The sequence below is a fragment of the Channa argus genome, chromosome 9, assembly GCF_033026475.1.
Source record: "Channa argus isolate prfri chromosome 9, Channa argus male v1.0, whole genome shotgun sequence".
NCBI lineage: Eukaryota > Metazoa > Chordata > Actinopteri > Anabantiformes > Channidae > Channa > Channa argus.
The window spans coordinates 19,523,081-19,811,438 of NC_090205.1; the positions used below are offsets into that span (position 1 = coordinate 19,523,081).

Consider the following 288,358-nt stretch of genomic DNA (forward strand, 5'->3'; position numbering starts at 1 on the left):
GTTTGGAGCAATAAAGCTAAAGTTTAAAATAAAAAAGTAGTGTCTGTGTGGTGCAGATCATCAGCAGCACCTTTGACGTCTTCAAATATGATCATACAGTTACATCAACACCTCTCTAAGGCTAAAACTAAACATTATAGTCAATGTGCATGGAGGATTTGTTGCAGGAGTGTTGGATTAGATTGGAGTTAAGGTGTACCTAATAAACTAAATAAAAGGTGGTTTGTTTAAAGTCAGCTGTCCACCCAGCCAGGAATGTTAGCAAACTGGATAGCTGTAAGCATGTAACTTACAGTGATGTCTCTTCCACAAGCTTGCACAATTTCTGGATAGATTAGGTTATCATTATAATGAGTAGAATAAATAATATTGTAATAAATATGGATTTAGTTTAGTTGTTTTCTATTTGTTGCAATCTGAATAAAAACAATTGATAAATTAGGAACTTACTGCTTTGTTTTTACTTTAGCGTTATTGCTCCAAACCTTTGCACAGCACAGTAGGCTTTTGTGTGTAACTGTAAGTTTGGATTTATATATAAGCCTACTTCCAGTATTATAACAACGCTAATATATAGCCAACTGGATGCGTGCGTTATAGTGTGTGTCCTCAGCTGGATAGCATGGACATCAGACTTCTATTGGAGTGCTATATGCTTCAGATTGGGATCCTCTGATGTGTGCTTTGTGTAACAGCCTCTTCAGCATTTTGGCATGATTTTCACTCTTTTAAGTGATACCATGTCAATCACCAATAGCCTGTGTCTCCAACAGTGCTTAATGACATTAAATGGCTTTTGGCTCCACCCATCCATGTGGCAGTGGTAGATGCTGACTCTCAGAATATGATGTGAATGGAAAACTTTTCTGTGCCTAATATCCACTACTACCTCCTCCTTTTCCCTTTCCTTTGACTTCCTTTTACCCATGTTCGTGATCAGCTCTTGTTTGGTGTTTTAGTGTTTTCTATATAAAAGTGTCCAGCAGGTTTTGGCTCTGACTTTTATTGCCTGCAGTAAAACAGGAAAATAAAATTAAAAAAAGGAACAAGGGCTGAGAAAGCAGGGAAGGAAAGATAGTCTAATATTTTTGCCTTCTTGGAGCTGAACATGAATCATTAAAGCTTCTGGGGTCTTTTATGTAGCATGAGGTCTTTTTTTCTTGCTAATCTAATCTTCTGTTTTCATCACACAAATATCTTTGTGTTGTAAAATTCATATTCTCATTTTCCAAGACATATGAGTTCATGTTTTCATGTTTTATCTTCAAATGATGGGCATCACATTGGGTTACTCTAACTACATTTATAATTGAGCGACAATAGTAACAACTTTTTCCATCAACATCTGCTTGGAAAACTAAATTCTGTGTTTTTCATTTAAAAGGTTCAACGATGATCTCATGAAACAACTAATAGTTGCTCCAGGAGTAGTGAAGCTGTTTGCACGTAAAATCTTAACGTGAATTTGGACATTATGCTAGAGCGGCTAATTACAGACTTATCCCACAAACTTTAATTCAATTAGAAAATGACAATATTATTATGACAAATACAAACATTTTTCTCAAGAAAGTTTTAGTCTTTAGGTAAAAGGCAACTATGACTGGCTACGAAGCAGAGGTAAAACCTGGCAGCTCTTTAAAAAAAGTACTGTGGCACATATATAGAATTTGTCATAAAGAGCTTTAAATAAAGATGGGAGCGCCATGACCATGCATTATGCTACTGAGTACAAACTGTTACAAGCTTGCAAACATTATGTTGGTTGTGGTTCAAGCAAAATTGTGTACACACACACACACACACACACACACACACTTTGTAACCCTATGTCGTGACCTGAGCAGCCAGTATTCCCCTGTCCAAACTCCTATAAACTTATTCTGCTGCTGGAAACAGCACAACCTGAATTTGTGTCTGTGTGTGTGAGCTGTATGTGGGTGAAACCATACGGGGTTGCAGCCAGACCACAGAGACACAGCAAGCCTAAGAGGGTGGTTTGACTGACCACAGTGTCGTGAGGAGTAGGTAACACACAAACACATGCTTCATGTATATTTATACATGATTCATGCATATTTATGCAGTCAATACTGTTGCTATTGATACTTGTTTGTCTCTGCAAATCCTAGGATACAATCATTGACAAATTTCTGCAGATTCACTGCCAATGTTTTTCTTAAATACAGGTTCCTTTGTACAAAAAGCAAATCAGAGGCATTTCTCATTATTCTGACTTAGCATCTTTATTTGATAAAGATTTTGAACTAGTGATATCTTGTGATTACAATAATTTCATTATTTAAAGTAATACAGTATATGTAAGGTTCAAATTAATGTTTTTGGAATTGATAGCGATCTATGCATTACTGCTTATCAATTTGAGGTCATCTGTCATAACTCTAAGACATGAAAAATTGAACTTGTCTCCAATACAAGGGAGGGGTTTAAGTTTTACTGTCTGGCACTGGAAGTGCTCTGCTTGTGTGTGTAGGCAGTGTATTTAAAGAACATTGAAAACACATGTCTGAAGCTTGATAAAAAAAATATTTTAGGCACTGGATAATTTGGCATAATCGATGCATATACACAAGCACACAAGCCTGGATGGAAGTTTGACCCTACACTGAAGAACTACAACATAAACCCCATTCCTTTAGACCTTAACTGACCTGAAAACCTTAAATCGTTAAAGGGCAACTTTAACTATTTTCAACTTACGTCCTATGGTTAGAGACACTATATGTATAAGAATGTTTCTTGATCTAGTTTAAAAAAAATCTGGAGGAGCAAATAGTACAAGACTAAGGCCTCAATAGTATCAAGATCACAAAGTTTTTTTACAAGTTTTTCACAAGTGTTCAGATGATGTTATATTTGCTATATTCATGGAGAGAGTATTTTTATCAGTCTCTAGAGAAAATAAAAGCGGTTGTTGACAGTGTTACAGTATTTACATATACCTAGAGTACATTATTCATATTAGATTAGAAACACATCATTCAGTGCCTTGTTTTGGAACTTGGAAAGTGTGGCCTAACATTGCTTATCTTTTCAGGCCAGAGCCAGGAGGGAAATGGAGGGGCCGGCAGGGAGACAGCAGAGGGAGACAGTGTCAGCCACCATGGAGAATTGCAATCATCTCAATAAACAGGGCTCCTCCTAAAGAAGAGCCTGAGATGTGCAACTACATGCAACTAACTTTATTCTCATGCATTTCATTTTTAAGGTCCTTGCCTAATACTTCACATTGAACAAATGTTGCACTTTGCATCCTTTATTTTTAATTGCTTTATCTGTTATTCCTAAGTATAATTTTGCTGTACTTGCACTTTACTGGAGTATTTCCATTTAAAGTTACTTTACTTTTACATCACCACAGTTCAGAGGAAAATAATGTACTTTTACTCCACTTCTGCTTTGGTTATTAGTTACTTTTTCAGATGTGGATTGTTCATATAAAATCTAACTAATGAATTGCGAAGCATTATTATTACTTATCTTTTAGGACATAAATTGGTTAAATCTTATTAAACTTTACCAGTCATGCTGTTTTTGTTCCTCCTCTAATTGATTAAACAGAAACCTACATTGTGTGAAAGCATGGGACGTTCAAAGTGAGCGATGACAACATGTATTTGCCTTTTTAATATACAATTCTATTTGTAAGGGCTTGTTATTGATACATGATTGATTTGGCAGTGTTTGTCTCGTTCACACCATAATGCAAGACTTGTGTTTTGAAATGTATCCACTCTGGAGAGTGTGTTTGAAAGGCTCTGTTTTTTAGGTGTGAAAAACACTGGCTTAGTGAGGACATGACATAAAAAAGAGCATTATAAAAAAGAGAGAGCAGTGACCATCTGGCTCAGGCCAAACTCCCACAGAGAGTGGTGATCACAGTAAAGTGTGTGTATGTGCTTGTGTGTGAGTGTGTGAGAGAGTCCCCTGCAGTGAAAGGTGATGACCACAGCTGTGTGTCTGACCTCATATCCATAGGAGGCCTCCCCCTGCTAATCCTCTTCCTTCTCCATTTTTCCTTCCGTCTCCTTCTGCTACTATGTTTTGCTTTTCTTATTTTTCATTCTCCCATATTTTGTTATTTCAGACTCATGACTCAGAATCGTAAAATCAGAAAAAGGAATACATTGACTAAAACCATGCTATGCAAAAATTATTTGAGAAAGCTTAGCAGGGCAGCCATTGTAGTTTCACCTCCTCCACTGTTTTGCATCAATTAGCACATCACCACCAAGAGTTTGTGTGTGTGTGTGTGTGTGTGTGTGTGTGTGTGTGTGTGTGTGTGTGTGTGTGTTTGTGTGTGTGTGTGTGTGCGTGTGTGTGTGTGTGTGTGTGTGTGTGTGTGTGCGTGCACAGTGGGGGAGGGGAAATAAAGGACTATTGTGTGCTGTTAGGAGAATTTGGTCATCTTTGTTCTTGATAGATTCTTAAAAAACAATTTCATAAAATTGTAGACTCGTGTTTTTATTGTTTTGTCAGTATTAATTAAGGCCTACACAACTGGGTTCCTATGTTGTCATATTATCCCTCTGCTCCCCATGTAGGTAAAAGGATCTTTAATTGTCTCCCCAGGGTTTATCTCTCTTACTCTAACAGTAGTTTACATTCCATTGCAAGCAGAAAGAGCGAACACCATGGCTGAACTGCAGCATGATAGTATCAATGGCTTGGAGAAGGCTCATGTGAGGCAGCTTTAAGTTTCAATAGGGCCAGCGATTTACCATACCTAATGGAAGTGAATGCACAATGGACTGCAACGCTACTATCTTTCTCTGCCTTGCCTTTGGGACACCAGATCATATCTCAATTCTGCTGTTCCAAACCTCCAAACAAAGACTCAAATAGGTCAGACCTATTCTACCTAAGTGTCCAGTTTTGAGAGACGCAAGTCATGCAGTGCCTGTTTTCATCTGAAGGTTACATCAGTGCCAAGTGCACTGATGAAGCCACAAGTATAAGTACGATTTCTCTGCAGACAAACACCATAGAGTGATTAATGGTAAAGTCCAGTTTAAACTGACCTAGAACTTAACACCTAACTTTGCAGCTTGGGCCTTCACTTCCTGACGAAAAGACCCTGGGTGGTGGGAACAGGCCACCCCACCTCCTCCACACTGACCTCATTGTTACTTTGTTACTGGTGAGTGACTTGAACTAGGATTGCTGTCCTAGTGAGTGTGTGTGATGACAACATTCTCTACCTCAGTATAAACAAGGCCTAATGATACCAGACCACAGGAAGCAGCAGGATGCATGAACATGCCTGCTGAGAGAAGGTCGACAGATTCTTGGTGTGCAGTGGACGTCACTGGTTGACCTCTACTGGACTGTTCACACAGAGGTGGCGGTTCAAAATGTCTACCTCTTCTCCCTCATTAGACTGAAAAAGTTTGGCTTGGATCCAGCCATCCTCCCAAAATTTTACAGGCACACTATTGAGAATATCTGACTTTTGGTTTGGCAGCTCTGCTCACAACCACAAGTCAGTCCAGACATAAGAACAGCAGAGTAGACCTTTGGCAGAGAGTTCACTGCCATTTAAGACATTTATCACACACACTGTCTGTGTGGAGGGCCCACATGATGATCTTGCCACCCAGTGCACAAACTGTTTACCCCGCTGCCATCTGGCAGACAGTATCAGAGCACAGATCTGGATGCTCAATGACAGGTTTATAGCTTCAGGTCTTAGGGCACCTTATTATTTAGGACATGCACTGAACTCACTTTATACTGGTTTGGTGTTCTTACATATTTCTCACTTACCATTTGTCAATAGCCTCGTAGAGCTTGACTGATACACCAGCCTGACCAACACCTACATATCACCACATAAGTATTAAATATCCAGAAAATGTTGTTCCGTATAGCTAAATAGAAATTGCAGAAAAGAAAAGACAAAGACAATGTTTTCACCAATGTCGGTAATAATTTTGGGAGGACCCCAAACACTGAAAACCACTGTCAAAGTCTTAATATTTTTAAACTGCAGTGTATGTGTGTTCTGTGTTAGTAGAGGTTCTGTGTTAGTAGCATATTTCACAACGTTTAGTCCATTCAATATTACTGCATTTTATTTCTGATGAATCTTCGTTTTAAACTTTTGTTGTGATGTGCTGCACTGATTTTATCTGGAAATAAATACACATCATTTTTGTTTAAGCAGTTGAGACATCAGTGAGCTTCCTGCTGCCTGTCTGCCCAAACACACACTCTGTTGGTCCAAATAAATCGTTCTTTCATCGCTATGCTGTGCTGTGTGTGTGCATGTATGAGTAGTCCAGTACTGTAGACTCTCTGTGTTGCACTGACAGACACAAACCAGCTGCCTGCATTCCGCTCTTTCCCCCCTCTCTCTCTTTCTCTCTCTCTCTTGCTCTGTGCATGACTTCCCTTCCCCCCTTTAAGGCCAGTGTCACATACTTCTGTAATGCTATATATATATAGCAACCCATAGCACATACACACAAGGAAACTAGTCAAGAGACAACTCAGGTTATTAATGTGTATTTGATAAAAGGGAGTAGAGTGTGATGTTGTTTTTCACAAATTTTATAGCTGTCTTTAAGGCTGCACTACTCAACACCCACTACTCATTATTGCCTAATCAGAGTTTTTTAGAGATAGACCAGAAAAGGCCAAAGAAAGAATTCGAACTCTCCGACCTTATGTGCTTGTATGTGATAGCAAGTGTTGCTCACAAATTAAGTAACACAATATTAGTTTTATAGTGACACAGTCAGGATGATGCAGAATTCTATTGATTATTCTGTTGATTGTTCACGCCACACCCTTCGGCTCTTCATAAAAATTCATGCTTCTTACTTTACAAAAAAATCTCAGCCTTACATAAAAGACTGGACATGATGTTTGTTGTAATGACCACTTTGGCATAAGCACACCTACCCAAAAGTGGATTTTTATGCCATTATGTGAATTTTCTGAATTAAATTAGATAATGAGGTTTTATTGATGTCTCATGTTAATATACCCTTGTTGCATCCTAAATGTATTTTATTAAATGTTTTTAAATATATGTAGATTAGAGCAATTGTTAATGAGGCTGTAGCATGAAAAGGCACCAACATATTGAATTAAGATTTAGCTCCCTCTTGAAAAACACTTAACATGCTGGTTACACCAACATGGTCAGCCAACATGTCCTTTCCTCAAATTTGAAAACCTCCTTGGACCAAACTAAACAGTTCATGTTTGTACACCTCAGCTCCACATCTAAATAGTTGTTCAGTGTTGGGTTTCACATGGCAGCTCAAACAGGCTACTTTGCATGGTGGTCACGCTTCTGGCAATCCTTGAACTAAGTCCAAACCATAAAATTCTCTTTTTGTTGTGTTTATTTTCCCTTGGTCTACTGTAAATCTAGTTGTTGTTTGTGTAACTTTCTTTTCTCCACAGCAGATGTCCAGCGGCAAAAGACCGCAGCCCAAACAGTGACTGACTGTCTGGAAACCTCCTGGACTGCTCACATCTGCTTGACCAGTGCAGACTCTATCCAAACACACACACACGCACATGCATAAACAAACAGCTACAGTTAAACGTGATAAAGTACGTCCATTCGATCTAGTGTGGCGGCTAACTGCTGTGTTTTACACCACAGACACAAACAAGGAATGAGTGAATAGTTTCAAGGGCATTTAAAAGACCACCATCTTGTTACCTGCACATTAGTATGAAGGGCATGTTTAATTTCATTAACTCTTGAAATTCAGAGCTTAAGCAGTTATAGTAACTAATAATTTAGGAGGTTTCACCATCAAACTCTGACAAACTACATATATGACTGATTTAAACAATCATCACTTATCCTTCAAGTCAGTGGTCACTGATTAACAGCATTTGTTATACATCTGTTATATCATTTTTTTCTATAACTAAGCTTAACTTCTACACATTGACTTTCACTATCCACAGCGCTCCCAGATCGTGCTCAGTGACATTTTCATGCTTAGTATTGTTAAGCACATCCCAGATGAATTGTTGCTTGCAGTTGGTTATCAGTGTCATGAGATAGGATAAGTGTTTAACATGTTTGCGCTGTGAGGGATGGGTGGAAGTAATCTATTTTATTGTTTATGATCTTTCAGCAGAACAAAGTTTGAGTTATATTATTCTATACATTTATACATTTTAGTAAACTGGAATGTACATTATAATCAAACAAATCAGATATTTACCAACTTTTGTTCAACACACATATGTAAACTGGTTTCACAAAATAAATAACTGTACTAAATTCCATGCTTTCAAGAATTACATATGTAAAGTAATGTGTCCTTCAATTCTGCTCCCTGACTGCATTTTTTTACAACATTATGGCTTTTTTTTACATGACTTTTTCACATCTTTCAACATTTGTGTCCATCCCATCATTCTGGTGTATGTCACACATCAGATGGTGATCAGATGGTGTTTGGCAAATTCTCCTGGGAAATCACAGTGTACTAACAACATTTTCACTTAATATATTAATTAACTGCTTTTAAATTATTACACACCAAGGCTCAACCCAACTAGCGAAATCAATAATCCAACTAGTAAAATGCATTCCCTCAGGCTTACAATTTGAGCTGTCGGAAGCTCTTATCAAATGCCTTAATTTTGTGGTATTCTAAAGCATTTACTCACATTTTCATGTAATTATGATCACAGATGTAATCCTCACAGAAAATGGGTGTCTCTTAACAACTCCGGCCCCTAATGAGATCTGGTTATTTAGCATTCTCGAAAAGCTTGTTTGACAACCAGAAGTCATGTCAAATCTCTTTCCTATGGACAGACTTCATACCTGTTTTTCCTTATCAATACAATCTTTTCTATAATCAATACATTGCTGCATGTATTAAAACTCAGACCAGGGTGCATTGATTATATTAAAACACAGGTGGAAAAAATGAAATTTCCAGTGCTCATTCTACTCAGTGAAAAATTTGCAGATTTTTCTTATTTGATTGTACACAGTAAAAAAGGTGAAAACATAGTGAGAAGCATAGAAAGATATTATGCAACAAGCAATACCCTGCTGACTGAAACTGAAGACATCAATAGATGTCCTGGGTGTCTACCTAAAGTGTCCCACCCAGGACCTCCTTATATTGTTTTCTGTTTTTTCTTATTAAGAGTTTCACAGTGAACCCAATGTTGTTACTGGACAAGCTCGGTCATATCCAACAACGCCCTTGATGCAAGGCGGGTTACGCCCTTGTCACAGGGCTAACAACTTGTATGTATACAAACAATTATTCATACTTACGTTCTTTTTTTTTTTTTGTCTTTTCATTCTTGATAAACAAAAAAAAAAAAAAAAACTGGCTTGCCATGCCGCTTTGCATTTTCATCTGATAGGAAAAAGCAATGTGACAGATATTATACATATCATATAAAAGGCAAAGACCTTAAATAATAGATGCAGTTTTAACATAAAAATGTAAACATAAAAATTAAGGAAAAGAAAAACATAAACTTCAGCATATGCTAGATGCGTGAGTTGGGTAGGATTCAACCAAAGGCTGTGGAGAACAGTGGACTTTTTAACCTGGTTTTGAAGTTGGAATCAGGCTTAGATCTTCTAGAGCTGTGTTTCAGCTATGCAGTGCATATTAAATAGACTTTTACACCATGTTTAGTTTGGATTCTGGGAATGGTAAGTAAACCAAGTGGGTTCCAATGGTAACACAGCCACAGACATACTTTGATCCCTAATTCTGAGGAGGCTTGTTAAGATAAGCAGTGATCATTTCCTAAAAGAAATTAAATGTATTTTTCTATACTATAGTAGCATTCTGAATGAATAGCTGCTAGTTGAGGTATTTGATGAGATTATAATCCATTAGAACAAAAGCATGAACAATAATTTTGTTTGATGTACTTGTAAAGGTATCATCATTATTTTTGCAAAATTACTACAAGATGTGACCATTTGGGAAATGAGCATGTTATGGTAAATTGCCTATTTGCTGAATAAGATGAAGCCTGTCCTTGAAGCTAGTTTGAGAAAATCTGTGTCACATGCAGCAAAGAAATTCTTGACGACTAGGAATGATATTTTACCTGTATGTTTTAGATTAATATCTTTCTGTATTGGGGTTGAAATCCAGATTGGCCTGTTGCCTTATTGTAATGTAATTTGCCTATTTTGATTTTAATAAATTATCTTAGTGAGGAACTCTACTGACTTTTCCTTTTGGCTCAGCTTCTCTTCCTGCTCTGTCTCCTCTTTCTCTCCCTGCCTTCTTTGACCTTCTTTCTTCTTCCTGTCCCTTCCCCCACCCCAATGGTACCACCACCCTCTTTTATCCCACTTTGGGTAGAAACACACCAAATGCAGCAAGGCCATCAGGAACTGCCCACACCTCCCACACTTGGTTGCCTGAGGGTAAATCGATCACCCCCTCAATCCAAATCCTTGCTCCTTATTTCCACAATAATACAGACCTCTTCTGTAAATTGGTTGCCATGAAACTCTCTAAACAGTAACCAGGTAAAAGTTCTTGCTGTGACTAAGTGAAGGAGTTTTTTTTTTTTTTTTTTACAGTTTTTGTTCATATATTTCTCACTTTTCAACTGTAAGTTTTAGGGCCCTACACATGCACATGTGAAGAGATTCTATAAATTATAGAAAAAACATCAGCTCAACAACACCTTTAAAGTTATACACCAAAATAGGAAAAAGTGGGAAAAGGGTAAAACTAAATAGACTCACAACTTTTTGCCACAAGCACAGGACACCACATGTGCTGCACGCTGTGACTGCCTATGTAAAAGGCAAAACACAATAAAATATAGAAATTAAAGATAAGTATTGGAATAATGCGCTTTATCCTGTTATAATACAAAAGGCATTGTGTAGTAGCTAGAGCCTATAAAAAACAGAAAAACTGGTTGGCAAAGTTCTGACTTACTTTTTGTAACCCAATAATTTAATTGATAATTGATTGATTGATAATAATGTCATTTTAACTAGCTGTTTGAAGGGACAGTTTTTATTTATTCTATTCTTTGCAACCATTAACTTTTAAAACATTTAACAGTATATGTTCAGCTGTAAAATAAAGTGTTAAACAAATGATAGGTATCAGAGTATAGTTTTTTACTAATTGCATGAACCATTTAGTAAGAGAAAGACACAGGGCTATAGAAAAAGAAAGAAAGAACGAAGGAATTTGACAGTTGACAAATGTACTAAGGTGATGTCATCCTGGTTTTTGGCGCTTTCGTGCTTATTTTCTTTTTCAGAAATGCCCCCAAATATGCTAATACTTTTCTGCCTATAAAAATCCAAATATAATTAATTTAGTTTGAAAATTTAAACACAAAAATGATTATGTTTTTTAGGTCTCTGGTGTAGGCAATGTAATTACAGTAACATATTTTCCTTCGTTGGGGATTGAAGGCCAATCAAGACCGAGTCCTGAAGGAAAACAAACGCTAGGATTGGCTGAGACGTTGCGCCGGTTTCAAGGCGCCCTGGTTCCAGTCGGGGGGCGGGGAGCCTTGTGAATGGCGTGGGTACCTGGAAACCGGTGGAATCTGCACAGAGTGAGGAGAGCGAGCCTCTGGACTTTCAACCGCTCAGCATGCGAAGCGACGCTCTGTGTGAAGTCAGGTCGAAAAGCGATGGAAATATGAGTCTGTTTTTGTTTTAAATGTGCTATTTTGCGCCGAAGTATCAACATTTACGTTCCCAACGCGCCGGGACAATTTTGGCTGGCATCACTTCCCAAAACTGGACTCTTCAGTGCTATTTTCACCTTATTGGGAATGAGAGTGGAATGTCTGGAGTCACTTACAAAGACCATCAAGAAGTCATGACACGACCCAAGGTTTGCTTGGAGTTATATTCGTAAAACTTGAGGAAAAGTTGATTACGGCCATTTCAACTGGAAAAGGTCGGACTACACTCCAAGTATCGAGAGAGCTGCAGGAAATTTTCCAAGCTTTTCACTAGTTTTGAGTCGCCCTACTTGGATCAAAGTTTTCTTCTTCCCTCCCCCTCCTCCTCAACTATGGCGGCGGCCAGGTCCACCACTGGCTCCGTGTTGCTGCGGATCATGTGGCTGGTGTGCGGGCTGTCTTTCTTACCCACTTCTGCTCAACATTACAGCAGTGAGAGTGGCATATCCGTCCCGGAACACGGGTTTTGCCAGCCCATCTCTATTCCTCTTTGCACCGACATCGCCTACAACCAGACCATCATGCCGAACCTCCTGGGCCACACGAACCAAGAGGACGCTGGACTTGAGGTGCACCAGTTCTACCCCTTGGTCAAGGTTCAGTGTTCGGCGGATCTAAAGTTCTTCCTCTGCTCTATGTATGCGCCGGTCTGCACTGTCCTGGAGCAGGCCATTCCCCCGTGTCGCTCCCTGTGTGAACGTGCACGACAGGGATGTGAAGCCCTCATGAATAAATTTGGGTTTCAGTGGCCGGAGCGGCTCCGCTGCGAGGCTTTCCCAGTCCACGGAGCCGGTGAGATTTGCGTTGGGCAGAACACATCCGAGCCAGGCAGTCCGGCCGCTTCGTCTTCTCCCTATGTACCTGACCACGTGAGCCTTCCTCCAAACATTGGCCGGCCGAACCTGCGTCCGCCACAACACAATCAGCACAACCAGTTCTCTTGCCCTCTGCAGCTGGAGGTGCCTCCATACCTAGGGTACCGCTTCATGGGTGTCAAAGACTGCGGTGCCCCGTGTGAGCCCACTAAACCGACTGGGATCATGTATTTCCGGGAGGATGAGGTAAAATTCGGCCGACTGTGGGTCGGCATCTGGTCCATCCTGTGCTGTGTGAGCACCTTATTCACAGTGATGACCTATTTAGTGGACATGAGGCGGTTCAGATACCCCGAGCGGCCCATCATCTTTTTGTCCGGGTGTTATTTTATGGTGGCGGTGGCCTATGCAGCTGGATTTTTCCTGGAGGATAAAGTAGTGTGTGTAGATAAATTCAAGGACGAAGGGTACAGGACTGTGGCTCAGGGGACCAAAAAGGAGGGCTGCACCATCCTCTTCATGGTGCTGTACTTTTTTGGTATGGCCAGCTCCATCTGGTGGGTGATTTTGTCCCTGACCTGGTTCCTGTCCGCCGGCATGAAATGGGGCCACGAAGCGATTGAAGCAAACTCCCAGTACTTCCACCTGGCCGCTTGGGCTGTCCCGGCCATCAAGACCATCACCATTCTTGCCATGGGCCAAGTGGACGGCGACGTCCTTACCGGAGTGTGTTTCGTTGGGATTTTCAACGTGGACGCCCTCCGCGGGTTCGTCCTGGCCCCGCTTTTTGTGTACCTGTTCATCGGCACGTCCTTCCTTCTGGCTGGCTTTGTGTCCTTGTTCCGGATCCGCACCATCATGAAGCACGATGGCACCAAGACGGAGAAGCTGGAGAAGCTGATGGTGCGGATCGGAGTATTCAGTGTGCTCTACACGGTACCGGCCACTATAGTGATCGCCTGTTACTTCTACGAGCAGGCTTTTAGGGAGCAATGGGAGCGGACCTGGCACATGCAGACATGTAAGCGCTTCGCCGTGCCCTGTCCCGTTCACAACTTTGCTCCCATGACCCCGGACTTCACCGTGTTTATGATCAAATACCTGATGACCATGATAGTCGGGATCACCTCGGGTTTCTGGGTCTGGTCCGGGAAGACTCTTCAGTCTTGGCGGAGGTTCTACAAGCGCCTTAGTAACGGAAACCATGGAGAGACAACGGTGTAAAGTTTGGAGGATGGAAAGGCACAAAGTCGAGGAGTTTTTGATAGAACAAAAGCGGAAAAGAGGTCAAATAGCTTTCGGTTTTCTAGTCTATTTTGGACATATTTTTGATTTTTGAATTTTGTGTATTTCAGGCTTTTGAACAGAACCAAACTTTGATTTATATTAAGTAGACGTTGGATCTATTTTTTTTTTCTCTTTTAAAAACAGACAGTCTACACTCCGGGCTTTTGGATCTTTGCATTATAAACTGGTCCAAATGGCCATACTGGTCCTGCAAATGAACTGCTAGGCCAGATTGGTGAAGTTCCTTTTTGTATGAAACTTCCTGTGTGTTATTGATGATATTATTCATGTTACAATTTGAATGTAGGCCTAATTCTTGTCTACTCTGGTGAGAGTTTCTTAGTGGAAAACAACACCACAGAAAAGACTAATGGGTCAAGCAGTGAGTCATTCTGTCCATGCTGCAACAAAAAGGTCCTAGGTTTGATCCATCTAGCAGCCACACCCTCTAGCTCTGTTTTCAGTAATTAGGGATACCTGGACTGTTTGGGTCAATTTTAAGTTACTCTGCTTTTGGCCAAAAAACTGAAATGCTTTAATACTGTGTTCAATTTAGCAGAGTACAATCTTGCCTGTTTTATTCTGAGGCTCAACTCGTGATTCCACCTTTATGTGTGAAGTGGCTGCCCAGAAATTCAACTTTAACTTTGTTTTTTATATTTTTCAGACTGAATAATATTTGCTCCTGCATTGAATGTTCACTCCGAAGGTGAATGAAGTTATGTATTGGTTTGCACAGGTATCCTAAAGTTTAAGTGTTAAAAATGAAATGAAATCACCACAGGATAATATGGATATGGAACAGTTCAGGAGACCACACACACACACACACACACACACACACACACACACACACACACACACACACACACAGGCCTTCACTCTCTGTAATGGAGACACAACAGATCATTGTTTGTCTCTGTGTGTGGTCTCTCAACTGTCGGATCCCCCTTTCTGAACTCACATTTTAAGCTTTTAAGACATTCAAAGCACCATTTCAAGGATCCAGGTTTAATCTCTGGGAGTGGAAATGGTTGCTCAGAATTTTTATTTAGTTTTATCCTAGATAGAGATGACTAAACATTCACACTAGCCTTCTGTCAACTGTTACAGAGCCAGCCATAAACCTGAATAATTTCATTTAAAGTGTTAAATGGGTTTCCCAAATAGACTGAACAACTTGGAGTATTTAATGAATCATTATTTCAGAGTCTACCTTACACAAGCCTTACGAATGCAGAGAGACTGCATTTATTTTCTCTGTGTCTGGAAACAGAACTTAAGTTTAATGTTCTAAAACATGAAATGACTAAGAGGGAAGTCAAAGGTTACAGCCACCTGGGAATATTGTTTTAATTGGAGGAAGAATGGTGTAGTGGGGACAGACTGTTTAGTGTTTAGGAGAGGTGGATTTTGATATCAAACAGGTAATTACAACAAAATTTGGTTTATTATTGGTGAAAATGAACATTTGCATTACGTCAGCTAGTCTGTAAAACAAAAAAAAAAGTAAATCTTTTGTAATAACAGGGGAACATGTCAACTTAATGCTTTTATCATTAAAATGACACAATACAAAAGTGTATATTAGGATTCAGGACATTTTAAATTTTAAGCGACGTGAAAACAGTAACTAGAAGGGATTTAGTCCCATTGATGATCCACTGTAAAATGCAGCACGCTAGCCATGTAATGAAAATGTTCATGTATAAAATTTCAAAAGGAGATCATGTGGGGAAACCTGGGCAGACAAAGATGTTTTAATCCTGAATGGGCTAAAAGGAAATATATGATGACCAGAAACCTTTTTTCCCTTGTGTCTTAGATCTACATACTAATACTACCAAACTCACGATACAGTACACTGTTAAAGCAGTTTGTATACAAGAAATGTCACATTTCACTTGTGAATTTACTGCATACCTCAATGCTGGGTAATTTTAGCCTGTACACTTGAGTTAGGAAAAAGGTCAGCTCCACACATGAATTATCTTTTGTCCATTGTGCTTTACCTAACAAGGCAAAATATTCTGTGATTGTCTTCACACAGCTGAGATCTGCCAGTGTCAATGGTACCAGACTGACCTGTTTTACATTGTAAGGTTCAGAAGGAATGAGTTGTTTTGTGTGTGTGTGTGTGTGTGTGTGTTTGTTTGTTTTTATCAGAACATATGCAATCTACCAAGTAGCCACAGTTTTTTAAGGCATATCGTATTTATGGGGATACTCATTTTTGTCTTTTTCTAAGCATTTTTTATTGATATTAGCCAATTGTATGTGTACAGTTTGAATAAAAGCAATAAGGTTTGTAACATGCTGATCCCTGTGGTTTTTTCATATTGAGTTACACTATTATTATTACGTTCTGGATGTTCGACACCATAGAAGGCAAAACAATCTCCTATAGTTTGATATTGCGTTGTCAAATTGCATGGTAACTAACATTATGTGGGGGTGTTAGTTTTAAATATAGGGGAATTACATAAGAAGGCATTTACCCTTTCAGTGTTTTTGGATCACAAGCCCCATTCTGCTCTTTTTACTTTCACTTGCCACCTCAATGTTAAGGGACAACAGTAAAAATGCTTCTCATGCATGGACAGGTCACATGATTGTAAAGTCATTAGCAGTGTCACACAAGCAACATTGTCAAGCAGTTAGGTGGAGAATTTGACCAATTAGCGAACAATACAATTCTTTCAATGCTTATAACTGATAATAAATCCATACAATTTGTGGTATTATCCTAATTGCAACATTATAGGCATCAATTCTCCTCTAATCACATGACAAGTCGTTATGGGTCAATGTGAATCCAGGACATTTTTATTTCGATACTTAAGTTTCACTTCATGAAGAACATTGCTGTTGTTGACTGTTTATCCCAAAACTTTAAAAATGTGGGGAAAATGTCTCCCAATCACTCACAGTCATAATATCAATATAAATATTAATGCTAATATTCTATTCCACTGTGGACTATGAATGTCTGTGATGGATTTTTCTATCATAAAAATATAATAACATTTCATGACGTACTTCAGAGTGATGGTAAATACCTTTTGTTCTCAGTTCTTGTCAACTTTTCCAGAAAGCAGTTGAACAATACTTTCTGCTGAACGGAATTCAGATGTGTCACTATGTGTCACTACAAATCTCAAATACAAATACTTTTTCTTTCATAAAAGCAGATGAAAGGAAAAGGAAATTTGCTGTAAACCACACTGGTGTTACAAGATGAGTGTCAGTGTTGGTCTATTTACAAACCCAGCTATGAAACCCTAGTACAAGTAACTGAAATACTGTCGATGGCTTCTGACACTCTAGAAAGCAAAGAAAGACTCAACTTCCTTTTCTTTCTGCCCCAGTTTAGTAAAGAAAGAATATTGTATAGCTCGAAATGTAGTTTGGATCACTCAGTGGGTACTGTTTATTTAGATGTAGCAGAAACAATGGAAAACGGTGAAAAAGTAAACTCGGATAAAAGAGTACACCTGTAATCCTCCAAATCATACTTAACGGTAACGTTTGACCGCTCGTAGTTTACACTTCCTGGTATTATACTGACCTCTAGTGCCCACAGCTACTACATGCAGGATTGTGTTTGAGTTCTGCGGTGTAATAGGGCCTTGATGTGAATCAGTCTTTTACATTTAATGTACAGTACAGTTTTAAGTCATGTCCTGAAATGTTTCATACACTTACATTTTTTAACTAAGAAAGAAAATTATGTAACATATAATAAACTTAAGTCTGTAATCTCTCTTTATATAAGCACATTTATGTTAGTTTTCAATTTCAGATATCTATAACAATAACAGTAAGCAATAATTTAAAGTTATAATTATAAAGTTATTATATATATATTATATATTTAATTTTGATTTGTTCGTTTTGTAAATTTTGTTGTTCGTAAGTGTACGGTGGAGGAGTGGGTGGCTCTGCTGCCTCCCAACCAGCCACCAACAGTCCCAAAAAATGCATGTTAGGTTAATTAGTGACACTTGCCTGTGTGAATGTAAGTGTCTGTGTATGTCTCTCTGTGTTGGCCCTGAGATATGGTGGTGACCTGTCCAGGATGTACCTCACCTCGCCCTATGACAGCTGGCATAAGCTCCAGCCCCCCGTGACCCTGATCAGAATAAGTAGTTAAGATAATGGAAGGGTATATGTTCTATGTGTTCTTTACCTAAAGAGTTTTTTTTGTTATTTCACATAGTATAACTTCTTCCTTATTTTAAACTTAGATAGTTTAGATACAATCTGTACAGCATACAGCATTCTCTGTCCTTTGTTTCATTTAACAGCTTTCACTGTCAAAGCTGTTAGGCTGTCTGATGTCAGTAAGGAGATTATTCCAGAGGATAGTGGCATGACTGGAAAAGGCCCTGCAGCCATCAAATGTTTTTTTTTAACTCACAATGCAGACCACAGACAGGAGCCCTGCATGGTTTAATTTTTAAAGTCCCACATCATAGGACATAGTTGCTAAACTACAAAACTTGCTGTGGAGATCCAATAAGTGAAAAAAATAATAACGAAAAACAGTGAGTTTATGGGTATTATTTTTATATAGATAAATATAGATTGGATAATGCATCTATGGAATGTGCTTGCCACACAAATAAAAAGATTTCAAAGCAGCATTGTGTTGAAATACAAGGATTATAGTTTTCAGTGTTATCAAGACAAAAGAGTGCAAAAGAGACAAATTGAGTTTTTTTTTTCCAGTGTCTTTTTTGTGTAGTAGGAGTGTCAATCAACACTAAAAATACCAGTAAAACTAGGTCTCAATGAAATGTTGTATTTTTTTAATAGCACCTCAAGCCAGTAGCCAGTTTATATTTTCCATTGATCGAGGTGTGTGATAGGTAACAATGTTCAAATTAAAGCTCAGTTGGACCAAATCTGATCGAATTTTCTCAAGGAAGTAAAAACACACCAAATAATTTTTTTTCAAATCAGATCTTCATATGTGTTCCTTGATCTGACTCATATCTGATCTCTGACAACATGACCTGTCAGAACAGCAAAATCTGAATTTGTGAGTTGTTTTACTGTCTTCTGGGCACAGGTGCACAATGCCTGATATCATCAGTTGACACCTCACAGTCAGTGAAAACATACCGATTAACAACAAAGATGGGGCTGAATGGAGAGGAATTATCAGATTTGTTAAGGCATTTCTGAAAGAGCTGCTGGCCAAAGGGTTTGACTGTCTCACAAATGATGTCTTTGCCATTGTAAGCACATGGTTCCCATTTCAGCTAAATTTGTGCATCAGTGTCAGTTTAAGATTGCAGCAGTGTTCACACCACAGTTGGATACTGGCTCATTTCTTTCTTATCACCTCAGTCCTATTAAAATTAATAGAACAATACCTACTATTACACCTGCTTGTCTAATTTATTTCTTTTTTGTTTTACTTTTATTTATTTTGGGGCCTTCCAGTCTAGATAATGGCAGCTGGTAAGACAGGTGAGAGACCTGGACCTGGATAACGGACTTATCAAGATAACACAGCATTTCACATCATGAACTTGGCGACTCTTATCACAGGTGCAATTAAATTAATAAAATACAGTGATATTCTTTTTCCACATGGTGAGGTAAAAAAAAACCTAACTTGTACTGTCACTAAAAGACTGAAAACTAGCTAAATATTGTTCCTAGAGAAGCTATATGAAAAATATTGGGTTTCATAGTTTATCCCAGATTTATTTTTTATTTTTTGTTGTAAGTAGTCTTAATATCATTTATTGCATTTTTAAACTTTTAACTTTGGGCCTAATTTGATGTCCTGTCAGAAATAATCCTGTAAAATAATAATATATATGCAAGTTGTACCTCAGAAGTTATATATAATTTCATCTTGAAAATTGTGAGGGTTCATATATGCTTTAAGCTCACAGCTGCACTGTCACAGCCCTTAACAAAAGTTAATGTTTCTCACTCACCCTTGAGTTGTGTCAATTGCAGCAATAGTCATTGTGTGTGATCTTAAAATTAAGATGTAAGTAAAAGTTTCCTCTGTATTGATAACACAAGGAAGAACAATACAAGAAAGGGAGAACAGGGATCGGATTAAAGTAGACAACAAGGGGAGAATTACAAACAGGAGCTGACCTGGTCAGGCTGCCGCTATGTTTGCATAACTTTTGAAATGTGTGAATAATTGTTAACCAAGTGTGTTTGGATAATTTTAGTGATTGTGCTTTGGGTTTGTACTATTAGTAATGTAAATGCTGAAGTAATGTTGGGAGTTATTGTGCTCTGCATGTAAATTAGCCATGTGCTCCTGTTGGTTTTATGTGCATTACTTAGCCCTGCGCAGCTGATTTGAGGCAGGTGGTTATATAGCCTGTGTTCAAATAAGTGAAAAGTAAACATGAAATAGCAGTGTGTTTTCTGTTAACTGAGGGGAAAAAATGAGTTAAAAATCATAGAAACATTGCAAACAATATTATGTTTTCACCTATTCGGTTGTATAAACGGCTGCTTTATGAATGACTTGAGGTTTGCATCTATTTCAGTTGACTTAGATCTTTTTAAAGTTCAGGCAGGTTGAGGCTGAGAATGTCAGGAAACTTGACAGTTTTGTACTTTGAAGCAGACTGGACAGTTGACTGCAGACCAATCTAGGCTTTCCACAACATGTTAAAGGCTGTGAGGGTAAAAGTACAAAATGAATATGCTAGTGTTAATGTAATGGTAATGTTGGATGGTAAAATTAGAGCAACGGAGAGTGTGGGAAAGAGTTGAAGAGGCGTGTACAAGCAGGTTGGAATGGGTGGAGAAAAGTATCAGGTGTGTTGTGTGATAAAAGAGTATCAGCGAGAATGAAAGGAAAGGTGTTCAAGACAGTGGTGAGACCAGAGATGTTGTTCAGCTTGGAGACATTGGCACTGAAGAACAGACAGGAGGCTGAGCTGGAGGTAGCAGAGCTTAAGATGTAGAGGTTCTCTTTGGGAGTGACGAGGATGGACAGGATCAGGAATGAGGACATCAGAGGGACAGCTCATGTTAGATGTTTTGGAGATTAAGTCAGAGAGGCCAGCTTGAGGTGGTTTGGACATGTTCAGAGGAGAAACTGTGAATATATTGGTAGAAGAATGCTGAGGTTGGAGCTGCCAGGCAGGAGGTCTAGAGGAAGATCAAAGAGGAGATTTATGGATGTGGTGAGGGAGGACATGAAGTTAGTTGGTGTGAGAGAAGAGGATGCAGAGGACAGGGTTAGATGGAGGCACATGATTCGCTGTGGAGACCCCTGAAGAAGATTTATTCCAACATAAAGTTAAGGCAGCAATCATAAAATCTAGACCTTTACTGCAATAATAAATACAGTAACTTGGAGGCAATCGGCTGCCAGTAGATTATAGTACTAAAATGACTACAGTATTTACTGTTTATGAATAAGCAGCACAGTTATTTCACTGTAATTTTTCTAATTACCAAGCAGTGACTTGCTGCCATGTAAAATATGGCACATAACACACAAGTTGCTACCAGTAAATTACTGTAAATTATGCTATAAAGCTTTTAGCACTGTGGCCTGAGCAGAGCTCTATACTGAGTTGCTGGAGCAAAAATGCAAAACCAAACACGTAGTAGTTTGTAAAGATTTGTACCCGCATTAGAGATCTCAGCAGTTAACCTAAGTCAATAGTTACATAGCACTTTTCAGCTTGGTATTAGTGCGGTAATATTTTGGAAATAGCACCTAGATAGGTTTATGTATATAGGAATTATAATCTTGTCTTGCTGCGAAACAGCTGAAACAGGATGTTCTCTAATGCAATGTAAATCATTTTGTCAAACTCTCTTGGACTGAAACATTTCCATTCGCACCAATGGCCTGTCACTAGAGTGTAGCTCAGGAGGTAGAGCCATTGTCCACCATATGCAGGGCCGGTGGTTAAAGCCGTGCATCATCTGTTGATTCATTTTTCAAAATAAAACCAAAAATAAAAACAAATAGTAAAAAAATACTAGTTTCTTCTATTCTTGTTTCTAAAACCATGGCAACCATCAATTCATGGCAGCTCCCCCATCGGTAAAGCAAAACCTGATTTGTGAACAGTGAAGCGGTCAAATAAAGCAACCGTCTCCCATTGCAATGCAACACGTAGAAAAAGGAACAACAATGTATAATGAATTATAATGGTGACTGTATATGGATTCATTATTCATGAAGCAACTATAAACTTAGTCTTGAAAACTAGATGTAAAAAAAAAAAACTGATAAAATATACCATGGACGTTACACTGTAAAGCATCATTTTTTATCCTGTACACGTTTGATATAACTAAAATCTTACGAAAAAGTTAAAGTTCTCTAAGTAGCCAGAGACACTAAAGGACATCAACAAACACATTTCCTCAGAGACAACCTGAAGTGTTCCGGCCATACACATGAGGTTATGATGTTACTGATGAGTAACAATGGTTGGCTGATGTAACTCTCATTTACTGTGTCGCTCAGACGCAGACATGCAAAGTAAACAAGATGATTAAGCCTCAGGGTCATTAGTCCAACATATCTCTGTATCCCCAGGACATTAATTTGTCCTTGATGTTATGTTTTGAGACCAGTGGTCTCCACGCAAATGCAACTGTGCAAACTCCCTGTATACTGAGAGAAGGCCAGTGATGTTAGAGGGACTATTGGATGAAAAAGAGCCAGAAAAATACAAACTGATGGTTTCTGTGGGTATGTACACAAAAACATCACTTTTGGATAATGAATAAAAGGCAAAGCTGTTTTCCACCACAAATAAAAGTCCAGTAGGAATGAGTCCATGAACCTGATTTCCAGGTTTTTTAGTGGGTTTTTTGTTAAATTACTTTTAAAAAGTCTGTAGTTAACACAAAGCCTCCATCCTGGAATTTGCAAAGGTGGAGTGGCATCAATTAATGCAACCAATTCCCTGCAAACTCTGTGTGACCTTGAAACATTGCAACTTATTCTTCTTATTTTAGTTTGAGCTTTTATGCATTTAAAAAAGGCGGTTTCTAAACTCTGACTATATGAGACTACAGAGATTGTCTGGATTATAAAACCTCATCCCTAACATGGAGACTCATCTACTCACTAATTCACATTTACAATTATGATGAATTTATAACTTGCCATCACTACCTACTGTAGATCAGGTCACTATACAGTTGGGTGCAAACTTTGAAGTGTTAAAAGAAGGAAAACGAAGATTCGTTTTTCATCAAAATAATAGTTGTTGCACACTGAGCTTGTATAAAAAACACTCCTTTATCAGAAATCAATAAAGTACAATTTCATTTGATCTGTGAAACAATTACTTAACAAATTTTCAGTTTCCAATCCGATTGATTGAAATTGCATGTGGGGGTATCCAAACATATCCTGAAGTAATAATGATGCACCTTCAGCTAGTTCAAATGTCCTTTCATCATCAGAAGTAACTATGATAGTGAGGGATCATATAAAAATTACAGTAAAATCATGAAAATGACATGCCCCAAAGCAAAAAAGTTTGCATCCCCTTTAACAAATTAATTAGAAATTAACTTCCTTTCCAAATGCCTTCTTCTACATAAAGAATGGTACTAACTCAGTGTGTGCTAAAAATACCATGTTGATGAAAAAATAAGATTTTTTTTTTGTCCTTTCGGCTTAACCCGTGAGTTCAGGGTCGCCACAGCGGATCATTGTCCGCATGTTGATTTGGCACAGTTTTTACGACGGATGCCCTTCCTGACGCAACCCTCCCCAATTTCTACCGGGCTTGGACTGGCACTGCACTGCTGGGGAGGGGAATGGGCTGTTAGGGGTTCAGTGTCTTGCCCAGGGACACCACTCACCCTGTGGTCCGTGGACGACTGGCTTTACAAACTGAGCTACAGCCGCCCCTGATGAAAAAATAAGATTAAATAAGATAAATAAGATAATAAGATTGTGCATGTAGCCTCATGGTGCCTTTTCACTATTGATACAATGTATTGATTGTATTTAGGTTTCAAAAACCATAAATATGGCAGAACAAAAAGTGTAAATTCGATAAACTACTGTTTGTCACAGAGCTTATTTACCACATAATCCATATGAACGATGGCCCTGAGAGCTCATGGCACTGGAAATCAGCAAAACACATGCAAATAGACAAAACACAAGCAAATTTAAAAAACAATTTATCAATTGGACAACACAGCCAAGAAGAAATCTGCTGCAAAAAGCCACAACACAACCAAATGACAAAACGCATTGCAATAGCTAAATACATTTAAAATCTGAATGTCCGTCACTTTTTAGTGTCTCCTGCAAACGTTTCTTAATGCTGTGCCTGTGTTGGCCACAGGAAAAACCTCCATTTATTTTTATTAAGGGGACCAGGGAGATGCTAATTTCCAGGTTGACGAAGAAATTAAGTCATCTCTACATCACTGTATTGTCATACGTATTCAAAATCTGTTCAGAAACACTGTGACCAACTCTACCTCAATGCCAGTTGTTGATTAGATCTTGATTGGCTTAAACTTGTCTGCTGGCCTTGTAAACTGGACCATCTGTACTTTCTGTACCATCTGTAATTGATGGAAAAACTGTAAATGACCATGATCTTTTCAGAGATATGCACAGAGAAACCATCCACAATGACTTATTCATGTTTGATTAATGTTTGACATCTTTGCAAATGTTCTTTTCAGATAACCAATTAAAAATGTTCAGCTTTATATATTGCCTGCATCTGTATTATCTTGAAAAGGAACATATTGTATTTGTTTGGACCGTCCCTCTACCGAACAAACACCAACTATTAAAGATGCAAGAATTCACAAACAGACTGAGAATGGCTTCAAAGATTATGCAAAACAAAAAAGAGACATAAAAGTATTGATACAAAATGACAGCAAGAAGAGACAAAAACATCAAAATAACTATAATTAAAAAAAAAAAAAAACATACAGTGAAATACCCAAATACCCAAGGTCTCATAATGTGTCCATCTTCCCATGTCTAAGCCGTGTTGCAATATACGCTTTATACTCAGTAATTATACACTGTCAGGTTGCTGTTGTTATGATACAGAATTATGTGATTCTTTGCAATTTTCTAAATGTAACTTAACTAATTTAATTTTAACTGGAAAAAAGTGAAATTTCATTGTAAATTTAGCAATGCAATTTGTGGAAATGGGAGATTGTCGCTGTATTTTGTGAATATACAGTGGATCAATGAACGCCTTCTACCTTATTGCACATGACAACAAAAACATGGATAACAAAAGACTTATTTTCAGTGTTCAGTAAGGGTTTTAAATCTCAGGAGATGTAGTGATGTCTCTCGCAGCACATTGGAGACTCAATATAAATCAAGTCACACTGTTTCCGGACAAGTGGTAAACTTCTCCAGCCATTGTGTTTCATCCTTTTGCATACTGGTCTCCTTATTCTAGGCAGCAAAGAAAAAACGAAGAGGGGAAAACATCCAAGGAGTTTTATAGAGGATGATCAATGTAACAATTCTAAGTGCATTTACCTTATCAGGACTGAATGACACATCAACAAAATACAGAGTTGTAATTTTCTTCTTAACATTATTGACTTACTGTGTTATTTTGCTAGTCAATGCTGCTCTAATTGTTACTGTCATATTGGAAGGAAAACTTCATGAACCCATGTACATCTTCTTATGTAACCTGTGCTTTAATAGCCTTTATGGAACAGCAGCCTTTTACCCCAAGTTCCTTTTCGATCTACTGTCCAACTCTCAGGTCATTTCTTACACTGGTTGTCTGTTGCAGATTTTTGTCATATACTCATATGCAGCAACGGAGTTTTCCGTTCTAGCAGTGATGGCCTATGACCGGTATGTGGCTATATGTCGACCATTGCAGTATCACTTGGTAATGACTAAATACAACATTGTTCTGTTGGTGTCTTTCTCCACACTTGTTCCTTTGTTCAATCAGGCTGTTGTGATGATAATGACCTCTAAACTCACGTTGTGTGGCTCTCACATAGATAAGCTTTATTGTGAGAACTGGTCAATACTGAAACTTTCCTGCAATTCAGTAACAACAAATAATATTGTTGGATTTATTTTAATATTTTTCTACTTTGGCTATATTCTTTTCATTGTGTGTTCTTATGTGCAATTGGTAAAATCAGCTATAAGATCCAGAGAGGGCAGGAGTAAGTTCATTCAGACGTGTATACCACATTTATTATGTCTGCTTAATGTCACAGTTGCTCTGCTTTTTGACCTCATGTATGCTAGATATGGATCAGCATCTCTTCCACAGAGTTTAAAGAATTTCATGGCCATACAGTTTCTCCTGATCCCACCTATACTCAATCCTATAATTTATGGGCTTAAATTGACTCAAGTTCGCAACAGTTTATTAAGTTTGTTAAATTACCATAAACACGTAAAAATGTGATTTCAGATCAGCACATGTATTGCATAGATAGCAAAGAGTTAGTTATCAGGTTTTCATAATACAGTAATGTAGTACAGGAAACTGATGTTTTTTTCTTTTAGAGCAGTGAATCATACCCACAATTATACTGTAAGCATTCGACATCCAGAATGAATAGATAGGAAAAATATGCCATACAGTTTAACAAATGTTTACAGCACCACTCTTAAAACATTTCATTTATATGTATTTAATTTACAAAATGTTTATCATAAAATTCACTAATGTTTATGGTTGTTTCACGAGTAATACATTTAAGAACCAAAGAGTTTTAAATTACCCTCTAAGTTTGGTTAATTCAGATTTTATTGACTTTGTTTCAGTAATATGTTGATTAAACTTAAAAAAGGCCATATTTTGTATTGCTATTGATTTGTATTATTATAATCAATCCTCTTTATTAATAAAGTCAAAAAAACTCAAAGAACTCAAACAGGCTTTTGTAAAGCTTTAGACTATTTAGTTTAGGGCTTAGAGTGTTTCATGTTTTTTAATTACTTAGAAATGAAATACATGTTGCTATATTTTCACTTTAATGATATTTTACAGACAAATGCAGATACAGATACAGATATACATGTAAAACATTTTTCAGTTTGGCTGTTTTAATAAAAGAAATTTTATATGACATTCGGCACAAAAATCATTTAAAAAAATTATTAAAGTCAAAAACAAAAAACTGTTGATAGATCTGCTTTCATCTCAGTTGGGGTGTGAAGAGATATCCAGCTGTATGTGCAGCTGTGTGTGCATATATGTAAAGTAATGTGAACCTGGATGTACTAACTGCCCCTAACAACCAGTGTTGGGAAAGGTACTTTGAAAGCATAACTTTGCAAGATACAATAAGCTGCAGAGACCTAAGGAGAAATCTAGTTAGGGTAATTACAGCTATGTAGAAAAACTACCTTTAAAAAAAAAAATTATGATCATATTCACAATGTACACAAAACTATAACAAAATTTTATTTAACATTACAATTGAGTTTACAGCAGAGTATCCAGTTGTTGATACAAAATAATACAAAAATTAAAATACCCCACACTAATGGCAAAGTGTAAGAAATGTCTGCTTTGATTTGCTTTATGCAGCAGTCCAGGAGGGGGCAGGGATACTCAGTCAGATAAGTTTTATATAGCATGCAACAACCTCTCTGTAAATTATTAAATACAAAGTAATAATCAGTCCCTTAAAAATATTTATCCTTTTTAAAAAAAGCAAAAAGTAATGTAACTACTTTGAAGACAGGAAGAGAAGGGTCTCTGGTTCGACTCCTAGTCCCTCCTGGCTACATGTTGCTCCCATAGGGTAGCAGCCATCTACACCATTTTGTGATGTCAGTGGGCGTGAATGGGTGAAATGAGAAGCAACATTATCAAGTGGTTTGGATAAAAGCACTATAAGCAGATCATTTACCAAAAACATGTAGTTTACTGCAGCCCAACACTATTAACTGGCCATTCATTAGAGTGCTTTAAGTAACATCTTTAACATTAGTTACCTTCCCACATAGCCACCGTCTGTAAGTCTGAGTTCCTAACTAAAGGGTTATATCATAAACCGTGATAAACACGTTTCGTCATCATCAATTTTACAGATTGTTAAAAGAATATTAAGATCAGCGCAACACGCAGCTACAGCTACAGCTTTGCCAGAGCCCAGCAACAGCTTTTGTTCTGCATCCGTGGACCGCTGTAATAGAAAAGAGAGAGAATCCAAAATTCTCAGGAATTCTCAAGACATGTACACAAAATATGCTGGTTCATAATCATCTTTACAATTTTAACATTAACTCTATAGTTTTTTTTTTTCGATGTTCTGTTCATCTCTGTGTTCTGAACAGATTAATCATTATACTTCACAAAATCACAAAGATTTTAGCTTTTAGATTTTAGATTTTAGCAAGTGCAGTTGTGTATTTTAAAGTTCTTTATTTGTTTGCAAAAGGCAGGTAAAACAAGTTCTTACAAAGACACTGGACTGAGTTACACGAGCCAGTGGAACAGAGACACACAGTGTGACGTCAGTCAGTGCTGTTATCAAATACCTGTATTTAAGGACAGGCTCTCCTTTCTAACTCACAGCTCAGACATGACTAATTATAAGGCAGCTGCACAAACAATGAACATTTGACTTTTTTCAAAGCAATGCATCCTCTCCTTTAAATACTCTTTATGAGTTTGACTATTTAATTTTGGACAATTAACACAATATGAATAGTACTAGTATAGTTTTCTTTTCACTATCTGGCTTCAGTAGCGCAGTTAACTACAGGTTCACTCTTTTCTCTCTCACTTTACTATGTTATTGTCTAATTTTGGTGGTAAATGTTTTGCTCATTTTAACAATAATCTTTGATGAAAACCTACATGAACCTATGTATATTTTATTGTGCAACTTGTGCATCAATGCACTTTATGGAACTGTGGGATTTTACCCTAAATTTGCTTTTGATCTTCTGTCTGATAGTCATGTCATTTCATATATGGGATGTTTCTTGCAATTCTTTGTTATATATTCCTATGTAAAAGTTGACTACTCTATTCTTGTTCTAATGGCCTACGACAGATATGTGGCTATATGTCGACCACTGGAATATCACTCTGTTATGTCTGTGCAAAGGACGGCCTTGTTAGTTAGTTTGTCATGGTTTGTCCCCCTCTGCTGTGAAATTGTTGTTGTAGCTTTGACTTCCACACTGAAGTTATGTGGCTCACACATTCAGAAAATCTACTGTGAGAACTGGTCAATTGTTAAACTATCCTGTAGTTCTACCACAGCAAACAACATAGTTGGGTTGATTAGTGTTTCCTTTTATTGTGGACATGTCTTCTTCATTATGTGTTCGTATCTCTGGTTGGTCAAGACAGCTTTAAAATCCAAAGAAGGACGGAGAAAGTTTACACAAACGTGTGTGCCACATTTATTTTGTCTTCTTAATGTCACATCTGCTTTGCTTTTTGACATCATGTATTCGAGGTATGGGTCAGTATCTGTGCTAGAAAGTGTCAAAAACTTCATGTCCATACAATTTCTCATGATCCCACCTATTCTCAATCCTATAATTTATGGACTGATCCTGACTAAAATTCGAAGTAGAGTGATGTCTTTGTGCATGATCCCAGTTCAAAGATTCAAAGTGACAGGGAAGGTTTGATAAACGCTCAGTTGGCAGCCACACCTAATCAAAACCAAGGTTTTAGCTGGATTTATCATTCTATTTCTAGTATTTATTTGATATTCCCTAAAAGGCTCTTATACTATTTATGCAGGTGCCATTATTGTTATTTAACAGCGAATTTCACCAAGAGGTGACAAGTTTGTAAAAATGAGAAATTTTCACTGTGAATATAGATCAATGAATACAGTTTAGAATGTTTAAGTTTGCTTACGCACCATAAATGCATCATGGGTTAGACTGATGCATTTTAGAAAATGTTTACAGCATAGCTGCTCAAAAGATTTTACTTACACCTATAATTTACAAAAAATTAATTACAAAACCAACCACTGTTTATGTCAATATGGTAGTTGACACAAGTTTCAGGTGTTATAAATCTAAGAACTGTAGAAGTTAAAGCATTGACACATTATGAGTTTTAAATTGTGTAAATTGCATTTTCTAATATGGTTAAGTAAAATGTTGATTAAATGTCATTTTAGAGGCTGATATTTGTAATGCTATTGATTTGTATTGTATTGATTTGTATAAACTATAACATTGCTGTATTTTCACTTTGGTGTATTGTTACACATGGTAAGTTGTTGTGCTTTTCAGTTTGGCTATTTTAATCGAGGCCATTTCATGTGTCGGTTTAAAAATCCTTAAAACTTACAAGGGGTTAAGAAGAAAAGATTTTTTAAATTGCATTACTGTACAAAGTAAGAGGTGAGCTTTTGTTAGATCCCATCCCAACCCAGTCAGGTTTTAGAGGATATGCATCTGTGTGCGCATATACACATATAATGTTACCATGGATGTAACTGCCACTGTTGGGGAAGCTGAAAACAGCTTTGCAAGACACCAATTAGTAGTAGTTGCAGCCCCAGCATGCACAGAATTCTTGTTATGGTAACTACAGCTGGGTAGGAAAAGTTGTTCAGAAAGATTAAATTGACACAAATTTACAACGTTAACATGATAAAATAATGAAATTTTAAAAATTACATTTAAGCCAAACCTTATACTTAGTGCCTACTTGTTCTACTTGTGTAATTCATAATACAAAAAATATTATACCCCACTGTTCAATTGAAGGGGTATTTTCTCTAATGCCAGGTCCTGGTGCAGGTATCAGACCAATCAAGATAATACGGAAATAATTATGCAACAACTTCTTTAATTACATGTAGATCACTGTACACCAAGACTGTTAACTGCCCATTTAGTAGAGTAACATCATGTCACAGGTGAGCAGGTGGATTTCAGCGCAGTCACATTGTAATGTTAGTGATGTTACAACATTAATAAACAGTGTCTTGTCATTAACAACCATACAGATTAAAATACATTAAAAATGACCTGCAGAATTACAGGTTTGCTAGAGCTCACCAACAGCCAACAACTTTTGATCTGTATCTGTGAACTCATTGTGATATACAAACCAAAATGATGTTGTACAACATCAGGGGCACCACCAGGATTATATTTGATAGTATAGTCATATAAATAATTAACAAGTGAGTGAGCGAGCAAAAGACAGATTGATTTTGGGGTTTTAGCATGTTAAACACCAGTATAAAACCATAAATATCTTACTGCATGCATTTCAAAAACCAACCAAGCTTTAAAAACAACAACAGCCAGCTGCATAATAGGCTACAATATCATATAATATGTTGATTAATTCAGCCCAGAGACATATGCAGAAAAAGTCAGCAAAGCAAACACAATCCCGTAAAGCAGTTAGGCATAAAGACTGTAACAACAATATGCAACAAGACCAAACAAAGCTGCTACAACATTAACTAAGTCAAATACTGTAATAAAATGAGCTACTATTTCTACTTATTTAAGTTCGTTCTGCGCTTTCCTGTTGCATCAAACTCTTGCAGAACGGCCTTCACATCAATTCCAATATCATGATGGATGTTCATCAGTGCATGTCCACTCAGGCGTTTGTCAGTCATATATGTCAGTCAGATATGTCTTCAAGTGACGTAAACAGCTGAAGCGCTGGCAGTGGACAAAAGAGGAGAATCCTCATGATGCCTCATGAGGAGAATCCTCATGACGCATAATATGCATAATAAGCCTCCACAGTTCAGGCTTAACATCTGCAGTTTCAACACTGGGCATCAATGTACCATACCCCTCCTTTATCTACTGCCAAAAGCTGTTTGCGTGGCAGAAAGTACTATTGGTTTTCAAAACCCTACAAATCTTTAGTTGTTTTCTTTTGGTAATTTCTACTTATTTGTCCGCTAAACACAACATTGCAATAATGTGGGATGAGAACAGGATGAACATTTCCATTTACACCAACAGACAATTTAGTTAATTCAAAAATTACAAAAACTATAGGATGCATTGCTGTGAAAGCTTTTCAAAGCAATGCATCCTGTCATCTAATTCATTTTTTCAGCTTGGTTTTTTTTTAGACAATTACCACAAAATTATCCATTATAAATGGCTTTAATAGAAATGTTATAATCATGACTATGTGCCAAATCTAATACCCCCTTGTTTAAAGAGTAAAACACAGACACTTTTCATTAAAATAGTAATTAATGCACAATTAGCTATTATTTTTTGGCGAAAAAATAATGTTCCTCCCCAAATGTTCCTACTTGGGGAGAATACAGAATATATAGAAATGTGCCAGTGCTGTATAGTGCTTATGTGGGTGACTGTCGTGCAGGAGGGTAAAGCGGTCGTCTACCAATCTTGCAGTTGTTGGTTTGATCCCCGGTCGATCACATGTCAAAATGTCCTTGAGCAAGACACTGAACCCCAACTTAGTTGCTGCCGGTGAGCATTTGCCAGCTGCATAGCAACTTGCCCATTTGATTGTGAGTGCGAATGGGTGAATAAAAAGCAGTATAAAGCGCTTTAGGGCCAATAGGTAGAGAAGTGCTATATAAGTGCAGATCATTTACCGTTTATTCCAGATTGGTCTCTGCAGCAGAAAGTAAGGTAAAGACCTATAGGAATAATTGGACATCACTTTACCATCACCATGATGAAATATAAATGACATAATCTCCAGTCTCCAAACTGACTTGCTTAACTTTTCCATATTAAGAAGCCCTGAGCTGATGAATGGGTAAAATTAGTGCTGCCTCCCTGGGGTGTTTCAGTGGAAAACACCAGGCTTCAGGGAACAGGGCTGGTTGCTTGTTAGTGTGTGCTGGCCTCATGGGATAACCCCCTAACCAAAGGCTTTGAGACCTTGTTCTTTTTATTATAATTACATAATCTAAATCATTTATAGTATCATATTTTTACCGTGCCGTTGTTGTCATTTACTGCTTAATATACATGTTAACAACAAAATCTCTTAGAGCTTAGCTTCAATACGGAATATCTCAGAGAGGATATTGTAGTTGTTTTAGAGGACTAGAGCATGGCAGTTATGGTACAAATGGTCAAAAACACCACTCTGGAGACCTGGGGACTAATGTTACTAATGTTATGCTCGAGTCAGATTCTGATGATGGACAAATAAACCGAAGTTTTTACCGTTCAATGAGACCAGGAACAATTCCACATCAAACTACATGTAAACCAGTGTTTTATAGTCCTTTAATACATTTTATTAAAATTGATAAATTCCAATACAGCAGCTCTGCCATGAATTCCAGTTTTTAGGCTGAAACTGTCAAAAAGGTGATAATTCTACTCTTTATTTATTATCGGGGTCAAAGTGAGGGGTGGAGTTGTGCTGAAGTGATTCTAAAGTTTTGGCCCCTTTATTTATTTTGTATATGTGGCCAAAATATTAAAACCACCTTTTCTGATAATGATGATGATCTCTGGTACAACTCCACAAAATTTACAAGTGGAGAATCTTTGCAATTTCTTGCTAGTTCTAAACAGTAACATTTTGAAAAACCTTTGAAAATAGTTGCATGAAGAGATTTTCTTCATGTTGCATAACTGTGTCAGTGTTAATGAAAAATAACAATCTTCAGTTGCTGTAATCAACCCTAAATGGCTATACTGTGGTTTTGTTGTGTATAGGAGGTTATAAAGTGAGGATCAGTGCTAACTGCAATGCAAAACAAAGTTTAGAAAATATACAAATTATTTAGCTCCGGGTTCGTTATTTACATACATTTTACAAAAACATCATAAAGATCTTGCATATAGCGGTGGAAAACCATATGGAGGCATTTCCAAATCCTCCAGAGATGAAACACTGGGATGGGGTAACACCCTTCAGGTTGGACAAGACAAAAGTCTTTGACCACCTCCCGGAACCCACATATGTGTATTGCCTGTGCATTGATATCTTTAAAACCAAAGTGCAAACTGTAGATGGACAGGTATAACTGTTTACAATTTAGATCTGTTTAGTTGAAAATACTAATTAGTGAGTTTTGTATAAGAACAGGCACAGAGACCTTTTCTCCTGATACTGGGAATCTTTGACTTCAACAATGGGAAACAGCTCTTTCTCCTTTTACTTTAACCTGACCATGTTCATGAACATTGGAGAGTACCGTTATCCAGCCTTTGTCTTATGCCTTCTGCTCTACAGCTTTATTGTCGCTGCAAATCTTGTCATTATATTCATAATATTACAGGAGAGTACACTGCATGAGCCCATGTATATTTTCATTGCATTTTTGTCTGTCAACTCACTTTTTGGCTCTGCTGGTTTCTTTCCCAGATTCCTCATGGATCTTCTGTCTGATACTCATTTAATCTCACATTCTGCTTGCTTAACTCAGATCTATGTTATTTACACATATGCTTCATGTGAAATTGCAATTCTCTGCATTATGGCATATGATAGATATGTTGCAGTATGTCATCCTTTACACTATCACACAAAGATGAACTCTAGAACTGTTTATACAATTTCCTTCTTCGCTTGGGTGTGTCCAGCCTGTAACCTCACAATAAGCATTATGACAGTTGTCAGGCTGCCTTTATGTGGTAATGATATACAGAAGGTGTACTGTGCCAGCTGGAATATTGTGAAATTAGCATGTGTTACCACTGCTGTTAACAGTATTGTTGCTATGCTGGGTGCAATAATTATAGCCTTCATCCCCTTTAGTTTTATTCTGTATACTTATGTGAGGATTGTCTTTGCTTGTTGGAAAGGCTCCTCAGATGTCAGGGGGAAAGTAATACAGAGTTGCCTACCGCATGTTATTTCATTTATGATTTATTCCATCACTTCATTTAGTGATACTGCCTTGAGCCGACAAAATCTTGAAGCAATGAACCCCTTTGTGGCTGTAATTTTATCACTAGAATTAATTGTCATCCCCCCTGTTCTGAATCCTCTTGTGTATGGACTAAAGTTACCAGAAATTAGAAGACATGTTTTCAGGATATTAGGCTTAAAACTCCAAAAAACATGATTTCCTTCAGAACATTACCAGATTTTACACCGATCTTTTGAAAGGACCGTGTTGAGAAAGCACACACACACAAACAAATACTCCCAATCAATCAAAACTGAGCCAACTAAAAATGTCTCCTCATTTACTTTGATTACAGTTTATTTGACTTCATGCCACAGTCTGCTAAATAAAATGTGAACAGGCAACCACTGCTTACAATGTGCATCGATAAATGGTTTAAGACTGATTTGAACTTTCACAAATATTGTTGGAGCTGTTATCAGCCATAACATGCATCTAGTGTACTTATAGTTACAGCACCTTCACTTAGCACTTAATGTCAACTGATTTTTAATTCAAATAGCACAAAGGAAAAGGGAAATTTAGAATTTAATAATGTAAAACTTTTCTCATCGATTATATTAAAGATGAACTCATGGATGAACTATTCTGATGGTTTAAGGTCTTTCCTTGTACATGTATTTACCAAAAATAATATAATGGCTACACAAATGATTTACAAATTAAACATTTGTAAAAGTTGGAGATGAGCCTTGAGTGCTATTTATGTACAAGCTATCTATCTATCTATCTATCTATCTATCTATCTATCTATCTATCTATCTATCTATCTATCTATCTATCTATCTATCTATCTATCTATCTATCTATCTATCTATCTATCTATTTATCTATCTATCTATCTATCTATCTATCTTTGGTAATGAGGTAAATAGGTGTAGTTTTCATAAACAACATTTTATTAATACACAACATGGTAAGTCTTTGAATTGCCTAAAAAAATTGAGAATTAAATGAGGTTATCTTAAACCACGATGCCATTGTCCTCTCACATAACGACAAATTTAACATTAAAAACAAAATTAACATTTCTACACATCTTGATCTCTGAATCTTTAGAAATGATTAAACACTGTTAAAAGTTTTCCCTCGTGAGAAGAGAATCAGAAAGTGTTGCCACAGATACAGAAAGTTGCACTGTGGGCTTCAACTTGGCCTCATTTTCAGCCTATATGTTTAGATTTGGCAACATTAAATATTTAGAATAGGCTATTAATCGTTTTGTACCATTGAACATACAGATACCTCACTGACTTCCTTGTATCAACGTAGGAAACTTGAAAACGTGATGATTCTCAGGCAAGTTCTGAAAAGTAGCCTTCAAATTCCTGCCTCAGAAGAAATTCATTTTCTAAATATGTGATAAAAGTGAGAAGTCCAAGCCGAGTTTTAAGACTTCTGGGTACAAGTCTCAAGTCAAGTGTCTGTGTGTGACATGTGCAACTTGAGCCCAAAATCATCTGTTCCCTTCTTTTACACGTGTGCAGTGCTCTTTGCATCAAAATACAGAAACAGACAAAGCAAAAAAAGTTGGAGTGCAGATCCAGTTTTGCAATGCAACTATTGCTTACTTGCAATGCAACTATAACTTATAGATTAGACCTTTGGACTATTGCCTATATTAGTAAGACTACAAACAAATAGGACTAGATATAAAAGTGAAATTTACAGGACTGATTCATTGTGCCCACCAACTTAAATGCCTCCTGTTGTCTGCATGGAGCAGGGAGGGGCAGGCTGGATTGAGTTATTTAGAGTCACATGGTAACACTTTTAAATTTCATATTGTAGCTTTAATAAAGAAAATGGAAAAATGGACACGTGCTTTATAGTAACAGTAATTGCTTGAGTAAATTTCAGTTGACTGCTTATAAAAAAAGAAACTGCCACATGATATTTTAAGTCCCATGTTCACAACGTCACTGAGTGTTACTGCTATAGGAGAATATAAACAAATGATTACGAATCGTGTAAGAGGTGAGTAGACACAGAACAAGATGCTAATTTATTCTTCCAACATATCAGACTGTGTGAATGCAGTTGCTGTTTTGCAGTGTTAAAGTGACATAAAGGTGATTAACATTATATGATGGATAATGTAACAGTAATTACTGTGCTTACTCTTTCAGGGTTAAATGGCACAGCAAACTACAGAGTCACTCTGTTTGCTGTCACTGTATTGTGTTACTGTGTGATTCTGTTGGTAAATGTGACCATTATTGCCACAATCATTGGGGATAAAAGCCTTCATGAACCCATGTATATCTTCCTCTGTAACCTGTGCATCAATGGACTTTATGGGACGGCTGGATTTTACCCCAAATTCCTCCATGACCTTCTGTCTCCCACTCAGGTTATCTCTCATGCTGGGTGTCTTCTGCAGGGTTTTGTGTTGCACTCGTCTGCTTGTGCTGATTTCTCCCTTCTAGCTTTAATGGCCTATGACAGATATGTGGCCATATGTCGACCTCTGATGTACCACTCTGTGATGACTAAACAAAGAATTAGTTTATTTATGTTTTCTGCTTGGTTTGTTCCTTTCTTTCTCATGTTCCTGAACACACTGACATCAACATCAAGGTTATGTGGCTCAAACATACCAAGGATCTACTGTGTCAATTGGTTGGTTAATAGTTTAGCTTGTTCAGATTCAGACTCAATAGCAAAAACAATTATTCCAGCCTTTAATAGTACTTTTTATGGTGTCCATGGTGGGTTTGTCGCTTGGACTTATATATATATGATCAAAAAATGCCTAAATTCCAAAGAGAACATAACTAAGTTTATGCAGACATGTTTACCACATGTGTTCTCTGTAGCAAGTTTTGGTGTTTGTCTGCTTTTTGATTTGTTGTACATGCGATTTAGCTCAAGAGATTTGTCACAAAGTGTCCAGAATTTTATGGCAATGGAATTTCTGCTTTTTCCTCCAATTATCCATCCTCTCATATATGGTTTCATATTAACAAAAATAAGAAAGAGTATTTTAAATTTTATGTGTGGATTAAATTCGGTTTTTCGACTAAAGTTATAAGTGATTTGAAAGAAACGCATAATTAATCAAACTATATCATTAATGTTTATTCAGTGTTACATTCATTCATAAGTGTTGAAACCTATTTGTAAAAATATAACAAAAATGGAATATCTTAGAATACGTGTACTGTGCTGAGTAAGAACTGTGTCATAATCCTGTTAAAACTGATAGAAGAGAAAAGCTGAAAAAATGCTAATGTGTTCACAATGAAATTGTTGCAAAATGTGTTTATTAATTATAATGTTAATGACTAATTATTAAAACAGCAATTATTCTGTTCCAATTATATGGAGAGGCTAAATGTATGATTTAACAGAATTGCTTGGTTTCTGTTAAACCACAGATGATAAGTAATCATGATATATAGCATATTTTTTTCTAAATTTCAGCCTATTGGTAATCAGATTAATAATAAAAGCTCATGTGCCTATAATTAATTTCTGTGCAGGGGAAGTGACACATCTTCAACTACTACAACTACTATACTGCAAGTTTTTCTACACACATTACCACTGACTACAGTGGTAATGAAGTAGTGTTATTACTGATTAAACTGCATCTCTTGCCACTGTCCATGCCCTGTGAGGGTAAAACCCCTGCACTCTTAAAAGGCTTATTTTAAATGTTGGAGTGACGTAGACTAATGAAACATAACACAAATTCATGGGATTTAATGTTATGTGATTGTGTAGACACCTGTTGATCTCTGAACCCGGAGATTTTTTTTATCTAACTGCAGACGTTAACCAGCTCTCTCTGCCCTTATGATTTCCTGTAAAGATATCAGAATTCAGGAAGTTTAAGTTAAGACAATTAGGGTCAATCATTAGTAAATCATTAGGGTCATTAGGGAATACATCTCATACAGTTTGTTTGATATTAGCTAGAAACCTGATGGTACCATTCAACTTTATCCTGTCTTTTTTAGGAGGGAGCATATGTGACTATATCCTTCAAGCCCCCTTATGCAAAGTCGTATTATACTGCTGCTCTGTCCCGAATCATACAAAGGTTAAAAGTGAGCTAGTGGGCGTTCTGATGATGTTCTATCACTCAACTGCCTCTGTAGTAGAATGATTGAACCTTTTATTAGTTACATGGCTCTGATGTGCTGTAAACAAAAAACTGGGGTTTGATTCCTTGCCTTAGGCAATGTCCTTAATGCTCCCTGCCTACCTCGTTGCTAATGACAGTTGTAAACACAAAAGTCACATTGGCTCGGGCATCGCCTGAGTCAACAAGGTCCGCATCAGGTGTAACCAGGGCAACCTGATGAAAATGGGACGTTGAAAGAAGAACTATATGTTCATGGGAGAGAGCTGAAAACAGGGAATCATTGGAATTCTTCTTATACTGTTATAAAAGTTATACAAACAATTCATTTTAAGATTCTAGGATATAAATAAAAAAGTGTAATAATTTACCAGCTCTAGTTCTTCAGTTATGGACCTGTTTCTTTTAATTCTTCCTTTAGGTTTTCCTCTTTCTGTCTCTATTGCTCAGGAGGATTTTGATTGGTAGGATTTTCCTCATTCTAGCTCTTCCTCAGGATCCCCAAAGGCCTTCTGTCATTCCATCTCCTCCTCTGAGGCTTGAAAATTCTTTTTCTAATGACATTTCTTTATTTGAGGCTGGTTAGGCCTTTCACAGGGTTCCTTCACAATCCTTCTTCTGTTCTCAGGTTTGTATGCAGTTATGAAATACATATTTGGCCAACAACATCATTAAAGAAGAAGGGATTCCTCACAGTGAGTGACACTTTGAACAGTACTTGATATTTGTAAAGCTAAAGATGCACTGGTGTGAAAAGCCCAAGTAAAATAGAAACTAGAAAGGTTATTATTCTATCCATTCTTTAACATTTAATTCATAATTTTTTAATAAAGCAACTTGCTTTAGACCCTATCTATAAACACCCAACTGTTAAATCATTGGGTTTTGTAATCATCATAGTAATGATAGTAATTCAGTGGTGTAAGGTGTTGGAGACCTTTATGAACTCGATTCAAGAATTCTGCTAAAGAGAGAAAAAAAAACCTCTCAGAACACATCTTCACAATGTGTGGCCATTGAATCCTTAATTAGGAGTCGATGGAAGATGCGGTGTAAAAAAAGATGGTTTAGAAAATGTAATACCACCCACCGTGTTATTCCATTGGATGTCATCATGTGTTGAATATGCATTGAATCCTTCCTATTGCCAACTTCACAATGAAATAAAAAGAACAACTGCTCAAACAAACACACAACGTGAGGCTTTGTGGCAACATGTATGGGAAATGCTGGACTCATATATGTTGCAAGTGTAAATTACATTCACTCTAAAAGAATAGAAATTGGTCCTTGGTTATTTCTACATTGTTAAAAAAATAGATATTTCCTATATTAAAATATATTAAAAGTTATCATGTCAAAAGCGGTTTAGATATTTTTAAGGATCGTACAACCACATTAAATAAAATGGAAAATGAAACAATTTTTCATTTTAACCTCACCATGTTTGTGAACATTGGGTTTTACTGCTATCCAGCCTTTGTAATATGCTTCCTGCTTTTTGTCATTATTGTCTTTGCTAATATTGTTATAATACTGGTGATATCACTGGAAAGAACACTTCATGAGCCCATGTATGTGTTCATTGCATTTTTGTCTGTCAACTCTCTATATGGTTCTACTGGTTTCTTCCCTAGATTATTTTTGGATCTTCTGTCTGATACTCATTTAATCTCACGTCCTGCTTGTTTTACTCAGATCTATGTTATTTACACGTATGCTTTCCATGAAATGACCATCCTCAGCATTATGGCATATGATAGATATCTTGCTGTGTGTGATCCTTTACGCTATCACGACAAGGTGACCCCTAAGACAGTCCGTGGGTTGGCAGTCTTTGCTTGGATATTTCCAGACATTTGTGTTTCTTTATGTATTTATTTGGCCATCAGACTTCCATTATGTGGCAACAGGATACAAAAAGTATACTGTGCCAATTGGAATATTATTAAACTGTCCTGTATTACCACTCTTATGAATAATATTGTTGGTTTGTTTGTAACTATAATTACTGTGATTCTGCCTTTGGTCTATGTCTTGTATACTTACTTTCAAATTATGCTTGTGTGTAGAAAAAGCTCAGCTGAATTTAAGAGCAAAGTGTTTCAAACCTGCTTACCACATACTATTTCATTTATCAGTTTTTCTGTCTCCATTTTTTGTGATATTGCATTAAGTCGTTTAAATGTTGAAAATTTAAACCCAGTTTTTGCTGTCATTTTATCATTGGAGTTTGTAATGATTCCTCCACTTCTGAACCCTCTTGTCTATGGTCTAAAGTTACCAAAGATTAGAACAAATATTTTCAGGATTTTGTCATGCTCAAAAACTCTACCATAAACTCTCTGTCTTGAACAATTACTTTAAAATCACAGAAATCTGTATCTATTATATAAAACACAATCTTTATAATAAATATGATAAAGTGTATACATGTATTCATATTTTTTTTTTCTTGTGAAGCTGTAACATCTGCTTAAGGTGATGCTTTGATGCTTTGATGCTTTAGATATAACAAATAGTTAGTTTTACAGTAAACTGTCCAGATGCACCAAATGCAGTGTGTCAAATCAAAAGTTTATTAAATGAGCAGAAAACTGTCTACACTAAAATTGTTTCTTAACTTTCGTAACTTTTAGATATTCTGCTATACATATAATGTGCATTACGTGTCAGAACCCCAAAGATGAACCCATGAACCCATGGTAGTTTACATTTGTTGACCTCATACTATATATTTAAAATAAAGTATTAAAGAATTTAATAAACAAAGACATATTTTGAATTTGGGTTAGTGAAAACTATTTTTATGTGGGATGTTTATTTTATTTACTCTTCTAATATAAAGTAATTGGTTTTATTATGATGTTTACATAGAAATTACTAACCAATACTCTCATGTTGTGTGAGAAATAATTGAAATTAAATACTTTAGTGCATGGACACAAAACCTCTGTCATGCCTGAACATTTTTCTGAATTGCCGTGACAATTATTAAAAGCAAGTGAGGTGGAAGTTGCACCGGAAGCTGCTTAGTACAGTAAAGGACAAGGCACGTCGTATGAAATGACTTTTTCTGGTGTTATTGGGACTTTTTGTAATTCTAACTTCTCTTTACAAGTCCCCTCTCATGTCCCAAACCACTCACATGCTGCCCAGTCCTTGTGCAGAAGCCCCTCCCAGCTGCCGTCAGAGCAGGAGATGTTCAGATACACCAAAAACTGAAAAAGTATTCCTGTGTAGCTGCCACAGTTCTGCACATTTTCCTTGTTCTTAAAAAACGGCACCAGTACACTTCTCCTCCATTCCTCGGGCACCCTCTCACTCTTCAAGATCTAGTTAAAAAAACTAGTCACAAACTCTACTCCCACCTCTCCTAAACACAGCACCGGTGGCGGTCGTTGTTAACCCGGGTTCCGACCAATCCAGTATGGAAGTCTGATTCGATGATTAAACTGATGTTTAATTTGGCATTTATCCAGACTTGGAACTGGCACAAGAAGATGCTGGCTTATGCCCCCTTGTTGCTGCATTATGTTTCAGAAGTGCTCCAAGCACAATTAATATTATCATTATTATTTTCGTCTTTTGGCTCCTGTAAATTCCTTTTTTTTTTTACACGGGATGCTTGGAACCTCCAACCCTCTGCTCAGTGGGTGGCCACAACTGAGCCCCTGCTGTCCCCGCTCCAAGCCCAATATACATTAGTAAAAACATGCTTAAGGTCACAATTTAGCATGTGTAGCACAAGTGAAATGCCAGCTGACACATAGGCAGACAAAGCACATGACTAAAGCGGATTTAAACTCAGTTGCCAACACGGTCCTGTGTCACCAATTACTATGCTTGTTAAAATAAAATACAAAAAATAGTATTAATATTGAAAGATTTTCAAATATAGAAATATTTATTTGCATAAGTAAATGTAAACTGCCAACTTCCAATGAAAGCAGCTCCCACATGATTTGAAGATTATAGCCTTGCATTAACGTCATTGAGTGTTACTGCAATGAGAGAATATAAATAATTAGTTACACATGATGTAAGGTGGACAGGGAAAGGGATGCCACTTCTTTCCTTCAACTAAACTGGCTGTGCAAATGCAGTTGCTGTTGTGCAGTGTTAAAGTGACATAAAGGTGATTAACATTATATGATGGATAATGTAACAGTAATTACTATGCTTACTCTTTCAGGGTTAAATGGCACAGCAAACTACAGAGTCACTCTGTTTGCTGTCACTGTATTGTGTTACTGTGTGATTCTGTTGGTAAATGTGACCATTATTGCCACAATCATTGGGGATAAAAGCCTTCATGAACCCATGTATATCTTCCTCTGTAACCTGTGCATCAATGGACTTTATGGGACGGCTGGATTTTACCCCAAATTCCTCCATGACCTTCTGTCTTCCACTCAGGTTATCTCTCATGCTGGGTGTCTTCTGCAGGGTTTTGTGTTGCACTCGTCAGCTACTGCAGATTTCTCCATTTTAGCTTTAATGGCCTATGACAGATATGTGGCCATATGTCGACCTCTGGTGTACCACTCTGTGATGACTAAACAAAGAATTAGTTTATTTGTGTTTTTTGCTTGGTTTGTTCCTTTTAATCTGTTATTCATGAGCACAATAACATCAATATCGAGGTTATGTGGCTCAACAATACCAAAAATCTACTGTGTTAATTGGTTAGTTAATAATCTGGCTTGTTCTACTTCAGTTGCAACTATTATTATTCCAGCTTTTAATTATACTTTTTATATTGGCCATGCTTGTTTTGTTGTGTGGACTTATATTTATATGATCAAAACATGTCTAAAATCTAGAGAGAACATGACCAGATTTATGCAGACATGTATGCCACATGTATTCGCTGTTGCAATTTTTACTGTATGTTTGTATTTTGATTTGTTGTACATGCGATTTGGCTCAAGAGATTTATCACAAAATGTCCAGAATTTTATGGCAATGGAATTTCTCCTCATTCCGCCAATTACCAATCCTCTCATATATGGTTTCAAATTAACAAAAATAAGGAAAAGAATTCTACATCTTATTTGTGGCAAATGATCTGCCCACCTTTATGAACTTTTCTGATGAAAGATAAAAGACATGTAGGATTTTGGAACATTCGAAATAGTGACTCCGCAATTAAGAAAACAAACAAGGGATTATTTGTTAGTGAGAGGTGACCAACTAACTATCTGTTGAGGTTTAAGATTTTCTCACTGCCAGCACATTAACAAATGTAATAATAAATTTGCATGTGATCATGCAAACAATACCATGTTGTACATACATACTGTAGCTTAAAGGTTATATTTTGCATTAATTGTTGAGTATTTTCTTTTGACAAGCAATTTATTAGCTGTCATGCTCTGCCTTTATTAGGTAACTTAGGTTTCTCTCCCTAAGTTACATTACAAGGAATAAAACATTACAAGCATAAAGAATGCGTAAAAACTATTCTTTAAGCAATAAGTCAAAGTTAAAATTACTTGTCCTGTGTAGCTGGACACAGGACACAGCTCACATTTAACTGCAGATTTAGAACTAGAACTGACTGAAAATCTGTAGCAGTTACAAAGTATTATGGGTACTTTCATGAGTGTCTGAACACAGCATCTGATCTGGGTTGTCTCTGGACATCTTGGTGCCCTAGGCAAAACATTCTCTGGTGCCTATGGGGGTTCTGAGTTTGTCATTACAATTGTCATAAAAATCATCAAATTTATTTTTTAAATATCTTATTATTTTACGTGCACACTTGTTTCTATTATTTACAGTGCATTCAGAAAGTTTTCAGACCCCTTGACTTTTCAATTTCTTGAATTTTGTTATGTTGCAGACTAAACTGTTTAAATACAAAATTTCCCCATTAATCTACACTCAGTACCCCATAATGACAAAGTCAAAACTGAATTTTTGGAATGTCTTTAAAAATATAATCACATGTACTTGGGTATTCAGACCCTTTACTCAGTACCACGTTGAAGCACCTTTGGCAGCAATTACAGCCTGAAGTCTTTTTGGGTGTGATGCAACAAGCTGTAAACATCTGGAATGGGGGATTTGGGGGATGGGGACAGTTGGTGGACAGGCATTTTCAGGTCTCTCTAGAGATGTTCAGTAGGGTTCAAGTCAGGGCAAAGAACATTTACAGAGGTTTCACTAAGGCACTCCTTTGTTGTTTTGGCTCTGTTTCTCAGATTGATTTCATGTTGGAAGGTGAATCTTCTGATGTCCTAAGTGCTGTGGAACAGGTTTTTGTTGAGGATATCTTTGTACTTTATTCCATTTAGCTTTTCCTCTTCCCTTATCAGTCTCCCAGTCCCTGCTGCTATAAAATACCCTCTCAGTATAATGCTGCCAACACCATGAGTCACTGTATAGATGGTATTTGAAGTGAGACAAAATGTTTAGATTTGAAGCCAAAAAGTTAAAACTTGGTTTCATCACACAGAGAATCTTGTTCCTTTCACCGGGCCACTATCATTATGTTAATCATAATTGTCTCTGTATCACTGTAAATTTATCAGAACTTTTTATATTTCTACACTGTAATAAGCACAGTATAGAGGACCAGGGATTTGTCCCACTCAAAATTTCTCAAGGCCAGTCAGTCATGGAAATTCAGCACGCTGGACCTCATATTGTGTAGCACACAGTAATTGATATGGAGAGAAGAAGACCTGGTGTTTGACCCTTTGTAGGAAACACAGGAGCAAATGTGTTATAACAGTTAAAAAATATAACCAAAACCTAATGAACAGTTATTGGTAAAAAATACAAAACCAATTTCCGGAAAAGTCAGGACTCTTGAATCCAATAAAAATTACTATTTGTGTTTTTTAGATTTTTAGTGTTTAACAACCTAATTTTATTTTTTTAATTAAAGCAAGTCTAAAGTTTTTTGCCTAAAACAGTGTCAAAAAAATTGGGACCTCAACCATCCACAATACATAATACTCTAACAAGATCCAGAGAAATCTCAGTGAGAAAAGGCCATGTGTAGAAATAACAGTTGTATGTGTGTGGCCTTCAAGGTGGAACTGCATGACAAACCATCATGGTTTCATAATGAATATATCTACATGGGCTTGGGGCTACTTTGGAAAGCCATTATCATATGTCTTTCCCTACCTTAGCTGATTGTTATTTATTTTTACACAATTATTGTAAATATCAGTGACAGTTTGAGCCCTACTCATGGATGTGGAGGAAGTGGAAGCTGTTACTGTACTTGGAAAGATGTTGTTTAGAACCCCAAAATTATGCTGACTAACATGTTACAGTAATACTTCAGTTTATTAATGTCTCCATGGTTTTATTTATTGCCAAATCGCAAAGTAACACTAACAGCCGTGATTGTAACAATATGATGAAATTCTAGGTTTCCGCAACAAACAAAGTTTGATACAATGTGCATAACCACAAACAAACCTTGGCAGCATTACAATAAAATTGTGACATTAATATGTGTCTTCAGAAAATGTATTCTTTGTGCCACTCAAACCTCTGCACAAAGAAACATGGCAAATACCCCAAAAAATCTACCTTGGAAACCTTGCATTATTTTGGCAAGTAGTTTAACTTGGATAGCAAGATAAACAACAAAGCCAATGTTATACAGCAACCAGCCAAAAGCAAATATTATAACTTCCAGGGCATCAGGGCATTAGTTCCTTCACAGCAAAGTGGTGCACAAAAAAAGTGGCCAGACCATCAAATAAATGCTAACTTCAGCTTCAGATGTGTGTGTGTGTGTGTTCGGTTGATTACTGTCAATAAAAATGAGCTGGCGATGCTCTTTCTTCGCCCTAATCTGTTGAAATGCAGCCCATTTCAGAGAATAGGATGGTGTGAGAAAAACCTGATGCCTAAGAACACTCCCTCACAGCAGCCAGACGCAGGCCTATACCTAGGAAGCTCCTGACATCTCCCCCTGGCTTGGAAAGCATGTCTCTGCACAATAGTAGCTCCCTTGGCTGTCCCAGCATTATCCTCTGCAAGCATGACAACCAGGAATCACTGCCAGACTTTCCACCTGGACCTGCAGAAGTGGGAACAGGTTTACGAGGGAAAAAGCATACAAAAGCTGTCTGCCCAGGGATGATATGCAAGAGATTCCACCTCTAGTGGATAATAGAAACAAATCACAGTGGGTACTGTTCTTTGCAGTGTGCTGCAAACAAATCTACCCCAACTTGATCAAACCTTTTCCAAATCTGTTGAACAAATCTGGATGCAGGCAACAGTCTCCCTGCGAAGTGGGATCACCAAGGAGAATCTCCCAGGACATAACAAGGTTAGAGGTGTGCTCTCGTGGTGACTAATTACAGCCACACGCCCCTGTAAATCAGGGCCTGAGTGCACTGGGGAGAGGTCTTGATTTTATGCCAAAAGTCATTCTGTATAATGTCTTCAGATGCATCTCCACAAAGTTAGGTATGGAGGTATGGAGAGGAAGATAGTAGCTGTAACTGCACCGTATCCCCCCAGGCACAGAAACTTCCTGCACTGCATATTAATAGGAAGGTTTTATTCAAGTGAAGGATTTATCCAAGTTTATCCATGTCCTAGCTTCCACTAGCGTCCACTTTCCTAGTAGAAATATAAAGCCGTCATGGATTACGCATTCAAAGTAATGGAGTTATTTTACTCCATTAAAATAACTTTTTTGCAGGCAGTGTGTGAACCTAAAGTCAGTTTCATACTATGTAGATGCATCTGAATGTGCAAGGGCCTTGCAAGTATTTTATGTTCACAGAGACTGCACATCAGTCGCTGCCCTGAATCTTTACAGATGTGGTCCACTGCTCTTCTGGTATAGGTGGAAATATTTCTTCTCTGTGGACTGTCATATACTTACTGGTTATACAATATATGCTTGTATTGTCTGTTATTACAATAAAAAAGACTTGCAAAATTTTTTTAAATAAATCTGAAGACGGAGGACTAAAAGTTATGAGGGTAATGTAATTTGATGGACAGGTCAACACTGCCTCATATAAAATCTAATTGTAGTGGCATTAAAGTTGACAAATCAATGTGCTATATTGGGAGGATGCTTCTGCCTTTCTGTTGATGAGCTTGTGTCTGTGTCTTGACATCCTGACATGATTCTGAAAGTGCTGCCATTGTAGGTCAGTGGTGGAATGCAGCCACACTGATGAACAGCAGTCAGCCAGCTGCTGGGGAGCATTTGTTGGCATAGTTATTGTGAAGTGAACCACGCTGTTGGCACTAGTCATGGTGGTGGCTTTTCTGCTAATGAAACGAAAAGAAATGGTGTCGGCCCATCTGTAAGTGAGACCACTCTGACTGACAGTTCAGCCCACAGACCGTGGTGTTAAGGTCTTGGAGTTTTGTGCTTTTGTTATTGTTTATACTAACCCTGTCTCCCTCTGTGCAGAGTGGCCGCCCTCCTTCCCTGTCATCGCCTCATCCCGGAATGGTGCTGTGGAGGGAGGCAGCCCGCACTTGTCACTGATTGGCAGTAGCCTTTTTAAGCCTGCCTAAGGGCTCACTCTACGTTTGTTCGTCTTGGGAATTCTTGTGCCTGCTCAGGAGTTTAGTCTACACATCTGTTTGTGTTGGCCCTCTGCAAGTACCTGGTCTGAACTCTCTATGCTCTAACTGTGACCCACCTTGTTTTGCTGTCTGTTTCGTTAACTTTTATAAGGTAGTAGCCTCTCAGAGGAGCGTTTAGTTTGTATGTCCAGCCTACGTTTTTCTCCTTGTACCTGCCAGCCTCCGGGCAGTTCTCATTAAAACATACCTATGTCACAGCACCCGCTCTCCCATCCTCTACTCCCCTCCTTCTCTCTATCTCCCTTTCTGTTTTGTGTGTTTGTTTCCCCCCAGTGCACCTGGACTAATGACAGCAGCTCATATACCGCTCTCCTTCACAGTACAAGTCGCCAACTTCCATGGTACTCGAGTGCACTAGGCTGTTTAAAACCAACCAGTATAGTATTACTAACTTGCTCTCTTTGTCTCCCTGCCCCCAGAACCTCCGGCCGCTCTGCTGCGTCCAGCAATCCCCTTCGACTCCTCCTCTCCACGGCACCTAATCCCACCGTCACCATTCGTCTTTCTCCCACGACTCGCCGCTCCATCGCCTCCCCCCCGGTCTCAAGCTCCTTTAATCAGACTCTCCTTCCCCGGACATCACTCTCCGTCAGCGCCCCCCTTTCCCCCGTCTCTACCCATGCTACCTAATAAACGATTCTAACCTTCCTAACAACCTGGTTCCAACTCTCTTTCTGGGTCCACTAATATTGACAGCACTTCGTAAGTGTGACAACTTACTCCCTACCTCAGCCAGTGTGCGCGTGTATTGGTTCTACTTTTGGGTCAAAGTCAGACTTACCATAACATGTGGAAACAGTAAGGCCACTACTATTTCTAAATACTTAGATAAATTCTCTATTAAAAGTAGTAAAAACCATCTGTGGTGAGTAAGAGTGATGCGAAAATGATAAGCCAACACTGCTTTGTTCACAGTTTGATTATTTGTGACCTGAAGTCCTCCACTTTCTCCTCCTCTCACACAAGCACAGAATGTGAAGTGTTTGCTTGTCAGCAGATATGAGCCAATGCAGAACTTAGTCTTCATCGCCCCCAGTTCTTTGATTTCGATGTGTCCTGACCTTTTTACATTTGCCCCCAATCCATCAAATTTAAACATTTTGCATGAATGTTTGGCCAAAAAGCCCAGCAATTATTGTTTTGCACAGTGATCTCACAAGCACGCTCACTAGCAGGTTCATCAAACAAGTTTCTCAAAGTATGTCTGAACTCACAGAACTCGGTAAGAAACCGTGTGTCTCTACAGCTACACACAGAACCTTTTTCTTCTACCTTGTTGCGGTCCACACCTTTCTTGTAGTCAGTTCCTCTGCTCCAGCTACCGTGTCCATCTGCATCCTTCAGTAGCTGAGCTGAACTGCCTTCCTTTCTTGTACAATCCCTTAGCGTTGCATTGTTTCCTTGACCACTGTTCAACAAACTTAAAAGGTAAACTACAAAGACAACCATTGAAAGGCAAACTATTGTCACTAATGACATCATCGGTACGCACACACATTACATAAAACAATTACATTACACACAGACACACATTACATAAAACAAATAAATAAACTGTGGACCCTTGATTGGCTCATACACTTACAGTAAAAAAAACAATAAATTTGCTTATTTGCTTAAGTAAATGTAAATTAAAATGAAAGCAACTACAACATGATTGGAAGATTAACGGCGCATGTTAACAACACCATTGAGTGCTACTGCTATGAGAGAATATAAAAACTGCTTGCACATCATGTAAGGGGTGGGTGGACACAGAACAAGATGCCATTTTATTCAATATATCAGACTGTTTCAATGTAATTTTTGTCATTCCTGTGGTGCAGCACTTCAATGACATAAAGGTGATTAACATTATATGATGGATAATGTAACAGTAATTACTATGCTTACTCTTTCAGGGTTAAATGGCACAGCAAACTACAGAGTCACTCTGTTTGCTGTCACTGTATTGTGTTACTGTGTGATTCTGTTGGTAAATGTCACCATTATTGCCACAATCATTGGGGATAAAAGCCTTCATGAACCCATGTATATCTTCCTCTGTAACCTGTGCATCAATGGACTTTATGGGACGGCTGGATTTTACCCCAAATTCCTCAATGACCTTCTGTCTTCCACTCAGGTTATCTCTCATGCTGGGTGTCTTCTGCAGGGTTTTGTGTTGCACTCGTCTGCTAGTGCAGATTTCTCCCTTTTAGCTTTAATGGCCTATGACAGATATGTGGCCATATGTCGACCTCTGATGTACCACTCTGTGATGACTAAACAAAGAATTCGTTTATCTGTGTTTTTTGCTTGGATTATTCCTTTTTTTCTCATGTTCTTGAGCACAATAACATCAACTTTGAGGTTATGTGGCTCAAACATACCAAAGATCTACTGTGTTAACTGGTTAGTTAATAGTCTGGCTTGTTCTGCCTCAATTGCAGCTAATGTTATTCCAGGTTTTAATTATACTTTTTATACTGGCCATGCTGTTTTTGTTGTGTGGACTTATATATATATGCTCAAAACCTGTTTAAAATCCAAAGATGACATGAACAGGTTTATGCAGACATGTTTACCACATGTGTTCTGTGTAATAATTTTTACTGTAACTTTTCTTTTTGATGTGCTTTACATGCGAATTGGCTCAAGAGATTTATCACAAAGTGTCCAGAATGTTATGGCAATGGAATTTCTCCTGATTCCTCCTATTATCAATCCTCTCATATATGGTTTCAAATTAACAAAAATACGAAAAAGAATCCAACATTTTCTATGTGACAAATGTGTTTAGACCAAATGCAATAATTGTTTTGCAGGAAGAAAAATATCATGCAGAGGCATTTATGAATAAACACAATGCTCGGTTTTACAATGCAAAGTTTTAACATATAGAATTAAGAAAAACATTATATAGAGTTATTATGTATGATATAAAATTGACTAAATAACATCCATTGAGTTTTAAATTGTCTACTTTATTTAGTGTTATCGCACTGTCACATGTAGTCACAAAATCCACCTGAACATAAAGAAATGCCTGATGTCGTTTGGAGTCACCATGTTAACAATGTCACTGAGTGCTACTGCTATGAGAAATACAAGCAAATAAACACACATCACGTAAGGGGTCAGTGGACACAGAATAGGATGCCATGTCTTTGGCCTGATCACAGTCCAGATCTTTCACAAGTAGAAAACATTTTGTGGATTATAAAACAAAACAATGGCCAGGGACTGTTGAGCAGCTAGAATCCTGCATCAGATTAGAATGGGACAACATTCCTCTCCTAAAACTCCAACAACTGGTGTCCTCACTTTCCAGACATTTACAGACAGTTGTTAAAAGAAGAGGGGATGCTACGCAATGATAAACATCACCCTGTTCCAATTTTTTCGAGGTGTGTTGCTGCCATCAAATTCAAAATGAGCTAATATTTTCACTGAAATGGTAAAATATTTCAGTTTCAAAACCTGATATGTGGTTTATGTTTTATTGTGAATAAAATATGGGTTGATGGGATTTGAATTCTGTTTTATTAATATTTAAACATCATACTAACTTCTTTTGAATTGGGGTTGTACACGCACAGGTTTTTTGCCAGGAAATATATTATTCAGTAAACATTGCATATCTCTTTTTTGTATGTACAGATGCAGACTGTACATTCTGGGTAGCTCCATAACAGCATTTTCAGATGTTATGTTTATGGTTATGTTTGCATCCCTTTACACTAAAATTGCATATACAGTGCCCTTCAAAAAGTATTCATATGCCACACTTTTCAGATATGCATTTGTAATAAATTTAGAAAATCATTTATCATTTTCCTTTGACTTCACAATTATGTACCACTTTGTGTTGGTCTATCACATGAAAACCTAATAAAAATGTGGAACATTTCAAGTGGTATGAATAATAATACTATAAAGCACTGTAAGTACTTGTGTAAGGCTAATCATGTGTAGCAAGGAAAGGGCCACTCTAATTTCAGTGTCAGCTTGGTCTTGAGAAGCTTCTTTCTGATTCTTTTTGAGCTTGTTGCCATCTTCTGGTATCTCCGGACATGGTCTCTCATATTGATACAGACTCCCTGCATACTCTGGAGCCCTCTTTGCTGATGTTAAGGGTGGGATTTGAGTTATCCTTTCCTGATAGCTTTCAGAGAGCTGCCAGAAAGCTGTTTTCCTGACAGCTTTCTGCCATGGACACATTGAAGACAAGGTAATCTACCTTCAGCAGCACAAGCTGGCACATTCTCATTCTCATTCACCAGGTTATACATCATTAATGTACACAGTACCCGACTTGTTGCTTAATAGTGATCTGGAACGTTTGAACCCGTCTTCTGGACATAATCTTTGTTACTTCATTCCAACCCTGCTTGGGCTGTATCTCAGAGAGTTGTAGGAATTCAGTCAGGTTACTAGCCCAAGCTAGTTTAGCAAATGGAGACATGTTAGCTATGTTATAAGTCACCATGGATCTAAACACCAAATCTGTCTGCAGGTCACAAGTCCTCTATCTGTGAGCACCAAATCCGGCATATATCAGTCTCTGTCTGGTCAACTGCCAGCACATACACAGCTCTGCGATTTTTGGCCTTTAAAGGGACACAAGTGGGATATTTATCCAACTGTCCCAAAGCCTGCAGTGGGTTGTAGCATTGGGGCTCCCATTTTCCTGCCTTTTGGTATGAGTCAAAGACACTGCCACATGATTGGAAGTTTGATGTCCCATGCTACTGACATCACTGAGTGTTACTGTGATGAGAGAATATAAACAAATGATTACACATCATGTAAGAGGTGGGTGGACACAGGAGAGGATTCCACATTTATCCTCCAACAAATCAAGCTGTACAAATGTTGTTGCTGTTGTGCAGTGTTAAAATGAGATAAAGGTGAATAGCATTATATGATGGATAATGTAACAGTAATTACTATGCTTACTCTTTCAGGGTTAAATGGCACAGCAAACTACAGAGTCACTCTGTTTGCTGTCACTGTATTGTGTAACTGTGTGATTCTGTTGGTAAATGTGACCATTATTGCCACAATCATTGGGGATAAAAGCCTTCATGAACCCATGTATATCTTCCTCTGTAACCTGTGCATCAATGGACTTTATGGGACGGCTGGATTTTACCCCAAATTCCTCCACGACCTTCTGTCTTCCACTCAGGTTATCTCTCATGCTGGGTGTCTTTTCCAGGGTTATGTGTTGCACTCGTCTGCTGTTGCAGATTTCTAATTTCTGGCTTTAATGGCATATGACAGATATGTGGCCATATGTCGACCTCTGATGTACCACTCTGTGATGACTAAACAAAGAATTAGTTTATTTGTGTTTTTTGCTTGGTTTGTTCCTTTTTCTCTCTTGCTTATGAGCACAATAACATCAACTTCAAGGTTATGTGGCTCAAACATACCAAAGATCTACTGTGTTAACTGGTTCATTAATAGTCTGGCTTGTTCTGCCTCAATTGCAGCTAATGTTATTCCAGGTTTAATTTTTACTTTTTATACTGGCCATGCTGTTTTTGTTGTGTGGACTTATATATATATGATCAAAATATGCCTGAAATCCAAAGATGACATGAACAAGTTTATGCAGACATGTTTACCACATGTGTTCTGTGTAACAATTTTTACTGTATGTTTGCTTTTTGATGTGCTTTACATGCGCATTGGCTCAAGAGATTTATCACAAAGTGTCCAGAATTTTATGGCAATGGAATTTCTCCTGATTCCTCCGATTATAAATCCTCTCATATATGGTTTCAAATTAACAAAAATAAGAAAAAGAATCCAACATTTTCTAATTGGCAAATGTTTTTCGACCGATTTAATAATTGTTTTGCAGGAAGAAAAATATCATGCAGTGGCATTTATGAATAACCACAATGCTCGGTTTTACAATGCAAAGTTGTAACATATAGAATTAAGGAAAACATCAGTTATTATGTATCTTTTAAAACTGAGTAAACAACATCTATTGAGTTTTAAGTTGTCCATTGTTTAGTGTGGTGGGATCACATTAACAAATGTAGTGATAAATCTCACCTTAAAATAAAGAAAAGCCTAAAGTCATATTTTTAGTTTTGCTTTTGAAGTTATGCCGCATTACTTGTGGAGTATTTATAGTTTTTTTGCTGCTGTGTTATTCTTTTATCAAAAAAACACCTCTGTCTCCTTAAGTTAGCCTATAGTAATAAAAACAACACATGCAAATAGACTGTGTAGAAAGAAAAGACACACAACACTAAAATACATAATGCATGACAATACATACTTGTAAGTACAATGGAGCAAGAATCCAAAAATTACACTGTAAATATTTTCTAACTGAGGTACAGTAGTAGTATATTTATACTGTCACAACCAGGTATCAATAAAGTTATTACAGAAAAATGCATAACTAACACTGATCAACAACTCTGGCAAAGATACACTGCTATTCTAGCAAAGGACGACAAAGGGTAGGGGACCTGTTTGTCCAGCTGAAAAAAACTAGCTACGAACAATTGGTCCAGCTAAATCCCAGCTGCCAAAAAGATTTGTTGTGTACATGTATTTGAATTGATGTTGTGACCATTACAAAGTAAAGCTGAAGATGCTACAATTCTCAGTAATAAATTCCAATGGTAATATTATTAAAATGACTAAAATATTTGTTGTGTGTGTCATTTTATGGACTGGTCAACACTGGCTCCTTAAACATTACCGTTGTTTCATCTTCATCAAATCTGAAAAATTTAAACAACTTTTTATCAAAGCACTGCTATTTGGATAATTAACAAAACATCAAGTAGGTCCATATGAATCACCAGCTCAAGACTGGATTAGCAAGACTAATAAAAAAAGGTTTTACTCACAAAAACAGACATTGTCTATTATTTTGTTTTTGGATCGAGTGACTGTTGCAAACACTTTAAAAGTATCTAATCCCCATAAACAGTTTTGCAGTAGCTGGGTTCCCCAAATTCACAAGCTGACACACCAGCAAACTGAAAGCATAGACATCCTGGCAAAAGTAAGTTGGTACGCTTCCTAAACTAAAGTAAAACATTGACACAACCGTGCGGCACATTAAAGAGTCTGTATTCACTGTTGAGCCGTAAGAAAATCACTTTTTACTGCACAAACTCAGATGGATAAGACGTTAGTTGCAATCTACAAATCTGAGACATTCATTTGGATTTAGATAAATTATTTTGTTATCACGAGAAAAAAAAATCATCACTGCGCTGCACTGCCATTTAATAGTTTACTGACAATAGAAAGAAACTGTTCTTCTGTAAACTGAATATTCAGAGTTGTGTCACAGTATTTGCATTAGTGTCCCCATTATAAATGCATTAAATAACACGTGCATGCATCACATTACAAAATTCTGGACACATTACACATTGTACTATGTAATTATGCATGAAACGCTCTTTGCATAGCTGGAAGTGTTCATATCTGCATAGCTTGCTTAGAACATGAAAGAGCCCACAGACTTTACAATCTGTCTTATTACATCTTAGCAGGTATTGTTCTAAATAAATAAATTAGTATATAAAAATGGACACATACTCTATGTTTATTGTATTTCTCTAGGTAAATGTCAGTGGACGGCTTACAATGAAAAAAACTGAGACGTGATTGGAAGTTAGGAAGTCCCATGTTAACAACGTCACTGAGTGCTACTGCTACGAGAAAATATAAGCAAATAATTCCACATCATGAAAGGGGTCAGTGGACACAGAACAGGATGCCACGTTTTTACTCCCCCTAATCAGGCTGTGAACAATCAATTTTTTATTGTTTCTGTGGTGCAGCACTAAAATGACCTGCAGATGATTAATGTTATATGATGGATAATGTAACAGTAATTACTATGCTTACTCTTTCAGGGTTAAATGGCACAGCAAACTACAGAGTCACTCTGTTTGCTGTCACTGTATTGTGTTACTGTGTGATTCTGTTGGTAAATGTGACCATTATTGCCACAATCATTGGGGATAAAAGCCTTCATGAACCCATGTATATCTTCCTTTGTAACCTGTGCATCAATGGACTTTATGGGACGGCTGGATTTTACCCCAAATTCCTCCATGACCTTCTGTCTCCCACTCAGGTTATCTCTCATGCTGGGTGTCTTCTGCAGGGTTATGTGTTGCACTCGTCTGCTATTGCAGATTTCTCCCTTTTAGCTTTAATGGCCTATGACAGATATGTGGCCATATGTCGACCTCTGATGTACCACTCTGTGATGACTAAACAAAGAATTAGTTTATTTGTGGTTTTTGCTTGGTTTGTTCCTTTTTCTCTCATGCTTATGAGCACAATAATATCAACATCAAGGTTATGTGGCTCAAACATACCTAAGATCTACTGTGTTAACTGGTTCATTAATAGTCTGGCTTGTTCTGTCTCAATTGCAACTAATGTTATTACAGGTTTTAATTTAACTTTTTATTTTGGCCATGCTGTTTTTGTTGTGTGGACTTATATATATATGATCAAAATATGCCTAAAATCCAAAGATGACATGAACAAGTTTATGCAGACATGTTTACCACATGTGTTCTGTGTAACAATTTTTACTGTATGTTTGCTTTTTGATTTGTTGTACATGCGAATTGGCTCAAAAGATTTATCACAAAGTGTCCAGAATTTTATGGCAATAGAATTTCTCGTGATTCCTCCGATTATCAATCCTCTTATATATGGTTTCAAATTAACAAAAATAAGAAAAAGAATCCAAGATATTATTTGTGGGAAGTGTTTTAGGCCAAATTTATGACGTGTTCTGCAGAAAGAAAAATATCATGCAGAACTTTAATTTGAATACACTTAACCACAATGCTATGCTACACAATACAAAGTAATAACATACAGAACTGAGCAAATAAGTTGAGTTTTAAATTGTCCACGTTCTCTGGTCTCATTACATTAAAATGTGTAGCAATGAGTTTACCTGATCATAGAGCGAAGCCTTATTTCACATGTGTAGTTGCTATTGTTATTAAAGTTATTCTGCATTATTTATTTGAAATTTATTTGCTGTCATGGTTTTTATTTATGTAAAACACCTTGTTTCCTTAGCTTTCAAGGATAAAAACAACAACACATTTGGAAATCTAGCAAGGGTTTCCAATAGGTTTTTTCTGTGATTAATTCAAAATTACCATATAAAATTAAGTCTATAAGTAAAAGTGACACAACTTTCTGTATAGCAGCTAGTTTCATACATCAATGCCTGTTTTTGGTAGCTCATTAATTTGAGCCAGATGAATATGAGTAGTATAGTATTAAAATTTTCAGAATTCAATCTGCTGCTTTATCAACAGTCACATCATCAATAATTACTTTAATTAATCAACATCATGACTGTCTCTACTGTGCTTTACAAATTTGGCGCACTCAAAAACATACATGAAGTAAATATAATTTGTTTTGAATCTTGTTACAGTAATACAATGGACAAGAATAGATCATGTTTACTTATGTTAAATGATATTTTCTCTTTCATTATAATACTATAACATATTCAAAAGTTATATTTCTTGATTTAATCAGATTCAGAATAATGCTCCTGCATATTTTTTCGTGTGAGCTGTAACCTTTGTATACTGTCTATAAGCACTAGATGAACAACATGCTGGAAACCACATGTGTCCTTTAAACATTCAGTTTGCAACTAGTGCTAACAAAGGACTTGAAATAAGTCCTCTCAGCTCTTTGTCTTTTTGGCAAGTACCTCCTACAAACATTGATGTGGTCGTCATTCACCATGGAACAGCTAAGCACCCAGCAAATATTTATGATCCAAAAAACATAGGGTTTAATGAACAAAAAGGGCTGTAATACCTACACAGTTTATCCAATATCATCGACCAAATCATTTAGGTTGGAAAGCTACACTCTTAGGACATTGATTTATTTCATACACATCGTAGAGTATCTGTGAAATCTGTGTTAATGTTCAAATACTTATAGAACTAACAAGGTGATTAACTATCATTGGTACAAATGATAGATTGTGTTGTGGAGGTACTAAATTTAAACTTTATGAACCTATTACAACCCCATTTCAATAAAAGTTGGGACAATGTGTAAATGCAATTACAAACCAATTATTAGTAAATCTCAACCAATAACTTATTTATAATAGACCATAAACAACATAGATGTTGGAACTGAGATATTTTAACATTTCATGGAAAATGTTAGCTCATTTTGAATTTGATAGCAGCAACACAAACTAATTGTCGCAAATCAAATACAAATGGCCGGTGTTCTCTGGGGGAAAGCTAATTTAAAATGGTTCTTTTTGGAAACCATGGACGTTGTGTCCTGCGGACTAAAGATGAGAGGAACTATCCAGCTTGTTATCAGTGGACAGTTCAAAAGTCTTCACCTCTGATGGTATTGAGGTGCATTAGTGCCTATGATGTCACTATTAATGCTGAAAAGTACATAGTGTCACGTTTAGGTTAAGGGATGGACCCAAGAGAAGAGACAGAGCGAGGGTTTGCAAAATAAGGGGCTTTTATTGAAAGAGATGTAAAAGATGAACAGGACCAGCACACGAAAGGAGTTAACTTGAAAACAAGAGGGGAACCGAATTACCAGAAATAAACACAGCTCGGGCTCAGGGGACAAGTTAGAGAAAGAAGAAGAAAGAACTAACAGAGGCTACTGGGTAAATCAGGCACAGATAAACGTTAAACCACAAGAGCACATTAATACAAGGACTAAAGGCAGGCAGTCACAAACAAACTCAACATAAGGCACCGGCAAACCTAAACATGAAAGAAACCCGGATAAAACAAGCGGAGAAAAACTATGGACTAGACCAAAATACTGAATTAAACAAAAGGCAAAACCTCAGACCAAAACCACACAGGAAACACAGAGTCCAGGATACCAAAGTCCAAGATGCAGGAGTCCAGATTTCCCAAGAGTTTGAGGAACGTAAGTTTCAGGCTTTACCAAAAGTCCAGAGTCTACTGTGGAGTTGGTGAGGGTATTAATGACGACAATGATGCCCGCGATGAAGACAGTGACCACGATAGCAGAGACCACATTAACAATGACGAGGATCTGGCAGGGGAGTGAAGGGAAGACTGAACTTAAATAGAAGGGGGAACAGGTGCAAACAATGAGGGACAATGAGGGTAAAGCTGGGTGAAAAGAACCAGGGACAGGAAGTAAAGAGAAGGGGCCACAAAATAAAAGTCCAGGGACAGGAAGTGCAACAAGACCCTGACAGAGCCCCCCCCTCAAGGGCTGGATTCCAGACAGCCCTAATAGGCCAGAAGGTCCAGGCTGAGCCGGGTGGGCGGTGGGGGTCCGGAGGAGGGCCAGGGTGGGTGGCGGGGGACTGGAGGTGGGCTTGAAGCCCTCCAGTACGTGACAGGAGACCCAGCAGGGAGCCGTGCAGGTGGCCGGCGGCGACAGGAGACCCAGCAGGGAGCCGTGCAGGTGGCCGGCGGCGACAGGAGACCCAGCAGGGAGCCGAGCGGGTGGCCGGCGGCGACGGTAGAAGCCCTCCGGGGGCCGGACGGGAGGCCGGTGGCGACGGCAGAAGCCCTCCGGGGGCCGGACGGGAGGCCGGCGGCGACGGCAGAAGCGACGTAGAGGAGAGCTGGTAGATTGACAAGAAGGAGTGTTGGCTGGCCCGGAACCAGGAACAGAAGCAGGGTCAGTAGTGGGCCGGACCACGGCCGACCCCGAGCCAGGAACTGGAACCAGAACAGGAACAGAGCCAGGCCGGACCACGGCCAACCCGACGCCAGGAGCAGGAACCAGAACAGGAACAGAGCCAGGCCGGACCACGGCCGACCCGACGCCAGGAGCAGGAACCAGAACAGGAACAGAGCCAGGCCGGACCACGGCCGACCCGGCGCCAGGAGCGGGAACAGAGCCAGGCCGGACCACGGCCGACCCGGCGCCAGGAGCGGGAACAGAGCCAGGCCGGACCACGGCCGACCCGGCGCCAGGAGCGGGAACAGAGCCAGGCCGGACCACGGCCGACCCGGCGCCAGGAGCGGGAACAGAGCCAGGCCGGACAACGGCCGACCCGACGCCAGGAGCGGGAACAGAGCCTGGACCAGAGTCGAGGCTGGGCGAGGCGGCGAGCGACCCGGAGGCAGGTGCCGTAGCAGGACTAGTGTCGAGGCCGGACGAGGCATCGAGTGACCTGGAGGCAGGTGCTGTAGCAGGATCGTCATCGGGGCCCGGCGGAGCACTGACCGGTCGAAAGGCAGGCGCCCAAGTAGGATCAGAGTCGGGAGCTGGACCTGGGCACATAGAAACAGGACAAACAGAGACGGGAGAAACGGTCGCCGACCTCGGCGCCGGGACAGAGACAGGAACCAGACGAGCGGTCGCCGACCTCGGCGCCGCGACAGGAACAGGAACCAGATGTGCGGTCGCCGACCTCGGCGCCGTGACAGGAACAGGAAGAGCCAGAGCAGAATCACCAGAATTGAGTTCAGAGGCAGGAGCTGGGACTATTACAGGAGCAGTAACAGCAGAATTAAGTTCAGAGGCAGGTGCAGGGCAAGTAGAAGCAGGTTCAGGTCCGGGGGGGAACCACAACTTGGACAGGCGAGGGGATTTTGGCCCCCAGCATGGCCCGAAGGTCCCTTAGACTGGCCAGATGCATGATAGCAGCCCCTATTTCCCGTAGCCAAGGCCGGGACAGAATAAGGTCCTCCATGCGCTGGACAATGGCACAGCTGGTAGCAGGGTCATGGAGGGAGACCTTCAGCTTGGCCTTGAGTACAGTCAGAAGATTGTCAATAACCTCGAACTCCGCCCTTTCCCTAGCTTCCTGGGCTGACATAGCTGGAGTGCTAGATTCTGAGGTGGTGCTAGAGAGAGGCTCCTTGCTTGGGGTTTCGGAACAGCTGCCGTGCTGGGCCCTTCGACGTCTTGCTGAGCGTCTCCTGTGCATGGAGGGCCCAACAACCTGTGGCTCTGTGGAAAACTGGTCAGACTTGCTCGGGAGTGAGTGGGGGAGAGCGTCAACCGGACATGAAGCCAGCCCAGAAACAAGAGCTGACACCTCAGGTATAGATGGAGTCGACATTAGGGGAGCCAAAACAGGAACAGGTGGGCCGCAGACCGGCCTAGGGGCAGGCGGTGCTGTGGCAGACTCTGGGGCAGTGTGAGGGATATCAGGAACTTTGTTTTTGGTCTGAGGTTTGGACCTTCTACGTCGCGGGCCCACGCCTGGAGAACAGAATGCCAGACGGGTCCCTTCATAACCGGTCAGGACCGGAGTCTGGTCTTGAGTCTGGGGTCTGTACCCCGAGACAGACATGAAAGCCCTTGTGGCATCCATGGGGGGGAAGGGAAAAGAAAAAGAAAGAAAAACCACTCGCACGTCTCTGGGTCCTAGTCTGGCCAGATCCTACTGTCACGTTTAGGTTAAGGGATGGACCCAGAGAAGAGACAGAGCGAGGGTTTGCAAAATAAGGGGCTTTTATTGAAAGAGATGTAAAAGATGAACAGGACCAGCACACGAAAGGAGTTAACTTGAAAACAAGAGGGGAACCGAATTACCAGAAATAAACACAGCTCGGGCTCAGGGGACAAGTTAGAGAAAGAAGAAGAAAGAACTAACAGAGGCTACTGGGTAAATCAGGCACAGATAAACGTTAAACCACAAGAGCACATTAATACAAGGACTAAAGGCAGGCAGTCACAAACAAACTCAACATAAGGCACCGGCAAACCTAAACATGAAAGAAACCCGGATAAAACAAGCGGAGAAAAACTATGGACTAGACCAAAATACTGAATTAAACAAAAGGCAAAACCTCAGACCAAAACCACACAGGAAACACAGAGTCCAGGATACCAAAGTCCAAGATGCAGGAGTCCAGATTTCCCAAGAGTTCGAGGAACGTAAGTTTCAGGCTTTACCAAAAGTCCAGAGTCTACTGTGGAGTTGGTGAGGGTATTAATGACGACAATGATGCCCGCGATGAAGACAGTGACCGCGATGAAGACAGTGACCGCGATGAAGACAGTGACCGCGATAGCAGAGACCACATTAACAATGACGAGGATCTGGCAGGGGAGTGAAGGGAAGACTGAACTTAAATAGAAGGGGGAACAGGTGCAAACAATGAGGGACAACGAGGGTAAAGCTGGGTGAAAAGAACCAGGGACAGGAAGTAAAGAGAAGGGGCCACAAAATAAAAGTCCAGGGACAGGAAGTGCAACAAGACCCTGACACATAGAGGTTTTAGAGCAACATAAGCTCCAATTCAGACAACGTTACATTCAGCAAAGGCCTTGTATATTTCAGCAAGACAATGCTAAACCACACAATGCATCATCACAACAGCATGGCTTCGCAGGAGAAGAGTCCGGGTGCTGAACTGGCCTGTCTGCAGTCCAGACCTTTAAGCAATAGGAAACATTTGGTGCATCATAAAACAAAAAATGCACAGGACTGTTGAGCAGCTAGAATCCTGCATCAGAGAAGAATGGGACAACATTCTTCTCCTAAAACTCCAGCAGCTGGTCTCCTCACTTCCCAGACGTTTAGAGACAGTTGTTAAAAGAAGAGGGTGTAATGGGTTTTGGTATTAGGACCCAGAAGCACAGAACACAACGGAAAGGTTAAGAATGTTTATTGGTGACAAGAACTGAATAGATGAATGGTGATCTGAAGGCTGGTGTATGTGGTTTGGGATTGGAGTATTCTGAGTAGTTGAGGGGGAAAGACTGAGCTTTGTAGGCAAAACTGATTATACATCATCAATGTATACAGTACCTGACATTTTGCATAACTGTGATCTGGAATGTTTGAACTCTTCTTCTGGACATAATTTTTATCACTCAATTCCAACCCTGTTTGGGCTGCATTTTAGACATTTGTAGCAATTATTGGATTAATACTCTTTAGCAGGATGTCATGAGCCCCAGAGCGTGCAGTGAGTTTTATAATTGTGGCTTCCATTTTCCTGCCTTTTGGTATGAGCCTGCTCTTAGCTGTTTTGTCTGTGTCATAATAATAATAATTGTTTTGCAGGAAGAAAAATATCATTTAGTGGCAGTGGCATTTATGCATAACCAAAATGCTCAGTTTTACAATGTAAATTTGTAACATATAGTATTAAGGAAAACATCATAGTTATTATGTATCATATAGAAATTAGTAAACATAATAATAAACCTGTAATATTATGAACTTATAATAAACCTGAGCACAAAAAACCTAATGTCACATTTAAAGCATTGCTTTTGAAGTTATTCTGCATTACTTGTGGAGCATTTATAGTTTTTGTTTTACTGCTGTGGTTTCATTTATCAAAAAAACACCTGTCTCCTTAAGTTAACCTACAGTAATAAAAACAACACGTGTGAAACCCTCTTTGCACTGCTGGAAGTGTTCAGAGCATGAAAGAGCACACAGACTTTACAATCTGTCTTACTACATCTCAGCAGGTATTTTTCTAAATAAATAAATTAGTACATGAAAAGGACACATGCTCTATGTTTACAGTATTTCTCTAGGTAAATGTCAGTGGACTGCTTACAATGAAAAAAACTGAGATGTGATTGGAAGTTAGGAAGTCCCATGTTAACAACGTCCCTGAGTGCTACTGCTACGGGAAAATATAAGCAAATAATTCCACATCATGTAAGGGGTCAGTGGACACAGAACAGGATGCCACGTTTTTACTCCACCTAATCAGGCTGTGAACAATCAATTTTTTATTGTTTCTGTTGTGCAGCACTAAAATGACACAAAGGTGATTAACATTATATGATGGATAATGCAACAGTAATTACTATGCTTACTCTTTCAGGGTTAAATGGCACAGCAAACTACAGAGTCACTCTGTTTGCTGTCACTGTATTGTGTTACTGTGTGATTCTATTGGTAAATGTGACCATTATTGCCACAATCATTGGGGATAAAAGCCTTCATGAACCCATGTATATCTTCCTCTGTAACCTGTGCATCAATGGACTTTATGGGACGGCTGGATTTTACCCCAAATTCCTCCATGACCTTCTGTCTTCCACTCAGGTTATCTCTCATGCTGGGTGTCTTCTGCAGGGTTATGTGTTGCACTCGTCTGCTATTACAGATTTCTCTTTTCTGGCTTTAATGGCATATGACAGATATGTGGCCATATGTCGACCTCTGATGTACCACTCTGTGATGACTAAACAAAGAATTAGTTTATTTGTGGTTGTTGCTTGGATTGTTCCTTTTACTCTCATGCTAATGAGTACATTAACATCGACATCAAGGTTATGTGGCTCAAACATACCAAAGATCTACTGTGTTAACTGGTTCATTAATAGTCTGGCTTGTTCTGCCTCAATTACAGCTAATATTATTACAGGTTTTAGTTCAACTTTTTATTTTGGCCATGCTGTTTTTGTTGTGTGGACTTATATATATATGATCAAAATATGCCTAAAGTCCAAAGACGACATGAGCAAGTTTATGCAGACATGTTTACCACATGTGTTCTGTGTAATAATTTTTTCTGTATGTTTGCTTTTTGATGTGCTTTACATGCGAATTGGCTCAAGAGATTTATCACAAAGTGTCCAGAATTTTATGGCAATGGAATTTCTCCTGATTCCTCCGATTATCAATCCTCTCATATATGGTTTCAAATTAACAAAAATAAGAAAAATAATTCAACATTTTGTTTGTGGGAAATGTTTTAGGCCAAATGTATGACTTGTTCTGCTGAAAGAAAAATATCATGCAGACCTGTAATTTGAATACAGTTAACCACAATGCTATGCTACACAATACAAAGTAATAACATACAGAACTGAGGAAACAAGTTGAGTTTTAAATTGTCCACGTTTTCTGGTCTCATTATATTAAGATGTGTAGCAATGATTCCACCTGATCATAAAGCAAAGCCTTATTTCACATGTGTAGTTGCTATTGTTATTAAAGTTTTTCTGCATTAATTATTTGAAATTTATTTGCTGTCATGGTTTTTATTTATCTAAAACACCTTGTTTCCTTAGCTTTCAAGGATAAAAACAACAACACATTTGGGAATCTGGCAATGGTTTCCAATAGGTGTTTTCTGTGATTAATTCAAATTTACCATATAAAATTAAGTCTATAAGTATAAGTGACACAACTTTCTGTATAGCAGCTAGTTTCATACATAAATGCCTGTTTTTGGTAGCTCATTAATTTTAGCCAGTTAAATATGAGTAGTATAGTATTAAAATGTTCAGAATTCATTCTGCTGCTTTATCAACAGTCACATCATCAATAATTACTTTATATAATAATTAAGATAATCCGTTATTTTTGGCAGCTATTCGTGTCCACATCATGACTGTCTCTATTGTGCTTTACAAATATGGTGCACTCAAAAACATACATGAAGTAAATATAATTTGTTTTGAATCTTGTTACCGTAATACAATGGACAAGAATAGATCATGTTTACTTATGTCAAAGGATATTTTCTCTTTCATTATAATACTATAACATGTTCAAAAGTTATATTTTTTGATTTAATCAGATTCAGAATAAATGCTCCTGCATATTTTTTTCATGTGAGAGCTGTAACCTTTGTATACTGTCTATAAGCACTAGATGAATAACACGCTGGAAACCATATGTGTCTTTTAAAGATTCAGTCTGCAACTAGCGCTAACAAAGGACTTGAAATAAGTCCTTTCAGCTCTTTGTCTCTTTGGCAAGTACCTCCTACAAACATTGAGGTGGTTGTCATTCACCATGGAACAGCTAAGCAACAAGGGAAATATTTATGATCCACAAAACATAGGGTTTAATGTACAAAAAGGGCTGTAATACCTACACAGTTTATCCAATATTATCGACCAAACCATTTAGGTTGGAAATATACAATTTTAGGACATTGATTTGTTTCATATACATCGTAGTGCTATACAGGGCCAAAATGATGAAATCTGTGGCAATGTTCAAATACTTATAGAACTAACAAGGTGATTAACTATCATTGGTACAAATGATAGATGGTGTTGTGGAGGTACTAAATTTAAACTTTGTGGACGTATTACAACCCCAATTCAATAAAGTTTGGGACGTTGTGTAAATGAAATTACAAACCAATTATTAGTAAATCTCATCAACCCATATCTTATTTACAATAGACATATACAACATAGATGTTGGAACTGAGATATTTTAACATTTCATGGAAAATGTTAGCTCATTTTGAATCTGATGGCAGCAACACAAACTAATTGTCGCAAATCAAATACAAATGGCCAGTGTTCTCTGGGCGAAAGCTAATTTAAAATGGTTATTTTTGGAAACTGTGGACGTTGTGTCCTGCGGACTAAAGACGAGAGGAACTATCCAGCTTGTTATCAGTGGACAGTTCAAAAGTCTTCACCTCTGAAGGTATTGAGGTGCATTAGTGCCTATGTTGTCACAATTAGTGCAAAAAAATACATAGAGGTTTTAGAGCAACATAAGCTCCCATTCAGACAATTTTACTTTCAGAGAAGGCCTTGTATATTTCAGCAATACAATGCTAAACCACATAATGCATCATCACAACAGCATGGCTTCGCAGGAGAAGAGTCCAGGTGCTGAACTGGCCTGTCTGCAGTCCAGACCTTTAAGCAATAGGAAACATTTGGTGCATCATAAAACAAAAAATGCACAGGACTGTTGAGCAGCTGGAATCCTGCATCAGAGAAGAATGGGACAACATTCTTCTCCTAAAACTCCAGCAGCTGGTCTCCTCACTTCCCAGACGTTTAGAGACAGTTGTTAAAAGAAGAGGGTGTAATGGGTTTTGGTATTAGGACCCAGAAGCACAGAACACAAGTGGAAGGTTAAGAATGTTTATTGGTGACAAGAACTGAATAGATGAATGGTGATCTGAAGGCTGGTGTATGTGGTTTGGGATTGGAGTATTCTGAGTAGTTGAGGGGGAAAGACTGAGCTTTGTAGGCAAAACTGATTATACATCATCAATGTATACAGTACCTGACATTTTGCATAACTGTGATCTGGAATGTTTGAACTCTTCTTCTGGAGATAATTTTTATCACTCAATTCCAACCCTGTTTGGGCTGCATTTTAGACAATTGTAGCAATTATTGGATTAATACTCTTTAGCAGGATGTCATGAGCCCCAGAGCGTGCAGTGAGTTTTATAATTGTGGCTTCCATTTTCCTGCCTTTTGGTATGAGCCTGCTCTTAGCTGTTTTGTCTGTGTCATAATAATAATAATTGTTTTGCAGGAAGAAAAATATCATTTAGTGGCAGTGGCATTTATGCATAACCACAATGTTCAGTTTTACAATGCAAAGTAGTAAAATTTTAAGGATTAAGGAAAACATCATAGTTATTATATATCATATAAACATTTGTAAATATAATACTAAACCTGTAATATTATAAACTTATAATAAACCTGAACACAAAGAAATACCTAATGTCACATTTATAGCATTGCTTTTGAAGTTATTCTGCATTACTTGTGGAGTATTTATAGTTTTTTTTTTTACTGCTGTGTTATTCATTTATCTAAAAAACACCGGTCTCCTTAACTTAACCTACAGTACTAAAAACAACACGTGTGAAACCCTCTTTGCACTGCTGGAAGTGTTCAGAGCATGAAAGAGCACACAGACTTTACAATCTGTCTTACTACATCTCAGCAGGTATTGTTCTAAATAAATTATTAAATTATTAAATAAAAATTGACACATACTCTATGTTTATTGTATTTCTTTAGATAAATGTCAGTGGACGGCTTACAATGAAAAAAACTGAGATGTGATTGGAAGTTTGGAAGTCCCATGTTAACAACGTCACTGAGTGCTACTGCTACGAGAAAATATAAGCAAATAATTCCACATCATGTAAGGGGTCAGTGGACACAGAACAGGATGCCACGTTTTTACTCCACCTAATCAGGCTGTGAACAATCAATTTTTTATTGTTTCTGTTTTGCAGCACTAAAATGACCTGCAGATGATTAACATTATATGATGGATAATGTAACAGTAATTACTATGCTTACTCTTTCAGGGTTAAATGGCACAGCAAACTACAGAGTCACTCTGTTTGCTGTCACTGTATTGTGTTACTGTGTGATTCTGTTGGTAAATGTGACCATTATTGCCACAATCATTGGGGATAAAAGCCTCCATGAACCCATGCTTATGAGCACAATAACATCAACTCTGAGGTTATGTGGCTCAAACATACCAAGGATATACTGCATTAACTGGTTCATTAATAGTCTGGCTTGTTCTGCCTCAATTGCAGCTAATGTTATTCCAGGTTTTAATTATACTTTTTATACTGGCCATGCTGTTTTTGTTGTGTGGACTTATATATATATATGATCAAAATATGCCAAAAATCCAAAGAGGACATGAACAAGTTTATGCAGACATGTTTACCACATGTGTTCTGTGTAACAATTTTTACTGTATCTTTGCTTTTTGATGTGCTTTACATGCGCATTGGTTCAAAAGATTTATCACAAAGTGTCCAGAATTTTATTGCAATGGAATTTCTCCTGATTCCTCCGATTATCAATCCTCTGATATATGGTTTCAAATTAACAAAAATAAGAAAAAGAATCCAACATTTACTATGTGGCAAATGTTTTTAGATCAAATGTAATAATTGTTTGGCAGGAAGAAAAATATCATGCAAAAAAAAGAAAAGGCTTACAACACTAAAATGCATAGTGCATGACAATACATACTTGTAAGTACAATGGAGCAAGAATTCAAAAATTACACTGTAAATATTTTCTAACTGAGGTACAGTAGTAGTATATTTATACTGTCATAACCAGGTATAAAAAAGTTATTACAGAAACTGCATAACTAATACTAATCAACAACTCTGGCAAAGATACACTGCTGTTCTAGCAAAGGACGACAAAAGGTAATGGACAATTGGTCCAGCTAAATCCCAGCTGCCAAAATGTTTCGTTGTGTACATGTATTTGAATTGTCTATTGTGAACAATACAAAATTAAACCTGGAGATGCTACATTTGTCATTAATAAATTCCAATGGTAATATTATTAAAATGACTAAAAGGTATGTTGTGTGTTATTTTATGGACAGGTCAACACTGGCTCATTTAACATTACATTTGCTTCACCTCCATCAAATCCCAAAAAATTAAAAAACTTTTTATCCAAGCAAAACATATATGCAAACAGTATGCAGGTAACATCTGTAATGGGCTGAGTGCAGACCTCTCAAGATGGCCTCCCCATCCACCACCAGTTAATGTGGGGTATCGTAATGTTACATCGCACTGTGTTACAGGTTGAAACGTAAGCACCATGTTCTTCTCTATGCAGTTTATTTACCTGTGACTGCTACAGTAATTACCTGCATATCTTTTTCTTTATTTCACCAAAGAGTTGTTCAAATCTTGTTGAAAATTAAAGGAGAAGGGAAGACAGGAAGAAGGGGAAAGAGACAGAGAAAGGAACCGTCCATGGGTAAATTTACCCGACTTGTGCAAAACACTGCTATTTGGATAATTAACAAAACATCAAGTCGGTCCATATGAATCACCAGCTCAAGACTGGATTAGCAAGAATGACAAAAACAGAAATTGTCTTTTATTTTGTTTTTGGATCGAGTGACAGTTGCAAACACTTTAAAAGTTTCTAATCCCCATAAACAGTTTTGCAGTAGCGGGGTTCCCCAGATTAACAAGCTGACACACCAGCAAACTGAAAGCATAGACATCCTGGCAAAAGTAAGTTGGTACGCTTCCTAAACTAAAGTAAAACATTCACACAATCGTGCGGCACATTAAATAGTCTGTATTCACTGTTGAGCCGTAGGAAAGTCACTGTTTTACTGCACAAACTCCGATGGATAAGACATTAGTTGTAATCTACAAATCTGAGACATTCATTTAGATTTAGATAAATTATTTCGTTATCACGGAAAAAAAAAATTCATCACTGCGCTGCACTGCCATTTAAAATTCTGGACACATTACACATTGTACTATGTAATTATGCATGAAACCCTCTTTGCACTGCTGGAAGTGTTCATATCTCCATAGTTTGCTTACAACATGAAAGAGCCTACAGACTTTACAATCTGTCTTACTACATCTTAGCAGGTATTGTTCTAAATAAATAAATTAGTATATAAAAATGGACACATACTCTATGTTTACAGTATTTCTCTAGGTAAATGTCAGTGGACGGCTTACAATGAAAAAAACTGAGATGTGATTGGAAGTTTGGAAGTCCCATGTTAACAACGTCACTGAGTGCTACTGCTACGAGAAAATATAAGCAAATAATTCCACATCATGTAAGGGGTCAGTGGACACAGAACAGGATGCCACGTTTTTACTCCACCTAATCAGGCTGTGAACAATCATTTTTTTATTGTTTCTGTGGTGCAGCACTAAAATGACCTAAAGATGATTAATGTTATATGATGGATAATGTAACAGTAATTACTATGCTTACTCTTTCAGGGTTAAATGGCACAGCAAACTACAGAGTCACTCTGTTTGCTGTCACTGTATTGTGTTACTGTGTGATTCTGTTGGTAAATGTGACCATTATTGCCACAATCATTGGGGATAAAAGCCTTCATGAACCCATGTATATCTTCCTCTGTAACCTGTGCATCAATGGACTTTATGGGACGGCTGGATTTTACCCCAAATTCCTCCATGACCTTCTGTCTTCCACTCAGGTTATCTCTCATGCTGGGTGTCTTCTGCAGGGTTTTGTGTTGCACTCGTCTGCTACTGCAGATTTCTCCCTTTTAGCTTTAATGGCCTATGACAGATATGTGGCCATATGTCGACCTCTGATGTACCACTCTGTGATGACTAAACAAAGAATTAGTTTATTTGTGTTTTTTGCTTGGTTTGTTCCATTTTTTCTCATGTTCTTGAGCACAATAACATCAACTTCGAGGTTATGTGGCTCAAACATACCCAAGATCTACTGTGTTAACTGGTTCATTAATAGTCTGGCTTGTTCTGCCTCAATTGCAGCTAATGTTATTCCAGGTTTTAATTATACTTTTTATACTGGCCATGCTGTTTTTGTTGTGTGGACTTATATATATATGCTCAAAACCTGTTTAAAATCCAAAGATGACATGAACAGGTTTATGCAGACATGTTTACCACACATGTTCTGTGTAACTATTTTTACTGTATCTTTGCTTTTTGATTTGTTGTACATGCGAATTGGCTCAAAAGATTTATCACAAAATGTCCAGAATTTTATGGCAATAGAATTTCTCCTGATTCCTCCGATTATCAATCCTCTCATATATGGTTTCAAATTAACAAAAATAAGAAAAAGAATTCAACATTTTGTTTGTGGGAAATGTTTTAGGCCAAATGTATGACTTGTTCTGCTGAAAGAAAAATATCATGCAGACCTGTAATTTGAATACACTTTACCACAATGATATGCTACACAATACAAAGTAATAACATACAGAACTGAGGAAACAAGTTGAGTTTTAAATTGTCCATGTTCTCCAGTGTCATTATATTAAGATGTGTAGCAATGAGAACACCTGATCATAAAGCAATGCCTTATTTCACATTTGTAGCTGTTTTAATGAAGTAATTCTGCATTAACTAAGTATTGAAAATTTGCTTGCTATTATGCTTTTTATAAATCTAAAAACACCTTGTTTCCTTAGCCTTCAACGATGAAAACAACAAAGATAAACAGTGTGTAATATAGAAGAAGCTCACAAAACTGAAATGCTGTCTGAGAAAGTGGGTGACCATCACTGAGCAACACATTTGGAAATCTGGTTTTCTGTGTTTTTTTTCAAAATTACCATATAAATTTAAGTCTATAAGTATAAGTGATATAATTTCCTGTACAGCAGCTATTTTCAGACATAAATGTTTTTGGTAGCTCATTAATTTGAGCTAGAAGAATATGAGTAGTATAGTATTAAAATGTTCAGAATTCAATCTGCAGTTTAATCAACAGTCACATCATCAATAATTACTTTAATTAATAATTAAGAGAAATATTTATTTTTGGCAGCTATTCATGTCCACATCATGACTGTCTCAACTGTGCTTTACAAATATGGTGCACTCAAAAACATACATGAAGTAAATATAATTTGTTTTGAACAGTAATACAAAAAAAAAACAAAAGTTTTCTGTGGTCAGAGGAATCAAAATTTTAAATTGTTTTTGGAAACCATGGGTATCGTTTCATGCGAACTAAAGAGGAACCATCCAGCTTGTTATGAGTGGACAGTTCAAAATCCTTCATCTCTGATGGTATTGAGGTGCATTAGTGTCTACTATGTCACTATTAATGCAATAAAATACATAGAGGTTTTAGAGCAACATAAGCTCCCATTCAGACAATTTTACTTTCAGAGAAGGCCTTGTATATTTCAGCAAGACAATGCTAAATCACATAATGCATCATCACAACAGCATGGCTTCGCAGGAGAAGAATCCGGGTGCTGAACTGGCCTGTTTGCAGTGCAGACCTTTGAGCAATAGGAAACATTTGGTGCAAAAAAAAATCTGGCAGCAAAGGCCCAGGACTGTAATGGTGATCTGAAGGCTGGTGTGTCTGGTTTAGGGATTGGAATATTCTGAGTAGTCGAGGGTGGAAGACTGAGTCTGTTTTGTAGGCAGTGACAGCAGGTGATGAAGAATACTGAGTGTAATTGGATGGACAGGTGAGTGAGTCGGGAGCCAGACAAAAGGGGAAACCAGGAGGGAGGTTAAACAACGGATGACCAGGCGGGTGGAGGGGAGAAGGATAATGGCGTACCAGGGATGAATGCCAAGCTGCAGGTGCGTACTGTGTAGTTCGATACGGAGAACATGGGTGAAGGAACCTGGATGGAGTCTGGAGGGATGGGTTATAGAAAGGTAGACAATGTGAAGAGTTAGTGGGTAGACTGATCAGACAGGCAGCAGGCCGGTTAGCCACTTAGCTGGCAGATTAGCAGACCGGTAATAGGCAAAACTGGTTTAGCAGCAGGCTTGAGGAACATCTCAGGCAGGGGTTCGCAGACAAACAAAGAAATTACCATGAATGTAAAGTAACTGAACACACTACGCAGGATGTGAATACAAACTAAGAGTCCAAAACAGGAAATGAAACCAAAGGGCTGGATCATAACAGAGAGAATGTTACACAATGGTAAAAATCACCCTGTTCCAATTTTTTTGAAGTGTTTTGCTGCCATCAAATTCAAAATTAGCTAATATTTTCACTGAAATGGTAAAATGTCTCTGTTTCAACATCTGATATGTGGTTTATGTTCTATTGTGAATAAAATATGGGTTGATGGGATTTGCATTCTGTTTTATTAATATTTAAAGATCGTACTAACTTCTTTTGAATTGGGGTTGTACACGCACAGGTTTTTTGCCAGGACATATATTATACAGTAAACATTGCATATCTCTTTTTTGTAGACAGATGCAGACTGTACATTCTGGATAGATCCATAACAGCAGTTTCAGGTGTTATGTTTATGGTTATGTTTGCATCCCCTTACAATAAAATGGCATACAAGCGCCTTGCAAAAGTATTCATATGTCACACTTTTCAGATATGTATTTGTAATAAATTTAGAAAACCATTTATCATTTTCCTTTGACTTCACAATTATGTACCACCTTGTGTTGGTCTATCACATGAAAACCTAATAAAAATGTGGAAGACAAGGTAATCTATCTTCAGCAGCACAAGCTGGCACATTCTCATTCTCATTCACCAGGTTATACATCATTAATGTACACAGTACCAGACTTGTTGCTTAATAGTGATCTGGAACGTTTGAACCCTTCTTCTGGACATAATCTTTGTTACTTCATTCCAACCCTGCTTGGGCTGTATCTCAGAGAGTTGTAGCAATTATTGGCTTAATGCTCTTTAGCAGGACGTCACGAGCCCCAAAGCCTGCAGTGGGTTGCAGTATTGTGGCTTCCATTGTCCTGCAGTTTGGTATGAGCCTGTTCTTAGCAGCTTTGTCTGTTTCTGTGCCTATGTATCAATGAAGAAGTCTTGTCTGAAGCTTGTTAAAGATTTGAAGAGGGTATCCCTCCTGACCCCCTGGTGCTAATGCTGGGTATAGGACAATTTGTCAGAAGTTAGGGGTTTCGCTTCTTTTGTTAGATGCAATTTGTTCCTGTGTCTTCTGTTTTTTTCTTTTTGTGTCTGTATGTGTCCCCGTAATTCTGCTCCTTGCCAGCTGAAACTTCCCACCACTCAGTTCTACCTCAGTCTTTCTCCAGTCCCTCTTGGCTTTCCGTTCCTCAGCTGGCACTTGTCATCAAACCTGATTCACTTCATCCATCTATTCTTGTTTTATAAGGACTTTCATTCCCATTGTTGCTAGTGTGTCTCCCCATATGTCCTGTTTCCCTATTCTCATTCCTTTTCCCAACCACCAGCTTGAGAATCTTCTCAGGGCGTTAGTCAGTTTTGTAGTTTGTTTTGTTAGTTAGTTAGCTATTCTGCGTATTTGTTAGTTAGTTTCTGTTTTCCAAATTTTTTGTTAGTTCCTCCTACCTTCTGTAGTAAGAGTTTTGTGTTTTAAATGTTAGTTGTTCCTACTGTCTTCGGCAGTGAGCGTTTTCTGTTTGTTTTATTCCCTTTTCCTGCCTGCTGTAAGTTTGACTTTGTATTTTTTTTTTTAGAAATCTTCTTCTGTACTTCCTGTCTCATGTTATCTCCTGCAATTGAATCCCAGTGTGTGTTGGTTTTTCACAGTACACACTAGCCAAACCATGGATTCAGCAGAGTCAGGACGAGTACAGGGAGCATGGCAGTCCCAGGAGGCTCAACGGAGCCAAACACAGCAGTGTGTAGAGGAGAATTCTTGTAGGTTAGATTTATTGTGCGAGCATTTTGAGCATGCCTGTGTAGTTCTTTTGCTTCCCCCGAGTGTAGGATGGCTCCACCGGAACACATTTACGGAGATGCCGGCAAATGCCGCCTGTTTGTTTTGGTGCTATAATTTTTTTTTGAGCTGCAGCCCCTTACATACCCCATGGAGTTCAGCAGGGTGGCATATACTATCTCCCTACTCTCGGGAAAAGTGCCTTAGGAACGGCAGAATGGGAGAACAGGTCTGCATGTTGTCAGTCTTTTGAGGCATTAAATAACTACTAACTAACCTTGGTGTTCAACCCATCAACATCTCGCAGAGTAGCAGCATCCAGTCTGTTTAAGCCCTCTCAGGCTTCTCTATCAGTAACTGACTACACTATTGAGTTTCGTATGCTCGCCGCCTCTACCAATTGGGGTGAGGAGACACTGTATGATAAATATATATAGGGATTAGCTGACTGCATTAAGAATGACCTTGCGGCTCGTAATCTCCCCTCCTCCATGTGCGGTCTGATCAGGCTAGCGTTTTTATTTCCAGCATTGTCAGGTCTGGATCCACCTTCCACTCACCCCACACTAACTGTCCTCCAGCTGACCGAGCCAGTCAAACCCCTTCCGAGCAACCCATGCAGGTAGGGAGGTCGCCACTTGGCGATCTAGAGGGGTGGAGTCCTGTCAAAAGTTAGGTTTTTCACTTCTTTTGTTAGATGTAGTTCTTTCCTGTGTCTTTTGATTTTGTCAACTTATGTCTGTATGTGTCCCCGCAGTTCAATTCCCTGCCAGCTAAGAATTCCCACCACTCAGTTCCACCTCAGTCTTTCTCTAGTCCCTGTTGGCTTTTGTTCCTCAGCCGGCACCGGTTATCACACATGATTCACATCATCCATCTATTCTTGTTTTATAATGACTTTCCTTCCCATTGTGGGTTGCTAGTGTGTCTACCCCTGTGTCCTGTTTCCCTATTCTCATTACCTGGAATGATTCTTAGTCTGTTTTTTTTTTTTCCTTTTGGACAAACTCTGTTCTGCGAGTTATCAGGACTGACTGACCCACGTCCCAGGAGTTACTGTTTCTAATAAAAAGCACACATGCTGTATATTTACAGTAAATGTCCCTGGACTGCTTACAATAAAAAAACTGCCACATGATTGGAAGTTTTATGTCCCATGTTATTGACGTCACTGAGTGTTACTTTGATAACAGAATATTAACAAATGATTACACATCTTGTAAGAGGTGGGTGGACACAGAACGGGATGAACAGAAATGCAGTTGCTGTTGTGCAGTGTTAAAATGACATAAAGGTGATTAACATTATATGATGGATAATGTAACAGTAATTACTATGCTTACTCTTTCAGGGTTAAATGGCACAGCAAACTACAGAGTCACTCTGTTTGCTGTCACTGTATTGTGTTACTGTGTGATTCTGTTGGTAAATGTGACCATTATTGCCACAATCATTGGGGATAAAAGCCTTCATGAACCCATGTATATCTTCCTTTGTAACCTGTGCATCAATGGTCTTTATGGAACGGCTGGATTTTACCCCAAATTCCTCCATGACCTTCTGTCTCCCACTCAGGTTATCTCTCATGCTGGGTGTCTTCTGCAGGGTTTTGTGTTGCACTCATCTGCTATTGCAGATTTCTCCCTTCTAGCTTTAATGGCCTATGACAGATATATGGCCATATGTCGACCTCTGATGTACCACTCTGTGATGACTAAACAAAGAATTAGTTTATTTATGTTTTTTGCTTGGTTTGTTCCTTTTCTTCTCATGTTCTTGAGCACAATAACATCAACATCAAGGTTATGTGGCTCAAACATACCAAAGATCTACTGTGTTAACTGGTTCATTAACAGTCTGGCTTGTTCTGCCTCAGTTGCAGCTAATGTTATTCCAGGTTTTAATTATACTTTTTATACTGGCCATGCTGTTTTTGTTGTGTGGACTTATATATATATGCTCAAAACCTGTTTAAAGTCCAAAGATGACATGAACAGGTTTATGCAGACATGTTTACCACACATGTTCTGTGTAACAATTTTTTCTGTATGTATGCTTTTTGATTTGTTGTACATGCGAATTGGCCCAAAAGATTTATCACAAAATGTCCAGAATTTTATGGCAATAGAATTTCTCCTGATTCCTCCAATTATCAATCCTCTCATATATGGTTTCAAATTAACAAAAATAAGAAAAAGAATCCAAAATTTTGTTTGTGGGAAATGTTTTAGACCAAATGTATGACTTGTTCTGCGGAAAGAAAAATATCGTGCAGAACTGTAATTTGAATACACTTAACCTCAATGCTATGCTACACAATACAACGTAATACCATACAGAACTGAGGAAACAAGTTGAGTTTTAAATTGTCTACGTTATCTGGTCTCATTATATTAAGATGTGTAGCAATTAGTGCACCTGATCATAAATCAATGCCTTATTTCACATGTGTAGTTGCTATTGTTATTAAAGTTTTTCTGCATTAATTATTTGAAATTTATTTGCTGTCATGGTTTTTATTTATGTAAAACACCTTGTTTCCTTAACTTTCAAGGATAAAATGACAACACATTTGGAAATCTAGCGAGGGTTTCCAAAAGGTTTTTTCTGTGTTTAATTCAAAATTGCCATATAAAATTAAGTGTATAAGTATAAGTGACACAACTTTCTGTATATCAGCAACTTTCATACATAAATGCCTGTTTTTGGTAGCTCTTTAATTTGAGCCAGTTAAATATGAGTAGTATAGTATTAAAATGATTTCAGAATTTCAGAATTCATTCTGCTGCTTTATCAACAGTCACATCATCAATAATTACTTTAATTAATAATTAAGATAATCCATTATTTTTGGCTGCTATTCGTGTCCACATCATAACTGTCTCTACTGTGCTTTACAAATTTGGTGCACTCAAAAACATACATGAAGTAAATATAATTTGTTTTGAATCTTGTTACAGTAATACAATGGACAAGAATAGATCATGTTTACTTATGTTAAATGATATTTTCTCTTTCATTATAATACTATAACATATTCAAAAGTTGTATTTTTTGATTTAATCAGATGCAGAATAAATGTTCCTGCATATTTTTTTCATGTGAGAGCTGTAACCTTTGTATACTGTCTATAGGGACTAGATGAACAACATGCTGGAAACCACATGTGTCTTTTAAAGATTCAGTCTGCAACTAGCGCTAACAAAGGACTTGAAATAAGTCCTCTCAGCTCGTTATCTCTTTGGCAAGTACCTACTAGAAACATTGAGGTGGTCATCATTCACCATGGAACGGCTAAGTAGCCAGCAAATATTTATGATCCACAAAACATAGGGTTTAATGTACAAAAAGGGCTGTAATACCTACACAGTTTATCCAATATTATCGACCAAACCATTTAGGTTGGAAATCTACACTCTTAGGACATTGATTTATTTCATATACATTGTAGTGCTATACAGGGCCAAAATGATGAAATCTGTGGCAATGTTCAAATACTTATAGAACTAACAAGGTCATTAACTATCATTGGTACAAATGATAGATGTTGTTGTGGAGGTACTAAATTTAAACTTTATGGACCTATTACAACTCCAATTCAATAAAATTTGGGACGTTGTGTAAATGCAATTACAAACCAATTATTAGCAAATCTCATCAACCAATATCTTATTTACAATAGACCATAAACAACATAGATGTTGGACCTGAGATATTTTAACATTTCATGGAAAATATTAGCTCATTTTGAATTTGATGGCAGCAACACAAACTAATTGTGATGAATGGTGATCTGAAGGCTGGCGTGTCTGGTTTGGGATTGGAGTATTCTGAGTAGTTGAGGGGGAAAGACTGAGCTTTGTAGGCAAAACTGGTTACACATCATCAATGTATACAGTACCCGACTTTTTGCATAACTGTGATCTGGAATGTTTGAACTCTTCTTCTGGACATAATCTTTAACACTCAATTCCAACCCTGTTTGGGCTGCATTTTAGACAATTGTAGCAATTATTGGATTAATACTCTTTAGCAGGATGTCATGGCCCCAGAGCCTGCAGTGAGTTTTATAATTGTGGCTTCCATTTACCTGCCTTCTAGTATGAGCCTGCTCTTAGCTGTTTTGTCTGTGTCAATGACAGTGTAATAATTGTTTTGCAGGAAGAAAAATATCATTTAGTGACAGTGGCATTTATGCATAACCACAATGCTCAGTTTTACAATGTAAAGTTGTAACATATAGCATTAAGGATAACATCATAGTTATTATGTATCATATAAAAATGAGTAAATATAATAATAAACCTGAACACAAAAAAAACGTAATGTCACATTTATAGTATTACTTTTGAAGTTATTCTACATTACTTGTGGAGCATTTATAGTTTTTGTTTTACTGCTGTGGTTTCATTTATCAAAAAAACACCTGTCTCCTTAAGTTAACCTACAGTAATAAAAACAACACGTGTGAAACCCTCTTTGCACTGCTGGAAGTGTTCAGAGCATGAAAGAGCACACAGACTTTACAATCTGTCTTACTACATCTCAGCAGGTATTGTTCTAAATAAATAAATTAGTACATAAAAATTGACACATACTCTATGTTTACAGTATTTTTCTAGGTAAATGTCAGTGGACGGCTTACAATGAAAAAAACTGAGACGTGATTGGAAGTTAGGAAGTCCCATGTTAACAACGTCACTGAGTGCTACTGCTACGAGAAAATATAAGCAAATAATTCCACATCATGTTAGGGGTCAGTGGACACAGAACAGGATGCCACGTTTTTACTCCACCTAATCAGGCTGTGAACAATCAATTTTTTATTGTTTCTGTTGTGCAGCACTAAAATGACCTAAAGATGATTAACATTATATGATGGATAATGTAACAGTAATTAGTATGCTTACTCTTTCAGGGTTAAATGGCACAGCAAACTACAGAGTCACTCTGTTTGCTGTCACTGTATTGTGTTACTGTGTGATTCTGTTGGTAAATGTGACCATTATTGCCACAATCATTGGGGATAAAAGCCTTCATGAACCCATGTATATCTTCCTCTGTAACCTGTGCATCAATGGTCTTTATGGAACGGCTGGGTTTTACCCCAAATTCCTCCATGACCTTCTGTCTCCCACTCAGGTTATCTCTCATGCTGGGTGTCTTCTGCAGGGTTATGTGTTGCACTCGTCTGCTATTGCTGATTTCTCCCTTTTAGCTTTAATGGCCTATGACAGATATGTGGCCATATGTCGACCTCTGATGTACCACTCTGTGATGACTAAACAAAGAATTAGTTTATTTGTGTTTTTTGCTTGGTTTGTTCCTTTTTCTCTCATGCTTATGAGTACGTTAACATCAAGTTCGAGGTTATGTGGCTCAAACATACCAAGGATATACTGCATTAACTGGTTCATTAATAGTCTGGCTTGTTCGGCCTCACTTACAGCTAATGTTATTCCAGGTTTTAATTATACTTTTTATTTTGGCCATGCTGTTTTTGTTGTGTGGACTTATATATATATGATCAAAATATGTCTAAAATCCAAAGATGACATGAACAAGTTTATGCAGACATGTTTACCACATGTGTTCTGTGTAATAATTTTTTCTGTATCTTTGCTTTTTGATGTGGTTTACATGCGCATTGGCTCAAGAGATTTATCACAAAGTGTCCAGAATTTTATGGCAATGGAATTTCTCCTGATTCCTCCGATTATCAATCCTCTCATATATGGTTTCAAATTAACAAAAATACGAAAAAGAATCCAACATTTTCTATGTGGCAAATGTTTTTAGACCAAATATAATAATTGTTTTGCAGGAAGAAAAATATCATGCAGTGGCATTTATGAATAACCACAATGCTTGGTTTTACAATGCAAAGCTGTAAAATATAAAATGAAGGAAAACATCATAGAGTTTTAATGTATCATATAAATGACTAAGTGACTCATTTATCAAAAAAACACCTCTGTCTCCTTAAGTTAGCCTATATTAATAAAAAAAACAAATGCAAATAGAGTGTGAAAAAAAGAAAAGACTTTCAACACTAAAATGCATAGTGCATGACAATACATACTTGTAAGTAGAATGGAGCAATAATCCAAAAATTACACTGTAAATATTTTCTAACTGAGGTTTTGTAGCAGTTTATTTATACTGTCGCAACCAGGTATCAATATAGGTATTACAGAAAACTGCATAACTAATACTGATCAACAACTCTGGCAAAGATACACTGCTGTTCTAGCAAAGAACGACAAAGGGTAGGTGACCTGTTTGTCCAGCTGAAAGAAAACTAGCTATGGACAATTGGTCCAGCTAAATCCCAGCTGCCAAAAAAATTTGTTGTGTACATATATTTGAATTGTCTGTTGTGAACAATACAAAAATAAACCTGGAGATGCTACATTTTTCATTAATAAATTTCAATGGTAATATTATTAAAATCACTAAAAGGTATGTTGTCTGTCATTTTATGGACAGGTCAACACTGGCTCCTTTAACATTACATTTGCTTCACCTTCATCAAATCCCAAAAATGTAAACAACTTTTTACCCAAGCAAAACATATATGCAAACAGTATGCAGGTAACATCTGTAATGGGCTGAGTGCAGACCTCTCAAGATGGCCTCCCCATCCACCACCAGTTAATGTGGGGTATCGTAATGTTACATCGCACTGTGTTACAGGTTGAAACGTAAGCACCATGTTCTTCTCTATGCAGTTTATTTACCTGTGACTGCTACAGTAATTACCTGCATATCTTTTTCTTTATTTCACCAAAGAGTTGTTCAAATCTTGTTGAAAATTGAAGGAGAAGAGAAGACAGGAAGAAGGGGAAAGAGACAGAGAAAGGAACCGTCCATGGGTAAATTTACCTAACTTGTGCAAAGCACTGCTATTTGGATAATTAACAAAACATCAAGTCGGTCCATATGAATCACCAGCTCAAGACTGGATTAGCAAGACTGACAAAAACAGAAATTGTCTGTTATTTTGCTTTTAGATCAAGTGACTGTTGTAAACACTTTAAAAGTTTCCAATCCCCATAAACAGTTTTGCAGTAGCTGGGTTCCCCAAATTCACAAGCTGACACACCAGCAAACTGAAAGCATAGACATCCTGGCAAAAGTAAGTTGGTACGCTTCCTAAACTAAAGTAAAACATTCACACAATCGTGCGGCACATTAAATAGTCTGTATTCACTGTTGAGCCGTAGGAAAGTCACTGTTTTACTGCACAAACTCCGATGGATAAGACATTAGTTGTAATCTACAAATCTGAGACATTCATTTAGATTTAGATAAATTATTTCGTTATCACGGAAAAAAAAAATTCATCACTGCGCTGCACTGCCATTTAAAATTCTGGACACATTACACATTGTACTATGTAATTATGCATGAAACCCTCTTTGCACTGCTGGAAGTGTTCATATCTCCATAGTTTGCTTACAACATGAAAGAGCCTACAGACTTTACAATCTGTCTTACTACATCTTAGCAGGTATTGTTCTAAATAAATAAATTAGTATATAAAAATGGACACATACTCTATGTTTACAGTATTTCTCTAGGTAAATGTCAGTGGACGGCTTACAATGAAAAAAACTGAGATGTGATTGGAAGTTTGGAAGTCCCATGTTAACAACGTCACTGAGTGCTACTGCTACGAGAAAATATAAGCAAATAATTCCACATCATGAAAGGGGTCAGTGGACACAGAACAGGATGCCACGTTTTTACTCCACCTAATCAGGCTGTGAACACTTAATTTTTTATTGTTTCTGTGGTGCAGCACTAAAATTACATAAAGATGATTAATGTTATATGATGGATAATGTAACAGTAATTACTGTGCTTACTCTTTCAGGGTTAAATGGCACAGCAAACTACAGAGTCACTCTGTTTGCTGTCACTGTATTGTGTTACTGTGTGATTCTGTTGGTAAATGTGACCATTATTGCCACAATCATTGGGGATAAAAGCCTTCATGAACCCATGTATATCTTCCTCTGTAACCTGTGCATCAATGGACTTTATGGGACGGCTGGATTTTACCCCAAATTCCTCCATGACCTTCTGTCTCCCACTCAGGTTATCTCTCATGCTGGGTGTCTTCTGCAGGGTTTTGTGTTGCACTCGTCTGCTACTGCAGATTTCTCCCTTTTAGCTTTAATGGCATATGACAGATATGTGGCCATATGTCGACCTCTGATGTACCACTCTGTGATGACTAAACAAAGAATTAGTTTATTTGTGTTTTTTGCTTGGTTTGTTCCTTTTTCTCTCTTGTTTATGAGCACAATAACATCAACTTCGAGGTTATGTGGCTCAATCATACCAAAGATCTACTGTGTTAACTGGTTCGTTAATAGTCTGGCTTGTTCGGCCTCAATTGCAGCTACTGTTATTCCAGGTTTTAATTATACTTTTTATACTGGCCATGCTGTTTTTGTTGTGTGGACTTATATATATATGCTCAAAACCTGTTTAAAATCCAAAGATGACATGAACAGGTTTATGCAGACATGTTTACCACATGTGTTCTGTGTAATAATTTTTTCTGTATGTTTGCTTTTTGATTTGTTGTACATGCGAATTGGCTCAAAAGATTTATCACAAAGTGTCCAGAATTTTATGGCAATAGAATTTCTCCTGATTCCTCCGATTATCAATCCTCTCATATATGGTTTCAAATTAACAAAAATACGAAAAAGAATTCAACATTTTGTTTGTGGGAAATGTTTTAGGCCAAATGTATGACTTGTTCTGCTGAAAGAAAAATATCATGCAGACCTGTAATTTGAATACACTTAACCACAATGATATGCTACACAATACAAAGTAATAACATACAGAACTGAGGAAACAAGTTGAGTTTTAAATTGTCCACGTTCTCCAGTGTCATTATATTAAGATGTGTAGCAATGAGAACACCTGATCATAAAGCAATGCCTTATTTCACATTTGTAGCTGTTTTAATAAAGTAATTCTGCATTAACTAAGTATTGAAAATTTGCTTGTTGTTATGGTTTTTATAAATCCAAATACACCTTGTTTCCTTAGCCTTCAACGATGAAAACAACAAAGATAAACAGTGTGTAAAATAGAAGAAGCTCACAAAACTGAAATGCTCTTTGAGAAACTGGGTGACCATCACTGAGCAACACATTTGGAAATCTGGCAAGTGTTTTCTGTGTTTTATTCAAAATTACCATATAAATTTAAGTCTATAAGTATAAGTGAAACAATTTTCTGTACAGCAGCTATTTTCAGACATAAATGCCTGTTTTTGGTAGGTCATTAATTTGAGCCAGATGAATATGAGTAGTATAGTATTAAAATGTTCAGAATTCAATCTGCAGCTTAATCAACAGTCACATCATCAATAATTACCTTAATTAATTATTAAGAGAAATATTTATTTTTGGCAGCTATTCGTGTCCACATCATGACTGTCTTCTCTGTGCTTTACAAATATGGTGCACTCAAAAACATACATGAAGTAAATATAATTTGTTTTGAATCTTGTTACAGTAATACAATGGACAAGAATAGATTATGTTTACTTATGTTAAAGGATTTTTCTCTTTCATTATAATACTATAACATGTTCAAAAGTTATATTTCTTGATTTAATCAGATGCAGAATAAATGCTTAGGTTGAAAATCTACACTCTTAGGACATCGATTTATTTCATGTACATCGTAGTGCTATACAGAGCCAAAATGATGAAAGCTGTGCAAATGTTTAAATGCTTATAGAACTAACAAGGTGATTAACTATCATTGGTACAAATGATAGATGGTGTTGTGGAGGTACTAAATTTAAACTTTATGGACCTATTACAACCCCAATTCAATAAAAGTTGGGACAATGTGCAAATGCAATTAAAAACCAATTATTAGCTAATCTCATAAACTCATATCTTATTTACAATAGACCATAAACAACATAGATGTTGGAACTGAGATATTTTAACATTTCATGGAAAATATTAGCTCATTTTGAATTTGATGGCAGCAACACATCTCAAAAACGTTGGAATAGAGGCGACATAAGGCTGGAATACTAATTTCCACCAATTAAAAAACAAATGGCCACTGTTTTGGGGGCCAAAGCTCATTTAAAATGGTCTGGGGCAAAATGAAAAAGTGTTCTGTGGTCAGAGGAAGCAAAATTTTTAATTCTTTTTTGGAAACCATGGGTATCGTTTCATGCGAACTAAAGAGAAACCATCCAGCTTGTTATCAGTGGACAGTTCAAAAGCCTGCATCTCTGATGGTATTGAGGTGCATTAGTGCCTATTATGTCACTATAAATGGAATAAAATACATAGAGGTTTTAGAGCAACATAAGAAAGACAAAACTAAATCACATAATGCATCATCACAACAGCATGGCTTCACAGGAGAAAAGTCCGGGTGCTGAACTGGCCTGTCTGCAGTGCAGACCTTTGAGCAATAGAAAACATTTGGTGCATCCTAAAACAGAAAATCTGGCAGCAAAGGCCCAGGACTGTGATGGTGATCTGAAGGCTGGTGTGTCTGGTTTCGGGATTGGACTATTCTGAGTAGTCAGGGGTGGAAGACTGAGTCTGTTTTGTAGGCAGTGACAGCAGGTGATGAAGAATACTGAGTGTAATTGGATGGACAGGTGAGTGAGTCGGGAGCCAGACAAAAGGGGAAACCAGGAGGGAGGTTAAACAACGGATGACCAGGCGGGTGGAGGGGAGAAGGATAATGGCGTACCAGGGATGAATGCCACGCTGCAGGTGCGTACTGCGTAGTTCGATACAGAGAACATGGGGGAAGGAACCTGGATGGAGTCTGGAGGGATGGGTTATAGAAAGGTAGACAATGTGAAGAGTTAGTGGGTAGACTGATCAGACAGGCAGCAGGCCGGTTAGCCACTTAGCAGGTAGGCAAGTTTAGCAGATTAACAGACCGGTAATAGGCAAAACTGGTTTAGCAGCAGGCTTGAGGAAGATCTCAGGCAGGGGTCCGCAGACAAACAAAGAAATTACCATGAATGTAAAGTAGCTGATCACACTACGCAGGATGTGAATACAAACTAAGAGTCCAAAACAGGAAGTGAAACCAAAGGGCTGGATCATAACAGAGAGAATGTTACACAATGGTAAAAATCACCCTCTTTCAATTTTTTTGAAGTGTTTTGCTGCCATCAAATACAAAATTAGCTAATATTTTCACTGAAATGGTAAAATGTCTCTGTTTCAACATCTGATATATGGTTTATGTTCTATTGTGAATAAAATATGGGTTGATGGGATTTGCATTCTGTTTTATTAATATTTAAAGATCGTACTAACTTCTTTTGAATTGGGGTTGTACACGCACAGGTTTTTTGCCAGGACATATATTATACAGTAAACATTGCATATCTCTTTTTTGTAGAGACAGACAGATGCAGACTGTACATTCTGGATAGATCCATAACAGCAGTTTCAGGTGTTATGTTTATGGTTATGTTTGCATTCCCTTACACTAAAATGGCATACAAGCGCCTTGCAAAAGTATTCATATGTCACACTTTTTAGATATGTATTTGTAATAAATTTAGAAAACCATTTATCATTTTCCTTTGACTTCATAATTATGTACCACTTTGTGTTGGTCTATCACATGAAAACCTAATAAAAATGTGGAACATTTCAAGTGGTATGAATACTAATACTATAAATCACTGTAAGTACTTGTGTAAGGCCAATCATGTGTAGCAAGATTCTGATTCTTTTTGAGCTTGTTGCCATCTTCTGGTATCTCCGGACATGGTCTCTCATATTGATACAGACTCCCTGCATACTCTGTCACTTCATTCCAACCCTGTTTGGGCTGTATCTCAGACATTTGTAGCAATTCTTGGCTTAATGCTCTTAAGCAGGATGTCACGAGCCCCAAAGCCTGCAGTGGGTTGTAGTATTGTGGCTTCCATTGTCCTGCAGTTTTGTATGAGCCTGTTCTTAGCGGCTTTGTCTGTTTCTGTGCCTATTCATCAATAAAGAAGTCCTGTCTGAAGCTGGTTGAAGATTTGAAGAGGGTATCCCTCCTGACCCCTTGGTTCTAGTGCTGGGTATAGAAGAATTTGTCAGAAGTTAGGTCATCACACCTGATTCACTTCATCCATCTATTCTTCTTTTATAAGGACTTTCATTCCCATTGTTGCTAGTGTGTCTCCCCATATGTCCTGTTTCCCTATTCTCATTCCTTTTCCTAACCACCAGCTTGAGAATCTTCTCAGGGCGTTAGTCAGTCTTGTAGTTTGTTTTGTTAGTTAGTTAGCTATTCGGAGTGAGTTAGTCTCTGCGTTTTTGTTAGTTAGTTTCTGTTTTCCAAATTTTTTTGTTAGTTCCTCCAACCTTCTGTAGTAAGAGTTTTGTGTTTTAAATGGTAGTTGTTCCCACTGCCTTCGGCAGTGAGCGTTTTCTGTTTGTTTTATTCCCTTTGCATTAAATAACTACTAACTAACCTGGTTGTTCAACCCATCAGCATCTCGCAGAGTAGCAGCATCCAGTCTGTTTAAGCCCTTTCAGGCTTCTCTATCAGTAACTGACTACACTATTGAGTTTCGTATGCTCGCCGCCTCTACCAATTGGGGTGAGGAGACACTGTATGATAAATATATATAGGGATTAGCTGACTGCATTAAGAATGACCTTGCGGCTCGTAATCTCCCCTCCTCCATGTGCGGTCTGATCAGGCTAGCGTTTTTATTTCCAGCATTGTCAGGTCTGGATCCACCTTCCACTCACCCCACACTAACTGTCCTCCAGCTGACCGAGCCAGTCAAACCCCTTCCGAGCAACCCATGCAGGTAGGGAGGTCGCCACTTGGCGATCTAGAGGGGTGGAGTCCTGTCAAAAGTTAGGTTTTTCACTTCTTTTGTTAGATGTAGTTCTTTCCTGTGTCTTTTGATTTTGTCAACTTATGTCTGTATGTGTCCCCGCAGTTCAATTCCCTGCCAGCTAAGAATTCCCACCACTCAGTTCCACCTCAGTCTTTCTCTAGTCCCTGTTGGCTTTTGTTCCTCAGCCGGCACCGGTTATCACACATGATTCACATCATCCATCTATTCTTGTTTTATAATGACTTTCCTTCCCATTGTGGGTTGCTAGTGTGTCTACCCCTGTGTCCTGTTTCCCTATTCTCATTACCTGGAATGATTCTTAGTCTGTTTTTTTTTTTTTTCTTTTGGACAAACTCTGTTCTGCGAGTTATCAGGACTGACTGACCCACGTCCCAGGAGTTACTGTTTCTAATAAAAAGCACACATGCTGTATATTTACAGTAAATGTCCCTGGACTGCTTACAATAAAAAAACTGCCACATGATTGGAAGTTTTATGTCCCATGTTATTGACGTCACTGAGTGTTACTTTGATAACAGAATATTAACAAATGATTACACATCTTGTAAGAGGTGGGTGGACACAGAACGGGATGAACAGAAATGCAGTTGCTGTTGTGCAGTGTTAAAATGACATAAAGGTGATTAACATTATATGATGGATAATGTAACAGTAATTACTATGCTTACTCTTTCAGGGTTAAATGGCACAGCAAACTACAGAGTCACTCTGTTTGCTGTCACTGTATTGTGTTACTGTGTGATTCTGTTGGTAAATGTCACCATTATTGCCACAATCATTGGGGATAAAAGCCTTCATGAACCCATGTATATCTTCCTCTGTAACCTGTGCATCAATGGACTTTATGGAACGGCTGGATTTTACCCCAAATTCCTCCATGACCTTCTGTCTTCCACTCAGGTTATCTCTCATGCTGGGTGTCTTCTGCAGGGTTTTGTGTTGCACTCGTCTGCTGTTGCAGATTTCTCACTTTTAGCTTTAATGGCCTATGACAGATATGTGGCCATATGTCGACCTCTGATGTACCACTCTGTGATGACTAAACAAAGAATTAGTTTATTTGTGGTTTTTGCTTGGATTGTTCCTTTTTTTCTCACGTTCTTGAGCACAATAACATCAACATCAAGGTTATGTGGCTCAAACATACCAAAGATCTACTGTGTTAACTGGTTCATTAACAGTCTGGCTTGTTCTGCCTCAATTGCAGCTAATGTTATTCCAGGTTTTAATTTTACTTTTTATTTTGGCCATGCTGTTTTTGTTGTGTGGACTTATATATATATGATCAAAATATGCCTAAAATCCAAAGAGGACATGAGCAAGTTTATGCAGACATGTTTACCACATATGTTCTGTTTAATAATTTTTTCTGTATCTTTGCTTTTTGATGTGGTTTACATGCGCATTAGCTCAAGAGATTTATCACAAAGTGTCCAGAATTTTATGGCAATGGAATTTCTCCTGATTCCTCCTATTATCCATCCTCTCATATATGGTTTCAAATTAACAAAAATACGAAAAAGAATCCAACATTTTCTATGTGGCAAATGTTTCTAGACCAATTGTAATAATTGTTTTGCAGGAAGAAAAATATTATGCAGTGGCATTTATGAATAACCACAATGCTCGGTTTTACAATGCAAAGTTGTAACATATAGAATTATGGAAAACATCATAGAGTTTTAATGTATCATAGAAAACTGACTAAACAACAATCATTGAGTTTTAAGGTGTCCACTTTGTTTAGTATTATCGCATTAACAAATGTAGTGATAAATCCCAACTTAAAATAAAGAAATGCCTAATGTCATATTTTTAGTTGTGCTTTTGAAGTTATGCTGCATTACGTGTGGAGTATTTATAGTTTTTTTGCTGCTGTGTTATTCATTTATCCAAAAAAACACCTCTGTCTTGTTAAGTTACTCAACATTAATAAAAACAACACATGCAAATAGACTATGAAAAAAGAAAACACTTACAACACTAAAATGCATAATGCATGACAATACATACTTCTAAGTAGAATGGAGAAAGATTTCAAAAATTACACTGTAAATATTTTCTAACTGAGGTACAGTAGTAGTATATTTATACTGTCACAACCAGGTATCAATAAAGTTATTACAGAAAAATGCATAACTAATACTGATCAACAACTCTGGCAAAGATACACTGCTGTTCTAGCAAAGGACGACAAAGGGTAGGGGACCTGTTTGTCCAGCTGAAAAAAACTAGCTATGGACAATTGGTCCAGCTAAATCCCAGCTGCCAAAAAGATTTGTTGTGTACATATATTTGAATTGTCTGTTGTGAGCAATACAAAAATAAAGCGGAAGATGCAACATTTCTCATTAATAGTTGTGAGGATATATATATATATATATATATATATATATATATGATCAAAATATGAAAAATAAAATCCAAAGACGACATGAGCAAGTTTATGCAGACATGTTTACCACATATGTTCTGTATAACCATTTTCACTGTATAATAATTTTCTGTTTAATAATTTTTTTCTGTATCTTTGCTTTTTGGTGTGCTTTACATGCGTATTGGCTCAAGAGATTTATCACAAAGTGTCCAGAATTTTATGGCAATGGAATTTCTCCTGATTCCTCCGATTATCAATCCTCTCATATATGGTTTCAAATTAAAAAAAGTAAGAAAAAGAATCCAACATTTTCTAATTGAGAAATGTTTTTAGACCAAATGTAATAATTGTTTTGCAGGAAAAAAAAAATCATGCAGTGGCATTTATGAATAACCACAATGCTCGGTTTTACAATGCAAAGTTGTAACATATAGAATTATGGAAAACATCATAGAGTTATTATGTATCATATAAAACTGACTAACTGACTGTCTTATTCATTTATCAAAAAAACACCTCTGTCTCCTTAAGTTAGCCTATAGTAATAAAAACAACACATGCTAATAGACTGTGAAAAAAAGAAAAGACTTATAACACTAAAATGCATAGTGCATGACAATACATACTTGTATATACAATGGAACAAGAATCCAAAAATTACACAATGTTTTTTAACTGAGGTATAGTAGGAGGATGTTTATACTTTCGCAACCAGCTATGAATAAAGTTATTACAGAAACTGCATAACTAACACTGGCTCGTTTAACATTACCTTTGCTTCATCTTCATCAAATCTGAAAAATGTAAACAACTTTTTATCTAAGCAAAACATATATGCAAACAGTATGCAGGTAACATCTGTAATGGGCTGAGTGTAGACCTCTCAAGATGGCCTCCCCATCCACCACCAGTTACGTGGGGTATCGTAATGTTACATCGCACTGTGTTACAGGTTGAAACGTGAGGACCATGTTGTTATCTATGCAGTTTATTTACCTGTGACTGCTACAGTAATTACCTGCATATCTTTTGATTTATTTCACCAAAAAGTTGTTCAAATCTTGTTGAAAATTAAAGGAGAAAGGAAGACAGGAAGAAGGGGAAAGAGACAGAGAAAGGAACCGTCCATGGGTAAATTTACCCGACTTGTGCAAAACACTGCTATTTGGATAATTAACCTTCATATTATGTTATGGGTCAATTTGATCCATTTCAGTTTTTTTGATGACCAAAGTACTGGTTATCCTTTCTTTTTCTTCATGAAAGTTTGGGACTTTTCCTCATCTGGGATCATGAACTGGTGTGTACAATATGGACACTTTGATGTGTCTTGAAATGTCTGTGCAGAGTTTGTATACAAAGATGATGTTGCGGGTCATTTTGACCCAGACACTTTAATGTGGGTAAGAAGCTGTTACAAGATTTGGCATCACACGAATTGATGATATTCAATCATGATTTAATCGATAGAGAGGATTATATTCGACATGACTAACTTGGAGGGGAGGCGTGTATTTCAAGGGAAATGGAAGCCACTGGATCACACTGATTGGCATGCTTATTTTGGAATTCTGGTATTAGCTGATACAGGTCAAAGGGAGAAGCAACTGCAAGTCTATGGAATGAAGACAATGGAAGGCCAATCTTTCAAGCAGCAATGTCTCTGGAGACATTTCACATGATATGTTGTGTGATCCGATTTGTCAACCGCGACACCAGAGCTGGACGACGTGAAAGAGACAAACTAGCTACAAATCAGAGACGTATGGGATAAATGGGTGGAAATCCTACCTTTGTTGTACAACCCTGGCCCCAATGTTACTGTAGATGAGCACCTTGTTCCATTCAGGGGTCGCTGTCCCTTCCAACAGTATACCTCCAGCAAGCTGTCCAAGTATGGCATCAAAATATGGACAGCCTGTGATGCAAAATCTAGCTATGCATGGAATATGCAAGTGTACACTGGAAAGCTACCTGAAGGAGCATCTGAGAAAATTCAGGGGATCCATGAGTGAAGGGCTGCAAGGTCATAACATCACATCCTACCGCATTGGAGATGAACTTCAAAAGAGAAAGCTGACTATGTTGGGAACAATCAGAAGAAATGAGCCAGAACTTCCCAGTGAAATTCTGAAGATGCAGGGAAGATCTCTGCATTCCTCAATATTTGTTTTCACTGAGAAAGGAACAGTTGTTTCATACTCCCCAAAGAGAAAGGAGTGTTCTCGTCATGAGCACAATGCACACAGATGCATTTCTGAGCACAAGAGAAGACAAGAAGCCACGAATGATCCTGGACTATAACTCCACCAAAGAAGGAGTTGACAATCTAGACAAAATCACAGCGACATACAGCTGCCAGCGCAAGACAGCCCGTTGGCCCTTGGTGATTTTAACAAAAAATCAAGTAGGTCCATATGAATCACCAGCACAAGACTGGATTAGCAAGACTGATAAAAAAAAGGTTTCACTTGCAAAAACAGAATTTGGCTGTTATTTTGTTTTTGGATCGAGTGACTGTTGCATACACTTTAAAAGTTTCTAATCCCCATAAACAGTTTTGCAGTAGCTGGGTTCCCCAAATTCACAAGCTGACACACCAGCAAACTGATAAAATCATGCAGCACATTAAAGAGTCTGTATTAACTGTTGAGCCGTAGAAAAGTCACTGTTTTACCACATAAACTCTGATGGCTAAGAGGTTAGTTGTAATCTGCAAATCTGAGACATTCATTTAGATTTAGATAAATGATTTTGTTATCACGAGAAAAAAAAGTCATCACTGCGCTCCATTGCCATTTAACAGTTTACTGACAATAGAAAGAAACTGTTCTTCTGTAAACTGAATTTTCAGAGTTGTGTGAAAGTATTTGTATTAGTGTCCCCTTTATAAATGCATTAAATAACACGTGCATGCATCACATTAAAAAATTCTGGACACATTACACATTGTACTATGTAATTATACATGAAACCCTCTTTGCACTGCTGGAAGTGTTCATATCTGCATAGCTTGCTTAGAAGATGAAAGAGCCCACAGTCTTACTACATCTCAGCAGGTATATTTCTAAATAAATAAATACATAAATAACGATGGACACATACTCTATGTTTATGGTATTTCTCTAGGTAAATGTCAGTGGACGGCTTACAATGAAAAAAACTGAGATGTGATTGGAAGTTAGGAAGTCCCATGTTAACAACGTCACTGAGTGCTACTGCTACGAGAAAATATAAGCAAATAATTCCACATCATGTAAGGGGTCAGTGGACACAGAACAGGATGCCACGTTTTTACTCCACCTAATCAGGCTGTGAACAATCAGTTTTTTATTGTTTCTGTGGTGCAGCACTAAAATGACCTAAAGATGATTAATGTTATATGATGGATAATGTAACAGTAATTACTATGCTTACTCTTTCAGGGTTAAATGGCACAGCAAACTACAGAGTCACTCTGTTTGCTGTCACTGTATTGTGTTACTGTGTGATTCTGTTGGTAAATGTGACCATTATTGCCACAATCATTGGGGATAAAAGCCTTCATGAACCCATGTATATCTTCCTTTGTAACCTGTGCATCAATGGTCTTTATGGAACGGCTGGATTTTACCCCAAATTCCTCCATGACCTTCTGTCTCCCACTCAGGTTATCTCTCATGCTGGGTGTCTTCTGCAGGGTTTTGTTTTGCACTCATCTGCTAGTGTTGATTTCTCCCTTTTAGCTTTAATGGCCTATGACAGATATGTGGCCATATGTCGACCTCTGATGTACCACTCTGTGATGACTAAACAAAGAATTAGTTTATTTGTGTTTTTTGCTTGGTTTGTTCCTTTTTCTCTCTTGCTTATGAGCACAATAACATCAACTTCAAGGTTATGTGGCTCAAACATACCAAAGATCTACTGTGTTAACTGGTTCATTAATAGTCTGGCTTGTTCTGCCTCAATTGCAGCTAATGTTATTCCAGGTTTTAATTTTACTTTTTATTTTGGCCATGCTGTTTTTGTTGTGTGGACTTATATATATATGATCAAAATATGCCTAAAATCCAAAGAGGACATGAGCAAGTTTATGCAGACATGTTTACCACATATGTTCTGTTTAATAATTTTTTCTGTATCTTTGCTTTTTGATGTGGTTTACATGCGCATTGGCTCAAGAGATTTATCACAAAGTGTCCAGAATTTTATGGCAATGGAATTTCTCCTGATTCCTCCGATTATCAATCCTCTCATATATGGTTTCAAATTAAAGAAAATAAGAAAAAGAATCCAACATTTTCTAATTGGCAATTGTTTTTAGACCAAATGTAATAATTGTTTTGCAGGAAAAAAAGTATCATGCAGTGGCATTTATGAATAACCACAATGCTCGGTTTTACAATGCAAAGTTGTAACATATAGAATTATATAAAACATCATAGAGTTATTATGTATCATATAAAACTGACTAAATAACATCCATTGAGTTTTAAATTGTCCACTTTGTTTAGTGTTATCCCATTAACAAATGTAGTCGTAAATCCCAACAAAAATAAAGAAATGCCTAACGTCATATTTTTAGTTGTGCTTTTGAAGTTATGCTGCATTACGTGTGGAGTATTTATAGGTTTTTTTGCTGCTGTGTTATTCATTTATCCAAAAACACCTCTGTCTCCCTAAGTTAGCCTATAGTAATAAAAACAACACAGGCAAATAGAAAAAGACTTACAACACTAAAATGCATAATGCATGACAATACATACTTGTAAGTACAATGGAGCAAGAATGCTAAAATTACACTGTAAATATTTTCTAACTGAGGTATAGTAGTAGTATATTTATACTGTCACAACCAGGTTTGAATAAAGTTATTACAGAAAACTACATAACTAATACTGATCAACAACTCTGGCGAAGATACACTGCTATTCTAGCAAAGAACGACAAAGGGTAGGTGACCTGTTTGTCCAGCTGAAACAAAACCAGCTATGGACAATTGGTCCAGCTAAATCCCAGCTGCGAAAAAAAATTTGTTGTGTACATATATTAGAATTGTCTGTTATGAGCAATACAAAAATGAAACTGAGGATGCTACATTTCTCATTAATAAATTCCAATGGTAATATTATTAACATGACTAAAATATTTGTTGTGTGAGTCATTTTATGGACAGGTCAACACTGGCTAATTTAACATTACATTTGCTTCATCTTCATCAAATCTGAAAAATTTAAACAAGTTTTTATCTAAGCAAAACATATATGCAAACAGTATGCAGGTAACATCTGTAATGGGCTGAGTGCAGACCTCTCAAGATGGCCTCCCCATCCACCACCAGTTAATGTGGGGTATCGTAATGTTACATCGCACTGTGTTAAGGGTTGAAACGTGAGGAACATGTCGTTATCTATGCAGTTTATTTACCTGTGACTGCTACAGTAATTACCTGCACATCTTTTTCTTTATTTCACCAAAAGGTTGTTCAAATCTTGTTGAAAATTGAAAAAGAGGGGAAGACAGGAAGAAGGGGAAAGAGACAGAGAAAGGAACCTTCCATTGGTAAATTTACCCGACTTGTTCAAAACACTGCTATTTGGATAATTAAGCTTCATATTATGTTATGGGTCAATTTGACCCATTTCAGTTTTTTTGATGACCAAAGTACTGGTTATCCTTTCTTTTTCTTCATGAAAGTTTGTGACTTTTCCTCATCTGGGATCATGAACTGGTGTGTAAAATATGGACACTTTGATGTGTCTTGAAATGTCTGTGCAGAGTTTGTATATAAAGATGATGTTGCAGGTCATTTTGACCCAGACACTTTAATGTGGGTAAGAAGCTGTTACAAGATTTGGCATCACACGAATTGATGATATTCAATCATGATTTAATCGATAGAGAGGATTATATTCGACATGACTAACTTGGAGGGGAGGCGTGTATTTCAAGGGAAATGGAAGCCACTGGATCACACTGATTGGCATGCTTATTTTGGAATTCTGGTATTAGCTGATACAGGTCAAAGGGAGAAGCAACTGCAAGTCTATGGAATGAAGACAATGGAAGGCCAATCTTTCAAGCAGCAATGTCTCTGGAGACATTTCACATGATATGTTGTGTGATCCGATTTGTCAACCGCGACACCAGAGCTGGACGACGTGAAAGAGACAAACTAGCTACAAATCAGAGACGTATGGGATAAATTGGTGGAAATCCTACCTTTGTTGTACAACCCTGGCCCCAATGTTACTGTAGATGAGCACCTTGTTCCATTCAGGGGTCGCTGTCCCTTCCAACAGTATATCTCCAGCAAGCTGTCCAAGTATGGCATCAAAATATGGATAGCCTGTGATGCAAAATCTAGCTATGCATGGAATATGCAAGTGTACACTGGAAAGCTACCTGAAGGAGCATCTGAGAAAAATCAGGGGATCCGTGTGGTGCTGGAGATGAGTGACTGTTTTACAACATAAACTCTGATGGCTAAGACGTTAGTTGTAATCTGCAAATCTGAAACATTCATTTGGATTTAGATAAATTATTTTGTTATCACGAGAAAAAAAAGTCATCACTGCGCTCCACTGCCATTTAACAGTTTACTGACAATAGAAAGAAACTGTTCTTCTGTAAACTGAATATTCAGAGTTGTGTCACAGTATTTGCATTAGTGTCCCCATTATAAATGCATTAAATAACACGTGCATGCATCACATTACAAAATTCTGGACACATTACACATTGTACTATGCAATTATGCATGAAACGCTCTTTGCATAGCTGGAAGTGTTCATATCTGCATAGCTTGCTTAGAACATGAAAGAGCCCACAGACTTTACAATCTGTCTTACTACATCTCAGCAGTTATTGTTCTAAATAAATAAATACATAAATAACAATGGACACATACTCTATGTTTATTGTATTTCTTTAGGTAAATGTCAGTGGACGGCTTACAATGAAAAAAACTGAGACGTGATTGGAAGTTTGGAAGTCCCATGTTAACAACGTCACTGAGTGCTACTGCTACGAGAAAATATAAGCAAATAATTCCACATCATGAAAGGGGTCAGTGGACACAGAACAGGATGCCACGTTTTTACTCCCCCTAATCAGGCTGTGAACAATCAATTTTTTATTGTTTCTGTTTTGCAGCACTAAAATGACCTAAAGATGATTAATGTTATATGATGGATAATGTAACAGTAATTACTATGCTTACTCTTTCAGGGTTAAATGGCACAGCAAACTACAGAGTCACTCTGTTTGCTGTCACTGTATTGTGTTACTGTGTGATTCTATTGGTAAATGTGACCATTATTGCCACAATCATTGGGGATAAAAGCCTTCATGAACCCATGTATATCTTCCTTTGTAACCTGTGCATCAATGGACTTTATGGGACGGCTGGATTTTACCCCAAATTCCTCCATGACCTTCTGTCTCCCACTCAGGTTATCTCTCATGCTGGGTGTCTTCTGCAGGGTTATGTGTTGCACTCGTCTGCTAGTGTTGATTTCTCCCTTTTAGCTTTAATGGCCTATGACAGATATGTGGCCATATGTCGACCTCTGATGTACCACTCTGTGATGACTAAACAAAGAATTAGTTTATTTGTGGTTTTTGCTTGGTTTGTTCCTTTTTCTCTCATGCTTATGAGCACAATAACATCAACTTCAAGGTTATGTGGCTCAAACATACCTAAGATCTACTGTGTTAACTGGTTCATTAACAGTCTGGCTTGTTCTGCCTCAATTGCAGCTAATATTATTCCAGGTTTTAATTATATTTTTTATTTTGGCCATGCTGTTTTTGTTGTGTGGACTTATATATATATGATCAAAATATGCCTAAAATCCAAAGAGGACATGAGCAAGTTTATGCAGACATGTTTACCACATGTGTTCTGTTTAATAATTTTTACTGTATCTTTGCTTTTTGATGTGGTTTACATGCGCATTGGCTCAAGAGATTTATCACAAAGTGTCCAGAATTTTATGGCAATGGAATTTCTCCTGATTCCTCCGATTTTCAATCCTCTCATATATGGTTTCAAATTAACAAAAATAAGAAAAAGAATCCAAGATTTTGTTTGTGGGAAATGTTTTAGGCCAAATTTATGACTTGCTCTGCAGAAAGAAAAATATCATGCATAAGTTTAATTTGAATAGATTTAACCACAATGCTATACTACACAATAAAAAGTAATAACATACAGAATTGAGGAAACAAGTTGAGTTTTAAATTGTCCATGTTCCCCAGTGTCATTACATTAAGATGTGTAGCAGTAAGTGCACCTGATAGAATTGTAATAAATTTAGAAAACCATTTATCATTTTCCTTTGACTTCACAATTATGTACCACTTTTTGTTGGTCTATCACATGAAAACCTAATAAAAATGTAGAACATTTCAAGTGGTATGAATAATAATACTATAAAGCACTGTAAGTACTTGTGTAAGGCCAATCATGTGTAGCAAGGAAAGGGCCACTCTTATTTCAGTGTCAGCTTGGTCTTGAGAAGCTTCTTTCTGATTCTTTTTGAGCTTGTTGCCATCTTCTGGTATCTCCAGACATGGTCTCTCATATTGATACAGACTCCCTGCATACTCTGGAGCCCTCTTTGCTGATGTTAAGTGTGGGATTTGAGTTATCCTTTCCTGATAGCTTTCAGAGAGCTGGCAGAAAACTGTTTTCCTGACAGCTTTCTGCCCCGGACACATTGAAGACAAGGTAATCTACCTTCAGCAGCACAAGCTGGCACATTCTCATTCTCATTCACCAGGTTATACATCATTAATGTACACAGTACCCGACTTGTTGCTTAATTGTGATCTGGAACATTTGAACCCTTCTTCTGGACATAATCTTTGTCACTTCATTCCAACCCTGTTTGGGCTGTATCTCAGAAAGTTGTAGGAATTCTTGGCTTAATGCTCTTTAGGATAATGTCACAAAGCCTGCTAGAGCTGGATATAGGAGAATTTGGCATATGTGCAGTTGGAGGTATTTGCAGTGCTACCTGGTTTCATGGTTGAGGGCTTTTTGACAAACTCTTTTCTGTGAGTTATCTTCCTCTTCTTCTTAGAACTTCCTCTTATGACTGTTTTAGCTCTCTCTAGGGACTATGGAATGGGGGTTGTGGATCTCACTGCTAATGACTTCCCATCTTATTCTTGAACTACATTTGCCCCATACAGGAGCTGGAGTAGCATAGGCAATAACGCCTCTTCTTCTCCTTGGTCCACATCATCTTGGCCTCTCACACACACCTTTAAGTCATACTGCACGACCGCCCTATTCAGACTTTATTCCAGTCATGCTTTTTTATTGCTTCTATACCTTATTAAAGCGAACCCCAGGCAATTAATGGATTTACAAAAGATACCAAGGGAATAACCATTGATTCACCCTCTTTTTCATGGGCCAAAATCAGTGCTACCCTCACTGGCACAGTCACATTAGCCTATTATGTCTGGGCATCTCCCAGATGTCCTTGGTCAGCAAAATAGATTACACCACTTGCCCAAGGCTGCTTAACTAGGATCAGCACTTCATCATAGTGGGTGATCAGGGCTCGCTGCTGTTTGATTGAATTAACCCCATTCTGGACCCGGTGTATGTAGCTTAAGCAACCTATCTCGCAGGTTAGTCATTCTGCCAGTGGGAGTTTGTATCAATGTGTTCAGATCTTTGTTCAGACTGGCCACCATTTCATTCACTTTATTGTACTTCTTTTTAGGCTCCCCATCACTCTCTGAACCTTCTACATCTAGGTGATCTTAGTCATTATCTTGGCAGCTCACCTTTTTGATTTCTTCCGCAGGGTCAGTGGCTGCAAACCCCATTTTGTCACATTCACCACACTTGAAGACTTTTTGATTTTCTGTGATCGCAGTGCTTATGCTCTAACTTGTTTGACCAACTCACTGCCCTTTTGTTCTTTGTTGCTTTCGTTGATATATTGATCATAACTCTCTGGAATGGCTAACAAACTAGCAATCTGAGCTCTTCTCAGTTGCTGATCTTTTTGACTTGACTTCTGGGCCTGGAAGCAAGCCAGCATCTCAGTTTCCACCCCCATCTTTACCCCAAAGGTCTTGCTCTCCTTCAGGCAATTCTTGATCATACCGCTGCCAAGTAATATAGAATCTTTCTCTTAAACCTCTGGCTGCAGGTCAAGCTGAGCCAAGGTAGTAGTAGCTCTTTGGGATTGAAGGCTACCCCCTCCATGGATTCATTTGAGGTCCTCAGGTACGCTTCTGTCCTTACCAGGCCTCTAGGTGACAATTCCTACAGACTTCCAGGTCAGGCGTTACAAGAACCCTTGATTTGAGTTCACTTCTCTGGGACCTAACTCCTGTGTGCTGCTTCTCAACAGCCTTCTCTGAGTCGTCATGTGACTGCTGCCTCATTTCTGCTAATTCATTGCCTCTGCATTAAGTGCTTCTTAAGCACCACCACCTTCTGAGTGGCTGTGGGGCATATTTAAAATGATAAAACCAACATTACAACAATCAGTTAAAAATAACTACTTGCGTCCTCTCTGAAACTCTTATTCTACGCACAACCTCCCATGTGTTGGAAGAATGAGGCTGGTTGAGGAAGGGAAAATTCAAAAATGTAAAAACTGGTTGTTGAAATATTCCCTAGTTGAAGAATGATGTATTTATCTGGTTTCCATTTAAATATCATCAGTAGGCCCAGAGGCTTTACTGGCTAATTCACCCTCACCATGTCAGACACATGTTGCAATATCTTTTACTGGTCTCCATGCACTAGGGTGACTGTGGCTCCGAATGTAGAGCAGTTGTCCACCAATCCTAGAGTTATTGGTTCGATTCTTGGTTCCTCATGTCAAAGGATGTAAAGATGGTTTTTCTAACAATATTACTATCTAGCATATTACAATAAGTTGTAATGTTACAGGGCAGCACAGTGGTGGAGTGGTTAGCGTTGCCTCCTCACAGCTAAAAGGTTGCAGGCTGACCATGACCTGGAGTTTGCATAGATCAGTTGACTTGCTTGACTTACAGTAGGCACCTAACTTGACTGTTTCTCATCTCAACATATCAAAATTTGCTTTGTTTGGAATAAATTAATAAATGTGTTGGTATTGTCTGAGCAGAAAAGTTGGCCAGATGTAAAAGGGCTCTAAACGAGGTGGGGGCTTACAATAAAAAAACTGCCACATTATTGTAAGTTTGATGTCCCATGTTACTGACGTCACTGAGTGTTACTGTGATGAGAGAATATTAACAAATGATAACACTTCATGTAAGAGGTAGGTGGACACAGAACAGGAAGCCTCACTTATCATCCAATAAATCAAGCTGTACAAATGCTGTTGCTGTTGTGCCGTGTTAAAATGACATAAAGGTGATTAACATTATATGATGGATAATGTAACAGTAATTACTATGCTAACTCTTTCAGGGTTAAATGGCACAGCAAACTACAGAGTCACTCTGTTTGCTGTCACTGTATTGTGTTACTGTGTGATTCTGTTGGTAAATGTGACCATTATTGCCACAATCATTGGGGATAAAAGCCTTCATGAACCCATGTATATCTTCCTTTGTAACCTGTGCATCAATGGACTTTATGGGACGGCTGGATTTTACCCCAAATTCCTCCATGACCTTCTGTCTTCCACTCAGGTTATCTCTCATGCTGGGTGTCTTCTGCAGGGTTTTGTGTTGCACTCGTCTGCTTGTGCTGATGCCTCCCTTTTAGCTTTAATGGCCTATGACAGATATGTGGCCATATGTCGACCTCTGATGTACCACTCTGTGATGACTAAACAAAGAATTAGTTTATTTGTGTTTTTTGCTTGGATTGTTCCTTTTTATGTGTTGTTCCTGAGCACAATAACATCAACATCAAGGTTATGTGGCTCAAACATACCAAAAATCTACTGCGTTAATTCATTAGTTAATAATCTGGCTTGTTCTGCCTCAATTGCAGCTAATGTTATTCCAGGTTTTAATTATACTTTTTATACTGGCCATGCTCTTTTTGTTGTATGGACTTACCTATACATGGTCAAAACATGCCTAAAATCCAAAGAGGACATGAGCAGGTTTATGCAGACATGTTTACCACATGTGTTCAGTGTAACAATGTTTACTGTATGTTTGCTTTTTGATTTGTTGTATATGCGACTTAGCTCAAGAGATTTATCACAAAATGTCCAGAATTTTATGGCAATGGAATTTCTCCTGATTCCTCCAATTATCAATCCTCTAATATATGGTTACAAATTATCAAAAATAAGAAAAAGAATTCTACATTTTATTTGTGGCAAATGTTTTTAGACCAATTGTAATAAATGTTTTGCAGGAAGAAAAATATCATGCAGTGGCATTTATGAGTAACCACAATGCTCAGTTTTACAATGCAAAGTTGTAACATATAGAATTATGGAAAACATCATAGAGTTATTATGTATCATAGAAAACTGACTAAACAACAATCATTGAGTTTTAAATTGTCCACTTTGTTTAGTGTTATCGCATTAACAAATGTAGTGATAAATCCCAACTTAAAATAAAGAAATGCCTAATGTCATATTTTTAGTTGTGCTTTTGAAGTTATGCTGCATTACGTGTGGAGTATTTATAGTTTTTTTGCTGCTGTGTTATTCATTTATCCAAAAAAAAAACCTTTGTCTTGTTAAGTTAGTCTACAGTAATAAAAACAACACATGCAAATAGACTGTGAAAAAAGAAAAGCTCAAGAGATTTATCACAAAATGTCCAGAATTTTATGGCAATGGAATTTCTCCTGATTCCTCCAATTATCAATCCTCTAATATATGGTTACAAATTATCAAAAATAAGAAAAAGAATTCTACATTTTATTTGTGGCAAAAAGTTTTAGGCCAAATTATATACTGTTCTGGAGAAAGAAAAATACATGTACGCCTGCGATCTGACATGGGCATTTATACATTAACTCAATTTTAGAGTATATGTAAATCTATTTTAAAGTGCTAACATAGAGAATACAGAGAGTAAAAAAAAAGTGTGTAAATGCTATTTTTTAATATAGAAAGCAAACAAAATAACAACTATTGATTTTAAATTCTCCACATTATCCAGTGTCATCATATTAACATATCTACCAATAAATCTGCATCTGATGGGACCAATGCATGATTTCACATTTGCAGCTGTGCTTTTGAAGTTATTCTGCATGTATTGTTGAGTATTAAAACATGCTGGCTTCCATGCTATGCATTTATCCAAAAAACACCTGTGTCTCTTTAGCTTTAAATTACATTCCATAACTTGCAGTGTAATTATTATTTTTTTTTTTTTGTAATAGTACGGTACATGTATTAGGTAAAAGGGAGCAAGATGCTAAACATTATACTGTTATTGTTTTCTTAAGATGGGGCATCTACTCTACTGTTAAGTGAAATGTATATTGTATATGTGAAGCAACAAATTTGCATTTGAAAGGAAATTGTTGAGAACTACTGGTAAATTATTGCCACCAGGTAACAGAATGACCATTACTGAGGAACACAACTAAAAAAAAAAAGGAAAAAAAAGTATTTTGAGAATACCTTTTGTCTCACACTCAATTTTTTTTTAAGGCTGCAGTCTTTGGCTGTTGTCTTTTGTCTTACACGCCGCATGGGACTGTCAACCACAGGGATTTGCTTTTTGCCAATATCACCTTGTCTCTTTGCTAACTTTACTATCTTGTGTCCAGCAGGAAAAATATCATCGCCTAAATTTGTATTTCAATTCAATTTCATTTTATTTCAGCTGACATGAGTTTACAAGGCAAAATAAATGATAGTTTCATTTGTCACATCACCTGTAACCTTAGACATAAACATAACATTAATATATCAGAAAAAACTGTGTTGAGGCTTTGCATAAAAACTCATAGACTCATAATCCCATAGAAATCCCTTCCTAAAACACAATTCAAGTTTCTCATATTCACTAATCCAGAAAAAATCTTCATAATTTATAGACCAGAAAAACATCCATTAAAATGACCAAATAATTACTAATTGAGAGTGAATAAATAGGACTTCATTCTCAATCTCACTTAAATAGCAAAACAAGCAAAGTCTATTTACCTCAAAGAAACTACTGAAATGCCTTGTTTCTATAGCTAAAGGTAATGTACCTGAACCACACTGTGCATACAGGTATCTCTGCCTTTGAGTTAAATTCTGCTTCACATGTTGCTCCAGACTAAAGCTGTCTTTTATCAAGCAACGTGTCCATAGTTTAGGTTTGTACCACACTTTTTTAGACCATCTCCACTTATGCATCAGGGACTGCTTGTGCTGGGCATGAGAAACGTCACATTGGAGTCTATTTTGAAAAAGAAAACATATATTAGCCATAAAGAACAAAGATTTCATTTCACATGCTCATATAAAAGATTCTTGCTAAAATCTTTCGAATGAGCCATTGTTGAGCTACAATCCCAAGTCTCTCTGTCCAAGGCCCAAGTCAAATTGTCTCACATCTACTGTATGTCTGACATTCAGAGGAGATGATTGAATTGCGCTTTAATGTTTTGTGTTACATTTGACCTGTTCATGAAACCCCCAGCTGCCAGATATGTAATCTGAAACTGGACACACACACAGTTGTGAAAACGTACCAAAACCAAACTCTTTACATGAGCTCCATGTCTAGCACTAATTAGAAACATTTAATTTTCTGAAGATCTTCATCATCCATCAATAAAATTATATCATCCGCATAGAAGAATATGCTATTAAGCCAAAAATGTACCCTAACCCCCCACTCATTCGATTTAATCTAATTTAATTTAATTTAAATAAAAAGAAAATTGGTGACAACATATCTCAAACAACCCTGTTCTAAACCAATTTATTTGCACACACACAACTGGTGCTCAATATATAGATTTGAGGCATTATAAAATAATAAACTGTAAAACTGTATATGTATATGATCAATATATGCACTTGCTTTTCTGAATCCATTTTTCTAATTTACCAGCATCCTCCAAGATTATCAATAAGTCTGTAGCAATAAATGATGAACATATTTTATACTTGGTACTAATAAGACTAATCTCCCTATAATTAAAGGGATAGTATGGGGTCATATTTTGAAGATTTTAATATTTATCTTATACCTAGGTATAATTAGCACTATGAAAACAAACCTGAAATAATCTAAACAAAATAATAAATAATTAAGAGGACTTCAATACACCAGCACAGTAGTGGAGTTAGTACTGGTGCCTCACAGCTAGAGGGTCCCCAGTTTGAATACTGAATACTGAGTTTCCTTTCACAGTCCAAAGACATGGATTTAAGGTTAATTGCTGATTTTAAATTGCCCCCAGGTGTGAATGAGAGTGGATGGTTGTCAATCTGTGTATGTCTCACTGTGTTGCCCCGAGATAAACTGGTGACCTGTCCAGGGTGTACCCCACCTTTTGTCCAATAATAGCTGGAATAGGCTCTGCACCCCTCTGACCCTGAACAGGATGAGCAGTTACAGATAATGGATGGATGGACCTGATATTATATTACCAACAGCTTTCCTGCCTTTACCTTTTTGATCACGTTTTGACCCTGTGGATATTTGCATTCAAATAAGGATTAGATTTATAAGGTTCATCACACACTGAACACACACATACATTTCTCTTTTCTCTCCAGCAAAATCATTGCCCAATTTTTGCATTACCCAACCTATTAATTTCTCTCCAACGTGTAAAAAGAAAAGAAAGTTTTTTTCAAATCTGTCTCGATGTTCTTTGAATACAAACTGAAATTTTTTTTGGTCTTCATTATTACATCTCAAAATCCCTTTTCAATGGCTGTTTGGCTCCAACGAATACAATCTGAATCAGTGTGGCTCAGCTCACTGTCAGTTTAAAGTAATAGTTCAGAATCTTTGATACTGGTCTTAATAGAAACTTGAGTAAGTTTTGTGGACATAAGCTAAAACCTTTCCTGCTTTTCACAGTATCTGTGAATGTTTTCACCCAGAACATGACTACACTGTACAATTAGAGCTCCCATCAAAAACAAAGTGTTGCCTCATGTTACAAAAGAGTTCATGTCTGCATAGCTTGCACAGAATATGAAACTGCCCAAAGACTTATTGTTGACAGTTATTGTCTATGCTCTATGTTTACAATACTTCCTTATGTAAATGTCAGTCGACTGCTTATAATAAAATAAACTGCCAAATGAAGCTCAAAGTCACATGTTCACAACGTCACTGAGTGTTACTGCTATGGGAGAATATAAACAAATGATTACACATCATGTAAGAGGTGAGTAGACACAGAACAAGATGCTACTTTTTTCTCATATCAGGCTTTACAAATGCAGTGCAGCACTTCAATGACATAAAGGTGATTAACATTATATGATGGATAATGTAACAGTAATTACTATGCTTACTCTTTCAGGGTTAAATGGCACAGCAAACTACAGAGTCACTCTGTTTGCTGTCACTGTATTGTGTTACTGTGTGATTCTGTTGGTAAATGTGACCATTACTGCCACAATCATTGGGGATAAAAGCCTTCATGAACCCATGTATATCTTCCTCTGTAACCTGTGCATCAATGGACTTTATGGGACGGCTGGATTTTACCCCAAATTCCTCCATGACCTCATTTCTCCCACTCAAGTTATCTCTCATGCTGGGTGTCTTCTGCAGGGTTTTGTGTTGCATTCGTCTGCTTGTGCAGATTTCTCCCTTTTAGCTTTAATGGCCTATGACAGATATGTGGCCATATGTCGACCTCTGATGTACCACTCTGTCCTCTCATATATGGTTACAAATTAACCAATATAAGAAAAAGTGTTCAAAATTTTTTTAGGCCAAAGTAAATAACTGTTCTGCAGAAAGAAAAATATGCAGGCCTGTGATTTGGCAGTGGCATTTATACATAACCACAAACCTAGGTTATATGTAATTCAAAGTGGTAACATAGAGAATAAAGAAGATCATTTTTAAATTAATTTTAAAAAAGAATTTTAAATGCTCCATTTTCTCCAGTGTCATCATATTAACATATGTAGTAATACATCTGCTTAAAAAGGCTTTCTGCATTAATTGTTCAGTTCTTAAAATGTGTTTGCTCTCATGATATGCATTTATCTAAAAACACCTTTGTTTCATTTAAGGTAGCCTATAAGGAAGGCACATGGAGCCACAAAAAATGTGTATTTACAGATTATCTTTACTTATATATTGTTTACTAGCACAGACCCCTATTTGTTGTTTGTTTTATTTCAAAAGCTAACTTAACACTTTTTAGGTCGATCATGCTAATGCATGTGCACAGCTATGCACAAATCTCTTTCCCAGGAAGTATAATATACAGATACCTGCATATTTGATATTCCGAAAAAGGTAGAATTTGTTTACAGAAATGTACAGCCTTGGCAATAATAAACCTATTGTATATACTGTATGAAACGGGATGAGCATATTTTATGAAGTTATGTCTGGTTGCTATAGTTGCTATAACAACATATACACACTCCCCTCCAAAAGTATTGGAACACTGAGGCCAATTCCTTTATTTTTGCTGTAGACAGTGGAGGTAATGTCATTGCTTTGGCTTGCATGGCTTCTTCTGGGATGGACTCAATAATCTTCATTGATGAAAGCAGCAAATATTGAGTCTTATTCACGTTAGTCCATTAAGTCTATCTGTTCCACTGTTGCTCACATAGAAAAATGGGTTGGTTCAAACAAAAGGTGCCATCTTCTAAGTTGTGTATCAGATCCAGAGGTAAATATGAAATAAAACCCAAATGTTTTCAGTCTACGGAAAAAATAAAGGAATTGGCCTCACTGCTCTTTTGGAAGGGACTGTAAGATCATCAAATTGACATTTAACATGATTTATAAATATTTGCAGGTTTATAAACTTCCAAAAAGTAGAAGAATATATATTTACTAAATAATCAGACATATATATTTGCCATCTCTGCTACCAGTACAGTCCACAAGTGCACAAGCTCCTTTTAAAGCTGGGGGCACCGAAAGCTTTATCCAGTCATTGTGCTAGTGATCAGGAATTTTATGTTCATTACATCTCAAAAGCATCTCTGGTCTCTTGACTACCTTGTTGCTGCTGTCTGGGGAGCAGAGTTGGGGGGCTCTGCTCCCCAGCAGAGCCCCAACCACAGTCCCAACAGCAGACCTTGTACTCAAACCTGTAGTCCCCCCGTAGGCACCAACAAGGGCCCCAAATGCAGCTCCCAGCACAGCACCCACAGCTCTTCGCCACGATGAAGTCCAGTCAGCCTCAATTTGGCACTCTTGGTTTGCAGTCTCTTCCTATGCACAGAGAATCACAATGAAAGCTATGAAACTGGCACACTATCACATTACCAGGTCAAACTAAATAACTGACTTCATCAGGTCAAGTGAAATGTTGAAGTCTAGCTGGAATCCATTTTGGATCAAGAAATGACTCTAAGTAAATATTCTTCACCTGTAAGCAAAGTCATTTAACAATATAAAAATGAAATTACTCCTTCAACCTCTATCTTGGAGCCACTAGTGTGGCTTGAAATAATGTTCAATCCCTCAGCTGGTTTGTTAATCCATAGGTTTGATGCTTTAAAAGTTATCATAGCAAAACCTTCAGAAAATAATGTTTTACTTCTCAGATTTACTGCTTCTTGTTACCACGCTCCCTCCCTTCACTCAGTCTCTACCATGCTCAACCACTAGCTTTCTCTGTGTCACTCACTGACTCAGGGAGGAGGGGGAAACTGATCAGTTCCAGTTTCTAATCATTTCATATGGTCCAGTATCAATATAAAAGTTGTAACTATGAGTAAGAGTGCAGCTGTGCAGCAGTAGCTTCATTAATCAGAACATTATTAGACTGAAGAATCTCTCAGACAGCAGAAGCAAGATGTAGCCACCCACCCTATTGTTGTTATCATGTCTGTTTAAGCCTGTCATGGTGTAGAGTTTTATTTGACACACTTTTATCTGAGGGGTCACTGGTTAAATCCTACATGGGCTTCTCTAATAGTATAATCTTTGTAATCTGTTATTTAACGTGGAAGCATGGCTCACTTATTATAACTGTGTAGAGACAGAAAACGCTGCTTTCTGATTTTCTTTCTGTGTTTCCTTTGCATTTAACTTTAGGTGGACTTTCTGTTAATGTTCTCTCCTTTCATTCAGTTTTTCGCTGCTATCAAATACACATGATAATGGAGCTGTGTTTACCATGTAAAGAAACTGTTTTAAAACCACCCACAGATGTGTCTGAACTAGCTTTAAAAATAAAATTATTGTTAATCCATGAGATCATATTGCCCAGGTCTATTTATCGACTCTATTTACCGGGTCTTTTGGCATTTTTTCTCCAAGAGCACATGTGGATAACAAAAGGCTACAAATGGAAACATGCTGCTGACTGATTGAGGGAGAGATCGTTAATGGGGCGATGCTGCCTTGTTTTTAAAGCAAAGTCTGTCTAAAGTCCAAAGATCCGCTCCAGCTGTAAATCATCTCCATGTGTTTTCTCACTGCTGCTATATGAACTCCCCCCCCAAAAAAAGCAAAAAAAGCAAAAAGTCAGAAAGCAATGTTTTCAGTCGTTACACAGGTAAAATCTGGGAGAGTGAACGGCTGAATGAGGCTGTTTATTTCAAGACAATGACACATTTCTATCTCTGCTGGACAAGTTCTGAGCTGCACAAACAGCGTATTAGATTTTTTTTTTAACTTCATGAATTTACTGTATTTTGTTTTATTAATTATCAGGTCTTATTTTTGAGAATGACCATGTTTAGATGTCTGTGTGTCAGCTCTGATGCTGCACCAGGGGCCTCTACCTAATACCACAAGAGATCAGGAAAGAAACTAATTAATGTATTTATATTTAATGATTATAATCAAAAGAAATAGATCCATACTTATAAAAAAGTAAGCCTCTGCCATCTGCTTCAATAATCTGCAGACCTCTGTCCTATTTTACAGAAAGCTTAAAGGACATCTTCACTGATTTCTTTTAGTTCTAGTTTGGGTAGTACATGTACATAAATACCATTAAACTTCCCACTGACTTCCCTATATCAAAATATCTCCCTACTTTTATCGGAAAAATGCCTCAAGATGACATTAATCGGAGGAAGCTCCAGTTCAGATTATGTCATCTTGTTGCCCACACTGTGGAGTTTGTAATCATGATCAACCTGCTTAAACAGAACTCCTCCAGGTAACATCATCTGAACTCCTAATGGTGAAAAATATCCTCCACGTGATGTGATCTGCAATGCTGGCAGCAATGCAGCACCGAGATAGCAGCAATTCTCCATCTATAATAGCTGCTCAACTGGGTTGACACCTGGTGACTGCAAGGGCCATTCACTTCATTTTCTTCCTTATCAAGGCATTCTGTGACTGTTTGAGTCATTTAGAGATGAATTTGATGTCATGTTAGCACTAAGTTATTCGGGTTTTCCTATAATTTGTCCCGCATCTTTATTTGGGAATGATGAGAAAGAAGCTATGCAGGGACAACTATTTGTTTTACTTTGGTTTAGTTTCAATTTCCGTTTTAAATCATTGTTATTATATGTGAGTGTATTTTTTTTTTTTTTTGAGAAAAAAGCAGTTAACCTACCTTATTGTGCAGAATGATGTCATCCAACCTTCCCTGTTCTGTCTCTATAACTTAAAGATAACGATTGATAAAGAGATACAGTAAATGTATGATGTAGTTAATCTCAGGCACAACTGCATCACTCAGGATCACTTTGTTCAGGATCAGTGTTGCTGATTATATCATACTCACATGGTCTAACAGCGTCTCCTTGGTCACTCAGTGGTATTATACAGGCCCATTTCTTTTGGTGACTGAGCTCCTGCAATGATTTGAAGTTACCGATCGTTTTCCGGTAGTTGCCACGTTCGAGCTTCACCACAACTGTTTTATCCGCTTCTTTTCTCCGATAGAGCGTCTGCATCCCTTCGATTGTGGCTTTCAACATTTGTTTTGTGTCTTCATTTTCTCTCTTCAGCTCTTCAATGGTCTCTGTGAACTCTTTTGCATCTCTTTTGTGATTCATTACAATCTGATGCAGATCATTATCTTTCTTCTCACATATTTTTTTTAAGGCTGAAGTCTCTTGCTCTTGTTTCCTAACTTCTTCCTCTAGCACGGCCTTCTCTACCTCACTGTTTTGTTTTATAGCTTTTATTAACTCATCCTTCTCCGTACATCTTTCATGCAGGCTTGTTATTACTCTGTCTTTTTCCATAATGACTTGTTTGAGCTGGTTGTTCTCCCTCTCAGCCTCTACTACTTGTCTGCCAATCTCTTCTTTATAGACTTGAATTTTCCTCTCTTCTCTCTGTGACACTTTCAGAACTTCAATCAGCTCATCTTTCTCCTTGGTTCTCTTTACCATGTTTTCTGCTATCTTCTCTTTCTTCACAGAAGTTTCCCTCAAGAGGTCATTCTTGATCTTTTCTTTCTTGAGCTGTCTTGCAATCTTTCTGTTGCTTTTTTGAAGTTTCATTAAACTAGTTAGCAAGTTTCCAGTGTCACTCAACACCTGTATCTCTTCAATCTTCTCTAGGAGTTCTGTAACTTGAATGTCTCCAACCCTGTTGGAGTTATCAAAAGCATGGTACTTATTTCCACATTTGTCTACCAGCCACTGAAGGGCAGACCATCTCTCAATGTGCTCCTCAATGGGACAGTCTTCCAGTTTGTCACCCCAGGTGAACAACACGAATGTTCGAGTCCACACCCAGGCTCCAAAACAGCTTAAGTGTTCCTCTACTCTTAGACGGTCAGTTTCAGTGAAAGTCTCATCACTGCGTACAACCACCAATACAGCATCAGGAATGGGAGCACACCGAGATGCCGTATGAGTAATCTGTCGTAACACCTCCTGTGGTGTGTCTTCTGAGCAGTATCTACCATGCCAGCCAGGAGTGTCAACCACAGTGACTTGCTTGTTGCAAAGATCACCTTTTCTCCTGGTGTACTGCGATGTTGGATGTCCAGCAGGAAAGACTTCATCACCAAGAATAGTGTTTCCAGCTGAGCTCTTCCCGACGTGCTTTGGTCCCACAATAACAATTTGAAGCATAGGAAGTGGAGAGGACTCTCCTGGATTTAACACAGAATTTGTTTTTTAAGTACATGATTGCTTTTCAAAAAACAAGTTGAACATTTATAGAGATAGACTTTGATAATGGCAAGCGTTGTTTACGACACTTTGACAAAACCATGAATTGTTGTTTGTTAAAATTTAACTATACCACACAAATGTAAACAAATGCAACACTGACATATTATTATATTATACTATAATTGGTATAGTGAACCAAAGCAAACTATTCCCTATTTACTCACCCGGCAGAGACAATGTAATATTATCAATGATTTAAGGTTCTGGACAGCTTATGAAAATGAATTCAATAGTTTACTTTTCTGGTTATTTAACTGCCATTTAGCTTTTAAACGCTCCACTGTGTTCATAGATATACATACCATGTAACTAGCATACAATGTTTATACAATGTTTTTTTTTTTGCTTTTTTGACAACTCCAGTATGTTGTGGCCCAAAGTTCTGAGAGAGACTGAATCAAAACAGTAAAGCTGTGGGGCAGAAAATCACAACAATGAGCTGAAAGAAGATAAAGATAAAGTTCGATAGGTTTGAGGGGATCTGCTTAGTTGGGTGATGATTCCTTGAAGGTTCATCATTACATTTGACCCCTTCACATTGCACATGGTCATTTGATTGAATGTAAATTAAAACTGCTTTGAATGATACTTACCCATTAGAGTTCTGAGCATAATTCGGGCCATCTGAACATTTGTGTGCCTTAGCTTTGCCCTCTTTACAATCTGCTTCCTTTTATTCTCAGTTATTCTCGAGACTTTTTCATTTGCAGTCACATAACCAGCTCCTCCTGCCTTTATGTTTTCTGCCACTATTTCATTCATTTTCTCCAAAAGTTCTGCGACTTGAGTGTCATTAGTTTCTCCCCAGGTGCTTGTGTCTAAAAGATGGTACCTATGTCCACATTTCTCCAAAACTGCCTTGAGAAATCCATGACTTGCAATGTGGTTCTCTACAGACATCCCCCTCAGTCTCTCATACTTGGTGAATATCACGATTGTGTGTCTCCACAAGTTGTCATTAAGCAGCTCGAGAGGTCCCTCTACTGTCCACTCCCCGCCTCTGTGAGAGTTGAGAGGTATGACCATTAGGAAGACATGAGGTCCTGGTGGGCACATGGCTATGCAGGCTGCCATGTTCCTGTTCACTAGCCCGGGGTCTTGGACAGAGTAGTGGATCCACCTTTCAGGGGTGTTAACCACAATGACTTTACACCCATTGTCAAGAACGCCCTGTCTCCTAACACACATCTTCACGTCCCTGCTGATGTCAAACATGTGGCTGCTGAGGATGGTGTTTCCGGTCAAACTCTTCTCCAGCCAGTTGTGCCCCAGAAGGACAACTCTCAGCTCCGGAAGACAGTGTTTGTCCCCTGATGGGAGATAAGAGATAAGTAATAAATATGCTCAAAACCCTCATACTACAATTTCATTGGTTATGACTAAGGGAAAAACACTTTTTGCAGTTAAACCAAAATGGTCCTTATTGTTCAGACTAGTTCATTCGTGATCACGGAAACAACTGTTCACAGAACAGGCTCACTTTAAGGTCCACTTAGTGGTTTACGTTTCAGAAAGATTGTGTGCACAGAAAGCCCCAGACAGGTCTAGAACAAGCCAACATGAGGGAAATGCTCAGAAATATCACATGAAATTTGCTATTTAAAATCTCCTGACAACTATTAAACATCCTGTGTGAGTAAAGATCATGCAATACATCTCAAAGCTCCAGAACAGACACTGGACATTGCTTGGACACTGATCAGGCCTAACATTACGAGCACCTGTGCAATTTAACACAGTCCAATACACCAGCTCTATTACAAATTCTTCATTTACAAGGTTATTAATTCTCAGCTTTTAGCTTGAAACTGTCAAAAAGGTGATATGTCTACTTTCTGTTTATTATTAAGGTTGAAGTGGGTAGTTGAGTCACACTGGTGGCCGCTGTATTGGTTTGCTTTAAATTGCAATGTGTACAAAAATTGTACTTTTTTTAATTAGAAGGTTCAAGAAATTGTTAATCAACAACATACCTTCCAATGTCCTCTGCCAGCCATTAAAATCCTTTCTTCTATCGTCCATCATTCTGCTAAAAAATACCCTGAATCAAGTGAAGTGAAAACACATTATTGGCATTCAGTGTGAACGGGTGCTTTAATGTTTGACTCAGCTTTTTTGCCTGAGCCGGACCAAAGTACATTTGACCAACCAGTCACATAACATGGCGACTGTGGCGCAGGAAGGTAGAGCGGTTGTCCACCAATCTCACAGTTGTTGGTTCAATCCCCAGCTCCTCCGGTCACATGTCAAAGTGTCCTTGAGCAAGACACTGATCCCCAACTTAGTTGCTCCCGGTGAGTGTTGGTCAGCTGCATAGCAGCTCCCCCATCGGTGTATGAATGTGTGTGTGAATGGGTGAATAAGAAGCAGTGTAAAGCGCTTTGAGTGCCAATAGGTAGAAAAGCGCTATATAAGTGCAGACCATTTACCATAACGTAATCATCTCGCACAGTGAGCTACTCTGTAACAGTACAAATACACTAAGTAGCTGCTTTATGTGTTTTAAAGATAAGCTGAGCTCCCAGCCAAACTTTTTCTCAGTTGTACTTGGGGATATTACTGAAAAAGGGGTATTTGGGAAAATGTTTCAAAACAAAGCGTTGGGACCTCTGAATATAAATAATTTAAGGCTTTATTAAAAATATTTCATTTTAAAGGGATAGATTGCAAAGATAAATAATTAAGCTGTGCTGAATTAGGCAATTATACTGAGAATTTTAGTTTTGACATTTCCTTAACTGGAGTAGTATTTTGCAGGTGATGTGTGTGCCGTGTATGTCTGTACTTGTGGTGTATGTTAAATTTTTGGGTTTAATTTTTGTTTGTGTATATTTTGTTAAAATAAAAAATGTCAGCCGCTTGCTGTGAAGAATAGAGTCTAACATCAATACATTATATTCATGTTAAACAAAGCAAGAATCACACTTTTGGTTTCCCCAGAAAGTCTTTTTATTAATTTTTAAATTCAGTGGTAATGCCACAGCGGTTGCATTGCCAGTTGGTAAAAGAATCCCTGAGTTAGAATTAACTCGAATCACTGAATGCATTAATGTACTTAATGCAGTGAGTGACTATATAAAACAAGCCCGAAAATGTTCTGTAAGCGTCATTTGTGACTATAACCTTGTCTCCAGACTTTACAGAGAGGCCTTGCTGAAGGTATTTATAGCTACAAACCTAAAAGTTGAGACAATGTTGAGTACAATAACCTTTGCAGATAATTTTGTAAACTGCGACCAGGAGCCCAGCTTAATTTTAAACATCTTCTGTTGTGGCATGTTATTGCTGTACATACAGTATGTTTGTCATTCTAACAATCAAGAACAGCATCTGCCATTTCTAAAATTGAACAATTTACATTATGTACATATTTATATACACAAGCTTAACATCCCATCACATTTTTGTGACTATATCCAAAATGTCCTCTGAACATTTAATGTGTCATTCACAATATCTACTCTATAATCTCTAAATGCTAATTTGCCATTTATGGTTTACTTCTTATTTATATACAAATATTTTCAGTTTATTGTCTCTACATACTGTCACACTTGCAGGACTATATACTGCAAGTTAAAGAAAAATTGCAAATGTGTGATGAAGGAAGGAGGATGATGCCACGGTGCCTTTGAAAATGGCTGTAGATGAATGACACATGGACATAGTTTGGATTCAGCTATCATGGTACATTTCTTTTGCCAGAGCTGCTGTGCAAACAGAGAAATCCACACAAATCCAAATAACTCAAGAATAAGAGTTGCTTTGTGATTAAATCCTTTAATGTTCTCAAGTGGTGTAATTGAAGCAAACATAAAAATAACCTTTGAAAACAAGCTGATGCAGGAGGTCTCAGTAACGGAATTTGAGATTTAGAAGAACGTCATAAATTGATAACATATTGTTATCTGAATCCAGTCAATACTTCAGGAAAAGGAAATGAGCAACCACAAGTTGGATATATTTTTTTACTGAATAAAAGACTTCCAGTATAAAATGTTTTTTCAAATACTGGGTCAACCTTCTCGGCATCTTTGCTGCCTTGAACAAATGAGTATGTAAGTTACTTAACGAAAAGGTGGATTGAACTGCCTTTCTATCTGAAGCCATGATGATCAAGGAAACAATTTAAAACAAGAAGGTAAGAGCCTAAGATCTGCAACCTGTTAACAAAAATTTCAAAGGTGATGCAATTTGTTTGTGTAAAAAGTTTGGATTGACTGCAAACATGTCCTCATGCAGCCAACTTTAACCGCCTTTCATTTGTCTACATGTTAAACATTTACAACAATCCCACGAATTTGCTTGCTGTAATCACTCACTACATCAGGGGCTCAGTAAGCTTCTACATTTTCACACAAAAAATTAAGCACGACTGTCTCCAAAGGCTTGCATGAAATCTGTGCAGGTTGAAAATAATCTACAGAAAGACAAAGTGCACACATCTCAGCTGTGGAGTGATGCCAAAAACAAAAGCAAAAAATAAAAATCAAAGTAAAGAATATATACACTACGTGTGGCATGGGAGGGCAGAGGTGAGGAGAGATCAGGAAATGTGGCTTGTAAAACTAGAAAAGATTCACTCGTGCTGCAGCAGCCCAATGTTTAATTTGAGACAAGTAATAAAAACATGTCTGGGTTTTTTTTCCTTGTAAAATGTATCAATAGACTATACAACAATGACACCTTTAACAAACCAACATCTTCCTAGTTTTTCACTGTATAGACTAAAAAAATAAAAATAAGAATTCTTCAGTTTCATTCTGGTAATCAAGACAAATGAATGCACGCTTCTCCGCCATGCATTATCAAAACGGGAGGAAGAGAAGGCGAGTATTCAAATGTAACACAGGAATAAGTTGTGGGTGCTGTTTTAAAGTGGTGGCAAGCGAGTATTCCCTTGCCTAAGCAAGCTTGAGTTAAGGCAAAGGTTAAAACATCTCTACTACAGCCTATTTGTGAAAAACAAAATAATATGGAAACAGCTGCGAGGCAACACAAAGATAAATTGTCAAAATGTTGAACGGCTTCAGTGGTCAAACTGTGATTGCTGGTTGCACCTGTGTCACTCCTACAAAGATTAGAGATGGTCCACTTATGTTTTTAAAATGAATGACAAGTATGCAACTTCCTAAATACACAGGAATAGAAAATTAGAAAGCCATTTGAAATGTGTCAGAATAAATGTGTGGGTTTTGGTGCTGTGGGCTACAAATGAGACCTGTAACAGATGGTAGGTATCCTTGATAGGGACAGTTTTTATATTAGAGCCCTTTGCTTTACATAAACAGACACCAGCCTTTGTAAAGTTTAATTTTAATGAGCCAGTTCATCAAGATCAAAGTGATTCAGGTGATCTGATGCCAACCCAATATAGTGAGAGTGAACACAGTAGTGCTGCTCAAATTACATTAAGCTCTAACCAGAAACCAGTTGGATAATTCGAGGTCAAAGCAAACAGTTTCCAATTAGATACATCCAAAATTCGAATTCTGATGAAAGCTAGCAGAAAATATCCATTAATGGAGACACCACAAGCAAGAAGGCTGTGTTCACCAGGAGGAGAATGGAGCTGGAGTAGATGGAGAGAGAGGGTAAAACAGTTTAATTTTGTTTCTTCACCTCCCCTTTTCCTGCCATGGTAGTGGCAGAGATCTTATAGCTTAAGCATACAAATCCCAAAAGGATATACACTGCTAAAAACCTAGAGTTTAATGGTAAATGTTTTGTGATTTGGGTGAACTGACTAAAATTAAACCAGGCTGGGCCTCAAGGCACCGGTTCCTATTACAAGTCCCACTTAGTGAGAAGAAGGAGGGAGATGTCTTGCATGTTATAGATATCTGTTGCAGCAATGTGTTGCCCCTGGATGAAGGTTAAGAGTAAAGATTAAGATCAGATACAGATTGGTTTGTGTTTTGAGGGCAAGAGGAAAGATCACTCCATGAATGGCTGATGACAGTGAAGGGAAGTGGAGGTAGGAAGTGCAGAGCAGGAAATGGGCTGAAAGGCTGTCCATGTGACCTCAGAAAAGTTAGGAGCTTAACCTCAGATGTTCAGGGATTTAATGGGGTTTGGATGAGACTAGCTGGATTAAAAAAAAAGATGTCAAGGAATACAGCATTGACTCTCCCCCTCCTTTTGTTTTATGTTAACACCAAAAAACTTGGACCCCCCCAGACTTTCCATGCTCTCTCTCATTCTAGTGCCATTAGTATTTCTAACTTGTTACAGTTACTATTACATTTTTACAGCTGGGTCTCTGCCCCTCAACAGTAGGAGGAGAATGGAGTTGGGTAGAGGTGAGACACCGCAGGGTGACTGCACATATATGGCTGTACATGGAGTGAGAGGGTACAACGGTTTAATTTTGTTTCTTGGCCTCTTGGTCCCCGTAACTGGAGCCTGTTTTCTTCACCTCAGTGACCCCTATGAGGCGACGGATAGCTACGGAGGCTAGGGAGAGAAGGGAAAAAAACAAACCGAGAAGTAATTTATGTGTTAAATGACACTGAGCTTTCAGCAAATTCAATAGCTACAGATTCAGAAAGAGCCACTGTATCAGTCAATACCCAAAAGCAAGAACATGTATCACTTTCCATTTAAAGTTACAGTTGCTGGGTCTACCTACCGATTATGAGGAAGATGATAAAACCAATGATGAGGAGGGGGGAACCACTGACAACCACTCCGCAAGCAAAGTTGATGAGGGGTGAAAGCAGCAGCGTGGCCCAAAATAGGAAGTTTAACAGCGTCCATGGGCGACGGCGGGGGATTATTGTGGGTCCGGGGAACTTGCCTTCTTTGTTGTAGATTTCCTGTAAGGCATCCTTAGCACGGGTGGGCAGAAGAATTTATTCTCAGTTTAAACGTACAACTTGATGTATGTTGTTAACTTGTATACAAAAAGACTTTTCAATCAACAGCCTGGGGCTCCAATCTTTCAATACATTTTTAACATGGCCTATGCCTTCATTGTCAGCTTTCTAAAAATTTACCTTCTCCTGATAGAGCTTGTGCAGCCAGTTGGCACACTCCTTCTCATCATCTGGTATATCCTCCACAGAAAAGCGCCTGGATAGGTAGGAGCAAATATTCATATGGGAATTCATACATATTTGGTTTCTTTCATTACCAGTTTTACTTTTGGCAGTTAGAAGTGAGAAAACAAAAGCACAGAGGAAAACAAAGGACGACACATTGGATGCAGGCCTTCATGATTATGGCTGCAGGACTAAACACTGCCTGAAATCCAATGAGAATGCAAATTCAAACAAAACAAAACAAATGGACGTCCATCAAAACGAATGAATTGCTAGGTAAGATGGTGGACACAGATACAAGTAATTTAAATTATGCGTTATTAAAAAAACAAAATTCTATTGCACATATTTAAAATGAGAAATAACCTCAATCAAGCTCAGATGTAGACATTGAGGACTTTATGATGAACCACTGGGTTCAAGTGAAATGTTTTAAAACAGATACACATTTATTACAGGTGGCCTGTTATAGTAGTTTCTTACCTGCAGAGGACTCCATCAGCTAAAACTAATTTCCACTGTGGCACAGGTCGTATATTTTTCTGCAGTGATAATGCTTAACTGAATACTTCTACAAAACATTTTTTTTTTAAATTACATTATAGTATTCTTTTACAGTTTATTCTTATCCTTTCAATCAAACAAACAAACAAACAAAAAAAAAAAAAAGTATTTTCTAAACTTCAGCTGCCAGTGATGCTGCCCATACACAAGACATGTTTTTCCTGGGCGGTCAGTTACCATCTTTTGACCATTTTCTTGGTTTTCAATGTGCTGGGAAACTAGCCAACACTTTGAGTGCTTTCAATATTCCAGGACAAAAATGCATTAAGAATGCTGCCAGAAGGTTTTTAATGGATTAATCATCTTCCACTTGAAGGAACTCTGAACAGTTGGAAAATGAGTGCTGATTCAGAAAGAAATTTAGCCCCTCAGCTGCACTGACCTTACACTCATGTCGGCTTTGTATTTCTTGCCATTGACAATGCCCAGGAGAGTGGGAGTTTGGTTGTCTTTAAAGTTGAGCGTGACATCATACACAGCAGTTACTGTAGTGGATAATTGGGGGGGAGAAGAAGAAATCAGTAAGAACAAAAAACTTGTGCGAATGAAGTTTCTGTGTGCGTCTTTCTATACATCACCTGTGCCCTTAAGACAGTGCAGTGTGGTGGTGAATCCTTTGGTTCGTGGCAGTAGGTGGTATTTGAGCAAGGGCAGGCCTTTAGTCTGTGCAACCTGCATACTTATTTGGTGTTTCTTCTCAGTAAAGCGGGTGCCTTCACAATATAGAAGGAACTGTGGGAGGAGAAGAACTTTGTTAATATACAGACTTGAGATGACCTCCTTCCACCATCTTACTTTTTAAAAACTAAAGATAGTTAATCTGAATGTAAAACTCGACTAAAATGAAGTCACAATATTTTATCAGTGTTATTAAAGCATGCGAGCTCTATCCAATAGGAGTTTGGTTTGTTAATGAAGTCATTAGCAGTGACCAGACACTTGAATTGAGATGTAATGGGAACAATTGACCATCTGCCTAATTTCAGCTGGCAAAATGGTTGAGTCAAAAACCTGTAGGACAAAGTGCTTCACAAACTAACTACAAATTGACAATATCGAGCAGGACCTAGTGTCACAGGATAAGATGGTCTGAATGTAAAGCACTTGCCAATTTTAAAAGAAAAGAGCTGGTATACAGAGTGAAAACCTCCTCACACTATTTATGCAAAGCGGAGAGTCCAGTTCAGGAGGTTTACACACACACACACACACACACTCACTGAGATTTTAAACACAGCTGGCGCACTCAGAACATGCAATATAGGTAAGAAAAACTGGGTTGAAGGGCAGCATATGGATTTCACCATATTTTTTTTTTTACTTCAGTAAAGCCAAGATAAAATGTACCTACCCACATATACTCAGGGTAGTCTTTCAGACTTTTCAGTCCTTTAAAGACAGTGTTTCGGTCCTCCTCCCACCTCCTTTTGCAAAAAACGATTTCTAGGAAGTACCAGGTCCAGCCAATCAGAGGAACCTTCAGTAGCTCATGTTTGGCTAGAACTTTTGAACTCTATTATAGAGAAAAAACAGGCACATTTTGAGTGATGAACCGTGGTTTTCACACAAACAGGACTGACTGAGAATCATTAAGAGCAACATCTGATGTTAACAAGAATGTATGTTTGAGCAGCTTTGTAAATGGGACAAAACAAAAAACACATTTTATAGAACTAACCCCTAAGACACCAAATCTTTCACACATGGTCCAGCCACACAGGAAGTCGATTTCAAAGTTGTGGTTGAGGATGATTATGACATGCTCTTTGCCAAATTTGTCCACCGTAGCCTGGTCAGTGTATAGGGTGCATTCTGTGCCTGACCACCACTCCAACAGCATTACAAGCTCTGCACAAAGACCACAAAAAGTAAAGTGGATAATGAAGTTACTGGCATACATTCCATCAATCAATAGGTATAAGTATATAGCAAATAAGTACTACACTTTTTTCACAGATTTTTTGTCTCTAGGCAAGTCAAATTATCAAATATAAAACATGATAGCATTATCTACTCACGACTCCAGAGGGAGTAGGAGAGCCGGCAGTTGATTCTGCGGTAGAGCTGTTTGTTAATCGGCCAGAGAATGCAGGTGCAGAGCTGGATGAAGTTTATGATGAGGCCGCTTACCACAAACACAAAGCCCATTAGCAATTGCAGGATGAACAGGCTCTTCAGGTAGTCTAGAAAAGCCATGGCTGAGGAGCCCAGAAAGCTATGATGGCTCCTCTCGATTCACTACGACCAACCTGAGAGACAAACAGTTATAATGGAGCAGGGTAGACACAATAATGTGACCTGTTTATTTATGACCCGTCATATTCTGGCAGGGAAAGATGAAAGTGATTCTTACCACGGTGGGATCTTTTTACAAGCCGCGTTTACACGGTCCTTCGGCTAATACTACAGACCTGAGAAAGACAGTGGAAGAGATAGTGAGGCACTAGTTGAGGACATAAAAACACATAAAAGGCTACAGTACAATGTCATTAGTAAAAAGTAAAAAATGTGGCTGTTTAATAAGAACAAGGTAAATTGTGTTTGTAATTGACACAGGAGGACAAAATAACTTCTGCCTTAGCACATTAACCAAAAGGTAAACACTGTAATAAGACATCTTACACTGCAGAGGCTATAGATTCAGATTATAAAACTAATTTTTCAAGACACAGTGTAAAAAACATTTCTGCACAGATTAGTTACATGGTTTGCATTTGGTCATTACTGCTTATAGCTAAAATTGAGCAGTTTTCCTTCAGGCTTGTCAAATCCGCTCAAATTAAAAACAAAACTCTATAATCGACCAAAGTGGTCGATATAGAGTTTTAACATTATGCACAGAATTCCAGGTTCTGCCTGGTCCTGTGTGACTTTCCTTCGAGTTCTCCAGTTTCCTCCAACATACGAATAGGGAACATTTAATACATTTAGTTCAGGGTATTTCCATGTTTGACTAAAGCATTCTCTACTTGAACAAAAATTAACATTTTTTATAACTAACAGTTATAGAAAATAAGTGGCTGTAAGAATTAGCAAAAACTAATTAGTTACCATCAAGATGACCACAGCCTAACTGGCCTTGAATGGACCATTTTCACATCTGCACCAAAGCCCATTAAAATGACGATTAAGTCGGTTTAAAGTTTTTCCAGGAAACATTTCTAATCTGCAATTCAAGTTCCTTCATTGCAGAACTGTGAAGAGATCTGTGGTTGATGAGAAAATAATTTTTAATAATATGGCTAAAAGTAATATGCATTAGCAAAAAAAGGGTATTAGGTTTTTACAGCCAAATTGTTAAAACTAAATCAAGTGTGTGTTTACATGAAATCAGTCTCATATATATAAAATATCAAAGAAACAAATATCTGAGCCCATTCTAAAAAGTTTGGGGCAAACATTTGGGGTTAATCACAAATTTACCTGAGAGGGTGATTTGATTAACCAGAAAACACGTTAAAAGCAAACCACCAGAACTGGACTGTAGAAGCTAAAAATGTTCCCCCCCCACCCCCAACGTTGTCTGTGCACTGCTGGCAACATCAACATATCACTATGTCAGCAAACCAGCAGAAAATAAGCGTTCTGTTTGCTTTTTGGAAGAGCAGCCTGGGAGCTTGACAGAGGACAGACAAGAAACATTGTGTGGCAGCATCAGACTTACATCAATCACAGACACAGTTTTGTCCCGAAGACATCTGTAGCCACTATTTTTTGTTGTTCAATCAATGGCATATAGCCAGTGAATTTCCAAAGCAGTAAATAAAAATAAAAATGCACCGTGACTTTGAACCCCTATTCTGAAAAGTAATAAACCTCTGAATATATGAGAAGATTAAAAAAAAGCTTACATTTCTGGCCATTGAAAAGATGCTGACAACCATCTTTACCTGACGTGTGTACCATTCAATACCTCACTGAAGGGTGAGCAAACCAACCTATCTAACAGGGGGGTAGTTAAATGTGGGTAGGTAACCTACAAATCTTTTCCAGTGCAATAAATATTCAAAACACTGCGACACAATACTCAAACAAACAAATAACAGGGGCCTGGATGTTAAGGAAAGAAAAAAAAAAAAATCTTACATGCACATCCACACAACTTCAGCTGAGTCTCTCGGGCCAACGAGCATAAAATGTTTCCAAAATCTGCATGTATCATGTATGACCTGATGGCTCTAATTATCAGTCCAATCCTCCACTGTCATCTCTTTTTATGCTACAGATGTGACCTTTGTTCCTACTGGGAGAGTCTGACTGGGAGGAGTAAAGTTACATGATCACACATTTCACTTTGAATCCTGTGGGACTATTTAGAAGGATGTTAAATAACTAGTACAGTGATCAATACAAAAGGAAATCTAAATGTAATTGAGGAAACATTTTGGGTTTTAGGAAGTCAATCTTATAGTTCTCCTTGATTAGTTTATCACAGAACTGCTTAGAAAACAAAACCAAAATGACTGCTGTATAATTCAGCGCTTTAGGTTATTTAGGACACCAAAACTAACTTTTAAAGACTTGAAACCTTCTAGAAACAGCAAATACTTCAAATGAGACTCTGTGTTCTTTGGCCTCAGGCAGATAATGGAGAATTTCCTTGGCCAACTTTTGCTGCAGCAACAGTATGTGACAGCTGAGACCAACATGCCATGAACTTTGTTCTCATTTTCTCACACACACACACACACACACACACACACACACTAAAACAGTAGTCTAGATTTGTGTGTGTGATTGTGTAGATTTGTGTGTTTGTGAAGTGTTTAACTTCACTTTGCAAAATGAAATTAACCAGCAACACTCACTCATATTTGCTTTAATAATGATAGACAACTGGCCAACCAAAGTCTTGAAAGAAGGATAGTCAAACCCTGTTTATACATGTTTTTGTTCGTCTTCATAAGTACATTCTTATATCCATCTTTCATTTTTGTGTCACTGTCCCTGCAACAGCCATGGCCAGAGCCATTGGTTTAGCATACATCTAAATAAAGTGATGAGGAACACAAAAGCGGAAACATGGCTACAGACAAGTGAAAAAAAACAAACAAACAAAAAAACACATTATGTGGTGTATAACCATACATGGGAGGGCCAGTAGGGCTGAAGTTAGCTGCTTCTGAAAAAAAGCAGTATGTCAATGATGACATTTGTAGACTTATATAAACTCTAAGAACACTCTCATTCAGACATCCAAAGGTTCTGTGTAACTAGTAACAGACATCCCATTGTTATCAGATAAAGTAAAGCAGTATAAAAAAAAAAAAAAGACATTGTTAGCCAATACATGGCATTTTCCAAGAAAACTGTCAAAGCCAGTCACTATGTTTTATACTATGCATGTCCATAAGAAGCATCTCTGCTTTCGTAGACTGCTTCCAAACATATATGCAAGCGGAAAACATGAATTGGCCTTTAATTTGTGAAAGACTGTCTAAATAGTATGTACATGGACAGATGTTATGTAAGTAGAAACCACATTCACTTCAGATTGAGAAGATTATACAAACTCCTAGTGACTGCACATATTAACACAGCTAAGTAGATAACTGCGGCTTTCCTTTCAGAAGTTCAACATGTCTTTCTTCTCATCCACGGTGTCAGGCAGAACAGGGCCTACTATAAGAATACACTTGAAGATATAGAAGACAATAGGATGGTTGAAAACTTGTTAGCACCAAAACTAAAACTATTAACGACTGTTGTGGATTTATATATGCAACCAAATAACCATGTGTAGGTAGATCATCTGCTCTATGAGCAATAAATACATAAACAGTGCAGTTGATTGGATCAGTTCTCCATTTCAGTTATTTGGGTTAGCAATTGAATATATAGACTAGAAAGACTGTTTACACACTTCCCAGATCCAGTCAGAAAACCACCAGCATTCAGCTGATAAGAACACTGTGACTTTGTATCATCATCGGAACATATCAACTTCATCTGTAGTGTGATGGTTTAACTATACTTCAGGTATTCTTCAGCAAAAGACTTTGTTTGTTGTGCACTGAAATATAAAGACTCCAAAAAATATATACAGTTTTTCATTAAAACAGCCTGGACCCATAATGATTGGGTTTAACAGTGAAATGAATTTATGGAAGGCAGGGCCCACCTGTGACACTGCTCGGCCTCGTGGAAAGATTAGAGCGGCTGCCCAGGGGAAAGCTGCTTAAGGCCATACAGGTGCTTCTGCTTTGCATCACCTGAGCATAGCTTCTATGCCAGCTAATAAACACTGCTAACTATGAGCCTCTGATAAGAGAAAGGACTGTTGAAATGGAACCTAACACATGACAGCTATAATATATAGTGGCAATTCAACCATTTAGAGGCATGTAACACTGTCAAGTTGCTTTAAGCCTACATTTTTATTTATAAGTCTTTTACTCCACTTAAAATGAACAGCTGAGTTATGCCCTGTAGTGCTATGCCAACTTCCATTTTTTTGGCAAGTTCTAATACATCTGGTGAGAAACATCACTGCCTACTGTGGCCAAAGGTTAAAACAACTTCTACACTTAACTTACCAGTAGACATAGTAGGCCATTGCCATGACTACCAAGGCCCCACAAATCCCAGTGAAGATCATCACAGCACTCTGATTGAGCATTCTGGCTCTTTTTGTGTCCCCAAGTCAAAGCCAGAATAAAAACATAAAAAAAGCCCTGCAGGTAGCAGTGGATAGTCACAGGCTGTCCTGTTTCATAGCCATGATATTCCCACAGAAAGACAGGGAGAGATGATCAGGCCGATGACGACAGCAACAACGCATCGAGATCCCATATGTCGTTGGAGGAAATGTCCATTCAGCACAACAGTTAAGTGAGCAACAACAGCAAAATTTTAAATCACAAAAAAGTGACCAATGAATGAATAATCATTTAGAGTGACTGCAAAAATAAAACATTAAATACATCTAAAGGCCAGTGTATTCCTACTAGAGTTCACTAATGAATACTAGGTCCACTAAAAGATGGCTTACTTCTGGAAGGAGGTAGGCACACATGTACTGTAAATAGTGTCTTACATGCATCCCCATCCTCTAATCCACCAAATCAGATTACCGCTGATTAGCAGGCTATGGGTACCCTGGATGTGTCACATTTCATTACTTTAACAAAGAAAAAGACTGGGCTCTGCCAAATTAGGGTGGTGTTAGCATAACAGCATCTGTTACATTAAAGAAACCGATCATAGTGTATAAGTTTTTGCCCCATATTGCCATTGGTCACCTAATAACAATATCTTGCACTAAACAGAAGTAATGAGGCTCAACTGTTTAATTAAAAAACCCTCTCATTTGTGTTGGCAGGCAAAAAAATACTGAACATTTGATAATGCACGAGCCACATTTGCACCAGAAAGCAAAAGGTAACAGCCCCTACTGCCGGAACCCTCCCACTTTGATCCAGACTCGGGACAAGGATCACCCTTGGTGGCTGGGTGGGGCCACACCTGGTTAGGTGGGATTTCTGCATCCCAACCCTATGCTCTACCAGACCCCCCTACAGAGCAAAAGCTAACAAGAGGGATAAAACAACACCAAGAGAAATTTAACTTGTATAACAATTCAGGTTCAACAACAGGAAACCTTAGATTTTAAAATTAATAAGAAAAAGCTGTGCCTGCCATGACAAAGAAATGCATAATATATGCCCAATGCATTAAACAATAGAAGTTTAAACTTAATTAATGAGTGATAAGACTTGAATATACACAAGATGTAGTCAGCAAAATATTGAGACTAAAAAGGAGGTGGCAAAAGGAGGTTAATGGGTGACAATGGCAGAATGCTTGAACATGAAGCCTCTTAGTGAACTATAAAAATCAAATTAACTATCCCCTTAACCAGTCTATCGCAGAAAATATGAGTTTTAAAAAATTGCTAGTCTGGGAAAACACCCCAAGACCGCACTGCTTCAATAAAGGGTTATCTATGGGCTTCTTCCTATAGTGCAAGTACCCTGTTCATAGATATGGGAGTTCAATTGGTCACTAAATTAACTGACATGTCACTGGACTTTAACCAATCAAAAGTGCATTTACATGATATGTATGGCCCAAGATGGTATTATTAAAATTTTGTTTTAAAAATTTAAGACCAGAGGAAAGCATTATTACCACCAATGCTGAAAAGATTATACAGATAGTCATATGATAATTATCTTAACAGAAACCTTTTTTTAAAAAAATCCAATTTAGATCAACTGTTGCAGGATTTATAAAATATGATTTCTACTGGAGTCAAACTAAATCCCCGTTTATGCATTTTGCATTCACACACCTAAGTTGCCTCTACATTAGGGGTGTGCGTAACCAGTGAACCAATCTACACATGTAGCCAAATCACTAGCCGTACAAGGCTCTAAATCTAGTCTAATTTGACTGGATAGTACTTCGAGACCGCATTTGCCTCTCGTACATAACATGAACAGTCACAGCATTTAGTCCGATCATTGGTAAACACCAAATAAAATCGTCCCCTAACACTGCTCGATCACGTAGTGCTTGCGTCTTTGGACAAAACTGGGGGTTCATGCCCAAAGTTGGCAGTGGCTCAGAAAGCCGCAGACCTCAACAAACTCTAGTAACCTTAAGACTTGCAGACAACTTGCACCGTGAAGACATTTTTACATGAACCCCGAGACACTTTGCCAACAACCCTGGCATGTCACGCTTTAACGTTATGCTTCTTGAGTATCCTAACTAACTAACTTACCTCGGCTTAGTTTTGCAGCTTCATGGCCCCCGAATAAAAACCCCTATGTACGTTAGATTACATACACCAGTGCCGCATGGCTATAGCTAGCGTTAGCTTAAAGGCTCGATAACCAGCTGGCCAGCACGTCCTATGAATCCAACCACACTGCGTTCAGGTTTTGACGTACGGCTTCACGTAAGCCAACGTTAGTTGCCACCTTCAAGTTGCAAACAGTGAGCATTCCACACATACGCTTGACCAAGAAAAAAAGAAAACAACTTCTAACAATTAATATAAGCGTTGATGATAAAAGAGTTCATGCTTGTTGACACCTTCCTAAACCCGACGTTAGCGCAACTCAACCGACTCGCACAAGAAGGGCAGAGTGAGCTGCTAACAGTCCAGGCTAGCATGCCAAGTTAGCATACCCAGTGCAGCAAAAGTAGGGTTACTTATAAGGTTTCTTATATTTATAGAAAGCAGAGACAGAGTTGGCTTATTTAATTGTTAATTGATAAAAAAAGTGTCAAATTTCCCCACGTAACAAAACATAACTTGTACACTAACAACTGACCTGTGCCGCTTGCTAACCTTGTGCTATGCTAGCTGGCCAGCTAACTAATGTTAGCAGTCAACGGCGGTAACGGTACTCTGTGCTTACCTGAAAATTATTCACTTGGAAATTCTGGCGAGCCGGAAAAAACAAAACACTTTTTCTCTGGTTTCAGGCCTTCAGATGCACGAAGCAACCATCTTAAAGAGTCCTTCTTACTTCGCCTGGTTTACGAAACGCAGTGAAAATGACATGAGGTAATGCGATTTGCAAGAGCAGTATTGTTTGTCGGTTAAAGCTCCACATTTCGTAAAAGCCCATGTGAAGGTGGGATGCCCGACATCCGGTCCGGCCCCTCATTTATTCTTGCGGAAAATATATTGCATAAAGTGTTAAAACAATGTCTATCTGCAGCCCACGCATGTAATTCAAATAATTACTATTACTTTCAATAATAAATTATAATTGGTCACAATATTATGTATCATTTAATTTAGCATGTAATTCCTTCATCTACGGAGAATCTCTTCTGTTTATTTTAATGTGCTAATGTAAAGCCCGTTGTCATTAAATTGGTTTCTTTCCCTGAGGAGGTGCACAGGTTTGATTACCTTCAGCGCTCCTCAGCCCTCTGCTGGTGTAAAGGCAGAGCTGTTAAAGTTCAAGTTGACACCATAGTGCTGCTGAAGAACGAAACATTGTGCACTTCAGATCCAGTGATTTTCTTGTTTTTGTGTGGCAAATAAGATGTCTGTTTCAAACACGTCTCTTTAGAGATCAGAAACATAAAATAAGTCACTCACTATATTAAACTTAACTGTTCTTTTTTTTCTTTTTTGTTTTAAACAAAATACGAACTTTGTCATTCACACTTGTACTAGTACTTTCTGGCCACAACTAAAACAAAAGTTTTCCTTACTCTTTTCAGGCTGTATTCAGGCTGACATGTTGGTCTGTATGGTTATTTGGGTTAATGCTGGCTATTCATTCATTCATTCTGGATTAGTGTTGGCAAAACAGAGCTTTTACCTGCCCCTGATCTCTTAGGCTCTTACACGCACATATATTTAGTACTTGGCGAGATTTTCTGATTGGTTTGCCTTTATTCTTGTTTTATATTTAGTGTTGGTGTCTACAGATGTGACGCCAACCCTCACATCCCTTCCCTCCCATTTGTATTTACAAAAACGTTATTTGGACACATATAGAATGATGACTTCAGTCAACAAGTAGCTCTCTCAGTGTGAACACCAAATAAAACACCTTTATAATTATATCCTCTATTAAATTCTATTACACAGACTCAATGGCCCTGACTGGAAACATGACAGCTTTGGGAAACCCATATTAAGACCCAACAGTAAAGAAACAGTTAGGAAAAAAAATTAAAAGACTCAGTAAAAGATTAATTGTTTATTATTTCAGTTAATATATTGCTCTGTACAAGAGCAGCAGCTCAAGGTTTGGCACTTGACTGTCTAACACTGTGTGAGAATCAACTATTACATTGGTACACAAAAACATTCACAACTAATACATTTTGTTTGAATTCCTAACGTTGATAAGGCTACAGCTTGGTCTCTTATAGTCAACTTTTTTCTTAAGATATGACAACAGCCAAAAAAGAAATCAATGACACATTAACACATATATTAATCCTTACCTTAATTTTGAATTTAAGACATTGACATATCAACTATTTTAAGAAAGCATTGCATAATTAAAAAAAGGACATGAACAGACATTTTCAAAAAAGTTTAAAATAAACTATTTTAGAAGTCAGCTATTATTTCTTTATAATAAAATAAATTGAAATAAATTGGAGTGATAATGTCTAGACAACAAATTAATTGCATAAGATGTTTGGCATTTTGTAAGAGTTACAATACACATCTCAGTACTGATAATGCTCTAAATCTAAAAATATATGATGGTAAAATTTCACTAGCTTTTAATAACTCATCTGAGTGAACTAAGCACACAATATAGGCCTCATCTTTGTATTCTATTCACTTCAAAAGACTCAATACAATAAAATGCTCAGTGAATCACTGAGAGTACTATTAAATTATTCTTTATATTGATAATTTGTTGTAAGCAACACATTTTAATTACATTTGTGCTGACTTACTATCAAACTCATAAAACAAGTAGAGATATGGCCATGCATGTATCACTGGTTTAGTGAATTCTCTAATTTGTTAAACTGAGATGAGCTGTATTATAACAAGAAAATAATTTTTACCATAGTTAGTATGATTTAAGTACACTTACACTATCTTTAACCACTGTCTGCTAATGTGCTCTTTACTTTTGAAGGTTACAAGATGTTTACACAGGCAACACTACAGACACATACGGCAGTAATGCCACTGTGTTTGTGAGCAGAAAGTACATACATACCACGAATCCTGCATGACCCCTTCTCACAAAACCATACTTGTACTTCCTCAGAGATTGTGTAAGGCAGAGACACATGAACATCTGATGTAAAAACCTTATGTATGTTTGGTGGGTCACGCAGATTTCAAGACAATTTGTACCAGCACAAATGTGAATGTTCACGGAAATATTGATGTTTAGTTTGAAGAATTTTGTAAAACTTCAGCTTCCACTACCATGGCAGGATTCTCAATGTCGGCTTTGCTCTGAACCATCCTCAGCTCCAGTTGAGCAGGACTGGGTCTTTTCCCAGGGCCCGCCATCTCTGACAGAAAGAAGGCCAGGAGTAGTTTAACAACAAAGCTTTTGGATGCTGTATTACTTGTCAAAGTATAATTCTGGTCTACGAAAGTTCTGAGGATGTTAATCATCTGGTGTTTTTTGCAAGATATATGTTAAACAATTACAACATTATCTGCTCCCTATCCTCTACATGCAATTCCTTTGACTGTTGAGCAGTAGTTCTTTAAGATGATACTAGTGGAAACTACTTAATGCATTCTAGTGGCTGCTGATTGGCTTAGTATAGGGTTAATAGCAAAGGGGAGAACAGTGTTCCTTAACCTGTCTGGGAAAAAGCCCTAAATGAAGAGACCATTTGACAAACAGAAGCAGAAAAAACACAAAAATCCTACCATTGGCATAAGTAATGGTCCTCTTAATGACATGGTGCATGACTGAAACAGTCTTTTCACAGGCAGTCTGTAAACAAAGTGGAGACTAGGTCACGTTAACCGATGTATAATTCATTCAGGTGTTTAATTCACAATACAAGATTGTTACCGACCTTCAGGTCCTTGGGGTGATTATGAGTCCAGGCCAACAACATGGCAGCAAACAGGTCTCCTGTCCCCACAAACACAGCATCAACTTTGGGGATGTCCATGCAGATTTTCTGACTGGTGTTGGTTCCATCTGGTTTCAATAGAGTTAAGAGGACCAACAAGAAAAATCAAAAACAGTCAACTAATGAAAACTGCAGTAGTTGGAAAAAAAAAAAATCGATGTACATATTTTTATGTTTCAGACAAAAAGAGCACCAAAAATAATACTAGTACTTTACCTATTTTTTGGCTCCCAAGGGCCACCAGGAACTGGTCCCCATGTTTTGAGGGCAGGTCTGTACTAGTGAGGACCACTGTTTTTGGACCCATTTTATGAAGCAAATCCATCACCTGGAGAAAAGATGGGGTCCCATTTTCAAAGGCATTATACTTATTGGTATAACAAACTAAATTCAAATACAGCAGAACAAGAAAATACTTATGATACTCACAGCAACAGCATCTTCTTCTGTTTTAATTTTCTTCCCAGTTAACAGCCTGGAGAAAAACAGATGTACCAGTGATAGAGAAAAATAAATCAGTTATCTACTATTGTACCACATGTTAGCACTGTTATCTAATGATGTACTTATGCAACTTCGAGTTTCATGGGTTTCTTCTATCCTTTATTAGCAATAATTACAAGTGCACTCACTCTGCTTCAAACTGGTTGGGGGTGAGGATGTCGGCCAAAGGCACTACTTTTTCCTTGTAGACTGGCAGCAATTCCTCTGGAACGTACTGAAACAGTGAGAAAACACAGGAAAATTTGTATCTCTTTTCACCTCTACAAAATGATAATTCAAAATGACAGTCAATACTGACAATTTAAAGGCTAGGCTAGACTGAATATAGCATGCATTCAATTTGATAGTGTCCTTTGATAGTATGATTTTTGAATAGTATCCAAAAAACAAAAGAGAACAAAAAGTGTTATGAATCTGCAATTGTACAAAAGGTAGGAAGAACAAGAGGAATCCTTTTTAGATTGTTTACCATAGCACCATGGTCTCCCATAACAGGATCACAAACTGTGGAGGAAAATACTCAAATTAAGGTCTGGAACTACAACAGGAAAAAAGAAACATTCTTCACAATAGAGATGTAAAAACACCCAATCGTACACTCACCATACACCAGGCTGGGATTGGTGTTCTTTAGCTCCTGAATGATGTCCACCACCGTCTCCAAGAAGGACGTATCCCTGCTGTACCCTTAGAAATGAAAGAACAACAATTAAGCAAAAGAAATATCAGCGTTAAAAATACAAACAAATAAAACAAATGTTACATGCATAGAGCCCTTTGATTCAAGTAAAATAAGAAACAGACAAAACTGATATAAGACAATGACTAAATAATACAAAAAACTGATTGAAGCATACAAACTAAAGGTTTTGTCCTGCATTTTGGATCAACTAAAGACTGAAAGGGCATTTTGGTTCATACACTGGAAGTATTTCAGACAACATGGCTGGTGTAAGACTAGGAAGTTCTTTAAAAACAAGAACAAACAGAAGCCGACACTCAACCAGTGTTTAAGTACCTTTTAAAAAGTTTTAATATGTTGTCTCCTCCTGCTCAGTTTAACATACTGTTATACATGATACTAAGAATTCAATAGAACAGGTATTGTTCAAAAAAGTTCCAGTTGATAACATTTAATGTTAAAATGGCACTATTTAATATAGGAATATATGATCCACTTCATATATGCATCAGTTGTATGATAGTTGTATTTCCTGGTCACCTGAACAGCACTGACATCCTCTTGATATGTCTTGATATGTTTATCATTTCTGTCTGATCTTCTACTGTAAATCTGGGATAACTATTAATTTCCCATTGGGGATTTACAACAATAATTTCCATTAGAAAAGAAATATGTTGCATGCCCATCACATTTCTCTGATTGACAATTGTCAGAGAAATGTAGGTACAGATTATGATGTCAACACATGAAAGATTATCAGAAAAACATAATCTTCCTTTACTCAAAATGTGGCTGCACAAAATTTATAATTTATTCAGGCTACAGTTTAATATCTTTTATAATTCAGTGCAAAAGCAAGCGGCCATAAATTATCATCTTTGTGTAGGATCTTCTACACAATTCCTTGAGGACAAAGTCCCCTCACTCACCTGTGAGGATGTAGTCATAGTGATTCACATTATTGACCTTGATACCCTCGTACAGCACATTCAGCTCCTCTGCTTTCAAAACTTGTCCTTTCCAATGGGCATAACCTGAGATTCAAGAGAAAACCAAGATGTTTTCAGACTTTCTGAAAGAGACAAGTGACTGTAACATTATTATACTGTGTAACTAAACCAGTAAAAACACATGTCATTTTGTATTAACCCTGCTGTTGTTTATGAAAGTAAGAGGAAATTCCTCACTCGCTCGGTCTTTCAATCCCGCCCTCTACTGAGGGCCCCTTTCCTGGGCCTCCAAACTGACTGAATAGGATACTTGTTTCCTGACTGCCAGCTTCCCCCTTTCTTTGTCCCTCTTTCAGTATTAACCTATAATAAACTCTCAAAAGTTGTTCTCACTGCAAATGATGGCAATAGAACACACACACACACACACACACACACACACACACACACACACACACACACACGAGTAAAAACATGCATGACAATGAGCCAGCAAGATCTTCTCCTGCAGTGAGGACTAAACAGAAAGCTCACAAGTAGAAACATGTGCTGTGGTTAGAGAGGAAAGTGGGAATGAGCACCTCTACATAAAGTTGAAAAATTATGTAATATGTTTTTTACACATACTACTTTAAACAAAGCAGGATTATAGAGGAGACAGCTGTATGATTAAGCCCAAACTCTCAAAACTGGTGAGGACAGAAGAGCAGATGTGCAAAAAATTCAACTATTGTAGTTTCTTTGTAAATGTCTCTTGCCCCAGTGTTGGAACACATTCTTTACTGTGGCACACAGACCTCACATTATAATCCTATCATCTCTGCAGGTGTTTCCCTTCAGTTTCAACTTAGGAAATCCAGTTTGGTGGGGTTTCCTTCAAGAAACAGTTGTATATCCGTGGGAAGATGATAGAGATGCCGATTATATACAGGCCACTGGATCAGATTTTTAACTTTTAACAACTTATATGATTTTGCAATACTAACAGAAAATCCTTCCACCTATCCAGATGTTTTAGTTTTACTTTGTGATTATAACATTTCTGACGTTACACACGTTTCAAACTTTGCAATAGCTGAGAGTTAAAGGAAAAACACATGTAATGGATTTTAAACAAATCACACAAATACACACAACATACATCAAACAGTGAATTTGTGATTAAATCAGACTGTTGTTCATAGGTTATGATATATATATATATATTTTTTTGTCCTTTCAGCAAACCTGGCAAAATACAAGACAGTGGTGTGTGTGTGTGTATATATGTGTGTGTGTGTATATATATATATATATATATATATATATATATATATATATATATATATATATATATATATATATATATATATATATATATATATATATATATATATATATATATATCTTTCTCTAGATAGTTAGGACCTTTGAACCTTTGCCATTTTAAAAAGTACACAGTACTTCATTTTCATTTACAGCTGTCCACTCAAGGTGTGTGGCTCCTTAAAGTCTATCAGTTATTAAATGTATTTTTAATAACTGCCAAAGCAGACATGAGAGCTTTTTTTTACTTTTGTCTATGTGGGCTAATGGTATTCTTTTTTTAATTTTTATTAATCAATACTTCCCACAACCAGTTTTAGAATTGTAGCTCTAGGATCTGTGTTAGGATATTACCTGTGTATAAAACATACACAGCTCTTAGTGTTGCTTTTATTTTGTAGGTATTATCCGACTATGATCGAGCTGAAAACAAGTTTTACTATCTAAGCATTACAAAACTACTGCAGTAAAAAAGGTAAGCGCATTGGTTGTTAACAAGTTGGAAATAAGTCAATTTGTGAAATGGTATAAAATCACTCAGCCAACCTGTGTGATTGGAGAACTGGACTGAGTTGATAGAGTCCACTTCAAAGCCCAGCACCTGAGAAAGGAGCAAAAAAGCAGCTGGTAAAATGTGGAACAATTACATCTGTCCATGATCCGGTCAAAATGAGTCACTGGGCGTTCACCATGCTGGGGCAGCTGTTTCATTCAATTTCTAAATCCTGATTGAAAAAGTACCATGGATTTTTATATGTTTTAGCCCACTTCACATAAATTACATATACTACACTCAAGCATCTATTTCTGTGGACAGTATAAAAACAACCACGCCCCGTTAGAAACATTGCACGGGATAAAATAAATCCTAAAACCCTAAAACAGATTATTATGCCAGCTTCCCCTGTTGTCCCTGCATGATCAAGTGATACATCACATGCACACATTTGATGCACGTGAGTCAATGCGATTTGATTTGAAAACCCGGAAAACATCATTGTGCCACGGAAAATTGCCACGCGTAGCTACAACTACAACTTTTAGAAGTGGTTAACATACTGCACAACTGGTTACGTACTATAAGGTTACAGTGTGTTGATAAAGTGGTACAGTATTGGGAAGCAACATTTAAACACAATTTAAAATGAAGTTGGTTCTATCTGAGCAGCCGTGTTGTACATCCATCGTATATAAAATTAGGTGCTTAATGATAAAAACCGGGATATTTCGGCAGGACACATGTCGCTAATACTAACGTCACGTTAACGTTATATTAAAGGAATCAGGAAGTCACGCTTTGAAAAAAAAACTTTCCATATTCTTTTCTCTTTCACTTTCGTCGTATGTTTCTCTATCTTGACCCCAAATCTAAACAGTTTTAAAGCGTTACTATCACCTCAATGGTTCTTACCTGCAGCGGGAACGTAGCCGACTTATTCCCCACGTATCCCCTGACAACATGACTCTGGATAGACAACACACGACACTCCATTGCCGCCACAACTACAATGATTACGTTGAAAAACACCGGCAGACGTGGCGAGTCCTAAAGCGTCACTAAAGTGTGTACAGGATCTGACTCTCTGAAACTGAGCACGTGGGCAATAACTCCAGCACTGAAGGGCAGAAGCAAAGCTGCTGCTAGTAACATTTTATTCAGGCAGCCGCGGACACCCAAATCGGTGCTTTCACAGGCTAACGATGAATGTGGGAGACACCAACTTCCTACCAGAATAAAAAAAAACCCACATCTCATTCCAACTGTAGGCTTTGTCTTTATATATCTAGATATGCTGTCATATTAAGAATCCAGCAAACACGTTTTCAGTAGTCTACTGGTAAGAGTTCAAAATAAAAAAAAAACAATAAGATTTGTTGTGGAACTTCAAAATCACAACTTGTTGACTAAATAAAACACTGAATATTTGAAAGAGATCATGCGGCTCTGACAAGGGTGAACACTGTTGTATTTGTTTTAATGTAGTAGTAATAAGCAAGTAATAGTAATCATTATTATGAAGATGACTGGGCACCTGGATCAAGATCAACCTACACATAGGCATAGACAGTTCTGGTAAATACATACTAGCGACCAAAACTAGCGGTCAATACCTATAATCTTTCCAGGAAAAGCTGAGCTGGTTAAGTCAAACATGTTATGTAGCCCCCTCTGTTGGTGAATAGCCATAAAATCAGGATTACAGATGCACATGTTTAGACCCACAACTTTTGTTCATCTGTGTATTAGACTATGTCATGATATAATTGTTTAACAGGACAAAATTCTCTTCAAATCTGCAAACAAATCTCAGCAAAATCACTTTAATTAAATTTATATTAAAAATATAAGCCAGGGTAAATTACTTTAAAAATGCCTTTCCTCTAATCCGTGATCCTTGATCAGTATTTTAGCACTTTGAAATGAAGTAAATGTTTTGGTTACCACCTGAAGTCAAGACAGGATAGAAATGTACTTGTGTCTGACTAAAGATAAAGAAAGTTTAGTTAAAATGCTATAAGTTCTACATTGACAGTGTAAAGCAAAATTACAATATATTGAACAAAAAGACATTATGTTTGCAAAATCTTTTTGTATATAAGTGATCACATAGAGTAAAGAAAAGAGTTTTACCCTCTTGAATTGTGAAATGAGTACAGTCTGTAAAATACAAAGAAATGATCTTACCTGCATTAACCTTGCGCAATCTTGTCAGCATAGAGACACTTTTTTTATCTTGTTCAAACAGCCAAACACAAACATTTCAAGGAAAACATCTAGTTTAACTTGGAGAACTATGAAGAAAATATGCCAACACTGCAAATGTACAAATCTGAAGACCTGTAAGATGACTATGAGAAGTTGTGTTATTCTGCTGTTGATGCTGTTTAGTCTGTGTCGATCAGGGACTCAAGGGGAGGATAGAAAGCTCGAGGAGATGGGTGAATTCAGGAGCAGTGAGTTTCAAAGAGATAGCTCAAGCTGATGTAGTTTAAGATTTTACTGAATAGACCACAAATCACAGTGCCCTTGACACAGTGTATAGAGCTGTACACATTTTAGAATGTTTTGACTTAAGTCAAAGCTGTTGTTGAGAGAGCATGAGGCTGAATTTAAAAACAGAACTTTATCTTGAGTGAGTAAGACAATAGGAGATAGCAAAAAACATAAAGTTTTTCTGTGACGTTATTGTCTCAATTGTGAAAACTGCTGTTCAAAGAACCCACTCATTATTGACTTTCCCAATCATGAGGCAGTGAAAACACATAGACTGCAAAAATTTATGGTGATAGCTTAAGATGGTTGAGTTAAATACATAGTCAAGTCAAGTCAAGTGGCTTTTATTGTCATTTCTACTATACACAGTGGTACACAGTACACAGTAGAAATGAGATAACGTTCCTCCAGAACCAAGGTGCTACAAACAACACAAGCTATGTAAAGTGCATAGAGTGCAACCTAGTGCAAACAGTGCAGACGAAAAACAGTACAGACAGACAGTGTAGATAGACAACAGAAAATAACACAGGACAGGACACAAAACCTAAGACAATGCCGACCAGTAAACCTATTGTATACTATTTTACAGTACAGTCAAGTGTGCTAAAGGTGCAAAAAAAGCAGCATGTAAACAGTATAGTCCATTTGAATGTCCAGCATGTAAACAGTGCAATTGCAGTGGAATGTGCAAAAAACAGCAGGTATACAGTGTAGTGCGGTAAGTATAGAATAATAAAAATAAATAAATAAATAAGTGATGGTGGAATGAATTGGGATGAGTGATGAGAGTGTGTTGAGTTCGGGTTGTAGTGTGTGTAAGTACCATTTCAGTTCTGTGTGTTCAGGAGCCTGATGACTTGCGGGAAAAAACTGTTGCACAGTCTGAATGTAGCAGCCCAAATGCTTCGGAACCTCTTTCCTGATGGCAGGAGTGTGAAGAGTGTGTGGGGTCGTCCACAATGCTGACATAGAGCTATTTAGCAAAAAAGGCATAATTTGTCCAAGGAAAAAGAAACCTCTCCTAAATTATCAAGTCTGTCTTTATTTCATCAACTCTAGTAAAAGTGAATATATATTATCACTTTTAAAAACTCAGCAGTTATCTGTTTATGGATAAAATACTTTCTTTTTAGCTTTGTTCAGCTCTATTCGGTGATGCTTTTAATTAATACTTTCATTATCCAGAAGCTGAAAGTTAAAATGGTCTGATCAGCCACATGCACGCTGTTAAAGACTTCTAAAACAGATTACTCTCCACGTAGAGTCTTAATAAGGATTTTAAAGAGAAGAATAGAAAGTGTGTGTACTATTATGTTTATTATTACAAAAAGGCCCGGCAAGGTTGTAAGGTAGGGGAGGTACTTTAATGTAATTTGAATGAATTAACAAAAACAACCTTCAGAGATTTTACTGGGTTGTACATTTGTGAACATATTTAAACATTTGGAAAGGCTCATATTATTTTCAATAACAAGAAATGTAAAATCTACTCTTTTGTTTTATGTCAAACCAAGCCTTAAACCGAGTGTCCCTAAAATAAAGAGCTAACTGTTAGCAAGATAAAATTTATTGATATGGGAAAAACATAATGTATAAAAAATATATTAACTTATAGATGTGTAAATATACAAATGTTATAAAATGTGTTTGTATAGTCAAACTCAGTTTACATTGTATGAGCACAAAAAACGACAACTGGTGACACAGAATAATAAATTTATAACCAGGCAAACACACAAAGGAAAAAGTTTGCCCACATTCATGGGTGTGGCACAAAAAAATCCAATTCCTGGCACTCAAGTGCATGTATAAAAATAAAAAGCCTGTATTAAATATGGGATAACACTTTTAAAAGAAATGCCAACATGTATTGGCACATAAGTCCTTGCATGTATGTTTCAGATTGCTACTTGTTGGATTGACCTCACTGACATGCTGAGGAAGACACGTGTGCCAATGGGAATTGATGTATCATTTAATGTGTTGACCCATAATTAATACTGGCCTTTTTATTTTTAAATGTCGTCTTGAGTCCCGGGCATTGGATTTTCTATGCACCCCACCCATGGATGTGGGCATAATTTTCCTCTGTAAGTTTGATACTTTCCTCTCTAAGAATACCACTAGTGGGTGTGGGGGATACCAAATGCTTGAGCATTACAATAAGGCCAGCACTACTGATCTATTTGATAAAATAGAATCTGGTTCATTAAGAGGAAAATTACACATACTGTACATACACATGTATAAATAAGCAAAACAGTAAGAGTAAGATTTACAATGTAAACAAATTATGAGCAACTACAAAAACTGTACAGCACGATGCATCTCTGCTGTGATATTATTGTCATGATTTTAAGATGCATTGGTTGCACCTTAATTGTGTGAAATAGATTTAAGGGCCACAGTGAATGTGATAAAAACAGATGTGTCCATTAGTTGTTGAGAATACAAGAGATCTGATGATAACTGAGAGGAGCATTCAGTGATGCACCTTGGTATATCCCAGATCTGACAATAAAGGTTCTCAGGCACAGGCACGATTGTGCATTGTTGTTTCAGGTGGAGCTCATATATTCGAATAATTGTATTGTCATGAAATTTCCATCTGAATTGTAGGAGTACAGAAAGGCCTAGTGCAAATATCTAGAAATTCCAATTTTAAAAAGCATCATGCTAGTCATGGCCTTATTTGATGAAAAGTTTATGTTGTTACATCTGTATGTTAATTCACCTGCATTAACACAGAAAAGGAAAAAGTCCATACGTGATGCTAACGCAGCCTATTAATATGACAGCATCTTTGGTTACGTTCCAGTTATGTTTTAAGCCTTGGAATATCCCTCCGCCATTCGCAGCCTGTATTCATCTACGCAGTCTAGACTAGACCCGCCTCTGGTGCTAACGTCGGGCCGGGGAGGAGCCAGGTATCCGCTATACTGACACGAATCCCCCTCGTAGATTTTAAGCAAGGAGCTGCATCTTTTCTTCCATAGTTGAGTGTGGATGCAGCTGCTTCCCTGCTGCCTCGATGTACAGCTGACCCGTCCCGGATCGGGCACTTCTTTGGACGCGTTTGAAGCGACGCGGGACTGTCAGACAGGGGGAGCCAACGCTAAAATGAGATTTTCAGTGTTTATTTCTATCGCCCGGTCTTTCGGCCCGGTGATAATCGGCATTTCTTTAGGGTTCACGCTGAGTTTACTGTGTGTAAACTGGACAGAAGAGGCGTGTTATGCAGGCGGTAAGGAGGACGCGAGTCTGGGTCAGGATGGACAGCTTAAAGGAGCCCGAAAGCCCAACTCCATTTCGTCCATGAACGATGTGTTATCCGAGGAGGATTTTCAACCAAAAATAGTCCCATACACACAAGTCCACCAGAGTCCCCCAAAGAAAGTTTTCCGGTAAGCTGAATTTGTCCTTTAATGGTAATGATAGCAACGTTATCTGACTCATGAACACAGGCCACATCATTAGGCTGCTTGTTACAGCGCAGCAGGCCGCAGCGTAGCTCATCCCAGCAAATCATGAATCAGTCATTGTCCACACACTGTCAGGCGTACAGGTGGCTGTAATGTGGCTGTGACAGGCTAAGGAATAAAGATAACAAAACATAAGTCTTTACAAGTCATAGAAGTCGTTTCCCTTTGCCTGGTGTTATTGGTCCAGAACACGTTATCACAGAAATTCTGATAAAAGCTGACGTCTACAGTTCCACTTCCTCAGCTGATTTCTACCTGCTTAACATCCCCAGCCTGCCACAGAGCCAGGATTAACCAACTACCCTTTTTTTTTTTTTTGTGCCATGTCTCCAAGCCTAAGTATCGCTGCCTTATATTTTCTCTGTAAACAGGCAAACCTCTCCAAGATTTCCTGGATAGAGAACTTGTTTGAGTGCAAGCCCTCACACTCAGAGTTGTTGCATTTCATTGCATTTCTGAGGGGGGTATATTTTCTCTAGAAAAGTTACACTGACATCAGAGATGTGAATATTTAAACCTCTACGTTTCACAGGCCACCGGTGCCATGCAGTGGTTAACAATAAGAAGTAGGGCTGTAAGAATTGATTTAATCATCAGTTATTCTCCCCATTGGTTTTACAATGAACTGATTACTGTTTGGCAATAATACGCCAAACGATTAGTCACAAGCACCCTCACAACAATCCAGAGCCCCTTGATGATGTGTTAAAATTAGCACCCAGCAGTCCAAATGCCAAATAGCTTAATTTGCTTTCATGTATGAAAACAGTCCTTACAAGTGAAAGGCTAAACTATCAAACATTTAATATTTTTTGCTTTAACAATTAGAGACTTTGTTAATTCTTCATAACAGTAGTTGGTTGTGAATTTTCTTTCGGCTCCAGCTCTACAGTGAAATAAAAGTAGGGTTGAGTCATGTTTGAATTGGTGAATCAATGCAAGTTCTTGCAGGTTTAATTTTCCAAAGAACTTATGCTTTTTCTTGTTTATCTGTATACATGTTATAACGTGAAAATAAAATTCTCAATTTTTATGAAATGGACATAACTAAATTTAGGCTTTGTATAAACTACTATTTTAATTTTTTTCCCATTAAGTTCAGATCAGTTATTATTGAATGAATGACTGGTTAATTACTGCAGTGATTAGATTAGTAGCCTGCCCTTTGATGTAATGAGAAGATCTGTCACATTTTAACATTAAAACCAAATTTTTTTGAGTAGCTGCTTTTGTTTTCTTTCTTTTTTTAATTTAGGGCCAAATACATAAGCACGGAGTTGGGGATGCGAGACCGTCTGTTTGTTGGGGTCCTGACATCTAAAAACACCATTAACACCTTAGGTGTAGCTGTCAATCGCACCATTAGCCATCACCTGGACTCTGTGGTCTTCTTCACTGGCATGCGCAACCGCAAAGTCCCTCACGGCATGTTTGTGGTCTCTCACGGAGACGACAGATTGATATGGAACATGTTTCAGACCATAAGATATATTTTTGAACATTACATCAATGAGTATGACTGGTTCTACTTTGTCCAAGATGACACCTACACAGAAGCTGACAGAATCAAAGCCTTGGTGGATCATCTGAGTATGGATCGAGAGCTTTACATGGGCAGTCCTGAGGAGTTCATTGGTGGAGAGATGGAAGGGAAGTACTGCTACGGAGGGTTCGGGTACCTTCTGTCACGTGCCTTGCTCCTGCGACTCAGGCCCTTTCTGGAAAACTGTAGGAATGACATCCTGAGTGCCAGGCCTGACGAGTGGCTTGGGAGATGCATCATTGATTATACCAGCACAAACTGCATCAATGAATATGAGGTTGGTTGGAAATAATCTTACATCTATCTTTTAGAACAACCTTTGTTTTGATGTTTAAATTGTTTTTTGGAGCTTCTCAATGTTTCTTATTTAAACGAAAAGAAGAAAACTGTGAGTTAAAATCTATGAGGACCTACAAAGACAAACTGCTCTACGACTGTCATTCAGAACAGCTGTGTGACAGCTTTCAGCAGGGGTTATTCTTCTCAACAGAAAGATAAAAATGTCATGTCACAACTCATTCTTTGCCTCAGGAAGAGCAGTTAAAACCCGCAGACAGCTATATAAAACTGTAATTACATTCTAGCACAGAGGTGGTATTTATTTTAAAGAGTAAATTGTTAATACTCTTTAGCCCTTCATTTTCTTTCTCAATGTCTCCAGCAGCAATGTGGAGTAGGTAAACAGGCAACAGAGCACCGCTGAGTTCAGCCTTGTTTAGGTTCAATGGTGTGAAAATCCCCTGTGGGTCAACATGCTCTGCTGCTGTAATGTCATTAACATTTAAGGTCAAACACGCTATGTGGAACCCTAATCTGTCCCAGTTCCCTTCTCAAGGCGATTGTTGCATTCAGCCCACTTTGCTTCCTCCAGTCTAAAGTTTGTATCTTTTTTTACCACATGACATTACATTGCTACATAAATCATTTATACAGTGTAGGGTACATACAGGGTAGATTTTATTCTCTTTCATACATTACTTACTTACTCTTGCTTCCATTTTATCTTCCTTGGCCCTGGCCCAGACCTGGAAACCATCTTGTTTCACAGTTGAGAGTGACTTACATGGCTAGCTAGAGTGCCCTGAGCCAGAAAAGCCCCCCCACCTCCAAAGATAAGGGAGAGAAGCAGGGGGAAAATTAATAGGCCTGGTATGGTTGAAGAAAACAGCTTGAACACAGAGCTAGCCATCACTTTTGCTGTTCAAAGAGAACATTGATGACAATTAGGCATTGACAATGCTGCAAGTGTACCACTACAGGCTGTAAGCTGTTGGCAAACATTTGCAATAGAGTTGTTGCAACAGAGTGGTGTCAGTGTTTCCATTCTTTGTTCTTTTATTAGCTTGATTAAATCTAATTCAAATTTTAATCACCCAAGCTCCTTAGTTTGTCAATCATGTTTTCAACTTACATGACTGTGATATGAAATTGGATTCTGCTGCCGGTGTCAGTCATTTGTATTATTTAATTTCCACTTTAAATTCTTAAATGCTGTAAAATAACCTGAGCCTGCAGTGATCTGCTAGAAGGCGGTGAAGTTAATCAAAATAAAGCATCTCTTAAACTTCATATTCCTATTCATATTCTAGCTGTAAGTTGTTCCTGAAAATGACCAGAACTCCTGGCAGCAAAAACGTGCATTTGTACTGTAATAGCATTCTGTTCTTACAAAATGAATCCAAGTTTTCACTTCAGTGTGCAATTATGGTTAAAACCAGCCTGTTTACAGTGGAAATGAGCCCAAGATGCTGCCTCGATAGTGAGTGATGTTTGTTTGAATGGAAGTTGTGCAGCATAACAACTAGCCTTGGAATAACATAAGGCATAGTTTTATTATGCCAGGTTTCACACACTTCAAGAAAAGACCTCTTTGTTTCTTTTCAGGGGCTTCGGTACCACCATTCCGAGTTGGGAAAAAACTCAGATCCAAGTAAGGAGCAGAGTAAACAGTTCAAGAAAGCTCTGACTGTCCATCCAGTGTCAGATCCTGAACAGATGTATCGGCTGCACAAATACTTCACCGAGATTGAACTTCAGAAAACTTACGCTGAGATTGCTAAACTGCAGGTAAGCCGATTTTTTTTTACGTGCCAGAAACCCTTGGATTTCAGTCAAAATGGAAAAACCTGGCCTTTTACCGTACATCCTCAATCTTAGTCATTATTGGTAAGTTGGTACAGTAATTGTATATGTCTTTTAACATATTGTGTTTCCACAGGCAGAAATAAAGAATGTTAGTGTGGTTGCTTTTGAAGGCAACCGAAGTGCTCACTGGCCAGTGGGGATCAATCCACCTTTTGAGCCCAAATCTCGGTTTGAAGTTCTGAAGTGGGAATATTTTACAGAAGAGGAAATTTATTCATGCATTGATGACTCTCCCAAGTGTGAGTTGCGTGGCATTGATCGCATGGATGTGGCTGATGTCATTGATGTAGCAGTAGGTGAGCTAAACAAGAGGTACAAGCCCATCTTACACCTGAAGAAGCAGCAGCTGATTAATGGCTACAGGCGTTTCGACCCCATCAGGGGCATGGAGTACACTTTGGACCTTCAGCTGGAGGTGGTTAACCAGAAAGGTCACAGCCGTTCCATCACCAAGAGAGTTCATCTTGTGCGACCTTTAAGCAAAATAGAAATTATTCCCATGCCCTATGTCACTGAAGCTACAAGGGTTCACATCATTATACCTCTAACTCTGCAGGACCGGAGCTATGTCAACCATTTTTTCGAAGTGTTTGCCTCAAATGCCTTTGAGATAAGCGAAAATGCCATCTTAACATTTTTGTTTATTTATGACCCAGTTGAAGCACAGCAGGTTAACCAGAATGATATATTTGCCAGTGTGAAAACACAGATTAATGCATATGAACGCAAATACCCCACAGTGAAAATTCCATGGATAAGTGTCAAAACAGAAACACCATCACAGATTAAGTTTATGGACATTATCTCAAAGAAGCATCCAGTTGATACGCTGTTCTTCCTGGCTACTGTATACACAAATGTCAATTCGGAATTTCTGAACCGCTGCCGCATGAATTCCATAAACAACTGGCAAGTCTTCTTTCCCATCCATTTCCAGGACTACAACCCAGATGTGGCCTATCCCAACCAGCCCCACCCTGCATCAATCGATCTGGTCAAAGATGCAGGCCATTTTGACCGCAGATTATTTGAAGAATCGTGTTTTTACAACTCAGACTATATGGCAACACGTACACAAATGGCAGCGGACGTCCAAGAAAACGAAGAGATTCTAGAGACAATGGACATCTACGAGATGTTTGTTAAGTATTCGGGTCTGCATGTATTCAGGGCAATAGAACCAGCATTGCACCAACGCTACCGCTACCAAGCATGCAACCCACGACTCAGTGAGGACATCTATCATAGATGTGTCCAAAGTAACTTGGAAGGTCTTGGATCTCGCTCCCAGCTGGCCATGGTGCTGTTTGAGCAAGAACAGGGAAACAGCACTTGAAAATACCATTGAAATTTTAGTGCATTCAATGCATAAAAGCTGTGTGTTCTTGTCATAGCCTCTTGATGAAAGCCAAAATTTGTGGTAAACAGGAGCAATCCATTTAGTACCACTTATTGATTTATCCTGACTATTGTCCTAAACACAACATTTCGTGGTTACATCCTGTCTGACACCAGCTAATGCTTCCCATCTTCCAGTGTATGGTTTATTACAGTTTTCTAAAGATGGAATCATGTCAACTGGACTTCTTTTCCTTGGTTAGAAACGTTTCAAGCAGCTTCTTCAGTCTGAATACAGTGGCTATACAGAGGATATACAACTTATATCCTCCGGAGTAGGCCTTTGTTCCACCCTGGCCTCAATAGGCTTGTTAAAGAGCTGGAAATAGGGTGGAGTCATCCAAATGTAATGATTACGACCTTAACTCCCTGAACCCCTACGATAGGGGTCGTAAGGTGTGGCCCTCTTGGTGTATGTGTGAAGTGGTCTTCATCCATCCAGTCCCAGGAAGATTAAGGATGAAAGGGCACCATGAAAAATGGGACAGGTTGTGCCTGAGGCCTCCTCTGTTGAGAAAAGGGTTCTCCATGTGAACATAAATGGCTTCACGTACTCCTCTCTCATACCATCTGTCTTCTCTGTCCAAAATGTGGATGTTGTCACCTTAAACGAGTGACCTTTGTCCTTCAGGTGTAGGTACACTGCTGATTCTGGTCCTGAGGCGTTGCTTCTCCTGTGGGGGGCCATCCTCTTCTGTAGAGGCTGTTTGGTTTCTCCATTGTAGAGCTCTGAGCACTCTTCACTGCACTGGACTGCCTACACTACGTTGCTCTTCTTGTGTTCAGGTGTTTAGTCTTTTGGGTGGACTCAGTCTTTGTCTTAGTGTGTTGATGGGTTTTATTTATGTGGTGTTTTCTGAAGATCCTTTTGAGCTTTTCTGACACAGCCATGTAAGGAATCACTAGGTTGTTCCTTAAACTCTGAGGCTCTGCTCAGTTCGTCGTCCTCCTGTTGATAGTAGCTGGTAGGTCACAGGATAACTGGGCCACTTTATTCCGACTGAAGAAGCTGCTTGGATAAGTAACGTTTCTAAACAAGGAAAAGAATTCCAGTTGGCATAATTCAATCTTCGGATAAACAAACCTGGATGACTGACAATTCTCACTGATTTATTACAGTTTCTAGCTACTTTGAACAAATCAATGCAGCACATTTTAAAGGAAACCTTTTGATAAATGTTTACAATACTTGTCCATAGAACCAAATGTTTTTCCTACTCTTCACAATTTAAAAAGTTGTTTTAAGCAGTTTTTGACCACTAGAACAAAGACATTTAAAGAAGGCAAGTTGTGACATTCTTTCAGCTTTTTCCTTTCTTAGGTTTAGAAATCAACCAAACCATCTACTTCAAACAGATTTACATAGCCAGTCTCTTGGCGTCATGTTTGCCTTCATTTGTTTATGGAAACAGCAGTATTTACTGGGATTTTATCCACGATATGGTCCAAACACTTGTGGAAGTAGTTCCTAACATTCCTCTCCACCATTTTGCTTATAATAGACCTGATTGAGCCAGTGTCCTACTCATTTAATTTAATGTTCCTATCAAAGATAGGATCAAAGAGCTTCAGTGTGTAACTTTAATAGATTAGACATTAGTCTAAGTTTCTTTGTCCACTTGCATAAAGGCATTGGAATTTTTATATGTAGTGATTTGAGTATTCACAGAAGTGCATCATTGCATAAGTGCCTTGACAGTGACTTTTAATGTCATGGCTTTTTTGAAATTACCTTTAATGTTTTTGCAGGCTGCTCCTCAAGGGGATGCACATTCTTGTCTTTTTTAAATAGTGGGAGGTGTTTCTATTGTTGTGGATACAGTCTACTATACAGGTGGGTTGGGGGTTGGGGTTGAATGGGTTGTTGGCTATAGGTTTACACTTTTTAGGTGACTTGGAAATACCTCAGCCATTCACAGTTTGTATATGTGCCTCAGAGGAAAGAAGGACTCATGTAAAGTGTTACTGGTGGTCTTCAGAGATCATTTCAATAGGGCAGCAGTGTGTATGAGAGTTTAGATTTTCTCAATGAAACTTTTTATTGCCAGAAAACCTTTTTTGCAGGAGGCAAGGCAAAGTAAAATGATCAACAATGAGGAAAGCTTACCTTGCTAAATGTCTGAAGTGATTTTCCAGGTGTTGTAGTCTCATCGAAGTCAGCGGTACTTTATAACAAGATTTAGTTTAGAAATTATTTATATTAAGAATGTATGTATCATTTGTAATGTCACCAATAGTGGTTAGTATACATTAACAGAAGATGTTTTACTGTTCCAAGCTGTTGAAGACTGTATTTTTAATGAATGATGTCTTTGTCCTCCATTTAGTTAGCTGACTGCTTTTTCTAGTTGCAGTGCAATCCTATGGGAGGGCTTTTCTGCATTACTGAATGGTATGGAACTATGGGAACTCAACACCAGAAACTATATAATACAGCGGATTATAATGTGCAATATTGCAGAAACCAAAACAGCACAGATGGTTGACACAAGACATTTAATTTTAAAAACATTTGCTGCAGGCACAGTTGTTATATATCTAAATACTTTCCATGACATTACATTAGACTCGTACTGTCTCTTTAATGCTAAGTAAATACACTGTATTTTCTTTAATGTATTTTGTTGACACTAGACACTTTCTGTCATCAAATTTACTTTAAAATACGTATGATTAAGGGAAGTACATCCACAATACTACATCCAAAGTGGCGCTTGCTGTATTGTCTGCCATTTAAACCCAGACTGCAGAGGTCAGTCCATGGTGACTTTCTGCCTTCATTTTTATAACGCATCTCTGTTTTGATGAGAGCAGTATTTCACCGTGACAGTGGTATAGCTGACTTAGTATGAATGTTCTTTATTCTTTGAAAAGTATGACACTAATAATGTGCAAAATTGGAAACTTAATCTTCCAAAAACCACTGTGAAATATGTGGGGCTGATATTACAATATGAAGTTGTAGTGATCTGCATCATCTTTGGCTCCTGGAGACATGAGATGCCTAAATTTAATGGAGTGTAGCAGATTAATCACTCTGCATTGTTAACACAGCCACCATTGCTGAGCAAACTCTAAATATTTTATCCATAACTTATTTATGTAATTTCTTTATAAAATATGCAGATTCTAAATACTTCTGCACTAACAGAGGCTTTCACCACATTCTCTGTATATGTATAAATATTTTATAGACACTATTTCTAAGCCTTTTTTTAGTTTTATTTACACAGTGATATTTTATTACTTTGATGACAAAGTCAAACAACTCAAACTCAAACAACTCAAATGCTGTAACATATTTTGTGCTTGAAAATCATAGACATTTTAAAATGTATGTATTTAAATTTTACTTTGAATCAAATAATTCATTTCAAACAGCAGGCAAATACATTTTTATTTCCACTGAGGTTTTGGACCCATTGGTTTACAATATTTTATGCATATGGGTACTAGTATAACCAAAGCAATACATTTTAATTAATGCTCAGTGCGTATGTTATTGTGTAATTTCTAATGAACTGTGAATTTTTGAAATTTTTAAATAAAGACCAATTTGAAAATATAAATGTCTTTATTTTGCCTTTATTTTTGTGTGGTTTGGTATTGCAGCTACAACTTCCAGTTTGTCCTTTAGGTGTCAGCAAAAGAGTATGCTTACTGTGTGCAGCGCAGGTCCAAGACCAGAACTGGCTGCCGGTCGACGAGGCGAGCAGTGCATAGTCGAACCTTTAGAATTCTCATTTGTAAGACAAACAATATAGTTCTTTTTTTCATGTTGCCAACATGTGCTCAACGAGATGCACTTAACATTCCTCTTTATGTCAGACTGGGGTTGGGTTTAAACGGGAAAATTTTGAAACCTTAATTACAGCTTTAGTTATTTCAGGGGTCCATATGCACTACCCCGAGGCATGCTGTAAAACCACATAACTACAGAGCAGCTGGGACTTAATTCTAAGTCATTATTTTGTACTTTGTTTTTGTCTGATTCCAGGACTTTCTCCTCCCACATGGGGACACAGTTGTTTCAATTCACTGGTACTAAAACATATTTTCCCGACAATTTGGGTCTACCTGTTGGGTTTTTAAAGAAGCCCAGTTAGCCTGTTTATTTGACAAGAAGAAGAGATGTTAGGAAATCACCCATTCTACATACAGGACACCTTGGATGAGTTGTCCCACTTACCTCTGCAATGCCTTCAGTCTTCTTGTACATTGTTTTTATTAATACTATTTATTAAATGTGGCAAAGCTTTTACATGGCTGGAATAACTTCATATAATTATGGCTTTGCAAAAAAAACAAAAAAAAAACAAAGTGAACTGAGCTCTGGATTTATACTTTCTTATCTAAACTTTAATAGTCATGTATTTACCATATTAACATTTATAAAAATGTGTTCTAACAGAGGAAATAGTCACAATATCACACTTCTATACAAAATGTAAGCGTTCCTTGTTACTGCAGTGATGATCCATTTCCATTTCTGTCAGATATGGGATGAATGTCTTCTCATGAATTCCTGACAGTTGCTTGCATCACCCTGCACTTATATTTTTCTCTTCTCAGATGGCCTCTCAGGCCTCAGCTAAAAATTTTCAGCTGGGGAAAAAAATGGACAAAACTGCAGATATTCAAAACTTAACATCAGTGGCTGGTTGGATTAAATTGATTTTCATGGATATTGTAATAAGCAGACACAGGCTGAATTTCATGGAGCTATAAAAAGGCCCAAGGAGCTGTGCAAGAAAGGAGCTTAGAATAGAGGCTTGAGGAATCTCAGGAATGTGAGCTACATATAGCATGGATGTTGTCCCTCTACTCTAGTACAGACCTGCCCCCCTACCCATCACTCAGTCCTTTGGCACCTCACACACTGCTGTTTTTAAGTCTTTTTAATTTGGATACAGAGTTACCCTGGTTGTGTTTTACAGTGCAGCAAAACACAGCACATTATGTAAAGAGCCTTTCCACATCAACTACAGGCTTACCATTCAAATAGAAGTCCGTAGTCATAATTTAGCCTTGTATTCATCTCAACACACCAAGCCCTGTGTGACTTGTCTGAGGATAGCTGCAATTATTGATGACAGAGGAGGAGATTGTTATGCATAGCCTGTACAGAATGCCATCAGAGACTGTGATTGGGAACCTTTTGAAAATGTCAAAGTGACACATGATTATGAATATTAAACAGCCACATATAGCTCATGATTGCTTGACAGAAGGAGGGGATTTGACAGATGGAGGACTGAGGAATCTTACTGTGAGCAAAAGTGATGTATAGTGATACTGCAGCAACAGAATGCACAAATCAAATTAGCAGAAGAATTATGTTGTCATTAAACATGATTTCCATTATATTAAGTATTTTCCCAGAAAAATGTTATGTGCATTTTCTGGCCCTTTGTTTAGTAAAATTAGCCAAACAATTCTCGTTCAAACTTGTAAAAACGTTTCTGTTGTGATTAAGCACATGCAGTCCTACCTTTCAACCGAATGTGAATCAGGTTGTTAGCAATTGCACTGCACTTATTTTAACATAGTCAAACTTAAAAATGGATGATGAGACATAACAACACACTAAAAAGCAAGAGATGTAACTTTTTTCAGGTCAGCATTCACGAGACACCATTCTGAATACTTTCTCATTATTCTCAATGAAAATGAGTTAAACAAATACCTTCAGAAGAGAAGCCAAGTCTGACTCTACTGTAAGTAACTTTAGATCAAAGCCCAGGGAACTACAGTTTGATGACCAATTACATCCTGCTATTTACATAAGTATTGGTAAGTCATACTAGGTTAGCTCTTTTGTTTTTCGGTTAACCACTGGACAGCCTGACAAAGAATGACATGTGGCCACTGACAAAAGTTCAGCTTTTGTGTCCATTGTTCTCTTCTGTTTTGGGGAAGAGTTCCTGGAGAAACAAGGGCACTGCCCAAGATGTACAGTACTGCTCAAAGTGAATTCAAACAACCATTTTACAGGAGGATAGTCTTTTTTTTGTTTTTAAGAAGAAAATGGAAAAGGCTGTCAGACAAATAAAGCTGTCCAGGCTCTTACTGGAAAAGGGAGACAAAAAAACAAAAGATAGACATGTGTCCAAACAAATTAAAATGACAACTAAAAACCTAAAAGCTGGTTAATTAGATTTTGGGACAATGACTGGCTTGTAATGGCCTTTTGCATTTTCCTGGAGCTACCAGACAGTGATTGTGAATAAAAAACATAAAATATTTGTAAGGGGTTTTTGCAAGGAAGAAGAAAGAAGCCCAAATCAAATCCTTCCAAGGTAAAAGATCTGGTTATGGGAACTTGATGTTACACGCTGCTAAGTTCATTCATTAAAGGAAGCTAGAGAGCACCCTCCATGATAATAGTTGTGATTATGAATGGTTCAGTGTAATGTCTCCATTTTTATTCTGCCTTTGCTAACTTGTGCTCTTAAAATGTGTAGTGTCCTTGTCCTGCCCTTTAAATTTAGAAAAACCAATAGTTCCACCTCTAAAACAATCTTTGTTTACATTCCACAAATTCTGTGGCCCTGGAACCAGATTTATGAGAGCAACACATTTTACTACTGCAATAAAACTCACCTAGTTTTCTGGCTCGCTATTTGGATTCTAAAGTCCTTATTTTTCATGGATCAACTCAGCCAAGCCTTGTCGGTCTAATGTGCTCAGTCATGTGTGCAAAATGTTAAAGTGCACATGCAAACACACACACACACACACACACACACACGATGCTGGGTCTGCACTGTAAGTAGCTGCTACTCTTTCACAATGGTTGTGGCACACAGCTGAAGGAGATGACTTGGCAAAAATTTTAATTCTATCACTTATTGCTTATGTCAGCTTAAAGTTATGATGCTAACCAAAGTCATGAGTGGATGGTGGAGAAGGAGAATAACTTAAGTACAGCCATGTCATAACCGAAACATCATCCATTCCTCATCCATATGCTAAGTGTTGTCTGTGTTAATGTGAGAGGGAGAGAGAGAGAAAGAGAGAGAGAGAGAGAGTGTGCATGTGTTGTCTTGGAAAATGTTTTGGTAATAAATTTCATAAAAAGCAGAACATACAGTATAAAAGGAAATGATGGAGATGATATTTGCAACCCATTCAGTCAATTTTCTCAACGAATGCACTGATGTGTGGCAGTCGAACATATCTGTAGATTGTAAGTGTACAGTAAATGCTACAATCGTGATCGCTATTCTGATATAAAAAGTATTTTCTAAAATGTATAAATAACTAAACTTATTGTTCCATAATTTATATATTAACTCAATATTAACAACAACCATGAAAACTAAACTTTTAGAGCTTTTTCCTTTTAAAGTTGGACTTTATGTACAGGTATAATGCTACTCTCTAACACCTTAACCACAACAAAGTTTATCATGTGGAAAGATGCTGCTAGGTCTTCTAAGCCAAGGTCATACATTTAAGCCTAAATAACTCCCTTCATACTTTGAATGGATGTAACACAAGTAAGATTTGCCTGCTGAAGTATTTTCATCTTGTATACAATATAGAACATATAGATAATAGTGTTTCTTTAAATAATTACATAATTTATAATGTGTATGGTACAGTGTGTTTTCCATGAAATAGAAGAACAGTTTGACGAGAGATGCAGGGGTGTTTACAGACAGAAAAGAAATGAAAGATTCTAGCTGAATAAATAAATTATATATTTCCTTTTTCAGAGTATAAATTGGATCATGGTGACATGCAGTCCTCCACTTGTTCCCTTGTCGTGATCATATACCAAAAATTGGTCCATTGGACACAGATGAGAGGGGTCCCATCCACAGAATGAGAACGAGAGAAAAAGGAAAAAGCTGTGTCCAATTTGTGCCTAATACTGTACGTACAAGTGGTTTGTTAGCAGCACAAGTTTGGTGTTTGACTTTGGCTGTAGCTTTTCACTGGTGACAGCAAAGGACCGACTGAAAAGCGAGTGGTCTGTAATTGATTTCAACACAGACAGCTCATATCTTTTGTTGTCACCAGGACGGGAAACGATAGCTGGCCCTAGCAAGCGAAGTCCTCAAACACCCCGTGGTGTCCGGTGTGATGGCGGTGAAGGTGAGGGTGGTGGTGGTTGGGGAGAATCGTGTTGGCGTACGCCCCCTCTGGGTGACTCCGCGTCATGTCATTTGGATCCTGTAGGAAATACATGATAAGGTCATTTAGCTCAAAATAGATAGTTTTATCTAAATTAAAATTTTGACACATTGGATGTAGAGAATCAGAATCAACCTCATGTCTAGTACAGAGACAGAGTCAGTAAATAACTGGTCTGTCTCTGTCCAAGGTTCAATATTACAAACCCAACACAGCTCTGTTATTAACACTGAATATCTTATTTGCTTATTCCAGATACAAACAGACATGTGATGAACAAGAGTTTATATGGACTGTGTTATGAACATTTCTGCTTAAGAAGATCTTTTTGTCAGATGTGTTGACCTGTTAGCTGGAACTAGATGTTTACCCATGATTCCTGATAAGCTTCCACTTCCTGACTCCCGCTCTCTACTTAATGAGACTGAACTTCTTGTCTAAATCCAGAAACTGTAAGAATTAACTTTAAATGCAACAAATTAATCAAACAGCCTTTAATAAAACAAGTCCAGAGGTGTGATGCATTACTTTATGCTATGTTCAAATGCAACAACATTTTTTGCAGGCAGCAAGTTTTGTCAGCTGCAGCAAATTATGGCTAATTTAGAGAAATGGGCAAATTATCAGTCTGTTGAATCATATCTGCCAAATATAGTTGTGGTTCAGTGTTTACATGCACATGGCTGTCATGGCAATATTAAGATATTTGGATAATGGCACAGGTCTACCATGAACTGGATGCTGCATAAACACTAGTGTCACTGTCTACAGTCAAGTGAGTTTTATATCACTGTGTCCAATAAAAAGCCTCTCATCCACACGTTCATGGTCCCTTAAAGTTTGCGGCTAAACAAACAACATCTAAAGGGAAATATTGAGGTCAAATGAGACAAAGATTGAGTTGATGGCTCCAATGACCAGAGGTATGTTTGGAGGAGTAAAGGTGAGACATTCCACATTCAACTGTTAAGCACAGCAGGGGCAGCATCATGCTCTGAGGCTGTTTTGCTGCCAGTGAACCTTGTGGATTAAACAGAGTGAAAGGAATAATGAAGAATGAGCATTATCTCTGAATTCTACATATTACCCTCAAACTATCCTTTAGATGGTTGAAACTTGGATATAATTGGGTTTTCCAACATGACAATGAACCCCAACAGAAATCAAATCTGGTTCTGGAATGGTCCAAAGTCCTGATCTCAACCCTATCATACAGTACATAGATCATGATTAAAAGTCTGGTCTATGCAAAAAACAAAAAACAAATCATGAAGTGAGTATGTAAACTGAATATGCTGCAGTGTGCAACACACTCAGCTAAAGATGCAGCTTTTTTGCTATGGTCAAGATGCCATCAGGTAACAAGCTAATAGCTGAGAGTAACAGAATGAATTAAGGTGAATTGCATAAATTGCATGCTGGGGTTTTCTGTTTATATTCTGAACTAATCCCTTGCGTACACTTCATCAGAACTGCAACTGAATGGTTAATATATGGTGGAAAAATGGTATAATATAAGCTGTGTTTTTGGTTTCCCTGGCTGACCTATTTAAAAATAAATATCCATAATTTTATTTTAAGCATTTAGTTGTTGATGTGAGACATGGGGTGTAAAAATTAAAAAACAAAAAAGAAGCAACTACAGAATAAGGTTGTGCAATACAATGCTGAGCTCCAGGGAAGACTAATTAGGAACATTACACTCTTCATTATTTTAGGAGTGGAAAAATATTAATTTGCTTTTCCCTCTATTACAGTTCTGTTCTTTTCTAATGCAGTTATAGTGCTGAGGGGAAAGTTCTACACTTGGCATCAAAACAGTGCACATGCCATTTGCCAGTGTACAGTACACGCTGTACCTTTGCTTTCATTTCCTCTAGACCCACTGTTGCAACGGTGCTGGTCTGCTGCTTGCTCCTATTCTCCTCTTTCTGTGGCCTCAGCAGACGTTGTAGCCGGTGCTTGATCACCTGGTTTCAGCCAGAATACAGCAGCAGGGAGAGTGAAAGAGCAGAGGTGAGGGAGGGAGACGCAGCGGAGTGACGAGGTTATTCACCATGATGTCTGCATTACAGTTCCCCCCCCTAATTTTGCTTCATTCATACATGTTTGGCACTCCGCAGGTAGCCGGCTAGAAAGCTTAAGAGGGATACAGCTGAAGCAGGAGATCATTTTATGATCAGCGTTAGCAGCATGTCCGCAGCACAGACCTGAGCGGATATTAGTGTCTTCAGTAAAACCCCTCACATGCAGACTACGTGATAACATACACATTGCCATTCCTTAGACGTTCTGATGATTATGCCTGAGAGGAACACTGCACAGACTATCATGCTCAGCAATAACAATATTCAATGGAAGAAAAATGAAATATACAATGAAACACTAGAGTGTTTTGTAAATAGTGACCAGTGGATGCAACCACGTTCTTTCTGAACCCAGCAGGCAATAACTGTTAATTATTGATAATTATACAGCTACTCTCAGTCTGATTTCATATTATGATGGCTATAAGTCTGTGGGCTTATACAGACACTGTACCTCATATATATAATCCAGTATTTCTAAGACCGTCAGGATGCTGGCTCCAATGAATAAACCCATCTGTCCACCAATGTCCCCTGTAAAGAAAGAGTACTTAAAGATAATCACAATGGACACAATGTCAAAGATCGTCTTGTATGCTGCTGCTAATGGCAATGAAAAGTGAGTGCTACTATTACAACAACACCTTTCACTGTACACCAGCAGGTCTATTTGATACTCAGAAACAAGGGAAAAATGTAACAGAAATCTTACCTAATAAACCTGCAACATCGTAGGCTTTCTTCTGCTCTATTGTTTCATAGTTCAGAGCTTCAAAGAAGATATCTAAGACTAGAAAGTTGTCTCTGGAAGAACAGGGGGAGTGTGAACAGCATAGAAAACAAAGTGAAATACATGTGAGCTTTTTTTAATTTATTACAAATGTTACAAATTTTGAAAAACAAAAGTCATTTTCATGCCTTCTGTAAATTGTCATGGTGGGATTGTCAGGCCTCCAGCGCTTTGCACAGATCTAACCAACAATCGTGAGATAATGAGGTGTTTCAGGGTTTAACTGAGATGAGCAGAATGAGCACTGACAGCATTCTCAGCCTCTGTTTGAATTTAGAAAGTTTGATAACATTAAGTGCTGTGAGGCATCATGAGCTCTTTGGTTTAGGTGTGTTTACTCTGCACCACATCCCTGATGATTAGGCATTGAGAGGAATTACAGATAAGCACATTGTTAGTGCTCAGAATTCATTATAATCAAAAAATTAGCAAACGCTCCATAAAACGTATTGTCGACTAAAAGGATTAAAAGTCAAAGTCCTGCTAGAAGTTACAATGTTTACTACAGCTTACACTAAACTGGACATTAGAAACAATATGAAAGACAAAAGAATAATTTAGACACAACTTATTAGGTTTTTCTAGAGCTGTATTGTCTTCAACTGCAAGACGGTTTAGACTATTCAGACAACAGATAATTAACAAACTCAAGAAAAAGCTAAGCTAAGTTTTGTTTATAACTTTCCAAGCGAGTAAAAAAAATAAATGACCAAACCCACTGTTCCTTTACTTTTGGCTGCTAAATCTGTTTTCCTAAATATGATTAAAGAGACCAGATGTGTAGAAATCCCCTCAGGGAATATCATGGGGTATCATGCTCACGCAAATGGGATGGATATGACTTTTCATTAGTTTGGATCTCTGTGGATCAATAACAAAATTCATCTGTTTTGTCACTTGTTAGCTTGTGAACCTGGCTCTTGATCAACGAAGCCACATCCCAGACTACAAGCCCCCTGACTGAATTTGTAAATTATCCAGTCACCAGCACAGCTAAGCTACATCCATTGTATCAGATATCAATGACAATTTGTGGCTAAATTAAACACTTGGAGCCACCAGACAGTTTTCCTGTTTTTCTGTGAAGGGGATGTGGGAGGGTAATATGAAACATATTCACATATTGGGTCGGCAGAGCGCTCTGTTTCTGCTGCTCAGCAAAATATTATATTTTAATGTTAAACTATTTAAAATGTTGCTAAATGTACTTAGATGATAATACTTTGCTCATAACCTTATACTGTAATATCCTAGAACTGAATTTGAAGGTTTAATAATATTTTGAAGAAATTATTTATTTGCCTGAAATGTTTTATGCAAATGGGGAAAAGAAAAAATCTCAGATTTTTCCTTCAGACCTACAGGTAACACAGTAACACATGATCTTTACCTACATGGTGACAACACACACAATTTAAATTTGAGAGTGTAAAGTTTGTTGTTTGCAGTCTACTCTGTGGTTTGAGTGAGGTCAAGTGAGGAATGAACAGTTAGGAGCGAACAAATAATGAAAAAGGATGTGCCCACAGTTTAGTGGGTTAATTATAGTTGTCAAGTTCTAAGCTGTGATCCTTCAAGTTGTCAAGATTCATTTTGTGTTTGATGGACTGTCAGACAGACCAAAAGATCAGGAAGGACACAGGAAGAGAAGCTGGTAATCACTATAAACCAATTCTGGCTTCACTACTAGCAGAGTGAAAAAAGTCAGAATCACAGAGCAATACAGATTAACCCATTTAAGATTCAGTTAAATACACAGATATACGTTCATGCCTGACAGTCACCTTCCAGACAAAATACAAATTCATGCTTAGGTAAAAAAAAATATTTTATGATATAATGAATTTAGTTTTCCTTTATGATCTGTCTGTTCATGATCACATAGTGGAGGTCAAAGTCTATGGCCTTTTTTACTGAGCACCAGATCACTGCTCATAAGTGAGTTTATTCTCGTTGAAGGTTCCTGGTCGTACCTGATGTAGTCTTCTGACTTGTCATATTTCCTGGAGAGATAGCGAGCGGAGCCTTTGCTGGGGATTTTGACCATGGAAAGCTCTTTACCGTAGCGGGTGAGATTACAGGGCATCTCACATGGACAGGTATCCCCACTGTTCTTCTGTAGCTGTGCTGCAGCACAATGGAAAGTTGATTTAACAGATATTGACTGGGTCGGTTTCTGTGATGATTTGTTGGTAATCACACTACCAGAGCAAACACACAAGATACCGCTCAGAATCTAGAGGCAAAAACAACCTCCGTCTACAGCAAAGGAAAAACTCTGAAGATCAGAGACTGTGTCTCATAAGAATAGGCCACTTAACCCACCCATCCATCCATTATCTTGACTACTGGGGGTGCTGGAGCCTATCGCAGCTGGTACTTGATGAGCAGCACTAACCAACTCGTAAGAAAAATCAACTGGTTCCGTAGTTGCTAAATGTTCCAGTATGTTAACTCACTAGTTGTGAGTTTTGTCTGTGTGCAGTTTGGCAGATGATGATCTACACTGGGTTTATTAAGTGCAGAAAACAAAGTTGTTGAATACATCATCATTTTATTCATTGATAAAATAATATCTGGCGATGGTTGGAGCATTAAAGTTGTTTGGTAATATCGTGAAATTACATAGTTCAGATTGACTAGCAGGTGTCAACTAAATCAGATTTCTTTGATTACAGAGCCACTCAATAATTTAACCACCTTTTAATCCCATTGGACTAAAAGTAACAGTATGATACCTGTAAATCTTTTGGCGACTTACACATTAATGTCCCAGAGTAAATAGCCATAGTGCAAGTGTAAATATGTACAACTGTGGGATGTTACAAGAAATATGATAACAGCATTTCACATACCCGAACCTTAGAAAAACAACTTAGTAGTTGGTATTTCTCTCAGGTGCTTGGAGGCAACAAATTAATTACTGACTGTCAATGAAGAATTTACAAAGTAATCTCATGGACAAAATGTATTTTGTCCACGAGCATTGCATTGAAATGCATTAAATGTAGAAAATGTCATGCCAGGCTTTGTAGACTTCTCTTACACTGGTCTCTGTCTTGTTAAAAAAACATTGCATGGTAATAACAGGCTAATCATTCTGAATATATGAATTCTGAAAATATATTGGTTGCAGTTTAAATTGTATTTATAAGGCAAAGGTGTTTACAGTAATTGGGTTGCAGGATTTGCTTGGAGAACAAACAAAGTACAGTAAGTGCTACTGAAGACTCTGCAAATGGTACCTGGACTACGCCTAATTAACATGCGGCAGGACTTCCTCACACAATAAGAAATCCTAACACTACAACAACATGTACACTGGAGAGAAAAGCTTTTTCCAATCTCTCCTTTCAAATTCTAGGCTAAACAAAAACAGGCAGAGGAAACAGTCAAAGCAGTAATTATAATTTGATGATTTATGTATTTTATAACTCTTAGCAATTAGGTTATTTATATGCAGGAGAGAAGTGGAATTTATTCCTTGTCTGATGTAGGAACAAAACACCTTAGGAACCTAAAAATATAAATTATATTTTAATTTATTACCTTTCATAGAAGGTGAATGTATTCACAGTATTTGATTCTGGGATATGACCCACACGAATATGGCCCATTCTTGTAGGATATATCTAAGATTTCATTCAGCCACGTTGGGGTTTGAATTCAGTGAAGAGAGACATAATTAAATTTCTGGCTTATTTGGATAAGAAATGATAATTGTACTTATATGTCTGCCATGTCTATAAAAAAAATTCTTTTTTATTGCATCCGTAATTCCTTTGAAACCAAGGCACCTTTGTTCAGTCACAATGTCTACTGGAGGGGAGTGAGGTTGGAGTCCAGGCATGTGTGTGTGGGGTGGTGGTGGTGGTAGTGGAGGTGGAGGGTGGAGAAATACGGAAATAGAGCATTGGTTCAACAATAGAGGCAGCACAGCCATCAAGCTCTAAAGTGTCTAAATCACAATGAGGAAAAGTCATTTAAAAATATCCAGTCTACCTCCAGGTATTTGTATTACAGAAAAAAATCCTTATCATATTTACTGATTGTGTTTCCATTTCCCTTCGGGGAAATTTATTGTAATGAGAAAAGAAATGAAGGAAGATTGTTTCTTACCGAGTGCTTTGTCAACACAGTTGATTTTACTGGGAGGGCAGATATCTGCAGTTCCTGGAAGACGAGAACACAAAATGAGTCTGATCAATCAGAAACAAAATGATCAGTGACCCGTGTCTGCTGCAATGAGGAACCGTGGCTGTGAACAACACTCCACAGCTTATCATTCATCTCCAAATGAAGGCAGACACACAGAGCCTGACTTCCATCCATAGAGCCTGGGCCATCCTGGACGTCTGCCCTTGATTGCACTGAGAAATGGAGCGTGCTGGCTCCACCCGGGAGGCATATTTAGAAAGTCTTTAAAAACCAATCAATGAGTCACTTCCTTGCAGACAAACATATTGCCAAGGCCATTAATGACAGGTATTCATCAGCAGCACATTTAATTGGCAGAGGTGTGTTTGTCTGTCTGTGAAATGTTGATGGGAAAATCTCCTTCCCAGTTACTAAAAATGTTATAATGCACCGTAAAAGAAAACGTCTGCACACTTTCAACTGATTCTCAATAGAGTTAGACTTACATTTATTTTATTTTGAGTATTGAGGCAAAAGCTGTGTCTCTGTAAGCTGTCCACATATCAAGAACAAGAACAACTTAATAGCTTTTTTGGGTGGTCATCCAAATATAGACATAGGCTGAAACAGTAAATTATTAATCTTGAACCAAAGAATCCAGGAAAACACAGTTTTGCTTCTACGCCTCACAGGTCAGGAGTATGAGCAGAAACACCAAATAATTTATGAATGGCCACATGGTGGTGCAACCCACCTGCAAACCTAAACACTTGCTCCTTGGCCCAAGGCCCAAGTTTCCAAGAAATTAAAGAGAATTGTGAAGTCGTTATTGTGATGACCGGCTAACAAACAAGCACCCACAGGAATCACGACACAAAAAAAGATGACCTACTCGGTGGGTACTAACAGTGGCATTAAAACAACACCATGCTTCGGTAGCTCAAAAATGACAAAATGGAAAATACTCAAGAAAGCTATAAAAAAAAAACCCAAACTTGGAGCATTAGACTGTAAACAAATGTGGGATTATGTGAACACATGCTGAGGACTATCTGCTGGCACCTTAAGTGAACTGTAAACAGTTGCAGGATTATGTGAGTATGATATGAAATGAATTACAAACATTTGTACTTTTTCCTCAAAAACAACTTGTGAACAACGAACGAATCAATTTGAGGGACACAAATCTCTGACAGCAAAACAAACACTGCTGCAAACGTCGCTGCTGTATGCTATGGAAGGCACTGCTCTCCTGCTTCACTGATGCAGCACTGTGTTGTCACGTCGAGGCTTTAAAAAGATTTTCAATTCACAACTTGGCCTCATGCTCCCTTGGCGAGCTCTTGAACCAATTGCTTTTTGGTACCCTATGAAGGTATTTCAGAGAATTTAATTTGCAACAATAAATTTTATTCACTATTGATAGGCGCAGCGAACTAATCCGAGGTACCAAAGCCCTGTTCTAAAGCCACACTGAGCAAATGACCCTGACAGGCTTCAACATTTATATAATTAACATCTTATCTGATGTGATACATCGGGAAAGCAAAGTGGACCTCTGAACACTTCTGGTCTCTGAACAGTCCTTAAATAATAATCTCAAAGTTTCCTGGTCCTTTTTTTAAAAAAACTTGTCTCATTTAATTTGAAAACTGTTGTAACAAAAACTCTTTTAAACATGGTGAATTATGTCCAGATGTTTGATCAACTTTTTACAGGTTTGAATCTGATATCCTGGCTCACTGTGTTTAAAGTTGGGTTAAGAAAAATACATTTATTCATGTGAATTACAAGCCATGTTAGCTAGGTTTTCTCCAAATTGTGAGCTTTCTGTAATACAATTACAATCTTGTAGTAAAGTTGGCACTGTCACCCTGCAGAGCACACAAACTGATTAGAAGCATGTCTGCTCGACAGCCTGTCGAGATCAAATGATTAGCTGTGATTTCTCTCTACAGATTAGACCACCACTTCAGCCCAGCCATTACTCCGTGCAAATGGAAGTTTGAAATGTGTGTCTAATGTGGAAATGTTTAACCTGAGAACTACATTATTTATATTTCATAGTCTGGTGGAGACACTGTCAAAATTCTATAAAGCATCAGTTCAGCTACAGCAATATTAGGTTAAATACCTCTTTAAACCTCTTTGTAAATTAAATGAAATGCCTTTTGTTGTGCCATTTATTTATATAAATAATGTGCAAATGTCAGGGCACTCTGCAAATCAGGAAATATACTTGAATATATATATAAATCATTCATGTATAGATTGTACGTTTCCTGCCGTAACTTTAAATGCTGCTCCTCTAAACCTGCTGTTCGACATGTCAAAGAGGTTGCATTCAGTTCAGATCTTTGACTTCGTGCACTCTGGCCATGAGGAAGCACATCACAGCCCAGTCCAGAAATCTTACATTGTGTTAGCCATACTCATTTCTACAACCGGCCTCAGTCCCAAAGGTCCTCATACACCAATTAATGACCTGACACACTGTATCTCCTTGATAACTGGCATTCAGTACTGCGTACTGCTGCTCAGTCATCCTAATGCAACCATATATTTACTTCAGATGTATTTGGGGTTTGTCACTGCTTCAATAATTGATTTAGTGTTTTTTTAAACATTTCTGTGTAAATATGTTTACATCTGGTTTATGCATTATACACAAATTCCAAATTGGTAATTAAGGTAAATAGAGACAAAATAAAAATTAGACAGGTGTTCCATCCTTAATTTGTATGGAATTGCCTAAGGCTGCAGCAGTCCTCAGTGATATTTTCAAACCATCAGCCAGTGGAATAGAAACATGAGAACAAACAAGACCAATAATAGCAATCGATCAGAATAATCAGTGATGGCCACCCAAGCCCAACAGGTCAATTCTCAGACAGATGGCGATAGACAATCACCAGGATCTAAAACTCAATGAGACTTTAGGCTGACATGTCACTGGCCAGAGAGTTGGCAGCACTGCTGAAGAGCATCCCACTTCAGATATCAAGCATCAAGGTCAGGTATGTGGCAGCCCAAATTGTATGTGCGCTGGTTTCAAGTGGACTAAAAATGATGGCTTGTTTTGCTCAATGGGTTATTTACAATCATACAGACTGGGCTGGCTGGCTGTTTATGCAATTATACCAGACCAAACAATTTTAACAACAAATGGAAATACTTGAAAGTAGTAACCCTGCAGGGGTATTTTTAAGTTCAGTATCATTGGCTTAGAGTTGCCACAAAACATAGACAGGATCTGTGTTCATCTGTTTTTAACTTTCAGCTACATCAACTCTACATATATAATGTGCATTACGGATGACAGATGTTTTGTTTTCCCTAGCTTATGCTACAGCAGCTTTCCTTCATTTGTGAACACGAATCCCTTACATTAAACAGGATGTGAGGAGTAATCTTACCAGGCATATGCACCATCCTGCAGTTGCACACTCGGAGGACTTCGTTGGTCTCGCAGAGCAACCGGCAGGCACTGATGCTGTATGTGTCATATCCAGGGAACTTCTCTTTGCTGTTGGAGCGGCAGTTTCCCCAGGGCTGAGGCAGGTAGGTCAGCTAAGCACACAGAGATTTATTAGACCCCAGTCGGAGCCACTGGGGGCAAATGTTTGCAGGGTGAAGAGTAATCTGGTGTTGGTGGGGAAACATGGACTGTGTGCTGTGAAAAGAAGACCTACCCTCTGCTCCTGACATGAAACAAAGGTCTGGAAGCCCGGAGAGACACCAAAGCCCAGCTGGTGGATGTAGGGAGGCTCGTCTTGACTGTGGATCTGAACTCGAATGCCGGCCTCCAGGGACGTCTCATCTTCAGGATAAAACAGAGCACGAGCGCGAGCGTTGCAAAGAGAGAGTACAAGGGAATTTCAGATGGCTGCCTCATCTGACAGCTTGGACTCAGTTTGACGCTAACTACAAACCATATTTCAATCATGTCTGAAAAATAAGCCACTAGAGATTAATATTATGTGACAACTACAATACAAGCACAAATCTGAGGTCTATTTTGCTTTTATAAACGACATATTCTAGGCAGCAGGAATACAATCAAAACATGCATTATTTACAGTACGTGACCCAGTGAAACAAATGCAGGTTATTTTTGATGTAAATCTCAGCAGAAGTATCTTTTGCCGTAGCAAAGAACAGGACTAGATTGGACAAACAGTTATGAGGCTTACTCGTCTCTCTCCAGATGGGCAGATATTCATCCTGTTGGATATCCAACATGATCTCCAGCCCATTTCCCATTCCACCCTGCTTCGTTTTCTTAGATGTGGTTTTGTTGCCATTAAACGTGTAGCATTTCCCATATCTGGTGTAAACCTGGAAAACAATAGATTTATATCGTGAATATCACCACAAACATGATGTGTCCACATGATGTGACAAGCTCGTCCAAGTGAAATGAAGGCAGAGACACAGTATGAAACGAGAAACTAAATAAATAAATAAAAGAGCTGAGTCTTTGCAATTACCCACAAATGTTTGTGCGCAGTCTTCTGGCTTAGTCCCTCTAGGACTGATAAGCTGTATTTGAGTGAATTCCCACCACCCACCACACAAACCCTGCACAATGCTGCTCATAGTACTACCATCCCACAGAAATATCAAATGGCATAAGAGATTCTTTAATCTTCCTTCAAAAGAAAACAAAAGACAATACGAGAGAGGCCGCTTTAAATGAGCTATCACGTCACCACCTATCAGAGGAGCTGTCTCTGTGGGGGACACATCATCTCTTTGTTTATGCCTCTCATCTTAACTGCTGCACTGCAGAAAATATCCATCTTACAAGTCATTTATCTGTTATCTCCTTTGAGTTTCAAAGGCACAATCTGTGATCCACATGTAAACAAAAGGGGATTCTAGTCCCACTCCAAAAACCCAAAACACAGAATGGGAACCTGCTGCACATTAGGACCATTTTAATATACCAATTTCCACTAAAAACAATAACACTAATTCCGAGTCTGATTATGGTTGGACTCCAACAGTAATACAGAATGTGGCGAAAAACACACGCATAGAATATTTAAGAAATCAATTTTTGGTGTCTCATATGCTTAAAGTACACTTCGCAAATGGTTGGTAAAATGTGGGAATACAGGGAGCTAAAGTGTAACCACAACATTTAGGGTTACTGCTTAAAATGTCATTCAAAATCCCAAAGAGAGATCTCTACCATAGCTACTGATTAGAAATCCAACCTTGGAACAGTCTTCGAACAATCTAATATTGTTGTTTATTCAACATTTGTTTTTAGTGACCTTTGACAAACTGGATAAACATAACGGCTTGACAAAAGGCATGAGCGAGACCAGGGGCCACTGCGAGCTCAGACCACAGATGTGATAACAGCAGACCAAGGCGGGGAGCGAATGGAGCTGAACACTTTAGAAAGCAGCTTACAGCTCCAACATTCAAAGAATTACTTTATAGCAGCAAGTTGAGTTTTATAGATATGGACGTAGCTACATTACAAAGACTCACAGTAGGAACCCACGCTGCTGTGCTTGCAGTTTCATTTAATACAAGCTGTAGTTTTTCATATGCTGAAAATAATCATTCACTAACTTTGCAAAATCACAAATGGTGGTGTAGTGGGTGACAATATCAAACTATTTTTTTTTAATTTACAAAATACCTACAAAATAAATGCTGTATAAAACACTGCAGGCTTTCTATACCTGTAATAATGGAACTTAGTTAAATAACACATTAAACGGGTTAATATTAGTAGTAATTCTACTTGCTTTGAAAATGTTTTTGAACCTGGTGCCACTATTTTGCAATTTGTGTGACCTGCCTTGCTTGAGGACTGAGGTGTTTAGTGCAGCCGTTCCCAAAGTGGGGAAATAAAAGAAAATTACAGTGGCCCTGAGAGCTCAAAGCACTACAATATGAAAAAACAAATGCAAATAGACAAAACACAAGCAGATACACACAAATCTAAATGCATTGTCCCTCCAGAAACATTGCTAGGACAGTTGTCTACAATGTGTTGGGGACACGAAAATGTGATGATGGACATTTCGATTTTTAAATGTATTTTTAGTTGCTCCCAGAGCCATTTCCGTTGTGTTGTGGCTTTTGCAGCGCTTCTCTCTTTGTTTGTGTTGGGGCTTTTGGCAGTGTGTCTTAATGCTGCGCCTGTGTTGTCAAATTGGTGAAATTGTTTTTGTATATTTGATTGCGTTTTGTCTATTTGCATGTGTTTTCCCAAACACAACAGTGCTTTGAGCTCTCAGGGCCACCGTCATTTTCACTTTGTTAAGGCACCCCTTTCACCCTCTGGATGCCCCCCTAGGGGATGCAGCCCTCACTTTCAAAACCAGGAGTTTAGTCTACATGCAACAGGATGTAAGACAGAATTACAAAAAGCAAATTCTTTTATATATGTTATACCTGCTTTATGGAAAAATAAGATTTAAAAAATAAATGATGAATTCAAACTGCATGAAAATTTTGCGCCTGCTGCACATGCTAATCCCTCGAACAACTATCCTGCGAGTACAGCTGTCTCCTGTAAGTGACACAAAAATAATATTCTTTTCACAGTGCAAAAAAAGAGAACAAGTAATATAATGGATTCGTTTTGTACAAACATCAAATAAAGGTGGACAGTGATGAAAGCATTAAAGCCGAGGAAATCACATGGCAGGAGAGGTCAACACACAAGGCGTTGAAGAAATGACAGCGAAATAACAATCGAGCAGAATAGATGGCAGACATATCATTAAAGAGACACTGTGACCGTCTCAGCATTCTCCCAAACATTGACGTCTGTTTTCTGACTTTGATATCAGCTTGATCCACCTAATGAGCACTGTGATGTCTAAATAAGGGACACTGGTGGAACAACACAAGCTCTCATTTACAGACCACAGGGTGTATTCACATTTGAGATGGTTGAACAACAAATCAAAGCCACAGTGGTGGGGTTCAGTCAAGTAATTCCCTGGAACAGTGGGCAATTTTGCAATGTCCACAACAGTGATTAGAGCAAGAAATGAGCACCGTTTACAAAAGCTGCTGCTTAGACAGACAGCTATGTTTTCGGCAATAACAGACCCCGGGGCTTTTGATCTGGGTGTGTGTGCATGCATGTTTGTAGGGAGTGTGTGTGAGCTTTTGTCTATCTTACAAATAGTAACCTTCTAAGTAAGTCTTAGATGAGGATTTGGAAAAATGGATGACACAATTACAGATGTCGGCCTCTGATGTCATACAAAAGGGGATTTTTTTTATGTGGAACTTTGTTCGCTTACATCTGATTGCCACTTTGCATTTATTTTATAAATTGCAGCATCTTTCCTGCAAGTCTAAGTAGAAAATGGGAGGTGGCAAAGTGGGGGCGGAGGCCCGGGGAGAGGACAACTCAAGTATTCAAGTGCCACTTTTGACTGACATGTGCTATTAGGTTGAAATGGTTTAATCTCTATTTGACCAGCAGTTGAGAAGGTGAGCTGCACTTATCATTGATCCTCCCCTCCCTGTTCATTGACACACTTAAGCCTCGGCAGGCAGACTTTATCTGATGAAGCAGTTAACAGAGGCAAAGGAGGATTTCACTTTAGAAATACTCAAAACACCCTGACTAAGTGCATTGCTTACGCTCTAAAACTTTGGGCTCTGGAGGACGCTGGGGTGTTCACAAATGATGTCCCCAGAGAGCACGGGTAAGTTTTCCCATCATCTCACCTAGGAAATAGTTGTTGGCAGAGCTTCCACGTTTTTTCTTTTTTTTTTTTCTCAGCTTCTAAGACCCCCTTTTACTCCCTGCATCTGCAATGTGATTGATGGAGCATTTTTCTCTTGTTACATCTTGCACCAAATATAGTGAATGTAACAGGACTGACTCGGGTAATTCCCAAGTGGGGACTTGGCACTGCTGTTGACAAGCTGAAACATAGCAGCAGCATGGTAGTTACAAACCAAATGAAAAGAGGCATTGTACTGTAGTCCTCTGAGTATCTCAAGTTGTATACAAGAGCTAATTATTGCAGCACTTAATGCACCATTGTTCAGTTTGTTGTCACTTGGAGGTCTAAAGCCTCCAAAGCCTCATTGTGCTTGACAGACTTTTAGATGGTAATGGGAAAAAAGATCAAACCATGTTCTCCAGTTCTGCATTACTCTCTTAGAGTAGATATTTTCACACAGACCCTTTTCCAGAGACTATTTTTTTTTAAATGTAACATTTACTTCTCATGATTTTATTAAGCAACATTCTTTTTTCCTTATTGTAATTCTACGTTTTAAGGTTGAATTTCGAGCACAGCAAATGCCTCCCCGGGCCCTAAATATTTGGTAGATAAAAGGCAAGGTTCACAATGTAGACATTAGCTGGGTTAAATGCTACTTTATTTGTTAAAAGTGTATATGCCACTTTTGGACTTTAGTGGAGCTACAGTCAGTATTTTTACATAAATGCATTATAGTGAAGCCTCATCTACAGCGGCATAATACTTTGGAAAGATGTTTGACTTCATGTAATTTGCATATGTTGTTATGCTCCAATTATAACATAACTGTCTTAAATGTCAATTCATTATGTGTCTTTTTCCAGCTTATTTTCTTCCTAAGTGCCTTGTTTGGCTCTCTGTCTCTCCAAGCTAAATGTATTAAGAGACCAACCACTTACCATGTAATTCATAAGCTCTGGTGGGTTAAACCCTCAAACACCCTCTTTATGACCGTGATCTGACAGTCACATGGCACTTTTCCTTTTAAATAACCTGCAGGTATCACTTCAGTGCTTCTCCGGAGGACATCCATTTCCAGGCAGAATGCATGTCATCGGGAAGCTCTCAGAGTATGAGGAAAGAGGATTTGAATTCATTTACGAAGAGTAGTAGAATATGCCTGAGCACTGATTGGCAGGTGAAAACCATTAAGGCTGGCTCCTGCAGGTTTAAGGTTGAGACAGAGCATTCCTTGATTTAATGGCTTCATTACAACCTCTGAGGAGAAAGTCACGAATCTCAATATGACATGAACTGAATATTTACATGATATTTCATAATGTTTTCTCAGGATCACTGGTGTATGCATCAAGGCTGTCAGTCAAAGTACAGGACCACAAAATATCTATTTAACAATTTTAGTATTATGATTGTGCTGTTTCCAGATACTCCCTCCTAAAACATCCTGGGTTACTAGTTACTAGTTGCGACTCATGCACACGGCAGGAAAATAACCAAAATGTTATCTCAATTGGGGCCGAGGGAACAAATAAGAATTAAAAGGCTCGAAAGTTTGACAACATTTACAGTTCAACAATTCCCAGATCGTGTTTTATTCCCTTCACACTAATGTTCTAATGTTTTGTTAATGATGAGACATCAAAAGAGGCACAGGTCCACATTTTGTTCAACTCAACTTTATTAATGCAATTTGTATTGTAATAATGAAACTCCCCTGTTAAACAACTAAAAAATAGATTATATTATAAATCTTACACAGTGCATCTAAGGCAGTGTCATCATGTTTTGCCCAACTCACTCTGATGGAAAAGACATAGACATAACAATGAAAAGAAAGAGACAAAGCTGACTTGAAAAGCCCTCAGGGAGACACCTCATTTCAGTCAAAACACTTGTTGCCAACAGGCATTCGAAGGTAGGCACACAAAGAATGTGACGTGTCTTTTACTTTTAACGTTTCTTCTAAATCTCACAGGCGGCCGGTACTGAGTTTGACCTGCCAGATCTCGAGAACAGATCAGAGAACAAGGAATGAACAAAAAAATCATTCAAACATAATGTAGTCTTTACAGTAGTGCAGGGCGGTAGCACACTTTGCTGTATCCCATTACGCTTTATTAAGATAGGATGTCTTACTGGCCTATTGCATTGTATACCACATACGGCGTTAGCTGAATTAATTTTCTTCATTTATCTAAAACCTGGCACAACAATTCATTTAAAAATCATCGACCTCGTGGGGCCAAATGTTCAGAAAATCATAAAACAAGGCTAAAAGCAAGGCTGCAGAGATCCTACACATTTTTAGTTCTAGATTAGGGAAGAAAAATGAGAGTAATGTGATGACATGATGTGATAATAACTCGCTCCTAATGCTTTCATATTCTCATGCACCACAGTTAAGATGCATAATTCATAAATAATCCTCTATCAAGTGTCAGAGAGATTACTTTTATCACTGGTCAGCCTGTAGATCCCTGCATACATATACAGGGGGAGTAAATAGCAATTTGGCTAAAATCACAACCCCCCCCTCTCACGTATAATGGGGGAAGAACAGTTTCTAAGCAGAGAAGAGATGCGCAGACATGCAGAATGGAATGTGAGGAAAGTTTTGCACCATTAACCTCCATCTCAATGTCGGCCTCTAAACACAGCACCAGGGACGCTGCTCCGGATTGCCATTCAACACATTACTGTTATTGTGTATCAATTCCAACCTTCATTAGACAACTGGGTGCCGAGATTTCAATGGTAGTTTAATACATCCATTCACTGAGGTAAATACTGTGTAATCAGCAGGCTGTCATCCTGGTTGATTTTTCTGTGCAGTAAGTAAGAGTGATTTTCTCGAACTATCATAAGAAATGTAAATTTAATGCTGGATATAATGAGTGTTCTCAGCAGAACTTCTGATTAATGAGGAAAAAATAAATTACAACCTTTTCTGAGTTTTGCACTGAACCACTCTGGTCATAATTAAAGTCTACAGTTGAAGATGATGCACTTACTCGGTCATTTAAAGTAGTCGGTCTTTGCATTTTGCTTTACCGTTTGACTAAATACCATACTTTACATTAAAACGATGAGGTTGGATGTAAACCTGCTGGGTTTGTTTCAGTCATTAGTGTAGGAGTTCTGACTCATCTCTTCTCTCCCCTTGCTACCTGCTTTCTAGTTTCCGTCAGAGCATCAAAAATAAGTGGAACACCAAAGCCAGAACAGTGCACTCAGCAAACCTCTCTCTCTTCAAATGTTAGTATTCCCATTTTTTCTGTCTTTTTTTCCTCCCATGCTGCTATTCCCCGCATATCCAAGCATACTCAGCTAATGGAGCAGTGGGAGATGCTCTTGAAAAAGAGGTTGAAAATGGACAGGCTCTCCAGCACAATACAGCAACACACAAATAGAATAGTCCAGTGCATTCAGCACTCTCAGACATGTGAAAGCTTCCTTTGAGTACAGTGAGCACTAACATCACAGCCATGGCCCATAAAGGTGCAGTTTTATAAATGTGATTAGAAGCTACTGTCATAATGGGGATAATTCATTTGGATCACCACAGTGAGACAGGTCCCTAATCAGTCTTCATGTGTAATTGAGATGAATCATTTCCTACAGCTAGGGCCTGTGCCTGGGTCCAATCAAATTGGTGAGTAATTCTTGACCTTAAGAGTCCAACAGAACAGCGTCTATTAATTGTGCTTCATAGGGGAAAGCAGTTGCAATTATCCATTTATCTACGTTCAAATGAGTCAACATGGATGGTCATTTTCTTGAAAAAGTGTCCCTGCAGAAAATTAATAGGACCTCAAAAACACACATTAATATCTTTTATGTTTAAATCCAAATCTCTGTGATCTTTTCGGAGGTCTTTTGGGACCCTCCCTGTCAATCCCCTACAGTGACTCGTGTTAAGCTATGGTTAGTTCCATGGCCTGTTTCAGGCTATTTATTTTACTACAGGCTTTGAGGTCATGGTTCAGATGAGAGGAGCACAGACATGCTGAATGTAAGACATGATGGTGCTCTCAAGATAACAAAAGAGCATATTGCCTGGTATACACAAGTCAAGTGTGGTTTACTTTACCACATCACTTCACTGCGATTCATTCTGATCAGGCATTCTGTAGGGTGGACACTGATGTAGCCGAAAAGAATTCTGCCCTGGGCACTGCACCGACACAGTCCCGCCTAAGGCATTTGTCTTACTGTCGACTTTGTTTTTCTGCAGTCATTTAGATATTCAGGTTTAATTAAGGTACCTCTGTCATTAACACAGGATTTCATTTCCTAAGCTCTCAATCTCGCACCACTCTCTGCTGCTCTCAGAGTCTGGCACCCACTCCAAAACACAAACCCTCCCACCCAACTGCCACTGAAGAAACACCGTCACAGTTCCCTGGCCAAGCTTTTATTTAGTATTCATCATAACCGAGACACCTGCTTTGTTGTTTTTCCTTTCCAGGGAACTCTAGGGAAATGATATCTGTTGGATTGGAGCCACATGTTAGGTTTGATGAAACTTCCGGAGAGGAAAAGCAGGATCTACTATCTCTTGACACGAATCATCAATATAAAATATGGTGTCCCTTCAGGGATACGGGAGAGATAGAGATGCAAATAAACATCAGCTGCTAGCTCTTGTTATTTTGTGACAAGTTATTCATAACTGAGCACGTACCTAAACATACAAATACTTCTGATTGCACACATTTTATAAAAGGTGGCTGGTGCACAAAATAAAGATAAATAAATGTTTTTTTGCGCCTTGTTCCCTATTGCAACATGTCTATTGTCCTGGGACTCCTAATGACATGCAACACTTGCTTTTTGCACAAGATGGTGCAATAAGTGTACTTACTTACCCACTTAGTGGCTCACTTATCCAAACCTTCCCCTTTTTGGTGAGTGCAACAGTGAAACAATATTTGCCTCTCAACCGTGTAACATTTATGAGCATGGGGATTTGTGTTTTTCATGCTACATAAATCATCCAAGTAAACAAGTCTGATTAGCATTTATGCTCAGGCAAAAGAGCTTTTCTGAGTCAAAATCAGACCTCAGATCATTAGACTAAGTTGGCTCTAAAGCTGAGCCCAAAAAAGTTTGGCAGACACAGGTTCAAACTGCACACCTAAACACACCCAGTTTAATTTGGCCCCTAATCACAATCCTCTCAAATGGCTGAGTTAAAGGAAGAGATAATGCAGCAATGTAACAAAGGACCAGCAGGGCTAGTGTAACAAGAATCCCGTCCTTGACTGACTCAGATCAAAGTCACAGTAAGAAACATTTTACAGGACAAAATGACCACATTTCTGCAGAGTGTATCTGCAGGGGACTGATAGAGTGGATGATTAATTTTAGTGAAATAATGATTACATTTGAGTTGGTGACATTTCTGGCATTATAAACTCACTTTCTGGGGCTTTTTCTATTATGGAACAAAAACAAAAACTCCACAAGCCCATTCAAGCAGCCACCCACACTCAAACTCACACACAGAGACACACATATCCTTGCAGCACTGTTGTACAAATGAGCGACTGGCATCACATTTCAGTTATAAGGAATAAACGCCTTCATAAACATAGTACTAATATTACTCTACAGTATAGTAATTTTAGTATTTATCACTTCTTCACTAGAAGTGATAAATTCCTCTTGTTGGTTAGTTCATTTGTTTACTTCTCTCTCTGTGCCCGAGGCTCATCTATCATTGTTGCAACACCTAATGTTCACCAATGGAGGTCGATAGATATTCTAGATGATTTGATGCTTCTTTAATACCAAGTTATTAAGACTGGGAGCAGAAGACCTCTGTAATCCCCGTCTGCACATCAAAGACAGGCCAGATATCTGGCCTGCTATTAGCCGAGTGGCTGGATGCCACCTGCCCAGATGTTTGGCATGTGGACCCCAGTTCTGCCAAATGGGGATCATGAGACCATAGGACACCTTCCAGAAACCATCTGAAGCTCCCAAACTTCAAGGACAAGTCAGAGGTCAGATAAAAAAAAATACAACAAAGAAAACTAATCACATCCTTTATATAAATCTATCAATCCAGATGCATGTCTGATGCTTAATGTCCATTCAGGGGCTTTATAAAACAATTTTTAACACCACCCGTTAACAAGGTTCACAACATAGCTGGGCCACTCTAAAATTACAATTTCCTGTACATAACAGGCACCTTTGACATCTTGCATCAGAGGCCACAGAGCTCTGTGTAGATCAGAGGGAGTTGATGTTGGCTGCTCTGTATTTCCACAGTTGTGACAATCCCAGGCCTGTTTCCTGGGCTCTGACTGTCAGTTAAAAAACATGGTTGTGATAGGGCCTCAAAATATTGGAACACATCCTGTGGTTACAGCCCAGACTGTCAATGTGGATTTGATGTCATTGGAGTTTGCTCACACTGAAGTTGTTTGTTGTTATTTACAGCCAAAGCCTCCGAGTGAGTCTGTGCCATTGTATACTCGACTAAGCTGTGGTGGAGGTCAAGATGATTATCACCATTATGTGGTGTAACATATTACTCACTGTTGGAGTGAGTCCAAGAGAAACTCTACATTTTGGTCTAATACATGGCGGTAACATGCCCACGGTCACATAAGTGTCAGTGATTGCAATAGGACCTCCAACCTAAACACCCTTAAAGGGCAAAACATGGTGCCTGTTTATTTATATAAAAATGGCTCAGCTGGGGGAAAAAAGCTAAAATCCCCCCCTCATTCACTACTTCCTATACTATGTATACTAAATCGTTCACTTAATAGTGAGGAGTTGATTTTGGATTTTGGACACTTATTAACCGTTGTCATAATGCGTCATCACTAACAGCTGTTTGAGCTGCACAACAGTAATTTTCTCTTCTCTAAAACAGAAGCATTGATTTGTGTGATTCTTAGCAGAAAGTAGTGGACTTGCCATAGATGCTCCTTTTTTTCGTTCTAACATGGAAGTTTTGAGTTCACTACAGTGGATAGATTTAAACATCTGACATTACATAACACTAGTGCAAGTAGCAAACACACTATGTAGTAAGTAGGGGGTGATTTAGATGCTTCCTTGTGTTTCTTCCTATAGAAGAGGGGTTCCCAAACTTTTCCAATATATTCCCATTCAGGCAATTGGATGGTCCCCAAAACTAAAATTTAAATTTGTTTTATCTTATTTAAAACAAATGCATTTTACCTTATCTTTCTTCCAATTTTCACAGGCCCCTTCTGGATATGTCTGGTGGCTCCCAAGGGGTCCCCGGCTGCCACTTTGACTGCCCGAGCATGAAGCCTCCTTTAGTTGTACCACTGGCTCTCTGTACATGTATACATGGGCATTATATAAAATCCTATAGCTGTTCTAGAGCAAATGATCTTTTTGGGCCGGCATGTTTCATTTGATCAGTGCAGATGTTGCAGTACTGCTGTTTGGCCACTACAACAATATTTTTTCACTGCCTAGCACCAGTCATGGCAGCTTGGTCCCTGATTTCTCTAGAAACATCTCCTAAAATAGCACCCCTATGCCAGCAGGCATCTTTTAACATAGCATTACACTGGCAGCTGGCGTTCTAGACCTTCCTCATTATGAAAACTATCATAAACACCATATATGATGGTCCAGAAAGAAATGCATACATATCTATCTATCTATCAGATATTGTAAAAATGTAACATATAGAATGGAGTATTTTGATTTGTTCTATCAGTAAGTAGGAGATGATTTTTTTTCTCTGTGTCACAGATGACTATTGTGGTTTCAACATTTATAATATAAACATGACGCCTGCATTTTTAACACACATTTGTTCCATGTGGATGAATCTGTGTCAAATCAATTTCAAAGGTGGTAGCCTCGACTTTGACCTTATCTTGAGCTGCTCAGATTGTGACTGAGTTCCATTAATACAACTCAGAGCAATTTCATTGCTATTAACAAACACAAAGCCAACCTGGAAGCTTTCGGTGACAAGGACTTTTGCAGGCAGAAGTGAGGTGATACTGTATACTGCAAATGCTTTACACATTTATCACCTCTTGGAATCAGTGCATTTTAAATAATTATTAATAGATGTCAAGACACTAATAAAATTAAGGGTCATAAGTGAAGACACGCAATTAATTGCTCTTCTACATTTTGATATTAGACTATCAAACATTCATCCCCATCACTACACGCACAGACACACACACAAGGGCACACACACACGGCTCAAACCAAAAAGTTTTCTGCCACTAAATCAAACTTTCCCAACTGAGTACAGCAGTGCCATAGTTGCTCTGGCTACATAACATTGTGGTGTAGCCTTAAGTAAACGTCTATTTTCAATTTAACCTCCAAACCTATGTTAATCCCCTGAGGATCTATCTATAATTTGGTTTGTCCAGGAGAACAGACTCTGATCATCAAGTTTGAATTTAAAATAATTTGGAGAATTTATCTCAGTCCTTGATGAAATTTAATTATGGCTGATATATGCCAAGAATCACCTAACTCTTCCTGGGTTTTGTTCATTGTTTTAAGGTCTCTAATTTTAACAGTATCCAGAAAGCAACAAATGTGAACAGCCCTTTTAATATGCCTTCAGTTGCTCACTAGTCCAGTTAGATCTTTATATTCCACGAGCCTGTACCACCAAGAGAGATTGGAGGGTAATTCAGCTAAACTTGGGCTTTTCTGGTGCCATGAAGCTGGCTGGCTTTAAATGAGTTAGATCACCATGATAACTAATACTAAGGCTAATGAGCTACAGAGCATGCAAACTTCAGAGCATCGGGATCAAAAAGGAATAAACACACTATTTCCTATATTTCCTATGATATTAATTTAACACATGAGTGAAACTGAATTTAGACTTTTTCTGCTCTGGCAACAGAAACAGTTGGACAATGGTAATTTCTACGTGAGCCAGAAAGGAGGATTTTGTTTTTTTGTATCTGATTTTGAGCATTTAGAGACAAAGGTACAGAGTGTAAAGCATCCTGAGGCAAGTTCCTTATTTTTGATATTGGGCTATATAAATAAAATTTGACTTTGGTTGACTTGACACACACAAACACACATAATCAGCTTCGTTACCTGAAGGTGGGGAGGCAGCTGCAGTGAGTTCTCCTCCTGCATTCAGCCTCTAAAGCATGTGTTGCATCAGTCAGACCCCAGTCAGGCACTAAAAACGCATGATTTATTATAACAAAAAACAATGCTGTAAACCGAGAACAAGAATTGTGACTTCTGCAACTCTTCTCGCGATCTATAATTCACTTTGACAGATGTCAGGAACAGAGCATGTTTATTTTAGTCGCACTGTGACAACAAGCTGCAAAATATACTTCTGAGGAGATCAGACGCCTCAACATCCTGCAGTCTGCAGTGGATTCTATGCTGTGTCTGACTTATCATTAGTGAGCGATGACACCACTGAGATAACTTAATTATGATAACAAAGTCCCACGCTTTACATTCTTTTGACAGAGGGGTAAAAAAACCCACGTGGCTCACAAAGCATTGGATGCCTTTCTGAGAGCCTGTAGACATTTCAAGCATCTGACTGAATGTAAAAGGCAGCAAGTGCAACAGAAAAGAGCAGGCTTTACCGTCCGTACTCAGACACAGCATAATCACATCGATTCTCATTATAGTTTGAACAGTAAGTCAAGACTTCTTTTCTAAACGGACTACACTGACATTTCACAGACAAAAACTGTCAAAATAGAAGTTTTTGTTTCCTAAAAGAAACAGAAAATGGTACCAACTGTGCAACAGTGACTTGAAATGAATACGGTCTCTGACACGATGGCTTAGTCTAATAAAATTCTGTCCACTGTCTCTCAGCTGCACCCAAAAGCGGCAAACAGAATGTCTGTAACTGATTGGTACAGCAGTCAATACATCAGCGGGTGCATTGGGATGAAGAAATCAATGTCAGTGCATTCCCATGGCGTTTCCATCTCTGCCACGAGCCCTCATACAGGAATGGAAAGCCATCAGCTGAACTTACCCAAAGGGGATAGCACACACCCGAAATTGATGTTTGAAAGGTTGCCTTGGCGCCAAGTTCCCTTGTAAAAGCCATAGTAAAGGATTACCCAAGCAAGCATGTCCTCCTTCCACGTAGCTGAGAACACTAGTTTTCACCCTTGGTACCATTTTGAAGGGTCATTTTTAAACACAGCGAGGGATGAAACAAACAACAAGAGAAGCTAGGAAGGGCCATCCATCACTCCTACTTGGCTCTACCCTGCTGTTTGTTGAGCTGCAGATAAAGTTGGCCTTATCTTCAATTAAACTTGATAAAACGCTGTTAAAGCTCAATCTGTAATGCTAAACAAAACAAACAAGGAGGCTTATCCAGGAATACAAAAAATTGCAACTTTGTTATGCTGCAATGCTGGGCATAATATGTGATGCAGTAGTAAACAGTGCTATAATAACAAAACTTATCAAAAGTTTCTTTAACAGAATAATGGGTGTGAAAATATACTCACATTCACACCATTAGCAGTAATTTAGCTACTGCTAAAGTTCCACATTAAATCAATAAATCTTCACCCCACACTATTGCAGATTATTAAGATATGGAAATCTCAATCTATTCATTTAAGTGATGTAAATGACTATATTAAATTTGATGGGAAAAACTCCATAATGCCATATTAATTTTGTTTTTCACATGTCTTCTGCGATCAATTCAACATGTCTAAAGATACAGAGCTCCTATAAATTCATTTCAGACTGAGACAGAAGTTGAGATGTTAGATATATAAATAAAAGAAGTTTTCACTTTGTAACGACAACACAAAGAGAACATCTGCTGTACTTCTGCCGATCCTGTGTCAGCTGAGAGGTTTTTGTTGAGGTTTGGGATTGTTGCATGCAGCTGAGCAGATAAGATTGATGTGCCACTGCTCTGCCAAACAGACAATGTAATTAAAGTCATGCAACCATGGTTTGTACCATAACTGAGGGACATGTAGCCACGTTCTTCTGTGCAGGTTATTCTATTGTGACGCAACACAACTGTATGTCCAAACATTTCCCAGTCAGTCTGCAAATTTAACAGGAGGTTATAGATTTCAATATTCATTGTGCATACTTCATCGGCAAATCTATAAGACCACAGTCAATAAAACGTGTAGTAGGGAAACACTCTGTTACAATGGGGAAACATGGTAACACAGGAAATTACTGATTGGGATCACTAGTTGGGATTGTGATGTAAAACAAAGCCCATACTAAATCCCTGTGCTGTAAACACTGCCAGAAAATGTTTCCGTCCTGAGGAAATGAAGAATAACAAGAAACACAGCTGACAGCAGCCTTTTACAAACATGTACCATAGTTAGGGCCACTACAGAAACAATTTACAAAAACTGGAAATTAAACATTGTTGATCCTGCATGATTTAATTTTTGGGGCACTTTAAGTAGTTCAGCAAGCTGTAAACACAACACTGACATATCATTGCCTTTTTTTTAATATGGCTGATGTGGCAGCAAACTCTTGCTTGTTTACACATCTAGCATTCACACATGGTGCATCGCCTTTCACCAGCTGCTGTCATGTTTGGTGTCACCTGCTAAATGAAAGTCAAATATTCACTCCTTTTAGCTCTGAGTTTGGTCATTATCTCAGGAGTAAAATGTCTATGCTCCACTATGTTCACCAGCTTGCAGCTATATTTCAGTTGGCTGTGCTGGGCAGGTGGTGTACAGTCAGTTCATCAGAGGTTTTTCACAGAAAACAGTTGCCCGCTGTGCCTGGAATTGACGTTGATGAGAGTGGTGAAAATGAACCAAAACAGTGAAGTTGCAGGGCAGTACACTCAAATGAGTTAAAGAAACTGAAATGCTCAGCAGAGGGGAACTGCAGGCTGCCCCCTTTTACAATACATGTACAGTAGTCATTTCTTCCATTGTCTCTACAAAATATTGATTTTTAGCAGCTTTATCAATGTCACTGATGCAATCTGGAGTTTTGCAGAATTGTCCATTATCACTGCTCTGTCTAACATTAAAGTTGGATGTAAACACTTTACTAGATTCATGAAAGAATGAAAATGGTAAGTAAGGATCAGAAAGTACAGTGTGTCAGTACAGTGTGATGTGTCAGAAACCTTTGGCTGAGCAGGTCTTATAGCATACAAGGTTCTTTGTACTCCACAATCAGAAATTTGGATTAGAACAAATAAAGATCTAACAATTCTCTAGGTCTTCCTTTCAATCTTATCTATGATTGAGATCCTATAGGAAAGGACAAAGAAACACAATTATCATGATTTACTCTCTGAATGATTACTACCATATAGATTAAGTGGTTTTGGTAGCTTTTTGGGGTCATAGTGAATTTGAAAATGATAGTGGTAGAAAAGTGAAAAAACAAACTCCCCTAAAGCCATAAAAATGGACCATAAAAGTCCACTGTAAACTTCATCTGTCGTCTGACTTTACTTCATTTTATTCCATCTAACATCGCATTGGATAACGCCAAAACTTGCTTGAAACGGTACAAACGATATTAGTCCAAAACACCCACACAGAAAAACGACATCATATATTCTTTTGATGCTACTCACCAACCTGACTGTGGTTTAGCCCAGACCGAGGCAGAAAACAATATCAGTGGCAGGTTTAGTATCTTGAATAAAAACAGATTCACAGCAGTCTGCAATGTTGGGGAGTAAATTACTGGTGCTTCTCCTCTTGTAAAACTGCAGGTAGCTGGTGAATGATCATTTGTAGATTGGTCCAGCAGAAATAATGGCTAATTCATACTGATGCAGGTCATTTTGTAGGGCAAGAAAAGCATTGTTAAAACAGACTTTCACCGCACACCCTCTTAAAAGGTTAATCTGACAAATGAGGTGGTGACATTAAAATCTGATAATTAAGGGGAAAAAAGCACTTTTTCCACAGTGAAAGATTAATTAACTTGATGGAATTTCAAATAAGAAAAATAACTTTTTCAGACCTGCTTTAACTCCTTGCACTGTAACACATTTTCTTACACCTTTTGATTTTAGATTATTGTAACCCATACATCATCTCTGTATTATACATCCATGTTTGTTTTACCCATGTGCTGTGACCTCAATACACCAAATAGTCTTTATAGAGGACCAAACCATAGGTATAAACAGATAAATATGAGAAGTTGACCCTGCTGAAATCCCCAGTTTAATTAATGCCAGGTCCCCTTTCTGTAATTTGAAGTCTCCTTTATTAGAAATTTTAAAAGTCTTCTCCCCAGGGATGTTCTGAGTCACAGGGAAATTGTGGCACAATATGTTTTTAATTTCCCAGGAGGTCCTTGCACAGCAACTATTTAACGATGGAGTAGCTTTGCTGAATGAAACTAAAAGGTATGCCTTTTTTCTTCTGTCATTATTACTGGCCCTAACATGAAATATTCTGTCTATTTGCATGGTCCTCCCTTGCTCTTCTTCAAAGATGTGTACTACTCCCTTTTATTTGGCCTCCACTGGGACTCGCACTCGTATGCCGCAAGATCTAACAATACAGGATACCAAATTGAAAGCATGATAACTTTATGTTTAATCCTTTGCCTCTAAAGTCTGCTACGATTAGGTTTTCAAATTTAAAATGAAGTTGGCATAAAACACAAAAAGAAACTTACGTTTCAGAGGAAGTCCTACAGCAGAATTTTTACATATGGTGGTCCAAGGGCGGCAAAGGGGTGCCTTGTTTTTATACATTTATTTATTGTTTGCATATAATAGGTTACAATGTAAATTAATAAGCTACATGTATACACATGCTGTTAATTGTCAGTCTCCTATTTTCCAGTAACCTGTTCCATAACAATGACAACAAACCTTTTTTCATTACAGAGCAACCTTAACTTTGTACTTTTTTACCTGTGATAGATCTAATCAGGTGACACTCTAGAAACTAATTTAGTGCTATTTTAAGCCTATTTTTAAGTTTGTGAAAACTAAATTATATTTCTATAATTTTTAATTTAAAAAACTGTTACTGTTACTGTTCTTACATATAGACAACTTTAGACCAGGGTCCATATTGACCAAGCATCTCAGAGCAGGAAGTTCATATTAACTGGCTAGAAAATCTCAGAATGACTTTTGGTCCTTCTTTCTACAAGGGAGAGCAATTTATCTACATTATTAACTGAAGAAATCACTGCTATTTCCAGCTACTGTAAATGTAGGGCTCCGGAGGTGCAACCAGGAGATGGTGTTTAGGTAACAAGAACTGCACATTCTGTGGGTAGACAAATGTTCCCAAAATGTATTAACACTGAGCTCTTTGGACAAAATTATTATTTTTTAAAAAGTAGAAAACATCTTGTATCCATAATAACTGCGGTCATTGCAAGTTTACCTCTTTTTTAATAACAGTGAATATGTTGCTGATTTGGGTCAGTCCTAATCCACACCTTCTGCCATAAAAATCTAAATTTGGTTGCTCTTACATAAAATGTGCAGATTTCTCCACCAAGCTTTCTGCCTATTACACCTACAAAAGTAAGCTGCACTTAAACAAATCACTAGTTTCAATGGTTTTGTTGGAGCCATTGAAAACGACTCATTAAAATCATCAACCAAGCAGCAACGTGTGGATAGAAATGTTATTACAGCATTAACGCTCATGGTTGTGGCGGCAAACTACATGATCCTTTTGTGGACAAATAATCCAAACACACACACCTCAGGAATAATAGGTATGAGTGGACTAAAACGGTTTTTATCATGTTGCAGAATGTGTGACAGGGAAAAAAGGAATTGACTGTGCTGAGGATATTTTTACATAGTTAAATCATGCAGTGGATTAATGTGACTTTCCATTTAATGGACCCTCCTTTAGAAATACAGTTAGTATAAATTATATCACAAAGCTTTTAATACTTATCTTCTGTTACCCACAATATTTTTTGCCTGTAATAGCCTCAAAAGTTTATTCTTATATTTGAGCATTTGAATTTCCCACTGTAAACCTGTCTAGGGTGTACCCCGCCTCTCTTCCTAAGATAACCGGGATAGGCTCTGGCCCCCCATGACCGTGAGAATAACTGGTTGTAGATAATGGACAGATGGAAGGATGGAATAACCATAATCACAACAAATCAGATTTAAATTTTCAGAGAATCTAAAGATGTATTAAAACATAATTTTGAATTTGTGAGTCTTATTGTGTTTGTAAAAATTATTTCTTTTACAGATCTAATCTTTTGTAAATAACTTTGGCAAACCTATTATATTTGATTTGTATAAACTAATTAAAAGGCTGTCTTTTCATATGAGGACCACTTTAGATGAGGTCCAGATTCAAAATCTCAATACATACAGTAGACTGATCTTGTATGAATTTTTCTTTGTAATTTATTTCTTTTAAAATCTATTAAATTCATAAACCTCAAGAAAACATTACACTTTAGTAATGTTTAGTAATTACTGTGTAAACGACGTTGTGCGGAAATATGTGTGTCAGCACATCTGGAAACAACAAGTCACAGTATCAAATGATATAACCTTACTTACAAAAGTTAAAGTTTAAGACCAATCATTTATGAAATGTTGTAAATGTAGGTCTTTTTGAGTCTTATACTGCATTTTCTTTATTTGTGTAAAATTGGTTGATGTTCGTTAATGCATTTTAGATGTAAATCTGATTTGGTGCAAATATGTTTTAAAACATTTTTTATTGTGTCTGTTGACAAGGAAGCCTGGGCCCTCTGACAAAATTGAGAATTTGACCAATCAGTAATTTAATTGATCAACATTCATAATTAGATAATGACTAAAACTCGGAGGGCTCTGCAGAGCATGGTGGAGTGGAGCAGAGTACACATGATCATAGTGGAGCAGCGAGGAGGAGGACTGTGCAGAGCAGGGTGGATTAACTCCGAGTCTCATGCTAGTGCCAACTAAAGTGGCATACTGTCACTTCATCCAGCGTGAGATCAGATGTGACCATGCAGAATTAAAAGAGGTATGCAAACACAGCAGAAAAGCAGGTGAAACTCACAGGTGCTTGTGTTGCGACAAAACCTTGGTAAACACAAGCATCACACCTAACCTTGATCATTTCAAGATGGCTGTTGAGATATGCTAGACCTCTGCTCTTGTAAACATACAGCATGTACTACACTTGTATGGCTGGATCCTTCAGTGGCAACCACATGCTCTCATTTTCCACAATGAGCCCTTCAAACCACAACACAACCCTACAACCTACAAGTGGTCCCCAGTCCTTTATACCACCAATATAGTGTAGCCACAGCAACATCATGCTGGAAAACTGTAATGCAAATAATGCCATCCTTTAAAGTTTTAAGAGACACTTTAAAGGTTGAGTAAATCTTTGGTAAAATGTATTCAATTCAGAAAAGTAAGTGTCTCAGAGAGATTCAAGGTGAGTCGGACCAGCTTTGCAGTCAATTTTGTAGTCATGCAGATGTCATTTTCAATGACAGCTTGGCTATTTTGCGGTGTCCTACTAGCTGAGTACAGCATTATTTCCTGATCTTGCTTCTCTCTCTCCTGCTGAAAAGTTTCCTCATCCAGTCAATTTCAACAGATGTCCTGTCAATGTCACTCAACGGTAAGTTAAGCTTCAAGACACAATTGTATTTATTTTTTACCATTTGTATATTAAGAGCTCCATTTGTTTGAAATTAAACAATAAGAAACAGCTTATATCCATCCTTACACCTCCTGTCCAACAGTATGACCCTGCTTATAAAACTATTAACCTCTGAGGATCTTTTTCCTATTTTCATATGCTTAGTTTGCTCAGACACCCATTTAGTGAAATGCACGCTGGTCCTAAGTCCGACATCATATGAAGCATCAGCTGGGGATCAGCTTGGATCCACTTTCTTGACAAAGTCTTTGAATAAGTCTGTGATTGACAGGCCTAAACTGGACTGTGTCCACCAGGACACTGCACTGTTTACAACAGATTCTAATGATGGAGGTCAATGGTGCAATGCGTCTATTGTGGATTTTCTGAAAATGCCTCAGAAGGCTGCACTCTTTTCACCACCACAGCTGCTCAATGCCCATTTCTAAATGTTTGCAAACACTAAATATGCAAGACAATGGGTCTTTTTAATTCATTATGTTTGCCCATGTTTACTTCTACTATCTGGAGTGGAAGCAGTATGTCAATCATAACTTGAATTAATCAGCGTTTGCATTTGCACTTCTCTATTTGTGAGGACTATATTCAGCAGTAGCAGAGGCAGTGTTACAAATTAGTCCCTTGCCATTAGCAAACTGCCTCTCACAATTTTGTTATGTGTGTGTTTTTATTTTGCTACTCACAACTAGATCTATTTTTATATCATTTTGTATTTTTGACTTTCACAGAGGATCTGCTAGCGTGCACTGTGATAGTTCCCATTAAATGCTTAAATGCCTTCAATTGCATGCTTTGAAAGCTGTAGGAAATGCTGAGATAAGGATAGAAATTACTAAGCTTTGCTGGACTTTGACCATACTGCAGCTATTTTTGCTCCAGATCAGCATCTGTGCTGGTGTGACTTACAGAGAGAGTCTCAACACTTAGGCCTTGTGTTTTTCGCTCCCCAGTGGGAGTATTTATGTAGACAAAGAACTGAGGACAAAGAACTGAGGACCAGTGTGAGCACTGGTCACTGTAACTAACATGCTGTTGTTGAACTTTCATTAAATTTGAGATCTGAAGCTTCATGAGGTCCTCAGGCCTTGGTAGAAGATAAGGAGGTTTTGTTTGTAGCTTTGATGTTGGAGTTCTAATGAGGACATGGTACTACACACCTGTTGGGAAGAATCACACTCAGCAAATCAGTAAGCTGCTAAGCAGCTGTTTGATGTGCCCTTGCCCATTCCCTTTGCTTCACATTTTAATGTGGATAGATACTGTCTTCTAATGTGCTTGTAATATACTACGTGTTCCTGATGATGGCACAAATCAATAGCTATACTAATCCTGGTGTATCCAGTGGGGCATTCTCTTATCCTGCTGGATTTTCACACACTAACTTAAAAATCCGTTGAGTGGTCTTTAGGGCAAGTTTCTTATTCCTGTCAGAAGTTAGAGGGATTATGTTCGATACTTAAAGCTTCACCCACTAAGAGTTTTTTCCACATGATGCAAAAAGAGAAACTAAAAAGAGGCCAGTTTTTACATTTGCTGACATTGTGGGATGTGATAAACAAACCTAAAAGGGGGTTGTGCAAAGATTGCCCCATCAAACTGGCAGATAAAATACCGCCCTTTGTTTTCTTTGGTTGTTGGCATTTTCCAAACTTGATGGTGAAAATTGAAGAAGGTCTTTGAATGTCAAACTGAATCCACAGGCATTCACTGGGGTGCAGTAGTGTTAAATGGAGGGGACAGAGCGGCTGGGTTTATATTTCGATTATAAAGCTCCACACTATACCACACACATTGTAAGAACTAGTTAAAACAACATCTGCAGCTGTGATATAGCTGTGCACTGATGTTAAAATCAGACTTCAACCATTCATTAATGAGCAGTCTCTGCACACCTGGGCACCAGCATGCTCTAGCCAATCAGTGAGTTCAAATAGGTTTAGAAGACTCCGTCCACTGGTTAATTGCAGTGTGAAAAGTATATGTGCTATCCGGTGTGTGGGTGAGTAGTTAAAGATCAGAATTCTAATTGCCTGTAAATTTGAAATGGAACTATTTGCGTCATTGTGAGAAATCGCTGTTTATTTTCTTGGCCGAATAGCAAAAATGCGTTTTACAATTTCCAATGCTGCTGGTACAGCTCAGATATTTGAACAAGAACTACTTTTAGACAGACTAGTGATTATACCTTAAAGAAAATAAATTTGCCTATAATCCACCCCTGTGTTTGCCTCAGTGATCCTCTTACTTACTTACTCCACATTAAGGGTGTTTAGAGTGGACATGTTTGCTTCCTCCTTCCATCAATCTAAAACTCCAAAGCTGCTGTTTTTTGACATTTTAAGAATATGTCCAAAGAGGATAAACCAAAGCACCTGACTGATGGTACATTATTTCCTCCAATACTTTAACTGTGCATCAAATCTTAGATTTATGACTCAACTCACATCTAAGAGAGCTTGTAATCTGACATTGTCATAGAGTAAAGAGCTGTTGTGTAATTGAATTGAAAAGCAGAAAGCCAGTGGTAGAGCCCCCTGAAAAGTCCCAAAGCCTACAGATTTGAAACCAAGTCACGATCCTGGTAGCCATAAGTGCCATCCAAGTCAAATCCCAGTTGCTTGCATGCGTCTCTCTCTGTCAAACGAAATCCAAATTCCCCTATCAATCGTGGCAGTGGGCGACATGATCCCTGACAACTTTTCACATCAGTCTAGGGATTAGAGGCATAAGGTTTACGCTGGCCTTGCCAGAATCCAGGATAACATTTTTTGATTCAGCAATTTAAACTAATTTCAAGGCTGGCTCTGCAGCAATTTTCTGGATCAATGGAATGTCATAGCTCACTTGGTCACTAGCCCTATTATCACAGGTACCTAACGCAGTGGGGTGCTATGCTAATTGCCTGGTTTGGAAAGCTGGGGATCTAGACTTCCTCAATCATAGCCCGGCACCTGATGGCCAGGACTAAACATTCACTATTTCTTGATAATATTTGCTTTCAGCAAATCAAAAGCCTATACAGTAGGTAACTTTGTGTTTTGTCCTGAAGAATATTTACAGATAACTGAATCCTGCTGCTGGAGGTGACCGTGAAAAAAAGATAGATTAGCGGCAAAACAAAACTGAGTTTTTAAAATGTTTTAAATGTCATTTTATATAATTGCAATATAAGCCTTGGGCAAAAATAGTTTTAAAATGCATTACCTTTTGAACGGATACTGAGTGGGAAAATGCTCGATCACAATTTATGTAAATACAGGCTATACAGTAGCATGCTATTTTTGTGAATGCAGTCGACATTTATTTTTTGTGAATCCTATTCAATAATCATGAAACCTAGGAACTGGACATGCATTGTTAGTAGCATGGTTGGAGCAAAAAATAAATAAATATCTACAAATCCTTTCCGTAGTGTGGCTTCAGGGTGGCACAGCTGAGCACACTATCTGTTGGACTATTTATTGGTGCTTCTGGCTTCCCTTATTCCTTTGAACATGAATAACTCAAATGGTGCAACTGAATTTTCAAGTTATTAAATCTGGCAAGCGCAAAGAAAAGAAGTAGAAAAACTGACAAAATGACCAAAATTGCTCTAATCGGTGACATATTCTGTAGGGTTTTCTTTTCTCCTTACTTCTGCAGACATGCTCTTTGGAGTCTGATTTGGGATGAGGCTAGAAAGCATTTTGGGGAAAACAGTTGATTTTTTCCTGGCAGGGCCTAGTTTCAATTTCTTATGTTTCAGTTGCCAAGGACAGAGCAAAGCCACATAGGGTTAAAAAGCAATTTCCCACATCATGACAACTGTACAAATGTATGATGGCAAATGTTGGAGGAGAAAAGGTGGGGGTAGGGGTAGATAAGGGGGTGAAAGACACCGTGGTGGCAGTGGTGGAGTAGAGAGGTTAATCCTGCTGTTTAATCTGTGGAGGTATGGGGGGGCCTTATCTCTGCCGCCTGCTGCCGTTGCGCTCTCCTTCAGCATCCAGCATCCCTGACTGTCTGACATCACTCAGCGCTGGGTGATGGGGGGAGTTACTGGGGTGAAGAAGGGAGAGGAAAGACAAGCTAGCCTCAGCTGCTCCACACCTTTCTCCATGCCTCCCACATACCTTGTCTTGTGGCTTTTGTGATGACCAAAAAGACTCAGATGCTGCTCAGCATCCTTTGGAATTTAACACTATTTCCATGTTTGTTTTGGTGAAACTGCGATGAGGGAAGAGACCAGTGGAGAAGCACTGGAACTCATTGGCCTGAAATCTGACAAGACTGTTGGCAAACTGAACAGCTGTCAACTACCCTCAGGCAGCAAAGAAACAAGAGTAAGCCCACACGGGCTTACATTTTAGCAGGCATGCTTATTGGGATAAAAAAGAAACACAGATATTCATCTTTGTCAAGAAGCCACATCTCACTGCTGTGAAGTCCATGGCTCTAATGACAGCATAATATGCACAAGGGCAGCTACTGCAGTATTGTAAGCCTGCAGCAAGCTCAACTCAACTGTTAAAAATGGCACAAAACAACTGACCCGCCTCTAGGAAATGTAAAAGCAACATAGATCTCAAAATCTTTTCATGATGACTTCCACTTGACCTTATAACCTCCATTTAGGTTTCAGTCTTGAATCCAGCAAACATTTCCGGAGGGCTCTGAACAACAGAAGCCTTGACGACTGCAAATGGGGAGAGGTTTGACTGTATTCACTGATTTAGAGCAGGAGCAATTATAACAATTTGCATAAAGGCAGAAGCAACATCAAGTAAAATCTTTCCATGCTTCTGTTCATTTTCCTTTCACTTTCTATTGGTGTACATTAATCTCTTTGAAATGACCTTTGCACACATGAAACAAATGGAACAAAATGGTTTCTTTATACTGTATGTTCTTACTTGTTTGCTTTTTTGTTGTTTACTTTCACAATTAAATATTCTTCGATTATACAGTATCTAATTGTTACTATATAAAATTAAATGCTATGGTTTATTTAATTTATGAAGTTTAAATATAATATAATTAAACAAGTTGCAAACATGTGAGGAGCAACATGGTAAATAGCCACTTATATAGCGTTTTTATCCAAAGCGCTTTAAAATGTTGCTTCTAATTCACCCTATAAAACACACATATTCACACAACTATGGTGTAGGCTGCCTCACTCACCGAGACCAACTTGGGGTTCAGTGTCTTACCCAAGGACACTTCAATGCATAGCCAGGAGGGACCCGGAATCAAACCACTCACCCCGTGGATGACTGCCTTACCAACTGAGTTAGAGCTGCCACAACGTCTAACACAATCCAACTTTGCATATGAATTTCAGACACAACAAGGGAAGAGTTACAACTGGTGGCAGGAAAGACTTTTGGACACTAATTAAAATGTCTTGGCACTCATTATTTTCAAACACAATATTCATGCAGAAAACTGGCAAATCTTAGCTATTAACTGAAAGAAATAAACAGACTAAAAAAACAATTCCACATCCCAAGCCTCAGGCTAGAAAAACAATTACCAGAAAATCCATTTATACATATATAGCTTCCTATTCTTTTAATGACTCTATTAATGATAACATTCCAATGTCCAACTCTATTGTCCATTTTATTTTTTAGAGCAAAACGAGAGAAAACATTTTTTTTGACAGAAACAGCCTGTTGTCTTTACAGAGCAAATCTAAAATAAAAACAGCAGTTATACATCAGAATGTGAGAGATTTGAGGTGGCCAGTCAATATTGTTTTCTGTTTACATACACAACTTGTTCCAAAAGGCAGAACCAAGAGGGCCGGGCTCTTAACACTCGTATCAAACTACAGTTTCTGTATTCACTGACAGGATTCACTGAGTCTTTGAGCTGTTTCATAAAATAAGATTTGTAGATGTGAATATATGTGAGCAGCTCTGTATGATCCCCTTTAGTACTGTCAGTGTCCACAAATAAACATTTTAAAGCCTACATTTGCAGAAACTAAAACACCCAGGAAGAACTTTTTAAACAAAATGCTAGAGAACATTTTTGTTTCTTTCCACTGTGTTGAAAGCAAACTAGTTAATATCTGAAGTCATACTGTCCCACAATTCATTTTAAAGGTCTCAGAGGTCTCAACAAACAATGCAAATGACATAATCATTTTATTCATACTAGAAAAAAAGTTTCTATTGAAATTTATGGCAAAGTTAAAAGGCTAGGTATGTATCAGCGGTAAGGTTTTTGAGCTATGACTCATTCTCCATTTACATGTTTACAAAACGGTGTTAAAAAGTGTTTCATAATGATTTGGCACATTTTTTTCAAGCTTGAAACAGATTTGCATTTGAAAATGTTGAAAAGTGAATTCAGATGGTGAATTTTCACTTACTGTGCTAATTCCTTAACTTGTGAATTTCATTTACAGACATATTGGCATAATGTGAGAAGTTTCTTTCTTTTTTTTTTTTTTTTTTGAGGTAAGAGTGTATTTCTGCGTCTGTAGTAAGTCCCTGCTAGAAGTGTTAATGCACATTTGATGGCTAATGACAGGTGTATTATGTGATCATGGGATTTTAATGGCCACTTAGCCTGGTCGTCAAAGGCAGAGTCTGCTGCTCCTGCAGCAGCTGTCTGTCTGCCAAATGGGCAGCTTTCTACTCAGCTTCTCCCAAGTTTCTTTTTAACATTATTCTCGGTCTCCAATTGAACTACATTCTCATTTAACTCTAGAGAACATTGGTGCCATTGTTCACAAGCTCCCTCTGTAATTTTTCTATCAAAGCAGTTTCAACAAGCCTGTCATTCTTTATTTCTTGAACCCTCAATGAGAAAGCAATGGGGTTGATGTGCACATATTTAAGACAAGCAGTGAAGCACAATGCATATTAGTTTATCACTGAGCTAATGGAATCCATTAATCGCTCTTTTTTGCGCTTATCAAGGGTTATCTGATTTAGCCCCTGCAACCTGCTCATAAGAGCAGTTTTTAATAATTACGAGTGACTGCTAATGTAATCAGCCAAGAGAGTATTTATATTTAAGTAACAAAAGGTCTATCAGAGCAAAGCAAAGCACTGCAATTATATTTTATTAGTCCTCCTACTTCATTCAGTATATTTCCAATTGGGGATTCATATAACAAACCCTGATGCAAGCATGCCTTAGGGAAACAGGCATTTGAAAAATAAATGACCCTTTACTGTACACTATGCACAGATCATTGCTTTTACATAAGAGTGCTAAATGTTTTATTTTTGCATTTTAACATGGCAGGAATGTAAAATAAGGAGGAGGTGAGGTAAGGAGGCTGCTGGTTCACCTTTGAACTGCGTGTCTTGGAGAAAACAGGGTAAAAATGCTTTTTCTCTCTCACTTTTCTTTGGCAAAGAACATATCTCACCGCTATTCTCATGAGAGAACCTTCTTCAGTACAACACATCCAACACCCACATAACTTCGATTTAAGATCCGTACCTCAGCAATGTCACAGACTAACATTTCACTGTATCCTGCCTGATAGTTTGTCTTTTGTTGCTGTTGGTGCTATGTACCTGTGTTTCCCCTGGGGCATCGGTCCTCTGGAATCTCCTGTGGCAGCATTAAGCACCAGGTCATTTTGATATAATAGTGGTTGGTCAGTGGCAAGCTTAGGTCACATATGCCATGTGTGGCTCACAGCCGCTCCTTCTGACAAACATTAGACAGCAACAGTGGATGACATCTATAAGCTCAGGCTGCACCAATTTGTTCCTGAGGTCAGTGTATCCCTTTTTTTTTTGGCACAAATTTTTGCTAGTGGGTTCATTGATTTCCATTAACGCAGTTCACATCCCCTGGGTGAGGCCACAAACACATTGGTCAAGATATTGGAATGTTCAGATTGTGTAACACACTCCAATGGCTTTAGAAATCATTCATCCTATGGTGCATTTGAGTGTTCCTTTCCTCAGCTGAACCGTGGTATATGCACAGCAGGTATAATTAAAATACATCTGAAAAGTGTTTATTTCCTGCACTGACATTCATTCACACTTTTCTGGGCACCTGCCTGACTACCTGAAGAGCACATCTATAGTGTTGTTCCTGCTGTCTCTGTGCAAAAACTAAAGTCCATTTGGAAAACAAGAGATGATCAGTTCATTCCCTGTAAGATAGTGGAGGGAACCACAGAGCTGGGCCTCTTCTAAAGGCACACAGCACTAAGAGCTATTCGATGGTCCAGGGGACATACTTGAATGTCATGTTGGATAACATCAAACATAGTGGGAATAAGGTCAGCATTGAAAAGTATGGAAGACCTCAGTGGCTACAAGGACAAAGCTAAGTTAAGATGGGGGATTATTAGTACAGCACAGCTGCTTCTGAGAGTTAAAAAGGAAATTTCTCTATTTCCCTGACCCAGTAACTGTCAAGAACAAAAAAGTAACAAACATAATTACCCCACACAATCTTGCAAAAGCTGCCAGACCCACAGTTGAATGTCTCTGCTGTAGCCAATATATATGAAATAATAAAACACACTTTGACTAACAATAATCTCCATGGCCACAGCTGGAGCACCACAGTTAGTATTGTTCTGGGTTTAAAAGTGGTTCAATACAATCGCTGGATATTCTGGTATTTAATTTAGGTCCCTAGATAAAGCCTGTTGCTTGCTCTTCTGTGGTCTCTTTGCCTGTGCCTACTACAGATGTGTAGAATGATATCAACACATCACACACTAATAATAATATTGTTGATGGTTGAATGATCATAATAAAAAAAGTTTGTTTTTAGTGATGTCATACAATTACTAATATTACTCATACAAAATGGTTTTCGATTAAATAGTTATATATGTTATATGTATTTAATATGATAGTGATAGTGAAAGCAGTAATTACTATATATATTGCATTTTCAGGTGTTATACATTGGTATAATAATAATGTTGAGATACTATAATAGGGAATTATGGAAATCGGGCAGCAGTGGCTCGGTTGGTACAGTGGCCGCTCATCGACCGCCGGGTTGGCAGTCACAGCCCGACTCCACCTGGCCATTTGTCAAAGAGCAAGACACTGAACCCCCAAACTGCTCAAAACCAGCTGTGAAGTTGTGCAAGCCAGCACCCAGTAAAAATTGGGGAGGGTTGCATCAGGAAGGGCATAAAACACTGTGACAAATTAATGTGTGGACCACATGATCCACTGTGGCCACCTACATCTTTTTTTCATCAGAAAAAAAAAGATTCTTGAACTTGTGTGGATGTACACATTGATTTACACCGAATGCAACTGCAAGGGGGCACAAGCCAGTGTCTTATTGTGCCAGTCCCAAGTCTGGATAAAGAGGGTTTTGTCAGGAAGGGCATCTGACGTAAAACACATGCCAAATTAAAAATGCGAATCATGACTTTCACACCGAAAACAACTTCCATACTGGATCGGTTAAGGCCTGGGTTAACAACGACCGCCACCAGTGCTGTTGACCTACAGGGTACCAATGGATATTGGACTATTGTTGGTATTGTTAGACTTTGAATGTTGGGACTATGACAGGGAAGGCTAGAGAGTGATTGACATGATGCAGAGAAGAAAGGTGGACATACTGTGTGTCCAAGAGACCAGGTGGAAAGGTAGCAAGGCTAGAAGCTTAGGAGGAGGGTTCAAGTATTTTTACCATGGGAGGAGAAATTCTGGAGTGAGTTAGATGAAGTGATGCAGAGCATCCCCAGAGGTGAGAGAGTGGTGATTGGTGCAGATTTCAATGGACATGTAGGTGAAGGGACCAGAGGTGATGAGAATTTGATGGGCAGGTTTGGTCTTCAGGACAGGAACACAGAAGGACAGATGGTGGTAGACTTTGCAAAGAGGATGGAAATGGCTGTAGTGAACACTTTCTTCCAGAAGACGCAAGGAACATAGGGTGACATATAGGAGCGGAGGTGGAAGCACTCAGGTGGATTACAGCTTGTGTAGACATTTTAATCTGAAAGAGAGCAGTGACTGCAAAGTGTTGGTAGGGGAGAGTGTAGCCAGACAACACAGGATGGTGGTGTGTAAAATGACTCTGGTGGTGAGGAAGATGAAGAGGACAAAGGCCGAGCCGAGGACGAAGTGGTGGAAGTTGAAAAAGCAAGAATGTCGTGTAGTTTTCAGGGAGGAGCTGAGACAGACTCTGGGTGGTCAGGAGGTGCTTCCAGATGACTAGACCACTACAGCTAATGTGATCAGGGAGACAGGTAGGAGGGTACTCGGTGTATCATCTGGAAAGAGGAAGGTGGACTTGGAGACTTGGTGGTGGAACGAGGAAGTTTAGGTGTGTACAGAGAAAGAGGTTAGCTAAGAAGAAATGGGACACTGACAGTGGCACTGAAGAGAAGACATGAGGCAGAGCTGGAGGTAGCAGGATGGTAGAAGGATGCTGAGGTTGGAGCTGCCAGGCAGGAGGTCTAGAGGAAGACCAAAGAGGAGATTTATGGATGTAGTGATAGAGGACATGAAGTTAGTTGGTGTGAGAGAAGAGGATGCAGAGGACAAGGTTAGACGGAGGCACATGATTCGCTGTGGAGATTTCTGAAAGGGAACAGTCCAAAGGAAAAGAAGAAGACATGCAGTGGATAATTAGCATTTCTGTGCTAAATTAATTACAATAGCACAGAATATGTGAGTTGGTTAGCTTTTATTTCTGTGTCATGCCAAAAACCTGGCCCATTTACAATGTGATTATCAAACACCACAATGTTAAAACATCTACTTCTTTCAGTAAGATTTACAGAGGAGAGAAATCCAAGCACTTAAAGTGTTGGCTATCTACAAATGTTCCTGAAAAGAGCTTTTTCTTTCTCTTCTTCCAGGCTTTTGCAAGCAGCTGTCATATGTAAAAACCATCTGAGTCTTTGTGCAGAATCTTCTGTATATTCACAAAACATGTTTCTGTCACTAAGCAAATTTTAAAAATAGTGAAGCCATTTTTTTCTTCTAAATTGATATACTGTCGTGTTTTAACAGCAAGTGGTAAAATGCCTGATGTTTGCTGGGCACAAAGGGACCCGTTCCTATTATAAATACAAAACACCACAACATAATTTTTGGTGCCTTATTCATTTTTTATCATTCTAAATTTATGCCGCTCTGAAGGCGACTCCATCATATCTAAGGTGGGCAACCCTTGCTGCTATTAATTATTTTTATCATTCTAACTAAATAACTTAGTGGTAAAAAATTAATGTGAAAACTCTTTTGAACCAACAGCTTTATCCGTCCTGCTTAGAGCAGGACTAACATAATTCATAAAACTGCTATATTAACACATCAGCCCAGCAGGGCGAGTCACCTGGTTTGTTATTCTGACCACTTGTGTGATGATCATGCCTCTGAGTTGCTAAGATCAAGCAAAGAGCTATACGTGCCTTACTTAACAAGAGGTTTGCAAGAGATGCTTTTGTCAGCAACATATGGGCACCTTCACTAAATGTCAGCTAACAAGGCTAAGAGGAAAAAGAACTGCATGCACACACAAGCTCATTAAGACATACTATAAGCTCCCCGGCCTCCAGCTGTATCACTAGGTAGTTGTAAAGAAAATTTAGCCAGAGAGAAAGTCAATGAAGTGATGATGGAAATGAGCCCCCCTGATGCAGCTGATTGATTTTTTTCAGTGAAAAATGGCAGGTGCGTAGAGAGTGCTTGTCGGCACCACAAAAATGGCAGAAGGTATGGGGAATTGTTTTCACACTACCTGAGTTTATCTCGGAGAGTGAGGGGACACTGCAAGAACTGAGAGCTGTGTTTTGGTCTTGAATGAAATATTCTGAAAAAAATCATAAATTACGAATATTACTTTTTAGATTATCGATGTGTACGAATAAAAAGCACGGTGGTGGAATGCTTAGCACTACCCCCTTACAGCTAGAAAGTCCCAGGTTCGAATCCCAGCCAGCTGAGACCTTTCTGTGTGGAGTTGGCACGTTCTCCTTGTGCTTGCTTGGTATTCTTCTGGGTACTTTAGTTTCCGCCCTCATGTTAGATTAATTGGTGACTCTAAATTGTTCAAAGGTGTGAATGTGAGTGTGAATGGTTGAATGTTTCTCTGTGTTGGCCCTAACATTTACTGGAGACCTGTCCAGGGTGTATCCCACCTCTCGCCCAAAGACAGATAGGCTCCAGCCTAAACAGGACAAGCATTCACACATACATTATTGTGTTGTGCCAGTTTTGACACGGAATCACTATCAATCCCTATATTTATGAAGAAGAATAGAAGCCTGAAAAAACATTGGGGCTAATTCACTGCAAGTTTTACATCTACTAATATGGAATTGTACGGGGCTCATAACTGAAATAGCAATTCATATTTCCATTGGCGTTTCAATAAGCAATGTCATAATGCAGTTTGCAAATGCATTTTGCAACTGGTAATTCAGTTTGTAAAGTAACAATTTAATCCTCAATTCAATTTTAATTATTTAGATAAAAAATGTCTAACATATATCAATTGCATTTTAAAATGCCATGGCTTTTTGTAATATTTATTCAATTGTCAATTCAATTTTAAATTGGCAATTTGTTATGCAATTTTAAAATCCATAATACAATTGACAATTCAGTATTAAAAGTTGCAATTCAATCTTCAATTCAGTTTGAATATTTTTTTATAAAAAGCTAAATGAAAGCTAAATCAACTGTAGCCATATTGCCATGGGTTTCTGGTGTTTTTATTAAAATGTGCAGTCAAACAGCACCCCCCTCTCTATTTGATTTCAATTACTTGTCATGTCAAGGCATCTCAAGGCTCTAATAAAGTCAAGACTCTACAGATTTGTAAAGAAAATCCAACAAATCCCCCTTGAGCAAGACTATAGGCAACAGTAGAGAAGAAAAACTCCCTTTAATGGAAGAAAGCTCCAGCAGAACCTAAGGGTGGGTGGCCTACTGCATTGAATTTGGGGTGAGTGGAAAGTGGAGAGAGAAAGGAACAGAGCAACAAGAAGCAACAACAAAACACTGGGCAGGTTAGTAGGACCAGTAGCTGCACACTAGAAAGACAAAGCTCCAAACCCGGGAACACCTGCAGAAAGCGACAGGGAGAGGGAGACAGAGAGAGAAGCACAAATATGGGAGAGAAAGACACAAAGTTAATGTTATGTAGTGGCATATAATTGCGCGGTGAGAGGAGAGGAGAGAGGGACAAGAGAAGTAAAGGAATTCCGTGCATCGGGGGCGGGGGTCTAAGCCTATAGCAGCATAACTATAACTAACTATACGCTTCATGAAAGAGGAAAGTTTGAAGCCTAGACTTAAAAGTAGAGAGGGTGTCTGGTTCCAAAGGAGAGGAGCTTGATAGCTAAAGGCTATATCAATCTACCTTTGGAAATTCTGGGAACCACAAGTAGGCCTGCATTCTGAGATCGACATGGTCTACTGGGATGATATGGTGCTATGAGTTCTTGATATGATGGAATGACCATTCAGAGCTTAATATGTAAGATGAAGGGTTTTAAATTTCATTCTAGATTTTATGGGAAGTCAATGGAGAGAAACTAATGAAGGTGAAATTTGATCTCTCTTTCTAGTTCCAGTCAGCACTCTCGCTGCAGCAGTTTGGATTAATTTCAGGCTTTTTAGGGAGTTACTGGGGCATCCTGAATATAGGGAATTAGAGTAGTGCAACCTAGAAGTAACAAATGCATGGACTAGTTTTTAGGCATCACTTTGAGACAGGATGATAATTTCGGCAATGTTCTGTAGGTGGAAGAAGGCTGTTGTAGAGATTTGTTTTATTTGTGAGGTAAAGGAAAAATCCTGGTCAAAAATAACTCCAAGGTTCCTTGAATGATAAACCATCTAGAGTAATGATATGGTTAGACAAAATATTTCTGACATTTTTAGGCCCAAATATTTTGATGCTGCTGTTCTTGTTGTTTTTAACTGTCAGCTGTATTTGTTATTGTATGTGGTGATTTGTGGAGCCTGTCAAAGATGAATTTCTTTCACTGATTGGGACAGACAATAAAGTTAATCTTAATCTTAATCTTAAATACTATGACTTCAGTTTTGTCTGAGTTTAGTAGTAGGAAATTGTGGGACATCCAGGCTTTTATGTCTGTTAGGCAAGTTTGAAGTTTAATTGACTGATTTGTTTCATGTGGTATAGCTGGGTATCATCAGCATAGCAATGGGAATGTATGGAGTGTTTTCTAATGATGTTGTCTAAAGGAGACATATATAAATGAAAAATTATTGGTCCTAACACAGAGCCTTGTGGAACTTCATAGCTAACCTTTGCGCACATGGAGGATTCATCATTAACATGAACAAATTGAAATCTATCAGATAGATAAGATTTAAACCAACCTAGTGCAGTTCCTTTAATCCCAATTTCATGTTCCAGTCTCTGTGATAAAATGTTGTGATCAATGGTATCGAATGCAGCACTAAGATCTAACAGAATAAGTATAGAGATGAGTCCATTATCTGAGGCCATGAGAAGATTGTTGGTGACTTTTACCAGTGCTGTTTTTGTACTATGATGAACTCTAAATCCTGACTGAAAGTCTTCCTGTACACGTGGTCACATAAATGTTTTGCAACTACTTTTTCAAGGATTTTAGAAATAAAGGGGAGATTGGAGGAGATATTGGTCTGTGGGTAAAACGCCTAAATCAAGACAAGATTTTTTTAAGTAGTGGTTTGTTTACAGCTACCTTATACACCTGTGGTACATAGCCAGTTTCTAGATATATATTAATGTCATTTAAAATAAATGTGTCTAATAAGGGTAACGCATCCTTGAGGAGTCTGGTCGGAATCGGGTCTAACAGACATGTTGTTAATTTTGATGAAGTTCTAGTTCAAGTTAACACAGTCTAGGAGGCCTTACTGATGATTCTAGCATTGTTGTACACGACGATCTATCAGAAGGATTTGGGGGGAGGATCAGGTTAATTCTTTCTCTAGTAGCTACAATTTTATTCTTAATGAAAGCCATGAAGTTGTTGCTACTCAGAGTTAATACTAGGCTCACCAGAATTATGGCTCTTTGTTAACCTGGTTACAGTGCTAAAAAGAAACCAGGGGTTGTTCTTGTTTTCCACTATTAATGATGAATAATATTCTGTTCTGACAGAGAGCTTTTATTATATATTATTAAACAGTTTTTCCAGGCCCTGCGTGAATCTACTAAATTAGTGTAAAGCCATTTAGTTTATCTACATTTTGTGAAAACCAAATAATGAAATAAATGCAGTGTTGAGGGAGTTACTGTCAGCATCTACATAAATGTTAAAGTCACACACTGTAATGACTTTATCTCTACTAAGCAAAAAAACTCTGTCAAAAGTCTGAATAAGGGACTGGAGGACGGTACACAATAACAAATAATAGTGGTTTTCGAGTTTTCCAGTTTGGGTGTGAAAGGCTAAGAGTAAGGCTCTCAAATGAGTTATAACTATGTTTAGGTCTAGGGTTTATTGGTAAGCTGTCAGTGGAAGATTGCTGCTACTCCTTCACCTCGACCTGTGCTTCTAGGAACATGATAATTAATATGACTTGGGGGGGTTGACTCATTTAGGCTGACATATTCTTCCGGCTGCAACTGAGTTTCAGTAAGACAGAATAAATCAATTTGATGATCATTTATCAACTCATTTACTAACAGCGATTTAGATGAGAGAGATCTGATGTTTATTAATCCACATTTAATTGTTTTGGGTTTTTGTTCTGTAAGGGGAGTAGTCTTAACTTTGGGTTAGTACGATTAACAAACTGCATTATGATATAAACTGCATCATGACGTTGCATATTGAAATGCCAATTTCAAAATGAATTGCCATTTGAATAAAGACTACAAAGAACCATAGTTATATGAAATGCAATTGATTTAGCTTTTTAAATGTTTCTCCAAATAATTCAAACTGAATTGAAGATTGAATGGCCACTTTGAATATTAAAATGCCAATTGCAAAATGCATTTTCAAATTGCATGACCTAACTTCTTATTGAATTTGCAATTGAAACATGAATTGCCATTTCAATTATGAGCCCCATACCCTTCCATATACTAATGCATTTTTATTAAATTCAAAATAAAAAAGATTTTAAATTTCAACCATCTCTGAATGTAAATTATTTTTAACTCTTTCTTGCTTGCACATTTACCTAAAGCGCAACACACCTGGTTATGTTCCGCATTGTTGCTTCTTTTAGTCTCTGTAGGACAAACAATAGACCACACAGAAACAACAATAAATTAAAATAGAAATGTATTTCCATAAACTAATGAGATAAAATTAATGTTGAAGTTGAATTTTGGTGTGAGGTCTGATATTGTAATATTTTCATTTTTACAGGTGCTGCGCTAAATGTCTACTCCTTTTAAATCTTACAACTGCTTCTTGTTTCACACACTTTAAAAAAAACAAACATGCAATGATAACCATGATGACATCATCATCAGAGTTGTTTTCTCAAAAAGCTGAAAGCTTCCTCTAGTGACACAAAGAAATTGATGCCTCTCCAGAATTGGCCAGTCTGAGTAGGGAATGTGATAAAACAATTGTGCTACTGGAAAATCAGAGTCACAGAGAAAATCATGTGTCTTGCTGTGACAACCTACAATTGACATGCCTCAAGACTGTTGCAGGTGTGTGAGTTTACATAGAAAATAACACCTCAACAACTACCACACTGACAGGAAATAGTTCCTTACAATGTTCATCCAGTGAATACTAGTTTTACATTTTTACCACTTGCCAAGATGAAAAATCATCAGCAGGTTGTTGAGTCAATCTAAACCAGTTGAACATCTTACATGTCTTTAAGTTCTTACTGCGAGCTGTCAGTCAGCATGACTGTAAATATGAAGTGAAATGATTAAATGGAAAAATGGTGTGAAAGCGTCTCTAATAGCAGCATCTATGAGCATCTTTCCAGCTGTCCTTTTTTCACTGGAGTGGGTGATGAGGAGGGGGTGGATGGTGAGATGAGGGGGGAGAGGAAGACGAGGAGGGAAGCTGAACAGATGAACTGATGGCCTTTTGCTGTGTTTTACAGGACTACAGCCTGGCCAGGATAGTTCTCTGCCTCCCAGAAGACACCAGTCAGCTGGTTAATGTTAATTAGACACTGCCAGCAGAGCAGCCCTCAAAAAGGGGTCAGACAAAAGATCAGTATGTTACATTGTAATTATTTTACATGTTTAAACGGGAGTCTGCTTCTCTCTCAGAAATCGGACACCAGTATGATCTAATGATCTTGTTTTTCCAGAATGGTAAATGTCTGTCTCCATAATAGAAAAAGGAGCATCACTCGCCTTCACTGTTGATATCCATGATTCATTATATATAACTGGAGTGTGCAAAGCAATTTAACTGTTGTTGATTGACTGTTGATTCATACAGCCTTTGTGATGAACGACTTTAAAAAGTAAATACTGATAAGTGAGGTAATATACTATAAATTATTGTTTACTATTTTACAGAATTACCCTCACAAGAAAAATAACATCATTTGTCATTTGTTTAAAAGCCTGATACAACATGACAAGGAACTCCAGCTGCCATTTGAAATATCACCCTTATCTATTTCAAGCAAAAGCAAAAGTACTATGGCCTTGTTACAGAGTTGCAAAGCCTCACAGGGCTGAGTTGGATCCAATGAAGTGTTTTCTGAAGGTGAATACCTATTATTATACTGAACTGGAAATTTAAATATGAAGTTACACCAACAAGTAGTCAAGGTTTAAGACTGGTAGCAGGTAAGGAAACCACCCAAGCAGGAGGAATCTCCGCCAGTAAAATGGTCTGTTTTCAATTCTTATCTGCCTTAATTATAGTTTAGTAGGTGACCTTCTAGTTCCTGGTAGGTTGAGTAATAATAATAATTATTATTATTAATAATTATAAAATGCAATGGTGCACTTGACCATTGTTGTGGTTCCAAAACAAACTTGCATCTACAATCATCTTAGCTTTACATATAAAACCTATGGGTTTAAGATTATGCACAAAGACATCAGGGGCAGGTTTGAACAAAGACCATGATTTGAGTTAAAATACTTAAGTACAAACATGTACTGTCAGGTGGGAAGTGAACACAGCCTCAAACTTGAAAGACCGCTGCTTTAAAACCCACCTATTCCCCCCTCCACCTCTCTCAGCAAATTATCTCTGATTTTAAAATACATCACAAACTAGAACAATTGCTAGATGTCACCTTATTATCAGACCAGCAGAAGGCAGAAGGTTACCTACTCGACCACTGATTGGTGTGACAACAGTCTAAACAGCTGGGAAAACAGTCGAACTCTGTACAAAGGCAACAAACCCTACAAGCTTACAAGCAGCTTTAGGCCTCATTAATCACAATTTTTTATCTGGGAACTCTGATTCCTTGTCCTCGTGAAGTTGCTAGGTAACCAACAGAGACAAACTAACCCTATAAGGAACAAATAATATTTCTGATGTATATATGTGTAATAATGTTTTTAGGAGCAATGCAGGAATCACTGTGCATGGTAGCATTGTGAAAATTAAGACTGTAGAGGCTGAAATGGTAGATGATCTATCCACAGAAATACAAATAGTGTTTGCCCTTATATTAGCGATAACCAAACACTTTGCCTAAGCAACTATTTTTGAGCCTATCCATAACAAAGACACAAGAAGACACACTGTTTGTTAAAAAGATGTCAACATGTTTTTGTGGAGACTTGTTTGCAGAGTTTGTGATAGTTTTTGTAAAATCAAAAAAATTATATTAGTTCATAATAAGTCATGTCAATTGTTGTCATGATTTGTTGTTGCAAAACTTTTCTTATTTTTCTCAACTAAACAGAGAAATATTCATTGCAATCAGTTGTGTAACATCAGAGCCCGGCAGAGACAAGAAAAGAATTCACCCCTTCATAGATGTCTGTGTTGTGGACTGAGCCAATGTTAACATCATTCGGGGGCTGTTAACCCACAATACATCAGGTGACACCTGCCTGTCCTGCGCTGACCTTCCTATTTTTTCCTCGACCTGATCCTGTCTATCCTCTCTGGCATTGTCAGACAGAAATCTCCCAGGGCCAAACTGTGCCATGTCTGTTCACTGCTTCCACCCTGTCAACCAGCAAACATCTTTGGATTAGATTGCCTGACCCCCCCCCCCGGCTAAATAGATTGCCCCCCACCCCCCCGCCACAGAGACAGGTGGAGACAGGTAGAAATGCGCCTGAGTCTGCTGGACATTCATCACACCTGCTTCCCCATTTGTATCCAATAAACAATGTAGCAGAGATAATACAGCATTAGACTCCTCACCTTCATCATGCTGACATTTGTTACGCCTCAGCAGTGCTGCTGTTTGATCCAGCGCATGTTTCAACATCACATCTTTAATCTGTGTAAACAAGTCAAAGGCCAACATGGCTTAGGAGGTAGAAGCAGCAGAAGCTTTATTCAGACTGAAGCACGCCGGGTCAGTGCTAACGGAGATTAGAGGTTCTAGTCATGTCATGACAAGTCAAGACTGTCATGTGTACGTTGTGTGCACGTGTATATGAATATGGCTCTTGCAGGTGTTTTCCCAGTGACACTAGGGTGAATAGTCCTTGTTTAGATTCCTGTGTGCATTGCCAACCTGGGGCTTTATATCACAGAGCAGAGTGCAACGTTTGAAATTGACGTTTTTAATCTGCAGTGCTTCTCCCCATGATTTGATGTACTGTACTGTCGACAAGGACTGAGACGTGGCGGGGACATTAATCTAAGAAACACATTTATTTTAAAAACATCATAAAACATTTTTTTAAGTCTGATAATAAATATCTATGGAAAAAAGACAAAATGTCAAAAGTAATATGATGGTTTAAACCATTTAGAATCGATATGCAAAATCAATGTCAAATCATATTTATACCCAAGAAGCGTTAATGAGAATCACTTGTTCACATCTATTGAGAATTTAAATATAAAGACATTTAGTTTAGACCAAGAAACCACTCAGAGGCTGGGTTGGTAGAAGACTATGGGTAATACATTTTATTAATATCTGTTGCCAACAAGACTGAGCTGCTTGACTAATGACTAGGATTTTGATAACAAGAATCCTAACAGCCAATGATTCATATAGACTGTTATGCTTAAATTATTACATTTGTTCTTAAAGCTATTTTATTTGCTAGGCTAATAATTTGGAAACTGAAGATAATGCAATGCTGACTGCTGCTTAGATTGACCACAGAGCCAATGGGGCACAAGAAGCTGTTTCATTTAAAGATGTGGTTAAATCACCCTGTTTTCTAAAATCAGTGGGACATTCTGCCTCTTGTGAAAGCATGTGAATGCATTGTCTTCTCACCAGCAAATGAAATCACAGTGCAGATGACTTTACAAAAAAGAAAAGAAAAGGAAAAGTCCATACAATCACATGAATCTTCAAAATGAAAGCTCACAGTGCCACTAGATCAGTCCAAGCCCTGGTGACAGTACATACAAGTTGGCATTTGTACCCAAAAGCACTCCACAAGTTTCACTGACCAGAGACAGATTGTGGATCTCTCATTGAGCTGCACGGTAAGATGAGAACATCAGTCAGGGGGGAGTTTCTATTTGAGACTGTCAATTTGTATGAAGTAAATAACAGGCTCACACTGTCAGCTCCAGCATTTAATGTGCTGCAGCTCCAGTGAGGGGTGGATCCTTCCCTATGCTGAACATGGAAGGACTCTGAATGAACACAAAGGAAATATATTTACAGCTTCACAGTGAAAATGAAATAAATCGTGAAATTATTACATTTTTAATGAACTAAAAAAATGGGTGCACAGCCATGACACTTTGAACCAATTTAGAAGATGAAAACCTTATATCCTTATAATTTAATGAATTTCTAGAATTTCGAATACAAAGAAAAACATTCTGTTATATATGGGCCCCTGCTATCTAATTCTTGTGTTAATGTCAATTCTTTTACTAAAAGATATGTAAGTAAAAAATATGTAAGTAAAATGGTACATACATTTTTAAAATTTGTTTTTAATTCCAGCTTTTACGTTTTGATGAAATACAACACTATTAAAGCAATTTACTGTGAGAACAAAAACGATAGGATGGGCTCTTTGGAAAGAACATAAGTCAATATTAGTTTGAACAATTGCATAATGAGAGATAAACAAAACAAAAACAGTATGGAGCTTCATTAGTTCATATAAAGACAATGCAGTACTGCCCTGAAAAGATGAACACCAAGCCTCATCCAGAGCAAGACAGTTTTATGCTTTGTTAGTAAAGGTCAAGCCAGCACAGTGATGATGTGCCTATTATCTGTCTCAGCGGCAATCTGTTTAAAATTACCTAATTATGTCGATGACCAAATCAAGTGCCCCCCTGGGCCCCATGCACTCCTCCTTAGATACTGCTTATGCCTAGTCACGGGCTACCAGCGCTCATGTTAGACCTGATGAGAGCTGTAGGGAATCTAATACTACATGTATGCTAGTTAAACTATGTCATGTTATTAATTAAATTAAAGCCCTTCTTGTCCGGCTGGTTGATCTTCTTATTAAGATCACAAACAGGTGATGCTTCCAGCTCTAACCAGTACTGAGAACACATACATACATGCAGGAAAAAATGTAAAAATCTATAGTTTCTTAAGTGTGTTATTTACGAGCAGGATAAAAATGATTCCTTTGGCCTCAATAATAAACACAGAGTAGAATTCATGGCAGAGCTGGTAAATTGGATTGCATTAGAATGAACATTATTACACTCATTAGAATGAGTATACTCTAATGAAGTAGCCAGTGAGTGTATACAGTACAAACTGTAGACATGGTTTTAATATTTTGGCCATGCTCTTTAAAATGAATGAGGGAGCCAAAACTTTAGAACCACCTATAAATATAATGCACTCTAGTAATACCAGCTAGGAGCTTTATAATAAACACATAAAAGAATTATCACCTTTATGACATTTGCAGCATAAAAAATAAGATATTATAACCTTGAAAATGTAGATTCATGGCAAAGCTGCTGTGCATTAGATTGTACATGTGGTTATAATGTTTTGCTTGATCAGTTTTTGTTTTAATCATGTCATATATTGTGCAACAGAGAGAGTGCGGGGCTGAAACAACAAAACAAAATGCGTTAGGATGATGGATCACAAAAACAAATGTAAAGGATAATGATATGGTAATGCGATACAACCTCAAGCAGCAGCTGACAGCATCTAAGTTCTAATGCAACTTCAGATTTCATAGGCTAAAAGATTAGCTAAACCTTGATGACTAAACTACTTTCTTGGCAAAGCTGTACTTTAAACAACTGGCATGATGGACATGTTCCAGAGTGCTGATAAACAGGCAGTTGGGTGGTTACTGGGAACTCTAGTTACTGTGCTTAAGACATTCAGAAAACTTTGGAGGAAAATGATTTGACTGTTTTGTGTTGTATTATTTAGACAGGGATACATTGAGTCTGCATTGGCTTTATTTTAATCAGGTGCATGTTTTAGCTCCTGCAGCCTGGCATTATTTATGTGCATAACAGCATAATAAAAACTTTGTCATTATCATCATCATTATGTCTTGTGGTACTTCAACCTACATGCTGACGCATTGGAACGCGATAAAGAGTTTAATGCTGAGGAAGAAGAGGCAACCTTCTACTTTACCGTACAAAGATAACAGAAATATAGAAATGTATTACTTGTAATAACGGGAGCACTTGACCCATGCCTACCTTACTGTATTACTGCGAGTTGCTGATGTGCAACGTGTGTTGAAGAAAAGCTCAAGTTGAAATGAAATCAAAAGCTTTCAAGTAGTATTGAATCGGTATTCGACATTTTTCACCTAGAGTAGCTTGATTGTTTTTTCACTATTCATTTCATTCAATTTCCTTGGTGCTTTGTTTGCAAGGAGCTGAACCCAAGTAAATGCTTTCATGCAGAACATGTAAGTGGCCACCCAAGTTCTTATTGATTAGGCTATAGTACTCTGAAAGATCAGACACTCAGAGTCTTTTGACAGGATTTCAAAAGCAGTGAAACCTTGACACCAACCCACTGAGATCTGTACTATTAAACAGCTCTGCTTGAAGAGAGTGAATTTTGAAATTGTTCGACAAACACTAAAAGTCAATTAAAAAAACTTTTAGCCACTGGCCTAAATATATAACCAATATTTCAACAAAGTGGAGGTTAAAACTGGTCACCCATTTACAAACATGGACAGAACATGACATGGTGGGAATCAATGCGTCTGACAGCTATAATGACACAGCAGCCATATTATATGCAGGTCTTAAAAAGACTGTTGAGAACCACCAAGATAATTCAGACCATCATTAACCCTTGGCTGACCCTAATTCAGCTTCACAATCCCCCAGATTCAGAGGATTAATGCTACATTTAAATAATTAGGGTCAGCAATGGACAAACACCACACATATAAAACCTGAGCTGACATGGCCGCTATTGAATTTAATAAGGTCATGCAACTACAATAAGTTGTCATCTTATATGGATAAAATTGTGGTGGGAAATAATATGTCGATTGGTCTTTTCTATTCAGCAATCATCATACTGTTTTACCACAATCACAATACAGTGATTGTGATTGTGGTAAAGTCAGTAGTTGGTATGCACTATGGAAAAAATCTAATTAAAAATTATTCTAATTTATTACACAATATTTGATTTTCAGAACCCAAGCAAAATTATTTCCACTATCACCAATAATGTTTAAGAATAGGACTCATCAGAATGTATAAGATTAAGCATGATAGAAAAATGTTCACTAATCCACTGACAAAACTACTGCTATAGTAATGAGAATTCGACCAAAAATGTGGACAACTGCAAATCAACCTTGTCCAACAAGCTCTTAGAAACAGTGGTGCTTTAATTTATAATTGGACATAAACAATGCATTAAATAACTGCTTCTAAGTGAAAGCGGCTGCTCAAAGTGATAAACCAGAACATAATCACCCGACTCTGCAGTTCTCCTTAGCTCTACAGAGTCCTTTAGAGTCTTTTAGCCCATTGTTTTGGTTTACTTGTTTAACTTCTATTGGTTCTTTTTGAGATGCAGCAGGCTTCTTTTTTCAGTAAAAACCAGCATCAAGTGCCTCACTAAGTAGGCTCATTTAGAGGCTTAAACCCCTGTTTAAAACATGTACACGTAGATACTGTAGGAGCTGCTATAAGGCTCAAAGCATACAGTACCCCTGGATAGTGCATGACACAAGGTGCTACTTCCGCCTTTGTTGGCCCACTACCATACCTCACACTGAATCTCATTTAACACCTGCTGTTGGTATTTTGGATCAGCATGATTTACAGCATCAAATGCCTTTTAAACGTAATGCGCTTTGCCGCTAATCTACGTTACACAATGTGAGGTGTGTGGCTTTGGGGCTAAGCAACATCTTTCGGCTCAAAGTCAATGCAAAGTTAGTCAAAGTTAGACTGTGGCGTATGTTCAGGTTGACATTACCAGACTGCAAGGCTGAGAATCACTGGACCACAAGTAAGATGACACTTCAAACGGCTAATTGATCCACTCATTGAAAAATATAATCTGAAAATCTAACAAATACTTTGGCTCCTTTAGAAGTGCTAATTAGGGATATCGATCCCATATAATAATGTTTAAGAACAGGGAGCCTGTCTCTCACCATGTAATCTACTGTGAGACTGAGCTCACCACTTTTGTGAAGGGCATTTATTTCTGAAAGCTTTGATGGTATAATGTGTGCTTTATTTGTGTGTGTGTGTGTGTGTGTGTGTGTGTGTGTGTGTGTGTGTGTGTGTGTGTGTGTGTGTGTAATTTGGGAAAGTGTACAGGCTAGTGAAAATGTTCTCCTGTCCTTTTTTTTGGTCTGTCCCTCTTTGGTCATTGCAAACATCTTTCCATCTATTTGAGGTTAAAATCAGCATTGCCCTGTGCTCTAATGGCCAAGTGGTTGACAGGTCAGTGACAGGAAACAAATGTGAGCCTTCATCACACTAGGCATCCACATAAACATGTGGCAACCCCAGGGCCACACTCTGAATTTCAAATTCATTTGTGATAGGAATGATGGGAAATGTGTTTTGAGAGAGGAAACCATGAGTGTCACAAAGTCCACCTATAGGTTCCATTTACAAAGTCACCACTTGTGTGTGTTTTTTCCTCGCCCACCTGTCCCAGGCAGAAAGGACAGTTTTCTGTTTTCATCAACATTGATCAACCTCTGAGCTGCTGGGACTGGGGATATTAGAGCGAAAATGATCAGCCAGGCCTAGAGAAATGGCTCACCGCTGAGAGGCTTTGATTGACTTCTCTGGGGGAAGACACTGCCTTAGATTTACTTCGAGGTCTCTGTTGATATACTAGCCCATGATGGAGCTGAAAGGACAGCAGATATGTGTGTATGTTTGTAATGTTGAAGAACAAGCGTAACAAAAGGCCAACACAGCAGAAGGTGGTATGTCTGGCCCACTCTGTGTGGGATGTAAGCTACTTGTTTTCTATTCTGGGTATAGTGGAAAGCTGCCTCATGTTTCAGTATTGAGGCCAGAGCTCCAACATGAACATTAAAAACATTGCAAAAAACAGCGAAAGGGTCAAGACAGATGTTTGTACAGGGAAAACGCATGACGGACACCTTACAGACAAAGTTTAAAATCCTATGCAATCATAATCTTACAATTAATTGTGACTTAGAATGAATCTAACAAACAATAAACCACTACACACTATTAAGTACAGCAAGCTCATAACTAATTTAAATTGTTCCATTAGTTTTACATGTTTTTTATGGGTATACTAGAATTATGAACTTTTCCACTTAATTTTCTATAGTATCAAAGTAATTTAGACAAACAGCCAGAATAATACTCATTTCAACATAAAGGGTTTTTCTCTCCACTGCTGACTTGTTAAACATAACATGCATTACATAAATGTATTTTTGTGTTTTATACTCATTGAGAAAATGTAACAAGGAATGGTCACTGAATGTTAATGCCTTGGTGATGAGCCTCGGGCTGCGTGTTTAGGAGTCTCAAGAAGGTCTGAAATGTGCCATTAGGTTCTTAAACTGGTGTTTTTTGGATGGTTGTAGAGCAGTTTCCATCAGCTACCAGCAAGCAATACAGGAAATGCTACTCAATTAGCCTCTGGACACAGTAAACAGTTGACAACTAAACTCCACAGCACACCAGATACTTAGATTGAACTGGTGATATTAATTGTAACTGACACAATCCCTGGTCCTTACATTTACAAGCCCGAAAAAAAGAAAAACAATCGTAAGATAGATGAGGGAAATGAACGAACCTCACACAAATGGTATATTTATTGGCCAATCTATCAAGACCACCACAGAGGCATTTGTGTTAGTTTATGTTACTGTCTAGCCCTACATGGCCTCAAATGATGCCGCTGAATGTGTTGTGGCTCCAAATGCAGTGAGGCAGGCAGTGTCTTCGACCTGCCAACATCTAATGCTGAAGCATGGTAAGAGCAAATGGAGCAAAAGGAGAATGTCCAAGCTTTTGTAAAAATGGAAATAGTTCTTTTTAAGTAGATTCTTTGCTCTGAATTTTTGCAATAATGTTTGCCATAGAAATGGATAAACTACCACTAAACACGAAGGTGATGGATGAGCAATAAAAAAGGCACATACACTGTACCTCCTTTGCACTAAAGAAATCAAATGTGAAGGAAGTAAGTGTGTGATGTTTCCATCTTTTTTCATATACAGTAAAATGGTGTTTACCTTGTTAATCTCACTCCAATTCAAACTCCACTAACTAACAGAGGCATGTCAACATTTTTCTCCAAATCTGAGGGCAGAGCTTGTTATTATGTAGTCAATTGTACAAGTATTTTCTACTCCTTACACCAAAGCAACCATTACAATACCTGCAGAGTAGGTGATCAATATGAATGATCCATCTCTGCTGATGTCTTTTTTCCCTAATTAGGTAGCAAACTCATTCCAATTTTGAAAATGTTGTCTGTGACAATTTAAGACTACTGTTTCTCAGTAAAAAGGAAGGATGCAAGAAACCCAGAGTATTGTTGCAATTACTAGATTGGTTGCCGTTGTAAGTCAGATATGTCATTGTGAGATTTAAATTGAACTGATGTGACTCACACTGTGCTGGCTGTAACTCAAACTTCATTAAATGTTTTAACGGTTATGCAAATGCTGCGGCTTTGTTAGGACCAAATTCACATTTTTAATGTCAGTCAAACGATATTATGCACCTGCTTCCTTGGGGTTTGGTCAAAAGTAAACGCTGAATGCAGTCAACAATGTGAGTGATTCGACACATTTTTTTTCTTGATCCAAAGCACCATCATGTCTGTAAATCAGCCCATTTCCATTCTACACCAGCTCCCTCATTCTAGCCTAATGGCAAAGGATCCCTTGTGGTGCAGCATCTTTTTCCATCTCACTGCCAATTGTACAGGACATCTTTCACTTTCTGTCTCTTCTTTGACATTGCCCCTCTTGGGTTGCCAAAGCAAACAAGGAATACACAATCCATACATGAAGGTAAATGCTACAAATCTGACTAAAATATTTAAATATATAACAAATAAACAAATGTACATGCAAAATATTTTTCTCTCATTTACTCTAAATACTTCACATACCATTTTGAACATTTGCAGTCACCATCATATATTGTTTGGGGCATTAAATTGGGAAAACATCTCTTTAAATCACTATGAACTCATAAGTGAGGATTACGGGGCTGTGGCCAGCTTCTGTATCACAAGACAAAATGCAGGTAACTGAAAATGAGGCATAATGCCATATTCAACATATAAAAAAAAAAAAATAAATTTAAATATCCCCAAGCAAATGCTAGCGTGGTGCAGGGAACTAAACAGAATGCAAAAATAATCAAACATCCACTCCCTCTCACTCTAATCTCCATGACTTTCTGCACTATGGCTGATAAAGTCCATTAGAGTGAAGTTAATATATCGAGACTTGACACATTTGGCCTCTGAAGTTAAAGCACAGCATTTCACCCCACACATCATCAGCAAGCTGACGGCAAGAATAATGTGCAGCACATATGGGAGCAGTCCAGTAAACGACACAGTAAACAAGCTCAGTGCACGATTGCGAACAACAGGTATCTGTGTGGGGTATAGTTCAACACCAGTCTTGATGCGAATAACTCATATATGTCTGAGTGTTATTTAGGCAGATGTACTGCCATGATGTGTACACAAGCATTTTGCTATGTAAAACAGGCAGTGGAAGATTTACATTAATTTACTGTGAAGAGTTAAGTGAGGGGAAGAAAATGCTTCCTCTTAGTATCCTGCACCTTGCATCAAGTACAGACCTGGTTAACATTCAAATCATAAGCCTCTTGGCTAGTTTTAAAAAAGAAATGTCAGGTTATTATAGACTGCAATTTTTGCCAGGGTAAAACGAATACATGAAACCTTTATTACCCACAAGGCAGAGCAGCAACACAGGAAAGACACCTTCAGAATAATTCCTTTCTTCTCCTGGTTTACTGGTCAGATCTGACACTCTCCCAGCAGTCCTCCTCCACCCCCCCCCCACCCCATCAGCTTCTTATACAAGTTCCTGGGCCAGTCATGTCAGGGTCACTGTCTAATCACATTAGGACTTGATCAAAGTTGCAGGAGCAAGAGGGAGAACGGGAGAACCTCATTTCTCACAGTGTGGGGATTAAACCTCCAGCAACATCTCAGGATGATCGGCAACGAGCCACGTCCCACAGGCCCCACAAAAGGCTTCAGCTGAGTGGTGGGCGGTGGACAGGCTGCTGAACCTGTTGTAATCGGGAAGACGGAATGCAGAGGGTAAATCTGGGCTCCGTGTGCCAAGCTGAGATAGATGATCGGCTGGATAAAATATAAAATAAAATACAGGGAGTAAATCACTGCTGTGGATGTCTCAGAGGGTGGTGATCAAATGATCTTAAGTTTCCAGCATGGGGAGACTGTTGGAGTAGTAGTTCCCAGACACATGTATCAATATTTCACAGGAGTTACCAGAGTTAAGACTGTTTGAATCACATCTTACATTGCTTGCAGCTAACCAAATACCCACATTTATAGATGTGCATTTTCTCATATTCAAATTGATTTGGTAGGTTTGGTGAATTAGTGATATAATGCGGTTGGAATGTTTTAATGAACATGCACACTTAGCTCACACCCCCACCCACAAACAAATAACTATGCATACTTTTAGGTGAATGTCCTAATTTCATGGTTATTTAGGAGGACAGAGATTGTCCTCTTATGGAGTTTTATCATTTTAATGTCTACTTTTTATATTAACCAGTTAAATTCAAACCTAATAAAGTCAAATACTGAGCATGTGCAGTAATATTTCATTTTGCAAAACATTTTTAATCATGTAATATACATTTTTTTAATCTAAAACATTTGTTCATTAAAAAACTGCTTACAGCAAGATCAGAGTGTTTAGAGCTCTAAAAACTGTAACTCTTGGATTATATTACTGTCTGGTAATAAAAAAAGTAATATTTGAATGCCTCTGTTCTCACATTGCTGCTAGCCTCCACATGCTTACATCAAAGCAAAACAATGGCTCTGAGTAGCTTTCTATTATTCAGTCCACACAAAGCTGGAGCATTTAAACTTCTGATTTTCCACTGGCTGTTGGTGCCGAGCAACTGCAGCCTTCTGGTTTCGGTTATGCTCTGTTTGATAATTTTTCTCTGTGCCTGTGAATCTAAAAAAGAAATTACACGACTGGCCTCAGGAGAGGGTGATGGTGCCTCCCACCACTTTTCCATCACATGATCATGCCCTTTGTCTTTCCTTTTAAATTATGAAAAAACTTAATTTCCTACTTAAAATGTTCTTTACTAATACTATCTGTGCAAACAAGCCCCTCAATATCTTCACATCTTGAAAGACACTAGCTAATAAAAGGGGTTTAATGACATATTTACAAAGAGTAGGCTGATAACTTGCTTGACTTTTATCTGACATACTGTAGCAATAATATTCTGTTTTACATATGAATGGATCTGCTCCTTGGTGATTCCAGCCACCATAAACACAACAATACTCTAAGCACTGCACTGTATCTCTTTTGGGCTCACCTGCTCAGAGAGTTTACAGGGTCCACAAAGTCAGAGCAGACTGAGAAGACACTATAGCAAAATGAAACACTCACTAATTAGGGATAATCAAAAGCATAATTCACATAACACCATACAAAGTAGAGTACAACTGCTTTAGCAGAAAAGGAAAAGATGAGAGTACTGGTAATATGGCTCAATTAGCTTTCAGTATAGGTGTATTGCTATTTTTCTGGAAAAAAATATTTTGGGGGAATGGGCTGCATTTGTTGTGTAAATGGTTTAATATGAGTAATTTTGGATCATTTTTATTTTTGTCAATTTAATAAAACATATTGTATAGTATGTTAACAATGATTGTTACTGACCACAAAAAGTCTCAGGGCAGTAGGTTTGACTACTCAACTACATATTGTTTTATACTGTACCTTAAACAAACAAACAAAAAAAAATAGAAAGAAATAAGCTGAACATGTGGGGTGACGGATCATAAAACACTAGCATACAGTAGGTTGTTTTGGTTCCTCAAATAAAAATAGGTTGTGTGGGTTGTTATACCTTCCTGAATCTATATATTTTTCAAATTAGACACTCATACAAATGGCTGGTATCAAAATGGATTCATTATTATTATTCATTCATGTGACTGTTTTCCAAAATGTTACATTTAATGATTTTTTTAGATTTATCCACTGTTGACTGTTGGCAGCACACAGGATGCAGCTATCTTTAATGCCAATGTTGGGAACCTTGAGTGTTTGTCATTATTTCTGATGTATGAAGTCATGCTGATGCCTCCAGTATGATCAACCATTTCTTTTTGAGCGCTGTGCTGAGTTGCGAAAAAAGAACAAACCAAATGAAAGTGTAGCAGGTGACAGTTTAGGTGTGTTTTTAGGAAAATCTCTGCTCTGTACCTTTTATTCCTACTCCTGCTACCAACAGAAAATGTTCAATGTCTTCCTCCTTTCCCACTTCCCAAACACAAGGGTTATTAATGCACATATAATGGTCTGACACAGTAAAAGCATGTGGTAAAATAAGTGAGTAAACAATTAAATATGTGAGTATTAAAACCTATGCACATACAGTAGCTGATTCCATTTTAAAAAGGCTGGGAATATGACGGGTGATACATTTCTATGAAAAAAAAATCCAATATTTTGGCTGATAAGGGGTGGTATTCTTGGCAGGTAATTTTTTAGTTTACAGCCCTTGGCAGTGAGCTAAAAAGTTAATTTCAGACACTGCCTACATGTCATGATGACAATGCGAGGTGAGGCATTTTAACATTAATAAAATTCACAGTGTGATTTCTTGCATTGCTCATAGTGACATGAAGATTTTTCTGATAGCACCGCACACTAACGAGGAACGGTCCTCAGAGCTGGAATGAGATTACGGTACTATCACCAGCCAGAGGTAAACACTACCCTGCCATTTCAATCAAAATCCAGACTGCAGTCTCCATTTATAGCATATATATGCTGAGGATATCATTTCACCATAGATATCCAAATATATGTTTCACAATCCTTGTGGGAGTAACAACACTGTAGCTCCGCTTGCCACACACCTGGGTATGGCATTAACAACTTTAACCTTCTTTTTAAACTTTGTTACATGCAAGTCTTCATCATTAACATAGCCTACCGATGCTGCAAACTGCTTTTTGTTCGGCTAAATTGAGGTGGTGGTGTGTCATCGTCGGGGCCATCCAGGGAATCCAGGCATTTCATATTATATTTCCTCTCGCAGCGTAATGCATCTCCCAGAGACATCTAGGAAATCAGACTGGATATACATTGTTGTTGTTTTGTTTTGGTTTTTTGCCTTCAGTATTTTAGAGCCATGGAAGAAGAACAAACTGACATTCAGGTTTTATCTTAATAAACAGACACTCCACAGAAGACCACATTTGCACTGCAGGCTGACAATCTGAATATCTAAAATCTTCACCATCTCTGAAAATTAGGGTCTGAATTTGTCTCTTCAGGCAGATTATTACTACTGTCTTTGGGGCTCTTGTCTTTTGTAGTTTACTGGTCTGCTGACTGTGTTTACTTATCCGTAGGGAGCACAATCAAGGGGAAATTGCATGTTCATGGCACAGATAACACAGACTGGCCACCAGCAGGAGACACTTTTGCTGAGGCCAATTTATCGCAGAAGCAAACTGTCACCGAGTTTTTCAGTGCAAGTATTACTACATTACACAGCTTTCCTTGAATGCAAGTATTTTAGCACTGACTGTACTTAAAAAAACTCACATGGGTGAATATTAGTTATATAAAATTGCCTCTTTCATACGGTTCTGTAATAATGTAGCTTTTGCAGCAGAAGGTAATCATGTCTCACACAAAAAGTAGATCTTTCCCAATGAAAATAAAAGAAGGCTGTACTTTCTAAATTTACAAAATTAACTTTCAGGGAAAGACAACAGTCTCAACAGTCGTTCGCATACCGGCACAGGACCTCAAACAGACTCTCTGTTCCTTCTTTCACATCCCACTCCTTTGTCCACAAACCAACAGCACAAGTACTGTCTAATGAGATGCTAATCCTGGCATCCTACGCTGGTATTTGGAAGGGTGAGGGCTTTATTTATTCAGTGGCATCTACTCTGTACACAGGCGATGTCTGTTGAGGTCAGGCCGTAGTCTTGCATAACCTGCATTAGAAAGTGCCATGGTTAAAGGTGACCTCTTCCAAGTATCATCATAAGCTCACTGAGGATCCGTTCTGATTTATTTTCTGAATCATAACAAAATTCTATGAGTGGTATTTTAAATTATTTAGAGGCGTGCAAATGCAAACCGGCTTTGTTGTGGTCATGTTCAAGAGAATATCCGAGGAATAAAAATTCATTCTATTCATTCTATGCAGTACTGCTGTGATTATCTGGGATGTAATGGTTGAATAAGTGTAACTTCTTTCCCTCACCGTTGGATTTCTTGTAGATGTTTTTCTAAGCAGCCAGTCATGCTATAGGGGCCAGCAGCTGACTTACTTGCAAGCTGAGTTAGACAGCAAGGAAATGAAGCAAATAATGGCTTGATTTGGAGCACTTGAGCAGCATACGGCAGGTGGAAAAAGGGGGGAGGCTCTAATTCTGCACTTGAACCAGCTGGTCCTACAGCAGGGCTGCAGCCAGTCTCACTGACCGCTCTGTTTCCCACTGAGCTTTTTCATCTCAAGGAACTGTGCCAAGAGGCGTGCCACCTCTCTTCAAATCACCTTTCTCTGGGCTTTACAAGACTCTCTCCGGTGTATAATCGCAACATAATCATGCCCACTACATCTATTGATCTGTTCACAGTACACTTCTACTGGAGCAGCCAAATGGTATCCTTAGGCGAAGCTCTTGCCAAGAGAGATATGATGAAACCAATTAGATTACACTGATATTCAAATACACATTGGATTTATTCTGCTGTCTGGAGCTTATTTGGCTTATTTGGAAGCTTGGCAATTTATCCATTTGTCACATTGTCCCAGAAGTTCCTCAATGTCATGCTAATTAATTATTTATCATCACCTAAACGCACTAATTAATTATCAGTTTAAGGGCATGCTTTTATTGAAGACATATTCAGTCTGTCTCAAGGGATAACTTTCATCATAGTATACATACCTATTATTTATTAATATCCTGCTAATTCTTTTTAGAGTAGACATAGTGAAGGTCAGGGAAGAAGAAAAAAGCACAGTGATTTGTAAGTGAAGCCCACTGACATTTATCCCTTCCCATGGACTTTCAAGATCTGTTTAGAAGGATGCCATTACCTCTTTTCCTTCTTCTCAAAGTGAATGTCAAGGACACGCGTAAACAGCAATGCCATACCTCATTACTGGTTATATTTATTCTAAGGAGATGCCCTTATCACAGCATTTATAATTAAATGGATGAGACTGCCATTTTGAAAAAAATCTGTCATTTTCTCTCTCCAAAGTTCCTGAGGGGTTGTTTAACGGATGAGCTATTTGTCTTTTCCAGCCATGATGCATGTTTTATGCTTTTCATTTCGATGTAAGATCAGACAATCGCATTTTGAGAGGGTCTAATTATAGCTGCCTCCCATGAGTTGGCATTAAACTACAGCAGCATGCGGACATCTGGTATTAAAATAATTGGCACACTTAGAAAGGGTCCATGGCATTTTACAGATGTTCTTGTGCACTGTTTAAATGTGTCAAGACACCCATTAGCTGGTTCTAAGATGATACCCAAAGTGCAAGAAACTGTAGCTGGGAAATCAAAAAGCCCTAACTTTGAATGCAGTCTGGTGTTAAGGGCATCTCAAATGGCACGCCTTTAAGAGCTTGTAACGTAGCTAAGAATTGTATTTATCTTTCTTAGGAAAAAGAGAGATAAATAAGATTGTAATTGAAGTAAAAAAAAAAAAAAACTATTCAATTAGCCAAGTAACAAAAATGGAAAAAAGCTGAAAAATATTTCAAGATGCATCCTTTCCTAATAATCATGATAAATTGGTTCCTTATATATTTTAAAGGTGGTTAAAAAAAAACAGGGGGCACTGCATGGAATTACTTTACACCACTCCAGAGATCCATATCATAGAAATGATAGTTTCCCTTATCAGTTTCCATACACATTTAAACTTGAGTAAAATAAAGGATACTACATTTACATGTCAAGTCAGGTAAATTTACATCACTACCGTACTGTATGTGTGACACAGCCTTTTAAACAAATAGGATTCACACATTGCCATCAACATGAGGAGCCAAGAGGTGACCATGTGATATTGAGGCTCAAAAAAGCAAAAATCTATTACCAACAAAAAGGTAGTTGGTTTCATTTTAAAAACACTAAAACAAACAAACAAAAGAAAAACAAAACAGCATCTGTTTATTACTGTTTATAGGGAAAGTAGAAGTTTATAACAACTTGATAAATGGAGAAGCACACATCTCATGGATGATGGGGAAATAATTTGCACGATCAAGAGAAATTCCTTACTGCACAATCTAGTTGTAGCTCGATTCTTAACAATGGTTCTTTATGACCATAACCTCAGAGATTTCACTCCAAAATGCAAGCAACAAGCCTCGATAACAGAAAAGCCAGGTTACAGTTCAAAACAACATACAGAAAGAGACTGGTAGAGCTGTGGAACAAAGTTCTATGGATTGATGAAACAAAAATCAACCACTGTCAAAATGATGGAAAGAGGAAGGTGTAGAGAAAGAAAAGGACCAGCTCATGACCCAAAGCTCCACCTCATCTGTCAAACATAGTGCTGGTTCTGTTGTGGCCTGAGCATGTATGGCTGCCAATGGGACTGTCACACTGGCACTTATTGATGATTCCACCGCTGACAGAGGCAACAGAATGAATGCAAAGGTGTACCGGAGCACTTTGTGAGCTCAGATTCAGCCAAATGCACCAAAACACCTTTGATGACGTGTCATCATTCACCAGCCAAAGCAGCCAAAAAGCTTTTTCAGGTAGAAAAAAGCAGACTATCATCGGCTGACGGAGTCAATCACCTGATCCCAGTCTGACTTAGCTACACTAGCTGAAGACCACAGACTGCAGACAGAAGCACCCCGCAAAAAGCAGAGCTGAAGGCTGCAGTCAAGGCCTGGGGAAACAACAGCAGGGACAGTTACGCAATTTCTGAACCTATTACATTGGGAGTTAATGAATTTCAAATTGAATATGCTGAAGCAGAGAACCTTATAAACAAAACCAAATTGTAACAGATAAAATATATAAAATCTGGACTTTTGGAATACGTGATAATGACTATAGAATGGGTTTACTTTTCTGTAGGTTTTCTAATGCACATAAACACATGTCATGGTACAACTCTAGCTGACAAAGTATATGGAAAGTGTGTACTTTACATTTATCAGAGCGATCACTGCACCATAAGAATTTTCTCTGTAAAACAGATTCAAAACAGTGTAGGATAAAGTATTACCTGAAACAAACACAGTGTGATCAACAACACAGCCCCCAGAGATAGTATTGTGTCCATGATGCTTTACCCCTATGTGTCTCATAAATAAAAGCATTTTATATGGTCTAAGTAAAATCTAGGACAGTGGGCTATTAATGGCCAAGGGTCTCCTCTCCTGGGGCAACAGTGTTAATCGGAGCAATAGGTCTCCTTCCTGCAGGATCAATGTCAGCACAAATTTCAGATTGCTTTTCTGATGCGCACCAAGTTATCTGTGATTCAACTTTAATAGGTTATTGAACCGAGCCGGCATTTAGGGAGCAGGGCCGTATTTCATGTTATTGACAATCAAATGCACACAACTTTCTCATTAGCATGCATTAGGAAAACACAGAATTAGTCCTGACAAAACCATTGGAGAACATGACTGCAGTTACATGCTTGTTTAACAAACAGTGACTCGATGATCACGCGAGTAGGGGACAGAAGAAATGTAGGTAAATACAGTCTGACAGATGCTACACTGGACAAAAAGCTCCTGTGCTAACCGAGGGAGAATCTACAGCATGAAAAAAACTGGGTTAAGCAGAGACAGCAATGTGTTTTCTAAATATAAATTAATCATAGCATTATACATGCATAATGATAAAGCATGCTACAGTATCATCTTTAATGTTTCAAGACCTCAGCGCATCATAGCTTCCCTCAGTGTCATTTTGGATAAAATCATGATTTTTAGCATGAATGCCACTTCAAAGATTTGTAATCTTGGATAAAGGATTTGGATTTAATTGTCCAACCACCCTTTATCGAAGTGAAAGAATACAATTTAATAGATATATCATGGCATTAAAACACACACACACACACACACACACACACACACACACACAGCAACAGCTTTGATATTAGAAATCCTGATGATTCTCCTCCTTTAAGCAAGCTCATTATTCTGTAATGCGCTAGCTCTGACACTTCCTAACCAAAATGAAATGCTTGGATGACAAAATGAGTGGTGGTAATTCAAACTGGGTGTGCTAAATCAGATGACATTTCATTGCACCTGAAGGTCAACAGTTCTGTCAACATGGATGGAGCCTGGCGACAAAGCTGCCAACAGCAGGTGGAAGATTTACCGTGTATGTTACTCAAACAAGATGTGAACATACCATGTCTGGAAAGGGAAAAACTGGATAAATCTGAGGTTATTTTATGTTGAGGGAAAAACAAACATTTACACTCTGTATGTGTTTGTAATGCCCTGTAGTTTAGGTCTGTGTCCATCTGTATGGTGTGAGTCATTGTGAATCATTGTGGGTGGTTCTGGGATATATAGGTGGAATAATGTGATGTCTTTTTTATACACCTGATGAAGCTCTGAGAGACCGAAACGTTGTGAATTATTAAATTGCAATCTAAGCGAGACAGTGTGCGGGAGCTTTTTCATTTCATAAAGTGTGAAAGCACACATTTTAGACTTTAAAACAATAGGCAAAAACAGATTCATTATTTCAAAGATAGCAGGAGACAAAAGAGAGACAGACAAGAAGAGGATGCAACAACAGTCTTGATGGATGGGTTGAACCCACGATGCTGTTTTATTGTCAGCACTATAGTTGATTAATTATTTTGAATTGATGCAATTTTCAAATCAGCATTGCAAACATAACTGGAGTAATTAGGTTTCTTCACTAGTTGTAGCAAGTGGAAATGTAATTTTAAAATATGATAACTCTTGCTGTTACTCAGTTATAGATAATTACTTCTGTGGGTTAGCGAAACCACAAAACAAACATTTTCTGCTGAATACATTCTCGTTTCCTGGTGTTTGTGGACACATGGCTATAACTGTACGTATGGATAATCAAAGCAGACATATTAATTTGATAAGCTGAATGAGCTGTTAGCAATGTTGTTGTCAGCCTGAGGATTATTTGACACAAGATCTAAATGTATCTATAGCGTCACCTGTGAATTTCTCTGCAATTCCTGAATAAATGAGACCCAGATTGACTGAAGCAGGCTGCCCTTACATACTCCAGTGTGTGATAGTGGATCCTGAGGCCCATGTTTGGTGGTACGATATGAAATGAAGCTCATCACCATTACAAAGGCACTCAGGGCCACACTTTGTGCTGCTCACATAAAGACACATAGACACCAACATAAACAATGTTGGCAATGGCCCCATGTCAATTTTTACATGACTAGCTAGCAGGCATGTTGAATTTGTTTCACAGACAAACGATGTCTAACAAATAAGGTTACTGTAGCAGAATCTCCCAAGTTAAATGTTTAAGCACTTTACATCACTTCTTCATAAATCCTAAAAGTTGGGAATCAGGGTTGTCAGAAAGTCAGTCTGTGAGAGTAATGCTCAGCATGGTTAGTATAGAGCTGTCAACCTACATCAAACCTACATCAAAACACTGTCACGTGTGATTTACTGAACTTGCATTTATTACTACCTGAGTGGACAAGTTTTTTTCTGTAATTTTGAATAATTATAAGTACACCATGAATTCATCCTAATAAATGTTAAAAGGGTAGTATTCTAGTCAAGTTTACATAGAAGTTGGCTACAGTTTGCTGACATGGGTCAAGTGACTGGTTACACCCTGCACAGTTTACCGCTGTGCCACAGGGAATCCGAAGATGGAATCATGTCAACTGAACTTCTTTCTTCCAAGCAGCTTCTTCAATCTGAGGAAAAGTTGGTTGGGGAACTCACTTATAACCTGTTCCACCCTGAATGGGCTCATTACGTGGCAGTAATCACCAAGATGTAACAATTACATCCTTACAGACGTAGCCATTAAAAGTGTGAGTTTGTCACTCTTGTCCCGCGAGATGGTATGATTACAGTATATGGTCTATAGGTGGCGCTGAGTCTACACTTAGAGTTACAGCTCCTGGGTGCACGCACACATCATAGTCCCTACCACAACATTCTGAACACCCCTAATCCCTCCCCTAATCCGGGCGACTGTGGCGTAGGAAGGTAGAGCGGTTGTCCACCAATCTTACAGTTGTTGGTTCAATCCCCGGCTCCTCCGGGGACATGTCGAAGTGTCCTTGAGCAAGACACTGAACCCCAACTTAGTTGCTCCTGGTGAGTGCTGGCCCCCATCAGTGTATGAGTGTGTGTGTGATTGTGAGTGTGAATGGGTAAATAAGAAGCAGTGTAAAGCGCTTTGAGTGCCAACAGGTAGAAAAGCGCTAAATAAGTGCAGACCATTTACCTAAAATGGGGGTCATTAGGTGTGGCACAGGGAAAAGACAGAGACCGACAAGAATGCTTTACAGACAAGAAATATCCAAAAATGTTCTGGTTTTTACCATTAGATTGGCTCTGGCTGATGCTTATGTGCAACAGTGTTGTGGCTCTCAAACAGCAATAGTGATGGATGTTTTTAATCCACCGATTCCTCTAAACAGTACAAAACAGTATAAAGACATAAACAAGATCCTTCCACAGCAAATGACCTTAGAGATGACCACAAGGTGCCACTGACATTAGGAGGGCGTTAGCTTGAATTATTCAGCATTTTCTATGAAAGTACATTGTTTCATATGCTTGGTGTACATTATTAAATAATACAGAATGTCAGGTTTTTTCAGTCAGCGTAAACATTACACAGGAGAAAAAAATGCATTTGGTGCATTTCCTGCTGACCCAACCTCGAAGCCATTTGAAAAATCCTTGCTTGCGTTTCCCAAGAGGAAGCCACAAGGTATGCCAAACATCAACACACAGGAAAACTTGTTCAGGTGGTTTACACCACAAGGCCATAAAAATACAGACAAAATATCACACCTGTCATGACACCTCAGTGTTTGTGTAGTGTAGCTCAAACCTTGCTTGTTTTAACTGTAGCCAACAGTAATGTGCCCAGAGAGGGAAGAGGACAATGTTAAAAAGCATGTTTGTTGAGACAACATTATGTGAAATGTGTGTGGTTACAAACTCAAAAAAGCAGCAAGGGGCACAGCCAAGTGTGTGACATTAGACATAATTCAGAATAAGGGCCAAGTGTCTAGCCAAGCGAACAGACGAGACCCTCGTGTTCAGACTACGCCAGGGGTAAATATTCACAATGACATTTGGGCTGTATGCTATTTCCATCCACTGAATTGTAGTCGACTGATATTTTCATCCAAGTCACACTGGCCATGATTTCTACATTTCAAATCTATTAAATATACCAGATATACAAGGGGGGGTATGCACAATAAGTGGGGACACGGAACAATAAATTGTGAGCTGTTCAGAATGCTCTTGCTATGCAAATAGGTCCACAGAAATGATGTGTTTAACACCTCACCACTGTCGAGTGTTTCTATTTTTGTTTTTTCCGTCTTTTTTTCGTTACCTTTTAATTAGATTTGGATCTCACTATAGTTTTATTTCAGTTTTAAAGGGCACGGTATGCTTTGCTCACTTTACTTATTGAAGCCAAGTGTTGTCACATGATCTAGGAGACGTCACTGATTTAACACACAGAGTCACCGCAGCTGCTTCTCTCTCTGTAGGCTGCTCAGACCACAGCAGCTTCATGCTAGTTCTGGTATTGTTAGCTATCTTTGTGGTATTTCTCCACATAAAAGACATACAGTTTTCTAGTTTATATTCACAAATGACTGTCAAAAAACATCAAGTACTAAAGAGTAATACTTTCTGGTCAGTGCTCAAAATGATCCCACGCTTTGCTGTCTCCAATGAGTCCATGATCTCAAATGTACACTCCTTCTGTGAGTTACTTCTGTGCAATTGGATATTGACATTTTAATAAAGAATTACAAACAGAGAAGAAAAGTATTTTGTTTTGTATCAGTCTGATTTGCTACCGTAGAATTTCAATTTTCATCATAATTTTGTTGTTCATTAAAAAAAAATACCAAATTAGATTTTTTTTTAACTGCAGCACAGTGTCAGTAAAAAACTGAACAACACTGCAAAGTGTCTCTATTTTTTTGTCCACCTCCTGCTTGCACTCTCTCTCCCAAAGTAATTAAACCTTACAAGCAAAAGGAATGAAGAACCATGAACCCATTATGTGACAGTGGCCTAAAAGCAAGTTGGTTCATTTTTCAGAGGAATTTCCACTAATGTATTCAGAGACTGGGAAACATGACAAAAAAAAAAGTTCACATTGGCAGCTACAGTACGAAGAAAAGTGGACATTAGAAGTGTGTCTGGCCAAAACCTTCATAATCACAGTTATCTGCAAGGCGAATACTCTTCATCATTACTGAAAACTGTGAAAAAAAGACCTCATTATGACTGATGTGCAGACAACGTTGAGTCAACTATACTTTAAGAAAAATGCACAGTCAACTATTAAAATAATTGATTAGCTTTATTCAAACTGAGATGAAAGTCTTTCCTAATGCACTAGTGAACGAGTCCTTTTTTCAACAATCCTGGGGAGTGACAGCGGCACTGTGGGTAGTGGCATTAGTTGAGTTTGATGCGGTCGTTGAAGCTGCAAATGAAACGTTTCAAACTGGTAACACTGAGACCCATCAGTGGAAACGGCATAACATTGTTAATGTGAACAATGTCTGCAATATGAAAATCAAACAGAGGTAAATTGTTACTTAAACACAACAATACCCCAACAATTTTGCAAAATGTAGACAGACCCTTTTTATTTGTAAGTAGTAAATAAAATAGGTCTTGTTTGATTTTTTAGAAATTACGCAGTGATCTATAATAAAGTCAAACGGTGTAACCTTTATCAAAGTCCTTCTCGCTCTTTATTAGGTGGTTCCAATTTGAACTTCACTGAAGACATCAAATCCATATGAAAAACTTCTATTTTGATATTGCATCTAACTCAAAAATTTTATTTCACTCATTCCTCCCCATCCCCACACAAGCTTCGAGTCATCTCAAATTGCTCGATAATTTTAGTGCCCTTTAGGGAAAAGGTAGACAGTGTATATTGATTGATTTGAGCTGGATATACGCTAAAACAAACAGATATCTTGTTCTAAAGATCAAATTCTTCACCAACTCTGGCGGCATTAACAAATGCAGCTGAGACTGGGCCCAAAACACAGGCACAGGATAATTAGTCACACCAGGCTTGAAGTAGGAAGGGCAGGGAAGCAATCTGACTGAAGGATGTATTGATCCTCCTGAGAGGGAGGGGCACACAGTCAGGAGTCATGATCAATCTTGCGAGCCAACTCTCTCAATCTGTGATGAAACCTGTGTGTGTTTATATAGGGAAGCTTTCTATCTATTCTATACACACTCTAAATACACATGTTTGTGTGTGTGTGTGTGTGTTTCTGTGTGTGCAGCCACATTAACACTACCAACAGCTTGGTGTATGACTTGTCAGAAAGAGACAAATGTCTATGTGAGTAAAAGACTCCCAGAGGTTAGAGGAGGGGATTTAGCAGTACCACAACATCGGAAGCCTTTATCGTCGAGTTAAAAGCCAATCCCTTAGCCGCAGATTTTCCTCATCAAACCGAGCGCCCCGAACCGTGGCACAGTGAGAGCTTTCAAAATCGGCTCAGGGAATGACAGAAAAGGTAAATCTTCTCAAATATAAACTGTTCGCATATTGGTTATCCAGTGGCTGGTCACAGGTGGGTTTCATCTGATTAGACAGTGGTGATGCATATCAGGAGGAGCAGCCGACCAATTGCACTGTGATACATCTTCCTCTGAAATGCTGGAGGAGGATGAGGAGGAGAAGGTGGGAAAGGAGTGCAGTGGGGCTGAAGTGGGTTGTGAAGAGCAGGAGATCCCCGTTAGCCTTCATTGTTAGAGCAAAAAATAGGATCGGTCCCTTTTTTTTAAAAAAACCTTTAAAAAAAGAAAAACAAGAGGAAAGACTATGTGTGCACTTGTTTGTTTACGGGTTGTGGGGGGAGCGTAATAATGCTGAGTGCTGGCCTCCGGGGTTGGGTGTGTGATCAGATATCAGACAGCATGCTAGGCTGCAGGGACACCCACAGCAGTGGAACTGTAGACGACTAATTGACAGGCTGTTGGAGACGAAGCCAGTCCAGATAGCCAGTCACTTTCACGCTCCCACACTCCTCGCTCTCCACCAAGGGGGAAGGCGGGTGGCTGTGTGAGACATGTGCATGTGTGTGTGTGTAGATCTGAGTGTGCTTGTGGGTGAGTGCGCTGCTAAGGGAGTGAGCAGGCTTTAGTCCCACTAGGAAACTTGCTGTCACTCTCACAGTCATCTGCACATTTACACTGAACAAACACACACACAAAACACACATACACCCGGTACATATAAAATTGAGAAAGAAAGCCTGTGCATAAATGTTGTGGTAGAGGTTGCATTTTTTAGCATCGACTCGGAAACAACATCTAATACACCACATCAGAGACTGACAAGTCAGTGACCTCGTGCCCTTGTGCATGCTTCAACAAGCCAGAAAATCTAAAACATGTTTTCTCAATAGAAATAAAACTGAAGGACTGTACCAGACGTGTATCAGTTTGGGTGACTCACCTCTGTGCAACTGCGTCTTCAAGTCGTATAATGTATGTTGCAGGTACAAACGCTACATAGGTAAAATTCACACGGACTCACTTGAATTCTGCTTTACACCACTTTATGCGTACAGCCTTCAAGGTTTTCCTGTATCAGTCGGTCATTACTATCAAGACTTCAGTGGTTTTTCCTCTTTAAACAGCCCGTATATGTTTCCTTTGCTAAGCCATTCATTTTTTTTCTCATGAACCACATAAGGAGAGTGCATTTATTAAGACCAACTGACAATAATGTCGCTTTTGTGCCATTCCTTCGCAGTGCTGATTTCATTAACATGGTTTGAGATTTCATCCCACTGTCGGGAAAGACCAGCAGAACGGCGTGAACATCATGTGGGGCTTCTACTATTAAACATTCAATTATCTATAAAACACACAACAGGGTCTTGAGTCAGTGTAATGACAGATTGCAGGCAGAGAGCTCTTCAGTGTTGTCCCCGTTAACCTGCGTTTTTATAGATCACCTCACATGCCACCCTATAGCTGTTCAGTTATCTCCATGAATATATGCAGAAGGGATCTGTCCTTGCTGAGAGCAAAATCTGATAATGCAGCAGCAAACACAGCTGAGAGTCAGAGCAAACCAATTCAGAGCTCTGTTTAAAAAAAGCCAAAGGGCTCGCTGCTCATCTCCGCGACAGCACCACACAATAGATGAACAATTATTCAGAATTAGACTGGAAGAAAAATATTAATCTATTTATTCATGGCTTGTTGAATCAGCTTTATCTTCTGTGATTAATCCAAGTCAATAATGTAATCTTTAATTATAAAGAATGGCCTTATTACCGATGTCAAATAATCATTCCTGTCCACGATGCTGGAAAGAGGAAAACAAATTTCACTGCTGCGTGATTATGTATTTTCCTGTCGTAAATTAGAGCAGCTAGACAATTCTGGCACTGTTCTGGCCCTGAGACTTGTATTTATTTAACTCTTTCAAACAGTGAAGCAGCCAATTAACATTTTTCTAGAATAAATTAAAATCCCTGAATAAAGATTGTTGAGATTTGAGTAATCTAAAGTACCTTTCAGACAGCGTTTTGGATTTAGATGGCAAACTTTCAAAGATTAAAAAAATAAGGAGTGAAATAAAGCAAAATGCACACGTGAGGTGTTTTAATACAAAAGCTAAAAAAGCAGAAAATATCACAATTACATTTCATCATGCAGTTTTCCCAGGAGCCCCACATACATCTAGCTATTGCCAGATTAAAACATCTGGAGCTCCTGGAATGATCAATTGAAAGAAAATACAAGAAGCCGAACCTGAAGGAGGGTCCCATAAGAGGAAAAATAATGACTGAGTGCAAAGACTTTTGTATATATGTGTGTGTGTGTGTGTGTGTGTGTGTGTAGGTGTGTGTGAGGGTTTAGTGGGATTGTACATGCATGGATGTGATTAATAACACATCACCCACAATAATGGTCGCCTTGCTGTAGCAAATGATGTGCGGCTTGTTACATTACAAAAGACACATTTATGTGAACAAGAACAGATGAATGAATACGTGTGACTGAGTTTCATTTGCACTCTTGCACTTGTACATTGTGATCCCTCGCCTGGTCCCACGGTTCCTAGCCCTTCTTCTATGTACTCCAGTAGTGCTCCCCAGCAGGACCTGGAGTAAGTGATTTTTCATGCACAGAGGCAGCAAGTAGCCTGAAACAAATCTGAGTGACAGCTCCTGAAAATGCAGATCACATAGCCATCAGAGAGGAAACAGCAGCTTAGGGAACTTTCAACAGGATCTTAATCTGTGATGAAGTCATCCAGTGTCCAACGACAGCTACAGACGTTTGATCGACTGACACAGGACAGACATTTCCTGGATGTCAGAAATGTGTGCTAATTAATGTACTCGGGGAGGACCGTGTGTCAGAGGACGTTGCCGTCAAACTTGCCAGAAGCACATTATAAACTTTTAGAGTCATGTTGTTGCTTCAGATTGAATTTTGTCAAACTTTTCAGCTCCCCTGAGGAGCATGACATTTTGGTTTCTGCGATAGAACAAGTGAGAATAATTTCTTGGAGGGGGATACATTCTCATGTCACAGGTAATTTTACATCTGTATGTGAGAGGCTGCCTCAAAGACAACAAAGAACCACAAACACGTCGGCACACAGTAAGAAAAACCACACGAGAAACGGTGAAATGTCATTATTACGCTGGTGTAATTTGGCACATCAGAGGTAATGTAGAGCCATCCCTGTGATAAGACAGAATCTTTAGGTTTCAGGAAGGTGAGCATATCAATGTTCAACATACCCTATTAAGACTTGACACCCGCACTTTATCATCACTAAAGCAATTGCATATTCCTATTCCTGCAGGAGAGATGGGAAATCCATCTCCTGCAAGGACAGTGCCTTTAATAAATAGTGCACAAACACAGGCACAAAATCTCCCTCTTTCACCTGATCCCTCCCTCCCTCTCTCTTCCTCGCTCTCTCTCTCTCACACACACACACACTTTCCCTCTCATGGAAATTGTTGCATTCCTTTTAGGCAATCTGGCTAATGCAAAAATCATGTATGTCTGTTTTTAAATATTTAATCCTAACAGCACCAAGACCGAAATACAACATTGAAGAAGCATTACTCCTTGCGTCCTGAAAGGTACAAGAGCTCAGAGAGAGACGGGCAGCTGCTCTGCAATGTCAGAAGGAAAGAGAGGGAGCGACAGGGACAGAAGGAAAGGAGAGGAACAAGAGACTCGGCTATTTTCGATGACAATTTCGTTGCCATGCACTCTAAGCTGCTGGAGTTGGGGGGTGGCATTAAAGCACAGTTTGCCTCGGAAAAGTATACAACCACACACGACAGCTCTCGGGTTTTCTTCTTCAGGAGCAGCCTTTGTTATTTGACATAATAGATTCTGGTACAGGCTGAAACACACGGCTGGAGAGAAACACTGTTGCTGCTTAAACTTTGTGAGAACAGATACAGCCCAATGACTGAGCCAAAGCCATGGATTATAAATGCAAAATAGCATCGTGGGAACAACATGGCCCCAGCAGATGAGTAAAAAGAGAATTTCAATTTCAATTCCTCAGTTTGTTTTCTTGCTTATCTGTAGATATATATCAACAAGAGGAGTCATAAAGAAAGGTTGTTTGATTCAGTATAGGGAATAATATCACAGACAACAATGAGAAAAAGTTTTGATAAAGCCAATAAATCATGACGAACTGATGACATGTGATACAAATCAGGTGAAAGCAGAACTTTGGGAAACTTTTTCACTCACCACAGTGAAGTCCTCCACGGAGCAGTTCTGTCCACTAAAATTGCAGCTCATGAGCATCTCGTCTAATTGATGTCCTGTCCTGTTGAAGATGTCCTGCATGTCAGGGGCAGGATACATTAAATCAGTAGGCTTGTGCCCATCCCTGTTTTTGGGGGGCAGACCTGTTAAGTTAGCCAGGTGGTAGATGTCAGCGTCGGTGAGTGCAGAGAAACGAAAGCGGTTGATGTTGCAGATGGTCACAGCAGGGAAGACCATCTCAGGGGTTGCCTCCTCATTCAAAGCTGTGACATGAGGGTGCTCCAAGTAAGAGATGGCACACTTAGCCGCTTGGTACAGAAACAGTGCCAGTGAAGTCAAAAAGGCAAGAGCCCACAGAGTCTGCCGGATGCCCAGGCGACCAGACACAAAGATGTGGTTAATCCCATGAAGGGAGCAGGAGTTAGCAAATCCGGCCAAGTCCTTGGCCGGAGGTGTGCAGCTCTCCTCGATCAGGCTCTCCTTGTCCCCATCCTGCTTGCTTTTCTGCTTCTCATCCTCCTCTGCAAATTTGATTTTGCAAACAAATTCGATAGGCATGGGGGCAGCCAGGTCTGCGTTTGGGTTTTGTTTTTGATGGCAGCTATCAGCCCTAGACCACTTCCCTCCCACTTCCTTGGCTTTTGTCCTCTGAGCAGGAAACAACTCCAGAAAGAAGAGAAAAAGACAGGAGAGAGTTTGTTGCTGCTGCTGCTGCCGCTGCTGCTGCCCGTGCTGTGACTGATGGTGCTGCTGCTGCCTCTGCCGCCACGGCTCCTACTGACTAGAGCGCTGCTGCTGCGCTGCTACTGCTCCGAACGCTTGTCTCACTACTTGATCAGCTCACACAGTCTCGCTTATCAGCAGTAATACAGCTGTCAAAAAAACAGCCTTCCACACTGCCTCAGATCCACAGATGAAAATGCAGCATTTTGAGTCGAGCTGAAATAGGCACAGAATGCTTAATAATTCATGAGAAGGTTAAGGTTGTGATTATTTCCTCCTCACTGGCGCGAGTCACAACTTCCCCCGGTCATACACATGCTTCCTGCAGACAGCCCTACTCCTGTTTAATCCACTTGTTTGGATGGCACTTTTACTGCTTGACCCGAATAAAGTTGGTGTCAAAGCTTTTTCTGACAAATGTCCACTGTTTGATGTAAATCACAGGGGGGGGGGGGGGGGGGGGTGTCATTGATTATTAATGCCACCCCTAATAAAGTCTCCGGAGAATGCCTAATTGAAACAATAATGAGGAGGGTGAGAAGTGCACGAGGCAACTCCTGGTGATCAATCTTGTCTTTGCAACAAAAAAGTGAAAGACTATTGATCGAGCGAACATGTCTTTCAGAGATTAAGTGAGGCAGTAGAACAGTGTTCTCTTATCAAGAACCAATGGTAACATCACAGGACTCCTACATGAATTTGAATTAGTGAATGCCTCCTGATCTAGACCCCGATGCAGCTAAAGATGTTGAAATAAAGTATTGATCTGTCTCCGTCCCTACCCTTTACAGTGTGTGCCTTAGTGCTGTTAATGGCACTTTTCCAAGTTGCCAAACAAAATTATGCAAATGCGAGCCAGAAAAGTGAGAGCTTTAATGCATGTTATTCCCCTTTAAATGAAATTAGTCATGCGGGTCACATCACAAGGGGCTGGGACCTCTAGAGAAAAGGCATATTTAAAAGTGGATTCAACCGCTCCAAGCACACGTGCCAAGTCAACTCAGAGAGGGCTTCAGAAACGTGAAGTTACTTAAAACTGCACGGCGATTACGGCTACAAAAGAAACCTACTTGTTCTTATCACCCCCAACATCCTCCTTTACGATCCTGCATGATGATTTGATTTTAATTAAAGGAAAAACATGTTTAGAGGTCAGGCTGGTTAAAAGAGCTCTGTGAAGAATGTGAAGAATAATATAAAGACAAACATTCCCCCAAATCTGCCTTTTGCCCTTTAATCTATCACAGACAACTGCTTTTTATCCTTTTGATAGTGTTTTTTTCCAGTAGACAAACAGATATATGTAGGATATTTCTTTTACTTGAAATAAGTGAAGTGCGCATGGTTTTGCTATGCCTCTGGCAGGCACTAAGGTCTGCTAACCACAGAGTGTTTTATGTAGTCACTCCCAAAGGATCCTGAGCTTATTTACAGTCTCACAGAGGGGATGAAAGCTCACAATCCACACTATGACTAAATACCAAATGTGAATAAAAAAAGATGCAGGCACATCTGGCACATGAAAATGACTGGAGGAGTGGATGGCATTATATTTGTTTGTCAGAGCCAATTCCACTCCAAACCCTGGGTTTGCTCTGTGTTTGATGCCCTAAAAATGAGATACAATAGATTAAATGTCACTGACCTTCAAGTTATTTTTGACACTGTGAAAAATGTCTTATTTTCCAGACATATTTAAATACATTAGCTGGGGCTTTTGTATGGCCTCATGGTCGCTTTTACAACAACCAAAAATTGTATGAATAACAATGCTTTGGATGACTGCCATGGTCTAAGTAGTTTTCTACTTCTCAAATACAAGGCTCAGCTGTGAGAGAAAAGGTTGCAGGAAAAAGGTTTAAAAGTGCTCTTTTTGCTCTGTTCACTGAGAAATAAAAGTCGTTTGTAGAGATGGAAGATTTGCACAAATGACATCCTCCCTGACAGAACAGGCAGACAGTATTATCATCTTGTTCCATCTAGCTCCATCTATTGGACGTCTCTATAGTCAATTATTGCTTTAGCGTAAACTGCAGTGTGACAATTTGTTACCTGTTCAGCTCACTGTTCAAAATGTAGCAGACATGCATCCGTCATAACCAAATCAAATGCATCATTAACATTTGATGTTAGATATTTTTGTAAAATTGAATATATAGAAAACCAAATTATAGGGAATGTATTTATTGAGTAAGAAACACCACAGGGTAGGGCTGAACAAAGGATGGGAACTACAAAAGCTTAATATTTAAAGACATTGGGCAATAGACATCTAAGTAAAGGGTTTAATAAAAGAAATATTTTATTTTATTAGTTTAAGGGTTTCTTAGAATGTAAAACCCTTTCTAAGAGACAATTGTATCTAAAATAAAATTGTTCCTACACGGTTCTATATCTAATACAGGCTACAGGCTACTCTTTGTATGCAATGATAACAAAAAATGCTTTTTTATTTAAATTATTGCAGGTACATCCAAGAGTCCCAAGACCTAAATATGCGGGGAAATGTTCTGTGGACTACATGTTTTCAATGCAATCGCTGCCCATGTCAGTAACAGATTAATTAATGACAGCATCTGACATAAAAATGTTAAAATAAAAAGCACTGCAGTCATGTTTCCTCTTAACTGGTCCTCTTTGTATTGTTCATGCTCGGTCTTCCACACTCTCAGAATAGTCTGAAGGCCGACGGCATGACTACGCTTCCCTTTAAATATACTAGTGGTAACCACTAATGTTAGGTTTGTGTAGTGCAAACAGGAATTTATCAGAAATGTATCTGCAGATGGAGGAGAGGATGTGATTTTCTACATAAGAAGCACTATCACAAGAGGGCTTGGGTAGAGGGGTGGGAGCAGGGGTGACTGACCGCCCCTGCTCTCAAACTAGATCTTTCTAGCAAATGCACCCCCCTAAATTATACCTGCAAGTGGTGGATTTCTCTCTCTCCCTAGCTGTTTATCTTATGACTATTAGAATTATTTAGAGTAAAATGGTAGTTAACATGTAATTATTATTTTAGAATACATTAAATTGGATTAAACACTTTATTATATATACATACAAATATGCTTTATTGGTTCTTAAAATCATCAAAAACTAAGTGTAACATATTTGAACTTATTTACTTCATTATAAATTTGCCACCCTACTTGAGTACACCCCAGTCCAGCCATTATATAAACATCTGTTATTTTGGTTATTATTGACATAATAAGCTTGTTACTTTGTTATGACAGAAACATTATCCCCTATGCCACAACTGTTGGTTTGATCCCCGGCTCCTCCTGTCACATGTTTAAGTGTCCTTGAGCAAGGCACTGAACCCCAACTTCAGCTCCCGGGAAGTGAAGGCCCAATCAGTGTGCCAGTGTGTGTGTGATTGCGAGTGTGAATGGGTGAATAAGAAGCATTGTAAAGTGCTTGGAGTGCCCAGTGCAGACCATTTATTACCTTGTTATTAGCAAAATGTTATTACATATCACACATTATTACAGATTTTACTCCTTATTTTACTATTATCTACAAACTAACTAAATTACCTAAAATTACCTAATAATTTCTAAAATACTATTGCATAATAACCCTGTTATCACGAAGTGCGAAGTAAAGTTTGGACCTGCCCCTGCTATCACAAGCTGTCCAAATGCATGGGAATGAACCTCAAACAATAGCTCCAAGCAACAGCACTAACACTTACATTTAAAGCTACACAAAAGACAAAGAAATGTAAATAGTTTAACCTGCCATGAAATTGCAATGAGCTGCATCGACTTCTCCGTTATTTTTCTATGAGCCAAGTCTTTAGTGGTGTTTCACTGGACCTCTGGGAGTGGTTACCCTACGTTAAGTAAACATTCATTTTGAGAGGCACTACAGCAGAGATGAATGGTTGTTGGCAGGTTAATCCACAGAAAACTAAAGGAGTAGCCACTCGTGTTTGCAAAAATCACAACAATCATTGTGGAGCACTTTGCTATCAAGGTTGTGAACACATGCTTTCATTTGTTTTCTTGTGAATGTCTGGAAGACAAGTTGGCTGCTTCTACTTAAAAACATGCAGTTCTGTCAAGTCAGTTAAAAAAAAAAAAAAATCCTTTTGTACGGACCATGTCCAACATAGGTTGCCTGCATTGTTGGGAATGGCACTAATCTGCATATTTGTAAGGATTTTTATTTGCATAACTAAAGACTAAAAAAACCCTAATGTTTTTTATCCATGTCAACCTTTTAATTTTCCTCCACTGCTGCTCTCCTTCACAGCAGGCTCTACAGCTGCATAAGAAAGTAAAAATTTGTGTGGGCAAATGTGAAAAAATATTTGGACAAACCGGAAAAATAACTCTGGGCTCAGAAAGTGATGTTGGCAATATGTCAAAAATGCATTCAAAAAAACTTGAATTTTATGCTTATCATTAGCAAATGGCAGTGTACAGTGCATTTACATTAAGTCAGCAGCTTTTCTTTTTTTTGCCAGTACTGACGCAGCACTTACAGGTAACTTGACGAACATCTCTGGCTGCAGGTCTTTTTTCACCTGTCACTAATGAACATTAAATCCATAAGTAACTCAGTGGTTAAGCTCTTCTCTGTAGCTGATGTCTGTAAGGCATCAAATGAGGCTTTCTTCAGTTTACTACAGAAAAACTACTGTCCGAGTTAACTGATTATTTGGTGACTTCTGGTGACTCCACCAAAGCTGGACACATTAGGCTGCTCTGCAATCTTAGTTAACTAAGTTAACTCATGTTAAATGTCAAAAGAAACAAAAGAAACAATGTGATACCAGTGGAAGTTCTGTTATTCTGTCTCTTCACCAGAATTACAGCTACACAAGCAGCATTTAGCTAATGCTATTTATTATTATATTTAATATATATTATATATATTATCTGCTCAGTTTGCTACCATGGCTTATTCTACTCTTCCTCTTTTTTTGCTCCCAGAACAATAACTCCTCTTCATTTTCATTGTTTTACTACAACTGTTTCTTTACGCTTCAACGGAGTGAAGGTCGGGGTCCTCTTAGGGAGGTCTACCACTGGTAGCATCATGCAAACTTTTCACACAGTCAGTGCTGTACATAGTTTAACTTGTGTCAGCCGTCTGGGGCCCCCTACTGGCCTGATGCCCCCTACTGGCCTGGGGCCCCATACAGTTGCCTGCCTTGCCTGATGGCACACAGCACCTCTGGATGCAATGTACTTGTCTGCAGCTGGGCTCTGGTGAATCTGGCGGGCAGTTGTTTTTTAAGCCGGCGATAAACACCAGCAGTGGTGATGATTTGTTTTTAAAAGTTAGTCTTGTTTTTAACTTACATTACATGACGCCCAAAACGACTTGCGACATTACCTATGGCTTTTACAATGGGGCAGGAAAGTAAGTAAAGAATTGCTTTTCAAGTTTTAATTGTTTGAGAAGCGGAACGATCTAATTAAATGAGAAACTATGATAAAAGAGGGAATCAAGATATAGTCAGACTTGAGTTTCTATAGCAATGAATAACAGTTTAATATTACAGTCCACATCCATTAATTAAGGGTGAAAGCTCCATATCCTTTGGGTTAGATTTTTACATTTTAAGAGGAAGAAAGCTTGTGGCAAGACTATAATGCGTGTGTGTGAATGTCCAAACTGTGATTGAGAACAATTTAAATTTTTTGTATTTTTAAAAAAAAAAAAGAAAAATTCAAGAATAAAAGACCTTTGCTCAACTATAACGTGCACATTTTATATATATTACTTTGGCCCGAGTGCCTCTCCCCAAGATTTGAATGCTTTCTTAATAAGCTATACCAAAGTAAAATAGTTGGTTGAATTTCTTTCCTTCTAGAACATAAGTTTGTCAAGGGCATCACAAATAAAACCAAATTAGTTAAGCCATAAACTTCATTCTTGACCACAGGAATAGTATGTTGAACAAAGATTAGAGCACTTACTACCTTTTTCTGTAGCTTTCAACTGAAAGAAAATTACATTTAAAATTTTTGCCAAACAAATCCAAACCAAATAAATTTATAGAAAATGAAATGAAGCGTGTTTAATTCAGACCTGTAGTTTTTAGTTGTTTAATGGTTACCTATAAACATCTTTAATAAATGTATATGCTGCTAAAGGCAGTTTTGTACATTGACTGGATCAAATACATGGTAAAGTAAATACACACAATCCTTTATGAATAAAAAAAAGTGTTATTTTTTGGAAATATCATTTGCTGATGGCATATATGGATTAAGGCTGCAGTGTTGCTCTGTGATGCCCTCTATTATATAAGTGCTGGAAAAATTTAGATAGGATGGAATTTGATCTACGGTCATAAATTACTTCCAGTTTTGTAAAATTCCTGCCATTAAAAAAAGCTTCTGGCAAGGATTTTGTAAATCATCACTTGGCTGAACACTGCAGTGGAAACTGCCATTTTATCTGTTTGTAATCCAGATAACAAATAGAATTAAAGCTGATGGCAGACAAATATTAGAAAATTGATACACTGCAATCATTGATTTAAAATGCCAATAAATCATTTATAGTAACACATAGTCATGATCTTAATGCAGCCCTGTATTTTAGGGCTCTCAGTGTTTCTGATAGAACTGAGAGAAAACAAAATAATGGAACCTTTGCCTGCACAGGGTTAGACTGACATGCATATCCCACAGATTGTGCACCAACACCTCAGCCTTTACACTTGAATGTGTGTTACTTCTATTTGACAGGTATTTATGTGTTGACAACAAATAATGAAGACCCAATGCAATAGAGGCTGCTGCTACCTCAGCAGCGACACAGGCAGGTATCTGTGGTCAACAGAGAACCAGGCTCTGTGGAGCCAGCAGGGGAAATGTCAAATTTACATAAAAGCCACGAAATATTGTATTTCTTGTTTTTCCCGGTGTTTCATATTAGAATGTGTGGAATTGTGGAGGACACAGACAGCAGGCTGATATTTGCTCTTTTTTCTTTGAGCAAACATCAGAGATCTCTGCTGAATGAGAGGTTGTTTTTTTTTTTTTATTTAACTGTTACAGTTTAAAATGGAGCAAATGTACTGAAAGGTACTTAAATGAATAATGTCTGGGTTTAACAAAGCCTCTCATTTTAGTTTATTTGGATTCTGACATACAGCCATGTCCTCGTCTCTATCATTAGATTTATCATTGGGCTTAAAAACCCAGTATCCTCTATAATTTCGTTTAACAATAATATACTCCATTAAGTACAGGCCATGACAAAGACCAGTTTATCTGCAAATGGGCATGTTCATCACCATGCAAGCAGAAAATAAATAAAATTCACAGAAGATGGCATCCATGGACCCTAAAGCCAATATAAGAATTTCAGGCTATTCTGTCTATCTCCACCAATGATAATGTTACACTGACTTTCCCAACACCCTCCCACTCCCCTGTTTAATCTGTGTCATGTCTGACCCATGCAAAAATCAAAACAATTGCTAGCTTTCAGTAATGTTACTAATGTCGGGGCGGTGAACTCCTGGCCTTAAGGGCTGCAGCCACGCATGTTTTCCAATTATCTCTGCACGAGACACTGCTGAATACCTAGATTAGGTGTGTTCAGTCACTAAGAAGCTGAGAGATAAGGGTTGTGTGGAGGGGAAGTTGGAAACAACCTGGGCTGCAGCCCTCGAGGTCCAGAGTTTACCAGTGTTGGTCCTTTTTCATGAAATGATACATATGTGTTATCTTTACAAACAGGGATATTAATAAATCTCATCTTGTATACGCTAACACTGAGAAGATGCACAGTTATAACAGACGCTGACCACATGCTATACTGCTGCTTCACTCCAATTGCCTCCAGCTCAAAATACAGCACAATAAGGCAGCAGAGGACTTGCTTCAGCAAAATCTTTGTCATTTCCTGTTTACATGCAGCGCATCTTGTACAATTATTGCACAAATATTGTGCATCACTCAACTACCTCTATGAAAGTACTCAGTGTGTCTCAGGTCTCCTTAAAACATCGTTGTTTCCCTGTGTTTTTATCTTGCGTCTTAGTCCCTCCCACTAAAGACTAAAGAGAGACGCAATAAAAAGATGAAAAGAGGTAGATAACGAGCCTCTGAACCGTCATGTGCAAAGATGTTTTAGATGGCTTACTTTAGAGTTACCGTGGTGACGGAGTTTATATTTACTTAAATATATGCTGTCCAAATAAAAAAAATAAAAAATAGGATACACAGTTTCCATCATCTGCAGAATGTTTATTCTATTCGCTCTGTCTGAGTTTGAGACAATTTGACAAATACATACTGTATATTAAAAGCTTGCATTCTGAACTTTTAGTAGACTTGTATGAAATCATTGGGTTCACAGATGCTGGATGCACATGAAAACATGAATTCCAGCAATTTGTTTTAAATTCCTGATTATTTGCACCAGCACTTATTGATATTCTGCTTATATTCAAAAACCTAATCTAAGTTACGATAATAATTAAAATTTTGCCCACAATTTTGTAAAAATAAAGAATAATTATTAAATTAAATGTTTTAGACAAATGTAAATTATGTAAATATATCACTTCAAGTTGTATTTCTTCCAACGCCACAGGAATTTTCAGCATCATGCTACTGAATAATTTACATGACCATTAAAATGTGTTTGTTGCTGAAAAACATACGGTCCTTCTATCCATGATATTATTCACAAATCCACAGGTTTCAGCAGAGGGTGCATATGAATATCATGCAATACATGTACAAATAACATGAGGACCTGAGACTGGAAATGAGTTGTTATTAGTGCTATATTACAGTAAAACACTGAGCTAGTGTTGTGATGTGGTTTAACATGAATCCGCTGTAGCAGCTAATCACCAATGGTTTTCCAAAAAATAGGAATATCTGTCAGGAATACTCTCAATTTTCTTTGCTTACTGTATGTCTCCCTTAACATAAATCCTCAATAATTCATTCATCATTGCGATAAAAGAGTATTTGTGACATCATTCAACCTGTGACATTGCCAGGTGTGCACCTGGTGTTGGTGTGTACTGTACAGCATAGGTCTACCACTAATGACTAGTTTTCTTAAAACTAATTTAGCCATTATTTGACAGATAAGTTGAATAAATAATTGATTTTAATTTTTAAAATTACTTGAATCGCTCTGCAGGCCCATATAGCTGCATCAACAAATGACGAAGAATGAAATTCCTCACCACAGGGCAGGAGTTTCACCCTCCCACAGTCCAAAGACATGTATGTGAGGTGAATTGCCTCTAATTTTGAATGTGAGTGAATATGAATTGTTGTCTGTCTGTGTACGTCTATCTGTGTTGGCCCTGAGATAGACTGGTGATCTGTCCAGGGTGTGCTCATCCAGTGCTAGCTGGGATAGTGTCCAGCCCCCCACGAAAATGAATAGGATTTGCAGTTATCGGCAATTGATGGATTTGGGTCATAGCCATAGTTCTTTTTTCTGAGTTGAGCAAAAAAAGTACTCTGTTGATATTATGTCATCCTTTTTGTAATTGCATACAGTATATCATAAAATTATCTGAAAATTGCATTGCTGTCTATGCCAATCAGTTAGAACATTACCAATTGTGGTCCTAATATTGTCATAGAGGACAAGGGTCAGGATGGTCAGTCCGAGCAGTCTGCAGCTAACCAGCAAAATGTCATACACTGTGTGCAGAGGTGGTAGAAGTACACTACCACAACAAGTACTACTTCAAATCAATTACTCAGGTTAAGGTATTAAGCAGATAATAGAATAAAAGCACTCAACTACGAAAACAGTGTATTTTAAATAATACTGATTATGGTAACTATGTAAAACCTGTCATTTAAAAAATTAAGAAACCAGGGTTATTGTTGGTAAAACTGAATCGGATTTAAACCATTTTTATTAAGCTGACAGAAGGGTAACCCCTGATGATAGATCAGATTTATTCATAAATGTAAAAAAATGGTATTAATGTTGTGGATTAAACAGCATACTAAAATTAATGAATACATTTATTGTTCACTGTTGTTAAATCCACACTTTCTCATCCTACAGCGTCATATTGACACTTCCTAAGGTGTCAAATTGTGTCATTTTGTACGTCCTTTGGTGTATCATATTAACCCCAAAGGTTACCTTTAAAACCCCTTAACAGTATACTATTAGTGCTACTTTTTCGATGCCCTGGGAACAACTCGATCCAGTATTGATGCTGCAGGTGCACTTTGGCGTCAGTTTTGGATGCTCCAGGTGTGTCACCTTTTGACGTGACAGGAACGGCTTTATATGCACAAAAAAAACTATAATAGTCATACTTAATGTGCCAACGGCATGTGCTTCCTTAATATAGTAATATGTGTGGCACGTTGTGAAACAATTATCAATAAAGCGAACAAAACCTCACACTAGAAACTAACAAAAGAGAGACAACAGTTTAACAGTGGCAAAAAGGATAACCAAAACTACACTGGAACAGAAATGACCAAACCTCAGACCAAATGGAGGAAGCAGAGTCCAACAAAAGGGAGTCCAACAAACAGACAGACTGGATGTGTGGCATAAGGTGAGTGAGTGAACTCAGTGTGAACAGAGTAACAAAACAGACAAGCACGGCGAACAAAACAGGACAAACTGGCAGGGAACTGGGGGGGAGGGCTGGGTTTAAATGAACAGGGGAACAGGTAAAAATAATCTTGACTAACATGACTACATGCTTACCAAGACTAGAAACAGGAACTGGGGCTGAGGTGCTACAAAATAAATGTCTGTGAGACGAAGTGGAGAGAAAAACAAACAAAACAAACAAAAGTCTTGACATGACAAGATCATGACACCAGCGCAAATTGACTGCATCCTCCTCCATGATCATGGATAAGCAATGTGATGCCTTTCGACTCTGCACACAATAAACTTTGAAGCAGGAGCATATATTCAAAGTTTTGATGCTGGACAGAAATGATGCAGAAGTGTAACCCAGCAAAAAAACAAAAACCAAACAACATTGAGGTTAAGGGAGCACTGGCAAGACCAACTTGTTGATCAGGTGCCTGCTCGGTGGGTGTGGACCTGAGAGGATAGTGTGAATGTTTAATTCATTTAATTTTCCAAGTAATGCCATGTTAATGTCATGTGGAATAGATGGTAGGCTCTGTGCAAAATATGGGCTAAGAGTGTGTGTGTGTGTGTGTGTGTGTGTGTGTGTGTGTGTGTGTGTGTGTGTGTGTGTGTGTGTGTGTGTGATGGGAGTCACAAAAAAACAACTGACAGAGTACAAGCTTACTGTATATATACTGTATATATGCTGCAGCTGCTGGCATGGTGTAATTCTGAGCTCTGCAGTTCTGCTCCTCCGTATTTAAAAATCTCATTTATGTTTATTTATAAAAAGAAAATCCGAAACAATTCTTAACTGAAAAAACTAAATATTTAAATGTGGGGTGTGAAATTTTGCTCATCATCCACAAATGATCTTCTCCAAATGCAGAGTTGGACACATGGAAAAGATTTCTACATGTTAACATTTATATCAACAGGCAACTGGATGCTGTCACTGTATTTGATTTCACCATTGGTTTGAAAATACAACGAAGTGACAATATATAGTAACACTGTCTCTATTTGTGGGTTATTTAATTAACTTCTACAACAGAGATGGCTGATGTGAAACATCCATGTTCGTTTGGTTTTCAGACACATCAGCCTTATTATTAAATCAAGTTGGATGTAGTTTAGCTTTGAGAAAAAAAGCCCAGTTTCCCAGTTCCAGACTAAATGTGATGATGTAATGTATCCGCCTGTGACTTCTTTTGTCAGATGTTATATTAGCTTTGCTTGGAATCCACCATCTACACTGTGATTAAGGCCTCATAAGCAAGACACTGGTATCCCTTTGAAATGTCATGCTTTATTTTTTTGCATTACACTTTAATTAAAGTTTTTTTTCCCTTTTCTTTTCTTAGAAATATGAATATGTAGGCAGGTGTGGTACTGAATGTGTTGGAAGTCACATAATTATACAAAACTATATAATATGTTATTTTTTGGATTTCTATACAGTCATTTTCATTCATTTGTTAACAATTAAATGTTCTTTGTATTTATGTTATCTTTGACAGATTAGGGAGGATGTGTTAGTTTGACAATTAGTTCTGTGAGTTTCACGTCATAAAAGTAGTTATTAGTAGTTCAACAGAAGGCTGAAGGTAGGATCAGGAGTAATTTTGGTTGTTTCCCATCTTTACAGTTGGCAAATAGTTGTAGATAAAATGCAACAATTTAATTAAAAACCTCAATATTGTAAAACTTATCAAAGTAATGTCCAGTTCCTAGGCTAAGCTTGAAATGTTTATGTGAAATGATAAGGCCTGGGGAAATGGCATGTCTACATAATCAGTATGAATGACAGGATAATTAAAGTAAAACACAGTGTTAAAGTCTGGTCATTAACATTTTTGGATTAGTCTCAATCTGTCAAACTGCAAAGGGGAATTTGGAAGCATTTAATTCACTAATTTATTGTAAATTCAGAGGGCTTGAGTTTTACTGTAGCTTTCATCTGTTTGAAAATGCTGAAATGACTGGTGCAGCTTCCTACACTAGGTAACATATCTGCTTGCATTAATGCTGAGATCGGACACGGTGCGGTTCAGTAGCTTAGTTCAGCCATTGTGAGCACAAATTCTGCAATCATGTTATAATAGTAGATGAAAGTCAGAGGTTTCACTGCTTAATGAGAGCTCTCATTATTAGGGTTGTATGATCATCTGAAGGACCATATGGGTACTCATTTTTCTGTATACGTAAGAACACAGCCCAAAGAGAGGGGAAAAATATGGGAAGCTTGTGCAGTGGACTGAGGAATTGCCATGCTTTGCACATGAGTGCAAAGAGCAGGGTTGAGTGATTTTTTTATAGCCCTGAGGATCTCTTCTCTTCAGGTTCACACACACCATGCTGCTCAATGTGGGAATGCAACATTCACATACACACATATAAATATTTATATGCAAAACAGTGAAAAAGGTAAATAATGAACATAACCTTTTTGTCATTTGCTGGAGGTGAAAAACATGCAAGGGACAGCTTTCCCAGATGCCTGTCAGGGAGACAGGCATTAAACTATTTTTCCTGTCTTTTTCTGATGAATGTGAATGATTTCTCTTGTGCAATTGGCAACTACTTCCACGAGAACAAAAGAAATGGAAGAAAATGTAAAATTATTGATCTAAATGGTGAATTTAAAAAAGTTGTTGACAAAGGGCACCCAATAATCGACTTGCAAAATAGCATGGCTCTGCCTTTATAGCTGAAGGTCATCGCAGCCAAGCAGGTAACTGAGGCGAGCCTTTGCTTCCTCCTTCTAAAGTGCATTTTTTAGTTCTCCAAACTGACCCACACATGAAAAATGAAAAGAAATCTCCTTTTTTTCCATGGCAAGTGGAACAAAAGCTAAATGTCACCAGTAGAATCTTTTCTGACTATAAAAAGCCATCCATGTGAAACATCTACTATAGATGTAGTTTATTTTTAATAATAAATGAGCTTATTCTCTAGCAGTTTCTTGATAACAAAAAAAAGAAAACTGAGCAGGCTGCAGTAGAATGAAGAGCTATTGTGTTTTGACTGTTTTAGTAGTCTGCTGAAGCTAAGAGCAAACCTGAAGATTATTGTAATGCTACAGCATTGACTTGCCAATCACTATCTGCCATGTACATCAACAAAACTAAAAAAACAAAATTATAACTATTGTGACAAAACTAAAATTCAAATGTCCAGTACATATAAATTCTGAAGTTGCTTCTAAGCTCACTACTTCTCTTCACAATGTCAGCGCATTGTTAAATAAATGCTGCCTTCAGTTAAATGTTTCCAAAATAGTCAGCTTCTTTTTGTCAAACTGAAAGTCTTTTTTGGCACAGGACCTGATATTTGTGTAGGAGGAAAGGCAAAAGGAGATTGCTTTAGTAAAAAGGCTGCAGATTGTGTAACAATATAAACCTTTTTGAATTCTGCTTGTTTAAAATCTTTCAAATGTCCAATAAAGTCAAATTTAGTCTTGTAAATAAATTGTCGTACATAGAGGCCGCCGAGATCTACATCCATTTGTGTTTATTTCCCATGTAATTTATTGTATCAATTATTGGTTGCAGACTGGTCTGTCTACTTTAAAGCCACTGCAGTCTCTTTAATGAAAGAGCATTAAACATTCTTGATCAAAAACGACTGAGTGATTATCACTCTCACATATGGTTCCTCCACCACTTAGCGAGTTTGTTTTTTAAACTAATAAGACACCAGCAAAAAGCAAACTGTAATTTATACATTTATGTTTGGGGTAATGCACAAAAGAGAAACGGTGTGTAATTTTATGGATTTGTGGTGTATTTTTGCAGTAGCTGTAATAACTATTTCCCCTCACTTTCAGGCTTTCTGGTATGGTAAGTGCATCCTTCTTGTACTAATGAAACTTAAAATTGAATGAAATTGGGGACAAAAGATTGCTGGACTTTAACTGATTTGGGTTTTGGTAAACTTGCACACTACACATTGCTTTGCTTTTAGTAAATTTTATACATAATAATTTCTCCTTAGAGATCAAAAACACTTTGACTAAAGCCCCCCACCCCTAATAATGTATTGGAGAGCTACTGTACCCAGTAATTAGAGTTGTTTGTAGAGGAGCATGTGATTACTGTGACTGAACTAAGAAGCCTACAGTATGTTATTATCATTATCCACCTGTTAGCATTTGATATCTTGATGCTGAGTGGGGAACCTCATTACTGGACAGATGCTGCCTTGTTATTCTGTTCACAGTCTGTAGGCGCAGGACAGATGGGATGGAGGGAATGAAATGGGAAGCCTGGGAGGTACCACTGACCCTCCCCCCCTCTTCATCGGCTGCACCAACAACATGCTACATTGGGCTGACTCATCCTCTAGTTTGACTGAAGCTTACCTGCCCTCCAGCGAACCCAGAACAACAGGTCATGCTCCCCTGACAGCTGTGTCGAACAGACTAAGCCACTGACACGCTAAAGTCTGAACAGATTCTACACTCACCACTGGGAGACTTCATTAGGGCTGTGACATTTTATAAACTATGGCAAAAATAATCGTTGCTGAAGAAAATGGTCAGAAGAGCATAAGAGAAAAAAAAAAAAGGCAATCATTGGCAATGGACAAAATCATCAACTTCAGTAATTTCACAGTCACATTCCATACATTTTCCAAATACACATGTCCACAACCTGCTTCTCTCAATGAGAGGTCTGCACAGTCATTTGGTGCTCTGCATGCCTGCTGCTATACTGCTGCCTGTTTCAGAAATTTAACATCTTAAGCCTGCAGTACTTCTGTATAAAGATTTAATAATAATGTATATGAACTGTGAATGTTGGAGTGTGTTTGTACTCAATAAATGTGGTGTATTACAGCTCTACATGTCCATTGTACGTGAAATTAAAGTACTAAATCCTTTTAGTATTGGAACAAGGATCGGTATCTCGATTTCAGATTATAGGACACACTACAGAAACAGTGTCTAAATTGTCCATAATGCAGCTTAGAATTATACATCTATTGTCACATGCTGAGTAGTACGGCTAACAACAAGAAAACTGAATGTGTAAAAAAAATCAGTGGCCCTCATCAAAGGGGATCTTGTTACATTTATTTATTTATATTTCAACCTTTCATATAAGTGTATTGTCAATGTAAATCTAATGTGTGTTTGCTGTAGTGTGCAGGGTTGCAGAAAGGTGATTTAAAGACAGGACATAAATGTTGTATCATGGTACACTGATGAAGGTCACAGGCTAAAATGTTTATACTTGTCTCAGCTCCTCATTAAATTAACTGAAGAGGCATCATATGTGTTTTTGTTTTTTTTTTTGAGTGTGGTGGTGGGGGGTTGAGTATTTACTGTCCACTGTGTGCTTCACTGCTCTGCTAAAGCTTGAACAAATTCCCTGCTTTCCACTGGGACAGAGTTTGACTGTGGTTTTGTGTTCACTGGGTCTGTGAGCTTTTGTAAATAAGTACTCCAAAAGGAACAGCGTGTGCATGTAGTAAGTATGTCTAATGCATTATAAATTTGTTTTTCCTACTAATGAATACCAATACATTATTTTGAGAGGCTTGTCTTGTGAATAAGTCTTGATTTTTTGGGGGGGAAATGAAAAACAGCATGCAAATCATGTTGCTGCTTAGTAACATGCGGAACACAGACGAAAAAACAGCCAGACAACCTGACAAATATGAAAAGTGTAAAAAGTTGGATTTATTTAAACAGTCAGTCTCACTAGTAAGTAAAGACTGTCGCTGCCTCTTGCACATGGAGAAACCGAAGCTGTGGTCTGTAAAGAGGGTCTGATACTTGCATGAGTGATCAAAGTACACTGGGCATAGACAGCCAAGTCCCAGAGAGCAGTTCTGACGCAAGATATTAGTACCTGAATAAATCATGTAATGTCGCTGTATCATCTCTGCCCTGATCAATCTCGCCTAATCAATACATCAGTCTTCAGGCATGATATCTGAGGGACAGTAGGGCTGGCACCTGGTCATTAGCATCAGGTGAATGATTGGCTGACAAAGAGGCTCAGTGGGGGTAGGGGGACAATTATAGCAAGGGCAATGAAGGGTGAAAAGCATAAATATTGCAAAATGGTCACCCGATAATGAAATTCTTGCAATTGCAAATGGAGACAGATCAATTTTACACTATTTGGTAAGCTTTTGGTGAGCCATCTGCTCTGTGCAAACACTAAAGACGAGTGCTGTTTATTACTTCTTCAAATAACACCCTTCTCTAGGTCAGCTGTTCATAACCAAATCTGGCTCTTCTCATCATGATGTTGTGTTATCTGACACCTCATATTGTTCATGCACGTCGATTCTTATTTTGTTCTGTGGAGTGAAGATAAAGAAAGCAATGATTTTTAGTATTAAAAGTGTTGCCTTAGCTCCTTCAGTTCATCAAATCACCCTGTAAAATAACAACACACTGTGCAACTAGATGCTGATTAATTCATGTAACACTCGCTCACAGCAGGAACAAAGAGTCTCGCTCTATTCTCCTAGGGACCTATTTCCTCGTGTTTATGTTTCATCATTTTGTTTTTACTGTATACAAAGTTTAGAGACAGACTATCACTTTAGGGCGGTGAAGTACCCAGCGTTTGTTTTTCTTAAAAATTTTCTTCAGCAAATTGTCGCAATCATTTTATTATTAGAACATAATTACCTCGATTACTAATTCATTTTGTTGGTATGTTAGCATATCAATCATCACTTAGAAAATATAGCTGTTAACAAAAGAGGATATTTAGAACTGTCACAGCAGAAAAAGCACAGGTGTAAATAGTAGAAATACTAATACTATTAGTAATAACTTAAAGAAATTAACTATTTGATGACATTTACTGGTCAACCATAGTAAGAACTTCCTTTGGTGACTGGAAGGCAAATTGTTTAAGCGTAGGTCACTGCATGACTCGGGATAGTGGCTGGGAACTGCTGAACTAATGTGGATAACAGAGTTTAGGGATGAATGAGCAAGCTTGACACTTGTGGCTGCCAAATACAGAGCACAACACATGAACAACTCCAAAAAATGTTTCCATAATTCATATAGTGTACATGTTGGTTAAGGATCTTGAAAGCACAAATACACCACCAAGTAATGGAAACTACTTCAGCTATCACGAGGAAAATATCACTTCTGCAGTTAGAACACAGCACAAATGAAACATTACATTTCTTACAAGTTGAACAGATCTTATGAATTACAGTCTGTTCAGCAGTGCAAACCAAAATCACAATGAATAATAAATGCAGATTTTACTCCTAAATACTGCATACACTTTGAGTAAACTCTGTGTCTGCTGTAGTTTGAGTCCCTACTTGCAATATATTATTGTTTATCCAGATCAGAGTTTGGGTAAAATATTAGAAATGTTGCTCTAGTATTGCTGAAAGCTCCCCGATGACATTAATGTTATGAAAACGTCTGCCCAACCATGGCGAACCACTGACCAGCATTAAATTTATTGAGCTTCAGCATCAAAGGGTTTGCCTCATAGCTCTCACAGTTGGGTTATTTCTTTGAAATATTCAGTTTAGACTTCTGTTTTTGATATGAAGAAGATGTGTCTGTGTAGCTCAGTGAACAAGTGAATGAAGACCACACTAATTTCAAGGTGGGGGTAAGATTTAACTTCCAATAAAGGCATTACAACTTTTGTATGGTAAGAAGGAGTGACATGAAAATTCTCTCTTTATGCATTTAATAAAAAGAACCTACAAGACTCCTGATACTTAACCTTCACAGAGGAACAACTGCACCTCCACAACATCTACAGTTGTTTTGGCAAAAGAACGTACAAGAATTTCCCCTCTCATGAGACATGCAAATTTGTCAATCTCTACAACTTTCAATCCTTACTGATCAGTCATTCTTGTTTGCTGCCCTCAGCTATCAGGTGTGTGCCCCTTCCAGACTTCAAAAACTAGACATTTGTGACAGTTAATCGAAACAATGTTAATGTGTCAACTATCCAGTGTTTAAAGTCTTAAGAAGTTATCCAGTATGTCCCCACCCTAAGTCCATGTTGATACACACTCTACTGAGCAGATAGCAGCTTATCTAAGGAGATTTTAAAAGGATATTCTACACAAATAACTTTTGGATTGCATGTACAACAGTAAAAAAAAAGCTCTTTAATTTAATTTGCTCTGCTTACTTGGATTAGTTCGTAGGCCAGTCTTGCCCCATCCAAAATGACTGTGAAGCCAATGTTGCCTCTTTGGGAGTTAAAAAATAGAAATAGTGCATACCTATTGATTTGTGATCTGAAGTAATCACTAAATGAGGTGCCACTGGAGGAATGCAAGCAAGGATTAATCAGATGTTTGGCTGGTCGGACGTTTGTGTGCTCGGATTTGATCGCATTCATTTTAACAAGACTTCACTAAAACAGCTGGACTGTACGCAGTCATTCTAGCATGAAAACTAATTAAATAAACAGCTGCAGGCTTTTGATTTAAGTCATACTCTATGTATTTCATTCAGAGACGCTGCAATCCCATCCTCCATTGCCGTTAGTAAATATAGCCTCTAGCTGTAACCTTTTATGTAGCTGATGATATGACCGATGAGTTCTTGTCTCTAGTCAAAGCTGTTGATTATTGAAATCCCCCAGTAATAAAGGTACTAGATAGAGTATATCTCAATACACAGTGGAACTGCAGATCATCCCAACTGTCTGTTAAAAGAAGGGAATTCATCAAACTTCACTTATTCATGGGAATATAGGTTTTATAATTTGATAGATGATTTCTATATGCTTTATCTAATAAAAAATCTTTTGTCAGCTTGTCATTAGCACTACAAAAGAGGCACAATTCTTACCAGGCAAGTGGGTATAAAAGCCATTTTGCACCCTTTTACTAACAGGTCAGAAATCACAGAAAAAAATCTAATTTTCTCACCTAAACAAGATTGGCCTTAAATCAAAGGAAACAGGAATATTTTCAATCAGAAGTATTTTGTCTATGAATTAATGGCAGCTCTTTTGACAGACTGCAACGTTAATAAGATCAGCATTATGCATAATGGCATGTGACCTTTTACAGTGCTTTTGGCTTCACCCACAGATTGGAACATTTAGCTGTCGCTGTGGCCAATTATTTTTCTGGTACCTCCTGTTGTGCAGGATAATAACACTTAATTAGCCAGAGAATGCAGGATGGCCTCTTTTTTTTCCTCTCATGTCCCATTCCCTCTAACTCTCTGTCTTCCCCTGTTGGAACGCTCGCTTTCCGACAGGGTTTGCAGTGAGAGTCAATCATGTCCACTCTACTGCCTCAACACTCACCTTCACAGTGAGGGGTCATGGGCCTGTGCTGTCTGGCCTGGCCATAATCAGGGTATTCACAGGTATCATGCTTTCAAAGGACGTGGAGGTCAGACCAGCGGCGAATGGGAGGGAGGATGAGGGCCCATCTGCCTCTCTAGCCCAAAAGCTACTCTCGTCATCATCATCATCATCATCACCATCATCCAGCTAGGCTAAATCGCCAGGGGAAAAGGAAGCCACTGAAATGCTTTGTATGCTCGGATCTCATTTAAGATCCTGGACAAACTAAAAATGAGTTAAAATGTAGCTATGCAAGCAAAGTCATTATACAGATGTGGACACTAAACACTGTAAAACACTTTAAAAAGAAGAAAAGATTTTTAACGATTGTTTTAAAGAAAGTGGTTTTAAGCCTTTTTTTAAATTATTTTTCCGATCTTACAACTATGGTTAGTTTTACCAAACTTTTCACCCTGGACAGTCAAAAAATCCTGGAAACGTGGAAATGTAGCAGTTTGGTTAGGGTGAGGCACAAAAACATTGGGGTTAGGTTAGAGTTAGGTACTAAATAAACATGGGTAGGTGTTGTTAAAGTGGGGTGTGCTTCATTCATTTCACTGACTAGTGCCTTGTTGGAGCTTGGACAATCGACTATATTCAGCTTTGATGATATGAGCAACCTCCTGCATGACACACCTGAAAACCTGAGGCTACAGTACAAATGATCTACAACTAATAAACCAGAAAGATAATTGAGCATGAGCCAATCTCACTTTAGAAAATGTGTGTAGACACAAATACACACTGGTTAGCAAAGTGCAATGTCCTGTGGCAGTAAACTGCACTGCACACATTATGCATAGATAAATATATATACAAAATAAGGATGCATGCAGTGAACTATCATCCTCTGCTTTATGTGCTTTACTATACAGTATGTTTACTATGTAAAAACCACTCGATGATGGGTAAATGTAGTTTATTTTTCCCCACCATACATTGGTAATTCAAAGCTGAGACTAATGTAATATCATAAGGCTGTATGTCCAGCCAGCTTATTTAATGTACCAGTCTGACCATAAAATCTGACTAGGTGCTCTCACTCTCTCTGCATGTTACATTAAATGTGTGGTCTGTTATTTGTTCTGTTAAGTTTATGGGACTCTCTCTACAGCCAAGATGATAACGAAACCAAATTTGTAGTAGTCACATTATGTTCAAATATGTGCCTTTCCAGGTTAACACTTGACTTTGGCCCAGATCAGAGAGCACTTTAAATTTTTAAAATTGAAATAAATGGGAGTGAAGCATTTGCTTACTCCTTTTGCGTTGCTGAGTGCCCTGCTATATGCACTTACAGGTTTTTGCAAGAGGACCCTGAATGAATCCAGCTGAAAAAAGTTAAATGTAGAACACAAAAGCATTAAACATCATTTGCATATATTCCATTGTCCAATCAAATTAATTGAAAGATGTGCTATTTAAGTTTCAGGTAGGTTGTTTTTATTAATTTAAATGCTACAGATTATGATTAATGCTAAGTTAATGGTTAGGGAACTTTTAACATTTTTACTCCCATTTATGAAAGATGCATGATCAGGTGAATAAAGAAGAGATTAAGATGAGAAATCCCTTGACCTCTCATCTTTTTCACGGTCTGTGAGTCCATACATATCTGAGTTTCTCTTTGTCCAACATTGAGAACAACCTCCCACTCTCAAATACAGCCAGAACAAATGCCCCCATCCTGTCCATTTTTATGTAGAAATGATTAATGGATTTCTTATAAAGTTCTAAATAGCAAAATGTTTAAATAGCTGTTACGCTAAGGACAGTGTTTCGAGGTGGTTGCCTAGCAACAATAAAAAGAACCAGGAAGCTGTTTATTTTATTTTATTTTAGGCTGAGTTATACACCTCGCATTTTAAAACCTGCAAAAAGCACTATGTCTTATCAGGGCCTTAGTCTGTCCCTAATTTTTAATTCTGCAGAGACACAGAAAACTTGGAAAATATGATGCCATTTAACTAAAATGTTACATAATTACTTTAAGCCTTTTGAGTAATTTGCCCCTAAATGCATACAAGCAATTGTACACATAATACATGTCCATGACAGTTCGATTTTTTTTTTTTTTTTTTTATGACATCTGCAGTGCGGACCAACAATCTTATGCACTGGTAAAAATACTTCTTGCTACATCTTGCAACAGTAAATGTTTCTTATAAAAAGGCCACAGGAATCAGATCCATCAATTACATTCTAAAGGTCAAATATAACCATACATATGGTACAACGCTTCAATGTTTGACTCCAGTTTTTCCTGTTTGACTTTTTCTTTTCTTTTTTCCAGCACAGAGAAATTCAACATTCATTACATCTTTTCAGCCAACCCTTGGCTATAAATAGTAGGGAGATACCATAAATTGCTAAACAGGACACATTATTTCCCTTTTGATTTGGCCTCAGTGAAAGTGAAAGATTTCTGAGGCCTTCGTCAATCATTGTAAAAATGGTAAACAGCAAGGCTGAGATCAGAACAAAAGTACAGTCAGTCAGTCAAAGGCTTCAGTCAATCATTAATTGCCCAGACTATGTGGGAAGTACAAAGCCACCTAATTACATTTAATCTCGATTCTAGATGTAAAACAGGAGGTTAACATAATATCACTTAACCATCTTCATGGTTCAGTGATGCCAAATGACTAGACTAATGAAAGCCAGTCTGCCTCACTAACACCCTCTGACTGGTCATTTTTTGTGAGACAAGGCACTCTTGAAAATCCAATTTTCTGTGTGCTTGGTTTCTTTTTTATGTCTATTCACTTGTCATGTCTTACGTCAAAAGAGATTATTATTTTGTGCGGTTTTTCTGCCTCTCTCTAAATCTATCATTTACAACAGGTACAATACTTGGATAGGGCAAATCCTTTCTGCATGAGCTCCCCTTCTGTGGCCAGGACTTGAAAGCGGATGGAAACTGTTGAGCAGAAGGAATGAGTTCTGGGGTTTTGAATATGTCATTGGCTTTATAATCTCAGGAGGTAAGACCACAGTACAGTGAAAAACACTGACATTAAGGCCCAGCTTGAATTCACCCCCTTGCCCCTACCACTTAGGCCTAACCCTCCGTTTTGCTCATTCACACGAAGGGGTTCATGTGTTGTGATTCTCTTTGGAACAGAGGGGTAGGTCAAATCAGCAGAGTTGCAAAACCCTTCAAACTAAGGGTTTTCAGAGGAAGATTTCAAACCAAGAGGTATAAGAAATTAGCTAGAATGTTTAAGGAGGGATTGACAATATGCACATAAAACCCATTTATGTAAGCACTGTCTTTGTTCATTAGCCACTAAAGATTTTAACAATCTTACACAGTATATACCACCCACAAACCTAAAATACATAAAGGCATCAACCAAAACTTCCTTAACGGGATACGTGTGAATCACTGTTGTCAAATAACAGTCATAGATCACATTACACTTGTAGCTTGTAATGGGTTTGTGCGAGTAATGGGTTTATTGTGACAGACAAATGGCCAATTTTCTCCTCAACCTCATAAGGCTTCTAATGCTCCCGCCCATATGCTTTGTACTCTCATCAGACAAACTGGAGGACTTTGGGGGCTTACATTTCAGACAGCACATTCATATGACTTTTTACACAAAGATAACCAACGAAAACGGCTTTTGTCTTGCTCCTTCAGGGGTCACAGCGGAACGTGTTTTGCACGTTGATTTGGCATGAGTTTTTTTTACGGATGCCTTCCTGCCACGACCCTCCCATTTTATCCAGGCTCCAGACCGGCACCAAAGTGGCCCTTGGTGGGATTAGATCCCCTGGCTTTCTGCATGCAAACCTGATGCTCTACTTAATCAGCCAACAGGCCCCCTTTTACACAAAGACAACCAAACTATAAAACACCACATATACATTTATGTGGCAAGTGGCTTTTGCTTTGACAACAATTTTGCACACTCCTGATACCTCATGAGGCTTGTTGGGGTAGACACCTGAAATGGATCCAAGATTTCAGGGCAACTGTGGTTCAGGAGGTAGAACACTTGTCCATCAATCCCATGGGTTGTTAGTTCGATTCTCAGCTCCTCCACTTACATGTTTAAGTGTCCTTGAGCAAGACACTGAACCTCAACTTAGTTGCTCCCGGTAAGTGAAGGCCCAATCAGTGTGCCAGTGTGTGTGTGTGTGTGTGTGTGTGTGCATGATTGGGAGTGTGAATGGGTGAATGAGAAGCAGTGTAAAGCGTTTCGGTACCAGTAAGAAAGAAAAGTGCTATATAAGTGCAGACCACTTACCATTTACTGTCTTCAATGCACTGAGGAGACACGAGCAGTTCTAACTTCAAGAGACCCTTCCTGTGCATTGAAGTAATCTCTACAGTAAGCATTGTGGAACAAAGCACATACACACAGACACTCTTAACCTAATCTTCAGTAAACATGTTTATACATAAGGGACTTGCCCCGAGGCTGACTTTGACAGCAGTCATTGTACAGATCCTAATGAATCTCAATTAGGTTTTAGGAAAACACAAGGTTTGTTTTGACCCTTTCAAAGACACCAGGGTGCAACCAGGAAGAATACTACTATTGTCATTAACAGGAAAAACATTTTACAACCTCCTTATCTCATTACTTATCAGTATTATCATTAATATTGTAAATGGTAACTAAACCTATTTAGGTCTTGTAAAATGATCTGTTTAGCAAATAAACATTATAATGTGTGAAATTGTGGGTTTTCACTGTTGGTTAATCTTCCACGTTAAGAAAAAGCACATTTCAACACATTTTCTGTTCTGTCTTAATAAACAGGAGATTCCTTGTGTAAATGTAAACTTTAAATGTGCTGGTAAAGTTCAATGCTAACATACGATAACTAGCTGACTGTCAGCTTATGTAACTCAACAAAAAAATGAAAGATTACTCCTTTAAGAGTCTGGCTGGTTCTCTGATTTTTTGTGGATACAGAATCAATATAAACTTGTCAACCTGGAGTAATAAAATTAACTTTGTCATGATATAAAATGGTCTCTTTCCTTAAGCTTCTTCTACCTTTGTCTGCTTTTCCTCTGATAACCTGAGTATTGCTGACCTTTTGTGTAAAATCCCTCTTTGTTGTAATTCAGATTTCACCAAAAAGAACAAGATAGAGACAGAAAGCAGGGTCCCTGCAGACACCTTGTTCAAATACTCCACGCCAGCTGCGAGCTACTTTAAGCCTTCGGGGTTAATCTGCTATTTAGTAGCAAACAAGAACACATTAAGTGGATTTCCACTCAGCACAGTCCTCTACAAGAAATGTTTTACTGGACTCTGATTATGCTCAAGGGCCTAAACCTACGCTGGAACAAAGGCCTGTCTTATGCCAAGACTGTGCTGATTTTTGTTGAAAGAATTATGCCATCACTAGCATGAGGATTAATGCTGCAGCCCTTTGCTGTCTGTCTATAAAAATGATCTTATGTAAAACCTTTATTCGGCTAGCAAATGGCTTTGCCCTAATGGGACACCTCTGTGCTTAATGTGTACCTCAATGTTAAAGCAGAAGGGAACTCTAGTCCGCCAAATGCCTTACAAACTGGTAATATGCAAACCAACCGGACATAGTAATGGTAAAACAGAAGAAGAAGGCTGCAGTGATAGATGTAGCTCACTGATAGAAACTGCATGAAGAAGAAACTGTGAAGTTCAAGAAATACCAATTGCTGAAAGAAGAGTTAGAAAAGATGTGGAAGGTGAAGGTGATAATAGGCACATTGGGGGCTGTTACCCCCCTAACTGGGAGAGTGGATCCAGCAGATTCCAGGAACAACATTGGAGATGTCTTTCCAGAAGAGTGCAGTCCCAGGAACAGCTACAGTAAGATGCTGTGCAGGACCCTCAAGGAGCCAGGCCTCTGGTAGAGGCCCTGAGCTTTAAAGGAAAAAGTCCAACCCAAAGGGGAGAGTATAGAATGTATTTATATGTGAATGTGAACATCATTCAAACAATCTAACTACTTACACAATAAGACTTGTGTTACAAGGACATTTTCCAATGGCCTGTAAATAATATTAACCTGTAACAACAAATAATTCTATCAACATCTTTGTGGACTTGTCACCTTTGTCCTGTTATATACACTGTACAACATGTTGTGTTTGCTGATGCGTAATCTTTCCCTCATCATTAGTTGTGCCACATTATCGACAGAAAATAAAAGATTAATGTTTTCTGTGGCCATACCTTCAGCATAAACCTCTCCCGTAATTCAATGTCCATTGCTTACAGGCCATAGCATGTGTGCGCAGAATACTAATCTTATTCCAAGGACCTGGTGGCTTTGACGTGTGCTGTGGAACTGAGAAAACTGCCAAAGGATTGAAGAGACGAAACAGACAATTAGGATGTTTTTTCGCCAAATATACCTTTTTGTTATTAACAAGTAAACTACCTTTTGATCATTTATAAACTTGTTTAAACATTCACAATTTAAATGCACATCAGTGTCAGGTGTAAAAGGGTCCAGTGCCAAAGAAAGAATTAAATGCAAAAACATTTTACAGGTATCCTAGATTCACGACCTTTTCTAGAAATTTAAATCAAGGTCACAACAAAAGGCTTTAAAAGATGAAAAACACATTTAAAGTCACGAAAAACATGGCTTCATAAGTGTTTCTTGACATCGCTTTAAGCGTAATAATCCAGACCTTTTTCTCTTTTACTTTATAGATAATGTCATTGCATCTTTATGTCACTCGTAGTTGCACATCTCCTTCTCTGCCTCTGTACCTTCCTGCAGGTATCACTGGCTTTTGTAGTTGCTGTCCCTACCAACCTGCCCATTGTGGTGTTGTTGCTTTTCTTTTCTTTTCTCTCAGCTCTTTGCACTTAACCCTTGAGGTGATTTTTTTTATATTTTGTTTGGTGCAAAGTTATTGTCCACATTTATGTCAATCCTCTTCTATACAATGGCTGGTTAAAATGTTAAGCATGAATATACTTAAACTTTAATCTGGTTAGAAAGGAACACTCCATCCAGCCTTTATAGAGACATTTTTTTTATCATTTTTGAAAAGTTATTACATTCTTCTATTGTGGCTTTTCACTGCATTATCAAGTTATTTTATTTATTTTTTTAACGTTTTGTGTTAGGAAAAATGTAACAGAAATATCAGTTGTAGTTAATGGGGCAGCAAGACCTGATAACTTTAACAAACAGAAAAACATCAGCAGATGTCTGATGGTTGTGATAAGATTGTAACATTAACTGATTAAGGAGCCATTATCCCAGCCCCTCCACACTCTATTATGATAAGACTACAAGGTAACTGGATCATATCTAGTGCAGGAGATGAGTGAGATACCTAACAATCACATGGAATCAGGAACATGATACCCTGACTGAAATGGAGCTGGGGGTTATGATGGTCGAAGTCTGCTTCAGGTTTTGTATTGAATCATTCCCACTGTCACCATGTTCAGTAATAGTTATGCCATGTCACATTTAAAAGAGGACAGATGAAAAACAGATGCTGCAGGATCTGAAGTGCACAAAAGATATAGCCAGTGTAAAATAACTGATATTATAATTACTTCCGTTACCTTACATTTGCAAGTCTATTATTATTTGCTATTTAAACACTATGAGCTTTCCATTACAACGGCAGTGCTGTTAAGCTTCACCAGTACATTTGGGTTAATTTGCCTTGGTCTATGAAACTTTAAAAGCAATTGTCAAGAAAAGGAGGGCAGCCACAGACCAGCCCAGTCTGCTAGAAATTGTGCTTACTACTAAATTGTTTTGCCAAATATAATATATTGTGATGGAAATGTAATTGCTTCCTGGTTAATGTTTAGAGGCCACATGATTCAAATGAAGAAACTGCCAGTATTTGTATTTCACACAAATTGGGAGGTTATTGGGGCAGTGGGTGTCAGTCATTTGTTACTTTTTCAGTAGTTTACAACGTGCTGTGGATGCCTAAACCAAAACCATCACAAACCTAAACACCTAAACCACAGCCTATTGTTAGGAGTGGCTACAAGGGAAAACCCATGAACTACATTTTGCTGAGACCACACAGATACTTTGATTCAAAACTTTGTTTTGATAAAAATATAGTCAGCAAAATAATTATAACACATACAGTATGCTTTTACAAGTTATACGCATATTTTTGCAATTATCAGGTTCTCTGACCTCTAAGCTGATGCCCACCTGATTGTAAACAGCTGCTACCTATAATCCTCAGAGAGAGTGATGTGGAACAAGTGTACATGTTGTTCATAAAGAGAGACCAGCATTCAAAACATTGTTTTTTGTACAAAGAAAATAAGACACATATGAGCATAAATATAGATAAACGTAAAATTACTGTCACAGGGCAACTGATGCAGAATAATTGATGCCTTGGGAAAAAGTTTATGAGTGTACTGTTAGAAAAATTAGTCTTTTTATGGCAACATTATTCAGTACATAGCTCCAGTTCTAACTTCCCTACAATCAAAAACACAACAGATCAAACTGAGCAAAAGTATTTTCCACAAAAAGCAATATAGTTTTTACTGTTCATAACATCTGAACACTCTGAACTGCTCACTTGAACTCTGGTTAGTAACCTAGGCTTTCAACATGTTTTCGCTGCAATCAGAACCCACTTTACTCCACAAAATGGTTGAAAACAAAATAGCACTTGTTCATAGCCTTGTAATTCTTTCTCTTCTACATTAAAGTTTGAAGTGAGTAGAAGAAAAGAGGAATGACACGTAAATCCCTCTGCATTCTCATTAGCACACAAAAGTCCTCTAATAAAAGGCTGACCTTCACACCATGTTTTTGAAGGAACCTGCAGTTTTAAAGTCAAAGTCTTTATGCCAGATAAGCAGTAGTGCATTTTAATCCTCTCTGTGCTGAGTGGGGCATCTGGTTAAATAACTGCCTTTTCACCTCTTCTCTTTATAGTGGGGATTTCTGTTATGACTGCGCTTCCCTTCGCAGATCCCCAAGACCTCAGATCCACGCATTGTATGGGTGCATTGTGTCAAGCTTAAGCTCCTGCTCCAAATAGCCTTCACAGGCTAAGGCAGCATATTCCTGTCCATGGCATGAACCAATGCCTATTTCTGGTGGGTTCAGATTCTAAAACTTTTTCAATATTTCCATCCTATGTTTACAAAAGCAGCTGTTGGTCAGTTGAATCTCAAAACCAATTAATTTTTTCTCTCCATACTGAGCTAATGCTCTTTCAAGCATTATCTTTTCCAGTGCTCAGAGCTTCAAATCCAGTGTTTCCAAGGCAACAAGGCATCAAGCAAGATGGTGCTAGTTATGCATTGCGGGTCATTTCAACTGTAACATTTCAGCCAGGTTAATTACTTATTAAAGATTTAGAGAGTGCACACTGACATAGCCAAGACATGTTCTGAGAAGTGGGTGGAATCCTGTAATGAACCTCATTACTCTTACCTTGCACTTCACATCCTTATACAAAGTAAGTGAGGGTGCAGCCTATAAATATGCATGCGCTGAACGTTTGACCGTACTACCTGTTTGGCAGAATGTCCAATCAAAGCTGACTCCATGCCATATCTGAGATATCACAGAAGGCATCTATGTATGACAGTTTCTATGCTGCTGACTTTGGTGATGCTTAGGTGATCACCTGCAAGTAAAGGATCTTCAGCTAGTTCATTCAGAGCTATAATAGCTGGACCTTCAAGTAAGCAGAAGGCAAGCAGACAACCCCACATTAGCATCCCACTCTGCTAAAACCATTCTGTAATCATCGAAATTCTTAAACTTTTCGAAGGACTTGGCAAATGTATGAATCTCAGACAGCCGATGCTGTCTGTACCCATCAGCTAAAGCAGTGAGAGTGGCAAGGCATTGCCATGAACAGCATCTTAAATTAAAGATTAGGTTGGTGTGACCTTTCTGCCATTTATTGCTAAATTGCATGGAGTTACATTCATGTTGGATGACAAAGGTGCACATGCTCAGTTCCTGCTGATTATCACAGTAATCTTCCTCTCTGCAAAGACTTTGGCACAAAGAAACCTGTGATGGACTTGGACACATTCATCCTGATCTAAGATGCACACAGGAGACATGATAAGACAGACAAAACCAGAGCTCTTTATACATTCCAACAACACTTATGTATAACACAAAAAATATTAGATGGTACTGCACTTAATTACACTGGCATGTAGTTTAAGAACTCAGTGAGAATACAACATGCAACAAACCATAGCTCTGTCATCACTGGCCAAGTGGTGCCCAACTGTAAATCACCACTGCAATTAAATTTGTAATTTTAATAAATGTGTACATAATTAAAATCTAACTTTACGTGAGTCTGTTTTTGATTATGTTCCATTGTGCCTACTTTATAGTAGCATGAGAATTTATGAATTTTCTCAAGGACTGCATACATTTAAATAACGTAATTTGAAGTCCTAAAAGCAGATAAAAAAAACCCAATAAGCAATAGATACGAAACAATTTCAGATATGACTTTATTTACTGTGAACAATTACACCTAGTCTTTGACAAATATATGAGAACCTCTAGGATTGTCAATTCAGTGTAAGGTGAAAAAAGAGTCAGGTTTTTTTAATCAGTGGGATGACAGGCCCTGCCTTATTTAAATAAGACAAATCTTGTTCTTCGCTATCGGAGTCTGATTTCAACAACACAGGTTTGATACTCACTAGGCTTGAAAGTGCTACAAAATAAGTCTAAACCCTGTTGTTTCTCTCCCCTGGAGTGGTCGACCAACAAAGATCGCACCATAATCAGCCACAGGGTAGCATCAAGAAAACTAAAGGCCTCTCTTTCAGTATCAAATATTAGTTTTCATGTGTTCACCATTTAGAGAATATTGAACGAGTTGTAAAGAGGAAGCCACTACTCTCTACAAAGAACATCCTATCTATAGTTTGCTTAAGGTCATGTGGAAAAACTAGAGAAAACTGTTAGAAGAATGTTCCATGGACAGATGAGACCAAGCTAGAACTTTTGAATGAGAAGTTTCTGGATAAGGAGGGTTTGCCAGCACTGAATGGAACTTTGAATTCTGAGCTGCTGCAAAATTTCAATGAATCAATCTTTGACATCAAGCTCAACAGAAAATGGATCATGACATAAAATTGTTTGGCATTTTTTTGTTCTGCCAAAAAATGGTTAAAGCAGAAGAAACTGCCAAAATGAAAATTACTACATGTCAATAACGTTTACAGAATGCACTCAAGGCTGACCATAAAATAAAACATATTAAACAAAGCCTACTGTACAGCATATCAGCGATTAATGCTGAATAGTGGCTAAGGTTGATTGGCATTCCAAATCCATGCACGTGGCCATTTTTCTACTTCACTACAAAGTACTTCACCCTGCCGATTCCTACTGCAAGGAACAAAGATTTTTCACCAAGACAAAACAAACAAACAAACAAACAAACAAAAACACCAAATACGCATAACACACAAAACATTGGAATAACTCCTTTTCCATATCACATATTTGAATGCAACATAACTGTGGGTATCCGAGAATAAATGGGAACATTTTCAGTGGATCTCACGGCACATCATTTAGAATGGGTGTAATGAGAAAGTGTGAAGAATGGCAATTAACATTTAAAAGCGGAACCTACCTCATTCGTAATGGCTATGGTGCCATGGCTCTGTATGACTTTGCACAGTGCAAATATTTAACAAGGTCGCCACAGAAATGTATGAATGTGAAACAGGTGATACAATTTCAGGGAGACAACACTGCATCTGCAGTTGCCTTGGCAATAATACAAGAAATGTTTAAAGCAAAATGTAAACATATTAAGCATAACATCCCAAAAATGTCATAATGTGACAGGCGTCAGTACAGAAGGTATCAATTTTTTTATTTTTCTGGGAACCTTTCAGTAAAGTATTAAAATAATTAATGGTCAGACAGCATGACTAGACATAACACATTATGAAAATCAGGAGTTGAAAATGGAAAATGACAAAGAACTGAGTCTGATAAATCATTAACAGAGCTACATGTGGCAGTGCACAATGCCATCTAAAGGTAAAGGTTCAAGTGCAAATTGCCACAGATGATACTGAATAATATGACTTTTGCTCATTTAAGATGCGCGTGTATTTACTTTTGCGTGTATTTTTTAAGAGGTATAATGACCTCTTCCTGGCATTAAAACTAATAACATTTTTGAATCAGAGGGTGACAAATTATAAAGAGGATAAGTCATATGGACTGACATCATCTTGCTGATCCACCCCACAGTGCAGTAAACAACCAATATTTGCTCTGCTGCTTCCTCTCCATTTGAATTTGCAAAAAACATTCTGACGATAAAACCCTGCATTTTTGGCAGTTTTGGACGACCATGAAAAAAGCGACGTCAAAGCTGGAGGCACTACTTTATGAATCTGGACTACCTGCATCCATCTCATTTGACAGAAGCATTTCCAGTAGAACTCTTTCCCACATCAGCTGTAGTTGCTTGATGTGAGAACTACTTCAGCAAAATGCAAAGTTCTTGGAAGAGACTGAGCGTAACCTGGGTCTGCTGTCCTTTCCTGCTCATTGTGAAGGACATTTTCCTCTTCCTGACTGCCCAATCAATCAGCCCCCTGTATGGAGAGAGCGCTTCCTTGTCCCTGTCACAACAAGTGATTGCCTTGGCTCGCAAAAGTAGCAGAACATCAAGTGTTCAGCAACTCATAATCCTCCTTACATGACTAAACAGTCTGTTCAGAAGCAGGTAAAGAGCTCAATGAAACACATTATAGGTGTTAAGAGACATATTGACACATACATATTTGGTATAGGGTGATCAACTGCATATTGTTTATCATAGTTAGTTTTTATGTTTTTTAATGTTATTTTAGTTTTGTTAAACATACAATCATCACTGTCAGTCTGGATCCAATCCAGACTTTTCAATGTTCCAATTACAATTACAATTATCTCTCTAATGGCAGTGAGTTTATAGATTTTTCTACTAATTTTCAAGTCATTCAGAACTTTGTCATTTAAGCCATTTAAGTTTGTGAAGCATTGCTAAAAACAGACCTTACTGACAAAACTTGTTGATATCTTTTTTACAGTTCTGATCACAAATTGTCTTGGTACCAAATTAGGTCAACATATTGTTTATCTCAAAAATGTTACTTTCTTTGTCACCTAGTGAACATTTAGGAAGCGAAGAAACAGCACATGGTGCTGAATTGAGTTTCTCATTATTCTCCCCTCCATCCTTATTTGCATTTGGTTTTGAAGTAGACATTACCTTTAGCTTAAGGTGCTGACTTTGACTATAGATAATCTTAATGAAAAATGTCATGAATTTCCTTCTGCACTGCTCATAACTTTTGCAGATATATAAACCAATTCTGTTCTGGAAATAAAATATGAATAGCAGTTCTATTCAAATATTTTAAGTGTTCGGGTCAACCAGCATCTGCACCATAGGTGGAACACTCTGTGCTTTAACAAACCAGTCAAACGATGAAGTTCTTTAAGACAGTGAACTACATTCAAGAACCGCTGCTAGGAACAGATTGTTAATTGATACTCATGATTATTTAAGCGGCTTTGTCAATTTTCTTATACAGTACTGGAGAGAGTACACTGTGTCCCTGAGTGGTGCAGACTTGTTGAATGAGTCATTGATGTTCAGCCTTCATCAACAGGGGAAATCACTTGTTTAACTTGTCATAATGTGAATGTCATAATCTGAATAAATGGACTTTAAATGTTGAAATTAACTTAAATACCACTATCTTACCAATTAAATTAATAAGCTGTTTCTTCTGACTATAGCATCATTGCCATGGTTTGCCCCTTTATTCATAATATAGACTTTTAGGGTAACAACTGTGCTACTGATCAAACTACATTTCTACTTTTACCTGGAGAGTAAAATCAGGTTCATACAGTACAGCCCAAAGCAAAGTATTAAAATTAGAAAGTAAAAAAAACTGAATAACTTTGTATTATTTCTTAACTGAAACATTAAGTGAGTTGATGCATTTGTTAAACTATTAGCACGCAAATATATATTTCTTTCAGTTTTTTCGGAGCATCTCACATTTTAAAATGAACTCTATAATGTGATGGTAATTAATCCTTATGGAAATGAGACATGGGTAGTTTGGACTAGCACAAAGTCAGCTTTACGCAAGAGACAGGTAAATGGAAGGAAGTTTTTCAAGGAAGCTTGAGGAATTGCAGCTTTCCAAAAATATTCTGGGTAAGTGCAAAAGTACACCAATGTCTTGTAAAATGTAAGACTAGATTATAGGGGGAAATATTATGCTATTCATATTTTATATCTCCTGTTCCACTCATGCCATGGTTAATCTGTGGAAGTATTCTGTTGTGAGAGGTAAATAATCGGAAGGTTTGTGTAGAATTCCAATTATTAGCATTGCTCTCCAGCTAATGTGCCTCTATGCAGTACTTCTAGTACAGTACTGCATAGAGGGGAGCTAAATGTGCACCCTAAAGGTTCTTGGAATCACCAAGAGATTTGTTTTCATTTCAGACCGAAAGCTATCAGAGTTGCTGTGTGTGTTGTGCTCACTGAAAAGAGAATTATGGCCACATAAGTGCAGTATGTTCGTGGTGGTAATAATGAAAAGCCAAGCTGAAATGAGTTTTGGGGGGAGAAATGTTTTCCTGTTTTTGCTTGGCAGTGCATGTTATACAGAAACATAACTGCGATCCAGATAACCTTTACTGCATATCGGACGGGAAATCCTCTTTCATCAGGGGAGAGGCGATGGAAGGCGCATGTCCCCACAGATGCCTCCATATCCCTGTGATGATGGGTGGACAGACAGATCAGGGATAAAACAAGCCAGCCAGAGAAGTAATATTTCCTCTGAGGCTGTAATATAATGGCTTGGATCTTCGCTGTGATAGATTTTGCTTTGACACAGTAGAGAAAATTTCCACACTATCCAGTTTCCATCTGTAAGTGCAAACAATGCCGAGATGGGTCGACGGCTAGTTTATTTGTTTCACGTTTGTTCTCCGCTCCCTATGGGTAATAGTTTGCAGAGAAGTGTCATTGAATAAAACAGACAAACATTTAAGCTGAGAGGTGCCCTGACTGTAAAACAGCCTCTGAAACCAGCTGTATCGATTTCTTGTCCTGGGCACACAAACACGGCAGCAGGGTAGACTACCATCTTTATCTGGATTTTCTATCGCTACAGTGACTGATAGGAGAGGCCCCTTTGCTAACAGATCTGTCCTCTACATACATGGACAGTTGAGACCAGCTATACATTGTCCTCTGCACACACCCTGCCAACCCCTGAGCCAATAGCTACAGTATTTGACAAATGGACTGATGCTATCTCACTCAACAATACGTTGACTTCAACCAAAAGCAATTCACAGGGACATTTCGGTATTTATAAATGTCAACTTAAGTAAAAGCTAAGGTCTCCTGCTGCAAAGGTTTTGTAATTAAAGGTCAGCATTTGTGATAAAGCTGTTGTTTTTTTCTCGAGTATTCCATTTTCTTTTCTCACACTGAGAGAAAACACTAAAAACAATTATAGGTAAAGGTCTGCATTCCAGCACAAATCTAGACAAGTGTACATGCATGGCAACAGATGCTAATTTTTTGAATTCTTATATATATTGTCTGATACCTAAAAAGGGCACAAAATGAATACTAACAGAGGATGTAGCTGAAAATAAAAATTCTCCAAACTCCCTACATATGTAAATCATTTTAAATCAAATTCTTGAGCCATATTCAAAGTAATTATTTCTCCACAGTTTCCAACTTTCATATCTACCGTGATAACCTGCATGTGAACTATTCGAAACAATTTGTGCTGGTGACCTTCCAAGTAGATTAAGGCTGTCTACTGCATGTGTCTGTCTGCTGCCCATCAAACTTTTCCCTCGACATCTCAGGAGCTGTCAGCCACTCAGCAGAGAGAACCAGAGAGAGGAACAACTCAATTTCATAGAACCATATGCAGAAATGAAGCAAAAGAACATGTAATTCTTTTTTAAGTCGGTTAGGACCTGGACAACATCGAATGAGACACCTGTTTCCAGTCCAGTAACATGCTGACAGTGATGAAGATAGGTCTCCTCCCTCTGCAAAGCAAGTCCTTCTCAAGTGGTCATCATGACAAACACTGATCTGTTAGCTTCATGAGTAAACAGCAACAAATTTATAATTAAAGGAGCAAATGTGATTTCCAAGTTGCAACAAAAGGTTGTTATTTTCCTGTCTTACACAACAACATGTCGATGGAGGTTCTCAGTCATCCACTTTTGGTTATCTAAAGGTTGAGTCATGTCAACTAGACTGAAAAAGCTGCTTGGATGAGTAGAGAAAGGTGTGACATGACTCTTTCGAAATTGAGAAAATCAACAAAACAAAACAAAAAGAAAGACGAATTAGAGCTTATTCCCTTATCTTCTCCTTTGCAGCTTATAGTACAATGCAATTTATTATTTAATGTCTTGACCTGTTGCTCCACCGCACCAAATGTAGCCATTGTTTACAATGTGCAGTGAGCAATGCCACTAGACTCCTCAATAAATCTCTGTCTCATTGAGAGTATTATATGAAATCATCTTTAGTACACTAATTAAAAACTATGTCAACTGATCAAACATGCATTTTCATCAGATGTCAGTTTATTTTCTGCATCACACCATATTACAAAAAATATTTTTGAAATAGGGGATAAATTAATATGCAAAATACTGTCAATGCTGCCTTACAATAAATACGACTGTTTGCAAATTTCAGATACATAATTGAAGAGACTGATTGTGTTACTGTCTTTATTTACAACCAACAAACACAGCAAAAACATTTCTAATCTAGTGGGGATGTCTGATTGTTTGTTTGTGTGTCACATGTGACAACTGAGATCCTGCACAAATCATAAAACCTGAAAATGGATTGGGATATTAGGCTGAGAAAGAAAACAGTTTGTTTATTTCGAGAGAAGACTATATTTTAGACATCTCTATTTGCTTTTGATAAACTTGTTGTGTTGTATCTAACATTATTTCTCGCCAAAGGCCAGTGTTCTGTTACAGCTTGTGTTTGTTGTTTTAAGTAAGACATGTCATCAGGGAGTGCTGAGTGGGCAAGTGGCTTAAAAGGAAAGGGGATGTTTGGGAGGGCAACATGAACAGTTCCTCAAAAGCTACAGTAGCCTTGAATCTATGTGCTGTGCACAACATTGCCTGGTCTGTTTAATTCAAGCCAAAAGACTCTAATTAATCATAATATTCATGAGGCTCATGAGCGACAGAGTGGGAGTGACCTTGAATTCTCTCTCAATGTGCTTATGCGAGCCCTGGAGTCACGGAATATCAAAGGGGACAGAGTCCTGGAGATCTGGGGCAGAGACATCACCCACATCCGTCACAGGCCTCTGGGCTAAACCAACACTTGGAGAGGCTGAACCACACTCTGGATGAAATATCAGACTTTTAGTGGGCTTCTTAACTTAAGGTACTGGACAAATCCTAGGAGGTTAAAGCAGTGTGTGTGTGTGTGTGTGTATGTGTGTGTCTCGGCTGTGAGTCAATACAAAAAAAATACATTGTCTTCTTATTTTTAGTTTTAAAGAAAAAAAAAAGGTAAGGTAAAAAGGTAACTTTCCACTAAGTGGATGTAGTATGAATACTTGTAAAACTGACCCTCAGACAAATACACTGTTGTACTGTACACATACCACAGCCAATTGAAGAGCAAGGCTGGGGGAAATTGACTTTTTTTTTTTTACTTGTATTGGTACTGCAACTCTACACTGGGCTAAGGGAAATTTGTACTGTGCCCTTTCACTCACAGTTGGAGTGAAATTAGCGCCTGATTAAGTAAAGCAGGTAATTATGTAATCAGTGACTTGTCTACTCTACCCATTCTGTGAGTGAAAGACTTCAAAAGAAACCAACCATTCAGTGGCTTAAGAAAAACAAGACCAGAAAAGAAAATGATCATTAACGAGTCAGTTGGTCAATTTAAAAGCATTTTATACATAGCTGTAAATGTTGAGTGATTTACTTGATGTTTTATACTCCATACTAAATGATAAACTGAAAACTTGTAAAACTGAATATTCATGTATATTTAGTAAAACGTGCAAACGAACAAAGCTAGAAATAACGAGTAAGCTGGTGATTTTACATTATATTAAGTTTTGCTGCATTTGACATTGACATATTGATTACAAAACACTGAAAAAGTAAATATTTAAACACTGATGTGTTTGATACTTATCATCAAAATGCACTAGGACAATTTAGTTTCACTGTCATGACAACATTTGGAAATTTGTACTGTCCAGTTTACAGTGAGTGACCAGGCCTCTTAATTTGATTAATCCTAAAGTATCTGTAAGCACAATACAATAGAAATAAGTTAGATTAAGTAAGTAGTTCTGGCTAAGTGCAGTACTAACTATTATTTATTTATCTCCTAATGTGGAGTCTCATAGTGCCATGTTAAACATCTTATTAATAGCGAGTGTTACCCATTCCATGTATCTCATCTATTCTGTGCTGTCTTCTACTTCTGTCAATTTATAGCACTCGGGGAGGCACCTGATGACTGGACCCACCAGCTCAGCCTTTCTAGTGGTTCACGTTTTGCAGCGCCAGCATTGGCTGTCAGGGACATTTAACACAGAATTTGCATTATTTATGAGGCTACCTTTGAAATGCTTTCCTTAATTGTGTTCCAAATTTCCATATACTCATGCAGTCCAGTTTAAACATCCTGAAAACACATGTCTAATGCAGCAATCAGAGGAACAGAGCTTGGTGTCTAAACAAATTGAGTTGTGACACAGCTGCTGATTGATCATGTTTACCTCAACCATCTCGCAACTCGCATTATGGATAAACGAGTTTAAACCAATTTACCACACTTAAAGCAGTATGGTTTCCTTGGTTACTTTTGTGTCCAATCACAAAGCACAATGCCTGTCTTCACCCCCATCACTAAGCCTATAAATGGCAGATTAAGTTAGGGAACTTGGATAGATCCATTCTAAATAGCCTTAGGTCACACTAAAACAAGCAAAATAAGGCAGGAACTAAATTACCTTTCTTTGTGCTTGTGAATCAGTCAAACTCACGTTTATACATACAGTGTATCAGAGGAACACTTTCCTCACTGTTTGATTGAGTGCTCCAGGAAGCAAAATACAGTTTATTTCTTAGCTTTTAAAACAGTGCAATTTTACCTATTTATTGTTGTCGATTTCTCAGACAGATATATCATAACAGTTAGATGTGGAATCCACACTGTATAAAAACATGTATTGCAACATGTAAACAGACCACCAGAAAGTGGGGTGGAAGGTGGAAGGGTATATGTATATAAATGAAAATATTAGATAATATTAAGACAATATTTTTTATATTATTATTATTATATTTTAAAATTCAAAATCTTTTCTCTTCAAACTTCAAATCCAATCAGACAATTGTATATTATACATTGTATATTTGGATGTATTTGCAAGATTCACAACTAAATAATATCTCTTTTGAACAAACAGAGAAGTAATCAGTTGCTCCTACAGCATCTGGCAGAATGATGAATTTCCTCATTGGATCCTTAACTGAGGTGTTAATGTATTTAACAAATTGCATGCTATTTGAAAGCTGAGAAATTGAGGAGAAGGGGTGGGAGCTGGGCGGTTGGTATTTGTTAATGCAATCCTTTCAAATTTCCCTGACTTTGAAGCTATAGGCAAGATAAAATTTGATGTGATGTTTTGCAGAAAAACTAAAGGGTATAATAAATGGCACACAGTGGCAAACAGCATTTGTTGTCTATGTTAACCTAAATACCAGGGTCACCACAGCGGATCACTGTCTGCATGTTGATTTGGCAGTTTTTGCCCTTCCTGACGCAACCCTCCCCAATTTCTGCCGGGCTGGGACCGACACTGCACAGCTGGGTTTGGAAAAAAGGCCTTTGGGTGTTCAGCGTCTTGCCCAGAGACACTACAACATGTAGCCGGCACTGTTGATCGAACCACTGACCCTGTGGTCCGTGGACGACTGCCTTTACCAACTAAATATCTGAAAATATCATAATTATATAAAAAAGCTATGAGAGTTTTAATGCAGTTTTAAAGGCAAACTACATTGATTTTAAACATGAAGTTCAGTTTGTCATAAAGATTGAGTACATGTTTAAAAGAATAAGAACACAGTTGTCATTAGTGATGAGTCAGATTACGATAAAAACGTATGTTACAAATTTCGAAAGTGAGCATTTAAGTAGTAGGGAGCATCTAATAAGAGACACAATTAAGCTGGATTGTGAAAAGCATCGAAGCTTTGAGTGTTTTTTTTTAACTTAACACATAGCATCTTGGTGTCTCCTGATTTTAAAATGTGTTTCACGCAAATCACCGACCCAGAAGGAAAAATGACTTAATCGCTTGAGTATTCATTTAAACAACATAACCCTTGTGCAGATGTCCCCAAACATATGGGCCAGAAAGTAAGCATTTAAGGTGACAAGTGAAACAGGAAATCTCAGCAGTCAGCCATGTAATCTTTGAGATCACATATTAGGTCATAACTTGTGTCCTCTGAGAAGGCTCCTTCCCCAGAAGACACAATGCTGCTATTTCATACAAGAACTTTAACTGTGTGTGTTGGTAATACATGTATATTGTATATGACAAGACTGTTATTACTTACCAATATATTACATAGACTATGACAGTACAGCAAAGATAAGTGGATAGCACCTGAACAGATGGCATGATGCATTCCGTCTGCTCTTGGCTTTGCCATTAACCCAACTAATTTCTCTAAAGCACCATGAACTGACTTCAACCCCTCTTTCCAGATGCCTGCACACATTTCACACATGCTGTATCCACCAATGACAAAATCTTAATAGTCTAGCTTAGAAAAGGGGAGGAGAGACAAATGAATCAACCGGGAGAGTAGGTGGTGTGACTCTGCTTTGAGGGGGCAGAGCCAGAGAAACAGTGAAAATGTGGGGAAGGCAAGAGGTGGGAGAGAAACCTCTAAGAAAATGTGCATGGACAGAAAGAGAAAAAGAGAAATTTGGAAGACCTAAAATAATAGTGACATTGTCTCTAGACAGCACTCATTATTTCTCTATTCAGTGGGCTCCGTGCGGAGGGGACATGGCTGAAATACAACTTGAGAATACATCTGACAGTGGGAGCAGAGATGAGGCTGTGGATTTACAGTGCCATACAGTATTAGCGTAATATTCAATTCCTGTCATCACAAATCACAGTGTATTGCACACTGGATAAATCCTACAACTTATTTGCAGGAGAGATATTTTCTGTTTCTTTAAAGGAAGAAGTAGGAAAGATAAAGTCCATTTGGTTTAAAAGCTCAGATCAAATCTTGTGCTACAAACACCGAACCAGAGTATGAGATCAAGTACCAATGATTTGTGGGCTCTCAGAGCAAAGACACTGCTCTAAGCTTGAGTTTGTTTTAATGAGTATTAGGCCTACGATGCCTATGCATAAACTACTAGTGCATTTATGCTGCACATAAAATAAAACAGTGGCCAGAAAAACCACTGGGATGCAGCGTCACATAAGACATAAGAAATGCGTTTTTGGCTGATTGTATTTATGCCTGAACGTATAGTCTTCCAAGGCTTCAACAAATTCTAACTTTTCTTATGAATTACTGGGATGATTATGTTCTTAATAAGCTCATTTTTTACGGTATAAAAATGCCAATTTTTCCAGAGTCCAGGAAAATATCTTTGAAACCAAACATCTATTTTGCAAAGACATAACAGAAAAAAACGCAGAAGTTAGGGTTTCAGATTCATTTTCTGTCAGTCGACTAATCATTTCAGCTTTAGAGTCATGCATCAAAAATAAATGCAACAGGGAAATTCTTCTCACTCTTTTCTTGAGCTGTCGACATTAATTCACAAAGTGGCACCGTTGTGCATTTTTCTTATTTAAAAAAAACTTTAGCTTTGATAGCTTTATTATTTATTTATTTATTATTGACAAAATGAATGTCACAGTCTGGACAGTAAACAGGAATGAACTGCTTAATGACAGGAATCCCGAAGACTGCCAAACTAAGTTGCTAAGGGAAAAAGAACAAATCGAGTTGTATTCTGCAAAGACATGAATAATCAAGTAAAACAAATCTGTCTGATCAACACAAGTGGCCCGTATTAATCATCTAAATGACTGTGTATGAGGTGCCCTTTAAAATCCCAGCTGTCCCTGGGGAAGTACTAGCTGTTAATATTTAATACGTAAGCGTCTAGTGTCACAAATCAATATGTCATACAAATTAGCTGAAATTAATTCAATTGGTGGTCAAAAAGCCATCAGATGAACATTAAGTGCTGACATCAGTACTATGGAGATTTATAGTGCAGTTGATGTTGTCACAGCCACATCTTTTTGTAACATGATGGCATTTTGATTTCATTTCACTTTCAGTCCACACAATTTGTATGCGTAATGTGTACTTACACAAACACACAACACACAGTCACTAAAACACACACACACATGCACAGAGTGTCAAATACTTTTCCACATTCCTGTGCCATCTTAAAAGTAGATGATAGTGGAAAGTCATTCTGTGGTTAGATAAGGTTAATGTGGGACTGCCCTTATCAGTGCTAAAGCGTTGTTTTGTTGTGGCTCTGCTTTGGTAAGAATCTGAATTAATGTGTTAAACAGATATTTCCAGCCGGCGTCAAGGTGGCAGCACATAAATATGTATGTACCTGGGTCATTCATGGAAAGCAATAAGACATCATCATCACAAAGATCACCCTCCTGTCACTACCTCCTGCAGGGCCCATTAATAAACACTGACAATCAGAGCCCTTGACCTGCCCCTGCCACCCTGGAGCGGTGAGGGAGCAGAGAATTCCTATTCCTCTGATACCGCCTGAAGAGTAATTTTAGAGGAGTTAAGCTTACACCTTTACCCTACATTTATATGGAATGCATGGGTGACATCTCCTCTTATTAACCAAAGAAAATATTTTGATTATCGTCCCTACTATGGAAATACATATTTCTTGCATGGCATACTTTCTTACATCAGCAAAGGGGACAAATGGTTTGAACTATGCCTTTTACAAGTTTGAGTTGTCAGGCTCCAGCCTGTAACCTTTTTAGTCATATTTGCAACCATTTTTACATACTGTGGGACTTGAAAACATGACCCCCTTTTTTTTTCGTGTCATCATGTATCGTGTAAAACAAGGAGGAACTGAGTGAGCATTTCACAGAAAACTTACCAATTTGCAGGCAAACTTACATTTGCCTGCAAATGTGAAACATTATATAGTATCTACATGTGATAAAAGCTCTGCAGTCAGTAAAAGTAAATTATTAAACCATGCAAAATGTACCAAAAGTGCAGCTCCCACTGAGCCATAATTTAATTCGGTAATTGAACATGCTAAGCTGAGTCTTTGTAAACTACAATAATTGTTTGCCTAATTTGCCACATAGTGTCAAACAAATCACTGTCAGACAAGTGCGCTCTGGCCAAATTTTGATCCCTGTATCTTTGCAAACCAGAACCATTCTAATTCAACACGTGCATGCCCGCAATCTGTGATCAGCATACGATCATATCCCCGATACTTTATATTAGGAAATAGATTTGCTCTGAGGTGCATTTTGGATAAAACAGTGAAGAAACAGAAGAAAAAAAGCATGGTTCCTGAAACAAAAAGAAGCCCACAACTGGATAAATTTAACTAACTTTTTGAAGTAGAATTGCGTTATGGTGAAAGACAATGTTAAAAAAAAAGGCTTTTCTTTCTTTTTTCATTTTATGTACCCTCAGATACACAATAATAAAAAATAAAGGTTAAAAAAATGACATGGTACAGTTATTGGGAAAACATCCAAGATGGTTAAAAGAAGAGTTAAGAGGAAGAACTTACTAGAAACACCAGTATTGTGCAACAACTGTATGGCTAATTGATCATATTTATAATCAAGTTCTAGCTAGTATAACTGTTGAAGTGGATCCAATATAATCGTCATCTTCCTCAAGTCACTTATCAAAAGGCATATTTTCCTTAGGAGGAAGAGAAAAATCAACATGATTACTATTGCCTGATATGGACTAAGTTTTTGCCTTTTAGAATTCAAATAACAATAATTAGTAATACCAGGTGCTAATAACACTGATCAGATGTCAGTATTCATACTTTAGGTACTGATTGAATGTTAAGAAAGGGTGCAAATGGGATCATACCTATTTACAATTTTATCTGAAAAAAAATTAACTCTAATATAAATACAGGTGAACCGACATCTAACCCATTTCAGGTCTAGTGGTGAATTTTTTCCAAACCACAAAGGACGCATCTCTAGAGTTGTATGGAAATAAAATCTGTGGCATCCATCCATGGATTAATACAAATGGAGAGAAGCACAGGTCAATAGCAAATTTCATTATAAAGGGTCTCAATCCCTCTTAGCAATCATACAACAAAAAACAATAAAAAAGTACTTCTATTTTGAAATGAATGTTATTCCAAACATACACAGACTTGTTTTTCTCTAAAATCATTTCATTTTTCCAATTAACATTTCTCCATATCATATGTGATTTCACAACAACCACTTACTACAAGGTGAGCAAAATGACAAAGATGAACAAAATGTATACATTCCAGAGAAAAATTCAACACAGCATTTCAATTCACTTCAGGACAGCAAATGTCTATCCATGTTTAAGCAAAAAGCCTTTATGGAGAGACAGGGTGGATTTTTGCCTGCAGGTAACAGAGGCATTGGTGAATGAACAGGAGGCCTGTCACAGCGGAGCTGTTCTTCTCTGCCTGTCTGAGAGGATTAACCTCTGTTTATCCCTACCTCCACTCAGAGGGCTTCCACAGCCAGCCAAGTGCCTCTGAGCCCTGGGAGCACTAGCACCCCCTCCCCAGGCCTCCACCCTTTGGATCTATTCCACAAGATGTGAAGAAGATTTAGTTTTTCATTTTTTAGTGTCGTTACTAATATACAGAGTATTCAAAATAATCCAAATAATAAAAGTAGATTAAGACTAAATTGTAAATGTTACAAAGATGACATGATACTAGATACTATTACTAAATGTGCTGAACAAAGTAATTTAATGTCCTTAAAGTACTTAAACTATATGGATTGATTGCTGAACACGACTAATGGTACTAGGCCAGGGGCTGAAATAATCATGAGCCCCTGGCCCCTGGCCCCTAGTTTAAAGAACAGAAAAATCATTGCAAGGACACAAAATGACTTCAAGGGACAAAAAGGACAATAAAGTGATGCAAAACCACCACAAGATACAAAATGAAATAAAAACATGAAAATGCAAAAATAACTGCAAACATACCACAAAACACAGAAAACTGCTGTTAGTTTTGTTTATAGGAAAGCACATGCTGTCCAGTTAACCCATGGTCCTGTTGCCATAAAGCCCTGAATCATTACTATAATACCGGCAAATGCTCTACTGAAAAATCCAATGTGCTGACAAAAGAAAATACTTTGATTGGACCATTCTATGTATCTATGCATTCAAAAAGACGTTTTATGCATTCTAAATATAAAAAATATATGATTCCATACAGGGGAGCATGGGGGTGGATTTGAAGGTTCCAGGGTTTGTGTCCCCTGCCAACTGTGGTTTGTGTGGAGTTTTCCTGTTCTTCCTGTGCTTGCATGAGTTTTCTTCTGTGTACTCTGATTTCCTCCCACAGTCCAAAGACATGCATGTTAGGTTAACTAGTGAGTCTAAATGACCTGTAGCTGTGAATTTGAGTGTGAATGGTTGTCTGTCTGTTAGTATGTCTCTCTGAGATAGACTGGCTACCTGTCCAGCGTGTACACCCCCTTTTGCCCTATGATAGCTGGGATACGCTTCAGCACCCCCTGCGATCCCAAACAGGAAAAGTGGTTACAGATAATGGATGGATGGATAATTCCATACACTGCAGAAACTGTATGACACTTTAAGCAGTGGAACTTACCAAATTTGGGGACTAGACAGAAACTGTGTTATTTCTGGATCAAATGATTTGTAAACTTACTGATCAAATTAAAATGAACATGAATATATTGGTCTGAAGAATTGTTTTTAATAATTTAACTGGTAATACTCATGAGGAGACAATTCCACAGAGGCACATATCTATTACTTTCACCCTACTCTCCCTCCTTAAGCTCTGATTTATGGCTTCATAACCATAATTGCTGAAGGGCAGCTGCTTCATTGCATGATTCAAGTAAGTTTCCAGGGTGTCAACTGCAGCACCTGCTGTTCTGCTTGGAACTAGACATAACAGGTAGCAGGCTTCTGATAAATAACACCCTGCACAACCTGGCTGCAGTCGAGAAAACCACAGTAAGATATGACTTGAACTGAAGGCGAAAATCACTGGGGTGTCTTCCTTCATTACATGTAGTTTATCAAATACGAACCCTGGACCCCCTGCATAAAGCTTAGAGAGGTAATTAATGAGATTACTGGATGCTGCCTAATAGAAGGAGGTGAATAGAGGAAGTGGCTGCCTGTTGTGTGCCGTCATTTTGATACAGATGTACATTTAAAAATATCTAATAAGACCTTTGTGAAGACGTTTGCATTACCTTGCAAACGGCTGGCAACTTAACAGGCCACCTACCTTAAAATGCTTCCTTGTTTTGCATTTCAAATGCAATCACGGATAATTCTGCCACAATTTATTTGAGTGACAGCATGACGGCAGAGTAATGACTGTGAAAGAGCAGTTCATCATGTTGTCACTTCATACTCCAAATTAAAGGTACGATCCACAAATGTACAATGTGGCAGTTAAAATTTTGGTTAAGGCTTTGAAACTTAGTCTATAGTCTATACGAGCTTTACACATGTGGATTAGGGAGCATTATCCCATTCCAGCCAGAACCACAAGTTTCTATCTGAATCCAACCCAAACCCAACCGGCACACACTACCGTATTTCATGTCTAAACCCAACCTTGAAGCAGTTGAGTTTGTGCGGTCCTTTTCTGGTATAGCTATAGTGTCACCTTGCCAACCTAAGGTGGACATAAGGAGAAATTTCCTCAGTTTAGAAATATTTTAATTTAAGCTTTGCTCCACTGCTTTTTGTGTGCATCGAGAGAGAGAGAGCGAGGAAAGGGAGCTCAAAGACAGACACACAGCAGAGTTGTATTTTACTGAGGACAAAAAAGTCTCTACATATAAAACAAAGTCCAAACAATTAATCAAACCCTAGCAGAAACTTGACATCTTCACTCTGCCAGCTCTCAGCTCTCTTGATCCCTCTTTCACACAAAATCTCCATACCTAGTTCATTATGCAAAGTGCGAATCTCTGGCCTCAAGAGCAGTTGGTGTTGAAACTGCACTTACTGTGACGTCACACCCAAATTTCGAAATTGCATACATGCTGATAAGCCCAACCCTGTCCTGCAGATACAACGTGTGTATTCCAATATGGAGAATGTGCTTGATACATTAACTACCTGATCAACCTTTTAAAAAAGGTACAGCCACGAACATCATTTCTTTCTGTGACCCAGCTGAAGGAATACATTATGGGCTGTAACACTAAGCTGGGCTTTAAATTGCTTCACTTCTGGAGAACTGTCCATTATTACCACTACTGATATTACGATGAAATAAAGTAGAAACAGGTAGTTATGCATTTCATAGCACTATTTTTTTGGTCATATCGCAAAAAACAGTGTGAGCATTTCCAGGTAATTACTATAGCTTTCAATATTTAGGTTCCACATTATTACAGTATTTTTGGCTTCCTATTACTCAGATCTATCCATTGCTCATTGTAAAACAATTACATACATAACTACAGTAAACCTTGTTAAACCATCCATCCATTATCTGTAACCACGTATAATGTTCAGGGTCATGGGTGCTGGAACCTGTCCCAGCTGTCATTGGGCAAAAGACAGAGTGCACACTCAACAGGTCGCCAGTCTTGTCTCAGGCAGAGAGACACATACACAGACAACCATTCACACTTGCACAAAGAGAACATACAAACTCAGCACAGAAAGGCTGTGGCTAGCAGGTGATTTGAACCAGCTAATTTTACACATGAACTCCGGACAATGTCATGAGAAATCAGCTCTGGAAGTTTCAGTTGAGTGATTGAAACCTTGTCAATCTTCCAACCTTGGTTTGCTTTAAAACCTTCAGACAATCCAGAACAGGGCATATAACAGACTTTGTACTAAGGGGTTGGAAGGACAAAATTTGGATAATGTTGGAAACATTTCAAACTGCTGGTTCATCAAGTAAAGCAATGTCTGCTATTTACTGACATCTGTAACATAAAACACAAAAATCTGGAAATATATAATATAATAAGGAAGAATTTAAAGCAAAATGTATTGTTTTCCTGTTAAAACATTCTCTTTAATTTCACAATGTCACAGTGTTGGATCAGTTTAGTTTAGATGTGATAAAAAAGGAGCAATAACACTCCTGTCTGTATATATCTTATGCATTATTCAAAGGTCCCTTACTAAATGGTCGGCACTTATATAGTGCTTTTCAACCTATTGGTACTCAAAGCGCTCTACACTGCTTCTTATTCACCCATTCGCACTCACAATTACACGCACACAGTGATGGGGGAGCTGCCATGCAGCTGCCCAACACTCACCGGGAGCCACAGTACATAATATTTGTGAATCAGGTCTTCAGTATCAATTAGCTTGTTAAATATAAGGGGTAAACTCAGACTCCAGATGTTATATTAACAGTTCTGCTGTTCATCTCGGTGATCAATATTTATGTTCCACTACTAAACTGTAGTGTTTCTACCTACTAAACTGACAGAAAATACAGATAAAACATTGAATCCTTTAGTTATTTTTAACATGTAATACACATGCTTACAGAAGAATTAAGATATTCTGTAATTGACTGTAAACTAAAATTCCCTATACTTTACTATACTAAGGACCCTAATATTAGTTGACGACCCTTTCTACCAGCTGAGCCATAGGAGCCTAAACTGTAGTTTATTTTATTTAATTTTTAAAGCAGAAATTATACTCTAGTATTACCTCAATACCTTAATTTTATGTTTTGTATATTAATCAAATTTAATAATTTTCCAAATTCCCATCCATTTTCTTTATCTTTCAATGGGTCTACATTTACTGTTTCGGACAAGTAAGTTTGAGTTCGGGGCAAGTGAAACATCTCAATTACTATCTCAAAGGGCAAATGGTCTAAAAAGGTTAATGTTCAGCCCTGGTATAAGTGGATGATGCTCATAAATGCATACAGGTAGAAGGCCCATAAACACATAAAATGTGTTCCGGGAGATGAAAACCTGTAAATATGTGCATACAGGTAAATGAAGTCCATAAATATATAAAATGCATATAGGTAGATAAAGGCTCATAAATGTTTACAGAATGATAAAGGCCAGGAAATAAGTAAAATTGTGTAAGGGTAGATGAAAGGCTGTAAATATATAATAATGCAAACTGCTAGATGTAGGCAGACAAATATATAAAATGCATAATAGTTAAAGGCCAGTAAATTAGAATTTATACATGAAATACTCATAATGACTAAAAGCCAGGTTCATGATGAGTGTTAATGAATTAATTAACAATTGTAAATGACACTGTGTGAATATTGTGAATCACCAACACCAGTACTCACTGATATGGGTTATATGTGGCGTCAGACTGTATGCTAGCAAATATTATTGAACAGCTTTAATAGGACAAACCTCAACTGCAGGCGATTGCTAAAATGGGATAACGGGATCTGTTAGGCCTCGTTTAGGACTGGACATCTCAATGGTGTGTGAACCTGAAACCAGCTATATCACGGAGATCTGTGAAATCAGAATACAGAATTGTGAAGCTGCAATGATGCATATGACAGTGTAAACAGACAAGATGACGGGGTTTAAATGTTCTCTGGCTAGTGTGTAGTGATGTTCTAGCAAGCAGAACCAGGTAAAATTTGTGAATAACTAGAGGAAAGGTGGGGCATTATAGTGATATTGAAATGAGGTGGTGAACAGGTTTCTTCCTGCTTGAACTTGAGGTGAAAGTTTCTGTGAGAACAAACAAATTCCTATGATCTGCTATTTTATCCCACTTTATTAGAAACAGAAAGCGTCAAGAAGCTGGAGGCTCCTCATCTTGACCATGCACCAAATGAAGGAACTGTCCAGAGGTTCAACAAGTTCCAATCTGGTCATTAGACCACTAAAGTTCTTTTAATATAAGCACATCCCAGGATGCCAACATGAAAAGATGTTTTTTGAAAATCCCTGGAGGTCACATTAATTGCAAGTTGAGTAACTGTATCCTTCACTGTGACAACCTTTGGGATCAACCTTTTGGATGTTCCGTCCTACTCATCTAACCTGTCTGTCGTGTCACCTTTTAATTTCTGGGTCTTCACTCCCTAAAATCAAGGTATGGAAAATGCTAAAATTGAGGATGTGAAGATGAGATGTGAATATGTCGGTGAATTAAAAGCTTGCCAAGGTAAAAACACGTCATTTGTGTTTTGATCTACAGATTGCAAAAACATGCTGTCAGAGGGGATTATGTGGAGAGGTAAAAAATAAGGTTTCTAGGGGGCAAAAATGTGGATCAGCCTATAAAATGTGTACACCTACATCAAAATTTTCTTTTTAATTACAACATAAAGTTAAGGTTGATTAAGTTTAGTATTTTGCCAAATGTTTACAAAAATGTTTTATGTTAAAGTGAAAGCAGATCATAGTGAAAACAAACAACTGTTGAAAAAATCAGTTTGGCAGAAATTAAAACATGGCATGGTACATGTTTATTAGTACATTTAACATGCTTTCTCTAAGTTTGTCCCCCACAGCACGTTCGAGCATATTCTCATTTTTTCTCTGCGTTCGTCTGTGTACACAGCTACAGCAGCAGTTTCTGTGAAATATTTCCAACTGGGTGTTCATATATTGGTTCCAGCGTTTAAATCTTGAAGTCAGTGTAAAATCCAAAGTGGATCCAAACTTAGCTGTGTATCTCTGATATGTTTTTGTTAAGCCATGCTGTTTGTATTTCGTCTTCGCTGTCAGCTGCAATGGCTGTTCATCTGATTGTCTTCAATCAGTTACAGTAGATGGCCCTACAAGGACTCTGCGATTACTGCTGCTTCTGCACGCCAGTATGCTGAACAGGTTTAGATTCACTTTAGATCTGTTGTATGGTTGATACTGTTGGCAGCATATAGAGTATGTCTCACAAACAGAAAAATCACCACATAGACATCCATTTTTATTAAATAGGTTTTACTTCTAGCATTTAGCCTTTTACAGCATTTCAGCATGTTGGTCAACCTTATTATTATCTAAAACACATTGAACTGTTGCATTCATAACCTGGCTTTAATAGTTGTTCCATATGAGACTTGTTAATGTTTGCACATGTGTTTCCTATGAAATGCATTACTTAAATTATTAAATGCAAATTAGTAATTTTGTCCTCAAACTACGTACAAGCAACATGTGCTATAAAATGGGAGAATACCATTTGACTTAAATCAAAAGAAAAAGGTTAAAGTAAATACTCCAGACAGTATCAGCAATGATATTTTTGTTGACAGTGATAACAGCTAATGAGCTACAAGGTGCTACGAAGACACAAGAATATCTTGCACATTATACTGCATGCATTATCACATTATTGATCAATGGAAAAGTGATAACACTAAAATAGTGCAGTAATTGTTGGAATACTTAAAAAAAAAACCTTGACCTTCTTCAGTTCCTATCGGGTCTCAAAAAGAGACTTGTTCAGCTGGTCCATGAGCTCAAACCCTAGCAATATCATATTAAACAGCACTGTCAGTTTCTCTTCCAGTAAATAAGATTTTGATTCTGAAGTCCACATTTCTTTCGGTAATGGCAGTATAATGGCAGCAGTGAATCTAACTGGGTCACAAATGACAAAGAGTTCTGTCTGTTTTGCTGTGCAAAAGATTAGGGAAAAAATCAAAGAATTTCAGAGGTTTACCAAGTATCTGCCATGTAATACTTCTCATCTATTGATTCCTGGACATCAGAGCCTTGTGTTTAAACAATAATTGATTTGTTTCCTTAGTGTGTTTTTGGAATCATTGATCTGTACACATCAGCAGCTGCTATTGTATGGTGCTAATTGGTTTTGGCAGCAAGTCAGTGAAAAAAATGGAGAACAAGTAAGAAGGCTAACTGTGATGCTTTTATGATACTGAGGAGAGTCCAATTTGAACAGTGTCACAGTACAAAAAAGAAATGGTGGAGTATACACAATTCATTTTTGGCAGATGGTTGAAAGGCTTAAAAAAACATATTATTTAAAGATCATGGATAAAGTCAATGTTAGTTTTTAATTTTCTTGATGTCATAGAAAAAAGTTGTTTGAAAGTTAGAAAAGATGTTTAATTTGGTTGTGATGTTTTCATTGCAGACTTTGTGATAAATGCTTTTTTTGTTTTTGACTAAATGCACTGCTTCTGTCCCAATGTCCACAACAAGCTGCATGAACGAGTGCATGTTTAGAGCACCAACCTCCTTATTCCTTCGCTGGTCAGAACTGCTCCCTCCCAGCTTAAATACAGGAAAAGGTTTAAAGGTCAATACTTTTGAGCCAAAAATCACAAAATCTAAACTTGTTATTCTTGGAGCAGCAGGGGAGTCTTGATTACTAGTAGACATGTTAATGTGAGGTACTGTAGGTCTTTTTACTGTAGAAGCAAAAAACTATGTGAGAAAAGGCTGGTAAACCATCATTTATTTAGTTATTTAGTTTTTCAATGCTATCTTTATGGCAGTAAATGACTTAATGTAAGGCATCCAGGTGAACATTTGATGGTGGGAATCTAGCCAGATGCAACTTATTGAATGAAGCAGTACATTTCACTACTGACATCAAGTGAAGCAGCCTGTTTCATCTCAACACAGACTATCGTGACTTTTTTATCGCCTAATATTAGAATCCACTTTTTAAAAGGTATCTCTCTCTTGTCCTGAAGTAATTATGATTCACATGTAGCCTCTAAAACTACAGGTCTGACCTGAATATGCAATAAGTTTGGGGTCATTGGGGTCACTTCATTATTTGGAGTACAGTAAGTTATTAGTAATTAATTGTAAGGTAGCTTGAACCTTTATTTTTTGCCTTTATTTTTAGGAAAAGTTTGCTGTTCTCATGCTTATTATACTTGTATACAGTACATCTAATAGTCTACAGTTCCACATCTTTCTGATTACATTAGGATTAGATTCAGATATTAAGAAACATAACTCAATGCAATGGAGTCATCGAATAGTTAATGATATGGCAGCTTAAACACTTTTTGGACAGAGACAAAGTTTATAGAATATTCAATAATTCTAGATGATTCTAAAATAAACATTAGCAATAACTGGTGACCGGTGTGTAGAGGCAGGCTTACTCATGTCCGGTGGTCCAACAATTATCCACTCCAGAGGCCATTGTATGACAAAACACTGAACAATTACTAAATTACTTATGAACTAACAACGAAAACTATGCTATAACTTATAAACATCATGAACAGACTCTTATGGTCTTCTTTCTTCTGGTGTCA

The 288,358-nt window shown here is 38.1% G+C and overlaps 24 protein-coding genes and 1 pseudogene across 28 annotated transcripts; 21 read left to right on the forward strand and 4 right to left on the reverse strand.

Annotated features, from left to right (window-relative positions):
* The first annotated feature begins 11,561 nt into the window (after nucleotides 1-11,561).
* Nucleotides 11,562-16,129, forward strand: LOC137133056 (frizzled-7-A-like). Its single transcript, XM_067516184.1, has one exon. The coding sequence runs from the start codon at nucleotides 12,048-12,050 to the stop codon at nucleotides 13,752-13,754; it is 1,707 nt and encodes a 568-aa protein (XP_067372285.1). The 5' UTR covers nucleotides 11,562-12,047; the 3' UTR covers nucleotides 13,755-16,129.
* Nucleotides 16,130-25,291: 9,162 nt separating this feature from the next.
* LOC137133057 (olfactory receptor 13D1-like) lies at nucleotides 25,292-26,358 on the forward strand. Its single transcript, XM_067516185.1, has one exon. The coding sequence runs from the start codon at nucleotides 25,298-25,300 to the stop codon at nucleotides 26,231-26,233; it is 936 nt and encodes a 311-aa protein (XP_067372286.1). The 5' UTR covers nucleotides 25,292-25,297; the 3' UTR covers nucleotides 26,234-26,358.
* A 2,127-nt stretch (nucleotides 26,359-28,485) lies between these two features.
* Nucleotides 28,486-29,430, forward strand: LOC137133058 (olfactory receptor 5V1-like). The gene has a single exon (XM_067516186.1). The coding sequence runs from the start codon at nucleotides 28,486-28,488 to the stop codon at nucleotides 29,428-29,430; it is 945 nt and encodes a 314-aa protein (XP_067372287.1).
* Nucleotides 29,431-33,875: 4,445 nt separating this feature from the next.
* On the forward strand, nucleotides 33,876-34,811 carry LOC137133457 (olfactory receptor 10A3-like). The gene has a single exon (XM_067517120.1). It carries the CDS (start codon nucleotides 33,876-33,878, stop codon nucleotides 34,809-34,811), a length of 936 nt encoding a protein of 311 aa, XP_067373221.1.
* A 1,930-nt stretch (nucleotides 34,812-36,741) lies between these two features.
* LOC137133458 (olfactory receptor 6C1-like) lies at nucleotides 36,742-37,689 on the forward strand. Its single transcript, XM_067517121.1, has one exon. The coding sequence runs from the start codon at nucleotides 36,742-36,744 to the stop codon at nucleotides 37,687-37,689; it is 948 nt and encodes a 315-aa protein (XP_067373222.1).
* Nucleotides 37,690-40,152: 2,463 nt separating this feature from the next.
* Nucleotides 40,153-41,085, forward strand: LOC137133459 (olfactory receptor 2K2-like). Its single transcript, XM_067517122.1, has one exon. The coding sequence runs from the start codon at nucleotides 40,153-40,155 to the stop codon at nucleotides 41,083-41,085; it is 933 nt and encodes a 310-aa protein (XP_067373223.1).
* A 1,812-nt stretch (nucleotides 41,086-42,897) lies between these two features.
* LOC137133059 (olfactory receptor 5F1-like) lies at nucleotides 42,898-43,815 on the forward strand. The gene has a single exon (XM_067516187.1). It carries the CDS (start codon nucleotides 42,898-42,900, stop codon nucleotides 43,813-43,815), a length of 918 nt encoding a protein of 305 aa, XP_067372288.1.
* A 6,378-nt stretch (nucleotides 43,816-50,193) lies between these two features.
* Nucleotides 50,194-51,121, forward strand: LOC137133181 (olfactory receptor 5F1-like). Its single transcript, XM_067516496.1, has one exon. The coding sequence runs from the start codon at nucleotides 50,198-50,200 to the stop codon at nucleotides 51,119-51,121; it is 924 nt and encodes a 307-aa protein (XP_067372597.1). The 5' UTR covers nucleotides 50,194-50,197.
* Nucleotides 51,122-53,075: 1,954 nt separating this feature from the next.
* Nucleotides 53,076-54,262, forward strand: LOC137133460 (olfactory receptor-like protein COR2). The gene is given in 2 exon segments (XM_067517123.1): nucleotides 53,076-53,087; nucleotides 53,240-54,262. A coding segment is annotated over 1 exon segment (1,017 nt). The 5' UTR covers nucleotides 53,076-53,087; nucleotides 53,240-53,245.
* Nucleotides 54,263-56,185: 1,923 nt separating this feature from the next.
* LOC137133461 (olfactory receptor-like protein COR1) lies at nucleotides 56,186-57,967 on the forward strand. Its single transcript, XM_067517124.1, has 3 exons — nucleotides 56,186-57,076; nucleotides 57,702-57,758; nucleotides 57,962-57,967. The coding sequence occupies exons 1-3, from the start codon at nucleotides 56,186-56,188 to the stop codon at nucleotides 57,965-57,967; spliced, it is 954 nt and encodes a 317-aa protein (XP_067373225.1).
* A 6,084-nt stretch (nucleotides 57,968-64,051) lies between these two features.
* LOC137133462 (olfactory receptor-like protein COR4) lies at nucleotides 64,052-65,047 on the forward strand. The gene has a single exon (XM_067517125.1). It carries the CDS (start codon nucleotides 64,112-64,114, stop codon nucleotides 65,045-65,047), a length of 936 nt encoding a protein of 311 aa, XP_067373226.1. The 5' UTR covers nucleotides 64,052-64,111.
* A 5,733-nt stretch (nucleotides 65,048-70,780) lies between these two features.
* On the forward strand, nucleotides 70,781-75,183 carry LOC137133463 (olfactory receptor 6C1-like). The gene is made up of 3 exons (XM_067517126.1): nucleotides 70,781-71,671; nucleotides 72,393-72,449; nucleotides 75,085-75,183. Exons 1-3 carry the CDS (start codon nucleotides 70,781-70,783, stop codon nucleotides 75,181-75,183), a joined length of 1,047 nt encoding a protein of 348 aa, XP_067373227.1.
* Nucleotides 75,184-76,522: 1,339 nt separating this feature from the next.
* LOC137133464 (olfactory receptor 5F1-like) lies at nucleotides 76,523-77,458 on the forward strand. The gene has a single exon (XM_067517128.1). The coding sequence runs from the start codon at nucleotides 76,523-76,525 to the stop codon at nucleotides 77,456-77,458; it is 936 nt and encodes a 311-aa protein (XP_067373229.1).
* Nucleotides 77,459-80,089: 2,631 nt separating this feature from the next.
* Nucleotides 80,090-81,013, forward strand: LOC137133465 (olfactory receptor 2C3-like). Its single transcript, XM_067517129.1, has one exon. The coding sequence runs from the start codon at nucleotides 80,090-80,092 to the stop codon at nucleotides 81,011-81,013; it is 924 nt and encodes a 307-aa protein (XP_067373230.1).
* Nucleotides 81,014-83,050: 2,037 nt separating this feature from the next.
* On the forward strand, nucleotides 83,051-83,986 carry LOC137133466 (olfactory receptor-like protein COR2). The gene has a single exon (XM_067517130.1). It carries the CDS (start codon nucleotides 83,051-83,053, stop codon nucleotides 83,984-83,986), a length of 936 nt encoding a protein of 311 aa, XP_067373231.1.
* Nucleotides 83,987-88,745: 4,759 nt separating this feature from the next.
* Nucleotides 88,746-89,669, forward strand: LOC137133467 (olfactory receptor 8D1-like). Its single transcript, XM_067517131.1, has one exon. The coding sequence runs from the start codon at nucleotides 88,746-88,748 to the stop codon at nucleotides 89,667-89,669; it is 924 nt and encodes a 307-aa protein (XP_067373232.1).
* A 2,307-nt stretch (nucleotides 89,670-91,976) lies between these two features.
* Nucleotides 91,977-93,663, forward strand: LOC137133468 (piggyBac transposable element-derived protein 4-like; annotated as a pseudogene).
* Nucleotides 93,664-93,871: 208 nt separating this feature from the next.
* LOC137133469 (olfactory receptor 6E1-like) lies at nucleotides 93,872-94,795 on the forward strand. The gene has a single exon (XM_067517132.1). The coding sequence runs from the start codon at nucleotides 93,872-93,874 to the stop codon at nucleotides 94,793-94,795; it is 924 nt and encodes a 307-aa protein (XP_067373233.1).
* A 2,863-nt stretch (nucleotides 94,796-97,658) lies between these two features.
* Nucleotides 97,659-98,594, forward strand: LOC137133470 (olfactory receptor 5F1-like). Its single transcript, XM_067517134.1, has one exon. It carries the CDS (start codon nucleotides 97,659-97,661, stop codon nucleotides 98,592-98,594), a length of 936 nt encoding a protein of 311 aa, XP_067373235.1.
* Nucleotides 98,595-101,865: 3,271 nt separating this feature from the next.
* On the forward strand, nucleotides 101,866-103,360 carry LOC137133383 (olfactory receptor 5F1-like). Its single transcript, XM_067516941.1, has one exon. The coding sequence runs from the start codon at nucleotides 101,866-101,868 to the stop codon at nucleotides 102,787-102,789; it is 924 nt and encodes a 307-aa protein (XP_067373042.1). The 3' UTR covers nucleotides 102,790-103,360.
* Nucleotides 103,361-104,217: 857 nt separating this feature from the next.
* Nucleotides 104,218-114,858, reverse strand: LOC137133382 (GTPase IMAP family member 8-like). 2 transcript variants are annotated; one of them, XM_067516939.1, is made up of 6 exons: nucleotides 114,659-114,858; nucleotides 113,279-113,995; nucleotides 111,278-112,603; nucleotides 111,107-111,156; nucleotides 108,672-108,795; nucleotides 104,218-104,814 (listed from the first exon to the last, which is right to left on the reverse strand). In XM_067516939.1, the coding sequence occupies exons 1-6, from the start codon at nucleotides 114,708-114,710 to the stop codon at nucleotides 104,771-104,773; spliced, it is 2,313 nt and encodes a 770-aa protein (XP_067373040.1). In that variant the 5' UTR covers nucleotides 114,711-114,858; the 3' UTR covers nucleotides 104,218-104,770. The 2 variants fall into 2 exon arrangements, with proteins under 2 accessions (XP_067373040.1, XP_067373041.1); XM_067516940.1 differs by lacking the exon at nucleotides 104,218-104,814 and having other exon boundaries at nucleotides 108,703-108,795; nucleotides 111,107-111,150.
* Nucleotides 114,859-116,449: 1,591 nt separating this feature from the next.
* Nucleotides 116,450-130,079, reverse strand: agpat3 (1-acylglycerol-3-phosphate O-acyltransferase 3). Of its 4 annotated transcripts, none has more exons than XM_067516051.1 (10): nucleotides 129,664-130,079; nucleotides 122,646-122,703; nucleotides 122,311-122,541; nucleotides 121,971-122,140; nucleotides 121,644-121,805; nucleotides 120,871-121,024; nucleotides 120,675-120,777; nucleotides 119,684-119,759; nucleotides 119,317-119,515; nucleotides 116,450-119,141 (listed from the first exon to the last, which is right to left on the reverse strand). In XM_067516051.1, the coding sequence occupies exons 3-10, from the start codon at nucleotides 122,486-122,488 to the stop codon at nucleotides 119,050-119,052; spliced, it is 1,134 nt and encodes a 377-aa protein (XP_067372152.1). In that variant the 5' UTR covers nucleotides 122,489-122,541; nucleotides 122,646-122,703; nucleotides 129,664-130,079; the 3' UTR covers nucleotides 116,450-119,049. The 4 variants fall into 4 exon arrangements, with proteins under 4 accessions (XP_067372152.1, XP_067372153.1, XP_067372154.1 ...); XM_067516052.1 differs by lacking the exon at nucleotides 129,664-130,079 and adding an exon at nucleotides 129,021-129,175; XM_067516053.1 differs by lacking the exon at nucleotides 129,664-130,079 and adding an exon at nucleotides 124,379-124,469.
* Nucleotides 130,080-130,953: 874 nt separating this feature from the next.
* Nucleotides 130,954-137,936, reverse strand: LOC137133229 (pyridoxal kinase-like). Its single transcript, XM_067516648.1, has 11 exons — nucleotides 137,700-137,936; nucleotides 136,835-136,889; nucleotides 134,963-135,067; nucleotides 133,952-134,035; nucleotides 133,818-133,852; nucleotides 133,477-133,562; nucleotides 133,274-133,319; nucleotides 133,061-133,172; nucleotides 132,785-132,912; nucleotides 132,633-132,699; nucleotides 130,954-132,262 (listed from the first exon to the last, which is right to left on the reverse strand). The coding sequence occupies exons 1-11, from the start codon at nucleotides 137,778-137,780 to the stop codon at nucleotides 132,135-132,137; spliced, it is 927 nt and encodes a 308-aa protein (XP_067372749.1). The 5' UTR covers nucleotides 137,781-137,936; the 3' UTR covers nucleotides 130,954-132,134.
* A 4,228-nt stretch (nucleotides 137,937-142,164) lies between these two features.
* On the forward strand, nucleotides 142,165-151,423 carry chpfa (chondroitin polymerizing factor a). Its single transcript, XM_067516069.1, has 4 exons — nucleotides 142,165-142,690; nucleotides 144,024-144,588; nucleotides 146,196-146,378; nucleotides 146,530-151,423. The coding sequence occupies exons 1-4, from the start codon at nucleotides 142,293-142,295 to the stop codon at nucleotides 147,790-147,792; spliced, it is 2,409 nt and encodes an 802-aa protein (XP_067372170.1). The 5' UTR covers nucleotides 142,165-142,292; the 3' UTR covers nucleotides 147,793-151,423.
* Nucleotides 151,424-152,737: 1,314 nt separating this feature from the next.
* Nucleotides 152,738-235,212, reverse strand: asic4a (acid-sensing (proton-gated) ion channel family member 4a). Its single transcript, XM_067516070.1, has 10 exons — nucleotides 234,128-235,212; nucleotides 167,204-167,348; nucleotides 166,703-166,830; nucleotides 166,427-166,580; nucleotides 162,993-163,046; nucleotides 160,847-161,000; nucleotides 158,796-158,887; nucleotides 158,538-158,617; nucleotides 157,856-157,966; nucleotides 152,738-156,035 (listed from the first exon to the last, which is right to left on the reverse strand). Exons 1-10 carry the CDS (start codon nucleotides 234,701-234,703, stop codon nucleotides 155,904-155,906), a joined length of 1,626 nt encoding a protein of 541 aa, XP_067372171.1. The 5' UTR covers nucleotides 234,704-235,212; the 3' UTR covers nucleotides 152,738-155,903.
* Between the last annotated feature and the right edge of the window lie 53,146 nt (nucleotides 235,213-288,358).

Coding starts and splice junctions, on each gene's coding strand:
- LOC137133056 (XM_067516184.1), top strand. CDS start 12,048: ATGGCGGCGGCCAGGTCCACCACTGGCTCCGTGTTGCTGCGGATCATG.
- LOC137133057 (XM_067516185.1), top strand. CDS start 25,298: ATGATCAATGTAACAATTCTAAGTGCATTTACCTTATCAGGACTGAAT.
- LOC137133058 (XM_067516186.1), top strand. CDS start 28,486: ATGAATAGTACTAGTATAGTTTTCTTTTCACTATCTGGCTTCAGTAGC.
- LOC137133457 (XM_067517120.1), top strand. CDS start 33,876: ATGGGAAACAGCTCTTTCTCCTTTTACTTTAACCTGACCATGTTCATG.
- LOC137133458 (XM_067517121.1), top strand. CDS start 36,742: ATGATGGATAATGTAACAGTAATTACTGTGCTTACTCTTTCAGGGTTA.
- LOC137133459 (XM_067517122.1), top strand. CDS start 40,153: ATGGAAAATGAAACAATTTTTCATTTTAACCTCACCATGTTTGTGAAC.
- LOC137133059 (XM_067516187.1), top strand. CDS start 42,898: ATGATGGATAATGTAACAGTAATTACTATGCTTACTCTTTCAGGGTTA.
- LOC137133181 (XM_067516496.1), top strand. CDS start 50,198: ATGATGGATAATGTAACAGTAATTACTATGCTTACTCTTTCAGGGTTA.
- LOC137133461 (XM_067517124.1), top strand. CDS start 56,186: ATGATGGATAATGTAACAGTAATTACTATGCTTACTCTTTCAGGGTTA. Junction 57,077..57,701: donor TAACAAAAATAAGAAAAAGA/ATCCAAGATATT, acceptor TAATTAATCAAC/ATCATGACTGTCTCTACTGT.
- LOC137133462 (XM_067517125.1), top strand. CDS start 64,112: ATGATGGATAATGCAACAGTAATTACTATGCTTACTCTTTCAGGGTTA.
- LOC137133463 (XM_067517126.1), top strand. CDS start 70,781: ATGATGGATAATGTAACAGTAATTACTATGCTTACTCTTTCAGGGTTA. Junction 71,672..72,392: donor TAACAAAAATAAGAAAAAGA/ATTCAACATTTT, acceptor ATTCATGTCCAC/ATCATGACTGTCTCAACTGT. Junction 72,450..75,084: donor CACTCAAAAACATACATGAA/GTAAATATAATT, acceptor GGTTTTTCACAG/TACACACTAGCCAAACCATG.
- LOC137133464 (XM_067517128.1), top strand. CDS start 76,523: ATGATGGATAATGTAACAGTAATTACTATGCTTACTCTTTCAGGGTTA.
- LOC137133465 (XM_067517129.1), top strand. CDS start 80,090: ATGATGGATAATGTAACAGTAATTAGTATGCTTACTCTTTCAGGGTTA.
- LOC137133466 (XM_067517130.1), top strand. CDS start 83,051: ATGATGGATAATGTAACAGTAATTACTGTGCTTACTCTTTCAGGGTTA.
- LOC137133467 (XM_067517131.1), top strand. CDS start 88,746: ATGATGGATAATGTAACAGTAATTACTATGCTTACTCTTTCAGGGTTA.
- LOC137133469 (XM_067517132.1), top strand. CDS start 93,872: ATGATGGATAATGTAACAGTAATTACTATGCTTACTCTTTCAGGGTTA.
- LOC137133470 (XM_067517134.1), top strand. CDS start 97,659: ATGATGGATAATGTAACAGTAATTACTATGCTTACTCTTTCAGGGTTA.
- LOC137133383 (XM_067516941.1), top strand. CDS start 101,866: ATGATGGATAATGTAACAGTAATTACTATGCTAACTCTTTCAGGGTTA.
- LOC137133382 (XM_067516939.1), bottom strand. CDS start 114,710: ATGATGGACGATAGAAGAAAGGATTTTAATGGCTGGCAGAGGACATTG. Junction 112,604..113,278: donor TATGCTCAGAACTCTAATGG/GTAAGTATCATT, acceptor TGTTAAATCCAG/GAGAGTCCTCTCCACTTCCT. Junction 104,815..108,671: donor TGCCTACGGGGGGACTACAG/GTTTGAGTACAA, acceptor TTTTCAAAATAG/ACTCCAATGTGACGTTTCTC.
- agpat3 (XM_067516051.1), bottom strand. CDS start 122,488: ATGGCTTTTCTAGACTACCTGAAGAGCCTGTTCATCCTGCAATTGCTA. Junction 119,516..119,683: donor ACAAGCTCTATCAGGAGAAG/GTAAATTTTTAG, acceptor ACCCGTGCTAAG/GATGCCTTACAGGAAATCTA. Junction 119,142..119,316: donor TATCATCTTCCTCATAATCG/GTAGGTAGACCC, acceptor TTCTCTCCCTAG/CCTCCGTAGCTATCCGTCGC.
- LOC137133229 (XM_067516648.1), bottom strand. CDS start 137,780: ATGGAGTGTCGTGTGTTGTCTATCCAGAGTCATGTTGTCAGGGGATAC. Junction 133,853..133,951: donor CAATCCCAGCCTGGTGTATG/GTGAGTGTACGA, acceptor TTTCCTCCACAG/TTTGTGATCCTGTTATGGGA. Junction 132,263..132,632: donor GACCATTACTTATGCCAATG/GTAGGATTTTTG, acceptor TCTTTCTGTCAG/AGATGGCGGGCCCTGGGAAA.
- chpfa (XM_067516069.1), top strand. CDS start 142,293: ATGCAGCTGCTTCCCTGCTGCCTCGATGTACAGCTGACCCGTCCCGGA. Junction 142,691..144,023: donor CCCCCAAAGAAAGTTTTCCG/GTAAGCTGAATT, acceptor TTTTTAATTTAG/GGCCAAATACATAAGCACGG. Junction 146,379..146,529: donor CTGAGATTGCTAAACTGCAG/GTAAGCCGATTT, acceptor GTGTTTCCACAG/GCAGAAATAAAGAATGTTAG.
- asic4a (XM_067516070.1), bottom strand. CDS start 234,703: ATGCCTATCGAATTTGTTTGCAAAATCAAATTTGCAGAGGAGGATGAG. Junction 166,831..167,203: donor GCCCATCTGGAGAGAGACGA/GTAAGCCTCATA, acceptor TTTATCCTGAAG/ATGAGACGTCCCTGGAGGCC. Junction 163,047..166,426: donor CAGGATGGTGCATATGCCTG/GTAAGATTACTC, acceptor CTCGTCTTCCAG/GAACTGCAGATATCTGCCCT.